Consider the following 205,164-nt stretch of genomic DNA (forward strand, 5'->3'; position numbering starts at 1 on the left):
AAGAACGCACACCTTTTTTGTGATCCGTGGACAGAACTTTCAAACGGTGGTTGTGTTTAAAACTCCGTAACTTGAAAAGTACTTGTGTGATTTGAATGTTTCTTATACTAAAAGAGGGCTAATGAATTGGGCTTTTATATCTCACATATTGAATATGCTACATGCAGAACTTCACTAAAACAATGGTCCCGACATCGTCCCTCACCATGTACTGTCCCAAAACGCCCTGCCTGTTACTCTCTATACTATCCCAAAACTGCCCCAGCCCTCTATTGTTTCATGGATTAATCCAAGAGTAATTACAGTGTAGTACAATGTAATACAAGTGCTTAAGAGTTAATGAAGTAATCGATAGAAGACTCATATTCATAGGGACATTAAGCATGATTTCATTTCGGTCAGCTCCTGTACATCGGTGTGGTTTGGTCCATAATGTAAACCCAGAAGCTGATTGGCACGATCCACGATGACGAGGGCGTCTTGTACCTCACCTCTGTAATGGAGAAAACAATAAAATCAATGTCATTTAGTCTGGACCTCTGCCTCTTTCGGCTGTTTTGAGCTCAAATTGAATTTAAATGGATTTAATTGATCCTGTTTAAGCTTAAATTGAACTAAGAAGGTTCATTTGAGCTGTTTGAACACAATTTAAACTCAAATGCTTTTACTTAAGCTGTTTTGAGCTCAAATTGATATCAAGCTTCCAGCAATATGGATTGGTTTTGCAGCCCTACCTGAGTCTTTGGGTTTCCCAAAATGTGTTTTGTTCCATCTCTAAAACAGTATTTTTTTCTTACTCAATAATATTCTTCAGGCTTAAGAGCTTCAGTACAAAAATCGCTTTTAAGGAATCCTTTGTTTTGTTACCAGATATTAATAAAAAAACTCTTGTATGGCAAGCCAAAAAATTTAATTGGCATTTAAGTTCCGTAAAAAGAATTTGACAAGATTGTGAGCAATTGTGTTACTTATAAAAAAAAACACCCCAAAACCACAAAAGAGTACATTGAAATATCTTGCCTATATCTTAGTTAACATAATAACCATGATATAAACATACCCATTAAATAGAACTTGTGCAAGTTTATGAAGCTCATTTGCCAATTCAATGCTTTCTGATCCATATTGCTTCTCTACTGTCTCGATGCTCAGTTGTAGATACTTCCCGGCTGTTTTAAAATCACCTGTGAATTTCCAAAAGAAGTACCCATCTTGAAAATATGATATTAACTACATTTGAAAAAATAAATATTGCTGTATAGAAACACCTTAAAAACATAGAGCCTTTTCTTTGCTGGCAAAAATGCAGGACACAGTAATTTTCTATTTGTTTTAATGTCTTAGATCATCATAGCAAATTGGTTAAAATCCAGAAATAGTCCGTCAAATTTACAGCTTACACAGTTCAAAGATTATGCAAGGTTAATTTTCTGACATGCTGTCATTATGAGGAAAACAGAAATTTACTGAAAAAAAATCAAACTTCTCAGCTGGAAATTTCTGCAATGATAATGCAGAGCTATTAACTAACCACAGAACAGAATATTTGATTTTTTTTACAGCAATCTGTACAAATTCCAAGTGATCTCAAAATTGGTTTTGGTTTTGTAAATTGTTTAAATAAACAACAGTGCAATACTTTAACGTCCCACTTTTTATTTATCTCTTAAACTCCGACCACTTTTTGAGATCAACATTTGACAGTGCATCCTCTGGCGTAACACATGAATACTTTACAAAATTAACAATGCTTCAAATCCAATCTAGTACACAGGCATGCAACTGGGAAGTCACAAAAAAGAGGAAATTTAAATCTTCCCATGACTTTGTACAGTGTTTTTCTATTTTCAATGACCACATGGGAAGTTAAAAAAGGGGAAATCAGCTGATCTGAGGAAAAGTTGCATGTTTGAGTACAACCACATCAATGCTTCATTCAGGGGCGTCGCCAGACCAATTTGAATAAGGGGGGGGGGGGGGTGTGACAACAAGTCTGCCGGTAGACCGTCTCATATGTGCTGGAAGGAAGGGGTGGGGTGGGGGGGGGGAGGGGGTGGTGTTCGGACATCATCTGACCATCGGGCGCTGTTCAAAGTGGATGATCTTTGATAATATTGGACAATTGCTGGCGCTATTTGTTGACGCATATTTGCCAACTACATACAATTTTGCTGACAGGACAATGATTTTGCCGCCGAAAAAGATTAACAGGGGATGGCGTGACAGCCCCCACCCCCACCCCAAAAACACCAACCCTGGGGAGGGGTGTGGTTTAATCTACCTACCCATGTGTGAATAGCATTGCGCCAGGCAGTCCTGCGTCTCAGCTAATGCTTTATGGTGCTTGTACAATATCTCTCGCTGGATGTTGTAGCATTGATGTAGGATTCCCAGACATTCTGTCAAACACAAAGAAATGGATACGGAAAGACTTTCAATAAAGATGAAATGATGAAATACTTCTCAACACATGACATTATCGTTGCAAAGCTCATTCTTGTTCTCATAAGATTGAGTTTTTTGTACATAACCTCACACTCATCTGAGTGCACATACACGTTTGTTTATGGTGTAAATCGAGGATTTTTTTTGGTTCCTCTTCCCTTTTCCTTTGTTTCAACTTTTTCACAACAGCTCTCATTGGTTTTGTACACGTTTTCCAACCGAGGAGTCCTCAATTCGGTTTCTGACCTCGAATCTTCGATGATGTTGCACGTGTGTGTTCTCGATTTACACCATAAACATTAAACATGCACGCACAGTCGTGTTTTACTATACTCTCGAGGACAAGGCATTGTATTTTTGCCTATGTCCCTAAAATATAACACTCTCCCATAGACTAAACACACACACTTTCACCGTTCTCAACAAATATGTACGTTCGAGGACAACAAAGAGTCTATTGTTCTCCCTTTGTCTTGCTGTGCACCGGCTGTATGAAATACACGTACAACTACAACAAAGTACTACATCACTTCAGTAAATAAAATATCTGCAAGTGTTCTATGTATTTTTCCATATATTACTCACCTTCAACATGTTTGCATGCCAAGAAATGTTGAGATAATTTGAACAAATTGCTAGCTCTCTCTTTCTCCTGTCCATCAACAAAAGAAACGAAAATGACCATTTCATGACAGTAACTGCTTAAACAGAAATATTTACAAATTCTCCATGAAATCTAAACAATGCTACTTTCCCCCGGAATTTGGGACACTCAAACACATGTGTATGTAATCCACTAATAAAAAAATAATTACAATTATGACGGCACTGCTCTTTTTGTTAACTTCTAGCTGCACAATACCAAATCTTAACGATTTTTGTTTGTCCATTTGATTATTTTTATGTGTGATTATCTTCCTTTTTGGGGGGAAAGGAGTATGTCCAAAAAATGTACAATTTAGGGTAATCTATGCTTCTACATACACCACTATAAACTATGGCAATGAAGATGGGAGAATATCATATTGGTACCTTTAACATGTCTCTCAGGCTCTGTGTATGTCTGCATTTTGAATTAACGCACACACCAACTTTCTTCTTGCCTTCTCTCTGCACTAACGGATGACTGCACTTGCAACACCTGTTGTAACAAAAAATGCCTCACAATATTAACGTAGCTCATGCAGCAAGAATCAAAGGGCCTGCAGTAGTTCCACACGGAGGAAGAAAATGTACTTTTCGCCCAACCTAGGGCCTATGGAGTTTAGAATTTTCCTAAGAGAATAACATCATTAAGTTGTCCATATATGACCTGATCCCACAAAATTTACAATTAAAAAACATTTTTTTTTCAGCTTCAAAATGATTTTCACAGGTACCGTGACCCTATCACTCCTGGGAGAAGGATTAAGTGACAAACGCCTGACAACCCAATTATGAGATAAAGATACATTTACTAAAATGCTTTTCTTTAAAAAAAATTCTATACATTTTTTCTTTCACAGATCAACCAAAAACACACTTCTGCTTGATGGATTATATTAATTTTTTGGGAGGTTGTAAATTTATATTTACTGATTCAGGAAACCTCAAAACCTCAAAATGGTCAGTTCCACTTCAAAATTACTTCACATGCCTTTGCATGAAAACAACATCTGCAACTTTGTCCGGGCTTTGTTGGAGTAGGCCTCATAGGAACTCAGTGCACAGTCAGTATGACCATTCAAAACAGATCCATGTGCGGGAACCACTGCATGAATGCATTGATTGATACATGTATTGTTCAACATGCGCATGACAAGCGAAACGTGAAATTTTTCATCAGATTGTGTACAAACACAAGTATCTTCACATGGGCTTCTGGAATAGAGTGACTGTCTAAATCTCTGTTTGTATCACTGCTCATGTGTACTTGTGCATGGACTCCACAGAAACAAGTACTTTAAGACAAACAAAGTCAATTGTTGGAGATCTGTACTTACGCAAATGAGTTGGACCAATCGCACATCTCTATTTCATCAGCAGGTGCCGTGGTGCATGCATGACAGGTGCAAGTGAAGAAGTATTGCTCCTGTAAAGCTCTCTGTCTCACATCTCTGCTCATGTGCTTGGCATGAGGTCCTAAAACGGAATTGATACAAGTTCTGAATAGTACACTTCTTACTCAAAACAAAAAATCGTTTGAAGTCATTCTCAATAATACTTGAATGGTAAATTACAACATTCAGACGTAACAGGCACAGGAAAAATGTCACACTTTTGACCCTAAATTTAGCCTTTTCAATGGCATTATCAGGTAATCCTATACAACAGCACTGCCCGGCACAAAGTGACAGAGAGTCAGTCAGTCTGTGAGATAGGTACAGAGAGGACTTTAGACTGGCCCTCTGATGAGACCAGCAAATATTGGTTAGTTGGTACTCATTAATTCTATGTACATGTATCTCCAAATTTATTTTCCGTTCAAAAGACTACTTTTAATATGAGGATAAGAATAAATATAATTGGATAATTCTGTTACCATAGCAATGTAGAATCTCTTGTCCTGGTTGGATGTCTCTTGTGGCTCTCATAGTCAAGACAGCACCATCAAAGCTTTCACACAAAAAAAAAATAAAATAATAACTGATATCATAAAAATCAACAAAGACGACAATTCAAAATACACCAAGCCGTTGCTTTGGTCTTGCAGTGAGTAGCCCACACACAGTTCAGTCCATAAGCTACTCAAGATAAGAAGCTATACAAATGGAATCGAAGAAAAAAAAAGGATTAAAAACATACAGACTTGATTAACAGAAATTAATGAATTAATAATTTTAAAGTTGATCAAAGAAATGAATGGAGCGGGTTTTGAACTTGCAACCTCCGGATTGCCGTTCCAGTGCTCTACCAACTGAGCAATAGAGCCCTATGTTGGCGGTTTTCCTAATTTTGTCGATATTTTGGTTCAATGGTGAATCAATTAAATAGTATTTTGTGCTCGCCTAGTCTTATTTTAACTGAAAAAGCTACAAATACCTGTAATTAATAAGTAGAAAAATTAATCTTTACCTTGCAATGACATTTGGTTGGCAGGAATGATTAAGCAGACTTGCTGTTGGATATATGGCAGTAGCCAGTCGAACCTGTTTGGTTGTATCTACCACTGCCTCACGCTGTTTATCATGTTGTTTGTCCACCGTTGTGTCGACTGGTGTGTCAGCATTCAATGTTTGGTTAGTTGCACCAAGTCTTGAGTTCGTTGGTTCAAGCTTTTTGTCCATGCTTGAGAGAGAGTTCAAATCTTCTGATGTCTGGATGGTAGTTACGGCATGGGAGTTACAAGTCAACTGTTGCAAATGTCGCAGGAGCAACGCAGCCGTCTCACTAACAATTGACGGGAAGTTCTCATCAAGTTGATTATGGCTGGGTTTGTGACAATCATATTTCTTTTCACTTTCAAAATTGTTGGTACAGTTTGACTGTTTGCTACATTCTGTCCTATCCTTGCTTCCCTCTTTGAGGCATCCCAAGTTTAATGCAGTGGCAGAGGCCTTTTGAATATGATGCATCCACCGCGTAGAGCTAAGCAGCTTTCTCTGGATACATTTTGAAAGCAAGAGGGCCGTCTGTGGATAGTTGGAGAAAGGCAGATTTAAAATATCAATGTCAATTTAACAAAATGTTTGAATGCAAACTTCCATAATCAACCTTAAACAAATTGGACCAAAAAAAACACCCACATAAATCGAATCAGGAAACTTCCAAAGTCTTGCAAAATAATAATAGAAATGTCCTTCATCGAGGACATCAAGAAGTGTTGTTCCTCTTTTGCTTAGATTTGCTTTTCTAAATCCCTTATTTGTGTAGCCCTCACCTTGAGTGGCCCTTAAAAAGGGCCTTGTGATGAGTGTCTCTAACCAAAAAATAATAAAGCTCCGAGTACAAAGGATAAAAAAATGCAAAACATGGTGTTAAATTTTTCAGGACTTGGGGGGGGGGGGGAGTTAGGATTCAATAAATTTCTTTTATCCCTCTTTAAAATTTATTTTTAAATAATTTTTTTCAAACAACCCAGAAGAGAGGTAGAGTTTATTTAAGCAGTTTAGTACATTTACTTATTAATTGAAATAAGTAAACTTATGTCATAACCTTGGGTTAACGTCTGTTTATACCCAAAATAGCGTCGCTATAGCAACCTCATTGCTCATTTGTTGGGTAAGGACTATTCAGACAATTCTATTGGCCCAAGGTACTGCTTTGGTTAAAGGAGCCTGCTACCTATTAAGTTGTCTTTGACATACCATTGTCATGTTGAAGAGCTGTTGGTCAGAATGGTTCTTTGTGTGAGGCATGAGGAGGTATACTGCTCGATAGTCGCTCCGATAGCAGCCATCTTGATCACATCCTGGGAGTGAGGTTCTGTTGTTCCTCTTAACCTCATCCTCACCGTCTCTAACAATGTCCACTGTTGAGTTCTGAGGTTCCTCACTGATGTGCTCTTGCATAGAATTGTGTGGTGAGGTATTCTCTGTACTGCAAGGTTCGGACTCTTCCCTTACACTCTCTGTTTGTGAGGTTTGGGGGTCTATTACATGGTGTTGTTTTCCATGACCATTTAGAGAGGTTCCCTCTTCCCTCTTAACCTCACTTTCTTGAGGTGTTACTTTCCCTCCTCCAATCTCCGTTGCAGATTTTTGAGGGTCTGCACTGAGGTGTTTTGACGAGGCTGATGATGAGGTTTGCTGTGAACAAGCTTCGTCTGCAACACGCTTGGCATTTTGCCAAGATTGGGCTTGAAGGAGAAGACGCAGGCTCAGCCAGGCTTGGGTACCAAACTGAAGAGGAAAGAAAAAGACCCTTGATTTGAGTGACCAATTGCATTAATCACTATACTAACAATCTAGCAATCCCACAGACAACAGTCCAGCCAGACATACGTAGACTGACCACTGGCATTACTACTATACTCACCATCATGAGACCATCCCACAGACCGCACTCCAGCCAGTGGTGGGAGTCCCAGGCTGACCGCATGCACTGGTCACTACAGTACTGGACATCAGTACACACTGGACACCTAAAAAATGAAAATACAGCCTTGTTGTATTCTATGGTATTTTTTGTGACCAAAAACCCCAGATCTATCTGGCTAAACTTCAATCAAGATTACCAAAATTGTACTTTAACAAGTCTTCAAAAGAACTTTTCTAAAAGCTGTAATGAAATTTGCTCTACAAAGAAGAGAGATGTAACAACATTTATGCTATTTGCCATCACGTCCTTTCTGGACTGTTCCCAAATAATGGAATAAATAAAACTCCAATAGCTGAATAAATAGAAGTGACTGAAGCAACATCTAACCTGTTCAAGTTTCAGCACAGTGGCTACCATACATTTTGAGAAAACAGAAAAAAACCAAAAATGTGCCGACACTTTTTAAAACCACCTTCAGTGATGGTTTTCTTTCAATCCAAACCGTTTCTGTTGGAATAACTTCCACAGGGTATTTTGGACCAGACCTGTTTTCACTTTGAGCAACGTTTTTCAAATGAATTCAGTAAGTATGTGTCTTTAACACCCCTCTACTCTGCAATTAACCATCCGTATCCTTCACTGAGGTGGCGCACTATATTGTGAATCGTTCCTATGTATTGAACAGTACTTACGGTACAGGGTTTAGCGTTGTTCTACAGCATTGGTGACAATGTGTACTATGGTATTCTGGTAAAAGAACGACTGCGTATGGCATCTCCTTGATAAGCAGTTCCCCTGCACTCACTGGCAAATCAGCCTGATCAGAAAAAAAACAAAGATTAACAAAATATTGTCATGATTGCAGATTCTTCGAGGACATGAGATAAAAAATGTCAAGGTGAATCAAGGAAAGCTTGTGATATTTCTAAGAAGCCTGCTTCATTTTAAATGTTTTCCAGTTAAAATCTGTACTGCACATTTGGAAAACACAACTTTTAAAAACTGAAATACATGTTAAAATCTTTTACATTTTATCTATACTGTTTTTAATATCTATTTCTGGTAATGAAGTTTTTTTTCTGCAATGTGTATTTATAAGTTGTTTACTTTCATGTACAGAGTATTGTTTTGTTTAATTGCTTTAATTCACATTGTTTTAAATGGACCTTTACTGATTACTTTTCATTTAATGTCTCATTTCAATACCTGTCACTGACAAGCCTAGGCTTATTAGGGTTATGAATTGACTGCATTTTCTTCATTTGTTTTATTTTCTGTTATTTTACTAAATATTATATTTCTTAAATTTCTCTCAATGTATATGTATCTTGATTTCATTTTATTGAGGTCAAATATAGAAAGACGTGTTACATTGAATTGAATTGAATTGAATCTTGAACAAAATTAAAATGAAAAAGTATTTGAATAAAACGTAATTGCAAAATCTAAAAATGAACAATATTTAAATTGTACCCATACGTTGTAAAATACTTACGTTCCTATGGAAACACCAATTGTTCATCAAGAATGCATGTATTTCTATCTGGTCTGGGTAACGTATGGTGTCAGAGTTGTATAATTATAAACTTGGACATTTTATCAGATTTTTTATCAGTTTGCGTTGGGGAGATGTAAATTTACATGGGCTTTGCCCTTTCCCAACATGTGTTTCAGACTCAGCGTATTTTTCAGAACCGGCCAGCCGACACCAGCAAGCTCGGTGGTCGAGTGGTAAGATGTCTGCATTAGTAAGCAGGAGGTCGAGGGTTCGAGTCCCACCCGAGTAATTAAGCTTGTGACTTTTTTCTCGCAATCCCTCATACAACACTGAGTGAATAGTGTCTACGCAATATGTTGGGAAAGGGCAAAACCCATGTAACTTTACAAACTTGGATTCGGAATGAGATCCTGGCTGTAAAAAAAAGAAAAATCTTACAACAAGGTGCCTGCCCCGGTCTTTGCAGATTCGTAGGCCTACAGAGGAAGATGCACTCGCTAGTTCGTCTGATGGTTCACACAGCTCTTCTGGCTTGCTGGGTTTGCTGGGGATAGTTGTAATCCCGTCCACACTGAAAATGAGTGGAGTAATACTTCGATTTCAATTACCTGACTTATGTATGAGACTTGCTAAAATCTTTCCAGGGTCCCCAACACTTTATAAAAAAAAAAAATCCCTGAGTTTTCCCTGATATTTCCCAGAGAAATGCCCGAAATTCCATGAAGAATATTTTCACTTATTTTCAGGAGTGGTTGCAGCCAAGCAACTGAGATACTGATAACACACAGGCAACTTGTCAAGCGATGGTCTCCCTTCTCGCCTTATAACCATGACTTCAGTCAGTCAATGGACACAACTTGGACATATGGCACAAGATGCACATACGTCAAACTGGTGAAAACCTTTTCCTTCTGGGTAACTGTCAAATTCCCTGAGTTTTCCATGCTTTTTGGTTGTTTTTCCAAAATTACCAGAGTTTTCCCTGACTGGAAAATTGGAAACTCGTTTTCAAGGTTTCCCTGTCCACAGCAAAAATGTTGCAGCAGGGGTAAAAACTGTTTGAAACAATAAATTTTGAGACCTGATTTTTCCCGATATAACATTTTTTTAAAGAAATATATAGAGGAGCATTGTGGTCCAATAGGTACGGTGTTCGACCCATGTGCCATGGTATACAAGTTTGAACACTGACAAGGAATATGATGATTGTGTTCTTGGGCAAGACACTTTACTACAACTGCCTCTCTGCACCCAGTAGTATAAATGGTTATGGTATGTGTGAATGTTTAGACCCGATTGCGCCGACTCCGAGCTGCTTCACAAAATTGGACTCATGGCCTGATGAACAGAGGTAATAATTAGCACTTTGAATCCTTATGCAAATGAGCTTATAAATACCAGTTATTATTAATGAACTAGTAAAGAAAATCCTGAAAATTAGGGAAATTTCAGAGAAAAAAAGGGGGAAATGCCAGAAAGGTGAACAGAGATTTGAGAATCAAAATGTAGTACTGAAGTTCATGATCCTTGAGGATCTGCATTACCTTGACTGTGAACAGTCACTGAGGAGTTTTTCTATCTCAGACTTCAAAGATTCTGAAAGAGAATAAGAAAAATTCAATATCTTGGTAGGATTAGGAAGGGCAACATGTCAAAAAGTTGAGTATCTGATGGAGGACAGATATGGGCTCCGTGCACAAGTACGCCCTCAATGGTAAAAAAAGGAGAGTTGGGAGAGACCACTGGGACACTCAGCCGCATTGCTGATGACGCCTAACCCTCAAGCAAAGATGCTATGGCTTTTTGCAAAACTCAGAATAAACTTAGTTGTAGGAGTTTTGCGCCATACACGTGCGAACCATTACTCGCACTGGAGCTCTCAAAACAAGTGAAAAAGCGCCCTCTCTTGTTTAGGGATGGAGCCAATAGACAGAAAAACAGATGGCCAACACTTAGATTGAACGACACACAAAATGAATGCAGACCTTTTTTCTCTTTTCTCATATTGGCTTCTTCATCCAACGTCAACAGGGCTTGTCTCAAAACTACAAATAAATAAATAAATAAATATATAAATACATAAAAAGGACAAAGGAAAATGAATCGTAAAACCAAGAAATTAATTCAAACCAGTAGTAAAAATCCTTCAAAAATCTACAGTCAGGGAAATCTCTCATTATAGTTATTTTATATAAAATTACAACAAAAACCTTGGATTGTTTACTATCTTGACACCAAGTTCTGTATCTTTTTGCTACAAATTTGGTCCTTCCATTTCTAGATAACTGTACATTTAATGAATGCCACCAGTTTAATCTTCTTCTAACAACCACCTCTGACCTGTAGCTGCCGTTTTGCTTTGACCCATTTTGATGAGACACTGTCCTTTCCTCTGCAGTATTTTATGAAGCAGCGCCTTAGGATAGCCGTGGTTTATGGCACGGTCGCACTCTTGAATGGCCAACTGCAAAAAATGAAAAAAATATAACACTATCCACAGGTTTGCCAAGAATGGGACAAAACACAATCATAATCATTCATTCTATCCAAAAACTGCTGAAATCTCAAATATAAGGTACAGTGTCTGCTTGATTTCGAAGTGTGAAGTGCTATGGACTGTTTCACAGATATTGCTGTCTTTTTAGGCACTTGGCAGTCTTGGCCCAAGATGTCAATGATCAATAGCGATGGTTGCATTGTTGTAGAGCGCTTTGCACAATTGTTTTTTCCTTTTTTTTTGCACTAACGTCTTGGGAAATATGCAGCAATGGGGGCGTGGCTATTTATCTATTTAAAATTAGACCGTTGGTGTAAATATCAATATCTTCAAACAAAACGGCAGCTTCCCATTTGATACCGGCAGTCGTGCGCTCGCGTGGGGTATCACTGCGTTGTATATCTAATTAGCGATGCTTGGTCACCGCACGTAGCGCATATGTTTACAACCGTCGCGCGAGTGCGCGCGACTGACTATAAACCATTTCGCAACCGCTGATCTGTTCCCTAGGAAAGCCTAAGAAGAAAATAAAGAAAAAGTTCAGCCGCTACTACAAATTTCCCAAGATGTTAGTGCGAGAGACGCACTAGTCAAATCATGCCGTTAGATATGCACCATCCACTATCAATCACTAGCGTCTGGGGCCAAGACTAGACACTTGGTAATTTTTAATGAAAATGTCCCACCATGCTCAGGATACAATGGCATGATGGGACATATTTTCAATGAAATGCTTCTAGAGATTACCATGTGACCACAAAGATAGTCGTATCCGTGAAACGGTCCACATACCCTGTATTGTCACAGTGTCATATCCGGCAAAGCGACCCCCATGGAATATAAATACATGTAGATGGTGCAGGCTGCCATGCAGTAACAGTGGATCCAAGGAACAACTCATCATGTGAATGTACTGGAGCCCACACGAACAATTTCAAAAATGGTGCACAAGCCCGAAGCTTCTTTGTGAGAAAAAATCCAACACTATTGTATCCAAATGAACAACAGTATGTCGCATTTTGTTGCTGGGTAGCATAATTATTCAAAGTGTCACAAGTACATTAACTTACCTCATATTTGTTAAGATGATAGAGGGCAGCAGAGCGATTTCCGAATGCCGTTGCTAATGCTTGGCTGTCAGATATACTTGCACCATCACGGTCGTAAGGTGCTGTCCGGACACTCTATGAAAGAAGGTATAAAATGAATGAGTGATAAAGCTTATCCAGTATTAGAACCTCACTCGTCACTTTAACCCTCCGACGCAGAAAGCACATTTACTAACACGCTTACAGTAAGGGGTCCCTCCGGGGACCCAGATATTTAGCGCCTTGGTTTGAGGCTACACAACACAGTATCTATATGTATACAATCTCGACATGTCTGTAGACTATAAATAAGGAGGTCATTAACAGGAAACAGATGTTGTATACATAGTCTGTGGTCAAGTCGTGCACTTGGCTACCCGCAAGTGACTTTGTTTTGTGCACGTGTATATGGGCAGCCCAGGTTGTCAGGCTCATATATGCCTGACCCGGGGTCACACACTAAAGGTGACTGCATATATCCGTAGTGGGTGTCTCTGGCTAGGATTAGATGGAAGATCACCAGAATTGGTTGGAAATTTTTTTTTTTATTAAGGTAATTAACCAAATTGGGTCCCAAAAAGGGCTAGTTTCTGCGTCGGAGGGTTAATCTACAAAATCCTGCTTTAATACCTTGACACAGAGAGAGTGGAGTGTCGTGGCCTAGCGGTTAAGAATACCGGACTCACGCTCTGGTGTTTCAGAGGCAACAGTGGCGTGGGTTCAAGCCCGCCGGCGGACACTTGTGCCCTTGAGCAAGGCACTTAACCATTATTGCCTCGTTCTTCGGATGGGATTTAAAGCCGTAGGTCCCGTGTGTTGTGTAATCCAATGCACGTATTAAAAAGAACCCAGTGACACTTATCGCTAAGAGAAGGGGTTTGCCCCGGTGTTTCTGGTCTCCTGTATAAACCCCACGCGGAGTATTTAGGAGATGAACCAATCAAGAACCACATAGCAGAAACTAATCACTCCGCCAAGCTTGCCCAATAAATTTAGGACAGGGTAAAGCTATTTTTAATCTTTATATCATTGCAATGTCATTGTTACACCCAACTACAGCAATGACCCCAGCTATAGTTGGGACAATACTTCAGTTGAGGCATAACATCATTATTCCGTCAAATGTTAGTTTAGAAATCTGTAATTGTAAAGAGAATGTTCTAGGTTCAAATAAGACTGGCAATTTTTTTTTTTTTTTCACATCAGCTGTCAGAAAAGAACACAGCACTTGCATATTGCTCAAAACATTACATTTTTGAAAGGTAAAATCATATATTAAAACTTATATTTTTGTTCTTTGTATCAAAATCTGAGGTTAATAAAGGTAGAGTAGATCATTTGCAGCTATCCAAAAAGTAACTGATTTTTGATGAAAGCATACTTGGTTTAAAGATGGGGATGGCAATAAACTCCCTGTGAAATTATTCTTTCTGGCATGCTGTCATTTTGAAGAAAAACAAACAATAAAAGAAGGCCATTTCCAAAGATGTGTCAAGTAACGCATTTTTGGAAATTTTCATTAGCAGTTGGTTTGTATTTCAGCGCATCCGTGAATGGGCGCGCAATTGTTGACAGAATGCACATGCCCGCGTGGTTGCTATTATTCGTCGGTTCAGTGGGTGACATCGCGAAGCTACAATTGGTTGAATGGGAATGTGTTATGGATGCTGATTTCGGGCGCAATTTAAAACCTGACTTGGCCACTTTTGAATTGAACTCGAGATCCTAGAATACTGGTTTCTCGGAATATACATGTACAGCATTCACAGAGCTAAAACTTCATCAGGTTAGTTGTTAAGCAACTGTTTATAGATTTTTAGCTCTTTTGTTAAGTGTAACGGGGAAAAAAATGCACAAATGACAAATGATCTACCCTACCTTTAATTGAAATTGCTGGGGAAAGCTCTCATTTTGTTTCTTTCATACCTTAGTATAAGATAAGAGCGCTTCATTGTATCTTCTCTTCTTGAACCATTCGTTTCCCTCTTCCCTCCAAGATCTGCTCAGCTCATATGACTTGCTGCTTGTCTTGGTACAGCTTGCTTCAACACATCTCTGGATAAACTGACGAACACTGTCATCACTAGAGTGAGAAATAAAATAAAAACAGATCTTAGGGTATAAAAGAGTATGGAGAAATAACAAATGTTGGCTCAAACCTATAAGTAAAAAAAAGGAAAAGAAAATACCAGAATTTTTAATGATCAACATTTTCTTCCTTCAGATGACTATTTTTTTAAATAAATATTCTAAAATTACAATTTGTAAACAACTCTGGAGAAATAACAAATGTTGGCTCAAAACCCAAATTTTCGGACTAGCTCAAAACTATAAATAAATTAAAAAAAAGAATATACCAGAATTTTTAATGATCAACATTTTCTTCCTTTAGATGACTATTTTTTAAAATAAACATTCTTATATTACAAATACAATTTGTAAACAACTCTAACCCCCTTCCCTGACATATAAACATGATAAACACTGTATACTCAGTGTGTTACCTCCCGAGTGAAAGCTGGAAAAAATTCACTTGGGTGGGACTCGAACCCACGACCTCCTGCTTTCTAGTTCAGATGTCTTTCTAGTGCAGTTGTGCAGATTTTACTTCATATATTCCTATCAAGTATCATCTCAATGAAGGTCAGTCATTGCAAAAATGATAAGGTAGCTTAAGTGACTCCAGATCTAATGCCTACCTATCGCATAGAGCTGGAGTTACTCAAGCCAAGCTAATGATAAGGCATGCCATGGCTTAGCCCCACTAGTGTGGCCACGGTATGCTGCGCTGAACCTCTGGCCACACACCGTGGTACCGCGCACTACTGTGGACGAAGTTTTCATAAAATTTACAGGCAGTTTCTTACATATGGTTGTATTCTATGATGTCCAATCTATCACTTCTGGGATGCTTAGGTGTAATGATGTTCAATTTTCCGAGATATTCTTGAATCTTTCTGGAGCTCATATGCACTCGTGAAACGTCTGGTGATGGCAGCCATTTTAAATGTGACAAGAGATGACCTCAAGCTTTGACGTCGCGTTTATGCAAATTGCTTGTCGAGCGAGGGCGCGAGTTGCAAATGCGACGGCTGTTTCCTGTTCCAAATAAAAATTAAAATAATACCCTGCGCATGCACTGCATGGGCATCGATGTCGACGGCTTGGACGACGCGCGCAACACAGGAAACAGCCGTCGCATTTGCAACTCGCGCCCTCGCTCGACAAGCAATTTGCATAAATGCGACGTCACAGCTTGAGGTCATCTCTTGTCACATTCAAAATGGCTGCCATCACCGGACGTTTCACGAGTGCATATGGGCTCCAGAAAGATTCAAGAATATCTCAGAAAATTGAACATCATTACACCTAAGCTTCCCAGAAGTGATAGATGGGACATCGTAGAATACAACCATATGTAAGAAACTGCCTGTTAATTTTCCGAAAACGTCCTCAGTAGTGCGCGAACCACGGTGTGTGGCCAGAGGTTCAGCGCAGCATACCGTGGCCACACTAGTGGGGCTAGCCATGGCTGGGACTGAGTTAGTCCGAGTAACTTGGACCCAACTTATCGCCTTTTTTAACATTTGGACATGGTCTGGCGATAGTAAGGTCCAAGCTAATACCGCGACCTAGACAACACAGTCCCAAAAACCAACATTTTCCAACAAAAAACATCAGATTTCACCTTCAAAACGGCCTCCAAATTACTAGATATGCCACCTGAGGTACAAGTAGACATCGATAATTAAGATGGTTGTACTGAAGTTTACTTACGATCCGGAAAAAAGTGAAATTTTCCGTTCATTTCGGAGAGCTCCCCTCGCGATCTTGAACACGTTAAATTTCCGATCGTATTTAATGTTTGAACGACGCGATTTCTTCTACATGCCCAGCGTACATTCGATGGTCCCCGTATCCCGAGTGCGATTCCGTTACCGAGCGCGCGCGATGCATCGATTATGATAATGAGTAGACTGGATCACGTTTGTAAACACATGTGCATTTCAAACGATAATAGGGAGTCGGGAACTAGCGCAGCTTTTATGGCGGGTACCAGTTCAAGCTGGTTCCCGATTCCCTTTTACAGTTCGAAATGCACATGTATGTGTTTACAAACGTGACTCATTATCATAATCGATGCATCGCGCGCGCTCGGTAACGGAATCGCACACGGGATACGGGGACCATCGAATGTCCGCTGGGCATGTAGAAGAAATCGCGTCGCTCAAACATTAAACACGATCGGAAATTTAACGTGTTCAAGATCGCGAGGGGAGCTCTCCGAAATGAACGGAAAATTTCACTTTTTTTCCGGATCGTAAGTAAACTTCAGTACAACCATCTTAATTATCGATGTCTACTTGTACCTCAGGTGGCATATCTAGTAATTTGGAGGCCGTTTTGAAGGTGAAATCTGATGTTTTTTGTTGGAAAATGTTGGTTTTTGGGACTGTGTTGTCTAGGTCTCGGTATTAGCTTGGACCTTACTATCGCCAGACCATGTCCAAATGTTAAAAAAGGCGATAAGTTGGGTCCAAGTTACTCGGACTAGGACTGAGTCTGAGAAAAAGTTCAAATTTTTGTTAGAAAATTTACTTGAATCTCCATAGACTTTGTACACAACCGCTGAAGTGCGTCAGGTTGCAACATTGTTTCCCTAACTTTAATGCACACCCCAAAAACACTTCAAAGGAACTCGTTTTTTAGTGAACATAACAAATGTTGATTTTCAATGTTTTCACGAAATAGATGCAATGCTCCTAACCATAATCACTAACCTCCAAATACAAAATTGACTGCACCAGGACACACGATCAGCATCTGATGAAGCTCCTCTGAATTCACTAAACGCCTCTCCATCACAACAATCCCTGTATGCAGATTTAAGAATCGCCTCCCAGTCAAAAGTTGCCATTCTCCCAAAAAATGCAGACAACACTTTCTTCACGTGAAGCTTGTGTTGTTTACATGGCGATTATAACCAAGAGAGGGCGCTACAACTATTTTATGGACTCGCGCTCCCAGCTGCTTAAATTGTGCAAGCAGGCACATGCACAAAAATGCATGAAAAAGAAAATATAATAGTTTTGTCATAATGACAATATTATTTTAGTATTTTTGTGTAGTATTTTTTTTAAACCAAAATGTAATGAAGGGGCGCGGGGTAAATGCAGGAATACATAATAACAAATTGAAGGGGTTGTTAGATTTGGGCGGACCATCCCCAACTTTATCTTTCATACTAAGAAAACTAATTGAAATATTTTATATTTTTTGTAAAAAAAAACCCCAAAAATTGGCAGTTTCTTTTATTTTCATTAGATTTTTTATCTCCAATTTGGCTGGTTATAAATGAAAAAGAATGCTAATAAAATAAACACTTACAAATCATAATGTGCCAAACTGCCACAAATATACCAAATTAATTTTGCCCCTAGTCAAGTTTTTACACCAGTGCAATGATTCTTGAATAACAATCTAGTCACTTAAAGCAACAAAATATTCCTTCAAAAACACAACAAATTGCCAAATAAAAAGGTAGAGTTTATTCATGTAAATTTTGTCTTTATTACATTTCGCCAAATAATGTGCTCCAAAATCAATTAATCATGCAATAATCTTAAACACAATCATTCATTTTTTTTATGAGGAATACATACAATTTACTTCGGGAAACAAATCTAAAGGTCTTTCAGTGATAACACTGAACATCAAATGATATCTCATCTTGGAGAAGCGACTTTTATTTTCTAATCAGTTATAATCCACTTTTTTTTAACACCCCCTCCAAACCAGCATTATGTAATCATCTTTGACCACTAAACATGTGGCTTCATTGTTAGTTGAGTATGAAGCTAGGTTGGTGCCCAGCATGTTTCATGTGTTACCACATAAATAAAGCCTGACCAGCAGGCATACCAGCTATTTACACATAAGTGTTCAAACTTCTTGGTCGACATGGAAACCATTAAGAATCATAACATTCCTGAATAACAAATTTCAAATTGGACGCAAAGTCAAGCCTCTGTGCTAAGCCATTACACTGCATCGGGGACCTTTCCTTTTTAAAATTCCTACGACTAAAGAGAGCACACAATGCTCGTAAATCAAGCTTTCAAGCAGACCCAAGTGAAACAGGAGAACAGTACGATCGAAATGTAAAAAAATCAGGATAAAAGTAGGACTTTTGCTGGCTTTCAGGAGTAGTTTTTGTTGATGCTCACCCATATCCACAGCATCATAAGCCTCATTTGGCATGTTCTGTACTCACAACACTTGTGCTCCATCCTCAACTAAGCTCTTGGAAGTACAGTTGCAGTACTCCTGCACCCAAGCCCTTCATTGTGTGATTTACATATGACAGTGTGTAACACTGTTATGAAAAATATTTAATGATAATTCATTTTTCGGAGTTGTGGGACTAAAAAAAGTAGGAATTTCAAGAAAAAAACTAGGAAAAGTTAAGAGTAAGGTAAAAAAATACTAGGAAAAAGTAGGAAAAGTAGGAACACTTGAAAGCCTGTTTGCTGCTCGTTTGAAATTTGTCTTAATTTTACAATGAATGTAAGAATTTAGTATTGTATACACGTATGTGTATGAAATATGCAAACTGCATAATAATACATCAGTGATGTGTTCAAAAGATATATGAATGATCTTCAAGAATGATGATGAAATGGAACAAATAACATTTGGTCCAAATGTACTAAACAGTGTCATACATGTATTTGCAATTAATAGCATTTTTTTCTTTTAAATTCACACCAATTTATGGAGGTTAAATTTTTCAAACTTCCCAAATGTATACAAAAAAAAAATCCACAAATCATATCCTTATGAAATACATGCAGTTTTAAATCATGCCTGACTAAATCTCCGTCATCTAATTGGTAGGTTCATGATGACACGTCACTGAATTATTCATTTCAACCCACGGCCCGGCCGCGCCGCAAAAGTAGAAGTTCTATTCCACGGTCACACCATTGTTTGGCTTTGACCAATCAGATAACGAGGACTTATTCAGGTGTTGCATAAAACAAATAATGAATGTTTCACAATCATGCAATGGAAAGAATAGTTTCAGTTGGTGACAGATGGAATGTTCCATTTCGCTTCGTGGAATGGAACATTCCATCTGTCACCTCATGAAATTATTCTTACCATTGCACTCATAAACATTCCTTGTCTGTATACTAACCATTGAAATATTTGGTACAAAACAAAGCTAGACTTCCTATTTGAAGTAAACATATCTATTTTAAGGATCAGAATAATCCTCAACAATCATAAATCCTTAAACTCAAAAATAACATTAATACAAAATTTAGTTCGTTTTCATAGATTTACAAATAGGCCACACATTCAAAACTATAAGCAGCCTCTAAATGTTAGCTCATGAAGATAGAAAATGCAACGAAATTGACAATAAATGTAAGAAAATTGATAAAATAAGTGCTGTTCTAGACGATTTAGAATCAAGTACATGTACATGGGTTTATCGACAAAGTCACGTTTCAAGGAAACAATGCCATCTTGTCATCAAGAAAAAATAGTTGTGTAAAAAGTTGAGATAAGAGAGAGTATTTACAATAATAAAAAAAAACCCAACCCAGATCTGCTGGTAGTTTCGAAACAATATCAGATGATATAAAAAAGAGACTGTATGTTGTATCATCAAGAAAAGATAGTTCTGTAAAATAGAATTAAAGCTGAGACAAGGAGAGAGTGCTTATAAAAAAAAACACGCACGGGTCTGCTGGTAGTTTAGAAACAATATCAGTTGATTTAAAATAGAGACTGCATGTAGTTGTTCATATTCTCTTTCCAAGCTACATGTATTTCTGATAAACAGAGAAAAAATATTGTTTGGGTAACATACTTAAGATAATTTATTATTTTCATGGCCTGCAAATACTTGTTTTATTCTATTTTAAACCTTTGCAAGTTTCACTTCTTTTGTTATAAAGCAATGAAAAATATAACGTCGTTAGAAAGGATTTCAAATACTTATTAGCAGTACACATATTGGGAACATCAGAAGTTCAGTTGGGCTTTACTAAAACAATGTCAAAGGTACACAAAAACATACACTATACTCCAGTTTACAACTACAAGTAAAATAACACGTACATTTCCTCTCATGGGAAAATAGTGAAATACGGTGTAGTCAAGTTGGATAGGCAATTACATTCACTGTGTGGCCTTCCGAACAAAAGAGGTCCACATAAACCAGGTAGAGGCGACGTTGTGTGGACGTGGGCAAGTCCACACAGTGTTTCCCCCTTTCTGGAAAACAGGTTTAGAGGCATTTTTGGGTTAGGTTTATCTGTGGCAAAATGAAGAGAACCACTAAAGGGAAGCATAGGGGAAAATGGATTGAAAGTGTTTTCACAGTGAGAGTAAAATGATTTTTTTCCGAGGTTTTTCTTAACAACACGAAACCAAGGGAATGTCCACACTAGGTACATGTATGTAATGTAAATATGGGTGTGTATGTGTGTGGGGGGGGGGGGGACCTCATTTGACAAGACACTTGGGGCCTTTTAAAGCTATAGTCCATCATTTGCAGCTATCCAAAAAGTAACTGACGTAATAATTGTGGAAAAACATGCTTGGTTGAAAGAGAGTAAAAAAACTAAACTCCCTGTGAAATTGTTCTTTCTGGCAAGCTCTCATTCTGAAGAAATCAACGAAAGAAGGCCTTTCCAACGGTAAAAGACGCACCGTTGGAAATTTCCGTTAGTAGTTCGTCTATTTTTTCGGTGAATCGCGCGCTGGCGTTGACATGACGAACACGCGCGCGCAGTTGCTAGAATTCGTCGGATCGGTGCGCGACATCACCGCGTAGCTGCAATCGGCTCAGTGAGAATGTGTCTCGGGCGCTGAATTCAGGCCCAATTCAAAACATGATTCAGCAACTTTTGATTTGACATCGAGAACCTAGAATGTTGTTTTTCTCAAAATGTACAGCTAAAGCTGAGCTGAAACTTCATCAGGTTAGTTGTTTAGCATCCTTCTTTACATTGTGAAAACTTTTGTTGCTTCAAACAAACAAAATGCACAAATTACAAATGATGGACTATACCTTTAAGATTCTCCATTTTAATATGTTGATTGCATTTGCACATTATCAGTTTGACAAGTTTTACAATACATAAACAAAATGTAACCAACATGCCTCAATAAAAGTCATTACAAATTTAACTGTGTTTTGCCTACCACAGTGAGGTTGTGATTTTTTTCGCCTCACAGACTGACATCGGTGAACGCAAAAACTCATAGACAGTTTGCACTGCCGCCATGTTTGAGGTGCGTGCTTTTGTTCAACAGGGACACGAACGAGTAGACCCTTGTGCATTCATTGTTAATTAATTAACATAACAAAACACCTCAAAGATGGCGACTGAATGCAATCGATCTATTAAAAAAATTGAGGTAGTCTAAATCAGGTCAGATTCAAAACTGAAAAGATCTGTGAGCCAAACGTGCTGATACATGAAGCATTTTGTCATTTTTTTCACAAAGAAACAACTTTTCAATCTTCACAAAACTAAATTCATCACTTTGTAAAAACAGCAACATCTTTGTCCAAAACTGGCGTTATAACCTCGGTGAGCAGCCTCAAATGTAAAACAGTGGAAATGTAGAACCAACTCTAGGCTGAGTTGTTATTGTCTTGTGGAACTATTTAAGACTTTTGAATAAATAAATTCAATATCTAACCAAAAATGTGTTCAAGTAAATAGTTAAATAAGGAAAATAAATACATAAAGAAAAAGAATACTGCTCAATTTAAAGTTCTGTACGACATTTAAATTGTGTTGTATTATTTTGCTTTGTATTAAATTGGAAAAGCTACACTAAAATATGTAGCATTTTTTCCTTAATTTTTGGAATTTCCCATACCTTGTACATGTACTCTTGTCCTTACTAAATCAAACATGAAGTTCACTGTGCATGTATCTACATCAAATATTTTGCAGGCACTACCACGATCAAGTGATACCGCAATCTTGCCAACAATGTGTGACATGATAGATATCCAATGCAATACAGCACAGTACCTGCATACCAAATTGATTTTAGCATTGTATGCCATTTCAATCCACTCAAACCACATTTCAATATCTAATAAGAAAATTTGCTACTGGCTAAATTAATAACTCCTTATCTCCAAATTCAATCTCAGCCTCAAGATTCTGTTAAAAGGATTTCACGTTTACCAAAAAATGTTGAGTGTAAAATCAAATCGAAGGCTTTTATCACTTCCACACCAAGCTTTTTTTAAAAGGAAACGTCTCAAGGAAACATGTACATCTCTGAAATTCAGCACGAATGACTCAGGGGACTAATTGCAATCAAAGGACTTAAAGCAGTCTTCAGCTACTGCTCTGTTGTACATGTAGCAATTTCCTCCACACATAATGTCCCTCAAATGTCTCTTAAATAATAAAGCTACAGTCCATCATTTGCAGCTATCCCAAAAGTAACTGACGTAATTATTGTTGAAAAACATACTTGGTTGAAAGATAGTAAGGAGACTAAACTCCCTGTTAATTAGTCTTTCTGGTAAGCTGTCATTTTGAAGAAATCAACAAGTAGTTCATTTTTTATATTCGGCGAAGCGCGCGCAACCGTTGGCACGACGCACATGCGGTTGCTATAATTCGTCGGATCGGTGCGCGACATTGCATAGCTGCAATCGGCTCAGTGAGAATGTGTCTCGGACGCTGAATTCAGGCTCAATTCAAAATATGATTCAGCAACTTTTGATTTGAAATCGAGATCCTAGAATGCTGTTTTTCTCAGAATATACAGCTGAAGCTGAGCTGAAACTTCATCAGGTTAGTTGTTCAGCACCCTTCTTTAGATTTTGAGCACGTTTGTTGCTTCAATCGAACAAAATGTACAAATTACAGATGATGGACTATACCTTTAATACAAATTCGATTCAATTTCTTCCCAGAATTGTGTTGGCAAAAAAGGGTAGAAGTGACTGAGATTTCCTCAAGCTGCATAACCTGTGTTTTTTTCCCCGAGTTTCAACCTGAAAAAAATACATTCCTTTTTCTAAATTGCCATTTTTTATAGCAATACAAAAGTTATTCTTTTTCAATGAAAAAAATCGGCCCATGTTTAGTAATTTTACTGTTCTTTACAGTTTCGAATTTTTTGGCTGCTAGACAATAATTCCCGTTATCACAGGGTAGGCTGGTTCCTGCCCCACAATCAACTTCAATAATGTACGGACCGGGAACCAGTCTGCTGGCAAAGCAGATCTGTTTGTGCCCGAAAACAAAACCTTTTTTTTTTCGGAATTTTTTTTTTGTGTGTCTGAATAAAACACACAAGTTGACAATTTATTAATGGAAAATAACAGCGAATTTTGTTGAAAACAAAAGGAATACAACCTTAAATCAACTTTAATGGTTACTTCCTTTTCCCCCCTTAATAGCCTAAATTTTGTGACATGCTAATTATAATGTGCCCAAAACAAAACTGGCCTTAAAACATGCAAAAATAGTCTTTACGTTCTGAAACTAGAAAGTACACGTCTTATTCGTCAAGTGCTACGTCATTAACCTTTAATCCAAGGGAATTTTCACTTTTTTACTTGGATGCTTTCCAAATCAGCCAACATCCAAAGTTCTGTAATAAACCATTTGTAATTTGTTCCTGAAAAGCGCCATGCAAAGGAATGGTGGCTGGGCTGAATCCATCAATACCCCACATATCCCGATGTTGGATTCTGTAGGATCTGGGAATAGGCTTTACAGGAAGTTTGTAGACACTAATATTCACAACCCGACTATCACTTCAAACAATTATCAATATGCAGTATGGAAAATACAACAAGTAAAATTACTGATACAACTTTTTGGTAAATGTATGGATATTCTTAAACTATGACAAAATATTTAATTTAAAAAAAGAAAGAATAATAATATCGCAAATCTACGTAAATAATTATTAACATGGTAGTATAATAATGGTATGTACACTTTTTAATAATCAATTTTTCTTTTTAAATTAGATTGTACACTTCATTTTAAGAACCAGAAGTTGGGGGATATAGCAAAGAAAGAAGACTTTCTGCCCTGTTTTCAGAAACAAAGTGAAATTTTGTGCACACGTGTAACGCGCCTAGAGAGTACATGTGCATGTACATGTAATGACCTCTTTGTCAGATTATATAAAATTGATTAAATTTGTATGTTGTCGATGTCCTGAACCAAGACATTGACAAAATGGGCATGATGGGGAACCGCCAACATAGGGCTGGATAGCTCAGTTGATAGAGCACCGGAACAGCAATCCGGAGGTCACAGGTTCAAACCCTGCTCCAGTCTATTTCTTGGTTCAACTTAAAAAAACTCATTATTAAAATTAAAAGCCAACTAATGAGAGATCAAGCACTCGGTGCAACTAATAATAGATTTTTATCATCTCCAAAACCCTAGGCAATTTTGCTAGGAAACTTTCTGAATACTTGAAAATCCTCCAATTTGCAAGTAAGGCCAAAAAAAAAAGTCTCCGGTTTCTGGTATGGAGCTTGCCCAAAAAGTGGTTCGGCGATGTGTTTTTTTTTCTTTTTTCTCTACCTGTTTTTTGCTTCAAATGTCGGCTGATGACTGCAAATGGTGCCCGACTAAACTTAGTGCAAATATATGGGACTCCAGAGAGGTCACATAAAGCTTATTCTCGACCATAACCCAATCTAAAACATGTTAAAATTGTGCAGCAGCAGGATTCCAGTCAAACCGGTGAGTTTGGTGGTTTTGAGACATCATCTTTCATTGAAAAAAAAACTTTTTCATTTTGCCGACGCGCATGGCTACGGCGACGCGCTCGCATACCAGAAACCGGAGACTTTTTTTTTTTTGCCCTAGGGTTACTTTTTGTTTTTAACACTTGCCGTAAATGCACACTGAGGTGGTGAAATCCCAGCTGAAAATGCCACAACAGCTTGACAAATGCTCACTTGTGGGTTTGAGACAAACCAAGCATCGTAACTCCTTGAACAACTAGTTCTGGTGTTAATTTTCATTCGCTTATCATTTCAAAACAAATCAACAATTCAAAAATATAACATCGATCTCTGCTGTAGTAAATCTACCATACTTGCATAATAACTTCTGCACACAGTGCCACACACATGATATTGCTATTTTCTGCAAACGGCTAAAGCTGTCCAATTTTTTTTTCCCTCCAAAATGATTTCTCAAAGTGATCTACGTTTTTCAGGTGCAACTGTTTAAAAATAAACGAAAATTGTTGACATTGTACCACATTGATCACAAATGACACAGGCAGTACCGATAAATTTCACCCCAAAATCACTTTTGCCCTCAGCCTAATGTCACGGCCCTGCTAACCCCAGAATTCCAAGCTTATAATCCCCACTCTGTGCTAACCCTATAAGCACAGACTCCTTTCAGGTACATATGCGTGTGCATAAGCCACAAGTTTTTTCTAACCCATGAAAAATGCTTACCGTAAGCGCAGAAATACCTGGGATACATTTAGTTAGCAGAAATGGTAAGCAACAAAAAGAAATTGTGCCCTTGTTATGACTGATTCCACAAAGACAAGAGATTTTCAATGATTAAGCGTCTCATAACCTTTTCCTTCGGTTTGTGAAGAATGGAAAAAAATTGGAATGTGAGTCCGCTTTGTTTGTCAAAAAGTCTGCAATGGCGTAAAGCCTGTCTTCGTTATTAACACCTGACATGAACCGCCTTTTCTTTGTATATCCACACAACTCCGCATGAAACTCATAACAGGAGCATCCATAGCTTTCAAAAGTCACCACCAGCGATAAGAGCCAAAATCTCAATCACTTTTAAGTCTTCTTGCAATAAATGCATGCCTAGTCCCATCCCAGTCTGCAGTAACAACAGTTCTGGTAACGGAGCACAAAAATGGCTCAGAAATGGAATGCCGTGGATTGCCCACAGAGGTTCATGCTGCAAGTTTGTATAAATTCAATTCAAGCCTGACTGATCAGTGTGTATTAAATACAGGCATCAGCTTCAGCATAGCAAAGTATATATTGCAAGATTGGCTGTACACTGCTCAGAACGCCGTGGAATATTTCTGAACACACACAATTTCTCGCCAGCATACCTCAGTGAGACTTGTGCGCGACGCCGTTAGTCTCCAAGCCTTGTCCAGACGGTTTGTTGGACATCTTAGTCAGCATCCTCCCTCCTGCTTGGAGGATCAAGAGGAACCAGTAGCACTGGAAGAGGAAGATGAGCCCCGAGATGACGTTGCACTTGAGGGCTATCCGTCCGGGAACTTGCCAGACGGAGAGGCCGACGGTACGGCCGTAGAGCCAATACATGAAGGGAAAGTTCATGATACGGAACACGAAGAATGTCGTGAGAAGCATCACGCTGACAAAGAGGTATAGGTTGGGGAACTTGTTGTCCCATTTGACCTGTAAACAAAGACAGGACTAGCATCAACAAATGAAGTTCCTTAAAGGTAATGTTTGCAGACATCAAAAACAGAACTACCAAATTATTATGAGATACCTCACTTGACTTTAAGTGAATAATAGTCTCAAGCATCCCGTGAAATCGTGGCACTTGGTGTGCTGTCATTTTCAACAAGAGTGGAATTTTTGTATCAATTTCCAACAATGGTCAGCCAACCATTGTTGGAAAAAACCTGACATGTCTCAAATACTGCCCCCCCCCCCTCCCAATTTACCAAATTCAGTTAGTCCACATTTTGTTGGCAATCTTGTTTGCAATCGGTTACACATGTCCGTGAATGGGTGCAAGTTTGCTTGTCAGGTCCCCTGACCACACCAGACGATTCCCCAACGACTACACCTGTACATTGCTGCTTTTCGTCTGAAGTAGGGAACCAGGCTACTAGAATGACATTTTTTCAACAATATGTTTATGGTTCAAAAGTTTCTAGCCTGAGTAAAGTCTGGACAACATTTAACCTGAAACCAATATTTCTCAGCAATGATCAGCCTACCTTTCTCATAATGGCCCTCATGCTAACGAACGGTGTGCTGACTTCTGTCATAAACATGCAGCCAATGAAGAAATCCCCCTTATCATTACGGTAAAACTGCAAAGAAATGGGGAGAAATATTCAGGAACCACTTCACACACACAGAAACCTATGGAAACTTGGGTACTTAATAATGTCTTCTGTGAACACATGGTTTTAAAAGTTGTAAATGAGACAATGTATAATGGGATCACATACATACTGTACATGTAATGTACATGCATGTACATACAAGTATGCTGCGCTAAACCTTGGCACTTCAAACTTTAGAAGTAAACCTCTTACTTTATCCCTAACCCCCCAACAGGTTTTCCCTAGGCACCCTGCCAAATGCAACAAAATGCACGTTAGCTGAAATAAGGGCCATGCAAAATGCAACAAATTGCAACAGTGGATTCTGTTGCATTGTGCAGTGGACCCAGTGCATACCAGCCTTGCACCAAGCAGTTACCCTGCTAAATGCAACCAAATGAAGCAGTGGATTATGTTGTATCACCATGGACCTATGAGCAGTTACCCTGCTAAATGCAACAAGATGCAACAAAGCACAGGGACTTGAGTTGCCTGCTAAATGCAACAGTATGCAACAACATTTTAGCTCTGTTGCTTTCTGTTGCATTTAGCATAGTTAGGGTTAAATAAACAAATTCTTCATTCAATGAATTCTGTGCACGAGTATCCCTTCAGTGCTTACAATGGGAGAGTTGGGGGACACCACTGGGAAGGACATTTGAAGGCATTGTCGATGGCACCTGACATTCACACAGACACTTTGGGTTTGTGTCCATCTCACAATAAAGCAAGTCATACACGCTTCGCACAATATGTACACAAACCAGTGGGCGCAGGCTCTGTGTAATTTGCACCCTAATAAGTGGTACGAAATACTACTTTTCGTGAACAGGGTCCACAATAAAACAGAGTAAGGCCAAGTCTGAAACGGTGTCCAGAGTAATGTTGTACAAGTCCGACCCCAAACCGAAACCGACCTGACCCGAAACCATCTTTGGGTCGGGTCGGGTTGGTTTGTCCATCGTCTTTACTGAAAGACAATGTTTTTTACGCAATGCCGGTAAGTTCAGGCACAGAAAGTATACACAGTTGCCCAAGCCAGATATTCGGGGTTTTCGGGTTGGTTCGATTTCGGGTTGGTTCAGATCGTTTTTTTTTTGGCTTAATTTTGTTGGGTGGGGTAGGGTCGGGTTTGGGGACTTCATATCGGTTTCGGTTTGGATTCGGTTTATATCTATAATGTCTTGGGTCGGTTTGGCCTGGTCAGCCCGCCCCGATGCACAAGATTAGTCCAGAGGTATGGCTACAGAGTAGCTTTACACAAGAGATTCGTATAAGACCCAACTTTCATTCCACTCACCAAGATAATTGGTAGGCATATGCAAGCAAGACCCAGGTGATGGAAGATCATCAGCCAATGAACCCTGATGAATTCTACGGCCACGGTGACCGGCGACGATTGTAAGAGATGCTTGCTCTCCTGACGGAAGGCTTCACACATCGCCAGGATGTCATACAGCATGTAGGGTAGACCAAAATGGGTGTATGCATTGATGATCCAATGTCTGTACCGAGAAACCAAAACCAATATGGATGCAATTGAAAAGAAAGTTCAGCATTTTATACAGTTATGGTAAGTTTGTGTCTAGTGGCATACCCAGCTTTTTATGCTGGGGGTGGGGGGAGGGGGAGGGGGAAAAATTAAGATTTTACTGTATCAATGTCTGAAACCATCTTAAAACTGTCTGAAAGTCAAAAAAAAAAATGATAATGTAAACTTAAAGAATTTACTGTATCAATGTTTCGAACTGTCTTAAATTTATTGTTAAAACAAAGCCTGGGAAGAATGGGAGGGGGTAAGTGGCAAGTCGTTTTTTTGACTCACCCTGTATAAAATCATTTACGAGTAGCAAGCCGAGGTGACGCGGCCCTTTCTATATTTGATGTCTCAGTATTCCCCCACGGACATGATGGAAATGGTACATTAGGCACGGACTTGAAAGATGATGCATTAGGGTACATTTATTATTGTGTGTCTAAATATGTACTGTGTAATGCCTCTTGACAGGCAATTGTACATGTAGGCCTACACTGCATTGCAGTAATAGCCGTGGCCTACATGTACATGTACATGTACATTGTATACATGTGTATTCATGGAAAATGAACACATATGGCAAGGAGTCATTACAGTTCTTCATGATTCATGTTCATGATGCAAGTTCACGATAAGAGATGATGTACGATGGGCCTTGGGCTTAACGATAAAAACGTCACATTTGGACGATCAAAGCCTACAATCACGCAGGCTTAGTAATAGACGAGTGGAAATATGGATATTTATACAGCAGCAAGAACAATTAGGAAAAACTCTGAAGAGTTACTCAATTTAAAGATGGACTGTCCGTTCTCTATAACAAATTCAATTCATTTTTTTCCTACTGACAAATGTTGACCTTTGAATGTTTTAGTAATAACAAAGAAACTTCTTAATAAAATGCTTCTTAATTTCACCACAATCTCAATTCCAGCGTCCTTTGTGATCCCCCCTTTCTTTTAGCATTCACTCAGCTTATCAAACTCTGTTTTAAGAACAAAATTTGGATTATTAATAATCATCAAATTAAAATATTTGTTGTATAGATATGTGATTGAGGGGAGTCAGGTTGGCGTAGCGGTACTTTCCTCGCCTTCCACCGCTGTGACCCGGGTTCGAATCCCGCCTGGGCCAATATGTGGATTGGGTTTTCAGTCCCTACCTGATTCCGTGGGTTTTCCTCATAATATTCCTCTGGGCTTTTCCTCCCACCTCTAAAACTGTAATTTCTTGTCATTGTCTTCTCTCTGCAGGTTTCTTCAGGCTTTTGTGCTACAGTGCCTAGGGCACTTTTAAGGGATCCTTGGTTTGATTTAAAAACAACATAATGCACACACACTGCACATTTTTCTTTCTTGCCCCCCCCCCCAAAAAAAAACCCCCACTCCAAACAAACCCAGACATGTTGCAGCAAATTATTCATTTCACATTATTCATTATATTTACAAGTCCTAACTCAGCCTGTGGAATTTCACCAATGCTATGACTCATGAGACTTCTGTGCACAGTCACAAGTTTCTCTAATTTTCTGTTAATGCCAGTCAAATAACCTCATAATTTCACGATAGAATGTTTTCCAATACTCGCACCTACTAGTATAAATTTATATAAACTGTGTCCAAAATCAATACCCTGCATGTCGGAACGCTTTCTGTAGTCTTCATACATGTACATGTTCCGCTCTGAAAGTGTTAACATTTATTTTTATCACCAAATTTAATCAGACACTGAGTCTGGCCCAGCAATGGGCTTCAATTGAATTGTGGAACTGCACACCTTATGGTTTTCATAACTCAATAACGCATGTGGCCCTCAGCTTAAATGAAATTATGACGCACAAAAACACACATTGCCACAAGCAGTGACCTATAGGCGATGGACAACATTCGCACATCGATGTTACAGTCATGACAGGAAGGGTTGCAACGAATATACCAAATATTCCATCAGTAACCGATATCTGATTAGCATTTCTATTTTATTCAAATATTACCCAAATGTGAACGATCTTTTAATCGATGAAGTCGCATGGATAGCACTATCTTAGACAGGTACTTGAATTTATGTATTAACCCTAACGCACCCGAATCCATCAAAATCCAGCCGCCTGTTTCAGGGAATTTCGGTGGAGATAGTTAGCCTAGCAGAACTGTTGGATTTTGATGGATTCAGGATACCTCTTTTTTGAGCTGTTGGGGGACTTTGGCAGATTCAGGATCTCAACAGATTTACTCCCGGCTAACTGGTGGATTCTGATGGACTCACTGGCCACCAACATTTTTTTTGTATGGCAAAATTGATGAATTTTGGCAGATTCAGGATACTTTCTCATAAAAGGGACCAAGGGCTTAGGGTTAACCAGTATTTTGAGTCCTGTATTCATTGAAAAATGCCCGCACCAGTGAATCTAAAGTTCACCTGAATCCTTGAACTTCTGAAAGTCCTCAACAAAAGTAAATTGATTGGGGTCAAACTTCAACAATCCCAAACAATGACTCTTGCAGAAATGGGGTAAAAAAAATATGTTACTCATCTCAAATTAACGGGGACATAAATTGGTTACAGTATCAAAAATGACACTGTTTGCAAAGCAGTGTAGTGTATGTACTTGTACTCGAGTGCAGTTTTTGGTATTCGTACTCATAAAAATGTACTCCTACTTGGAAGAAAAAATCATCTGCACTCCTTCACAAGGGTACTCATGACAAAGTACTCATACAGGTACTCTTGCAAATGTTCTCCCGCAAGAATTATTTTTTTTAAATTAAGAGCTACACAAATGTAAATGCAGAGAAAGAACTTTTTTTCTACTGTTTGAGAGGCTTCTGTTTAAGCCTACATTAGATAGTTAGCAAAAATTAGCTAGCAAAAAGCTCTTTAAACATTTGTCAAAGCACATGACACATTGAAATTTGCTCCTATTTTCAGAAAGTACTCAGACTCGTATTCGTACTCGTACGCGTACTCGAGTGCATTCCTTGGTACTCGTACTCATGGGAAAAAATTGCCATATACTTGTACTCGTGACAAAGTACACGTACATTGTACATGTACTCGTACTCATACTCAACTCAACTCAAGGAAATTTACTCAACTGCAACACTATAGCCAAGTTTTACAATTATTTGGACTTTTTTGCATGTTTGACAAGATTTGTGTCACCGACCACGCTTGCTTTTTGTTTAGTGAATTGCTAGAACTAAATAGTTGCAAGGAGACGAAAAAATCAAATCAATGAAAAAAATCTGCCACATTGTATTTTTTTATGTAAACAATAGTAATACTTGTAAGGTTAATCAAAGAAACTGCCAGGAACAGCATATGAAATTGCCGCCTCCGGATTACTGAACAAGTGTCGCGTTTCCTTTTTCTCTGTCAATTACTTTGTTCAACTATCATTATTGTGTCTGTATGCACCACAAACATGTATAGTCAGTTTCCGTCTGTTGATTCTTTATTTACTTTTTGCTGAGACTAAATGTTTGAGGATGCGAAACACATATTTTTTTTTATTAATTTCTGGCAAATACTTGGACTTACCTATCATGCACAAGGTCGGTGTTACAGTAGCAAATGGCAACAAAACCAGCGAAGGATGACATAAGGGCCTGAAGTATAGATGTCAACCTGTCAAAATAAACATACAATATTATTACAACATTGAGCATGGATGGGAAAATGCATAATTCATTATTTCCTTGTTTTTCTTCAATCTTGCCTTTGTTTGGGCCACCTGTTCAACAATTGCAGTCTTCTTTTCAATTGTCTACAATCTTTTTTCCCCTATTTTATGTTTGCTTGATCTAACATGCTACAAAACTGTACATGTATTATGCAAATTGTTGGCCAATTTTAGTTTTGTTATAGCTGACACACAGATATGAGTAAGAAACATATATAGAGCATGCACACTTTGTTGGGTATTCTTTATGTTTGTTTGTCTGTACCTACATGTATGCCTACATTGTGCAATTCAATGCTTATTGGCATAGTATTTAAAGGCATATACAGTCAGTGTGACAGTTCTGGATCATCGACAGCTCCGGATCACTTGATAAAATAAATTGTAATTCAAGTGTTACCAAAGTTTTTTACCGAGAATTTTTTCACCAATTTGAAGGTCTACCATTTTCCAATTATAGGGGAAAAGAAATTTTGAAAATCGCTTGAATGATCCAGTTCAGCGTACTATCCACGTGTTTTGTAACTGTGAAGGAAGCGTGTCAAGGAAGGCACAAATCTGGTTTCCTATGGAACGTAGTCAACATTTATCATTTTTTTCCTTCACTATATTAGGTTTTCTTGTTTAGGAAATAATCTCAAGAATACTGAGTAATAATGATTTTGGCATTTGATTAAATGAATTGCCGTATTCGCTGAAAGATTTTTATCCCTGCGTGACAGACGCACATGATGCAGTTTTGTGAGCAGTTCAGCTGAATGATGCATGAATGATGAATTTGTACCAACACTACCACATAGCGCAGCATGTGTGATCCGTAACTGTCGAAAGTGATCCACAACTGTCTAGTTCAGTCCTGTACAAAAGCCATGATTTATCTCCCTTTAATCTGAGTCTGTGTGAACATATTTGTTTTTAACTTGAAGAGGAGGAATTTACTACGGAATGATGTCACTCAGACACAGAAACCCCGAATTGAACATGGACGGACGGTCTAGCCAGATGGAATTGTGGGGTGATAGCATTGTGTTCCCATTATCTCTTTTTCTAAAGATTCTCTTCTGGGGTGATGTTTTTCTATCGTGAAAATAGTGGGGTGATGTGTCCTGAAAGGAACATCACCCCACAAGGGGGGTATGGTCAGAACGGGTGTACAGCAGTTTGTATAAAAAGTGTTTCGGAACTGTCGCACTGATATTAGGTTAATTTGCAAACACTCCAAAATGAAACTGACACAATATTACGAAATAGCCCACTTGATATCGAAAGTAACTAATAGCATGAAACATCCTGCAAAATCGCTGAGTCTGGTACATGCACTATACTGTCATTCCCAAGAAAAGAGGAAGATCAGTACTAACGATGGTTAGGACCTAACCATCACTGAGAACAAACAGTTTTCTATCAAGTATCATAGCCCAAATCTTCAGCTAATTTTTCTAAAATTTACCCCAGAGGTTAACATGAATGGTACTACATGTACAATGTACATGCAACATTTTCTCACGCAACGTGCACGACAGGCACTTGTACACGTTACAGACGTACATGTACATTGTTTGAAGTTTGTAGAATAAATACACAATCCATGTTTGTTTTACATGCGCTACATCTACATGTATGTGGACATTCCTTTGTTTTTGTGTAGTTAAGAAAACTCGGTACAAAAAATAACTTTACTTAAACTGTGAAAACTCTTTCAGCCCCCAATATTTTTTTTGGATTTCCTTGAATGTTTCTCTTCATTCTGCGACGGATAACCCTAACCCCAAAATGCCTCTAAACCTGTTTTCCAGAGAGGGCGAAACGTTATGTGGACACGGCTTAGTCCACATAACGTCAACACAACCTGCATTATGTGGACATCTTTTGTTCACATGTCCACATACATGTAGTGACTGTAAGACAAACTCACGTATACATGTACATGTAGCAGTACTGTCCATGTGTACATGTATTGTGGGATTGCTTTTTCTAAACAGAGATTTGATTGCGTAATACAACAATACAAATTTGCATATGCCACAAGGTCAGACGTACAAGTAGGCTGAGTTATGCAACAAAAGAAGCAAAACTAAAACCAAATTCACAATGCTTCATTTAAAAATAAAAATACTTTTGAGGGTAAATTCTGACTGAACATTGTATGCTAATGTTTTTGGAGTAAAGGTACGTGTACAGTATGTACATCTCAGGCATGCAACTTGGAAGAAACTACAAACAAGGAAACTCCAATCTTTAAAAGACTTTATGCAGTGTTTTTCAGTTTTGAATGGCATAAGTGTGAAGTGAAAAACGAGGAAATCAGCTGATCCGAGGAAAAGTTGCATGCCTGGTATCTAGGTAAAAAAATAATTATTTAATTGCCAACAACAAACAAAATCTCAAATCAAATCAAATAGTCATCAAAGCTGAATTTTTTGGTGTACATACACATTAGCTAAAATTGTACGTTTAGACTATTTGGGTGGCAGCCATTTTCTGCGGTGGCACCAGGCTCGTGTGATTGGCGTTCAGGTAGTACACTCCGAGCTCCTTCCAACAATAGGGTCACCAAAATGCACGCGCTTCTCGTCTTTAAGAACGCACATGGCATGCACGTGGGCATGGCACCACCGCAAAAATGGCTTCTAATTTTGTTTGGCGAATTCCAGTATACATACCAGTACATGTACATGTACATGTACATGAATTTTTGAGGGGGAGGGGGTTTAAGTTGATAATTTTTCCTTCATAACAATAATTTTTTCTTCATTTTATTCATAATGTAAATTTTTTTGGAAGTAAAAACAAAATACCCCAAATACATCTGAAATACTTGTAAAAAATACACCAAGTACATATGTACCGGTACTGTACTGTACATGTCTACTTGTCCAGTTATCCTCCAATATACCCACATGTAGAGTACATACATGTATGTTGTATGGAGAAATTAAGAAAAAATACCATACATGTACCTACTGGCACATGTACTGTACATACCAGAAACAACATTTATTTGGGGGGTCTGATCATATTTTGGGACATTGTCACAATTCTAATGAAGCACTTCAAGTCATGAGTTTTTTAATTTCAAAAACCAGTACCATACCAGACAGTCTGACCGATCATATCATACTGTTGAATGCCTGTACAGTAGCCTATGCAACTGCGTAAAGTGCATGAAGGTCTTCTTACCAATAAATCAATACATTTACACAGTGGGTTGTTGCATTATACAATGCACACAATATCAATACAAATGATGCATGTTTTATGATGCTTAAACTGAACTACATGTACATGCATGCATGTGATATATTAACATTCATGTGTGTAAATTGTTTTATTCATGATTTTAAAAGTCCTCATCTGGAAGAATACATTTTTGATACTTGCCATTTCCTTAATGTTTTGTTTTGTTTTTAATTAGGGATCTTCTTATTACATGTAATTATTCCTGTCATATCAATTAGGACGCGTAAGGCCAAAAAAAAAAAATACTCAGTCTCTGGTCAGCGCGTGCGTTGAGTTTAATCATGCGCGTAAACCTTTTTTTTCTCTTAAAATTAACACGGAAGCTACAACAGCGCCCTCTATTGCCGCGCCTTCTCAAATTTTTGTACCAAGGAGCACCAAGGAATGGGGAAATTGCACCAAGGCAAATGATAAAGGGCACCAAGGCAAATTATGGAGGACACCAATGTATAGTGAGGACACAAAAAAGCAAAATAGTACCCACCTTGTCTGTACCATACAAGCTTGAAAAAAAAAAAAAAGCCACCAAAAAAAAAAAAAAAAAATGCATCGCCGCATCAATTCCGGAACTTCTGTCTGACCAGAGACCGACTATTTTTTTTTTTTTGGCCTAATACTAATGTGGTGCTTACCGGTAGTTATATACATGTAGTGCTCTATACAGTTCTACATACACGTACATTGTATGTAAGGTTTCAAAGTGCTTTACACTTATTATCCCTATTCATCAGGAATGAGACCGTTCTTCTGCAGCAGCTTGAGATCAGTGCAATCTGGTTTCTACCTTCACAGGTACCCATTTATACTCCTGGGTAGAGAAAGGCAATTGTAGTAAAGTGTCTTGCCCAAGAACACAAGCACCATTTCCCCCGTCAGGGTTCGAACACACGTACCACGTCACATGAGACCAACACCATAACCAAAAGCACCCCAATGCAAGATGTACCGTATTTTATGTGAAATAAATTTTTAATTGTGCAACATATAATCAGACAATGCGTTGTGTTCATTAACAGCTACATGTGCATGTACATGTACATACATGTAGGTCATGAATCTATGTTGTGAAGGTGCACTTGTTTTTAGAATTGTGTGTAATACATGTGTATTTTTTTATATGGATCTACCGGTACATTGGATATTCCGTTGTCATATATATTATTAAAAAGGATCACTAGGTAAAATTATGCCACATGCAATACACATAAAAAATGCATACATGTACATGTACTATGTATGCATGTCAAAGTTAATTGAGCATAGTACATTGTACAAAGCACTACACCATGTGTTCGCATATATAAGAAGGCATGCTTACCGTATCTTTTTGCCTTTCCATTCATAAAATTGCACATCCATGTTTTACTTCTAATAGAATTTAAAACCAAAAATTCCCCAACTTTATAAAAATATAATTCCCTGATAAATTTTCCTGATAAATTTCCAAAATTCCATGAGGAATGTTTTCTCTTGTATAACAACATGATCAAGGCAAGTTGTGTCGTACATTTGTGCGTTGGGACGATCCCAACTTGCAGTTGGGAGGGTCCAACTTATAGTTGGGATGGTCCCAACTTAAGTTGGGACAGTACCAGTACTTAATTTGGGAGTAGTTGGGACAGTAGTAAGTTGGGACGGTCCCAACTAAAGTTGGGGTGGCCAAACTACATTTTGTAAGGAGTTCCAGTTGGGAAGTTACAAATGTAGGATGGTCCCAGCTGAAGTTGCGCCCAATGGTAGGTATGGGCTCCTTGGAATTTACATTTTATATTTTATAAATTCCACTTCTTCACATTCAAAGTGAATTGAGGGGACAATGTCAGATAAACCTAAAAGAAGACACAATGAACATGAAAACTACTTAATATCAAGTACCAGTCAGCTGTTTAATGACCTAGAGTTTGTGTCTGGATTTTAGAATCAGTAATGAACCTCACAGTTTATGGCAGACTAGGTTTACAGTTGACTGAGTGTTCAAACAAACAATGCAACAATTGGCCTACCCTTGCCATGCCAGCTAGATGTCAAACTTTGAACTTTGAACACTTGACGACCATGAGTACTGTACAACACATGTTCGTTGTGTGGTGCCCAGAACGTTGTCATATCAATACCAAATCGACTTGTCATGGTTCCGGACTATACAATGACGTATTATACAAATATTGAATGCTTCGAGTGGTGTAGTAAAACTAGCCTCCCGAGGTGATCCATGGACCATTCTATTTTCCCGAGGCGAAGCCGAGGGAAAATAGAATGGTCCATGGATCACCTCGGGAGGCTAGTTTACTTCACCACGAGATAAAGCATTCAATATTTGTTTTATAACACTTCACCCACAGATTCTGCTTGATTTTAATATTTTACATTATTTAAATCTGAACACAGTTGAAATAAACTTCAATTTCAATACAAAACTGGTGGAAAATGTATTTCTCTCTTAAAAACTAACCCTTCACGAAATTTTTGAACCCAAGTCTGTGGCGCGCTCTCTTTGGAATAATACGCGCTACGCACAACGCACACACCAGCATGCATTTGCACACAAATACCGCGCCATGGAAATAGTACTTTGGTTGCTAATGGTATAGGACTTTGGTTGCTATGCGCATAGTACTTTTGGCCGTGCACAGAAGGACAGCAAAATTAGAAAGTAACATGTGACTCGCTCCCCGCCAATCAAGACACAGAATCTGTGGGTGAGGTGTTATAAACAACTATGCATTAGCACTATGAATAAGCCTTATCGCAAATATCAAATACGCGAGCATCACAGGAGGGCTCAGGGACACTGACCGGGCACGTACGCTCTCAACGCGTACGCATGCCTTAACACGGCGGCGACGGCATGCGCGTTTGAACATGGCGTTAGTGTGTGGTTCTTTGCCCCCTTATCCTGCCCATAATGCTTTGCGCAGCAGTGTATTTTGCTATTGTGATATTAGTGCGACCGTGCCTGTGGATTTTGTGAGAAACTTGTCTGGAAAATACACTAGGAAAAAATAACCTTTTGAATTTTTTTTTTTTAAACATCGAGGCAGAAGTAAAAATCGAGGCGGGCGGTGATGAAAACCAAACACTTAGTCAATTTTGATTGGCCTTAATTTTTTAAAGAATGATAAAGGAAAACATAAAAAATCAGAAATCAACCAAAATCGCCATCAATGGCTGTTTAAAATCAAAATCAAGTTTAATTTAAGCACCCCCAAACAAAAAAAGCAAAAGAAAATAACAAAAATAACAAATTAATTCGTTCCTTTAGTTGCACCCGCCCGCCCCAACCGAGTCAGCCCGCATATGGGCCATGGCACGCCCCCTTCCGGCCCGGTTCCCCATGTTCCCCATGGCTATAGTCCTTTCTCCATGACCAATGATAATACAATGTCCATATTTTTCAAAGTGAGCGTGATATCTCTCATCAGTCTCAAGCACTCTTCTTGAAAACAACGACCCCCAAAATTCAGCCAAATCACAAACCTCATCGCCACCACGGACACGATTTCCGCCGAGTTGGCCAAGTGCGCCGTCCGTTGCTTGAGAAGTTGTCGGAAACTGAAGTAAACTAGCGGGAAAAACGCGGTGCCCACACCGGCTAGCAGCAGCCCCATTTTGATCGATATGTGAATGTCGTCGTTTACGTACATCGGGGGTAGGGGAAAGTGCAGTGCAGTTGGATCAGGAAGCTGCACAATTTAATAAGAAATTCTAGAATTAGAAACTGATGACCGGGTCATACTGCACATGACACGGCTCTACTTGTACAGTCATGCCATATGATTTCGTCCCCAGTGAGTTCTTTATCGGACACTCATACGATTACTGTTACGTGAAATATATTCCATGGGATCGCTCGTTGTGCCACGAGGTTGAAACATTTCTATGCGTCAAGTACCTGGACTTCTTTACGTCTAATATGAATGCAACTGCCGTATAAAATGTTTTATTTGGCAGCTGGTTACCTGTCTGCGTACATGGGGTAACCTGTGGCATGTGTGGTGTGGACCATAAACAAAGACAGAAAGCGGGACATTTGCTCTGCATTTTTATTACATTTTCAAACATCAGCCAACTGGTATTTTGATTTAGTTTGAACTTTTTATTTATTAAGCCAGCATTACCTCTGTTAACATGGCAATACTGATTTTTGACTTATGTAATAAGTTAAAAATAAGTTCAAGTTCAACTAAATAATAATTTGAGATGTTTACAAACTAGGCCCTCAATTTCAGTAGGCCAAAGCTTTCATTTGATTTAGTTACATGATTTGTGTTATTAGCATGTTTGTGTTTTGTGTGTACATTGTGTGAGTTCTAAGCTCAATCCTTCGATTGATCTAAAGCCCAGGGTGGACGTCGTCTTCATTGCATTACAAAATGTTAATCATAGTTCATACTTTATTTATTCAACATGTTCAATTCAGCTTCAGTAACTTGGAAAGAATGTTGCAACCTGATGCTGCTTTTTTCTTCATATATCATCTCAATGAAGGTCAGTCATTGCAAAAATGATGATAAGAGTAGATATGAATCTGGGACTGAGAAATATTTCTAATCTTGTTCATCATGTTCATGTTGATGTTGTTCATGTTGTTAGGAATACTTAGAAAATTTTCTTGACTCTCCATAGACTTTGTACACAACCGCTGAAGTAGCGTCAGGTTGCAACATTCTTTCCATAGAATGATTTACCCAACAGCTTGTTCATATCTAACCTGTAAAATTTTACCTTTTTTTGGGGGGGGGGGGGGAGGGTTAAAGACATAACAAAAAAAAATGAAGACAATGAATTCTTTTCACAGAGTACAGGTTATCGGTGAGTCATGAGACGTGCCAAGTCAGCCCCATCTAGTGCTGCGGCAGGGTCTACTACTAGCACCACAGCATCAAGCGCCACTGACAAGAATGCCACGTCATCAGTGACAGCAGCAACAACAGCAGCTGTGGAGAAAACGACAGGAGCCGCCCAGACTGCAGCAGCATCACCCGCTGCGCAAGTAATGACTGCAGGAAATTTACATGTCTCGCAGTCTTGCGGTCGTGAACGTCGAACTCTAGATCTGCGGAAATATTCTGCAGATTGCGGGTTCGACAGAATGTTTGAGTTCAGTCCAGTGTAATGGTCCAAGTACTCGTGGTAGATCACAAGTAAATCACAAGTCAATTCACAAGTCCAGTCACAAGTAATGGCCTATGGGATGAACGATAACAAAAGAATGTTTTGTCAGAGTTCTTTTGAATAGCTTGTGACCTGACTTGGAACTAGTAGTAGACTGCAATCAGGGAACAGAGTAAATATTAACCCTAACCGCCCCGAATCCTTTGAAATCCTCTTTGCCAAAGTGGAGGAATTTGGAGGATTGAGGTTATAATAGCAAAAGTGCATTACTGATTTCGTAGGATGCACTTTGTCATGGTCTTGGGCCAGACTTTGTGTTGCTTTTGCTTAGCCATGCATAAATATTGGCCTGGATTATGCTTGAAATCCTCCGTACTGCTGGCCTCAACATATTGACAGTCACTGCTGCAGGATTTTGCAGGATTCAGGCAGTGGTAACCCCTCCACGGACCATATTTAAGAATAATGGAGGAGTTTGCAAGATTGAGGCTATATGTTATTTTTTCCATGGGGCCAATTGGAGGGTTTTGCTGGATTGAGGCAACATCCTAGCAAAAAGGTCTAGGGAGTTGGGGTTAAATAATGATGTATATAGGGGCACCTAGAGAATTTACTTCGGTAGAGAAGTGCACTTCATAAATGCTGATTTTTATTTTTGGAACAAAAGAAAGGGATCAAGCACAGTTGTATCACAGGTGTAGTAAGCTGGTGTGGCAATGCTGTCACAAGCAAAGTCAATGTAGCCGCAGCCCTGGATGCCTGTTTCGGGCATGGCCTTATTTTGAACAGTAAGAGCGTTCAATGTGCATGTCATCTCAAAGTTGACTTTTTGTCTGAGCAAAAATAGCTAGAGCAAGTATATATTGTTCTCTGACCAGATAAAGAGGATCCAACAGAATATGCGTACTATTTTTATCTTTTTTGGGGTAACCAATTAACGCCGGAGGACATGTAAACACGATCTGGCAGTGTATATTCACAGGGGCAGGTGATGGGTAAAATCGTCAAGTCTCCAGCAGTGGACATATACCCCAGTTGATTTTGTGCACACCGTGTTTTGAACCTGAACTTGGCTGTGATACACGGACTGTCGTAGCGACTGTGGCAGGGCCTGTGCCTCAGAGTGTTTCAAAATAGGAAGTTACTGTGAGAAGTATCAAACAAATATTGTACAAATGACTCTCAAAGAGTCAGTATTTGTGTTCGAGCATGGAAGTTTGTTGGAAGTATTTGTGTTGTTTAACTTAATTTTAAACTATGGCTGATATATCTTGTCTTTATCAAAAAGGGTGTTTTTCGGCAAAAATAATCCCAGCAAGTGGTTAAGCATGGTGAGGCTTACTGTTTTCCAGATAAAAGATATCATTTTGATGTGTTCACATTTTTGTGTTTCGCTTTCGCAGGCCCATGCAGCAATCACAGATGCCGGTGCCTCCATACAAGACATGTTGAAAGAACTCCACAGTCTCGTCAAAGAAACTCAAGTGGAGAGAACAAAGAGCGAACAAACACTCCAGACGATCAACAAGACCCACGAGCGCATGCACTCCGAGGGGAAGATCTCGCCATACTTCAAGACTAAACTGAGGACGTTGTATCAGTCGGCAGTTACTGAGGCTGAGAGCGAGGCTGAGTATGGCTATGTCCATGTCCAAATCAAACATTGCCTATGGCTATGTTGAAATCAGATGACATTGGTTATGGCTATGTCCATGTCCAAATCAAACATTGCCTATGGCTATGTTGAAATCAGATGACATTGGTTATGGCTATGTCCATGTCCAAATCAAACATTGCCTATGGCTATACTGAAATCAGATGACATTGGCTATGGCTATGTTATGTCCAAATCAAACATTGCATATGGCTATGCTGAAATCAGATGACAGTGGTTATGGCTATGTCCAAATCAAACATTGCCTATGGCTATGCTGAAATCAGATGACATTGGCTATGGCTATGTAATGTCCAAATCAAACATTGCCTATGGCTATGCTGAAATCAGATGACATTGGTTATGGCTATGTCCAAATCAAACATTGCCTATGGCTATGCTGAAATCAGATGACATTGGCTATGGCTATGTAATGTCCAAATCAAACATTGCCTATGGCTATGTTGAAATCAGACATCGTTGAGAGATGACATTTTTCCATTTTTAATCGGAAGTCCTACTTTTTCAAATTTATTTCCGAAATTCTGATTTTCGATCTTTTTCCCGCAAAGTCTGATTTTAAAAAATTAAATTTCAACCAATTTGATGAAAAGGGCACCGCAACATTTTCAACCCAAACCATCACAAATCCTCCTTCATAGTTCAACAGGTTTTGGAAACTTTGGCAGGATTGAGGAAAGTGGAGCCTCTTAGCTGGAGAACACAACATTCTATTGGGTTTCTACACAGTGTTAGATTTCAGGAAAGTGGTCAAGTCCCAAATTTGGTTCAACCATCTTTATATTATTTGACAAATTTACAGAATACTCCGGAAGGCCCTGAAGAAAATAGCCGACATTAAAGCAGTGCGTAACGAGCAACGTTTACAAGCCAAGAACGCTGGATTGTACACGGATGCTGACGGCCCTAGGAAGACCATGAGGCGAGGGGTGTTGATGACGATGCTCCAACAAGCTGCTCTGACGTTACCGTTATGGATCGGCAGACCAGGAGAGAGGTTAATCTTGATTCACGACTGAATTTGGATTTTAGTCCCTTATACAGCCAATCCCTGACAAGCACAGTAAAGCTGCAGGTCTAAGGAAGTTTGGCAGCGCTACCCAGGAAATTCTGAGTAAAACCTCATGCGTGCTGTATTTCAGCTGATGCGGTCACATGCACTGTGAGAAACGTACACAACCAAAAGTTGGCAGTCAGGTTGGCGTAGCGGTACTTTCCTCGCCTTCCACCGTTGTGACCCGGGTTCGATTCCTGCCTTGGCTAATATGTGCATTTGGTTTTCAGTCCCTGCCTGATTCCGTGGGTTTACCTCGGAATATTGTTCTGGGGTTTTCCACCCACATCTGAAACTGAAATTTCTTCACACTGTCTTCTCTTTACACCTAGTTATTGGAACCAGTACCAATAAAAGCAGTAATCCAAAATGGCAGCCTCCAATGACAACCTTGTATCTGCAACTAATCCTGCTTTGAAACACAGACCAATGGAAGGTTTATGTTCAGTTACTTCATCCTCTCCAAGTCAAATCATTCATGATGAAATAACATCAGAATAGAGGTGAAAATTGATAATTCACTATGCGTTTCACACGGACGCGTAGTGTGCGACATATTCGTGCCGTGTACACGGGATCTGATACACCGTGCCCTCTGGAGACGTGCATACAATAGGGAACAAAAGGTTGTATACGTCTCCACAGGGTAATTTCTATAGATGAATACGTCTCCACAAGGTTTTCGCGAAATAGATATATGGATTTTACTCAAAAACTAGGAATTTCCAAGGTGGGTTGATCCGTCGCAAATGGAAGAGTTTTAGAAAAGGGATACTAAGTCTGAATTTCAGCCAAGGAAATTAATTCTGGTTAAAATAAAAGCATTTTAAAACTTCACTTTCAAACTTGAAAACTTTACTACACGAGGAACAAAGAAATGTCTCCACAAGGATACAAATTTCAGGATTTGGGTAGTGGATAGTGAGTTTCTCATAACGTCACAAGACCAAACAAACTGATGACTTGTCCAGTGCGCTAACCATAACCATTCACTTACAAAAGACCTCTCTATTTTCATCTTGTTACCATTCTTGCAGTCCTCCACCCCTGTGCGGTGCCATCCCGGCTGAGAACAACTACCTGGCTAAGCCTGGGGACAAGGTTGCCGCTCGGGTCAAAGGTAGCGATGGTGATGAGAACTGGATCCTAGCTGAGGTGGTGTCCTTCAATCCGGCTACCAATAAATATGAAGTAGATGACATCGATGAGGAGGGAAAAGAGTAAGAGATTGTTTGACTTTTTGGAGGCTTAACCCTTACCGCCCTGAATCCTTCAAAATCCTCTTTGTCAAAGTGGAGGAAGTTCGAGGATTAAGGTTACATGGCAAAAATGCGTTACTGATTTTGTATGATGCACTTTGTCAAGGTCTGCCCCCCCCCCCCGACCTTGTGTTGTTTTTGCTCAGCCATGCATAAATATAGGCCTGCATTATGCTTGAAATCCTCCGTACTGCTCCAGGATGTCACTGGCCAAGCCTAAACATATTGACAGTCACTGCCACAGGATTTTGCAGGATTCAGGCAGTGATCACCCCTCCATGGACCATATTCAAGAAATAATGGAGGATTTGCAGGATTGAGGCTATATGCTATTTTTCATGAGGCCAATTGGAGGATTTTGCAGGATTGAGGCTACATCCTAGCAAAAAGGCCTAGGGAGTTAGGGTTAAAGATGGTTTCCCTGTGCTTGTTTGAGTTTCACCTCGAAAAACAGATTTATTTCTTCACAAAATTTGAATTATTGGCTGCCAGACAATAATTCGGCTCTAATAGGGCAGGTTCATTGTGCGCAAAATTATTTGTCAGAGGGGTTTGCAGACCAAAATTGTAATGTCCGTGACACAGCCAATTAACCATATCTAAAGTGAATCAGAGACATGATCCAAAACTCCTAGTCTATAATCTTGTTGACCATAACTAGATGAAGGATGTACAAGATTTTAAAAAGACATTTTTAGGTTTATTCACTGCGTTCTTAAAAGCTCAGAGACAGACATTACATTACGCTGGAACTGCCCATGAAGTGACTTCAAATTGGGGACATTTTATATTTGAAATGTAATGATATCAAGTTAGAATCACTCAGTGAATTAGAAGATACAAGCAAAATTTTGATTTGGTTGTACCTTCTCAGTAAACAAGTCAATTTTGTCAGGTCAGATCATTCTTCATATTTAATCAAAAATGGTTTGGACCACTTTATCCAGCCTGGGGCAATGCTATCGACCAATCCTGGCACGCTATCAATTCTAGCACGGAGGCCCCCTTCAATGGCGATAGCATTGTGCTAGCTATTGTTCAGATAATGTCACGGGGCAGTAGCTTTGTACAATGGCTGGCACAGTGCGTTGGCCATTGAAGGGGGCCTCTTGAGTTTACAGTGATTCGTCAATAGTTAATGGCTGAGCTTTTAATATAAAATTCTTTACAATGTACATGTACCTTTTTTTTTTTCTCCAGACGTCACTCGTTATCCAAGAGAAGAATCGTTCCGTTGCCGCTGATGAAAGCCAATCCCGAGACCAACCCAGAGGCGCTCTTCAAGAAGGGCACGGTACGTTCCAATTCCAAACAAAAAGACGTAAGAAAGTTTCTTTCCTTTAATCTTAACCCTAAGGGACCGTGACCATTCAGCCCTGGTATGAAAAGGGCCCCCTGGTACCTCGTCCGGTTGCGAGCCAGTCCGGTCTTCAGCCCAGTCTAGTCCGGTACATGGTCCTGTCTGACCAGCAGTTTTGAAGTCAGTCAGGCGCATCAATTTATTGCCCTTCTGAGAACGTTCTGAGCAGAACAATAGCAGACTTACCGGATTAAAGATAAAATCCTTCCAAACTCTTTGGTAATTTACGGTCCCATTGTGCGCGAAACCACATGGCAGGGGTTTCGATCTATGCCGGCAAAAGTGTTCTGTTGTTTCGCACTGAGAGATGAAAACCACAAGCGGGTTTCTTCTGGGATATTACATGCGTCAATACTTGCAAACAATAGACCCCAGGACAGAGGAGTTCCTGATTAGCAACCGGACCAGCTCCTGGGCCAGTAGCTGGGACGGTACGAAAGGACTTCTTGGGAGGGGACAAGCTTAACGGGGGGCCCTTTTCATACCGGGGCTGAATGGTCACGGGCCCTAACCCTCCTTGAGCCTTCCAAATCCACCAGCAGGTTTTTTTGAAGGATTTTGTGGGATTGAGGAAGATACAGTCAAGGCTCTTGTAAAATTTAAGTACAAGGAATGTGCCATTGGGTTCCTACAGAGCGATGAATTTTGAAGAATTCAGGAAGGCTGCCTGCAAAAAAATTGCTCTTAGGAAATGTGGGTTAAACCTGTTAAAACCTTATTGTTGTACTTGGAAATATATATCAAAAAGCAGTGTGGAGAAATTATGGGAGGTCTAAAACATTTATTACCTTTCATTTCATGAATTACTTTGGTTAAGCTCCCTCTCTGAATGAAATGACAGCGGATGTGGCTTTATCAACAGACATCCAAAATCATATTCAATAATCACAAAATCCCCTTGTGTGCTTACATAAATTACAATACAACAATCAAACTCGGACAAGAGAGTCGCTTGTCTCTTGGAAGTAAAACGATTTGTGCCTCCTGGCTCGGAATTTTGGATTGATTTATAAACCTTCAGAGGGCCTGCATGGCTGCAGTCCTCTTTGACTTCAGTACAGAATCAAATACTTGGGTTCTTTAAAGATTGGACATGCCTCTGCCATTAGTTATTAATAAGTGTTTACCCAAAGTAAAAGCTGTCTTAGTTGAAGCAGTCCCGCGTTGGAAACTTTACAATTTACAACAAATATTTACACTTCACACAGATTTATTAGTTGAAATGACTTGATGAAAAATACACTGATCCATTATGAATAAGCAGTTATCCACTGGATGGCTTGGAAGATTTAAGCGTAGCACCGCATGACAAGAAATCTCCTCTGTAAGTTTGTGCAGTTTTAAAAGAACTAAGGGAACTCACTGCCCGTCGTCAGGAGAGATAATTGGGGGAGACTTGCTTTGAACCAAGCATGCTGTCCGAAACTTTGAGCTTCCCCCGGTTCTTTGCAGAACCATACATGGTCACGAAAGAAATTTCTTGTCAGGTGTTGCTACCGTAAACTTACTCTTATTGCTAACATCACCATGCAAACCTTCATATCTTACCTAGATTGCAAGATGCATATTTTGTTACCGTTTGAATATTGTTTTGGTCTGTGTATTTTTGTAGTTGGTAATGGCTCTCTACCCACAGACGACATGTTTCTACCGAGCATTAATTGATGCACCACCAGAAGGGGTAGGCAATTTAACATTGTTGTAACTCCTGCAAATACATGTCATACTGGCTTTACATTTGAAATAGAAGATAAAAACAACCATAGAAATAAAGAGGTGAACTACAGACTTTGTACAACAAAGTACCTCATAACTAGTAATGTTTCTTTACAAGAAAAATGGCATATCGGGAACAAGCTGTGTGTAAAAACATCAGCTCAAAAACAACAGGCAATGTCTCCCAGTCAATTGTCCCAAGAAGCATTTGGAGTTTTTAGATACTACTTAAACCACTCTTGAAATAGTCACAAAGCAAAAACATGTAGTCTTCATGTGACAAAAGTGTAATTTTACAATTTACATGTATACCAAAGGCGGATCTTTACAAATGTCTACACACTATTTAGGTTTATAAATAGTTGTGACACACTGATGAAATATATCTTTAAGATTAATTCCTTGTCCTTTTTACAGCCTATGGATGACTACAGTGTGTTGTTTGAGGATAACTCCTATGCTGATGGCTATTCACCAGCCCTGAAAGTTGCCCAGCGATACGTTGTACAGGTCAAAGAACCAAGACGGAGATAAACATTTGTGAACCGAATTTCTCCAAAGAAAAACTTTTTCTAGTGTTGAACCAGCAACAGCAATAACTTGGAGCTATTTCGAGGGAGGACTAAGGTTAACCACAGTTCGACTAAGTTCACTCGAATGCAGGATGGTTGGACTAAGTCTAGTTGCCTATTTGGAACCAGAGCCTAGGGCATGGTTGCATCACTGGTAACCATTAGCCATGCGCATCACAATGCCAGCAGGGAGCCAGGATCAATAAGTTTCGTGATGACATTTTGACCAGTGTTTGACTACAAATGTTCCCACATTGCTATAGTATTAGTGCGCAGGCAAAAGTTACATGTACGCCACTAATGAGCCACAGGTGAACTAATGGTCCTCACCGGAACTTGTTCTTGTACGAAGAGAGTGCTTATTGACCATTCAAAATCGGTGGACATGGATTCTGTGGCACTGTTTCTGGTCAGTCCATTATTGCGCCTGTCCATTATGGCACCCATCTGTTGTGGCCATTCGTCCATTGTGGCACCTATAGGTTATGGCCACCCATTCATTATGGCACCTATTTGTTATGGCCACCTGTCCATTATGGCACAAATCTCTTATGGCCACATGTTCATTATGGCACCTATTTGTTGTGGCCACCCGTCCATTATAGCACCTATCCGTTATGGCCACCAGTCCATTGTGAATACCATTATATCACCTACATCACTGCCACTTGTTTTTAATATATGACAACCTGTTTATTATTGCAAAGGTTTTACAATGGCCACCTGTCGTTAAAAACCAGCTGCACACTGCACAAACTGAAAGCTGCAGTTCTTGCCATCAAACAATTGCCACCATCAGATCACTGTACAAGCGTACAAGAGTCTCTTGATTATTTCTAGTCCGTTCTGACAAGTAACACAAGGCACTAGCAAAGATGGCAAGGGCTCAGTCGTCGTTCTCCTCATCTTGTTCTTCATCAGGTGCACACTAGGATAAGGCAAAACGTTACAAAATAAAGACAAGAAATCAGTCAGGCCGTTTCTCAATTCTTAGATTCAGCTGTGTTTTTTGCTTCATGATTATCTGTAGAAGGCTGTGGCTAGATCTGGTTCCCTTTTCACTGTACGCACATCAATGTTTGAAATTGAAGTCGCAGAAGAATCCTGTTCATTTTCTTCACAAGGTCAGCAATGAAGCCAGAGACGAAGCCAAAGTCAAAGAAAGGATTGAGAAATGTTGGATTTGTTTATCCCTTGCCTTGGCATTGAACAAGCTCCCTTTGCATTTGTATTTGTACTTGTAATAACACAAAGTTAGCTGATACTTGAAGTCTATGTGCAGTATTGTTGATCTCAATTTTGTAATGTTTAACCCTTTAGTCACCGGAGTGCCCTAAACCGCCCTGCCTATTACTCACTGTAGCGCACATCATCCGAGCACTCTATATGGTTTTTAGTGATTCTTCAATGAATAAATACAATGTAATACAATGTAGTACAGGTGCTAATGGGTTAACTCTTTCAGTCCAGAACCTGGCAGATCACAAGCTGAACTTTTCACCTTGAGACCCACACCCATGGGCGTCGCCACGATTTCTTTTAGAGGGGGGCAAAGCACTCACCAGAAGCAAAGGGAGCTTGGCTCCCCCCCCCCCCCCCTCATCACCAGGGATGTCCCAGGCAGTATTGTATGCAAGTCCATCACAAGTCATCAAGCTCTTAACTTAAGTTTAACTGTGGCAAAAGGCATTCCTTTAATACTGTTCATCATCATTCAGTTAGTTGTGACCTAACTTGTTACTGACTTGTGACGGACTCAACTACTATTCCAGTTCATTACTGACAGGGTCGATCAAGATTCTGTTGTTTAAATTGCCGAGTGAAAAAAAGGGGGAAGAATGTAGTATCCAGACGCAACGTCAGTGGTTGTGTACGAAGTCTATAGAGAGTCAACAAATTTTTTAAGTATTTCCTATCAAAATTGGAAATGTTTCTCAGTCCCAGATTCATGTCTTTTCAACATTTTTGCAATGACTTACCTTTACTAAGATGATATATGAAGTCTTTCCAGTATAAAACCCAAGTACACACAACAGTTGCAGTCAAATCAATCATAAGTTCATTACAGGTCTGTTAAAGAGGTTGTGGAATGCTCGAAGACATTTCCGTCATTTTTCGGGTATATGTAGCCTAAGGTGTGATGAAATAAAAACGACTATTGTTTCTGTCATGAAATGAGTACAAAAGGTACTTTTGAGAGCTGTTTTTTTAGGTCCTGTTTCGACCCGAACGTGCAATTTGTGTAAAAGTCGTCGTTGGGGGCAGCAAACAAAACATAGTAAATCGTGACGTAATAAACAGGACTCCCGATGCAGCGTAGTATAAACGAGTCCAGTTTATTACGTCACGATTTACTATGTTTTGTTTGCTGCCCCCAACGACGACTTTTACACAAATTGCATGTTCGGGTCGAAACAGTACATGAAAAACAGCTCTCAAAAGTACCTTTTGTACTCATTTCATGACAGACACAATAGTCATTTTTTATTTCATCACACCTTAGGCTACATATACCCGAAAAATGTCGGAAATGTCTTCGAGCATTCCACAACCTCTTTAAAAGAAAGGCAAGTCACAAGTGCTACATGTAGGTGATGGACAATACAAGGAATGCATTTGTTACAATTCATTTGAATAGCTTGTGACTTGAAGTGAAACTTGAGGACTTGTGATGGACTTTTAAGGACTTGTAATGGACTCGAATTGTACAGTATACAAATAATGAATGTTTATGAGTGCAAAGCTAAGAATGATTTCATGAGGTGAGAGATGAAATGTTCCATTTCATGAGGCGAAGCTGAGTGGAATGGAACATTTCATCTGTCACCTCATGAAATTATTCTTCCCTTTGCACGAACGAGAAACATTCATTATTTGTTTTATACAACACCTGAATAAATCATCATCTGATATAGTGTGCCCCGTTTTCTCTTCTCAGTCCCGAGTAAAATCGCGACAAGAAGTTGTTCAGTTGCGAATCAGTATCATGCTTCAACAGATGATCCTGTGTGTTTTGCAAATTTGTCTAATCGTTTGGCAGCGTATTTTATTTGTTTCTTTGTGTTAGCAGCGTCAGCATAACCTACAAGTTCTGATATTTCATCTTCTGTTTGGAGAACAAACAGTGTTTCAGTCTCACGTAGCATTCGCATTTTGTGAAATAGATTCGTGTCACAGCTACCACTGGCAGCACTGAAACCGTGTAATGGAAGTTCTATTCACCGTGCAATAGAACTTCCATTGCACTGTGCCCTGCGTGCCGTGCGTTGGGACAAATAATTCAATGACGTGATCAATGATCCACCAATCAGACGACGGGGATTTATTCAGGTGTTGTATAATACTGTCTGAGTGACTCTACTCACATAATATTCCACGAAGCATATCTGTCCGTCCTCGTTGCGTATCATGTACTGTAGAGACAGGAAACCACGATTGTCCGTCCGGATGGAGACTTTGGTGGATGACATGAGGGCTTTGACTGTTGGCTTGAGTAGCACCAGCTTGTATCTGATGATGGGAGGGCGAGAACATGTGGCCATTTGATATATGCTTGAACAACAGAGCTATACTGTAGTTACTGTGTCCTTCATTGTTCACACAATTCCAGCTCTGCTCTCTACTTGGCAACCCTGCAAGGCAACCCATGTCTCAGCTCTAGACCTCATAGAAAGAACGGCTCCGGGGACACATTTTGTACTTTTATTCAATTTTTAGACGCCTCGTGGACGAAAACGTCAATCGGGTACCGCAGTAAAAACGTTCACAAAAGACAAACGGTAAATGCGATTAACTTCATTTTTTTCACACAAGGTTACTTACGAATATGTCATTCTTACAAGGTTTTACAATTTCAAAATTTCAATTTGGTTTTGAAAAAAAGATGGCTCCTTTGCATAATTGCAGATTTTTTACTCGCCCTGTATATGCATTTTAGAATCTTGTTACAATAAATAATGAAAAGAAATCTTGATTATTTTAAAAACCCACATTACCTGTTTGATTGTGTCTTTGTGCACTGGAAGGACTCAACAAGATCCGAATCTTTGGGAAAGTCGGACTGAAATAGAATCATATGACAGTAAATGATTGATAAATCTAGGCCCGTCATAACATTTCAACAATTTTATATTAACAGGAATTGTCACTGTGATAGACTGTCCATGAAATGCCAATAACAAGTGAAGACTGGCTATGTAAAAAAAAAATGAAAAAAAAGAGAATTGATTCACAAAATGATAAATCACAAGTGCAGTTTCGATCGAGTCCACCCAGAAACCTCATGAATAAAGTAGACTCTGGAATCAGTAGGTACATTTCCTGAATAAAAATTAATTTATAAAATGACAGATGTACGCTGTGCACCTTACAAGTACCCCCAAACTAGTCAAACATTCTGAATGTGAAAGGTGCAGTTGGTATGAATCGGGTAAGAGCCTTGGTCCTGCTAGTCTTTTAAGATTAAGTCCTGTGCTAATTTGTCAAAATCCAACTCCACAGGGAACCAAAAACACAGGTCACTCTTTTATAGAAAGAATACTTCGGCTGCAAGACAAAATGTGACTGATGATACTTACGTGTGCACTGCCTGCGTTGCCGAATGTGGAGAGTCTGAAGTAAGGTTTATCAGGCGACATGAGAATCTCTAAGACTTCGCTGGTCATGTCTAATTCTTGGAAAGCGTCCTTCAAACACTCCGACTGAAAAATAAACATCACAATTATCAGTTTTTATCTTTAAATACGTCTTCGTGAACTCTCTGCATAAGTTCAATGGTGATCAAGAGATTAGTGCTGCAAGTAGACCCTCAGGTATGATTCAGGTTTCGTTCGGGTTCGGGTTAATAATCTTTATTCAAACAATAGTTTGGTTCCGGTTCGGCAGCAAATTGGGACATCAAAGTGAGTTGCTATGGACGTACATCTGTTAATTGTCTGCAAGCTTAATTAACCATTTATAGGGGTATTTTGCAAGGGTACGTCTTTTTTTGCCTGTTCAGTCTTAGCATAACTGCTTTTCAACAACCTTTGGACATCAAAAACACTCATATAATTACCGCTTTCGTATTGCTTCTTTGGTACTCATAGTTTTTTTCATACTGTTGGTGATTGAGAGCATGTAAAGCACAATTTTCTAAACAGACTTTGAATACTACATAACACCGGGGCTTCTTCATTGCTGCAATCCCTTCAGTCTCCTGACAACAGGCAGAGCATACTGTCCGAAACATTGAGTTTCCCTCAGTTCTTTTCAGAACCTCACAAACTCACAAAAGAGATTTGTTTGTCACATGGTGCTACCGTAAATCTTTATCTTATTGCTATCTTCACCATGCAAACCTTCAAAATTAATAAGATAATATTTTTTCCCCCAACGTTATTGCCTTCCAGATGGTTGTGTAGCAGTACTGATAGACTGGTTCCCGCTGAGTAGGCGGTACAGTTATAGACGGACCAAGAACCAGCCAACCCACTTGACAACGATGCTGTGAAATATTTCACACAAAAATGTTTTTCAAGGAGCTTTAAGACTTCAGCAAGTATTTCTTAAAACTGGATATTTTATTCAAGGGTATGTATTTCCATTTTCAAGTATTCATTTCAAGCATTGAATACCAAAATTCATAACGTTTCCTCGGCATGAGTTTTCCAAATGGCCGCTGGTGCGTGCATGTGGTTGCTCAGTCCAACACACGCATTATGAACTTTGGTTTGGTTGAATGTTTGGTTGCAGCACCCGAAGAGAAAGATATAGATTGCTGTTTAACATCACTTCTGCCCCTAGTGGGGTAGTGGTGGTGACAGACACGAAGATCAGGTGATGGCTAATCAAACGCTCTCGTGTAAGCTAATCGAACATACTCAGAGTATTTGTGGATGGGGGTATCTCCTACCTTCATTATTATCTTATTGATGACATTGGCGCCGCAGAAGTTGAAGTCCAGTGTCTCTTCAGGTTCCAGGGTCTTGATGCTACAATCGGTCACCACTCCGTTCTCTTCCAATCTAAGATGAATAAAAATTATTCATAAAAATACTGCAAGTGAGACTTGCACAATCCCCTTGGCATGCTGGCATTTAAAAAAAAAAATCAGTGTCCCTAACCAAAATGGAAGATATCTATTGTTTTAGCAATTTCTATTGTTTTAGCAATAGTGACCTTGACCTTAGACCTATCGGTCCCAAAAGCAACAGGCTTCTTAAGACTATCAGGAAGAACCCACAAACCAAATTTCAAGTTCCTAAGTAAAGTATTTCTCAAGTTATCGCATTGACAAGATTTCTTTTGTTTTAGCAATAGTGACCTTGACCTTTGACCTGTCAGTCCCAAAATCAATAGGCTTATTAAGACTATCAAGAACAATCCACAAACCAAATTTCAAGTTTCTAAGTAAAGTATTTCTCAAGTTATCACTTGATTTCATTGCTTTGATCTGAACTATCCAAAAGTCACCTAAACAACAACTAATTACACAGAAAAAAACTCATTTTGTGAGACCTTCCGTAGTAAGAATTTCCTGTTTTGCTGAATAAAGTTCATCAAAGAATGAAATGAAGAAAACTGTTTTTAAAACACAAACAACCTACAGAAGAAGCAATGGTGTTCCATAGCCACCATAGCACATCTTCAAGGCAGGGGTCACTCCCGATGTTCCAGTTCCAAAGATGGTCAAACATTCCTGTCACGAATAACATAAAAAGGACAAATACTGTACTTCTATTTTAACCACATTCATGTACATATTTTGAGACCATAAATCATACATCATTGGCGATGGAGTAATTGTTTCTGTTGCCTCCGAGAAGCTTCGGTTTGAATGCCTTTTGATGGAAATTACAATTTGGACCAAACATTGGGCCCAAAATTACCAAATATAGGGTGTGCATTCATGGGTAATATGGGAACCAGTGAAAAAACACGGGTACCCGGATACCCGCTAACGAAACCCAACCTTAAAGTTCAAATCTCGGAAGTTGCTGTTCAGTTGTTCATGAAGGTCTGCACGATAATACTACCACGTCTCCGCGTCAATACAGCAAGATACAAGTGTGCACAGTGAGCTTAGCGTTACGGTGTAAACTGCAACTTTTGCAAGCGACATGTGTTTTGTTTTCCCATGTAGCCTGGTTTTCATGTTTTTCAATCCCCATAAATGACATTCAAAACCTTTCTTGTTAATAGTCAGTAAAGTTACTGAGTAATTTTAAGTTGGTTACGGGTACCAATTCCGTAATCAGGAACTGGTTCCTGACATCAACGGTCGGGTACTCGGAGGAAGCTGGGGGGGGGGGGAGAACAACTGATAGGTGCAATAGGGTTTAAATCAAAGTTACTATCCCTGGGCATCCTTACCAGTAAGATAGTGAGATTGACCATGAAGGTAGCCGACTGTTCCTTGATGACGTACTCTTGGAAGATTCCTGACTGGATGAAAGCGTTCGCCTGAACACTCTTAGAATCCTCGACAGTGACTTTCAGTCCATTTTCACTGGCAAAGACTGTTGCTAGCTATTTGGAAAAAATGAACAATACTAATTCTTTAAAATGTCAAGAATGATGTCCCACATAAAAATGGTCAGGTTCATGACCTCGTGTTTGTATGGCCGGCGGTGCCGCGCAACATGAGGTTATGAACTGTACAATGCATATTCATAACCTTGCTTGCCCGAGCGCGCCTGCATAAATGCATTTTATGTCTGCCATTTTGAAATCCCATGGAGGAACATTTTTGAGACGATATTTGTGGTAGCTGAAGACTGATCGTCATTTCTTGGCCATGTGGATAAAGATTTTTAGATAAAGGAACGAGTTTTGGAACAGGTATGAGTTCCTCTACGACTAGGTACCCAAAATTAGGACTTCCCCATCTTTCCTTCTGATGAAATTTGTCTTTTATTAAAAATTAATTTGTCAACCGAAGTGGAAGTTCATGACAGGCAGCTGAGTATTAAGTAGTCTGGTTCTCCCACCAAAAGATTTCCCTTTCTTTAACGTACACACGTGAAGGGCACTGTACCTGGTTATGGCCGTATCATATCTGAAAAAAAAATCGCATTCGGGATCAGAACTGCCAGCCAATCACAGTGCACGCGTCTTGATTATTTATGCTGAATCGAGGCGTGCGGCACTGTGATTGGCTGGCTATTCTGATCCCGAAAGCGATGTTTTTTTGGATATGATATACCAGGCGTGTGTACATTAAAGAAAGGGAAATTTTTGGGTCGGAGAACCAGACTACTAATACTCGGCTAGCTGCCTGTCATGAACTTCCACTTCGGTTGACAAATTAATTTTTAATAAGAGACGAATTTCACCAGAACTTCAGAAGGACGGGGAAGTCCTAACTTTGGGCAAATATTGAGAGGTACGGGTAAGTGAACCCGCATGCTGAGTATTTAATTTTGACAATGTGCATCGGTACGGCTTTTGCCTGTCAATGATTCTGTTTTGGTCAAAAGCTACAATGTAGTGAGGGCACGATTTGCAGCATGATGCTTTCATGAACAATGGCAGGTGAATGGCACTGGCAGCCGAAAGTCGTCTGAATTCAACCCAAAATTACAAGACAACTAGACCTCTGAAGGTGCAGAAATTAATGTTTTGTTGCTACTGGTATTACTATTAAGCAGTTGTAGACGGCATTGTGTGAGTATAAAGTGATTTATAATAATTGCGATTTCAAATTGATTTTCTGCTCCCCTAGCGCCTAGCAACGGGACCGTCCATGCACAGGGCATATTGGCAGTGTGTGGCTGTCTTACGGAGGTAGTCCAGTATGACAGCCACATTTATTGGGCTGGTGCTGTGAGGCGATCGTGTAGTGTAGGGCCCGGTTCCTATAAGTTTTTTGTATAAGGGAACAAAATCCACTTTAAAATTAATGGACCTACCAAACTAGTTGGCGACATTCTCAATAAACAGGTAGGGCTTATGTCATGGATAGAGGGCAGGGTTTTGATTTTTTGAGGGAAATTTGGGGGTAAAATGATGATGACTGCGCGATGTTCCATGAGCACGCACGGCACGCTGAATGGAAAAAATTCCGTACTGGATCACCACTTTTTTCAATTAATTTTCAAGCGCCAAAAGTTGCATTCTTTATGGTTATTCCCTCCACTTTCCCTCCTCTACTCTCACCCTCTCCTTTCCTTAATTTCTATTTATTAATCAGTCTCTTACTTCATCGAGATTCGAACCTCGGACTCTTGCTTGAAACACGAAACTCTTAACCGCTAGGCCGCGCACGATCGCTGTTGCAATAATCAATCTTTGGACGTATTTGAAGTACATCCATTGAAATAAACTAAATATTCATGAGAAAATAAATATTCATAATGACGTATTGCACTATCATTGGCCGGCTCATGCGTTGTCATGGTTGTCGATGTCATGCATATAATGTACCGCTGTCTTCCAGCCACTTCAATCAGTTTTGACCGGCTGTTTCAACTTGCACGACGTGTGCATCCAAAATGTGCTCTAAAAACACATTTTGCCTATTTTTTTTTCGGATTTACACAGCTTCCTGGATTCCTCTTGGGTGAAATCATAAGGTCAAGAGGAGGTGAAAATTGATGTGTTTGGCGGCAGGTAGGCCTAAAGTGGTGATCCAGCAGTATGGATTTTTCCCCCCGCTGAATCGCAAGGCACAAACCGTGCAGGAAAATCGGGATTTCTACCCCAAGTCCAGATTCTGTTTAAAATTGCAAAACGGAAGTCATTAGAATCGAGAAAAGTCTGCTTTTGATTGTAACAAATGTAAGGGTGATTTTTGAGCAATAACAAACATGTTCGACTCTAATTTGATCAAAACAAAGGTAATCCTTATCTTTAGGACACCTCTATTTTTTACGAGTTCTGTTCAAAACTGACTTTTGCAGATGACTGTCCAGTCCCAAAGTGACTTTTGCAGGCTAAAGCAGTCTTTTTTCTTCATATAAACTCATGTTTGTTGTAATTTTGAAAGCACTTTCAAAGAAAATGTGACTTTCCTACCTTTTTTTGCAGTCAGACGTGCATGTTGTAGTTCTCAAAACACGAGTGAAAGCCCTAAATAATAAAAGCCCGATGCTGATTGGCTGCTAAAAAAAATAAATAGGGGCCTACAATTGTAAGATGTTAATTTTTTATCAGCCAATCAGCATCGAGCTTTCATTGCATTGAGCTTTCACGTTTGCCATCTTGGTTTTTGAGTCTGTTTTCTAGTTGTCATTGTCATCTTTTACCCCTAAATTTCCCTCATAAATCAAAGCCCTGCCCTCTTTCCACAAAATTAAACCTGCTGCTGATATTCAAGGTGTCATTGCCAATTGTTCAGATGAGTCAAGAAATATCAGAATGTCAATTTGGAGTGTGATTTAGTCAACTGTTCTGGTGAGTCTTTCCCTTCCTATATAGGAACGGGGTCCTAAAAGTAAGGATTAGGCCTACCAAGTACCAGTACCAAAACAAAACAGGGGCCCTACACTTCACGATCGCCTGCCGTGTAGGCCTAACTAACTGAGTCAGTGAGTGTACTGTAAAGTGTAAGCGTGAAAAGCGTGACTTATTTACCTACCTCTTTATCCTTGAAATGCACTGCTTTTAGGACATTGGACACATTTCTGGCGTTGTCAGCCTTAGCTACAAGAATAAACTGTGAATCCTCCTCACTTTGCTGCGTTGATAAAGTCATATTTATGGCGTGAAGTTTGTTCACTAAATCTCAACTTTGAAACCGCGCTCTTCTCATGGGAGCTGCCATCTTTTTTCTTTGACCAACAGAGGGCGCTATAACAGTAAAATGTGTTCGATTTGCTGATTGGTCAAAAGTTTCGGACTTTTTCCGCGCCTCTTTTTCTAGATGCATCTTGAAAATAAATTTGAACCCTTTAAAGCTGTATTTCCCGTGCTATTTTAAACTTTCCCCTCGAAAAATTGATGTTTTTTCCACTGCTTTGCCGATCGAAAAAAAATCCACCAACTTTTAATTACTGAATTATTTCTTCCCCGAATTCCAATGAGAGGGTTGCAGATGCCCAAACTAGGAATAAAGTAGTGCTGAATAATTTAAAATTCGTTAGGGTATGCAACCATGAAGTTTAAGCAATGCTTAAACTTTAACAAGGAAAATGAACACATAAAATAAAAAGCTTAGTAAATCATTTCATTCTTTGGCCTGACCGAACTTATCTTACTTTCATTCTAAAATTCTGCCTTTTTTATCCCATGTTAGTCCTCTTCGGAATGCCTAAAAAGCTACAAAGTTTAAATGAAACAATACAATGAAACAAAAACAATTCAAACCTTAAAGACAATATATATATTTTTTCAAAATAAATTGATTGTCATTCATCTCTACATACACAAAACACACCAATATTTTTCTTTGTCACTTCAAAGTTAAATTTCAGATTCATTCCAACTTTGTGCAAGGACTAAAAAGTTTCTAACTGATTGTCTTTAGGACAAAAACCTTAAATAGATAACACTTGTGAGTTAAAAAAAACTATACATTTTTAAAATTGGCCATAGTTTTATTCTGTAGCAATATGGATAAGATATTTTCATATGTACTTTTAGAGTAACTCTTCCTGCTTCTTTTGGTGACATTTTCACTGGATTAGTTTTCATGCATGACTGCACGGGAGACAATTTAAGGGGTCGGGTGAAATCTGACTTAGACAACTGGTCAGGGCTTTGTCACTTCAAAGTTAAATTTCAGATTCATTCCAACTTTGTGCAAGGATTAAAAAGTTTGTAACTGATTGTCTTTAGGATAAAAACCTTAAATAGATAATACATTGTGAGTAAAAAAAACAACTATACACTTTTAAAATTGGCCATAGTTTTATTTTGTAGCAATATGGATAAGATATTTTCATATGTACTTTTAGAGTAACTCTTCCTGCTTCTTTTGGTGACATTTTCACTGGATTAGTTTTCATGCATGACTGCACGGGAGACAATTTAAGGGGTCGGGTGAAATCTGACTTAGACAACTGGTCAGGGCTGGATAAGAATGAGACAATTTAAAAGAACACAACCAATGTCGTGGTTCTGGTCATGAGATGCATAATCAGTTCAGATTTGTGGATCTTGCTTGCAAAAGTTTCAGTAGGCAAATCTGGATGACCTCCAGGAGAGGATAACTCGTGAAATTGACATTCTCAGACACGACAGGGAGGTGATTCGCCATGCTGTTGCAGGAATGATGCGCCGAGCCTAGCTATGTGCATTGAACGAGATGGTGGCCATGTTGAGGACTAAGACACCGTGGAATTGCCTTTTTAATTTAATTTAAATGTTTTAAATAAACACGAAGTTTAAAAGCTAATGAAATCCTGTTTTGCCTCTTTGTTAGACAATGGTTGTGTTCTTTTAAATTGTTTCTTTCTTATCCAGCCCTGACCAGTTGGTGCAAGTCAGATTTCACACGACCCCTTTAATTGTCTCCGGTGCAGTCATGCATGAAAATTAATCCAGTGAAAATGACATCAAAAGAAGCAGGAAGAGTTACTCTAAAAGTACATTTGAAAATATCTTATCTATATTGCTACAGAATAAAACTATGGCCAATTTTAAAAGTGTATAGTTTTTTTTTGACTCGCACTGTAGTTTTTCTTATAACTGAGAATATAACCAAGGAATACACATCCATTACAAATACCTTACTACAATGTTTAGAAAATAACTTTCATAAAGTAATTACTTAAAACATTCTGAAACCTATCCCATTAAATACACACAAATCATTACAGATTTTACTAAAATGCCGAAGGTAGGTTTTAGAATTTTCATGCAGAAAAAAAGCTTGACTTTTACCTCTCCATCATAAATACCTGAGACAGTTTAGGCTACCAATTCCTATTGGTTGAGAGCCCGTCACATGGGTGGTTTTAAACCACTGGTAAAACACCGCATGGCGCAGTATGCACAGCACATGGCAATTTCCATAAAAGATATTTAGCACTAGGTGCCCAAAGCACATACCTTAGACATGGTCAGAGGGGTGTTTCACAAAACGAAGTAAAACTGTTGAACAAAATCGTTGGAAATTTGTGAATTTTTGAATTGATTTGACTTTTTGACCAAAAGCTTTCGGCTCTGGCCATTATCAGCGTCCAGCCGCTTTTAACGTACTTGCTTAAAATTGGCCAAGCACATATTTTTTTTTCATTTATACTGCACCATAAATACTAAAAAAATATCAGTTTTATATGTTATATTAATTATAAGCTTAAACCTACAAAAAATCAGCCCTCCTTCCCTGACGATAGCTTAATCAATGACGGTTGCAAAAACTATTATTTTTTGGCACTTGATTTCTTCCTTATCAAGAATCCTGTGAAGAGATAAGAGAAAGAGAAAGAGAAAAGTTTATTTGCAAAACGTGATATATCCATTTGAAAAAACGAAAAAAAACACCTTTGCACTTATATGAAACCTTAAAGAATTAAAACAATATAACAGCTGTTTCTAATTTTTGTTTTGTTTTAGTGTCTCCATAAATTATGTTTTATCTACAAAAAAGCCGTTGAAATTGACTTTGGACAGCCAGGAGAGAGCAGGATTCTAAAAGGGAACAAAATGGCATATATCGCTTCAAATGCACGATATAATATGGACTTTAAAAACATCTTTAACATGACTTGAACAATGACTTTTTTTAAATGGGCTGTTTAAGATGATCTTGTCATCTTCTTCTTTTTCCGGTGAGTACATCCCATAACGCCATAATATTGCCATAATGTAAAAATATATAACACACATGATTTGGCAATGCTTCAAAATCTCGGGGGTGGGGGGGGGGGGGGGTGTAAAAAAAACCTCTGTATTTGTAACCTTTGTACATGGAAATATTCTAAATTTTAGCCTTATAATATGGAATTTTACTGAAGCTGAAAATGGGTACAGCATATTGAAACATATCGTCACCGTTTTCACGAAGAGGCGAATTTAGTATTTCACTGTCTTAACAAACATTCGAGATAATCGCGTTTAAAGTTGGTCCTTCTTTCATTAGACAATTTGAAACTGAAAAATGCATAAAATATGCAAGATTTAGGTATCAGAGGAAAGAGGAGCTTCTAATCTTCCTAAATGTAGCAAACTTTAAGAAAAATAGGTGATAAGTTTTGCAGAATTAATCAATTAAGAGAAGTGGCTGTTCGTGAAAACGAAAAACAGACCAATTTGCAAATTTGCCCCTTCGTGAAAACGCTAAAGTGACTACGCGCAGGTTTCGCCCTTCTGCGGTCTGAGTCAATGCATTTTTTGTACAGTACGCGCAGATTCTGCCCCACTGCGCATGCGCCTTGAAATTCGCCCCTTCGTGAAAACGTTTTATTGCACGCGCATGGAATTCGCCCTTTCGTGATTTATGCGCTATTGTATTAAAATGTATTTACTTACTGAAAATTTATTAATCCCATAGAGTGCGGAAATTCGCCCCTTCGTGAAAACGCAAAACGGCACTTTTGGCAAATTCGCCCATTCGTTAATTAGGTTAATTAAGATTTTAATTGATTTTTTGAACATATAGCCTCACCAGGTGGTAGATATTGATATCTTATTCGTTTTCACCAAAAAACCAAATTTCGAAAAACTGACGATTTTCATGAAATTCGCCCCCTTCGTGAAAACGGTGACGATATAGTCCCTCAAGTCAATAGGGCCTCAACTCTCCTGAAGCCGAACCTGAGATGAGGCTAAGGTTTCATAAACCTCCTTGAATCAAAGGAAATAGAGGACTGTGTCCGAGTTACTTGGCTACGGCTTAAAATTACACACAAGTCTATGGGAAGTGGCTGCAGCGGCTACCATAGACTGTGTGCAATTTCAAGCCGTAGTCAAGTAATTCGGACACGGTCTAACCGATAACCCCATGCCTTGAGTTCCCAGGGGGAGTAAGCACACTTAATGGATCAATAGCAATGGAATGAGACTAACCTTTAACCCCATGCCTTGAGTTCCCAGGGGGAGTAAGCACACTTAATGGATCAACAGCAATGGAATGGGACTAGCCTTTAACCCCATGCCTTGTGTTTCCAGGGGGAGTAAGCACACTTAATGGATCAAAAGGAATACAACGAGACTAACCTTTAACCCCATGCCTTGTGTTTCCAGGGGGAGTAAACACACTGTGATGGAACCCGTGATGCAGACGAAGAAATAGATAAGAATTGCGTCGACAGGGGAACGCTTGATGAGACTCTGAAACGAGAAACAATTGCACAGATTGGTAGATGCTGTCGTTTGAAATTAATCAATAAAAAATTTGTAAATAAAGTTCGGATGTCTGAAACTAAGTTTATTTAGGTCGACTGAGTTGCTCCAAATACATTTTGGTTTTGAGCAACTCTGGAATGCCAGTTTTAAACAGGAGCAAAAATATTTACAAGAACATTTTCTTAAATCCAGAAAAATAAAATTGAAAAAAAGGAAACAAAAAGAAGGGCAGGGCCAGGTAGGTGGGTGGGGGAACAAACTGAAACATTTTTTTAAAAATGTTAGTTTTTCCTACGTGTTAAAATTTGAAAAAGTGTTCTTGTTTTGAAAATCACCTAAGGGAGTCTGCCAGTGTACAGAGTTTTAAGTCCGGTTTAAAAATTCATTTCCTAAGCAGGCCTTCTTTAATTCATAGATAATGGTTTTTAATGGCTAATTTTTACTCACTGGGCTTATATTGTATTGATCTACCGGTACAGGTTCACTTTTTAAATAATTTTTTTTATTACCCAATCATTTTAATGTGTACAGTGTCTAAGAGCATGGATTTTCGGGTGCTATATAAATGTTAATGTTTTAAAATATTATTATTATTAAATTGTTAACTAAAGTTACTTTGTTTTCATGATCCCAAAGTCATGATTATATATTACCGACCTCTGCCACGAAAGGTGTGAGGGCGCCAGCCATCTTCGCAAAGAACTGCCCCGTCGCAAGCGCAATGGCCCTTGTAGACGTCGGATAGGCTTCCATAGTGTACAGGAACAATCCACCATACGTTCCCATGGTTAGTGCACGGGATAGAAAGATGAAAACTAGTGGTGGAATCCTAAAAAAAGAGTAAAATAACCATCAGATCGCGCTGGATGACGTGTACACCTGTAAAGGTTTTGTGGTATTCAGAATGGATGATGGATAAACACGGAGCGAGCGAGGCCAGAAATATCTGTAAGCGACCTGCTCGCAGCGAGCAAGGCCAGAAATATGAATGTGCTGCCCGAGGGTGATGGCTTCAACCCGCCTGGTTTGAGGTCGAGTGAAAAGTGATCCCGCGCCTTGTTCCATTCTTGTCAAAATAATCCCAGCGTGAACTGGTTAACTTAGCATTGAGAGGTTGTTCTGGGAAAACAAGTTATAACCTTGTTTCTTTGACAGAGGAGTTGGGAAAAAACATAATTGAAAAAAAAAAAAAATTTCACCAAGTGAGAGCGTTGTAATGGCGGACTTGTACAAACAGACGTGCATCCAAGATTGACTTGAAACTGCTAAATTGTTTTAATTGATTTGCATAAATATACAGTGCCTTTAAACACTCCCGTCTTTGTTTTACTAATTAACCAATTAGCACCTGTACTACATTGTATTTCATTGTATTTCATTGTATTACATTGTATTTATTCCGTGAAGAAGCCATAAAGCCATAGAGTGCTTGGGTGGTTTGGGGCATTACAGGGATTAGTGGGTTAAAGCCAGAGTCCATCATTTGCAGCTATCCAAAAAGTAACTGGCGTAATTATTGTTGAAAAACATGCTTGGTTCAAAGATATAAGGGAACTAAACTCCCTGTGAAATTATTCTATCTGGCAAGCTGTCATGTTGAAGAAATCAACAAAAGAAGGCCTTTCCAAGGGTGCTTCTTAAGAAGCACCGTAGGAAATTCAACTTAGTAGTTCGTTTTGTTATTTGGCGAAGCGCCTGCAAGCATTGGCACAATGCACACAAGTGCGCAATTGCTATAATTTGTCGGATCAGTGCGCGACGTCGCGTAGCTGCAATCGGCTCAGTGAGAACATGTCTCGGACGCTGAATTCAGGCCCAATTCAAAACATGATTCAGCAACTTTTGATTTGAAATCGAGATCCTAGAAAGTCGTTTTTCTCGAAATATACAGCTAAAGCTACGCTGAAACTTCTTCAGGTTAGTTGTTCAGCACCCTTCTCTAGATATTGAGCGCGAACGAACAAAATGCACAAATTACAAATGATGGAGTAAACCTTTAAATACAGAAATTCACAACTTACTGGCCTAGTGTTACAATTATGCACAGCATGAATGAAGCAGCTAGTAGGAGTGATATGCTCATGCCTCCCTTACGGCCGAAGGTGTAAACGAGAACCACAATACATGGTGCAGCTGCAAAAAAGAGGAAGTTAGACGAGACTTATAAATCAATTATGTTCCAATTTCTAGTTACTACCTGAGTCCAAAAAAAGTCTCCGGTTTCCGGTTTCCGCGCGTCGCCGTAGCCATATGCGTCGGCAAAATAAAAAAGTTTTTTTTTTCAATGTCAGATGATGTCTCAAAACCGCCAAACTCACTGGTTTGACTGGAATCCTGCTGCTGCACAATTTTAACGTGTTTTTAGATGGGGTTACGATCGAGTATGAGCTTTATGTGGCCTCTCTGGACTCCAAAATATTTTTCACTAAATTTAGTCGGGCACAATTTGCAGTCATCAGCCGACATTTGAAGGAAAAAAAAGCAGAAAAAATATAAGCCGCGTCACCGCACCACTTTTGGGACAAGCCCCATACCAGAAACCGGAGACTTTTTTGGGGGGCCTAAACTTCTATACAGCAAAAATGTCACTCCAAAATGTGCCACATTTGTTTTTCCATATGCTATGCATGATACATTTCTGTTGATTTTTTGACATGATTTAAAATGGGGAATCGCCAACATATAGGGCGGGATAGCTCAGTTGGTAGAGCACTGGAACTGCAATTTGAAGGTCACAGGTTCAAGTCAATTTCTTTATTCAACTTTTAAAAATGATTTAAAGACATTAATCAATCTAAGGTGTGTTATTGTTGAAAACTAGAGTTCTAAATGAAACCAAAACAAACAAAAAACAAAAATAAGGCAGAAAAAGATGAAAATTCAAACAACTTGAAGCAAAGAAATTTAAAAAACCAATAGGGAAAATTAATCAGAAATAAATCGAAAAATGAAAAAATATATTCTTAGATTTGAAATTTTTTCCATACCCATGAAATCCCCAAAGGAGGCAACGACTGAATCAACATATTCAGAGTTTGAGACGATGACTTCACACTCGACTGGTTCCTTGTCTTCTTCTGCACAAGTTGGAGCAGTCATCCGAGGATGTGGGTGATCCGGCTATTTTTAAAAAAACGTTAATACTTACTAAAAAATTTCTTCCATATCATCATTTTCTGGCAAGTTGAATTTGAATTTATTTTTTAATGTTAATTTCAAAAGTGCAAGGCTTTTTAAATCAAACCCAGAAAATCACAAAATCGCATGTCATTACCAAAATATGTTTGCGTTTGAGAAGGATCATGTCAGGGTCGAAATCTTTTTCTAAAAGGACCTGTAACATTTTTGATTTGTATATTTTATGTCAATCTTGTCAGTATGCAGTTTGCAGCAGTTTCATTCAATTTCTCTGTTTCAAATAATCTTATTTTTTTCCTTAAAAAACAGGAACTTTTCACATCAAAGTTCATTAACATTTTATTTTGTACCAAATCAAATCTTGTTTTGAAAACAAAACCTTTGATAATAAAATTTCATTACCAATATATCTTCAGTAGCAACTCGTAAAACATTCTCAGGTTTAGCTTTAACGACACCCTCTGCTACTGGGTCAGGTGGTATAAAGAGCGTCGAGTTTGGATCGATATCCAGATTCAAGGATTCGTTGCCGGCCGTGGGTGGGAGCGGGGAGGTGATACGAATCAGTCGGCCGCTGGATAACGCGATGCCCAGGTAGCAGAAATACACACAGAACCTACAACATTGTACAAGTAACAAAAACAAATTATGAGACGTATTAAGTACGTTAGTTAATAGTCTCAATGGTAAGTTAAACAACGCTTGTAATAAGTAAATATATGTGTGCATGGGAGGTGTTAAACACTCTGTTTAAAGGGAATGTACATCATTGGCTTTTGCCGTAATTTTCAGAAATGAACAATTTGAGGGGTTAGTATATAATAGATCAAATATTGTTACACTGACATATTTGAAGTTTTGTGTTCGAAAATGCTGGAAAAACCAAGAAAAACAAAACTGTTCAAGTAGTCTGGTTCCCTGACTCCACTAAATATAAAATGGATCAATTTACAGAAGCCAGAAAATTGTAAGGTAAGGGTACCAGTCTAGCTGGCCTGCACCCGTTCATGAACATGTAACCAATAGCGAACAAAATTTGGACTGAATTAATGGTGAATTTGGAGCAGTAGTTGAAAAATAGTTAGGTTTTTCCAACGGTGGTCGGCCGACCAGCGTTGGAAATTTTTACAAAAATATCATTTTCTTGAAACTGACTTCACACCAGGTGCCATAATTTAACAGGATGCTTTAGACTGTCATTTACCAACATCCTAGTAAGGTATTTTGTAAAAAGTTGGTAGTTCTGTTTTTCGATGTTTGCAGATGTTGTATATTCACTTTAATAATTACAATGGTAAGTTAAACAGCGCTTCTAATAAGTGAATAAATGTGTACTTGGGAGGTGTTAAACACTCTGTTTAAAACTAACTGGAGTCTGGATGCTGAGGGTAATTATCAGCATTCCATACGGAGTGTTTAATACCGACCAAGCGCATATATTTATCCCCATTCATACATACCTTTTCAGTCAACAAATCAAAACTTTTCGGTCCAAAAGTAAACAAAAATAAAACAGTATAAAAACAATTATAAATTTTCAATGATTTAAATCAACAAACCACCCTCTAGCAATACAATGGTAAAGCCCTCTGGGTTGACCCTGCTCACCAGGCCCATGAAAAAAATTCTTTAAAACCATCATTTAAGGTCATTTTCTTGCTTGTTGTATATTTCGCCTATTAAGGCAACTTTTCAATGAAAAGAAAAATGGCAAAGAAAAGATGATTTTTTTTTGTAAAACAGCTCTCAAGCTCAAATTGTCAAATGGAGAAGTAAAACATTTTATCACTAGTTAACCAACACCAGCATTGCATCAACAGTGCACACTGCTGTTCATATTTAGGCCTACCAATAGACTTTGCCTCCCTCCCCCCCCTCTCCAATTACTACCCCTGATTGTCATGCCAAGATTGACTCATGGAGCTGTCTCGATTTCCTTACCATATGATCCACAGCATCAGAGTCTGTCGACTCAGTTCGGGGCTCAAAAGCTGAAAAACGGAGCTTCTCTCCTCCTGAAAAATTTTACCAAAATTGTATTAAACTATAAAAAAAGAAGTTACATGTCTTAAGGTAAAAACTGGTAAGTCTTGATAAATGAATAGATTTAAAATATAAACGAATAGATTTAAAATAAGGAACAATTGATAAATTAACAGCGATGTTACTTACCAACAAAGAGGGTATTAAAGATGGAATAAATTTTGTATTCAGCTAATTTTTTTTGCCATTTTTCTGTCAAAATTTCAGGGAAAAAAATCCAAAAATGAAGTCCTACTAGTTCAATTCCTCCCAGTTTCAGTCCTGAGATGTACTTAGACACTTAAAGGTATAGTCCATCATTTCTAATTTGTGCATTTTGTTCGTTTGAAGCAACGAACATGCTCAAAATCTAAGGAAGGGTGCTGAACAACTAACCTGATGAAGTTTCAGCTCAGCTTCAGCTGTATACATGTGTATTTTGAGAAAAAGAGCATTCTAGGATCTCAATTTCAAATCAAAAGTTGCTGAATCATGTTTTGAATTGGGCCTGAATTCAGCGTCTGAGACACGTTCTCACTGAGCCGACTGCATTTACACGATGTGGCGCATCATAGCAACAGCGTGCCTGTGCCTCGTGTCAGCGCTTGTCGTTTCAACGCTTTGCCAAAAAACAACGAAATAAACGGAAATTTCCAACGGTGGGTCGCCTTCTTTTGTTGATTTCTTCAAAATGACAGCATGCCAGAAAGAATAACTTCACAGGGAGTTTAGTCCCCTATCTTTCAACCAATTATGTTTTTCAACAATAATTACGGGTACGTCAGTTACTTTTTGGATAGCTGCAAATGATGGACTGTAGCTCTAACTGCTCCATTTCCAATTTCTCCTCCACAGCCAGTTTCCACCCCAATTGTGACCCCATTTGTCACCCTATGCATCGCTCTATCTGCCAAATGCCTAATCCTAGATTCCTAATGTTTAAATTCTCTCTGAACCCTTTATCACCCCATGTATCATCCTGTGTATCACTCTTTCTACAACTCAAGGGCGGATCCAGGGGGGGGGGGCCAAAGGGGGCCATGGCCCCCCCAAAAAACGAAACCATTTTTTTTTTTTATGTGACATCGCAATAAAGGCAGGCAATGAGTACACCACCATCTTTTCCTAAAAAAATATTGGTTAAAGTGGTCAGAAATTGCCTCAGAACGCACCACAGAGCATCTAGAATCCAATTTTTTTGACCCACTTTTTGGGGGGACCAAAAATTTTTTTTGGCCCCCCCCCAAAATTTTGTTCTGGATCCGCCCTTGCTACAACTCACCTTATCACGGATAGTAGCCTGGATTAATTTGCCCTCGGGTAATTCTTTGTTGTTTCCAGCCGCGATTTTCTTCATGGTTTCAACGGCTGATTTTAGGCTGCCCGTCAGAGCATAATACCGCGGAGATTCCGGGAAAATCTGTTACAGTAATGACACAACACTGAAATAGCTCAATCAATTGACGTGTGACTGACTTATGATTGACTTGTGACTGACTTAAGACCATAGAGCTATATTATATTACTAGAGCACTGACTCTTGTACAAAGTGATGCCTGCTGGGGGTATCCATGTTTGTGCACAAACCTATGGAAAAGTCACGATTTTGTACGGCTTTTAATTGTACGGCTATTTGCATATCTGCGTTTGTATTCTATACAGGTGCGTTACCGAAGCCGATACTCCCAAAACCGAAACGCACGATCAGCAAATGAGCGTGTCATTTTGCTCTACGCAAACAGTGCAGCGCGTGTGCGTATCCGCTGCAGATGATTAACTGTGACTTTTTTTAAAACCGTAATGACGTGCTTAAGTTGTTTGCAAACGTTCTACTTGCACGTTGAATTTAGAGTACACCTTCAAAATTCAATCCATCTATTTCATTATGTTCTACAAACACGCACATGAATTCAAAATGTCTGTGCCCAGGACGGCTTCAAAGCGTCTCTGCGGATAAGAATGAGGAGTTAGTGCTCCAGTAATTTAATATAGCTCTATGCTTAAGACCGACTTGTGACTGATATGTTATTGTATGATTGACTTAAGATTGACTTGTGACTGACATGTGACTGAGATATGACTGACTTATGATCGAATAATTATTTATCTGTAATTAACTTATTGTGATTCGACTTGTGATTTACTTATGATTGACTCGTGACTAATTTGTGATTGATTCATGATTGACTTATGACTGACTTGTGACTGACTTGTGACTGACTTGTGACTGACTTGTGATTGACTTGTGACTGACTTGTGATTGACTTGTGACTGACTTGTGACTGACTTGTGATTGACTTATGATTGACTTGTGACTGACTTATGACTGACTTGTGACTGACTTGAAATCTGACTTGTGACAGACTTGTGAATGACTTATGATTGACTTGCCACTGGCTTGTGACTGACTTGTGATTGACTTATGACTAACTTGTCACTGACATTTGATTGACTTGTGACTGACTTGTGACTGACTTGTGATTGACTTGTGACTGACTTGTGATTGACTTGTGACTGACTTGTGGCTGACTTGTGACTGACTTGTGACTGACTTGTGCCTGACTTGTGACTGACTTGTGACTGACTAGTGACTGACTTGTGACTGACTTGTGACTGACTAGTGACTGACTTGTGACTGACTTGTGACTGACTTGTGACTGACTTGTGACTGACTTGTGATTAACTTGTGATTTGTTGTGTGATTGATCTATGATTGAGTTGTGATCTGGCTGGTTATTGACTTGTGACTGACTTGTGACTGACTTGTGATTGACTTGTGACTGACTTGTGATTGACTTCTGACTGACTTGTGATTAACTTGTGATTTGTTGTGTGATTGATCTATGATTGAGTTGTGATCTGGCTGGTGATTGACTTGTGACTGACTTGTGACTGACTTGTGACTGGTAATTGACTGGATCACAACCCTACATCTCTTACCCAGGCAGCAACCATGACTGGTAGGATAGGCATAGCAGCAAACAGACACTGAAATCGCCAGCCCATGACTGGAAGGACAAGATATCCCAACGTAGCAACGTACACGCTGCCGATACCAAAGAAAAGCTGAAAGAAATCACAGGATCAAATGGTCATTAAGGAAACTATTTTTGTCTGGTTAATAAACCTAGTATCAGGCAAGCAACTGGAAAGTAAGAAAAAATAGGAAATTTCAATCCTTTATGCAGCGTTTTTCAATTATTAATAGCATCAGTGGAGGAATTTTTTTTTAAATGTTCAGTTGTAATTAAATTTGTTTTTAATTTCTTCTGGGAAATATTTCTTCAATGTGAATGGGCATCAGAATCCTTATAACTTTATTTTAAAAGCAATGTCACTAATGAAGATAAGAGGAAAAATTGGTGATATTTTGGCCTATTTTCGAGTAGTATAATGGGGGTGTAAGTGGCGCCACCAACGTCAAAATAGTCCCCCCCCCAAAAAAAAAAAAAAAAAAAACACCAATTTTTTCTGCGGCTAAAAATTTGGGCAACATTTTTTGAAAAAATTTTATCTTCTAACAAATTTGACATAAAATTTGTGAGCCCCCCCAGCCAAATCCTGGGTGCGCCACTGACTCAGTGTGAATCAAATGCAAATGCCATTTTTTTTCATCAAGGCAACTATTTGTGATGTGACACCCAAAAATGGAATACATGAGCGATTTTGCCATTAACGCTTTGTGGTGTGATGTTCGCTTCACATTTTCCATTAGCCGTAAATCGAAGGAGGATTATGAAAGGTTATCCAATTTCAGATTTTGATTAATACAATAAAAGAAATTCACTTTTTTGTCAATCTTGAATATTAAAAAACATATAAAACACTAAATGGTTGAACAGCTAAATGATTTCAGTTAATGTATTTAATACAAAAGCACTTTACTAAAAAGCACTTTTATAAATTTTAGATGTTAAGTGATATTGCCAATGGCAAAAAAAACACATTGTCTGACAATATTTCGCTTGGCAATGTGCCAATTGTTTCAAGGCTGCATTACATGCATAATGTTGGTTCACTGACCTGACTCCATCACGACAACTCTACATGCATAACCAGCAACATTACGTGCCTCAGGGCATTTCGTTTAACGATCCCAAAACAAAAAGCCTCCATGTTAACTCACGCCCCAACAGACAGACGATCAGTTTACGAGGAAAAAACTGACTCAAAATATAACAATATTATCAAGGAATATCTTGTACGACAGAATTTGCATCAGGGTATAGAAACTTAGGGTCCAAAGTGCGACTTTTTTCTTGCCCATATTGCCATGGTACTTTGTAATTCACCATTCAAATCTGAATCTCATTAATAATGACTTCAAACGGTTTTATATTTGTTTGGGTAGGTACCGGTTGTGTGCTATTCATAATTCACTCTAACTGGATGACTGCAATAAGGAGTGCATCAGAATTATAAAATCTTAGATGTCAGAATGGAACAGAGGCAAGAAAAAAAGCAGACCCCAAATTTATAAAATGACTCACCAGAGCAAACAAATTGTTTTTTGTTGTTGCTAGTTTTAAAATTTTGCACGTCATTATACTGTTGTATTTTTCATAATCACTGTTTTTTTCCTTCTTCCGTGCTGTCTGAGTCTACCTTACAACCAAATTCACGAGCTTGCACAGTTGGGACTCAAACCCACGACCTCCTGCTTATGACTGCAGGGAAGTCATACAATACACAAGTCGATGCGACAGTTCTGCAGTCACTGAGCCGTTATAACCATATTTTGAAATAAAACCTACGTTTCAGTTTTTTTTTTAGACCTACATGTCCCTTTGTTTAAAATAAAGAAAAAGACATAAAATTCAGCTGTGGAAAAGTTACCTTGGGCTGCTGTCTACCACGAGCTTTACATTTTATGTTTATGATGTCTATTCTACAATTGCTGGTACTGACTGTAACAATAATGATGATTAGAGCGTGCAATTCTCGCCAGCCCACGTTCACGTTTTAATGCCTAGTTTGGTACCGTTAACCCTCCTATGCAAACATGCATTCTGAACCATGCTGTTACTTGGGTCAATATTGGTCAAGTGACCCATTGGTGTGTTAAAAGTATACCAGGGGAAGTGGAAGGAAAGTTTGACTGTTTGTGACCTTTTAAACTGCAGGGGTTCAAATCAACACTGATGTCTAGTCACAGACTCCCGTGTTTGAATTTACCCAACTGTTAATATCTGCGTGATCTATTGAATGGAAGTTGAGGTCAACGTTTTTATTTATATAATAGTCATCAATTTGCAATAATTATTTTCAATATGTTGTAAATTGCAATGCTTTCTTTTCTTTCAAAATTCCCATTTCTTCTTGTTCATTGGATGAGCCCAGTCAGGATACACTGCAAAAAATAGGACATTGCACACGTTGTAGATTCTATACACGGTGACCAGATGTGCTGTGGTAAAGTCACGGGTATTTGAGATCAAATTGCACACTGTATTTGGAAGCAGCTCCTTCCAATATTAGTCAGATCCTTGTTTGACTATTGGCAAGTATTAAGTTACACCTTTTCAACAAAAACAAGTTTTCAGAAGGACAAATTCATTATATTTATAACAAGCTTTTCACCAAAATGTAGACAATAACCTGTCATTTTTGTATGAATATGATTCTTCATTTGATAAAAGTTGCCCTCCGGATGCTGTGCTATTTTTTGTTTTCACCCATTTTTTTTTTAAATTGGTACTTTTCCAGTATTAAATACAAATTATATTCACTTTTGAATGAGACACCAAACAAGAAAAATTCACCCATGTTTAATTATGGAGTACAGGTATTAACTATACAAATATCAAGTTATTTGCTGTTGATAATTATTCAGGTGAATCTTTTGGTCTTAGAGGCATCAATTCAAAACAAAACCAATTTTCTAGTAGAAGATGCCCCAAAATAGAAGAAATAAAGTAGATTTTTGAAAAAAATAAAACATATTGAAACGTTCCAAAGAAAAAAAAATCTTGTAACGGACAGTTTGTTTGCTTTTGTTGTTGCTTTTGTTCACCAGTCGCCACCGGAGGGCTCCGGCGGTGCGTTGTTGGCGCGTTTGGCCACAGGTGTGCTGACCTGGTTTTGGATGGGTCTGGCTAGCGCGTGCTCCGGAAATAGGTTCTACAAATAGGTTGTTTTAATGGGGTTCTTTTGTTCACCTACAGGTAGGGCTTGGCTGGATTCCAGGGTTGGGTAAAGTTGTAACATTGTAATACATTTTGTGAAGCTGTGCTTGTCTATGATGGAAATCGATCAGTTGCAGTTCTGGTAGCAGTGGGGCAAGTTGACCACAGAGTCCGTTTGGGAAAATAAATTAGATCTTCCTACAGAGTTAGAAATCCCATCTTTTCTTGCGTTTTGCTCAACTTGGCGGACAAGAGCCCAAAAGGTTCCCGCTACAGTTTGTTTAAGAGTACGGGAAAGCAACTCTAATCTGTCGAATTCATTTTTTTCAAAATCAAGAAAAAAAAATGTATTCATGCAAATTCCATTATTCTAGTGATGGATTTTCACCCAGTTCTTACCACTTGTCCAAGAACGAAGAGAGCTCTGAAACTGGATGGTGTGATCTCACCAAGGTACAGCATAAAGGAAGACTGGACTCCGACAACAAAAATGCCGGCTATCAACCGGAGAATTAAAACCCAGACGTAGTTGGGGGCGATGGACACGATTGCCGAGTAGAAGAACATTAGACAGGTGATAAGAATCAACCCCTGGAAATGTGGACAATTGAAAGAAAAATAGTATTTTTAATATGAAAAAATAGTGTTGCATCCTTTGAATTTTCCCCGATTTTCTTCATGAATTTTTGCGGAACCTCTTTGTTGACGAGCTTCATAATCATTCAGTTAAATATTGGCACCATACTTATATAACCGAGAAATGAAAACCAACAAACAATTTTAGTATGACATTTACGGTAGTCCACAACTTTGAAGAAAAGATGGTGTTTGGAAATTAGGTACAAAAATTGAGCAGCGGTTTCGTTAACTTTGCGAATCTGAACAAATCTAAGAAATTCTCAGAAATGTGGGAATTTCTGTAGAGTTCAAATACTGTGATAAACCCATAGAGCTATATTAAATTACTAGAGTGCTAACTCCTCTTTCTGCGTGCGAGACGCTTTGAAGCCACTCTGGGCGCAGACATTTTGAATTCATGTGCGTGTTTCTAGAACAATGAAATTAGATGGATTGAATTTTGAAAGTAAAATCTACATGCAACGCGCAAGTAGAACATGCGCAAACAACTTAAGTGCGTCATTGACGATTACTTCAATTCAATTCAATTCAAGAAAACATTTATTCCATACTCCTTTAGAGAATACATCCATCAATAAAAAAGAAATCTGGTAAATAACAAGATAACAAAATCAATAAATATGTCTAAAAAAAAAGAAAATTAATACCAGTAAGATACGCTATGAAGAAATGTTAAACTTATTTCGATTTATGTACAAAAGAAACTAAGGAGTATGGGGCTGTTTAAGTAAGCCGAGGCTTGTAGGAAACAGCCCTAACAGACAACACTAACAACAGAAAAACAACATGATAACAACACACGGACAAGAAAAAAAAACCTGACGGCAAAAAGCATCTGCAGCGAATACACGCACACGTTGTGCTGTTAGTCTAGAGCAAAATGACACGCTCATTTGCTGCGTTTCGGTTTTGGGCGTATTGGCTTCGATAACGCACCGGTATGGAACACAAACGCAGATACGCAAATATAGCCATACAAAAGCCATTTGTGCACAAACATGGATGCACCCAGCAGGCATTACTTTGTACATGAAGTTAGCGCTCTAATAATTTAATATAGCTCTATGGATAAACCATTATCTCCCATCACACATCCAACTACGTGTACATGTTTGTCAAGGCGCTAGGGGAGAAAATCATGGTGTGTTATGTTGGGAAACTTTAAAATTACATGCTCAAAATAATGCAGTAATTATATCAGGCCGGGAGCTGGGAACTCTCGTACAGAACAGAGGAAAAAAAGAGAGAAAAACAAACAATTCAAGAATTCAAGCAAAAACGTTTGACTGGTGAAAACAAATTGCTGGGGGGGGGGGGGCTTAATGGGTTAGGGCGATTATGAATTGTAAAAAATTTAAAATTACAACCCCTACCCACGAAGCTCATAAATGTCAAGATAATCAAATAATAACTGAAATCATACCAGAGCTCATTTATTCTGCATTGACACCATAATCTTTGGGCAATTTAATCCAAGTAATTAATTGTTAAATTTCCAATGCAAAGTGTTGCATATTCTAGCCGCGTGAGTCATATGCAAGGGTACGCATGGCGGAAATTTTCGCACACATGTCGGACATTAATTAAGGCTGTGATTGGTCAAAAATATGCCAGGGCGGAGCTTGGTGAATGGGTCTTTTGATAACTGGCTTACCGGTCTCCTTCCATAGGTATCCATGAGCTTACTGATAGGATATGTGCCCAGTAACTCACCGACAAACAACATCTGGTATGGAAAAACAGACAATTGAAAAAATAAGTTGCTTGAATCAATTGAAAATCAGAGTGTGACAAATTAAATCTCCTTTCTATACAAGATAAAGACGAAATCACAATGTAAAAAAACATTGATTTGAATGATATGTGGAATAAGGATTATGAATAATTATGCATATTTATGGCCAAGTCACAGGAGTAAATTTTCACGGGCAACCAAAATATATCTTTCAAAGAATTTATTTCTCAGAACATTTATAGGGACCTGAAATGTTTTTGTGATTTCCAGGAAAAGGGTGCCACTGGCTGCCCAATTTTGCTTTTGTTTCGAAATATTTTTTTCCTTTTTTCCTTTCAATTTTAAGGCTTTGTCACGGTATAAACTTTATTAGCAATAATAAACTTCTACATCATGAATTAGTTGGGGAATAAATACTTTGTGAAAAAAGAATACTCACTGTGGAGATTAGTGCAACTTTGTCATCGCTAAGTTTGAGAGTACATCTCAAGATTTCATTAATTGTGGTAGACAGGAGAATCTGAGCAAAGACTGCCAGCTGTGGAATCAAAAGAAGAGAAAAAACGAGTGACCGAAAATTCTTGCAAGCATTAAAGCTACAGTCCATCATTTGCAGCTATCCAAAAAAGTAACTGACGTAATTATTGTTGAAAAGCATACTTGGTTTAAAGATAATAATGGGACTAAACTCCCTGTGAAATTATTCTTTCTGGCAAGCTGTCACTTTTAAGAAAACAATGAAAGAAAGCCTTTCCAATGATGCGTCTTGCATCGTTGGAAATTTCCGTTATAAGTTTGTTTTTAATTAGGCGAAGCACAGCACGGTTGACACGATGCACACGCGCACCCGGTTGCTATAATTTGTGGGTTCAATACGCAACATCGCGTAGCTGCAATCGGCTCATGTGAGAACGTGTCTCGGACACTGAATTCAGGCCCAATTCAAAACATGACTCAGCAACTTTCGATTTGAAATCAAGATCCTAGAATTTTGTTGTCTCGGAATAAACAGCATTCACTGAGCTCAAACTCAGTCAGGGTTAGTTTTTAAGCACCCTTCTTCGAATTTTCAGCAATTTTGTTGCTTCAAACATACTAATGCACAAATTACAAATGATGGACTGTATCTTTAAACATTAATTCAAAATGTTATTTTTAATACGAAAACACTTTTTTACGCATAGTTGTCCTGAACGAGGCTAAAAGTGTTTCCATTAAATTGAGTTTTCTTTAGTACACCATTGCTGTAATTAGCCAAACATGCTCAATTTCTTCTTAAATTCCCGATCATTTTCTAAAGTGTTCCATAACTGAACACCTCTCTTTAATGAGAAATTTGAATACAATATCCTTCAATTCTCCAAATGAGTGCCTGCAAATACTCCGTGGGTATCAACATATGGCTTCATTTCAGAAGCACCATTAATCATGGTCATCACGATATGCATGACTTATCATTGATATTTTAATGAATTAACCGACTAAATTATTATTTTTGTTTTAATTTTCAAGAGCAGAAGAGAGGAAACAAGAACATGTGAAGGACTCATCTTCAAAATTTTAACTTGTTTATTTCATTTTGTTAATTTTTAATTTGTATATTTCAGAAAATTATGAAAGTATTTTAAATTTTTTTTTTTTTTTTTGATTGAAATTTTTGAGGGAATTTTCTGGAAAAAATTCTATAGTGTCATATTCTGCAAAATAGTTTACATTTTTTCCCAATCCTTTTTGAAGGGAAGGGACTTGGCAGACAGGTCCAAAAACCTTGTTCCCCCTAGGAAAAAAATGAACAAAGCAGTGTTTTAGTGGAGAAAGGATGGATCATAAGTCATCATAAGCCCATCACAAGTCCATCCAAAGTCCATCACAAGTCTATCTCAAATCATCCAGTCCTAAGTTGCGTTTTCTAAAACTCAACTGTAACAAATTCACATTGCTTTGTTTTGCATATCATCCCCTGTTACTTATGCCTGGGGCCGATTTCACGAAACTCGTCTTATCTTGCGACTCATCTTAAGTCAAGACGAGTCCCTGCTCTGAGGTTGATCTTCGCCAAAATGCGTCGTAAGACTGATGTCACTGAACCCATCTTATGCAAGATGCATAAAAACTACAAATTCGATAGCTGTTTCATGTTTGTTTTTACCGCTTGACGAAACAGTCGTTAAGAAGAAGCACGCAAAGCCAATTTCCCCCGTGTGCGCGTGCATAGAACACAAACTTTTGCCCGAAAAATTACTATACTCAATCAATTGACCTATCGCGGTAGAATCGCGGTAGAATCCCGTCAACACAGCTTGTGAAATATTGTCCAATAACAGGATACATACAAATAGACGCGGAACGCGCAAAATCTGAGACAATCAAAACTTAGTGTACAAGAACCCCATAGGGTTGTCTAAGGGGTGTGGCTAACTCGCAAAGGGCGATAGGTCAATTTCACAAGCAAGTAGTTCTACACAATAAACGATTGAGTCATTCTTGCTCCCCATTTTATCAATCTATTTTATAAAGACAACTAAGTGTTAGCAGACATTAAATTTTGTAAATAAGATATTTTTTATTAAAACTACCCACATATATCTGAAATCTTTTCAAATCGGTTTCTACAGCAGTTTTCTTCCTTGAAACTAAAACTCTAGGCCGACACTCGTCTTTAACAGAAATGATTTCCAGACAATATACAAATTAACGCACGCATTAATAAGATAAGACGACCCTCATACCGATCTTATGTTAAGACAAGTTTAGCCGCGTTGCTAAGGAAGTTAGGACGTGTTGAATGCATCTTAAGTTTGGTGAAATCGATCCTAGGACGAGTCGCGAGTTAAGACGGGTTACCGATCCTAAGACGCATCTTAGGGTTTTGTGAAATCTGCCCCTGGACTCATAAATTGACTTGTGATTTTCTTGTCATTGGACTTGTGACAAATTTGATCCATCACTACTCCCTCGACTTCAAAACTGAAACAAAGTAAGTGCATCACAGATCTATAGTTTTGAAGTGTACCTACCATGGCTAGAAAAGACATGATAAGGATGGTGATCTGTAGCCAACCAACACCGATAGCATCAATGGCGTCATTGACTGAATAGTCCCCAGACTCCTCTGCTGCGTCTGATGTGGTCTTGGGCCAGGACGAGTTGGAGCCATACTCCAGCATCTTGAGTGCCGCCTCTGCTTCATCCAGTAGGCCGGCGGAGCCTTGGACTGTGGTCGAATCTGTAGAATCGAGACGGAAAAACTTATCCTAGAAAATTAAAAATTGTACTGAACCAACAGCTGAGAGTAATTCTGATAACATATAAAGATATAGTCCACCATTTGTAATTTGTGCATTTTGTTCGTTTGAAGCAACACTATATGTTCAAAATCTAATGTATATTTTGAGAAAAACAACATTCTAGGATCTCAATTTCAAATCAAAAGTTGCTGAATCATGTTTTGAATTGTTTTGAATTGCAGCTATACGCGATGTCGCGCACTGATCCGACGAATTCAAGCAACCGGGCGCGTGTGCGCCTTGCCAATGTTTGCGCGCGCTTTGCCAAATAACAAAACGAACTACTAATTTAAATTTCCTACGGTGCGTCTTAAGACACACCGTTGGAAAGGCCTTCTTTTGTTGATTACTTCAAAATGACAGCTTGCCAGAAAGAATAATTTCACATGGAGTTTAGTCCACTTATATACTATCTTTCAACCAAGTATGTTTTTCAACAATAATTACGCCAGTTACTTTTCGGATGGCTGCAAATGATGGACTATAGCTTTAACATTGCTAATTGTGGAGCCATATGTTGACCTATAATCCAATCTCCACTATACAATTAGCCTAGAGAATTTTTTTTCACCTCGAGTTCTGACTATAGATCGTTTGCACTGCCGCCATGTTTGAGGTGTGTGCTTTTGTTTAACAGGGGTACGCGCATGATTAGACCCCATGCGCATTCATTGTTAATGAATTAACATAACAAAACACACCTCTAAGATGCCTGCCAAGTGCAATCAATCTATATTTTTCTGCTGGAAGAAATAAAATGCGAAGAGCATTAAGAAATACAGCTCTATTTTATGGAAATTTAAACAAGTGAAAACAATTGGCTACATCGCTCCCAAAGTTACACATGCTTGTTAAATCATATGCAATTTTTCATTAAAAAAAAAAAGTCAGCATTTTTCTTTTTACATACCAGTGTGTTATGAAATTGTATTTTACTTTTTTTTAATGGAAAATGACAGCTCCGGCTGCAAAACTCACTAATTATTTTAAAAATCTCATTTACCTTTTAAAGGTAGTTTTTCTCCTGTTTTCCCTCTTAACCTTGGTGCTGACGCCTCGCTGGCCATGTTCATCAAATGCATATGTATCCTCAGTTCAAGCCGTGAATAAGACTGCCTGGTGCATTAAGGTTGTAGAATTCAGCGGGTAATTGCATGAAGTGTGACTGGTGTTGGAGACTAGAACAGAACTCTTTATTTCAACTGAATAAGAGAAAAAAAAGTGAAGTACATTAACACGAAAAAATAGAAAAAGAAATGCAAGTTTAATCTTAGATCAGGATTGATAAGGATTTTGTATTTGATAGAATCAGAAATGTCTAGCTTTTCGTGTTCACAATTTGACAACTAAGTACAACTGTTCTGGCACTTAAAAGTGAACCATCATCAATCTCACGAAGTTTGACAGATGCCCCCCCCCCCCCCCGCCCTTTAAAAAAAGGAGGCTTTTGAAATACACCTCACAAACAACCTGAATTAAAGGGAATGTACAACATTTGCTTTTGCTACAATTTTCAGAAATAAATGGATTTGGAGGATTAGTATGTTATAACAAATATTGTTAAACTGACTTGTTTCACGTTTTGGGCTTGTAGATGCTGGAAAAACCAAGAAAACCAATCATGTTCTTGTAGTCTTGTTCCCTGACTCCACTTAACATGAAACAAAGCAATTTAAAGACTTTGGGGAATTGTAAGTTCAGAGAATCAGTCTAGCTGGCTTGTAGCCCTTCACAGGGGTGTAATCAACTGCAAAGAAAATGCGGAATAACTAAATATAAACAATTTTACAGGATGGTTCAGACTTTCATTCCTTAACATTCAGTTAGGTATTTCGTGATAATTTGATCATTTCATTTTTTGATGTTTGCAAATGTTGTATCTTCCCTTTAATGTAATTTCGAATACTTCCACCCAATCCATCCAACATGCTGAATACACAAAAAGGAAATGAAAAATAAGAATTTCTGGGGATTAGAATTAAATAATTGATAATTGACCTTATCCGTAGCAGCCATCTTAGAGGGCATCTTTTGTTATTTTAATTCAGTAACAATAAAAGAACAAAAGGTTCACTCATGCATATCCCAGCAAAACAAAGGCAATGCCCTCTAAGATGGCTGCTACGTAAGGTCTTTTGTCTGCTGGTAATTGTTAAACAATCGAAAAAATAACTTACCTGCGTGTTCTATTTGTGTAATTACCACTGCAATGGAGTGACAGTAGCATTGATCATAATTACATATGAACATATGCAGCATAAACAAAACCCATAGTTTTAGTAGTCCAATCCGAAAATGGCAGCACTGCAGCAGTTAGATGTTGTCCAAAAAACATATGTGGGAACCACTTGTTGCACTACAGACTCACACAGTTGATTAAACCTTTGAAATACCAAGTGATCATGCCACGCAAACCAATGTAATACAATATCACAACATATGGTACTTCATTTGCATAATACAATTTGTGACGACAACTCACACGTATTGGCACGCAATGATATTTTCATTCCAAGTACTAGTAACAGACAACCGTTTGTTTTTCAGCCGGAATAAATTAAGGATTGCGGTGAACCGTCGAGTGTATACCAACTAAAAACTGAGACACTGCACTGTGCTATGGGTTGCAATCAGTATGATAAACATTTATCATTATTAACAGATCTCTAAACAGTATTTTCCAACCAGCACATTTCTGCAATGGTAACCACGATATGATCATGTGAACATCACAAGCATGGGTACCAGGGATGTCAGTCACGTCAACTAACAATGAAATCAATATGATATTCCTGACATTGAAATTCATACCAGCAAATAATTTCTTTCGCACTTATAAAGTGCTTCGAGGCTGTTTAATCTCAAAGGTCACTGGGAAAAGAAGTGGTGTATATTTATTTTTGGCAAATTTAAAATTTAAATAAGTGTGTGCTTTTTAATTTGGCAAAGTCCAGGAATAAAGTGAGTCCAATTACAAAGACTTTGTTCAAGTATTTCTCTCATTAGGAACATATTGGGATATACGGAATATTGAAATAATTTATCATCAACCAAATATTCGAATAGCTTTTTGCTAGTTTGAATATTCAAAAAGGAAAAAAAAAACTATGCATGTGCACACATACTGGAATTTGTATCCTTGTGGAGTCATTTCTTTGTTCTCATGTACTAAACTTTTGAGTTTAAAAATCTAGTTTCAAAATGCTCCTATTTTAACCAGAATTGATTTCCTGGGCTGAAATTCGGACTCAATATCCCTTACATAAATTATTTCAATTTGCGACGGATCAACACACCTTGGAAATTCCTACTTTCTGAGAAAATCCTTATCTATTTCGTGATAACCTTGTGGAGACGTATTCACCTATAGAAATTGCCACGTGGAGACGTATACAATCTTTTGTTCCCTATTATACACATGTCTCCACAGGGTACCGTGTATCAGATCACACATACATGACTGTGATGTTATTTTACTCGTAAGGTTGCGTTTGTTATTGTCAGATGCCACTATTTTGTCCACCATCACTTATTTTGTCGACGCCTATTTATTGGTCCCATTACTTTAGCTGGGTAAGTCCCTTGACAGTTTTACAGTACTTTTTGTCTGCAAATTTTGACCAATGAGGAAGGCAGCTGCAGCTGGCGTGTGTAATTGGCTAGTTTTGAATATTTGAATATTCGGTCAAGTGCAGTCTCGAATAGTCAAATACAGGCATGCAACTCGGAATTTAAAAAAAACCGAGGAAATTCAAAATCACTTTTTTCAAATTTTAATGGCATTCGTGAGAAGTAAAAAACGAGGAAATCAGCGGATCTGAGGAAAAGTTGCATGCCTGAATACTAAAGTATTTGAACATAGACAGCCCTACAGTGTAGAATAGCATCTGATCAAATTGAGAAATTGAAATTAACATAGGTAAAAGTTTAGAAATTTGAAAACAACTTTGAAACAGACTGGAAAGTAAATTAATATTGTTGAAAGAAGGAAATTGTGTTAAGAACACAAACTTTTTGCTTTAATACATTTAATCATTTTGAATTGATGCCACAAATATATTTCTAAACTTTTTACTGATTAATTATTTGAAAAAATTTGGGCAACCTGAACGACTATTACAAATTTGTCACATAAATTCTAAGTATTTGGCTGGGCACATTAAGAGAAACGTAAAGTAGTTTATTTATCAACAAAACTGCACGTAATAGAAATATTTATACACAATCATTCTGTGTAAAAGAAATTGATAACTATTCAGACACATTTTATCTTGAAAATTAATAAATAAATAAATAAATAACATAAACCAGAATCTGCAACATATCAAAAATATATAATGCTCATAGGTCAATATGTATGTGCACAAATCAAAGCAATAATATAACTTATGTAAGATTTTTAAGTTACCATGTTGATGTTAGAAATAAGTGATGGTCTGAGTCGACATACTGTGACATTCATAAATACCTCAGACATACCCATTCCTATTGGTCGGGAGCCCGTCACATGGCCGGTCTTAAACGGATGATAAAGACATGGCTAGCTGGTCTTAAACACTTTTCCAGTGTCACATGAAATTTTGACTCCTATGAAATCTGGTCCCTCTTACCCATATATTGGTGGAACGCTCACATTCCTTACTTGGACATGCACAATACTACCAATGAGTACGTATTTCATAGTCCTAAATTCGTCACTACACCAGCACAGCTGCGTTCTGCGCCACTCGCACGCGCTAATCATATAAGGAGTTGTTTACGACTACTTGCGAGAGGCACATACCATAACATAGCTTGAGAGGAGTTAAAAAAAAAACATGAAGTAAAACTGTTGAAAAAAAATCGTTGGAAATTTATAATTTTTGACTTGTTTTGACTTTTTGACCGAAAAAGTATTTATGAATGGGAATAAACATGTGCTTGGCCGTTATTAAACGTCCGTTTATGACCAGCTCAGGGGCATGGTCACTGATAATGAACCGGCCAAGCACATATTGATTCCCTTAGTAAATGTCTTTTCTTCAGTCATGTGTCGTTCTGAGAAGGACCTTTTCAAAATATGGAATTTATTACACCCCAACTATACCATTGCCCAACTACAGTTGGTATGATCTCAACCATTGTTGGGATCTTCCCAACTATGGTTGACACTACCAGACTATACATGTAGTTGGGACTGCCCAAACTTTAGTTGGGCCATTGGTACAGTTTGGGCGTAACCAATTTATACACAGTATCATCACAAACTCCAAATTATTAAGTATTAAAATAATTTGTGCTAAACTTATCTGAGGATGAAAAGTGCTCACAAAACTAATCAGATTCTCCAAAGGTTAAATTTAAATTGGTTTGGATTTGATTTTTAAACAATGTTAAATATTTAAAAGTTGGAACTCCATTGGGACGCTGACAATTGCTTACAAAATCTGAAGACTGATCTAAAACAAATCTCAAGTCAATCACAAGTGGATCACAAGTGGATCGCAAGTGAATCACAAGTGAGTCACAAGTGAATCACAAGTCAATTAGAAACGAATCACAAGAGAATCACAAGTGAATCATAAGTGAATCACAAGTGAGTCACAAGTGAATCGCAAGTCAATCGCAAGTCAATCACAAGAGAATCACAAGTGAATCACAAGTGAATCACAACTGTAGTCAATCGCAAGTCAATCGCAAGTCAATCCCAAGCCAATCGCAAGGCAATCACAAGTCAATCACAAGCCAATCACAAGTCAAATGACAATTCAATTCATAAGTAAACAAAAGATGACCAAAATCAAAGGAATACCTTTGTCATAGATTATTTTAACACATTATCGCTTTACCCGAGACTGGATGACTCAACTTTTGATTGACTTGATAAAATGTCTTATGACTGATACTTAAATGACAAGTAAAAAACACTGACAATCCTAGCTGTTACTCATCACATTTGCCATTGCTAGTGGGGAGTTCTGACTAAGGGTACATCTCATACAACTGGGCCAACATGGGGACATGAAAGTTAGCAAATTACAATAAAAATCAATACATTAATTACATATTCATCCATTTATTTTTGGCTAGGATGTCCTAAATGTTAAATCCTAAATTGAAAGATCAACTGCGAGGACAATTACAAATTTTATCTCATTCAATTTGCAACTATTTACAAATTAAAATATCTTCTCGATATTGAACATTCATATCATAAATTTGTTTTATCCTATTTGATGAGTAATTGCACAACAAAAGGTATTGTTCAACCAAATATTTTCGATTGAGTTACCATTAAGTACATGTGAATAAGACATCAAGTATTTACTTTTAAAGTACATTTATATTGCACTGATCACAAACAAAACAAAACAAATAATACCGGTAGAACTTGAATAAAAACCTTTCGTACAATGAGCTCTATGTATTTACTTACTGGGGGTTCCGAGGGAGCAAACAAAAGCAAGTTATTGACAATTTGAGTACATATCAGTTGTCATTTGTGCATTTTGTTCGTTTGAAGCAACAATAGTGCTCAAAATCGAAAGAAGCGTGCTCAACAACTAAGCTGATGAAGTTTGAGCTTGGCGAATGCTGTATATTCCGAGTTTATGCTGTATATTCTAGAATCTCGGTTTCAATTCAAAAGTTGCCGAGTCTTGTTTTGAATTGCGCACGGAAAGTCAGCGCCCGCGAAATCAGCGTCCGGGACAAGTTCTCATTCAGCCGATTGCAGCTACGCGATGTCACGCACTGAACCGACGAATAATAGCAACCTTGCACGCGTGTGCCTCGTGTCAATGCTTGCGCGCACCCATTCACGGCCAAATTCAAAACAAACTACAAACGGAAATATCTTAAACATGTGTTTTTAGACACATATTTGGAAATGACCATCTTTCATTGTTTTCTTCAAAATGACAGCATACCAGATACAAAAGAATAATTTCACTTTACCCCCTTTTAAACTTTCACTTTAACACCTCCCCCCCCCTTTTTAACTTACCGGTGACCACAAAATAATAAGCACAGTTAATGTAATAATGCATGACAGACACACTCAGGATACCAGACCAAAATGCCTGCATTTACAAGATGTTCCATCCCAAAAGTAGTTTGGTTGCAGTACTCCCTGCTACATGTATAACAGATTCGAACCAGCCAACCGACCCCGGCAAGCTCGGTGGTCGAGTGGTAAGACATCTGCACTAGAAAGTAGGTGGTCGTGGGTTCGAGTCCCACTCGAGTGATTTTTTCCAACTTTCACTCTTTTTTTTCTCCCAATACTCAAACACTGAGTCTATAAAATACGTCGGTGAAGGGCAAAACACAATATTGAATCCAAAGATAGCTGCTGAACGTAATTGATCCATAATTATTATAAGATGGAATTTTGCGTCGGGATAAGTAAATCAAATTAGGTTTTGCCCTTATAATATTAATGCGGTACCCACTGCTATGTACATCAGATTCGAACCAGCCAACTGATCCCGTTAGCTTGGTGGTCGAGTGGTAAGACATCTGCACTAGAAAGCAGCGGGTCGTGGGTTCGAGTCCCACCCGAGTGATTTTTTTTCCAACTTTCACTCGGGAGGTAACACACCGAGTATCCAGTGTTTAAACATCGGTGAAGGGCAAAAACCTAATTTGATCCATAATTCCACAACTAAATGAACAATTACATTTAAAATTGTATGGCTACGTTACACATTGTGAGTTCAGAGAACAAGTTAACATAAACGACAAACACACACTTTTATTGCACGAAAACATCACCTTGACGTGCCCGCCTCGGATGTTGCACTCTTTGGTTTTGATTTGGTGGCAACAGTCTGAAAGAAATTGTGAAATCAGCAAAATTATGCCAAGGATTATTGCAATGGTCTTTGCTGGTGCCAGGGGGGGGGGGGGGCAGCCTAGTGTGCTCTTAGTACCTGACCGACTGACTAACTGACCGACTGACTAGCTGTCACATGAGAATTATACTGGTTACCTATATCACAGACTGACAGTCACATGTGACTTAGACTGGTCTAGGACCAACTTACTACGAAGCTTGCCTATTCCTGTATGTCCTGTCCTGTGTGTCGTCTATACCACATTTGCATTACTCCGACACCACTTGTTTCATGTACTTTCATATCTCGCCTACGTCGCTAAGAGAAAAGAGGCAGAGACATTACTACTGACAGCTAGAGACAATTACAGTCGAGTCTCGTTAAAACAAACTTGTTCGGACCTAGCCAAATTGTTTGTTATATCGGAATTTTGTAGTAAAAGGAACATTAGTCCCATTCATTGTGCATATAAATGCACAGTCAGGACCAAGGCTTTATGTTTGTTATAACCAGAATTTTGTATTAACAGAGTTTGTACTAACGAGAGTCGACTGTAAATGATTTCTTTATGTAACCTCTCTTTTAGTCAACAGAGGGCGCTATCCATCATTACTAGGGCACACTGGTAAAAAAAAATTACACAGTTAGGCCAAAAAAAAAAGTCTCCGATTTCTGGTATGCGCGCGCGTCGCCGTAGCCATGTGCGTTGGCAAAATGAAAAAGTTTTTTTTTCAATGAAAGATGATGTCTCAAAACCGCCAAACTCACTGGTTTGACTGGAATCCTGCTGCTGCATAATTTTATATATTTGCACTAAGTTTAGTCGGGCACCATTTGCAGTCATCAGCCGATATTTAAAGCAAAAAAATCAGGTAAAAAAACAACAAAAAGACGCGTCGCCGCACCACTTTTTGGGCAAGCTCCATACCAGAAACCGGAGACTTTTTTTTTTGGGCCTTATACTTCCATTGGCAAAATTACTGTCACTTTGTGGCGATTTCCTTTTACCTGTTCTTTGGAAGAAAATAATGTCAAAATCAAATTTTGGTTCCTTACCTGCATTTCTCGGCCCTTTGTTTCCACAGGTAGTGCCAAGCAAGCAATCACAGCAACTAATGCCACGCCTCCATAGATGGATATAGCCAGATGAGGAGACACGCCCAACATGACCTGTAATCAACAACAGAGGGCGCCAGTTAATGCAGCCAGAAGGGGATTCATCACTGGCAGTGTTGGAAAACACTGGCTTTTTTCAAATACTGCCCCCAATTTACCATATTTAGTTAGTCCGCATTTGTTTGCAATCGATTACACAACTATAAACGGGTACAAGCCAGCTAGACTGGCTCCCTAACCGTACCATATTCCCCTCCCCAATGTCTATAAATTGCCCTGTTTCATCTTAAATGGAGTCAGGGAACCAGACTACAGGAATATTATTGTTTTTCCTGGTTTCTATAGCATCTACAAACCCAAAACGTCAAAAAAGTCAGTTTAACAATATTTGCTATATATTACCAACCCCACAAAATCCATCCATTTCTGAAAATTACAGCAAAAGCATATGATGTATCTTCCCTAAAGGGAAAATACAACATTTGCAAACATCAAAAAATAAAACTATCAAATCATTTTGAAATACCTTGCTGGACGGTTAGTAAATGACAGTGTAAAGCATCCTGTAAAATCATGGCACCTGGTAACTGTCATTTCCCAAAAAAGTGGTGATTTTGATACAATTTCCAACGCTGATTGGCCGATCAGCGTTGGAAAAAACTGGCTTTTTTCAAATACTGGCCCCAGTTGACCATCGCACTTGTTTGCAATCGATTACACACCTATGAACGGGTACAAGCCAGCTAGACTGGTTCCCTGACCTTACCATTCCCCAATATATGTAAACTGCTCTGTCCTTCTGAAATGGAGTCAGGGAACCAGACTACAGGAAAATGATTGTTTTTCTTGGTTTTTATAGCATCTACGAACCCAAAACGTCAAAAAAGTCAGTTTAACAATATTTGCTATATATTACCAACCCCCCAAATCCATCCATTTCTGAAAATTACAGCAAAAGCAAATGATGTATCTTCCCTTTAAGATGCTACCCCTTTGGGGGCGCCCTACCACTTATTTGAAGACAGTTCAGTCGGCTACAATGTGATGACTTCTATAAGATCGTGATGATATATGAAGTAATGATTGGGACCAAAGCTTGCTTACCTGGGCCACGAATGGAGTCAAGAGAGCTCCAATCCGAGCCATGGCACTGCAGGATCCTACACCCAAGGCTCTGGTGGCTGTGGGGTAAACCTAAAAATATGAATCACATATTAAAAGTTGGTAAGTTTCCTTTTCAGATATTTTTATCAAAGGAGTGTGGGATAGGGAGATTCCCCCCCCCCCTTGATGGTTAATCATAAACGCTGCAAGCTCCTCCCTACTCCCACAACCTACATTGTGTAGCAGGTGTCAATCAATTACCTCAGGTGTGTAGACATAAGCTGCTTGGAATGCACCTGATATAAACCCTCTAGATGCAAATAGGAAGACAGTCATTAATGTCCTGTACACAGACTACCCCCCTCCCCACTGCAGCCCCTCCTCTCCTAGAACCTAGCAGGTGCCAATCAATTACCTCAGGTGTGTAGACATAAGCTGCTTGGAATGCCCCTGATATAAACCCTCTAGCTGCAAACAGAAAGACTGTCCTTAACGTCCTGTACACAGACTAACCCCCCCCTCCCCATGCAAGCCTCTCCCCTCTCCTAGAACCTAGCAGGTGCCAATCAATTACCTCAGGTGTGTAGACATAAGCTGCTTGGAATGCCCCTGATATAAACCCTCTAGCTGCAAACAGAAAGACTGTCCTTAACGTCCTGTACACAGACTAACCCCCCCTCCCCATGCAAGCCTCTCCCCTCTCCTAGAACCTAGCAGGTGCCAATCAATTACCTCAGGTGTGTAGACGTAAGCTGCCTGGAATGCCCCTGATATAAACCCTCTAGCTGCAAACAGAAAGACTGTCCTTAACGTCCTGTACACAGACTAACCCCCCCCTCCCCATGCAAGCCTCTCCCCTCTCCTAGAACCTAGCAGGTGTCAATCAATTACCTCAGGTGTGTAGACATAAGCTGCTTGGAATGCCCCTGATATAAACCCTCTAGCTGCAAACAGGAAGACAGTCATTAACGTCCTGCACACAGACTACCCCCCCCCCCTCATGCAAGCCCCTCCCCTCTCCTAGAACCTAGCAGGTGCCAATCAATTACCTCAGGTGTGTAGACGTAAGCTGCCTGGAATGCCCCTGATATAAACCCTCTAGCTGCAAACAGGAAGACAGTCATTAACGTCCTGCATAAAAAAATAAACACAGAAGTGTCAAGCATTAAAGGGAATATACAACATTTGCTTTTGCCGTAATTAATTCTCAGAAATGGCTGGAACTGGGGGGGGGGGGGGTAGTATTGTAGCAAATAATGTTTCACTGACTTTTTTAAAGTCTTGTGTTCGTAGATGCTGGAAAAACCAAGAAAAACAATCATGTACTTGAAGTCTGGTTCCCTGACCCCACTTAAGATTAAACGGAGCAATTTATAGACGTCGTCGGGAAATTGTAAGGTCAGGAAACCAGTCTAACTGGCTTGCACCCGTTCACGGACGAGTAACCAATTGCAAACAAAATGTGGACTGAATAAATTTGGTAAATTGGTGGCAGTAGTTGAACAAAAGTCAGGTGGCCGACCAGCGTTGGAAATTGAAACAAAAATTACCCTTTTCTTGAAAATGATAGCACACCAGGTGCCATGATTTCACAGGATGCTTTAGACCATCATTCACTAACAGTCCAGTAAGGTACATGTATTTCCAAATAATTTGGTAGTTTTGTTTTTTGATGTTTGCAAATGCTGTATATTTCCCTTTAACACATCATTTTTAGTGCTGCATGTAAAAGGTACAAGGCCATATAGTACCAGTGGCCCCATAATTTCAATTTTTTTCTATTACTGATAAATCAACCAATAAATATCGATACAAATGTACGGTTCTGGGTAAACATGCCATGCGGTAAGGGAAAGATATAATTATTATCTTATAAAATTTACTTACATTGACGAGCAAATGAAAAGTAGAAACACAAAAATTGCAAAAAACAGGAACTCTACTGCCATTGTCTTCTTTCTGCCCAACTTCTCGATGATGACGAATGTGAGGATGATACCTACAAAAGGAGAAATTGAAAGACAATGGGAGACTTGTGCGACGGTTGGTGGTAGAAAACATAGCAGTCCTTTTCTATTGTTTGACTCATGTTGAACATGCGCACATCAGCTTAAACATGGCGTAGACAATAAGCCATTTGCGAGTAACCTATACCCTTTGGGATTTACATTTGAAAAACATCTGGTACACTGACTTGTTCAGAATGCTTGGCACATTTTAACTTTGAATTCTCCAGACCAAAAACGCTGTTGCTAGTCACATGATTTGGGGCAAGTTCTTGCATAGTTGCGTATGAGACGCTCAGCACCAATACATTGTTCACAATGGGTGAGAATGGCACAAAGACACCAGACCAGAGGTGGGAATATGAGGATCTGCCAACATAGGGCTGGCCTAGAGCACTGGAACGGCAACCCGTTGGTCGCAGGTTCAAACCCTGCTCCAGTCAATTTCTTTGTTCAACTTCCTAATCATTACATATGCACCTAGTCAGTTTTCCTTTTTGTTTTATTTGAGTTAATATTTGTGAGGATAAATTATGGATGCAAAGCTACATGTATAGTAGACTTGTGACTGACTTCATTCCATTTCGTTTCAATCCAAATTTCAATCTTTCAATCCAAATTGTTGTTGAGACACTGCCTAACATACACATATCTGGTTTGCGCTAGTAAGCAGAAGGTCATTGATTCCAGTCCCACCCGAGCAGGCCTGTGAATTTATTTCTCGTAACCTCTCAGACAATACAGAGTATACAGCACTTATGAAATTACAGCAAAAATTTAAAAGAGGGGCAAAATCGAGTTTAACATTTAAAATACACATACCAGGAAACTCGGCTAGTGTAGTCCACAAGAGAAGTACGTAATCGTTAGTTGTCAGGGATTTGCAGGCATCGAAGCATTCAAGTTGCTTTTGAGATTGGCCTTCCGCTAAAAGATATGAAACAAGATAAATCATTATAAAGAGTAGTCAATTTCACACAACTGTCAATGATACATGTATTATCAAATGTTAGGATGCCAAGATGAGATATTGTTTGATTTGAATGCTGTCCAAGTTGACATCGAATGACTTGCTTTCAAAATGAAAGGCGCGTAGCCAAGTGGTTAAGGTCTATGACTTGTGATTTGATGGTCATGGGTTCAGATCCAGCTGCTATCAAATGTTATGTCCCTGGGCAAGCCACTTAACCATAACTTGCAGGGAAACTTTGATAGATACCAACTTGATGAGCCATATTCAATATTGGCTTGAGACAGAACTGATTTTAACTTACAGGAACAAGTATTTCCGGTTGCAAACAGCTCCGTGCTCATCAAGACAATTCCATAGTAAGCGAAAGCATTCGCAAACCTGGGCAATGAAATAAAGGAAATGTACAACAATAACTCAAACAGTATCGGATATGGCTGACCCCGACAAGCTCGGTGGTCGAGTGGAAAGACATCTATACAAGTAAACAGGACGTCATGGGTTCGAGTCCCACCCAAACTTGTAAGCTTGTGAAATTTTTATCCTAAACCCCACACAAGTACACAGTGTTTATGAAAGAAGTTCCGTGAAGGGCAAAACCCAATTTTGAATTATGTAGTTGAACTGGAGAAGTACATGTAAATGAGATGCTATTTAGGTGCTGGAGAAACCCAAGTAGGATTGGTGTTAGAGTTGAGTTAGAGCTGGGTCCTTCTCTTGAAATTACGCTCAGCCCAGCTCTTTACAGCTGGCTTAGCTGTATCTATTTGGAACTAAATTTCAAGGCACTCCATCTTTTACACAGACACCACAAGCAGTTTTTTTTTGTACCTCAGAAAAAAAAGTTGCTTTAACCCTAACCACCCTGAATCCATTAAAAATCCATACCTATGTTTTGGAGTATTCAGTGAATTCAGGATACCTCCATATTGAAAATAGAGGGATCTTGATGGATTCAGGACTGTAAGCCTAGCGATACTCCATGATTTTGATGGATTCAGGATATCTCCATACTGAGCAGTCACCAACACCTACATTTTTGTGCATGACACAATAGGTGGATTTGGTGGATTCAGGATACTTTCTAGTAAAAGTGCTCAAGGGGTTAGGGTTAATCAGTGACACACCTCTATGCATGCTCAACTATTAACACATCCATGCCATGAAATAGTGCCTAAGGTTAGCACAATTTTCTGCCATAGTTAGCAAAACTTTTCTGCTAACTGTTAAGCAGCGCCAAGAAATGTGGCCATTTCCAGATCAAATTCCATGTTCACTGATAGCATACGGGTGACAACACGCGCGTCTGCCCAATGCCTTAATGCATGCTTCGTTACGCATATCATACTTAAGTGGAACCATGTCAGGCTTTTGTCGGACATTTGGTTTTGCTACCTTGGCTGTGATTGGCCAAAACATCAATTGGTTGGGCACAATAGACTGCTCGATTCTACATTTAGGTTTAGGTTTGAGATTTTTTCTAAAGACAATGAGCGTAAGACTTCTTAAAACTCACCAAATGAACAGCAGTAGTACGGTCGTTATTCCCATCTCTTTGGTTTTGAAGAGATCCGCATAGGAACCTCTCTTAACCTGATGATGTAATTGCAAGTTGGAAAAAACAATGTCAAATCTCAAGATGACAATCTTTTTGTCCAACTAACTGCAAACGTCATTACTTTTTTCGATTTGAGATTACCCAGGTATGGCGAATCAAACAGAATGAAATTACCACTTACATGTCCAAACCACTCACACTTGGTTTTTTTTGGAAAACGATCCAGTTCACAGTTTAAACTTATTCCCATTCTAAATTTAAATGCACTGCTATGCATATGACTTTTTGCAAGCAGAAAGGACATTATAGAGCATGGAGCATGCTTTGTAAGTTAAAAAATTTGCCATAGTGACGGAAATCTCCAAGCATCTGCAAACATTCGCCTTAAAATGCATGCTTTACATTAGCACAGCTTTTTTTTTATTCGCTTTGTGTAAAAGTACTAGTCTGAGTATCACCCACTGTGCAACAGAGCCTTCTACGTAACCAACATCTGATATACATGTATGTGTGTGTGCATGCAAATTTCATGTGACCTAGCGCACCAGCCAATTGGAGTTGACTGTAGAAATTGTTACGTCAGTTCGAGCAGAAATTCAGCCTAAGCTGCAACTGGGTTGGGTGTAACAACGAAGAACTTGTACTTACCGGCACTTCTTCAATCTTGAGTTTACCGAGTGGCATAGGTTTGTTATTCGCCAAGGCAACCGCTTTCAGAATTTCATGAGCCTTCTGCTGGTTACCACATGCTACGTAGTACCGGGCACTCTCCGGTAACCACTGAAAATGATAATACATGTAATAATAATAATAATGGGTTCTTATATAGCGCGTTTAATCAAGATCAAATTGCTTTACATTATTATTACCCCTGATTATTGGGCCAATTAAACATTCCAAATACTATCTCAGCTCCCTGGGGATTATACAGCTTGATGCAGCCTGTTAGGCGCAAGGAAGCTAAATCAACCACAATAACCATCTCTGCCCACACAGGTACCCATTTACTCCTGGGTGGAGAGAAGCAATGAGTGACAAAGTGCCTTGCCCAAGGGCACACGCACCATGACCCCAGGCTGGACTCGAACCCACGACCAGCAGCTTTCCCTACAGACCACGAATCCTGTGCCCTTAACCAGGAGGCCACAGCAATGATCCAGTCAAGACCCCAATTACAAATAACAATGGATCATAAATCAAAGAAAATGACTGTAAAGAGTTTCAAAAATAACCCTCCCAAAACATAGTTCTGGTGCTGTACCAACTCAGCTATCTAGCCTTATTTTTTAGAAGTCTCCACAGTCGACGTGGTTAAAGGGAGAGTAGACCATTTGTCATTGGTGCAAATTTCATTTGTTTGAAGCAACAAAAGTGCTCAAAATCTTTAAGACGGGTGCTTAATTTTGAGAAAACTCAACATTCTGGATCTCGATTTCAATTCAAAACTTGCTTTAATCTCGACACAATCTCGAAATCAGCATTCGGGACATGATTCTCATTCAGTCAATTGTTGCTACGTGATGTCACACACTGAATAGCAACCGGGCACGTGTGCGTCGTGTCAACACGCTTGCAGCTTTCATTTTTTTCACAGCTTCGCCCAATTACAAACCAACTGCCATTGAAAATTTCCAAAAATGTGTCACTTTGACACATCTTTGGGAATGACCTTCTTTAATGCTTTCTTCAAAATAATTTCACAGGGAGTTTAGTAATAATAGACCATTATCATGGTGCAGCCATTTGACTTTTTCCCATTCAAATCTATGTAACCAAAGCGAGGCTGGCAAGACAAATAGTCTGGTTCCTTTTTGCACAAAAACATTATCATTCAGTACTTATATTGGATACAGGAAACATGACTGAAATGGTGGCAGCATGATAAAAGTCTATTAGGCCGATTTAGTGATGGCATGAGCTGGCCTGCACATTCCTATGAACTGTGTGGGATTCTTCTTTCAACACAGTCAGCATTGTTTGGACTGTTCCCATCTCACGAGCTGGAATTATTGTACCTTGACGAAATATAATTGCATTTTTCAGACTCCATGACTGCAGCGGTATGCATCAATGGAAAGCCGATGAACAATCCGTTCCAATTCAATAACATTGACATTGCTCAAGTTCACAAGCTTATTAAACATAATAGCCAATTAGTTTTGGATTACTTCTGTTAGGAATGAGAGTGCCAATTTAAAAACGGTCTGGAAATTTGATGGAAAGTATCTTGAGTGGAACGTCGCTACACCTAACACTGCTATACCGAACATTCGGCTATACCGAACATCGTCCTTGGCTCCCGATTTTTGTCCACTAAACGTACCGAACATTGTTGTTGAAAAATGTCAAGAGAAGAGCGACAAGTGGCTATTATTTCCCCAAGGAATAGAAGGGGAAAGCCACCCATTGCTGTACATGTAAGAAGTAAGCTAAAAAAACTGTGGAATTACATAATTCAAGAGTTGGCACGTGTTCAAAGTCATCTTTCAGTAACTACCAGGGCGTGAAGTTCTGAAGGGCGCTATTTATTGAAAAGTGAGTACCAGAGCACTAGGCAGCTTAAAATCGCTATAACCGAATGATTGCTACCCAGTATTGCGAACAATTTCTGTGGATCACACGATGTTCGTTATCGCGGTGGTCCACTGTACTTCTTTCTATACTGATAATTCTTTCTTTCCGATTAAAAAAAATCTGAATTCAGACAAAAGTTTGAAAAATGTCAAGCCTATTCTTTTGACAAACGCTTGATTATCTAATAAATTAATCAATTTTTAAAAGTCAGACACAATTTTGGCTGTGGAAAAGTTTTCCTTTTTGTTTTTGAGTGTAATCATGCCGCACAATCTTACCTTACAACTTAAGACGAAGATTAAAACTGGAAAAGCTGAGAAAAGCAGAAGATAATGCCATCCCAGCGTTGGCATGACAATGAGAGCTAGGAGGACCTCTACAACAGTACCAAAAGCCCAAAAGACCTGTAGATTGGGAAAAAGAACATATATTTATCTATAGGCCTACATATTTAAAATCATCTCATAAACATTTGAAAATCATCTCAAGGAAGTTCGGATGCCGTTAGGTATGGGAAAATCCACTCTTCGGCAGTGCAAATGCCTGCGCTCCCCCCCCCCCCCACGTCAGCCTTGAGGGAAAAGGTACAGCTTGCTCGGGCCCTAGTCATATCCAGGGTACTGTATGGTGCCACCACCCTGTCGATGAAGGCAGCTGACATCAAACGCCTAGACAGTTTCGGCCGAACCATTTGGCGACGCCTGCTCAACATCAAGTGGAAAGATCATGTGACGAATGAAAGCCTGATGGAGATGATCGGCGACCAGTGGTGCTTCAGCAGTAGCACCGGAACGAAAGGCATCGTGGTTGGGCCATGTGGTTGGGCAGGGCGACAGGGCGGCAGCCAGAGTTGTAATGACTCGAGTCAATGACTCGACTCGAGTCCGACTCGAGTCACAATTTTTGGTGACTTGACTCAACTCGTGTCCCTATGGGCAAATGACTCGACTCGAGTCACTGCGAGCACATGACTCGACTCGACTTGAGTCCCTCATCACAATGACTCGACTCGACTCGAGGAAGGCTAATGAGACTCGAGTCCCAAAAATAAAAGCAAAACTTTGCGAAACATATTTGCAATGACTTACGCCGGTGCCGGTTTTTGTTCACGTCACGTTTTAGAATGTTCGTGAATAATGTATACATAGTTTGATCAGTGTCCCCATTAGTTGAATGGTGATCAGCTGACGCCCCCTTTTTATTTTCATTAAGAGGCAAATGTGGTGTCACCACATGCAGTAGCCCGAATGTAAAATTTAAAAAGCAAAAAATGACTTTCTCTCTTGTGTTTATTTATTGTATAGTGCTCAAATATTTGTGACTTGAATTGACTCGAGCTAAATACTCGACTCGACTCGACTCGACTCGACTTCACACTGTGACTCGACTCGACTCAACTCGACCTTCTTGACCTAATGACTCGACTCAAGTCACTTCTTTAAAATGACTCGACTCGACTCGAGTCACAAAAATCAGTGACTCGTTACAACTCTGGCGGCAGCTGTTGTGGATAGGATGCCAGAGGGATGTCGTCGCTCTGTGGGCCGGCCAAAGATGCGCTGGGTGGACAACATCCGAGAAAGGTCAGGGTGTGACACCAACGAACTGAAAACAGCAGCACTGGAAAGACGGGCTGTGGTGGGAGCGGAGCCAGTGATCCCAACTGTGTATAATTTGAGGAGATCACGGGCAAATGCTTGTATCTATTGAACGATGATTATAATGGCTGTTTGTCTGGTTGCAGCAAGAGCCTGAAAAATGAAGGTTTTGTGTCGCTTATTGATGTAGAGTCGCTCATGGGTGTGTTACAGGGAACTGATTTTGAAGAAAAAGGGAAGGGGAAACTTTTTTTGGTACACAAGGTACATACAATGAACACTCAGTCTTCGTGAGCGTTATGCTATGCATGGATTCAACACGGTTGGGAAACTATTAAAGGGAATTTCAAACACTGCTCTTTTATGTTTGAATTACTCAATTGTATATCGTGAGCGGTTTTGGAAACTTGTGAAATAAAGGGGGGGAAAAAATAAATCACAGATGTTGTTCAAATGTCTGCCTATTGTATGCCTGCTATTGTATTTTGTCATCAGATCACTGAGCAATAACCACGTTGGTTTGAATAAGTCTAGGCTTATTGAAAATATGGTGAGCCAAAAGGTCAAATGAAACCAACAAGGTGCTTCATCAAAATGAAATAGCGCAATCACTTCTCAGCTGTCACATGGAGAATACATGCCAAATTCATTTGGATAGTTTAGAATGCGCTTGTGGTGCAACCTTTGACACATCCGTTTTGGGTAAAAAGGATTGTAAACGGTAAGAAAATGTCTGATGTCTGACTCATTTTATTATTATTATTATCAATGGCTTATTTTATTATACTTTCAAGGCCAAAAGGCTGAATCGCAGTTTAATTTTAACGCACATTAAAAATCGTTATGTTAAAATTACCAAGTTTGGACAAAAAGACAGATATAGACAAACATCTTTCCAGATTTTGGACAAACAGACAGATGTAGACAAACATCTTTCCACATTTTGGACAAACAGACACATCTAGACAAACATCTTTCTAGATTTTGAACAAACAGACAGATCCTAGACAAACAACCTTCAAGAATTTGGACAAACAGACAGATCTAGACAAACAAACTTCCAAATTTTGAGCACACAGACAGATGTAGACAAACCTCTTTCTAGATTTTGGACAAACAGACAGATCCTAGACAAACAACCTTCAAGGTTTTGAGCAAACAGACGATCTAGACAAACGTCTTCCAGATTTGTTGCTAACAGTCAGATCTAGACAAACGTCTAAGTTTTGGACAAATAGACAGATTTAGACAAACAACATTCCAGATTGTGGAAAAACCGACAGATCCTAGACAAACAACCTTCAAGATTTTGGACAAACAGACAGATTTTGACAAACAAACTTCCAAATTTTGGGCAAACGCACATATCTAGACAATCGTCTTTACAGATTTTGGACAAACAGACAGATTTAGACAAACAACTTTCTAGATTCTGGACAAACAGGCGGATCCCAGACAAACAACCTTCAAGAATTTGAGCAAACAGACAGATCTAGACAAACATCTTTCCAGATTTTTGGCAAACAGTCAGATCTAGACAAACGTCTTTCCAGGTTTTAGACAAATAGACAGATCTAGATAAACAACATTCCAGATTTTGGACAAACAGACAGATCTAGACAAACTGTTGTCAGGGTTTAAACAAACAGACAGATGTAGACAAACAGTTTTCCAGATTTTAGACAAACAGACAGATTTAGACAAACAGACAGGCATGTATGAGCCAACTTACTGCAGTAAACACCACACACATTCCTCTGGTCTTGGAAGGCAGAAACTCAGTATACAGTGTTATTCTGTGAAGAAAAGAAAAAAAAATGCAATCTGCATGTAGTCGGAACCCTACAAAATTCCAGTGTATAAAAGCATGCAACTGATCATGATAGCAAAACCACTGACAATTGAGAAATACAATCACCACATGTAGTGTCAATAGAAAGTATTTTTGTTGGAAGCAGTAACCTTTATACCAGGCTGGCGGGTACCGGTACCTCAGTAAATATCTCTGAAAAGATTTCCCAAATGTTGGCCTTGCAATGAGTTCGCAGTACGTTGCACATGTGGCAAGAAATCACTTTTGTGAGCTTTTGTGGTTCTGAAAAGAACCGGGGGAGTCTTGTTGATTTTATGCATAACATCACTATACAAGTTAACGCATATCGTCACCGTTTTCACAAAGAGCCACATATATGTCAAAAATTACCATTTTTGATTTCGAATTTTTTTCTTCACTATTTTGCTTTAAAACATTGTACTTAAACCATTTTCCATTTGGAAAAACACATTGAACAGAAAGGGCCAAAATGTAGGAAACTTGAATTTCGTTTTCACGATGAGACACATACCGGTATCTTTACTGATTAATTTTCACTAATTAACTACTGTATTAATTCTAATTACTGGGTTCATGTAAAAATTCAGCCCTCATAGAATCGGAATTGAACGGGAAATTTCACTTTTCATCCAGATCGTAATTAACTTTAGTACCTCGATCTTAATCATCAATCTCTACTTGTACCTCAGGTGGCACATCTAGTTATTTGAAGGCCGTTTTGAGGGTGAAATCTGATGTTTTTGTTGGGCAATGTTGGGTTTTTGGGTCAAGAACAGAATTGTGTGGAGCGATGGCAGCAGGTTAGCTTGGACCCTACTATCACCAGATCATGTCCGAATGTTAAGAAGGCGATAAGTTGCGTCCAAGTTACTCAGACTATACCATAGACACCTAATATGATGAGAGGCAACATCCTCTCATCTTCTGGGATTTCTTCGTGTAAAAATCTGGTATTCATTAAATAGCTTTTCAAAACACAGAGCCCGACTGCCTGAATTTTGTATTCATTTTTCTTTTAATTATTTGTTTTTCTTTTCTTTTTCTTTCTAATGGGTTCCACACAGCGTTGGCGGTCATAACTTTTTTTTCCTTTGGTTGGGAGCCCAAAATGAAGGTCGGTCGGAAATGAGAACCAAAGGAATACATATCAAATCCTTTGTGGTCAAAAGGACCCCATGTAAACTGGCCAAAGCGCACAGCCAGATGACCTTGGACACATAGAGATAAGAGCTCCCGGGCTCTGTGTATATACAGTAGTGCTGCCTAGCACGTGTACAATAAACAGACCCTACACGCTGAGCCATCATATTGAGCAACGGCAAATTTTATTGGAGTTTAGATGTACAATTCTTTAGTAAATGAATACACGCTAGCCTAAACCTTAACCAATCACAATAAGGGTTATATTGTTGGAAAGCTGACGAGACGAAGAAAAATGACTCGAGAGATCTAAGCTCCCAGGTGGCGCTATTTAACATTATGATGATGTTAATGGACCAGTTCTTGGCTGAACGCGTGGTTTACATGTACCCACAAAACAGGGAGATTTTTGACTGAAAATGCAATGTTTAACATCAATTCGCGAATGAAACTCAGTGTTTTATTCAGTTTTTCTTTCATTTTCAGAAAGAGTATATTGTTAGGGTCACACTGTAGTGAGATCTAAGGTATACCCTGTCGAATAATGAAGTGGTGGCGACAGATGTGAAAAAAGGCCCGTTTTTAATGATTTTTTCGCCGCGTTCTCTCTAGGAGGTTGCACATAAAAACCGGCCCGGTGGGTTAGTTCCCCAAAGGAATTCATATGAAAAAGGATGCCCTTATGCAAAAAGATTACTCCATGACAAATAGCTGACACAATGTTTCAAACAATTACTGGAGCCTCTGTGAGTTCACAATGATCCTGGGCCCAGATGTTTATTTTAATGAGGGGATTTTATGACATGCCTGCATACCAAATGTACGCATACAAAGATCGTTCGCTGCGAAAGCCATACTGATATCATATAAATTCCTACAAAATGTAAAGGGAACATCAATTTTACTGTTTGAATAAAAACTAATGATGTTGAAATCATTATTTTGTTTTGACTTACGATTGAGGAACACCGCCAATCCCAAAACCCACCAAACCTCTCAAGATGAGAATCCAGACGTACGTCGGAGCAAAGCTGCTGAGTAGACCGTGATAAAACAGCCAAGTGGTACAGGCGATTAAACCCTGGATAAAAAATATAAAAAGCAATCAAAATCTGATTAATTTATAAGATGGAATTTGCGTTGGGGGTGATGTAAGCTCAATACTGGGTTTTGCCCTTCACCGACATGTTTTTATAAACACTGTGTACTCGGTGTTGTCCCGAGTGAAAGTGAGAAAATTTTTTACAAATTACTCGGGTGGGACTCGAACCCACGACGTCTGCACTAGTAAGCAGGAGGTCATGGGTTCGAGTCCCACCCAAGTGCTTTGTGAATTTTGTTCTCACAATCACTCGGGACAACACTGAGTATTCAGTGTTTATAAAAATACGTCGGTGAAGGGCAAAACCCAATATTGAATTCACAATCTGATTAATAAGTTTTGCTATTTTCCAGGTTTGCAGCATTGCTAGAGTTTCTAGCAACATGACTTTGGGCGTGATCCCTGGCTACATTAGTGAGGTACCTTAGTGAAAAAATCGTGACACAGTGGACAAAAGCACAATTTTTTCACCAAAGCATCTCCATGGTATACCTTTTCGAAAAAAAGACGGACGCAAACAATTGGATGATGGGAAGGGCATGTATGACGTCATTATGACGTCATCAGCTAATTATTACATGAAAAAAATATAAATTGATAATAATCTTCAGAACTACAAGCATTACAACAACAAATGTGGTATCAAATTAAAGGAGACAGCAAGCTCTTTCATTTGAGTGGTATGTCATGGGGATGGAATATAGTTAAGGGCGTTTTTGTGGGTCAAAAAAAAAAACTGTTTTGGTCAAAAGACATGTTTTTTAGGTCCGAAAATGAAATAAGGTTCGTTAATCCGAAGATTTGATGCAATAGTCTGAAGGTTCATTACTCCGAAGGTTCATCAGTTTGAAGGTTTATTGATCCGAAGGTTCGATAGTCCGAATTTAGAATAAGGTTAATCAGTCCGAAGGTTCAATAGTCCGAAACGAAAATAAAAAGACCGCGGGAACGGGGGGTGCTGTGGGTGCTGCAGCACCCCAACTTTTTGGATTGGGGTGCTGAAATATGCTTCAGCACCCCCTACTCCCGGGCAAAAATGTGTTCCAGCCAGCAGTGTTCTACGACGTTGAAATTGCGCCGCTGCGCTATACATTATGCTTGCTCTAAAAATATCTCCTTCGTTTTGTTCGTTTCTAGTTTTGCCGCGGCTAAGCGCGGCGCTTCGAATGTCTAGAACAAAGTAACACTGTAAAATATCAGGAGGAGGTATTTTCTAAATTTTCAGGCAGTGCAGAATCGATATTTCTCTCAATGTATCTAAAATCATGACATGTCTATGATATTTCCGCCATGATGGAAGCTTTGACCCGAAAAAAATAACCTCGGCCATGACAATGGTGGCAAAGTTGATTATGCTTGCCATGATTTTTTTCATTCGATCTTTTGATAGGGGCAAAGTTCATACCTTTCCCCTGAAAGTTTTCTTTTCATTTAAAAGTTTCATTGACGTTGCTAGCATTCTGTACTCAACATTAACAAATATCAAAGTTCACACACATCCCAACCTAATAAGAGTGGGACGGGCTTCCATTGAAACTAGTTCCAGTGTAGTTTCGTTTTAATAAAAAAGCTATTCATGTGTTACCCTTTGCAAGTTTTTTCTCATAAAAACTCAGTAGACCGATAAATCCTTGCCTAGCCCCAAACTTGCCACCTACCGATCATAAACATAAAGATGCATTTAGTCTGTTAGTCTTTTATATTTGCCATTCCCTGTAACAAACAAATAACACTGCAAATATATCAAGAGCTACATCGTTTAGGCCTATGTGAATATTTTTATGAACAGAAATTCACCCGCTTCCAGTGGAACCATTTTGTTTTAACTTGAACCAAAAAACACCCTTTCAGGTTTTATAAGTTTAAGTATATACTTCAGTATATTTCATCACAGTGCATCCAGAATCCAACATTTTCAGGGGCCTTAAAGCAGGCCCCTGGCCCTGTGGCCCCACGCCGTAAGGGCTCGGAAAATAAAACAAAACATACACGACGGAATTTACTAACTGTAAGAAAGCAGCCTAGCAACAATAATATTTACATGCGATGTCATGCATAATAATACAATTCTTTGTCCAGAATTAAATGGAACAAAGAATGGAGATAAAAATACAGGGTTTTCGACTTTTCTGTACAGTAGAAACGTTATAAGAGCAACAGTATATTCTAAACAAAAAAGTGAAATAAATTGTCTTTATAATTTAAAAAAAAAAGTTTGCTAAAAAAGTCATATGAAAGTGGCCAGGAAACGCCTCATATTGCACCACAGAGCATCCATATTCCAAAACTTTTAGGGGCCCTCTAAGCCACGCAGTAAGGGCTTTGCGCTCCGCATTCGCATTAATTTTGTCCGTCCTTTAGAAATTCCAGCACCCCCTGGCAAAAGTTTGTTCCAGCGGGCTTGAAAATAAGGTTCAATAGTCCGAAGGTTCGATAGTCCGAATTGACAATAAGGTTCGATAGTCCGAAAAGACTCTATGATGGTCCGATGGTCCGAATCGACAGTAAGGTCCGATAGTCCAAATCGACAATAAGGTCCAATAGTCCGAATCAACAGTAAGGTCCGATAGTCCGAAGAGTCATACTGACGAACCGTATTGCCCATTCGGACAATCGAACCTTATTCTCAATTCGGACTATCGAACCTTTTTCTCAATTCGGACTATCGAACCCTATCGTCTATTCAGACTATCGAACCTTCGGATTAATTAACTGTATTCTATTTTTGGACTAATGGGACCTTCTGACTATCGAACCTTCGGATTATCGAACCTTCGGACTATTGAACCTTCGGACTAACGAACCTTTGGACTAATGACCCTTCGGACTAGAGAACCTTCGTACTATCGGGCTGTAACCATTACAAACACAATACTAGTGCAGCAAGTCATGTCCTGCAGTTTGTAAAGGTTTTTAGTTTGGGACGTGAACAAGACAAACAATTATCCATGATGCACAAGCACAAGTGTGTTTCTCGATTAAATGCACCATCCTTGTCGTTGATGGACCGTCTATCCTATTGAAGTATCCATCAGACATCATCTTCTGTGTGACACGAGCAGAGCATTTCTGAAGGTCCACTGTGTGAGTAGTTTATCCTTTCTTGTTTCCACAAAGCTGGATTGCGACTGAGATCGTGCAAATATATAATCTTTAAAAAAGCTTCATCTGTAATCTTGTTTATTAATTATAAGAGATTTTGGTAAAAATGAACAGAAGTCTTTGTAAAAATTGTAGATATAATTCATCTTGCGTAAAATATACCTTTGCAAGTTTACAAACTTCCACAAAACGTATTATTTTGCAACATTGGAACGTATAATTGGTTTGAACATTCTACCTTTTTATTGCTTATGTGAACTGTTACTATCGTATTTCAGGACAGTCATCATGGATTGGACTGCTTGCATTATCTGCATGCAAACTACACCAGAAAAACTACGTTGTCCACAAAAAGGTTTAAATTGTAACGCCAGAGAAGTATATGCTCAATTCCTGGCTAATGTTGAAGGGTTTAGGGCAATAAATGCATTGCCAGTTGATGTAGAATACGGAGCCGAAGGGACAGTAGAAACTTTTGTGGAAAATAATGCCTCGTGGCATCAGTCCTGAGGTAACATTTATGAGATAATCATGACGTAAGACATTGCATTTTAACGAATCATTGATCACAACAGGGGATAGGAGCGAGGGTCAAATGTACATGTACATGTATACATGTTTAATTTAATACATTAAATTAGAAAACATCCCTCATTTTATCAAACTATTTGTATTTAAAGCTTTTAAAGAACTAAGAACAAAATTGGCAACTGCACTGATTTCCTTGATCTCAGAAACATATATTAAATGTAAAAAAACGATCCATGGCTTATTCCTAACTAATATCTCAATTTTAATGTATAAGTGTGTAATAATTAGCCGATGACGTCATAATGATGTAATAAATGGCCCTTCCCATCATCCAATTTTTGTATCCTACCTTGTTTTCGAAAAGGTAAACAATGGAGATACTTTGGTGTGAAAATGGTGCTTTTGTCCACCCGTGTCACGATTTTATCACTAAGGTACCTCACTTTTCCGCTTATCTTTGGAACAAGTTCAAACATTTAAGATACTAATAATCAATTACAAAAAATCTTTTGGCATAGAATTTGAGCCTTTCTCTCTGACTTAAAAACAACATCTCACAATACCACATACTGTTTGCATGTTAAAACAAGGTGTCAAAGTGACTTCCAAAAATCCATGATTTTAGCCGAAAAAACAGGTCTTTTGACCAAAAAGTTGTTTTTGACCCACAAAATCACCCTCAACTATATTCCATCCCAATGTCATACCACTCAAATGAAAGATCTTGTTGTCCCCTTTAATTTGATACCAAATTTATTGTTGAGATACTTGCAGTTCTGAAGATTATTATTAATTTATATGTTTTCATGTAATAATTAGCTGATGACGTCATAATGACGTCATACATGCCCTTCCCATCATCCAATTTTTTGCGTCCGTCTTTTTTTCGAAAAGGTATACCATGGAGATGCTTTGGTGAAAAAATGGTGCTGTTGTCCACTGTGTAACGATCCTTAGCATTTTTGTTACTAATGTACCTCACTACATGGCATATAAGGGTGTGCTGCCAAAATGGGGAACCCCCAACATAGGGCTGGATAGCCCAGTTGGTAGAGCACTGGAACGGCAATCCGGAGGTCATGTGTTCCTTTTGTGGTGCACTGTTTATTTGATAAGAATAATGAACACCCTTTTGATTCAAAATGATCTTATATTATTATTTCCACATTACAGTTCAACCTTTAAACCATAAATTACACAAAAAGTAGAGTTTGCGGGAAGACTGGGAGGGACATTTGAATGCATTTAACTGACGACGCCTGACGCTCAAGCCAAGACGCTATGGGCAAGTACACAGTCAGAATGAAATTAGTCGTGTACGCTTCATGCCATACACGAATGAATCAGTATGCACACACGGCATGTCCTTCCCACCAGGGCTGTCCAAAGTGGTCATGTCATCTGACGTTCGGGTATGGAGTCTGCAGACTGATTTGACAAACTAATTGAGAAGCCATTAGTGGGATAGCGCCATGCTCATACACGCGCAGGTGGTACACAGGCACTGAGGGATCATTTTACTAATAGGGTTTCTCATTTGCCTTAAATCAAAAGTGCATATGACATGAATTGTGAACTGCCAGATAAGTCTAGTCATATTTATTTTAACCCCCCCCCCCAAAAAAATGTTGATTAAAGGGAATATACAACATTTGCAAACATCGAAAAATAAAACTACCAAGTTTTTACGAAATACCTCACTAGGATATTGGTAAATGACAGTCTAAAGCATCCTGTAAAATTATGGCACCTGGTGTGAAGTCATTTTCAAGAAAATGGTATTTTTGTATACATTTCCAACGGTAGTCGGCCGACCACCCTTGGAAAGACCTAACTATTTTTCAACTACTGCTCCAACTTTACACTTTTTTCAGTCCAAATTTTGTTTGCTATTGGTTACATGTTCATGAACGGGTGCAGGCCAGCTAGACTGGTTCCCTTACCTTACAATTTTCCGGCATCTATAAATTGGTCCATTTTATCTTTAGTGGAGTCAAGGAACCAGACTACTTGAACATTTTTGTTTTTCTTGGTTTTTCCAGCATTTTCGAACACAAAACTTTAAACATGTCAGTGTAACAATATTTGATCTATTATACTAACCCCTCAAATAGTTCATTTCTGAAAATTACAGCAAAAGCCAATGATGTACATGTACATTCCCTTTAAAATTGTCCACCACTATTACTGTACAGTCGATGCAATTGAATGTACACAAATATGCCTAGTGTGAAACTGCCTTAAAAGCAGAGTATAGACCATTGTCATTGGTGCACTTTCTTTTCATTTAAAACAATAAAAGTGCTCAAATCTAAAGACGGGTGTTTAACAACTAATCTGATGACAAGCTCTGTGAATGCTGTATATTTCAAGAAGAAATATTCTGGATCTCAATTTCAATTCAAAAGTTGCTGAGTCAAGACACAATCCCGAAATCAGCATTCGGAACATGCCGGTATGATTCTCATTCAGCATGTTCAGCCGACTGTTGCTACATGTACGTGATGTCACACACTAATAATAGCAACTGCGCGCACGTGTGCGTCGTGTCAACGGGCTTGAACCCAATCACAGATTTGCCCAATTACAAACCTAGCTACTGCCAACGGAAATTTCCAAAAATGCGTCACTTGACACATCTTAGGGAATGGCCTTCTTTTATTGTTTTCTTCAAAATGACAGCATGCCAGAAGGAATAATTTCGCAGGGAGTTTAGTGTCATTGCTATCTTTAAACCAAGTAAGCTTTCCAACAATAATTTGGTCAGTTACTTTTTGGATAGATGCAAATGGTCTATTCTACCTTTAAAGGGAAAATACAACATTTGCAAACAGCAAAAAATATAACTACCAAATTATCTTGAAATACCTTGCTGGACTGTTAGTGAATGACAGTCTAAAGCATCCTGTAAAATCATGGCACCTGGTATACTGTCATTTTCAAGAAAAGTGGTAATTTTGTATCAATTTCCAACAATGGTCTCCCGACCAGCGCTGGAAAAAACTGGCTTATTTCAAATGCTGGCCCCAATTGCCAATATTTTGTAGTTAGACTGCATTTTTTTGCAATCGATTACACACCTATGAACGAGTACAAGCCAGCTAGACTGGTGCCCTGACCTTACAATTCCCCAACGACAATAAATTGCTCCGTTTCATTTTAAATGGAGTCAGTGAACCAGATTACAGGAAAATGATTGTTTTTCTAGGTTTTTATATCATCTACGAACCCAAAACATCACACAAGTCAGTGTACCAATATATGCTATATACATGTACAATGTAATACCAACCCCCCAAATCCATCCATTCTGAAAATTACAGCAAAAGCAAATGATGTTTATATTCCCTTTAATGAAGGCCACACAAGAAAATTTAATTAAATCTAAATTAGAAAGCAAACACTTAACAATACCAGCTTCGTGCGCCTGTATAGATCTGCCTGTCAGGATATTTCAATGGCTTAATTTCTCCGCACTGAAAACGACCGACAGCAAATTGCACGACATTAATACTGCCCCCTTTAACATTGTATAAAATACAGTCCAATAAACTGAGATCCATTGTCCAAGCGACCATCCATGACATAATGAATGACTGATGTTACAATCCGTGCAGCGCAGCCACTAAAGATATTAACTAAACTTCCTGCATTAGAGAACGAGCTCATATTAAATTAATGACGAATTTTCAAGATGTTGTGCTTACAGTACATACATTTGTGGTTAGTTCGTGCGGAACCCAAACCTCAAAAAATATATTGCATACATTGTACATGTATTCTTAAAAAATACGTAGCACCAAAAATAATAATGACTGGAAAGCCATTTTCATAAACTACTTTTAGATGAAAAAAATAACTGCTCAATCCATTCAAAGCAAATAACCATTTGGAGTAATTGCAGAATACCCCGCCACTCGGAAATACACCCCTAAAATCACTGGCTACGAGGTTGGAATCACTGCAAAAGAAACAATTCAAGTCCATTGCCAGCTACGCGGATACTGAGTGGGCGTCCATTATTTGAGAACGAAGCAACACAAAATGAATGGGAGTTGCTGAATTTTTTTTAAGTCCAAACCAACCACCCTGTTGGCGGCTACGAGGCTACGGAGTGGGAGTCCCCTTGAATATGCTTGAGAACGAAGCAACACAAAAGGAATGGGAGTTGCTGAAAAAATTCTAAGTCCAAACCAACTACCCTGTTGGCGGCTACGCGGTCACGAAGTGGGAGTCCAATGGAGCATGACGCATAGTACATACAAGTAGCGCTGAGAATGTTTATTGAGGTCAACCAACCGTGACCTCGTAGCCGGCTACGAGGTGGATAGATCGAGTGGCGGGGTATTCTGCAATTGTGCCAACCATTTAAAAACACCATGACCCTAAAACCTCTTTCGTCCAAAACGCCATTTCAAGAATCGTCGTCGTCATAATTGTCTTCAAACATCACCAGCGATAACGCCTCAGTTTAAAAGTTACAAATATTCAATAAAGTCCTTTTGAAGGCCGTCTTTTGGAAAAACTGTGGATTTTATAAATCATATTACATGTGTATGTATTTGCCTATAAAGCAGAGTTGTTAAAGATATACATGTAGTCCATCATTTGTAATTTGTGCATTTTGTTCGTTTGAAGCAACAAAAGTGTTCAAAATCTAATGAAGGATACTGAACAACTAACCTGATGAAGTTTCAGCTAAGCTTCAGCTGTATATTCCGAGAAAAACAGCATTCTAGGATCTCAATTTCAAATCAAAAGATACTGAATAATGTTTTGAATTGTTTTGAATTGCAGCTATGCGCGACGTCGCGCACTGATCCGACGAATTATAGCAACCGCGCGCGCCTGTGCGTCGTGCCAATGCTTGCGCGCGCTGTGCCGAATAACAAAATGAACTACTAATTTAAATTTTCCTACGGTGCATCTTAAGACACACCGTTGGAAAGGCCTTCTTTCGTTGATTACTTCAAAATGACAGCTTGCCAGAAAGAATAATTTCACAGGGAGTTTAGTTCCCTTACTATCTTTCAACCAAGTTTGTTTTTCAACAATAATTACGCCAGTTGCTTTTCGGATGGCTGCAAATGATGGACTACAGCTGTAATAAAGATAATACGTGTACGGTATGTACTACAGTTCTGGACAGTTTGTGTACAACAGTTCTGGACAGTTGTTGGAACAAGTATTCTGTGTCATTTTCTTTGTTGTTCCAAACAGTCAGAACACCAATAAATTGCTTTTTTGGGAGGATGAAACAGGTTTAGGGTCATTGCGTTTAAATGGTGATATTCTTTGAATGGATTGAGCAATTTCAGTAATTTTTCATCTAGAAGTAGATTCTGAAATTGGCTTTCCAGTCATTATTATTTTTGGAGTTACATATTTTTTTTAAATATGAAATATATTTTTGGGGGTTTGGGTTCCGCTTTTTGTTTTTACTCACCCTGTATAATTGGTTGGAGAATCGAGGTTATTTTATTATCCATAAAAAATCCGACTACATGTATGTACATTTATGTACATGTAATTTGAATAATAATTGTTATAAATAATTCAGGCACGGTATGCATTGTGACCATGCTTGTTTTGCCAGTTCCAGGTCAATGCATAATTTACCTTATTATTTTCTACTCTTCCAAGCAAACAGATGAATAGCAGTTCTCCCATATGTAATTTTGTAAATTAAAAAAAAAATAATTGATAATTTTTCAGCTGTGCTTTTACATACCAGCACATTTAAACCAAGTATCCCACTTATCATTAATACTATTCTTATTAATTTCTGGTATTGAAACCGAGGATTTCACAAAATCGCCTGAGCACTGTAGCTTGCAAACCCGAAGAAACCTGGACAACGAGAAGAAATTACAGCTTTAAAGGTGGAAGAAAACCACCGAAAATATTCTGAGGAAAACCCACGGACTCAGGCAGGGACTGAAAACACATATTGGCCCACTGACAGGATTCGAACCCTGGTCACAGCAGTGAAGGTGAGGAAAGAACCACTGCACCAACCTGACTCCAAATATGAAAAACAATCCGGAGTTTTCAATTGGATATCATTTTAACTGAATAATAAAAGATGCTCAATTTACATTGAAAAATTATAAAAACAACCAACATGACCAAGACATGTAAGATAATGACTAAGAACACTTTGGATCATGCATAAGAAACAGTGGCCGTAATGTTAAAAATACTGGTATGAAAAAATTACTTACTAATCATTTAATATTTAGAAATTAAAAAAAATAATTAGAAAACATGTGTTCATGTATACTGGTACATACAACAAACACGTAATTCGTTGCATAATTTATATACAAAAATATGAAAATGTCGACACGTACAATGTACATGCATGTACATATGCAGCAAATGATGTTTATTTTGTCCCAGCCGGTGTGGGTTTTGTCAGTAAGCAAATACCGATATTGATTAACCCTAACTTCCTAGGCATTTTTGTTAGGATGCAACGTCAATCCTGTCAAATCCTCCAACTGCCTCCGTGTAAAAATTCCATACATCCTCAATCCTCCAAAAGCATCCGTTAGGCCCTATGTTTTTAATGTGGTCCTTGGAGGGGTGACCACCGCCTCAATCAACTATAAAATCCTCCATTTTGTAAAGAGGACTTTGAAGGATTTGGGAAGGTTAGGGTTAAAGAATTTGTTTCATTCATCAACAGGTCAGGGCCATAATCAAAAGAGAAAAAAAAACCAAGATTGCGTTCCGCTGAAGCAAAAATGTTTCCAGCGTTCAAAAGCTTTTATACATACCCAAATGGGAAGTTGTTGGAAACATTTGTGTTGTTAGCGTAAACTTGTGCAATGCATCCCTTTCATTAAAAACAAATTAGTAATGAAAAGAAATCATAAATTGGTTTTAAAAATTATGTTCTTTGATCCTTTTCAGTTCTGTTCTCTACTTCGTAGATCATCCATATCTTGAAATTCCCATATTCCAACAGCTTTACATGTATGTACATGTAGTTGAGTTACTATATGTACAATGCAGATATTTTGCATAAATACCCCTGATGTGATTATTTTTTTCCCTCAAACTTCCAAGCTTGTTATATGCAATCGGTGCACTAGCTGTCACAGCAGATGTTGAGTTCTTAACCCTAACAGAACTCAACCCGTCATAACCCCAACGGCATGTTTTGTTGGAATCTGTCAGGATGGGTACAGTACCCCTAAACTGGCAGTCGTTTACATTGGGTTGGCACATAACCTCCAGAATCAAAGTCAGAAACATGTGTGTGCAGTTTCCCATATGGTGTTGGAATTTGCCAGGATGGGTATGGTTCCTAGTCAATCATGCTAGGGAGTTAGGGTAAATACATACGTGTGACTCCAAAACTAAGCTTGATGCTCTTCATGTTGTAATACAAACTTGTACACATGATCTTTACCGTAGTTCTAAACATTATTTTAATATAAAGGGGGCTTCCGAAAATTGTCTTTGAATTTAAATGTGGAGGAGCCCTTTAAAATCTTTATATAAAATATACTTTTTTACCCCTCCCCCTTTAAAGTTTTGCAAGAATCACAAGTTTATATACAGTACCCTTGGCCTAAACCCCCAGGAGTTTCATTTAATTTCAGTCAAGCATCACTACACAAAATTGATCACAACAACATCTTTGGTCACTGTGACCAAGTTCCTTGTCTTAATGAATTTCAGTGCTGTGTTATGTATGCTGTGTAAAATCCTTCATGTTGTGAAAAAAGGGCTGGCGTTGGGGATTGGAATCATTTGCCTGGCTATGAGTCATCATGGCAAGACCTAAGTTTAATGCTCAAGGTCAAATGATTTCAATCCCAAACCACATCAGCTTTTTTTTTCACAATTTACAAAGTGTATGCCCTAAATTGTACCTCACAAAACCACAGCAAACCATAGCATAATCATTAACACGTACGCAGGATAAATTTGCGAAGTGTTTTTGTGTTTCAGTGAACATGACACTTAATGTATGACAAACCAGGATCCCGTGCGTTCTTCATCCTCCCGTGCAGTTACCATGGCAACGCACCCACTTCATCCTTTTCCCCCTAATGCACTCAGGAGAAGAGTCACTTACAGCTTCCGAGATTTGACTTGCGCAGACAACATGGCATCACATTTAGGGCTAGAACTATCATAAATTGTGCACAATATGTGAACTGTTACTCATCGTTTTAGTGACTGGAAAGAAATGACTTCGTTGATGCAGTTGAATTTTAAAGCTACAGTCCATCATTTGCTGCCATCCAAAAAAGTAACTGGCGTATTATTGTTGAAAAACATACTTGGTTGAAAGATAGTAAGTGGACTAAACTCCCTGTGAAATTATTCTTTCTGGCAAGCTGTCATTTTGAAGTAATCAACGAAAGAAGGCCTTTCCAACAGTGCGTCTTAAGATGCACCGTAGAAAAATTTAAATTAGTAGTTCATTTTGTTATTCGGCGCAGCGCGCGCAAGCATTGGCACGACGCACAGGCGCGCGCGGTTGCTATAATTCGTCGGATCAGTACGCGACATCACTAAAGCTGCAATTCAAAACAATTCAAAACATGATTCAGCAACTTTTGATTTGAAATTGAGATCGTAGAATGCTGTTTTTCTCGGAATATACAGCTGAAGCTGAGCTGAAACTTCATCAGGTTAGTTGTTCAGTATCCTTCATTAGATTTTGAACACTTTTGTTGCTTCATACGAACAAAATGCACAAATTACAAATGATAGACTATATCTTTAAAGGTAGAGTATGTCATTTGCAGCTCTATCTAAAAAGTAACTGACAAAATTATTGTTGAAAAGCATACTTGGTTAAAATAAACTCCCTGTGAAATTATTCTTTCTGGCATGCTGTCATTTTGAAGAACACACAAAAAATCTAATTTCCAAAGATGTGTCCAAAAACGCATTTTTGGAAATATCCATTATTAGTTCATTTTTTAATTCGGCAAAGCTATGAATGGGTGTGCGCAAGTGTCGGTTCAGTGCATGACATCGCGTAGCTGCAATCGACTGAATGAGAATGTGTCCCAGATGCTGATTTCAGGTGCATTTCAAAATAGACTCGGCAACTTTTGAATTGAAATCGAGATCCTAGAATAGTGTTTTCTCAGAATATACAGCATTCACAGAGCTAAAACTTTATCAGGTTAGTTGTTAAAGGGAACATACTGGCAAAACATTTGCTTTTGCCGCAATTTTCAGAAATGGATGGATTTGGGGCCATTGGGGGTTAGTATTTTGTACCAAAATTGTTATGCTGACTTGCCTGAAGTTTTGTGTTCATAGATGCTGGAAAAACCAAGGAAAACAATCATGTTCCAGTAGTCTGGTTCCCACTGCAGACAAAACGGAGCAATTTATAGACGTCACGGAAGGGAACTAGTCTAGCTGGCTTGTACCCATTCATAGGTGTGTGGTCGATTGCAAACAAAATGCGGACTAACTAAATATGGTAAATTAGGGGCAGTATTTGAAAAAAGGCCGAGCAGTGTTGGAAATTGATACAAAAATTCAACTTTTCTTGAAAATGTCAGCACACCAGCTGCCATGATTTTACAGTGTGATGCTAAAATACATCAGTCCTTCTGATTTGAGGCGTGCGATCACACCCCCACGCCATCACACGCCTAAATGCTTCCTGAGAAGTGCAAATAATCGCACGCCTGAATCCCTCAGTACCGCACACCTCGGCATACATTTACGGCATAATTATACTTCATAATTTGTGAAAAATAAAGTACATGTATGTCGGTGAAGAGAAAATGGCTTTATTGTTAACCAAGATGAATATTATGAAAAAAAATACCAGATTGTTCAGTCCCAACTTGGACCACAGGATCACACACCTAGAAAAATCACACAGCTGGAAAAATCACACGCCTAGAAAAATCACATGCCTAGAAAAATCACACGCCTAGAAAAATCCAGGTGTGCGTTTTTCCACACGCCTGTGATTTTCAAATCAGAAGAACTGAATACATGTAGACTGTCATTCAAACAATACAGTAAGGTACCGGTATTTCATAATAATTTGGTAGTTTTGTTTTTTTGATATTTGCAATTTATGTTGAATATTCCCTTTTAATAAGCAACCTTCTTTAGTTTTTGGGCACTTTTGCTGCTTCAAACGAAAACATATGCACAAATGACATATAAACTCTACCTTTAAGTCGACTTGGACTATAGAGTTTAATTCTATGCCTGGAATTATGAAACCTGTACAGATCCTGTTGCTGCAGACTTGGTCGCACAACTTTTTTCACAGGTTTTTCAACATGTACCGTAGCTGCAAACGGCTGTGCTGATTTTGGGAACAATTCAAAATATAACTTTTGAATTGAAATCGAGATCCTAGAATATTGTTTCCTTGGAATATACAGCATTCAAAAAGTAAAACTTCATCAGGTTAGTACCGGTAGTTGTTAAGCACCCGTCTTAAAGGTATAGTCCATCATTTGTAATTTGTGCACTTTGTTCGTTTGAAGCAACAAAAGTGCTCAAAATCTAAAGAAGAGTGCTGAACAACTAACCTGATGAAGTTTCAGCTCAGCTTCAGCTGTATATTTCGAGAAAAACATCATTCTAGGATCTCGATTTCAAATCAAAAGTTGCTGAATCATGTTTTGAATCGGGCCTGAATTCAGCGCCCGAGACAAGTTCTCACTGAGCCGAATGCAGCAATGCGATGTCGCGCACCGATCCGATGAATTGTAGCAACCACGTGCGCGTGTGCGTCGTGTCAACGCTTGCGCGCACTCCACCGAACTACTAATGGAAATTTCCAACGGTGCTTCTTAAGATGCACCGTTGGAAAGGCCTTGTTTCGTTGATTTCTTCAAAATGACAGCTTGCCAGAAAGAATAATTTCACAGGGAGTTTAGTCCCCTTACTACCGTATCTTTCAACCAAGTATGTTTCTCAACAATAATTACACCAGTTACTTTTTGGATAGCTGCAAATGAATAATGGCTTTAAATAAGCACTTTTGTTGCTTCAACAAAACAAATTAATACACAAATGGCAAATGATCTACTCTACCTTTAAACATCTGTAAAGTGTTAGCCAAGGGGAATTTATGGTGTGTTTTATTTATAGGATTTTTGTATGCTGTCTGTGTAATAGCATTTCAAGAGTATTTGAATGCAGCATTCATTGGCTTAAGCCAGGCATGACTTGATTTCAAAGTAGACATTGTTGGATCCAAAAACCCTGTGAAAGCATTCCGCCAGAAATGGTTTTGATCGGGGAAAAAAAAAGGTGCCTCGAGTACACTTTTTCTTGAAAGGCATTTAGCAACTGAATCCAGTCACAAGACCCCCAGAATTCTATGTTTTTTCCCAAAAGATATGGAAGCCACCGAACTAAACCTAAGTTGTTATAAGCGCCCTACTTCAGATTTCAAGCAGTTTTGTTGATTCAAATGAAGAAAAAACATGCACAAATAGCAAATGATCTATAATGTACCTTTAATCATGTTAATTAGGCTCCGATGGTAAATCAGTTTTACCCAAACAATCAATTTCACTGAGATATTTTCTTGATAAACAAAATAGTAACAGTCGACTCTTGTTAATACAAACTCAGGCGTCAGAAATAATCAGAAAAAGTAATACCCCTTTCCTTTGCAATGAGTATTGTTGAACCTGATCCACTGGAAAAAAGGCTTGAGTCAACAGAAGACAAACTGACAAAAATGCTGAACATTTATGTCTTAAAAAAATTAATTACTTCAATTTTAAAGTGCCAAGCAGGTTAAGTTGGCTTAGTTTCATCTTTTATGTAAAAAACAGCAAACTTATAAATCCCTTGTTTTAAATATAAAATGCAACCCTCCTGCTGTCTGAACAGTCACAGACAGTCAAAAGATCAATCCTCTTCCCCTGCCATGCCTTTTACACAGGCTAGTTAGTAGTCACCAACGATCAGATCATATTTCAAGCAAGCACTGTGACTAGTCAAATTCAGTCAACAGACAAAAGCAGGCAAGTAGTGGGCACAGCTGGCTTATCAATCACCTACTTGAACAGTCCAAGCAAAACTGTATCAATTACTCAGTCACAGCCTGTCAATGCTGCTGTACGTATGTACCGGTAGACTGGCAAGGGCGGATCCAGAACACTTTTTTGGGGGGGGGGGCCAAAAAATGTTGGTCCCCCCCCCCCCCCCAAAAGAAAAGTGTGTCAAAAATTTACGGCGTGAGGTTCAGGGCCCACCCGCTCAAGGGCCCTCGGTTTGCTTAATTCTACATTGTACATGTACGTGTAGGTGCTCTGTGGTGCGATCTGAGGCAATTTCTGACCACTTTAAGTTCAAATTGGTTGAATTAACCAATTTTTTTTAAGGAAAAGATGGTGGTGCCTGCTTGTGCCTGCCTGCTTGTGCCTGCCTTTATTGCGACGTCAATTTAATTAAAGAAAAAACAACAATTTGGGTTTGTTTTTTGAGAGGGGGGGGGGGAAGCCATGGCCCTCATTGCCCCCACCCCCCACCAGGATCTGCCCAAGGTTGTAGAATGGGAGCTATTAACTGTTAAAAACAGTCACTGGACTGATTTCGACTGAAAGGACAACTTTGCCAAGAGTGTATGTTTGCATGGGAGGGTTATAATGATAAAACTAGGTTGTATGACATCCACTTTTACAATCAATCAGTGATTGTACCCAGTAATTCTTTATTTTTTGCCTTACTTGGTTTGCTATTTTCGAAAAATAGAAGCCTACACACACAAAAACATCTGTGCATTATTTAAAGTGACACCAAGCTGTGGTTTTCACTGAATACCCCGGTAGATCAATTTGTCCTTGGCTATCTGAACCAACACATGTCAGCATCCTATTCAAAGCCGTGTCAATATGCAAATGATGCTGTTTGCAAACGACATACATCATAACAACAACATTTTAACCTTACACCGTTTCAGACTAGCGTTTCAGAGTTGCAGCAGTCCAAATATTCAGAGGAAATTTTATATTATAGTTCAACATTTGAGGATTGACTTCACATGGAAGTTGGCAAAAGATTGACTTGCACATTTTGAAACTACAGTGAAATCGAATGGCAAAATGAATGGCTTATAGGATAATTTGCATAATTTATCCCCAAAGCGCACGGATCTACCAACAATTAGGTACTCAAGGCGCTGGAGATTATGTCTGTTATTAAAGAAAGGTAAATAAAGTTTATTGCTTATTACTTGGATTATAGTACTGGTACTAAACGCCTGTGTGATTTTAATCTGTCTGGCTTGATGTCATTTACCGGTACATGGGGAAAGTATGTGATTTCCAACGATCTGTAAATTGATTGATTTTGGGGGGAATAAATTAAGAGTGCTGCTCGAAATCGTGTTTCGTGATCAATACCTGTAGTGCATGTTTTTTTTACTGTTTTCTCGGAAAGTCTAATTTCCAATGACCTGAAACATTTGCTTTTGAACATTCTTCTTTGGATTTCGAGTGGTGTTGGTTTTTGAGTGGTGTTATTATTGGAAACAAAATGCAAGAAAAGCAAATGGTCCTATGCCTTATAGGCCTAATACGTAAGGTTCGCCGGTCTGAAACCAAAATGTATATTTGGGTTGACTTGGCCGAGTTTTTTCGAGTCAATTATGAGTTAGTTTGTCAGTTAATTCAGGAGTCAGGTCAAATGAAGCAAGAGACGATTTTGCCACTTTCGTGTGAGACATTGACCGAAAAATATCGGCCCATGTTTAGTGACATGTATTGAATTATTAATGTACAAGTTCGAGTTACTGGCTGCCCGACAATATTTCCCATTCTCGCTGGGTAGGCTGGTTTCCGCCCCACAATTGGTATCAATAATGTACAGACCGGGAGCCAGTCTCTTTGCAAAGCAGATCTGTTTATGCCCAAAACAAAAAACGAAAAAGAGCCAGTTTTTGGTCGGAATAAAACTTACAAGTTAAAAAATTGTTAATAGAAAAAAGAAAGAATTTGTTGAAGAGCATGGAGGATACAAATTTAAGGGTTTATTACAAAACATTTCACCAATACTCTCAAGGATTATTTCAAATGACATTGTAAATTGTCTCAGGGATGGAACTAAAGTTTCCCTTATTTTCAATGAAGAAACAAAGAAAAGAAGACTAGAAGATTGTCCCAACTTACCGTTCTTCTTCCGTACTTGTCACACATTTTCCCCCACAGCGTGGAGCTGGTGAACATTCCAATGAAGACAACGGTGGTGATAAGGGCTTCCTGCCAACGTTCAAGATTCCACAAACATCTCAGCTCCGGAGAAATAATACTTAAGAGCATCATTTCTATTGCATCCGCCATCTGTACGAGTATTTGAAGACATTTCATGGTTAATAGATTATTTTGATAATAACCTCTGACAACTGGTTGCTTCAGAAAAAAAACGACCTCATTTGTGCATCATTCCACCATGCAAAGTTTCATATTATAATTCAAGGCTGCTACATAGCCTGCATACTTCTGTACTGGATGAGTAAAAAAAAGCGAAACCCAAATGTCGGGACCATTGTTTTAGTGAAGTTCTGCATGTAGCACTTTCAAAATCTAGGATGTGACAGCCCAATTCAAAAGCTTTCTTTTAGCACAAGAATCATTCAAATCACCTAAGTACTTTTCGAGTTACGGAATATTAAACACAACCACCATTTTAAGTTCTGTCCACGGATCACAAAAAAGGTGTGCGTTCTTTCAGTAAAACGAAAACAATTCACACACATCCCTATGTGATTTGTTTTTTATTTTGCTGAAAGAACACTTGCCTTTATGTGATCCATGGACAGAACTTTAACAGAAAACTTATGAATTTGGCTTTCATATCCTAGGTTTAGAAAAAAAATACATGCAAAACTTTACTAAAACAATAGTCCCGACATTTGGTGTTTTTTTTTACTCACCCTGTACTGCAGATTTTCAGTGTTTTTGAATGGAAGAAAAGAAACGGAAATACAATAACACCATTCTTCAGGCATCATCAAAATTGGAGTGAATCCCTTCCACGATTGGCAAAAATTCACTGAAGTTTTGGCAAGATTTAGGTGGGAAAATTTAATTTGATCTAGCAAAATAGTTCATAGGAAAGTGAGGATTATATGTAAATGTACCAAACACTCTACACAAGAGAACGGTTGTTATGAAATTTCTAACGAAGAAGAAATATCTTAATTCCTTATAAAGTTGTTCTCGGCCCTGTGCTTTTCAAGATTGTTTTAATTTTTTTTTAATTTCAGTTTACTGTAAAAAAAACCATTTAGTTCTGCAACCCTCTGTAAAAAGTTTTCATTTTGATATTTTTGGCACTTCTAATGGATAAAAAGATCCGGCAGAATTTTTGTTAGGCTTCAAATAATGCATAATTCGTATGATGTAAATTTTATATGTACCGGTACCATCTAAACATGACCCATTATTTTTTTAATCTGAGGTCTCGTTCAAATTTACTTTAACTTTTATACTTAAACTTTAAAATGAAAAGTAATTCTGTTTTTAAAGGGGCCCATGCAATGTAATATTTTGAAAGCAATCCTTGAAAATGCAGCTTTGTGTCCGATTTTCATAACCTTATTTTCAATTTTCGTTTTGCCATTTTCAAGGGTATTTGTTGGTGCCTTTTTGTTTTTTTTGCTAATTAATGCAAATTTCCATTTTCATTAGCAAATGAGTGATGTCATTTCAGGCAGAATCCTCAATGTTCGAGCTATTTCAGCACCAAAAATTGCCATAATTTTGGATATTCTGTTGTATGTAAATGCTCTTTTTTATGACTGGTTGTTGTAAGCCAGTGAGCAAACGTTTTCAATGAACTAATTTTTGGGTCCACAATTTGAACAGAAAAACCCTTAACTGAACAGTGTCTTCCTGAAATGACATCACAGCAACAGTGCCCTCAATTGTTCGGAAAAAGCATGGACAATTTTAAATGTTTCAAAATGAAGTGCACTTTTCAATAAAATTAACCAAAAAGGAATTCATGTCAAATAGTTTTCATACATTTAAGAGAGTAGAAAAGTGCACAACATATGTTCCTAAGATAAATTCATCACATGAACCCTTTAAGCTAATAAACAATAATGTACGGTACACGTACAGTACAGGAATATTAACTGAGTTAACAAAGTCAGACTCCTTTTTCCCTTGACATATTAATGCTTGTAATAGCTTCACGGAGAAAAAAATGGAAGTGCTCAGCTGGAATTAAATATGAGGGAGAAATGAAGACCTCACAACATACCCAGCAAAATCCTACGAGTGCCGATATCTTAATCTGGAACCATCCAAAGCCAATTGCTTCCACTGCCTGCTCCACAGTAAACTCATCTACGGTTGAAAATGACAAGTCAAGTTACCGGACCTTTCAGTGGCGCACCCAGGATTTGAAGGGGGGGGGGGGGGGCTCACAAATTTGTTTCCCCCAATTTTTGTAGAAGTTTGAATTTTTCAAAAAATGTTGCCCAAATGTTGGCCGCAGAAAATATGTTTTGGTTTTGTTTGGTTTTTTTTTTAGGGGGTGGGGTGGCCTCTGTTTTTGAGATATAAGTACACATACAAACCAATTGAACTTTGCATTACCTTTTGTCACATTAATACCTTTCAACATAAGTAGCAAAATGGAGTAAATAAATAAGAAATATACAAAAACTGGCACACTTCAACAGTTAAAGATGTAGGTACTGGTGAAAAATTACCACAGTAAAGAAAAAGTCCATTATATTATACTATAGTAAGAGTACATTTTCTAGAAACTGTTTTTTTTATTTACTATTTTGGGTAGAATATAAATGCAAGGCCAAATAGAAAAGGAAAAAAAAACATGTTTAGCATCCCCGCCCGCTTCCTTTTTTTTTGGGAATTAAATTTTTTTAAAATAAATTCAATGATCTTTTTCGGAAAAAAAATCTTACTTTAAGACTTTAAGGCCAAATAAAAAAAAAACATGTTTAGCTTCCCACGTGCTTCCTTTTAGGAAGCCGCCTCTTTTTTTTTTTATTGAAAATATGATAAATTTTAAACAGTGACATCATTTTGGCCTCTTTGTGTATTGCATCTAGCCCATGTCATTACCTGAGTCCAATGGCGGTCATTTAAAAAAACAAAAAAACTTGAGGCCATCTTGAAAAATAGCCAGGTCGGGCTGCCATTTTGAAGGAGGAAAAAAAAAGGCATCCTGCTTTCTTTTTTTTTCAAAAAAGCAGGACACTAAACATGTATTTTTTTTTATTTGGCCTTATCATTCAATTAAATTTAAAAAAAAACATAATCACGGACATAAAACATCATGAAATTTAAGTACTTTTCAAGAAAAGAAATCACCAACCTTCACACAATCCTAACGCGTCTGCATCCACTTCCCCAACACCACCGACTATGCTACCGAATCCACTGGCCAACTCGGCCGTGTTTCGGCGCAATCGCCCCGTTGACCCACCGTCCGTTCCCCCGGTACCTAGATCAACATCTTCGTAACTCTCCCGATCTGCACCACCGTCACTTGCATTCGATGCTCCCCGGCGAAATTTTACCACTCTGCGAAGGAAATTCATCACTGATTTTTACACGGCGACACAGACGGATCTGAGGACTTCGAAAATCAAAGCTCTTATGATGCTGTTTTCTTTTTCCCAGCTGAAATATGACATTTTTGGGGCCATTCCACTCACGCCCATACGTCGGCTGTCACAATGCTGTCAGGTGGGGCCAGTGTGCTTACTTGCTGAGCTGCATGCATAAATGCCGCGCACGTACTTACGTACGTCGTGTACGACGTCGTACACGACGTATGTACGTGCGTTGCACATGCATGCCGCGCGACGCGCACGCGGCCAACCGGCCGCGTGCGATCCGCACCATTAACCATTGCATGTTTATGCCGCCAATGAATAATCCCTTCACATTATTTGCTAAAACATCAAACAGCCGTTGTCAAAGAAAAAATTGGACTGAAAGGTCACAAGAGGGCGATATTCAACTTTTTTGTTGCCGATTTGTCAAAGCTGTATTTTTTTTATCGTCGTTTTTTTTTCATATTAAGACCTTGTGTGTTAATATCGGTGCTATATAAGCCGAGGAATCGCTCCCCTAACAGCTTGCCTACAGAAATTTAGGCAGATGAATTGAACATAAAGTAAACATTGTAAAGTTTGGATTTGCCTTCCATACGTATATGGTTGCGTTGGAAATATTAGCAAACATAGGAGAATTTAAAATTAATAAAGTATCTATAAGAACAAGTCTAAGAATTAGAACAAGACGAAAACAAGACGGAAAATTTGAAAACTCACGGTTCCCGTCCGTCGTGTCGTATCTCGGTGTGATCACAGAAAGATGATTCCATATCTGTCGAAATCAGGGGGAAATCTCAATTTACCCGAAATATAACCAGTGTAAACTCATTAGTAACTTGGCAGAGGGGGCTGGGGGGGGGGGGGTCTCATTACTTTTTGCTGGAGGGGGCATACATTCAAAGGTTTTTTTTAACAATAAAAAGCTCAACAATGGTTGCCTTCCCTCCAATTTTGAGCGGGGACGTGCACCTTGTCCCTCCCTTATAGTTACGCCACTGGTCTGCTCAATGCGTCAGTAATTTAGGCACACGCACAGTCCTAAGCCCCTGTCACACTGTCACGATGTAGCCTCTCGATCGCGATAAGACAGTGCTGAGACGCAAGACTTGACGACATTGTGAAACTCGCAACGACTTATCAACTTTACCGGAGCGACTTCTTGAGCGTCGTTTCGGCATCCTACAGGTCGTGCATGGTCGGCAGTGAAGCCACGATTAGTTTCAACAGTTAAAACAAATCTTGATGGTGGGCAAAATCCAAAACGGATCAGAATCCATCCGTTCTCTGTCTGTACTCAAACGTTTAACGGAGTCGTTACGACATCGCAATAGTATTTGCGATATCGGCAGTGGTCGTACATGGTCGGCCATTTTTTTTTGCCGACTTTGAAACGACCATTACGACGTAAAATTCCGAAAATGACGTCATTTTGTTGTTTCGGCATCGGTTCTCAGTCTTTTGTATCGGTACTCAATCGGTTGTGTCGGTACTCTGTCGCAACGAGATCGAGACTCAGTCGTCAAAAAATCCATTGAACGGATCCAATTCGTAGCGAAGTCGTAATATTCGGTTCGAGGTCGTTTCGGAGTCGTAATATTCGGGACGACATCGCAGCACTTACTGATCACTGTCTGTAGACTGGAGCTCAGTAGACGAAATTTGAATTTGGCGCCACATTTCCTACGTTTTTGGTACGATTTTCAACATTTTAAATCAAGTTTTAAAGCTCATGGTCTTGGCGGGTTCTTAGTCTTTGGTCTTGGATGATCTACAAGTACATATGTAAAGCCCAAGTCACACATTCACGGTTGGAGCTACGAATATCCACGGATTACCAAGAATCAATCGATCACTATAAATCGTCGAGATTCGTGGAAAAATCAACTTTCTAAGAATGCACTACGGTTTCAGGACGGATAGCCACGACAGTCCTACGGTTTATCTACGAATACACCACGGTTTGTCACGAACATAGACGGATTGGTGAAGAATACCGACGGTATTACTAAGGATAATGACGTTAACGCGACGGTTGTCTGCGACTGGGTCACAGATGACCACGGTTCTCCTACGAATAAAGCGTGGATATTCGTATAGTAACCTTAGCAGAACCCAGCACATCCGGTCATTCGTTGCTAATTCGTAGAGATTACCACGAATGAGCTGCAAATCTCCAAGAATAGCCACGAATAACACTACGAATAAGTACGGTTGTCATACGGATGTCCCACGGTTGCACTATTAATGTTTATGACGGTTTACCACGGCAGTTATGAACAGTAAAGTTAAAACTTCAGTAACCCCTCCACGAGTACCCAAGGAAGATGACGGATAACCACGGAGTGTATTAAGAATGGAAATGGTACTCCCACAGTCTGTTTATCACAAATTGCAAACTGTGGAGATCCGTAGCTCCAAACCGTGATCATTTTTGGTGTGACATGTCACCTCACTTGTCAGAGAGAGGCAAATTGTCTTTCTCTATATACTTTATATTGACGTATAAACCATCCGGGCTCGAGGCAGTCCATCCTCCTTAGCCAGGGTGTGGTCAGTCGTAAGACTGCAGACGCAACGCAAGACTGCCCCCTGGCTAGCTAGCGAGGATCTACGACGGAAGCCAAGTTCTGCTATAGGGGAATAAAACAGTGGCGTATCCAGCGGGGGTGGGGGGGATTTTTTGGCAAATTTTTTTTGTCAGCAACGATTTAAATAAATGTTTACAGAGTTCTTCTGACATCATTGCCACAAAAGCGAACCCGCTCAACCACCATTACAATGCGCCGTTAAAAATGTCATATAATATGTAGTATGCATAATAATGGTCAGTTTTGAAGAGCGCCCCCCATTTGGAAGATGATACCAGTCCCCCCCCCCCCCCCCGCTTTTTGATTTTACGGAGGCCAAGTTAGTGTCCGGAGAAAAAAATAAACATGTCTTCATTTCGGCGCGGACGTGCGGTTGCCCCCCCCCCCCCATATCAAAAGCTGGATACGCTGCTGGAATAACTCAACAATAAAGCAATACACGCCTGTTCCTCGGGGTCAGCGTTTAGGCATCTTTTTAGAGAATCGGAGGGAAAGAAATGATTCCCTTGGGGGGGGGGGGGGGGGGGGTCACAAGGCTTAGGGTGAGTAAGGGGATAAGGCTCTCAACGTAAATCCCTGATGATCCGCAACCATTTCAGAAGCGGTAAGGCTCATCTAAATTGCATTAGGGGGGACAACCTGCTTCAGTATCGCTAACGAATCCTTCAACACAGTTATTCCTACTGTCCATCGCATTACCAATGATAATTGAACAAAACGTTATTTTTATGTCAAATTATAATATATTGCTACTTGAGAAACAAACCCATTGGTTTTTAACCAAAATGTTAAAGGAACACCCCCCCCCAATCTCTCCTCCGTAATTTCTCGCTCATGTAGGTGGGGGCGGGCTGACGTCATCCAGATGAAAACATCTACAATGTATTCATTTGCACACCAGTTTTCATTGGTTGCTATGTGTTACCATGGGTGTTGCCAGAATTGTTTCGGGGGGGGGGGGGGAAGCAAAGCACACCATTCCCCCAAATTCTTGTACTTTCTCTAGCATATTCGCAATTTGTCTTTTTTTTCGAGGGTGGGCGGGGGACATTTGCCCATCCCGCCCGATTGACACCCCTGCGGACGCCCATGTCGTTAATGTGCATTAAATGAACAGCAATCACTTTCTCTCTTTCCTTTTGTGTGTGAATGTGCGTTTGTTTATGGTGTAAATCGAGGACTCACACGTACAACATCATTGGTGAATCGAGGACAGGAACCAAATCGAGGACAACCTCGATTAAAAAACGTGTACAAAAACCAATTAGAGCTGTTGCGAAAAAGTAAAGTACAAACAAAGGAAAACGGAAGAGGAACAAAAGAAAATCCTCGATTTACACCATAAACAAACGTGTGTGTGTGTGTCTTCTCCACTTGGGGGAGGAGGCAAGCGCCCCCTTTACCCCCTCCCCCTCCCCACACGACGCCAGCTTGTGTGTTATCATTTAGCACTCCAAACTCAAGAACCATTGAGGCTCAAGAACATTGGTCTGGGAGCTAAGCAAATGTAAAAATGTCCGCCCCCACCTATATGGACGGACCTTATATCACCCTCAATGAACCAACAATAGTGGCCTATTTTTCCCCTTTAAATGCAGCCTCATGTTCGTTCTGTGTGAATGCTCGCAGTTATTCACGTGTGTAACTGTCTGATGGCAATTTCGCACTTGACTTCAGGTAATAACATGCCACTGCCCATACAACACGACCAAGTCGGTCGCCATTTTACAAGGAATGCATAATACATGTTAATGCATCATACTAAAAGCACACCAGTACATTATCATCTCTCTCTGTTTTGTGAACGTAAAATGCTATTTTGCATTTTAGAAAAAGAGAAACGCATGTATTTTTTGGGTTTTTTTTTTGGGGGGGGGGGTGGGCTGTGACAATAACCAATCACTAGTGTCAATGAACTAGAATTTATGAGACACTTGCAATTTCATAATGATTACAAAAAAATAGAGGTCTCATTTTAATATGAAAGGGAAAGAATTTACCAAAGAAATTTATTGTATATAAAAGTGAGGATATCGGTCAGCATACAAACGATGGAACATTTACACTGCAAGCCATATTTTTTTTGTCTTTTACTTGAGGAAAATAAATTACATACAACATGAAAGGCACAATGATAGGGACTACACGCAAAACAGAAGATATCTCTTTTTCAATACACACAAGAATACACTGGAATAATTCTTGTTGCTTCTCATTACAAATTCACAATCAACCATACTATACGAGCTCTAAATAATTCCAAGACAAACCAAATGTACATTTAGTTTTCCCGGATAATAATTCCAAAAGCACACAGGGCTGTGCATCAGAGCAGGCACGCACAACCAGACGAATAAAATATGTAAATTAGCTCCATAATCAATTTTACACTCACCGTCAGTTTGCGCTTCGAGGGGTATCAATCCAAATTTAGATTAGCTCAACCGTCGTATTCTCCCGAGAGAATGTTGGTCTATTAACTCGAGCAGTCTGCTGCTAGAGAAATTAAGAGATTATTGTCTTTTATTTTTATGGCAACAACAAATTTCGATGTCGAGTGTGTTTTTTTTACATTTTCTGTATAGCCTGGCGCTCAACCAACGGCCTAAGGAAAGATGTGTTGTGTACAAATTGGACGCGACGTGCGCCTCAATAATTCGATATTCTTAAGAGGTGGTCGATTCCATTCTCCTGGGAGGGGTGAGGATTAAAGATGTTGACGCCGCGTAAGGCGATGTTTTTCTCTTTAAACTCAATGTTGAATTTGTATCGTCAAAATAGCCGACAATATCCTTACGCCATTTGTTTGTGTGACCATAGATCAAGGAACAGTGTGCAACTGTATTCGTGCGAAATCATAAGTATAATAATACTTCAATATTCACGAAATTTAGATTTTTATTGCAGTAAGCGCGAGAGCGTACAAAGTAGGCCAATATTCGTGTGAGCTACATTCATTTATAATAATTGTTCTCATGCTTTCATATTTAAGTAATCATAAAAATGGTAATCACAAAACAAAGTTCGGCTGTATGTAATCATTGTCAATGATTGGCAGCGGCGGCGGAACGGTTTTCAAACTGGAGGGGGGGGGGGGGGGGTGTCATCAAAAAGGGGCACTTGCTTCCGTAAAATCAAATACTGGGGGGGGGGGGGGGGGGGGGGGGCGCTTGTTTCGAAATAGGGGGCGCTCGTCAAAACCACGCATTTGTATTAGGGTTTTCGGGCTTGGTTTTCATAATGCTGGAACATATCAGAAATCTCTATACCATTTTGGGAAATGGTTACTGAATAAATTATTTGCAATTTTAGGGCCAGTTTTGTTTTCATCTCGAGGGGCACATTTATGCTCGAGGGGGCACCTTTATGTCCGCAAGAGGAGAGGACACTTGGATAACTTATCCAATGATCCGGGGGGCAAGTGCCCCCCCCCCCCCCGGTTCTGCCACCCCAGATGATTGGTATGGAAAGTTATTCCATCGTGAAGGAAGTCATTTCAAGAAATCCTTACTTATTTATTTAGAATAGTCTGTTATTTTAGAAAGTTGCATACTTTACAACATCGATCTAAAAATACTCCCCCGATATTCATTTCTCCTGTTTAACGAAGACATGACCATAAACGCAGTCCCACTCGATGGTAAGTGCGCCCTCAAGAAATGTTTCCATGACTGCCGGGGTGGAAGGAGGCGGTGGGGGGGGGGGGGGGGGGGAGCTTTTCTTCGTTTTCTCAAAACGAAAAATTCCCCATGTACACTGGATCTAAATGTTGGAAATAGGCCAACGATTTGGGGCAGATCCAATTATCAGGAAACGTGGGGTGGGGTGGGGTGGGAGGGGAGGGGAGGGGTGGGGGGGGGGAGGTGAGTGAAGGCGTACCGGACCTTGCCAGGGGGTTCCGTGCATGCTCCCAGAGAAATTTTGGAATTTGAGAATATATATAGGAACTTCAGCATTCCATTTATTATTTTGGCTCCATTTCTCTAATATCATAACATACGTTTTTTTGTCTAACGATGGGGGCGCTACATTTGCTGGTTCCCCGAAACCCATTTTACCACAGGTCGTCTTTCCAACCTCGGCTTCGGTCTGTCTCCGACCCTAGGAAATAGCGACGGGGGCTGAGTTGCAACCATCACCGGTACAACAGTCAGTAAAACATTAAACGAACCCAATTCTATTTTTTAAGCGATGTTACAAAAAAGGCAGCCAATGCGTACACCATCATCTTTTCCTCAAAATTGGTAAAAGTGGTCAGAAATTGTCTCAGATCGCACCGCAGAACATCCAGAATCCAAACAATAATCGGGGCGACCTGCACGCCGATTTTTTTTCTTGGGGACAATTTGTTTTGCCCCCCTTCCCCCAAAAAGTGTGTTCTGGATCCGCCCTTGAATGGGGGTAATTCGGGCAAATGTCCCCAGCCCACCCTCGAAAAAAAAGATCAATTGAGAATATGCCAGAGATAATACAAAGATTTGGGGAGGCAAAACATGCTTTGCCCACTCTAGAAAAAAATCCTAGCAAAGCCCATGCACAGTATGGCCTCATTTCATTTAGCTGCTTACCACATACAATTTTTTTGTACCGAAAATATTTTCTCAGCAAAAAATAGTAACAGTTGTGAAAAAGAGGCTACCAAGAAGAGGGCAGAGACATAACAGCAAAGTAAACATCTAAGACGTTTGCCACACAGTTCTTTTCAGGACTAACATTACTTCCTTTTGACCATTGTTGAACAAAAAATTAAAAAAAACGCGAACAAAATGTATAAATAAATATGAAAACATTTAAAAACCATACCCTCACCCCAAATCCATATACACTCCTGACAAATGGCCATTGAATTGAAACATCGGCAAATAACTCAATGAATATTTACGCATTTCAATATATTTTTGTTGTTGTTGAGAAGCTAACAGACTATATTCTCTAAATATGTATAGATATTTGCGATGACTTCTTTTAAAAAGCTGTGAAACAGAGGGCGCTTTAAGGATTCGGGATTTTGTAGTGCACCTTGCAAGTATAATTATAGACAAGACAAAAACAGCCACCACGTCAGATGTATACAATTTTTCAACGTTTTCAGTGAATGTAACACATAATGTGATCTTCGTTGACCAAGACCCGGTTATATGATTAGTCTGAAACATAAAAAGCCAAAATATGTGTACCGATATTTTTCACTTATTTAATAATCATCAATGCTCCCGAAACTTCGCAAGATGCCGAAAGTTATTCAAATATTGTACGTTTATAATCATGCATTACAAAGAAGTTCGTAAAGGCTCAAAAACCAAGCACAAGTGTAGCCATGTTTTTTTTTTAATCAAACCTGATGAATTTACTTAGAACGAGAAATACAGAGAAGTACCTGCTTTTCGCAGTGTGACAAATTTTTTTAGGAGGGGACCACTATTTATGTAGCGCGCCCTTTGTTGACCAATAAACCAACAAATTAAAGTCAACTTACATGGAAAAAAAAACACACACTCAGTTACCAGACGATAACTCAAAAGAAATATAATTGTACTTCTTTTAAAGAATCAAAATTTCCTTCATTAATTACTTGTGATGTGTAACACAATTCTGTTGAAAATTGGGACTAAAAGTCAATAACAAAAATAATATAACAAAAAAAAAGGGGTTTTAAGCACGAAAAACGCAACCCGAATTGAAGTCCACTTTCATGGAATGAAAACAACGTACTTGGTTTCTCAAGAAATACCTCTCAAGACGATAACTCAAGAAATACCAATTGTAACAAATTGAAATTTCATCCACTTATCGTCCGTCCTTTATACAACACAAGTCTGTTGAATATTGAAAGAAATTGTCCAATAATTAAAATGATAGAGCCAAAACATTGTAGTATAGGCGAAAAATACTATCAGCTTATTAAAAATATTTGTGAGAAAAGGTTCTCATTGGTGAACTACCATGTACTGACAAAACGAATCTGTAACGAAATGAAAATTTAGGACAGCGAAAAATCAAAACTTTTTGCAACTTTTGGTGCTGAAACTTGTTGGAACATAGAGTTCTGCCTGAAATGGCATCACACTTTCGCTCATGAATATGGAAATTCGCATCAGCATAAAAAAAAACCCCAAAAGGCACTAAAACACCCTTGTAAAAGGTGTATTTTCAATGATTGCATTGAAAATTACATTGCATGAGCCTTCTAGGGTATAATGCAACATATCAGAATACAATTGGCACAAAATTATCGATCACACTACAATCGTGAGATACAAACACGATGAATTGAGATTAATGGAACCGGAATGCAATCCATACATCTACTCCACTCTTGCAAAAAAAGAATTGTCCATTTTTTTTTAGTATTAATGTGTGATAAGAGATATAAATGGACAAAACCTTAACAACATAATCTACTCATTTGAATTTTTTTAACTTATATTTCCATTGAAAGAATTTCATAAATAAAGTCAAACATTCCACATTTCTACATTCTGAAAACATCACACTTAATTTCATCCAAATTATGCCAAAAGTGTCTTTATCCACATTTTGGTAGTCCAGTGAGAACCTCATCCCCTTTAACAGTTACTGCTTCACTCGTACAGTATTCAAAAGAGATCTTCACACAAATCTTAACACCAAAGGTTTTAGACAAAATATAAACAATATATATAAACAATATGTAAAATGTGTATGTTTCTTTAAAATAAAAAGACAATTTTATTTATATTATTGGATTGTTATTACCGGTACCCTATAGTTGGTTGTTGGTTTTCAACGTTTTTACACAAATACCATCATTTTTCAGGCCAACCACTCTTTAAAAATATAATTGTATTTACAAAAAATGAACATCTATCATCAGTGGTTGGATTAATCCCAAAACAACTCTAAGCGCACCCACTATTTTAACGTTATACCTAAATACAATTGTTTGGCCAACAAGTTTCATCTTGTGAAGGAAATGCACCAAACCGCCCAAACAGCCTCAGTGTTTGGTAAGAAATCAACCAGTATCATACATTCCCTAGATTTTCAAATCAGTGATGTTTTCTTGCACACGCGTACAGATTCGAAGCCTATTATAATTTTGTTTGCCAATTTAAAATGTTGCCTGATGTACAATCGGCAAAGCACATACACTCTAAAAAGTCTCGGGTCAGATTGGACCCGAATCCGGGTCAGATTTGACCTGACACTTTTCCAGGTCGAAATGACGCTCCTCTGAGTAATTTTTCCAGCCATTTAACCCATACAATTGTCGTTTTGATAAGGAAAAATGTCATTTTTTTACAGTAAAAAAATGTCATATTGACCCAGAAGAGAGTCAGGTCCAATCTGACTCGAATTCGGGGTTATATCTGTCCCAGGACTTTTATAAGAGTGACTTCAACTTTGATGACGTATATAGGGATAACAGCTAATTGTCCGACACGCAGCGTGACCCTGCTGACGATGTGAATCGAGAGTATACATCATTTGTTGTTGTAATTTTCAGAAATGGATGGATTTGGGAGGTTAGTATTTTATAGCAAATATTGTTACACTGACTTTTTGACGTTTTGGGTTCGTAGATGCTATAAAAAAAAATAAAAACAATCATTTTCCTGTAGTCTGTTTCCCTGACTCCATTTAAGATGAAACTGAGCAATATATAGACGTTGGGGAATTGTAACGTCAGGGAACCAATCTGGCTGGCTTGTACCAATTCACAGGTGTGTAATCGATTGCAAACAAATGCAGACTTAGAACTAAATATGGTCAATTGGGGCAAGTATTTGAAAAAAGCCAGTTTTTTCCAACGCTGGTCGGCCAACCAGTGTTGGAAATTGATACAAAATACCACTTTTCTTGAAAATGACAGTAGGTGCCATGATTTTACAGGATGCTTTAGACTGTCATTCACTAACAGTCCAGCAAGATATTTCCTAATAATTTGGTAGATTTATTTTTTGATGTTTGCAAATGTTGTATTTTCCCTTTAAGATGTTTGTGTTTATAACTTGCATCCTGCAATGACACATTTTTGTAATGATCTGTTTTGTTCTTTGGAATTGGCACAATCTCCGATTTCATTCACGGGTGAGATTTTGCCTAAAAAACTATGATTTTTACTGAGAAGATCTTGTCAATTTAGTAGTTGTGTTCAGCACACACTGAAAATACACACGCACGGTTTGAGACAGGCGATACCCCCAAATGTCCGTCTACACTATACACACTCTAGACTATTGTAGCATATTATCACCCCCCTCCCCCTTAGATATCTCGAATGAATTCCTGAGATCACAATGACCAACACAAAGCGAGGGCGTCCTAGTCCGTCACGTATCTTGCTTCAAATGGACTATTCTTTAACGTCTTTTTTTTTTTTTTTTTTAAATTTCCTGTGAAACCACTGGTGCGAATATTGCCCAACCACATTCGTTTTTCACTAAGTAGCTGCGGGAAAGGACCACACAGGGTGAGTCAAGAAAGTGACCGAATTTGAAAAAAATAGTTTTAAATATTTTAGGCTTGCTCCATTTCAATAAAAAAAAAAACAAACATATGGATGAAGTACATTTCATTGACTTGTAACTGTCAAAATGTCACGTAATTTGAATATTCCCAATGTCTATTTCAATAAAAAGATCACAAAACTTGGCTGTCCATAACTGATCAATCACCGTTCTACGACAAATGAAGGACCACTGAGTACAATAAAACAATGCCGTTTTCCCACCTCGTTGAATGAGCGAGAACTTGCAAAGGAAAACCAACAAAAACCTAATCAATATATTTCAGAAAAGAACTGTAACTGTGTACATGACCCTGAAGCGACGGATAGCCGGACAATAACCCATCCAAATTAGTATGTGCCAGGCTGCCGTCAAGGGTCAAGTTCGTCAGTCTGGGCATGTCACGTACAGCCACGGCAATGTGTTCCATGTCTGCATAACTCAAAAGGCAAAAGTTCAGGTTCAGCCTATTTAAGTGATTCATTTTTGGCAATTTCTTGGCCCACAAGTTAGCAGATCCGCCCAATGCCCCGTTGCCAGCAAGGATCAAGTCAGTCAGTTTTGGCATTTCGCGTACAGCCGAAGCAATGTGTTCAATATCTGTTCGCTGTAGTTCGCAGCTTTTTATTTGAAGTTTTTCTAGGCTTGCCAAGTGTTTGATATGAGGGGTCCACTCTACAGCTCTACCTCCCAGTGTATTGCAACCAACTATGTCAAGACTGGTCAAGCGTTGGCTGCATATCGAGGACGTGGTTTTCTCTAGATCGCCCTTCACTAAAGAACATTTCTCAAGCCTCAGATCCGTGAGGTTTTCCATGTAACCTAGGGCGACAGCTAAATCACTGACCGGATATCGAGACACGCGAAAAACCTGAATAGTCTCAATGCGTGCCAGTTGTTCTGTGCGGCTGTCTGACCTGCAGATGATTTCTAGAAGGTATATGAGACTGCGAAATTCATTATCGTTACCCACAGTGATATTTGATGGGATATGCGATTCGCTGATGAGACACCGTGGGGCCCTTGCTGATTGGCTTTCAAAGAAGCAGTTTCGACATATCGCCTGTACTACATCTGATTGGTACCTGGGCTCATCTTTATTGAACGTATAGTCAAGCAAGTTTACGATGTCCGTCATGCACTTCTCATTGTCACCACAACAAAAACGAAAGAGAAACTCATTTGAAACGACGCCCTCAATTGTTTGACAAAGTTGCCTTAAATTGTTTTTAAATGTTCCAAATGGTACAACTTTGCACAACGTACGCTTTACAAGTCCAAGGTTCGACATATGAATACTCTGCAAGTAATTTGCAGCACAGTATTCCTGCATAGTCTTGTGCATGAACTGTATATTGTTGTGGGGTGCAAGGTTTTTGATAACTCTCTGCTGGGTCAGGATGCCTGCCTTTAGTGCCAAGTCCAGTGCCTTCGGTTTAAACTCATCTTTTTGAAATGCGAAAGTCTGGTTGGCACTCATGAGTCCACGCAGCGCAGTTTGACCAATTGCATTCAATGTTTTTGATACGTTTGGTACGTTTGCATCTGATACTCTCTTCTTGTCCTCGTCTTTTCTTGTGAACATGTAATTAACTGCCTTAGTGAAGAGACGTGAAGTTGTTTCTGGGAGTTGTTGACTCTCCCTCCACAATAGGCACATAAGAAGTAGCAACATAGGATTTGTCGCAAAATCACGCAGCGTGTTGGACTTTCCGATGGTTTGGATTAGTGCTTTGCCACTATCAAGATCTGTTGTTTCATAGAATTTCCGAACGTATTCCTGAACATCGTCGTCGGTAAACCCCAGAACCTCCACGTGTGTGCAAGGATTTTGGACAAGTGATGTTGACATCAGTGTCTCAAGACGAGAGGGGCGCGTTGATACACAGATGCAACATTCACGGTATTTTTTTCTATTGAGTGCTTTTAGGACAGAACCGAAAGAGGCTGCTTTGAGTGTTTTGGTCTTCATTTCATCAAACCCATCCAAAAGAACCAAGACCTCATTTGAGTTAGCCTGGATGACTGTATCAAGCTCATGTTCTGTTATTCCCGAATCTTCGTCTAGAAGTTGATCTAAAATGGAATCAACAAGATCGGATTCTTGGAACAGAGCACACATCTTTAAAAGAAAGACAAGCTTGAATCTTTTCAGGAATTCGTCTTTCCCCTCTGCCCAGTCGTATGCAATCTTATCAAAAATGGTTGACTTCCCAACACCTCCCATGCCAAAGAAAATGAGGCGTTTTATGAGTTCCCCAGTTCTTGTTGTTAGTAGGAATATTTTTGCATACTCTGTTGAGTTTACAGATTCTCTTTTCTGTCCAGTAACAACTGCTACCCCTTCCAGTGTTTCTAACTGTACTTTTGTGTATATACCAGCTATGTGCATTTGGTCATTATCCACCCTAGGCAGCAACTGCACGTAACTGCCTGTTGTTTTATAAACTCCCTTCAAAATGTCCCTAATCTTGTTACCAGCTTCTTGGTAGCTAGGAGCCCCCAGCCTTGGGTCTTGGTCCGGGCTCTGACTAAGCTGAGGTCTTGATGCAGGCAATCCTATTCAGATAAAAACAAGAAACATGTCAGTCTAAGACGTAGAAAATATGTAAAAGAAATGATGACTTGGGATTGCAAGTGCGTTAGTAAGGCAGTTTATAAAATAAATAAATAAATGCAAGCTGTTAGACACAACCTTGTCAAGTTGTGCTTTATTCAATGACATGTAGAACATTCACTTTTCTTGTAACACGGACAAAATAGATTCAGACCAAAAAATGGTAACCGCAGGTGTACACAAAAGTTAATTGGACATCATTATCCAAATATTGACTCAGACAACAGCAATAATCTTCTGGTGGTAATCACTTCACTCCAAAATAATTAGTCATATACGGTTCCTAATCTTTGAATTCTGACTGATGATAAGTTGAAGTCAATATCAATTTTTAAGTTTATAAAAAAAGCTCACGTTCCATGGCCAAGTTCGCGCAAGGACTATAGTTGACCAATGGTTAACTAACGTTTGCCCGAACTCTGACTAGTCGACGATGGTTGACTACGCTAGTCGACTATTTGGAACTAGCCTACTGGGGTTGGTTGCTTCGCTGGTAACCAATAGCCGCGCGCATTCATAACGCTAGCAGAAAGCCAGGATCCAGAAGTTTTGCGATGACATTTTGACCAGCGTTTGACTAGAGACGTTCGCACGTTGCTACCAGTGCGCAGGCGTAAGGTACGTCACAAATCAACCACTAGTCGACTAATGGTCCCTGCCCGAACTTGGCCCAAGATTACTCCTGTTTTGCTATTTAATAGCTTATTATAGTCAGTCATGTATAGATGCAATATTCATGTGCAACTTAGCCCTTTACAGAGGAGGAACACATAAGGGCGCTTTCTGTTGTTGCCTTGTGGGTAAATAGAGGAACAAATTACAAGACTTAACCACTATAAACAGCGCCCTCCTATTGAATCCACCATATATCGAACTGGCTTATAGTTGTGCCAAAGAAAATGGCGACTCTCTACCTAGCGGAACTGTCAATCAGTCTTTTGTTTCCATGGTTATGTAGTATAACCTCCCCCACCGACCAAAAAAAAAATCATTTACACTTGATTGGATATAGAATTGCTTTCATCTCAACAAGCAAGATTAAATTTACCAGGTCCCTCCAACGGGAAGTTGTAATTGATATTTACTCCACTTGAACCAACAATGGTAGGGTTGTTGTTCCCGCTGACTGTGCCCATGTTTCCGATGCTTCCAGTTGGTTGTGGGGAACCTACAAGCAGAAGCAAAAAGTAAAACATCCTTTAAAAAACAAGAACCGCTAAAATGATTCATGTACTTGATTCCATCTCCAATTGTCGTCTGTACTTGGAAACACTGTCTTATAAGTTTAAAAGGATTTTTTTTTCATCTGACTGTTCATAAAAAAAGAAGTACATGAAAAATCAAGCTATGACTAAAAACAACTTGAGAGAGGGGAGGGTGGTAAATGACCTTCCACTCCCCAGTAATGTTATAAATTGACTCCAAGCAACTATTCATTCCTTCCTCCGTGCTCCAAGCAACTAGCTACTACGTACTCACCTGTTGCATCAGAGGGGGCGGGTACCTGAGCCTCCTGTTGCATCGTGGTAGGTACACTGAGTGATAGTCTGATGGCAGGCTGCTCCAGATCACTCAGCCACAAACGGAAGTCCTGCGTGTCAATTATCAATGAAAAATGCTCTTCACATTATGTTCGTTAATATTACTAATCTTGTGAATGTTAACAGATTTTTAAACCCACCCACGATCAAGGCAAGGCAAGCCTCGTCTGAAAATGTGGGACTCTTAATAAACCTGATTGAATATTCGCATTGCATCATGGGTATGGATGACAAACAACTAATGCAGTCATGGCTGTTTATTGCACGAACCTACGACTCGAGCATGTCGAGGCAGCGGAACCATTCAACTTTAGGTGTTTTCCATGTCAAACATGACGAAATTTTGTCAGTTTGTATTATTAAATACAATATGAAATGTCCACTTATCTCAGAAAAGCGTCTGTAGTAGTTATCTTTGAGAAAAGACTTGTTGAATTTGAGCAAGAGTTTGAAAGTGGGCGACAATACGAACCATCGCGGCAGTAAATGGGATTTCCCTTACGTCATAGCAAAAAATAAACGGGGAACCATAGACATAAAGAACCTAGGTTCTTTATGTCTATGGTCATATGTAGCTTGAGTATAACTCCAGCTGACATGCTCATCAATTTACATGTAACGCTGGGGGCAGAACTACGTTGTAAAAGTGAGATCGTCAGAGACCCTAAAAAACGGCATCCACAAAGGACCATTTTGCAGAGGCCGTTTAGTTACGATCTCACTTTTACAACGTAGTTCTGTCTCCAGCGTTACATGTGAATGCCTGATGAGCATGTCAGCTGGAGTTACTCAAGCTATTATGGTCATTATGTTGCGTTCCAAGTGTGTCGTGTTTATCGTGTTTATCGTGTTCACCGTGAATTACACCAAGTTCTGGTGGAGAAGTGAATCGGGCTCACACAATACTTGTGATTACGTTGAAAACTGTTATACAAATATAAATGATTCACGAAAGACAATTACTATATTTTGACGGATTTGTATTTGTTTCTAAATTTGCACATAATGTTTAGTTCCCATGATTCAGTTATTGTCAGTTCGAATTCAATAAACAGGCTCACGCAACCTCGTCCCCAGTGCTTACTTTATTTCCAACCGTGTTTCCAATAGTAAACCCTGGATAGGAAACTTTCTTCCTGTATCCTGATTGGATACCGCAATTGGCTAGTAATGGATTTTTATCGTGTACTTGGTGCTATATTATTCACAACGTGCAGTACGTGGTTTCGCGGTCATTCGTCCACGCCTTCTCGAAAATACTAATTTCCTTTCCAATTTGCTCATATTAATATGAAATATGATACTGCATGTTGACTCGATAAGATCGTAACAGTTTGATTTCAAAAATCGTGTTTTCGTAACTCACGCCAAACTCGCGCTGCTACGAATCGACTCTGTTTTTACCCCAGACACCGCATACAAAAACAAACGCTAATGTGTAACGCATAGCCAGGCACCAGACTGTTCCTCATTTGCATACGTGTGCAAAAATCTTGCACATGCAAATGATCCAATACCAGGGTGGGAGAGCAGGTAGTGGTGGGCGCGTACTGCTCGACACCCTGGGGACGAGGTTGCAGGCTCACGGCAATTGGCTCCTAATTCTTATAAATCAAGTTCGATTTCTAATCAAGTTCAGTCAATTTGCAATGTTCATGTGAAGCTAGCTGCGGATACATCTTGCCAGTTTCTTTCCACATCTATCCCATCATGTGTCCAGCACGATTGTTGATCCCTGTTGATGTGGTGAACAGCGTTGACCCGTACCCCTCGACTTCATATGGAGGTCAATGAACTTTGTATACCTTATTTGTCGCTATTTATCATATTCATTCGTCAAAACGCCATTGTTACGTGCCAAAGTCTCAATAGTGCCAAAGAAAGGTTAGGTCAGGTTAGTTGAGGAATGTGGAGTTGCTCTGTACTGATGAATTGATGTAACTAGTTACTTTCCATCTTATACCTTCCGTTTCTGCGTTGTAGTTATTATTGTTGTTTACCAGGACACTTTCAAATTCGTAAAAATTCGAATCTCATCACATCCTAAATTGTACATTTGTAGCACGGCCTATTGCCATTCCGCCAAGGAGGTTGTGTTTCCATCGGATTTGGTTTTTTTTGTAAGTTGGTTGATTGGTTTGTCTGTTAACAAGATTACTCATAAGTTTGAACGGATTTGCATGAAAAAAGTTTAGGGGTAGTGATTGCTTCAAGTTATCGATTAGAGTTTGGAAGTGATCCGGATCTGGTTCTGGATGGAGGATTTTTTTAAAGGATTCTTCATCCGTCGTAACGAAAACGTTCACCTGATCGCTCTGTGTGAGCAGATTCATGAGTGTGGCACTTACCCGGTGACCCTGCCTCATCACCCACCTAATCTAACCACACAGGTCAATGGACTAGACCATTTTAAACAATGATGGAGTGGAAAGGTAGACCAACACAGGCAATGTGCACTAAAATATACAAGTCCAGTGGATATGCAGGTATTTCTTTTGGTGGACTAACATGGGCGTCAATCCTGGGGGGGGGGGGGGGGGGACAGGGGGACATGTCCCCCCCACTTTTGAAGGGTGGGGGACACAATATCAAATGTTCCCCTCCCCCCATATTTTTGAACTCGTGCCTCATTTACAGGGCCCTATTATGTAGTACATTGTATCTTTTGCTAAGAAAATATTGGTTAAAGTGGTCAGAAATTGCCTCAGATCGCACCACAGAGCATTTAGAATCCAACATTTTTCGGGGCCCTCAGACCCCGATCCCCACGCCTTTAGCTTAGAATATAATAGCTTATTCAATGACTTCAAACTCAAAAATTATTTTGAAATTTTTATCTTTTGCTTGGAAAATATTGGTTAAATTGGTCAGAAATTGCCTCAGATCGCACCACAGAGCATCTAGAATCAATATTTTTTTCGGGGCCCTTAAGCGGGCCCCGAACCCTACGCCTTTAGCTGAGAATATAATAGCTTATTTAATGACTTCAACCTCGAAAATGATCTTTAAATCATTATCTTTTGCTCAGAAAATATTGGTTAAAGTAGTCAGAAATTGCCTCAGATCACACCACATGAGCATCTAGAACAATAATCCGAATTTTTTCGGGGCCCTTAAGCAGGCCCCGAACCCCACGCTGTAAGGGCTTCGCACTTCGCGCTTGCATTATTTCTAATCAAGGTATGTCCCCCAACCCCAATTTTGAGAAGCGACTGACGCCCCTAGTCGACAATATGGAGGGACATTGTTAAGCCTTGGCGGATGGGTGTACTCTAGTGTGTGCTTTAACTCGGGAGGTAACACACTGAGCATATCGGTGAGGGGCAAAAACCTCAATTTGGAATAACATGATGACGATGACGCAAATAATTCCATCTTAAGAAATCTTCCCATCCCAAACCCCTACCGAAAAAAAAATGATTTTTAAATATTGCTTTTAATTAAAAGTAATTAATAAATAGCCATATAGGGGTCATCTTTTCTAATGCTTTTTTACGACCTTTTTGATCAATCTTCGCTTATTGCTGTTTTCCATATTTGGTATGAATGTTCCCATTATTCCGCACGACGTTTCTAACATATCCTGTACATAAACAAACAAATGGCTCTTATAGTTCACCGTGTTTGGTGCTTGCCTCGTTTCCATGGAAACAAAACATGACCTCGTTTATCAATAACTTTGATTTTGCAAATGATTAACTCAGAAATTCAAAGTGCAGCCCAGCCTCACCCCTATCAAACTCAAACGGATTGTGTATTAACTTATTTCATAAAGGTCGATTTGTAAAAGGCCAACCACATGACTTGACGTACGATATCAGCAATGCTAGGTGAACTTGGGCTTATGGACTTTTATTGGTCCCTTGTTCTGAGGTTGCGAACTATCTTGGACGTAGGCATTATAAGAACAGCACAAACGTCACCCATGACGTATGCGTTGTCCTTATATGGCTACGTCCAAGATAGTTCGCAATCTCAACTTCCACGATGGCGGTCAACTGTTTTAACGCATTGGCATTATTCGCCAATCCCGTTAAAAGCGAGCGGTGATGTGTTTTCGTAGCCGGGGTGGTTTTTGCACTGAAACATGGAAAAGTCGCAGCGGCTTCAATTCAAATTAAACATTAATTTGAAATCCGAAGTTATACTGGGCCGTTGAACGATTTTTTTTGAAAAATGTTGACGCATTTTTGTAAGCCCTTTGGCATTTACCAAGGCGTGAGCTCCCTTTTTTAAAGGGACCAGAGGTACACATTCTGCCAGATTTTGCTCAATTTTCATGTTTCAGATTTTGTAAAAAGGTCTGTGTCACATGCAGGAGATCCACATGGGGTTCGCCACCAAAATGGACTTCATATGACGATCAGGTCCGATGTTATGATACAAATTAGGTCCGAAATGGCGGCCATTTTGAAATATCCAAGATGGCTGCCATCCGTTTGGAATACCCCATCCACATTGATTTACTTGGGTTCCTTGGTATCAAAAACATAGGGTTTGCCACCAAAATGAACTTAATGTGACAATCAGGTCCGAAGTTATGATACGAATTAGGTCCGAAATGGCGGCCATTTTGAAATCCAAGATGGCCGCCACATGGTAGATGAAAAAAATGTTAAACTCTATCCAAATATGACAAAAAAATGTAAAGTACAAACAAAGGAAAACGGAATTGGAACGAAAGAAAATCCTCGATTTTACACCATAAACAAACGTGTGTGTGTCTTTTCCAAGGGGAAGAGGCAAGCGCCCCCTTGACCCCCCCCCTTCCCTCGCGACGCCCATGTGTGTTATCATTTAGCACTCCAGACTCAAGAACCATTGAGGCTCAAGAACATAGGTCTGGCAGCTAAATAAGCGAATGTAAAAATGTTCGCGCCCACATTATGGACAGACCTTATATCACCCTCAATGAACCATCAAATAGTGGCCTATTTTCCCCCTTTAATGCAGCCTCGATGTTCATTCTGTGTGAATGCTCGCAGTTATCCACGTGTGTAACTGTGTGATGGCAATTTCGCACTTGACTTCAGGTAATTACATGCCACTGCGCATACAACACGACCACGTCGGCCGCCATTTTACAAGGAATGCATAATACATGTTAATGCATCATACTAAAAGCACACCAGTACATTATCATCTCTCTCTGTTTTGTGAACGTAAAATGCTATTTTGCATTTTAGAAAAAGAGAAACGCATGTATTTTTGGTTTTTTTTGGGGGGGGGGGCTGCGACAATAACCAATCACTAGTGTCAATGAACTAGAATTTCTGAGACACTTGCATTTTCATAATGATTACAAAAAAATAGAGGTCTCATTTTAATATGAAAGGGAAAGAATTTACCAAGGAAATTTATTGTATATAAAAGTGAGGATATCGGTCAGCATACAAACGATGGAACATTTACACTGCAAGCCATATTTTTTTGTCTTTTACTTGAGGAAAATAAATTACATACAACATGAAAGGCACAATGATATGGACTACACGCAAAACAGAAGATATCTCTTTTTCAATACACACAAGAATACACTGGAATACTTCTTGTTGCTTCACATTACAAATTCACAATCAACACTACTATACGAGCTCTAAATAATTCCAAGACAAACCAAATGTACATTTAGTTTGCCCGGATAATAATTCCAAAAGCACACAGGGCTGTGCATCAGAGCAGGCACGCACAACCAGACGAATAAAATATGTAAATTAGCTACATAATCAATTTTACACTCACCGTCAGTTTGCGCTTCGAGGGGTATCAATCCAAATTTAGATGAGCGCAACCGTTGTATTCTCCCGAGAGAATGTTGGTCTATTAACTCGAGCAGTCTGCTGCTAGAGAAATTAAGAGAATATTGTCTTTTATTTTTATGGCAACAACAAATTTCAGTGTCGAGTGGTTTTGTACATTTTATGTATAGCCTGGCGCTCAACCAACGGCCTAAGGAAAGATGTGTTGTGTACAAATTGGACGCGACGTGCGCCTCAATAATTCGATATTCTTAAGAGGTGGTCGATTCCATTCTCCTGGGAGGGGTGAGGCTTAAAGATGTTAACGCCGCGTGAGGCGATGTTTTTCTCTTTAAACTCAATGTTGAATTTGTATCGTCAAAATAGCCAACAATATCCTTACGCCATTTGTTTGTGTGACCATAGATCAAGGAACAGTGTGCAACTGTATTAGTAGGAAATATAACAATTATAATCATACTTTAATAGTCACGAAATTTAGATTTTTATTGCAATAAGCGCGAGAGAGTACCAAGTAGGCCAATATTCGTGTGAGCTACATTCATTTATAATAATTGTTCTCATTCTTTCATATTTAAGTAATCATAAAAATGGTAATCACAAAACAAAGTTCGTCTGTATGTAATCATTGTCAATGATTGCCAGCGGCAGCAGAACGGTTTTCAAACTGGGGGCATCACCAAAAAGGGGCACTTGCCTCCAAAATACAGGGGGGGGGGGACCCTGGTTCCGAAATAGGGGGCGCTCGTCAAAACCACGCATTTATGTTAGGGTTTTCGGGCTTGGTTTTCATATTCCTGGAACATATCAGAAATCTCTATACCATTTTGGGAAATGGTTACTGAATAAATTATTTGCAATTTTAGGGCCAGTTTTATTTTCATCTCGAGGGGGCACATTTATGCTCGAGGGGACACCTTTACGTCCGAAAGGGAAGAGGACACTTGGATAACTTATCCAATGATCCGGGGGGCAAGTGCCCCGGTTCCGCCACCCCAGATGATTGGTACGGAAAGTTATTCCATCGTGAAGAAAATCATTTCAAGAAATCCTTACTTATTTATTTAGAATAGTCTGTTATTTTAGAAAGTTGCATACTTTACAACATCGATCTAAAAATACTCCCCCAATATTCATTTCTCCTGTTTAACGAAGACATGACCATAAACGCAGTCCCACTCGATGGTAAGTGCGCCCTCAAGAAATGTTCCCATGACTGTCGAGGTGGAAGGAGGCGGTGGGGTAGCGACTTTTCTCCATTTATTTCAAACGAAAAATTCCCCATGCATGCTACACTGGATCTAAATGTTGATAGACCAATGATTTTGGGCGGATCCAATTAGGAAACGGGGGTGGAATGGGGTGGGGAGGGGGTGGGGGGAGGTGAGTGAAGGCGTACCGGACCTTGCCAGGGGGTTCCGTGCATGCCCCCAGAAAATTTTGGAATTTGAGAATATATATAAGAACTTCAGCATTCCATTTATTATTTTGGCTCCATTTCTCTAATATCATAACATAAGTTAGCGGCACGTTTTTTTGTCTAACGATGGGGGCGCTACATTTGCTGGTTCCCCGAAACCCATTTTACCACAGGTCGTCTTTCCAAACCTCGGCTTCGGTCCGTCTACGACCCTAGTTCACTTATTACCATGAAAAAGCCACCAGCAGGACACTGAAGGAAATAGCGACGGGGGCTGAGTTGCAACCATCCCCGGTACAACACTCGGTAAAACATTAAACGAACCCAATTCTATTTTTTAAGTGACGTTACAAAAAAGGCAGCCAATCCGTACACCATCATCTTTTCCTCAAAATTGGTTAAAGTGGTCAGAAATTGTCTCAGATCGCACCGCAGAACATCCAGAATCCAAACAATAATCGGGGCGAACCGCACGCCGATTTTTTTTCTTGGGGACAATTTGTTTTGCCCCCCCCCCAAAAAAGTGCGTTCTGGATCCGCCCTTGAATGGGGTATACTTCGGGAAAATGTCCCCAGCCCACCCTCGAAAATAATTAAGAATATGCCAGAGATAACACAAGGATTTGGGGGGCAAAATATGCTTTGCCCCGTCTAGAAAAAATCCTAGCAACGCCCATGCACAGTACAGCTACCACGTCAGATGTATACAATTTTCCAACGTTTTCTCAGTCAATGTAACACATAATGTGATCTTCGTTGACCAAGACCCGGTTATGATAAGTCTGAAACATAAAAAGCCAAAATATGTCTACCGATATTTTTAACTTATTTAATAATCATCAATGCTCCCGAAACTTCGCAAGATGCCGAAAGTTATTCAAATATTGTACGTTTATAATCATGCATTACAAAGAATTTAGTAAAGGCTCAACAACCAAGCACAAGTAGCCATTTTTTTTAAAATCAAACCTGATGAATTTACTTAGAACGAGAAATACTGAGAAGTACCTGCTTTTCGCAGTGATGACAAAAATTCGTAAGAAGGGGACCACTATTTGTGTAGCGCGCCCTTTGTTGATCAATAAACCAACAAATTAAAGTCAACTTATATGGAAAAAAAACAACACACACTCAGTTACCAGACGATAACTCAAGAGAAATATAATTGTACTTCCTTTAAATAATCAAAATTATCTTTATTAATTACTTGTGATGTGTAACACAATTCTGTTGAAAATTGGGACAAAAAGTCAATAACAAAAATAATATAACCAAAAATAATTGTGTTTTAAGCGCGAAAAACGCAACCCGAATTGAAGTCAACTTTTATGGAATGAGAACAAGGTACTTGGTTCCTCAAGAAATAACTCTCAAGACGATAACTCAAGAAATACCTGTTGTAACAAATTGAAATTTCATCCACTTATCGTCCTTCCTATATACAACACAAGTCTGTTGAATATTGAAAGAAATTGTCAAATAATTAAAATGATATTATAAATAGCCAAAACATTGTAGTATATGCGAAAAATACTATCAGCTTATTAAAACATTTGTGAGAAGAGGTTCTTATTGGTGAACTACCATGTACTGACAAAATTTAGGACAGCGAAAAATCAAAACTTCTTGCAACTTTTGGTGCTGAAACTTGTTGGAACATAGAGTTCTGCCTGAAATGGCATCACACTTTCGCTCATGAATATGGAAATTCGCATCAGCATAAAAACCCCAAAGGCACTAAAACACCCTTGTAAATGGTGTATTTTCAATGATTGCATTGAACAATTACATTGCATGAGCCTTCTAAGGTATAATGCAACATAACAGAATACAATTGGCACATGATCGATCACACTACAATCGTGAGATACAAACATGATGAATAGAGATTAATGGAACCTGAATGCAATCCATACATCTACTCCACTCTTGCAAAAAGAGAATTGTCCATTTTTTAAAAGTATTAATGTGTGATAAGACATATAAATGGAAAAAGCTTAACAACATAATCTACTCATTTGAAATTGTTATACTTTTGAGTAACTTATCTTTCCATTGAAAGAATTTCATAAATAAAGTCAAACATTCGACATTTATGCATTCTGCAAACATCACACTTAATTTCATCCAAATTGTGCCAAAAGTGTCTTTATCCACATTTTGGTAGTTCAGTGAGAACTTCATTCCCCCTTCAACAGTTACTGCTTCACTCGTACAGTATTTAAAAGTGATCTTCACACAAGTCTTAGCACCAAAGTTAGTATACAAAATATAAACAATATATAAAATATGTATGTTTCTTTAAAATAAAAAAACAATATTATTTATATTATTGGATTGTTATTACCGGTGCTCTATAGTTGGTTGTTGGTTTTCAACGTTTTTACACGAACGCCATCATTTGTCAGGCCAACCACTCTTTAAAAATATTATTGTATTTACAAAAATGTACATGTATCATCAGTGGTTGGATTAATCCCAAAACAACTCTAAGCGCACTCACTATGTTCACGTTATACCTAAATACAATTGTTTGGCCAACAAGTTTAATCTTGTGAAGGAAATGCACCAAACCGCCCATACAGCCTCAGTGTTTGATAAGAAATCAACCAGTATCATACATTCCCTAGATTTTCAAATAAGTGATGTTTTCTTGCACACGCGTACAGATTCGAAGCCTTTTTAAATTTTGTTTGCCAATTTAAAATGTTGCCTGATGTACAATCGGCAAAGCGCATACACTCTAAAAAGTCTCGGGTCAGATTGGACCCGAATCCGGGTCAGATTTGGCCTGACACTTTTTCAGGTCAAAATGACGCTTCTCTGAGTCATTTTTCCAGCCATTTAACCCATTGTCGTTTTTGATAAGGACAAGTGTCATTTTTTTACAGGAAAAAAAGTCATATTGACCCAGAAGAGAGTCAGGTCCAATCTGACTCGAATTCGGGGTTATATCTGTCCCGGGACTTTTATAAGAGTGACTTCAACTTTGATGACGTATATAGGGTGAACAGCTAATTGTCCGACACGCAGCGTGACCCTGCTGACGATCTGAATCGAGAATGTGTTAATATGTTTGTGTTTATAACTTGCATCCTGGAATGACACATTTTTGTAATGATCTGTTTTGTTCTTTGGAATTGGCACAATCTCCGATTTCATTCACGGGTGAGATTTTGCCGAAAAAACTATTTTTTTTTTTACTGAGAACATCATGTCAATTTAGTAGTTGTGTTCGGCACACACTGAAAATACACACGCACGGTTTGAGACAGGGGACATGTCCCTATACACACTCTAGACTATTGTAGCATATTATCACTCCCCCCTTAGATATCTCGAATGAATTCCTGAGATCACAATGACCAACACAAAAGCGAGGGGGTCCTAGTCCGTCACGTATCTTGCTTCAAATGGACTATTCTTTAACGTCTTTGTTTCTTTTTTTGAAATTTCCTGTGAAACCACTGGTGCGAATATTGCCCAACCACATTTATTTTTTACTAAGTAGCTGCGGGAAAGGACCACACAGGGTGAGTCAAGAAAGTGACCGAATTTGAAAAAAAAAAGTTTTAAAAATATTAGGCTTGCTCCATTTCAATTAAAAACAACAACGGATGAAGTACATCTCATTGACTTGTAACTGCCAAAATTTCGCGTAATTTGCATACTCTATTCCCAAGGTCTATTTCAATAAAAAGATCACAAAACTCGGTTGTCCATCGCTGATCAATCACCGTTCTACGAACAGATGAATGCCCACTGAGTACAATAAAACATAGCCGCTTTCCCACCTCGTTGATTAGGCGAGAACTTGCAAAGGAAAAACAAAAAACCTAATCAATATTTCAGAAAAGAACTGTAACTGTGTACGCGACCCTGAAGCGACGGATAGCGGGACAATAACCCATCCAAATCAGTATATACCCGGCTGCCGTCAAGGGTCAAGTCCGTCAGACTGGGCATGTCACGTACAGCCGCGGCAATGTGTTCCATGTCTGCATCGTTCAAATGGCAATGGTTCAGGTTCAGCCTATTTAAGTGCTTCATTTTTGGCAATTTCTTGGCCCACAAGTTAGCCGATTCGCGAAATGTCTGGTTTCCAGCAAGGATCATGTCAGTCAGTCTGGGCATGTTACCTGTACCTACAGCTGAGGCAATGTATTCAGCGTCTTTCCATGTCAAATTGCAACTGCTCAGGTCCAGCTTATTTAAGTGCGTCATCTTCGGCAATTTCTTGGCAGAGCCAGCAGATCCGCCCAATGCCCCGTTGCCAGCAAGGATCAAGTCAGTCAGGTTGGGCATGTCACCTACAAACGAGGCAATGTATTCAAAGTCTTGCCATGTCAAATTGCAATTGCTGAGGTCCAGCCTAAGTAAGTGCGTCGTTTTCCGAGTCGGCATTTCTTTGTCCCACAAGTCAGCCGATCCGCTCAATGTCTGGTTTTCATCAAGGATCAAGTCAGTCAGTTTTGGCATTTCGCGTACAGCCGAAGCAATGTGTTCAATATCTGTCCGCTGTAGTTCGCAGCTTTTTATTTGAAGTTTTTCTAGGCTTGCCAAGTGTTTGATATGAGGGGCCCACTCTACAGCTCTACCTCCCAGTGTATTGCAACCAACTATGTCAAGATCGGTCAAGCGTTGGCTGCATATCGAGGACGTGGTTTTCTCAAGATCGCCCTTCACTAAAGAACATTCCTCAAGCCTCAGATCCATGAGGTTTTCCATGTAACCCAGGGCGACAGCTAAATCACTGACCGGATATCGAGACACGCGAAAAACCTGAATAGTCTCAATGCGTGCCAGTTGTTCTGTGCGGCTGTCTGACCTGCAGATGATTTCTAGAAGGTATATGAGACTGCGAAATTCATTATTGTTACCCACAGTGATATTTGATGGGATATGCGAGTCGCTGGTGAGACACCGTGGGGCCCTTGCTGATTGGCTTTCAAAGAAGCAGTTTCGACATATCGCCTGTACTACATCTGATTGGTACCTGGGCTCATCTTTATTGAACGTATAGTCAAGCAAGTTTACGATGTCCGTCATGCATTTCTCATTGTCACCACAACAAAAACGAAAGAGAAACTCATTTGAAACGACGCCCTCAATTGTATGACAAAGTTGCCTTAAATTGTTTTTAAATTTTCCAAATGGTACAACTTTGCACAACGTGCGCTTTACAAGTCCAAGGTTCGACATATGAATACTCTGCAAGTAATTTGCAGCACAGTATTCCTGCATAGTCTTGTGCATGAACTGTATATTGTTGTGGGGTGCAAGGTTTTTGATAACTCTCTGCTGGGTCAGGATGCCTGCTTTTAGTGCTAAGTCCAGTGCCTTCGGTTTAAACTCATCTCTTTGAAATGAGAAAGTTTGGTTGGCACTCATGAGTCCACGCAGCGCAGTTTGACCAATTGCATTCAATGTTTTTGATACGTTTGGTACGCTTGCATCTGATACTCTCTTCTTGTCCTCGTCTTTTCTTGTGAACATGTAATTAACTGCCTTAGTGAAGAGGCGTGAAGTTGTTTCTGGGAGTTGTTGAGTCTCCCTCCACAATAGGCACATAAGAAGTAGCAACATCGGATTTGTCGCAAAATCACGCAGCGTGTTGGACTTTCCGATGGTTTGGATTAGTGCTTTGCCACTATCAAGATCCGTTTTTTCATAGAATTTCCGAACGTATTCCTTAACATCGTCGTCGGTAAACCCCAGAACCTCCACGTGTGTGCAAGGATTTTGGACAAGTGATGTTGACATCAGTGTCTCAAAACGAGAGGGGCGCGTTGATACACAGATGCAACATTCACGGTATTTTTTTCTATTGAGTGCTTTTAGGACAGAACCGAAAGAGGCTGCTTTGAGTGTTTGGGTCTTCATTTCATCAAACCCATCCAAAAGAACCAAGACCTCATTTGAGTTAGCCTGGATGACTGTATCAAGCTCATGTTTTGTTATTCCCGAATCTTCGTCTAGAAGTTGATCTAAAATGGAATCAACAAGATCGGATTCTTGGAACAGAGCACACATCTTTAAAAGAAAGACAAGCTTGAATCTTTTCAGGAATTCGTCTTCCCCCTCAGCCCAGTCGTATGCAATCTTATCAAAAATGGTTGACTTCCCAACACCTCCCATGCCAAAGAAAATGAGGCGTTTTATGAGTTCCCCAGTTCTTGTTGTTAGTAGGAATATTTTTGCATACTCTGTTGAGTCTACAGATTCTCCTTTCTTGCCAGTGACAACTGCTACCCCTTCCAGCGTTTCTAACTGTACTTTAGTGTATATACCAGCTATGTGCATTTGGTCATTATCAACCGCAGGCAGCAACTGCACGTAACTGCCTGTTGTTTTATAAACTCCCTTCAAAATGTCCCTAGTCTTGTTACCAGCTTCTTGGTAGCTAGGAGCCCCCAGCCCTGGGTCTTGGTCCGGGCTCTGACTAAGCTGAGGTCTTGATGCAGGCAATCCTATTCAGATGAAAACAAGAAACATATCAGTCTAAGACGTAGAAAATATGTACAAGAAATTATGACTTGGGATTGCAAGTGCGTTAGTAAGGCAGTTTATAAAATAAATAAATAAATGAAAGTTAATAAATATATGTTTTGGCTTTTGCTGTTAGACACAACCTTGTCAAGTTGGGCCTTATTCAATGACATGCAGTACATTCACTTTCTTTTATAACACGGACAAAATAGATTCAGACCAAAAAATTGGTAACCGCAGGTGTACACACAAGTTAATTGGACATCGTTATCCAAATATTGACTCGGACAACAGCAATACTCTTCTTGTGGTAATCACTACACTCCAAAATAATTAGTCATATATGGTTCCTAATCCTTGAATTCTGACTGATGATAAGTTGAAGTCAATATCCATTTTTAAGTTTATAAAAAAAGCTCACGTTACCAACCATGATTACTCCTGTTTTGCTATTTAATAGCTTATTATAGTCAGTCATGTATAGATGCAATATTCATTTGCAACTTAGCCATTTTCAGAAGAGGAACACATAAGGGCGCTTTCTGTTGTGGCCTTGTGGGTAAATAGAGGAACAAATTACAAGACTTAACCACTATAAACAGCGCCCTCCTATTGAATCCATCATATATCGAACTGGCTTATATAGTTGTGCCAAAGAAAATGGCGACTCTCTACCTAGCGGAACTGTCAATCAGTCTTTTGTTTTCATGGTTATGTAGTATAACCTCCCCCACCGACCAAAAAAAAAATCCTTTACACTGATTGCTTTTATCTCAACAAACAAGATTATATTTACCATGTCCCTCCATTGGGAAGTTGTAATAACTGAAAGTTACTCCACTTGAACCAACAATGGTAGGGCTTGCGTTACCGCTGACTGTGCCCATGTTTCCGATGTTTCCAGTTGGTTCTGGGGAACCTACAAGCAGAAGCAAAAAGTAAAACATCCTTTAAAAAATAACAGCCGATAAAATGATACATGTTCTTGATTCCATCTCCAATTGTCGTCTGTACTTGGAAACACTGTCTTATAAATTTTAAAGGATACTTTTTTTCATCTGACTGTTCATAGAAAAAGAAGTACATGAAAAACCATGCTATGACTAAAAACAACTTGAAAGAGGAGAGGGTGGTAAGTGCCCTTCCACTCCCCAGCAAGGTTATAAATTGACTCCAAGCAACTATTCATTCATTCCTCCATGCTCCAAGCAACGAGCTACTACGCACTCACCTGTTGTATCAGAGCAGGCGGGTTCCCGAACCTCCTGTTGCATCGTGGTAGGTACACTGATTGATAGTCTGATGGCAGGATGCTTTAGATCACTCAGCCACAAACGGAGGTCCTGCGTGTCAATTATCAATGAGAAATGCTCTTCACATTCTGTTTGTTAATAGAATTAATCTTGTGAATATTTTAACAGATTTTTAAACACACCCACGACCAAGGCAAGGCAAGCCTCGTCTGAAAATGTATGTGGGACTCTTAAATGAAACCTGATTGAATATTCGCATTGCATCATGGGTATGGATGACAAACAACCAATGCAGTCATGGCAGTTTATTACACGAACACATCAACGGCGCTTTCTTTGGACAGCTGAGAGTCCACCACTCATGCAGCAAATGTTGTCCATCATTTTGAAATCAATGATGCTCTGCCATCCGTGACCGAAGAGATTTCAATAAGATATCACTAAAAAGCAAATGAACTACCCCTAAAGATGGGCCACTTTGACATTTTTGAAGATCCTAACCTTTACATATTAGCCCATCGCTTTTCGATTACCATTTTCTTGATGCATCCTGTTCATATGTATTGCAACCGTTAACTGACTTAAATTGTGTTCCAGAAATTTTTTTTTTGTTCCGTTCTTCTTTTAACTCCAACATATTCTGAATCCACACCGCCCCCCATTAATGGATCTTTTTCTCACTCTTCAACAGTGAATAACTTTATTTACCGTGTGGAACGTCATCCCACATCATGAATGGACTCCACCGTGACTACGCTTCTTGAGAGGTTGATATTAGCAGTGTTTTCAGCATGCAGACTCTAAGGCCTGGATCTTGATTGGATTGAACACCTGAACACTTGAACACTTGACCCGAGTTGACGACCCCAAGGCCTTGACCCAATGGTGCGGACCCACGGAATTGGCCTGAGTCTCGGCCCACGGCCATGCCATGAGTAAGTGGCGACCCACGGAATTGCCCGAGTCGGCGACCCACGGCAATGCCCCGAGGTGCCGGCCCTCGGAATTGGCCCGAGTCATCCATCGGCTCACGGCCTTGCGCCGGGGTGTCGTCCCACGGACTTGCTCGAGTCGTCGGCCCACGGCTTTGCGCCTTGGTGTCGTCCTAAGGGCTGGCCCGAGTCATCGACCATGCCTTGACCCGAGGTGCCGAGCTACGGACTTGACCAGAGCCGTTAACCCGCGGCCTTGTGACCACTACCGTGAATGCTCTTTGGAATTCTTGTGGTGATGGAGCAACTTTGGAGCATTGCATCAGATGGGTTTGGATGACAAACAACCAATGTAGTCATGGCAGATTATTGCACGAACCTACGACTCGAGGCAGCGGAACCATTCAATTTTAGGTGTTAACCATGTCAAACATGACGAAACTTTGTCAGTTTGTAGATTGAATACAATATGAAATGTCCACTTACCTCAGAAAAGCGTCTGTAGTATTTATCTGTGAGAATAGACCTGTTGAATTTGAGCAAGAGTTTGAAAGTGGGCGATAATACGAACCGTCGCGGCAGTAAATGGGATTTCCCTTACGTCATAGCAGAAAATAAACGGGGAACCCCCAAAGCCAATTAGCAAGGGCGCCCTCAGTCTGGGGAAGCCCTCTACGCGATGCGCCCGCTGGAGTTCCGAAGGGGAGAGGAGTATTTGCATAATCAATTTATTTTATAGGATGCCGCATTCGGGTTTCGTTGCGCTTAAACTAGTGTTGGGTTTCGTTTTTCCTTTTCCTGTTACACATTTTCTTTTTTGTTTGGCAAAAAAGTTTTTTCAAAGTTTTTAGTTGTTCGTTTTTATGGCGTTTCTGTTACAGTAAAGCAAATAATTAAATATTGTCGAAATGCGAGTGTGCTGTTTTTATTTACATATTTCAACTGTGTAAACGGAAAACGGTTTATTATTCGTTTTCTACGATATACACATTTAAAAATGGAATACTGTTACTCGATAGTCGATACGTTTTCCTTTTTTCTTAATACAGATTCCGAAACGGCAAAACGGTAAAGGGTTCGATTTTCCTTTTTCTTTTGACAGATTAAAAAACGGTAAACGGTAAAGGGTTCGCTTTTCCTTTTTCTTTATTCGATTTTAAAACGGTATTAATTGATTGGTATGTACACGGATCGTTTATTCCGTCATGCTTTGTCAATTTGAACTTAATTATGGTGGCGCTGTTGGGGAAGTGAATAGTGCACTTACCGTGAAAAGGCTGTTACTATTGTGACGTGTATGTTGATTATTCTGCTCGCGGGAAACTGACAATTAAGTGAGGGATCTCATTGCATTACTAAACCAGGACGGTTAGGGCTTAAACATGAATTATTCAGTAGTTTCGATCGGGCCAGTATGTTTATTCATGAGAACAGAACAATGATATCAAGAGAATCGTTGTTATTTAGTTAACCAGTTACATTAAAGCATTTTAAAGTACGGTTGTCGTCGAGCTTTGCGCTACCACAGTGGGCTAGTGAGATGGATACAAAAATCCCTGGTTCGAATCCGCGTCGTCGCTGCGCATTTTCATCAACTATTTTCTTATCTCAATTTATCGTGGAGATAATTTTAAAGATACATCTCGAAATCGTGACGCCACGCCAAAAATAGAGCTGAGAAAGCAGGCGTAATTTTTGCTTTTCATGCTTGGCAAATTCCCCCCCCCCTCCCCAAAGTCTTTGTATTTTCTAGCATTTTTTCAGTTGACATTTCTTTCGCGAGCAGGCGGGGGTAATTTACCCACCCCACCCGATTGACACCCCTGCAGACACCTACATTGTTAAATGTGTATCAAATTATCAAAATAATAGCAAATAATAAACATTTTTGTGGCTTTTCCGGGGGGGGGGGGGGGAGGGGGCGCAATCGCCCCCTTGGCCCATCCTAGCGACGCATCCATGGATATACCAAGGATTTGGTTAGCATATGTTCAGGGGCAGATCCAGCTATATCAGGAAACGGGGTGGTTGGGGGGGGGGTTGGGTTGAAGGGGTGATATGAAGGGGGGGGGGTTGATTAAAGACGTCCCAGGCCTTGCGGAAAATTTGGAAATTTAAGAATAATTTTGGAACTTTATCACTCTATTTATTATTGTTGGCTCCATAACATAAGTCAGCGGCTGTGTTATAACCCCGCCCTCCTCAAGATCCGCCACTTCCTTTTTTTTCTGAATTATCTTAACGAATTTGATCTGGTTGGTGGATGATCCGAATCCCTTGATGAAATCAAAGAAAAAGTTCGATTGTTTTTTTAGGAAACAATTCGGGCACTGTCTAACGATGGGGGCGCTATAATTCTGCTGGTTCCCGGAAGGGTGCAGGCCAGTAAATAGGCTCGGAGTTGCCAAATCGCGATTTCATGCCCTCGAATTCTCTGGTATTAGAACATTTTGAGGGATATGAACTTAAGGTTTTGTAAAAAAAAAAAGGATGGAAGCCGGCCAGAGTACCGTACAAGCTCGTATTTCTGTGAAGTTAGGCCCTAAAATTGCTTTATTTTGCTATGGAGAGTAGGCATCCTTTTTTTTCAAAATGGCGATGGGCTTCAAGACTGCTTTTAAGAGTGATCATCTTTGGATGGAATATTCTTCCAAAAGTCGTTGGTCAACCCCGAAAAAATCGAACAGAAAATGAACGATGATGAAATGCAATTTAATTTTATGTGTGTCTCAAACACCTGGAGAGTTGTGAATATATTTTTTTTTATAGAAAATTGGAAGTACGCGTAGTTATCATTGAGGTCTATGGAAGTCTATTTTGGTCTGCAATCCGAACCCCATTTCACAGGTCAGTTTCCAAACTCCGGCTTCGATCCGTCTTTGGCTTCAGTTCAATAATTGCCAAAAAGCATGCATATAACCAGAGACAAAACGAAGCCGGGGATTGGAAAACGGCCTTTGTCATCAGTAAAAATTATAGCCTTTCCCCATCCTCCAACAAACTCGCACAGGGCAGTGGGTACGAATTAAAAGGAAAACAAACAAGCAAAACAAAAACAACTGCAAAAAAGGTCAACTTGAAACGAAACTTGAAAATGTCACATTTTACGATCGTCATAAACATATTATTTATTTTCATTGGTAAAGTAAAAGAGGAAATGAGAGGGTGGATTTCAGACGAAGTTCACAATTTTACAACCGCACAGCACTCAGAACTACATTGAATGAGAACAAAGGCTGTTTCCAAACGAACATATTGCGACAGCACCCGTCGAAGACATGTAATTTTATGACTCTCGTTTATTGGCTCAGTTTTTCAACAATCTTTATCAATGTTTACCTCTTCTCAAAAGTTTGCAAAGGGTGGCAGGTGGCAATTGAACTTTGATACAAGTCTTAATAATTATTTTCGTACACACAATGAATAAGTATCAAAATATATATGTATTATCTAAGAGATATGTAAAAACTTCCGTCGTTTTGAATTTTAAAACCTGAATTTTATTGTATTTAATTTTGTATTTTGTATTTTATTATTTATAAGACAATTTTGCAGGCAGAATACATAGCAAATGTTTCAAAGTAGGATCTATGAAGTATATATAAACGTTAGGGAGATGTATTCCCTGTACTATTTCGAGTAATTCCCGAAATCTAACAGTTATTACACTTTTGAATGAGGCATCGATCGAAAAAAAAATGCGGCCCGATAATAATTCGGGTATGTTCCCCACTACCGATGTTTCCCACTTCCGATGTTCCCCGAAATCCTTACCATATAACCCTAACCCTAACCCTAGCCCTAACCCTAACCCCAGCCCTAGCCCTAACCCTAATCCTAAGGATATCGGAGAACATCGGTACTGGGGAACAAAGGTATTGGGGAACATCGGCTAGACCCCAATAATTCGGCTCTCACAGGGAGGGTTCATTATTTTGTACGCAAAAAGAAAGCCCTTCAAGAGTGTTGCAGACGCCCAAAATGGAGGCTTTTTTTCCGCTAAAACAAACCATACAAATATTGAAAAGTTGTTAGGAGAAGAACAAACAATCCATTTTTCTTTAATAAGAGCACGGGTCACGCGTCTTAATTGACTGAGATCGTATTGGTCCGGGCTGCGTTGAGAAATAGTTGGAAATCACCTATACATGGATTTCTTGATTTCTTTTAAATGACCGCAAGCCACACGGAATAATTTCACAAGGTGGTTAGTATCCAAGTAAGCTTTTTGAAAAACATAATTCGGTTGGTTACTGTGGGGATAAATGCAAATGATCCTATATGCCTTTAAATTGACAGATTTGCGACTTTGGGAGAAAAATATACGATCGTGTAGAAGGAAGTGTTGCAGAATTTTATGGATTATTTTCTGAAAGCCCAGGTAGCCAGTGCCATGAACGCGGTCAGCAGGACACTGAAGGAGATAGCGACCGGGGCTGAGTTGCAACCGTCCCCGGTACAACAGTACTCGGTAGAACACACGTTATTTACACAATTATGATAGTAGCTGGTTGTCGAGTCGTCCCTACACTTGTCTTCGTTGCGGCAAGATCGTGTCACTGAATTGTCGTTATCAAAGGTTTTCTGTAAATTAAAAAAAAAGTGCAGTAAATATATTTCACAACAGAAAGAAGCGAAAGAAGGAAGAGAAAATAGTTTTCTTTTAGCACAAGCAACACATATTATGTTCTTTATGCTAGCAACATTTTAAAACGATATAAAACAAGTATAACAATCGCATTTTATTGAGGATGTACATTAAGCTGTTTTCACGTACCAGTAACTAGTCTGTGATAGGCAATTGTTTTCAGGTTCTGCTTTGTTAGGTCTAGTAGGGAAAATTCACCATAAGCCTTGGATTTTACGATGATGCCTCCGGGCAAGCTGTTTCTAATATTGTGTGGAAGTCAATGTTTTTGAGTGAAACACATCTATACTTCAGCGTTCCCGACAAACCTTGGGTGTCTTGTTGTCTCACTGTATAGCGATTTGGGTGCACTTACCAAGCAGGTTTGGCCGCTGGTGCACGGCTTCAGCCAGTCCTTGTGGTTGGATGCGTCGAACGGATCGTCACCACAGCCGCTGTTTGATGGCGTGCACTGGTAACAATCGACGGCTTCACTCAGTGCCAACTGGGCCAAGAAACCTGTCACGAAATGAGAAAGAAATATGTGTGATATCAATTTGGTATAGGGTGAAAGAAAATCGAAAGGTTATTTTCTTTGGTGGTGTTGGAACATCACCTTCAGTAGGAGGCCAAGGGCGGATCCAGAACCAATTTTTCGGGGGGGGGGGGGGGTCGTCATCTTTCACAAAAAGGTAAGGGGATTATGTAGTATCGTGCGCTTTTTCCACATTGAAATAATAACACTAAAAGGGATGTGTAGCTGATGGCTTGCAAGGGAGATACGAAACGTTTTAATTTATTTCAGAAAATTTCAGACAAAAAGGTGTCTTCACTCCTTTGATAAAAACGAAAACATCTTTTTTGGGGGGAGGGGGCGGGGGCATGGCCCTGTCCCCGCGGATCCGCCAATGTAGGAAGCCGATAATGGATTGCCCACCGAAAGTGTATTACGAAAAATGTTTCGGGGAATTTTATTATTTAAGTCTTCCAGCCACTCAAGAAAAAAGCTGCAAAAGAAGAAAGTAGACAGGAAAGACAAATCGGAAGATTGTGGATGGATAGCAGAGTGCGCCTCTGAGATTCCTCTTGTCTCACAGTATATGGTCTTATCCCATGTAGCTGCTTTTCACAGGCATTTTTAAACACTCAGACAATATTTTCTCTTCAAAAACTGGTAGCCATGCAGTAAAAGTGCCATGTGATCTGCGGCGTTTTCAGGTTTTAGGTTCGGAAGGGAGTGGTACTTTTTCAAAATAAAAATAGTCGAAAAGGTCAGAGTTTGGTTCCTGTGATCCATAATTATTTCTGCATGTGAGAATTTGAGACTTTTGGTCGTCCACTTTTGAGTCGCTAGAGAAAGAGAGTCCTTAAAGTAAAATCTAAAATTTCTGCTAGCAGAAAATTGAGATTTTTCAATACGGGTAGCACGGCTTCAAAAACTCTGAAATTCTGCTATATTATAGCAGAAAATGGGAAAACTGGGTTGTTCTTGAAACGTATATTGACAAGGCCAAAAACCACTGCCACGTTGGGTGTAAGCCTACAAGGTTTTTAACGGTTTTTTTACTGTAAATGTAAGCCATTATGTGGATCTCATGCATGTAACACGGACCTTTTTTACAAATTCTGAAACATGAAAAGTGAGCAAAATCTGGCAGAATGTGTACCTCTGGTCCCTTAAAAAAATAATTAATCACCAGTGCTCAAACCTGGCACCTAACAACTAGCAAAAGAGATTTGACACAACGTGCATCAGAAAGATCTTGGGCATCAGGTGGAATGACATCATCGCCAACGAAGAAGTCCGAGAGCGGTCAAAACAACCTCCAGTGCCGGTATGCCCAGAGTGCAAGTGATAATTTATGTAAATGAACTGATTGGGTCACGTTGCACGGCCTCCCGGCCCAAAGGCTCGCCAACCAAGTGTTGTGGTGGACCCCAGTGGGATGGGAAGAAGGATGAAAGGCCGGCCCGGATGAGCTGGCACCAGAAATGAGCTACAGGAGCTGGAATGACGTGAAGATGCTGACAGCTGACAGGTCCTACTGGAGAGCGTTTTTTTTCTGATGCGTCGAACGACGTGGGAGCTACTAAACTAAACTAAATGCTCAAAACTTCGCAAGATGCCAAAAGTTTATAGCCTATCGTGCGTTACCATGCTGTCACGCGCAATGTGGGAATCTGGGTAAATTCCGAATTTGCCCAGGGCAAAGTTGGAATACCAACACTGAGCGGCAAAGTACATAAAATTAACAGAATTCCCATTTTGCCCAGGTTCAGTAGTAGCGCAATGTAGGATTCGCAATTTCAACTCCCCTTAACTACAGAAATTACATCAAAATTGACGGAAATTCACACTTTTTCAAGGCTCAGTAGCGGCGCAATGGAGGAATATTAATTAACTGTGGGTAATTTTAACACCACTTTTGTAAGGCAACTTAAATAAAAATTTCACGAAATTCACAATTTGCCCATGCAGGTTCGATAGTAGCGTAATGTGGGAATATTACCCATTGGTCATTTCAAAACCCCTTACCTATTGAAAAGTAGGCCTACAGCAAATTTACAAATTCCAACTTTGCCTAGGTTATAGTGGCTGAATTCCAACTTTGCGCGGATTTCCACTTTCTCCGCGACAATATTGCAAACAATAAAACATGACATAATTAATTGACAAACTTACCGCCCAGGAAAGCAGTCAGAAACAGAACAGACTTCATCGCGATGCGTGATACTCTTTCTCTGAAAACTCCGGCGCAACTACAAAATAAAAGGCCAAGTCGTCGGACTCGTACGAGAAGTTGACTCAAGAAAACTTATCAGGACTTAAAATAATTATGACTCCTGGTTTAATTTTAAAAAATCCCTTGGTTTAAATTAAGTTACAACTAGAAATAAGTGGTTTTTGGCATTTTGTAAGAATGGAAAGAGAAAGACTATTGGTATTTGAAATTTTGAACACCATTTTCAACTACAACATGAACTTAGAATGAACGACAAAACCCTAAAGGCATTGTATTTGATGTGCAAATGCATAAACAAATCTTAACTTCCACAAAATAGTTGATTGACGAATGATGGAAATACACGAAGTCTTCGTACCAGTAAATGAACAGATTCAGCTTTTCTCTTGTGGTCTTCAAAAAACGGCGAGGATTCGTCGAAGAGTTCTCCTGGCGCGTCTACTTCAGTTTGCACTGGGGACCAACGCCGTACTACACGGGTTATATACTCGCTCATCCCCGGTCCCCATCCCCGGCCCACACGTGACTATTGACGCAAATCAGACGCACGACAAAGTGAGAAATTGATTGGCTGAAATCCATGCAAAGTAGTCACGCCTCTCGAAATCAGGCGCTTCGGCAGACCTCATGCATATTCACGAATAGTTGTGTGCTCTCATTGGTCAAATCGTCAAGAGTCTCACTTACCTTGGGAACAGTGTTTTATCATTATTAACATCAACGATAAACGTAGGACAGAGTTTGCACGGTCTATCAAGTGCAATGCTATAAATTTAGGAAGTTTTATTGTCCGTCTCGATATCTCTTTGAATGACGTTAATAAAACTTACAATGAGCTCATGTCTGGGTAAATATCAGGGGGTTAAGACGTTGCGTCAAAACTAAAACAATTAGGCCAAAAATAGGCAGTCGGGGAGTCAGCCTATTCTTGCTTTGTGTTGTGCAATATTTTATGTAAGGGGGGAAGGAACTTTTTGTCCTAAACCTGAAATGTGAAATTTTAACAAACGCGTAGAGAGCACTCTTATTTTGATACTTGAATAAAAGGAAGAGAAAAATGAAACGCCAACGTATTGGAGTCATGAAGGAAGGCCGATTCTTATGATCATAAACCTTAATAACCACCTGCTATGATCATTCGCTTTTCATGCATTTTGTTCGTTTCCAATAATAATACCACACAAAATCCAAAAAAATGTTCAAAACCAAACCTTTTGAAGTTTCAGCTTAGTGGATATTACACTTCACTAAAACATGCCTTCGTTCATAGCACTTTTTATGTAAAAATGAAATTGACTGATGGTTGGAAATCACTATTTCTTGATTCCTTCTAAATGACAGCAAGCCAGACGGAATAATTTCACGGGGTGTTCAGTACCAGTACCATCTTTAATCCAGTAAGTTTTTTGATGATAATTCGGTAGGTTACTTTTGGGATAAATGCAAAATGATCCTATATGCCTTTAAGCTGTCCCCTGCATAGCTCACCCATGCTGATCCTCCAACACAACAAGCGCGTCCCTGAACTTCACTCTATATAATTATCCTCTAGTCTGGTTCCCAGACCTGACAATTATTCCCGACGCTCACGTCTTAAATTGTAGGTCAGGTAGCCTCCGTGGCTCAAATAAACATGACGACATTAATGGCCCTTTTTCAAAGCGCGGCTTCGTTTCCGATTTCGCTTTATCACTTGTAGCTTTTAATGTTCTGATCAAATCTTTAAATAAATCACTTGCTTCGTAATATCATACAGTTATGATAATACAGTTTGATGTTTTTTGTAATAACATTTAGTAATGTTGATCTGGAATCTTCAAAATTACGGAACCAAATAGCACTGTTAGCAGGCGGAGCCGAATGAAGACCGAGTTTTGGAAAATCTCGGTAACGGTCGTCAAATTCAAAATTGTACATGACGCAGCAAAAAGTTCCCCCGCACGATTCGAGTATATTTGATGCACAAAATCGTCGTTGAATTTCAAGTTTTCTAAATGAAAACAATGAATATTTATTTATCAACTCATTTAAAATAAAATTAATAAGCAATTAGCAGTTAATTAAACCTATATTATATACTTGGAAATACTCGGGCGCTATCCGATTGTCGACGAAACGACTTCGGCAAACTTCGGAAACTTTCGGAAAAAGGAGGAATTCCTCCCGTTTTAGTCACGTGACGTAAATTGTAATACATTGTATTACCGGAGGCTACCTGACCTAAGATTCATCAGGAATAGTCGGAATCTTTTGGTCTGGGAATCAGACTATATATCCTCCACATGTTATAAAGAAATGCATGCCAGTAAAAAACAGAATGTTTCTAGAATTAAAAAAAAAAGACGGAAAGGGGACTGAAAATGAATTAATAAATGAACTGAGGAGCATAGGAAATCACGGAATTTTAGAAAGAAATACAACAATTTTGTTACAAACAACTTGTCACCTGCATGGGCTTAAAATGTGTAATCCTTCTTCAAACGGAGAAAGCCTCGTGCTGTTTTCCAATTTCACTATAGCCTTGGTCCAAGAAGTCAGTGATCGAGAGCGATAGATGCATTGCTCTGTAGCTCTGTATATATTTTTTTACGTTTCATTTCGCTAACGTCTTGGTCATTTCGTAGCAATGGGGGCGTGGCCATTTTATGTAATTTGGACCGTCTGTATACATTGAACAAAACGGCTGTTCCCATTTGCCGCAGTAGTCGCGCCTTCGCACCCCGTATCACTGAGTCGCGAATGTTTTGAATGGAAAAAGGCAGTGTTTACAAAATATTTGGGGGTAAAATACAACCGTCGGGCGAGTCATCGAACCATTTCTCGATCGCTGATTGGTTCCCTAGGAAAGCTATATGATGCTAGGTCACCGTCGCCGTACGTACATGTATAAAGTCTGTATGTTTACAACAGTTGGCAGAGCCTTTGAACTATTTCTCGATCGCTGATTGGTTCCCTAGAAAAGCGGTATGATGCTGGGTCACCGTCGCCGTACGTACTTGCCGTAAAAAATGCTTGTATTTCTCGACACATTCTCGATTTATCAGTTTTAGAGGGGGGCAGGGACATTTTGCCCCCCCAACTCATTAAATTTACACCACTTTGTCTTCGCGCCTCTTTTTCTTTTCTTTTTCTTCCTTTTTTTGGGTGCTTTTCCGGGGGGGGGGGGGCAAGTTATTTATAAGGAAAATGAGACGAGGTGAAAAACGCTCACTGAGATTCGATCTCGGATCACCTGATTAGAAGTTAGGACTACTTCCAACCAGTCCACAATGAACTGCCAATCGTCAGTGATTTAAACACCATCATTCCTTGTTATATAACTTGTCACGGCTAGACTAGAAAAAGTCAAAAAATTAAGTTTGGGCTTACTGACCTACCCAAATAAGGAAGCAAAATAATTTCTCACAGACACAAGATTTAAATATGAAGGAAATCAAGAAAATAATTTAATATATACAAGACAATAATCAATCAATGAACACGGATTAGACTCCCAAATTATAATTTGGAAAGTGCGCAGGGTGCACTGGTGATGTCAATAAACACAAAATGTCACACTATCACCATCATTCAGGTATACATGAATATAAACAGAGTAACTACATGTAAGTTATGCCCAATCAACACTACTAAAATTTAGGTTGCAACCTCCCTTCTGGAAAACAATGGAGTACTTGCCTGAATTTGGTTTTCAGAAAAGACAAGTACAATTATGAATTCCAAATATATCTCAGGAATTATCCAAACAATTCAGTGATGAACAATAAAACCCACTAGCAGTAGCAAATGTTCATTCGCTTATCTACAGTGCGCAAATCAATATGATTATGAGAAATGAAATGCACAATTATCAGTAGCCTACAAGTTACTTACAATTATCAGGGAATATTAAGGAATTCCTTCTCACACAGTACAATTTGCAAGTTACAATCTTACTAAAAAAATATACACTGAATTAAATTGAAGCTGAATAAATACTTAACGCAACCAGTTCAGTGACACGAGCAGTCATGGAGGTGCGTCAGTATGTCTCTTCCTTGAAGATTACAATGGGTTCTTCCGGATCAGAAGAATCCAAATGACACGGAGAATTTCCTCTCTAGGACCGGTGATGGTAGGAAAGCACGCTGAGGCGATGCCACTTCTACGCGCTGGGGCTCTGCAGTGTCTGGAGACCCCCAGTACCGGCTACAATGTGGGGGGACGTCTAGGTAGCGGACTGCGTTGCAATGGCGCCTTCAGTTGGCAGCAACCAGACAAAAGTAGGTATACGCAATATGGTCTGTACTCGGCCACTCCCCAAAAGTGAAAAGCCGTCTATAAATGAAAATAATTAATTTACACATAGACTAATATTACCCTAAGCTCTAATAAAAAATGCACAATACAATGGTTTGGAATTTCAACTATCCAGAACGAGTCACTACATTTCCAATACATACATACGGATGCAAAATTCACAGATTTTTGTAGACAAAAAATACACATCAGGAATATTTAAGAAAATAAAAACCAAAGTGAAACATATTCAACTTACGGTTCTTCACCCTCTCGGTGGGAATTTAGAAGCACAACACAACCGGAAAAATAACTCGGCAAAATTGCATGTGGGCAAGATTTTGCAGCTATCGTTTCTGCGTCACGTCGGTTCGAGTCTCTACAAGCTTCTGTCCTGTACCAGATTCCCGCGCTTCGCGCTCCAGTACGCATGAAAGAAAACCCCGACATGTTACATAACTACGGCTAAAAGAAATGCAAATCTATGAATTTAAAGGACAGCTGTAAATAGACAAAAGACCGGGCAACAGACGATTACACTAAACTCAAACCAAGTCCTATATCATGTATACTACAAAAGAAAAAGGGAAAAAGAATAACAATTATTAAAATCTGGCAGCAACGCTGACATAACTTACTATCTAAAGCCCCGGACATCATGAATATGCATACTGCGTGAGAGCGCCCTCTTTTGATATTCTCCGATCTCGTTTGTGAAAAAAAAATCCTGGCAAGCTGGTCTAATTGTTGTGCCATTTAGAGGGCGCACTATGCACCATCCACTATCGATCACTAGCGGTTTGGGCTTTCACTAAAGTTATTCACTTTATGAGACATCGAAAAAAAAAATGTTTTATAGCATGGCGTCATTCAATTGAAAAGAACAACGATCTCACGCCTTGGTAAATGCCAAAGGGCTTACAAAAATGCGTCAGCATTTTTCACCCTAAAAATCGTTCAACGGCCTAGTATAACTTCGGATTTCAAATTAATGTTCAATTTGAATTGAAGCCGCTGTGACCTTTCCATGTTTTAGTGCAAAAACCACCCCGGCTATGAAAACACATCACCGCTCGCTTTTAACGAGACTGGCGAATAATGCAAATGCGTTGAAACAGTCGGCCGCCATCGTGGTTTTGAGGCTGTGAATTATCTTGGACGTAGCCATATAAAGACAGCGCATACGTCATGGGTGACGTTTGTGCTGTCCTTATAATGCCTACGTCCAAGATAGTTCGCAACCGCAGAAGCAGGGACCAATAAAAGTCCATGAGGCCAAGTTCACCCAGCATTGTTGATATCATTTGCCGAGTCTGGTTGGACTTTTACAAATCGACCTTTACGAGATAAAGTTAATACAAAATCCGTTTGAGTTTTATATACGAGCAAGGCTGGGCTGAACTTTGAATTTCTGAGCTAATCATTTGCAAAATCAAAGTTATTCTTAAACGAGGTCATGTCTTGTTTCCATGGAAACGAGGCAAGCACCTAACACGGTGAACTATAAGAGCCATGTGTTTGTTTATGTACAGGATATGTTAAAAACGTCGTGGGGAATAATGGGAAAAGTCAAACCAAATATGGAAAACTGCAATAAGCGAAGATTGATAAAAAAAAGGTCGTAAAAAGCATTAGAAAAGATGACCCTATATGGCTATTTATTAATTACTTTTAATTAAAAGCAATATTTAAAAATCAATTTTTTTCGGTAGGGGTTGAGGATGGGAAAATGGAATTATTTGCGTCATCGTCATCATGTTATTCAAAATTTCGGTTTTTGCCCTTCACCGATATGCTCAGTGTGTTACCTCCCGAGGGAAAGTTGGAAAAAAACACTCGGGTGGGACTCGAACCTACGACCTCGGATCCTGCTTTAGTCTCGGTAGGTAACCCACTGAGTATACAGTGTTTATACGTCGGTGAAGGCTAAAAACCTAATTTTTGATGGGGGGGGGGGGATATGTAATACTCATTTGTTGCGTTTATGAATGGAAATACGAAATGTAAGAATGGTTTAATTACAGTTTCGAATTTGATTGTTTGCAAATGATGCACATTACCTTTAATTAAGGGTAGATTGCTCTAAATATTTGCCTGCAACTAAAAGATGTACATCCGGCCAGATATCGCTAAATTTATTTACGTAAACCGTGGTCTTCCGCAAATATTTCGAGCAGCGGAATTTTGAGCCAGACTGCCTCCTGGAATGAGCCCAATTGGGCTACAAAACGCGCTTCGAACGAAATGTGATTACTCGGAAAGAATATTTAAAAGTAAGATATAAACATCCACACAACTCGGTTCCTTTAAAACGGGGCGTTTTGTTTTATTCTTGTGTCATGTGTGCAAGAACGGCTTTTCGGGGTCCACTTTTGCGACCCAAAGTCGGGCTGTTCATACTAGTTGTGATTCCAGCCTATTAGTTGTTGCCTTTTGTGGACGTGTAAGAAACCACATTTGTCCATTGATGTTGATTGTAATTTTTGTGACACACAACGTGTAAAAGTACATTGACTGAAACGACAGGAGAACCGTATGCGTACTCCATTGTGTCCGATGCAAACAACCGTTTTCTTTCGTCCATTCTCGGGAACGATAAAAGACATCACCATGGTTACCTTTCAACCAGATGTTTGAAACAGGATAAATATATGATCCAAAACATGAAAATATCGTGGATTTCAGGACGCAGTGCCCCTTTAAAGATTGGCGCCGCATAAGATGCATATACATTTCAACTTACGGTTACGAAAGTTGCAAACTTCGATGTTATTCATGGGCCACATTACTTATTGTTAATAATTGTTTGACCTTTCCAAGGAGTGCGTTACATTGCATAGTGCACTCCCGTGAAAAGATAACATTATGACGAGCATAAATACCGCAACTCGTCAGGAGACGGATATCGAATTCCTGTGACTGCACGATTCGACATCAATCCAGGTGAGCGGACTATAGAGATTTCATTCCTAAAACTAGAGAGCACACACAGGGTACAAACATCCGCCAAGGCTAAACAATTTCCCTCCATATTGTCAGTCCACCAAAAGAAATACTTGCATATCCACTGGACTTGTATATTTTAGTGCACATTGCCTGTTTTGGTCTGTGTTGTGATAAATAGCGACAAATAAGGTATACAAAGTTCATTGACCTCCATATGAAGTCGAGGGGTACGGGTCAACGCTAATTGCGACTCATCTGCCATCCAACCAACCGACCAATTGTTCACCAAATCAAAAAGGGATCAACAATCGTGCTGGACACATGATGGGATAGATGTGGAAAGAAGCTGCCAAGATGTATCCGCAGCTAGCTTCACATGAACATTGCAAATTGACTGAACTTGATTAGAAATTGAACTTGATTTATAAAATTATAAGAATTAGGAGCCAATTGCCGTGAGCCTGTTTATTGAATTCGAACTGGCAATAACTGAATCATGGGAACTAATCATTATGTGCAAATGAAGTTAGAAACAAACATAAATCCGTCAAAATATAGTAATTGTCTTTCGTGAATCATCTATATTTGTATAACAGTTTTCAACGTGATCACAAGTATTGTGTGAGCCCGAGTCACTTCTCCACTGGAATCTGTCTAGGGGAGGGAGTGTAGCGGGACTGTTTACCAGTCTAACATGATGTTATGTTGGGGGTTGGCAAAATGGCTCTCAAGAGTTGTTTGATATATAGGTGACTAAATCAGTTGTTTATCGTCTGTAATTTCTGTGTCAATCCACCATTTTTTTCACTCTTGTCTGCCCATCTAAACAAATCTTTGGCGGGAACCATAACGTGCGTGTTGGTGGTGAGTATTTGAAACCCACTCGTGAACTTGGCGTAATTCACGGTGAACACGATAAACACGACACAATTGGAACGCAACATAATGACCATAATAGCTTGAGTATCTCCAGCTGACATGCACATCAGGCATTCTCACGTAATGCTGGAGACAGAAACACGTTGTAAAAGTGAGATCGTAACTAAACGGCCTCTACAAAATGGTCCTTTGTGGATGCCGTTTTTTTAGGGTCTCTGAAGATCTCACTTTATAACATAGTTCTGCCTCCAGCGTTACATGTGAATTCCTGATGAGCATGTCAGCTGGAGTTATACTCAAGCTACATATGACCCATGCAGTGTAGTTCAACAGCGCCCCCTGATGTTGTGTGTTGAAGTTCTAGCATAATATTTGATGCAGATGTGTTACTGATAAGTTCAATTCGTGTCCATAATTCCAACTTAATCATCACATTACATCAACTTATATAGTTAAACTTAGTGATCATGTTAATTGATACAGGAGTCATAATTATTTTGAGTACTAAAATGTTCCTAAAGACAACTTATTGTTTCGAGTGAACGATTTGTAGGCTTTATTGTTTTTTTATAACTTGATTTTCTAAGATTTTTTTTGGCATGTAGTTGAGCCTGAGTTTCCAGGGATCACGCCTATAACTATGAAGTCTTTTCTCTATTTGACTGCTTTCCTGGGCGGTAAGTTGTGAAAGAATTTTTCCATATTTTATTGTTTGCTATCATGTTTGTCAGCTTGCGGCTAGCTTGCTATAGCTCGCTAGCTTGCTATATAGCTTGATATAGCTTGCTATAGCTCGATATAGCTTTCTGTAGCTTGCTAACTTGCTGTAGCTTGCTATAGGTTGCTAGCTTGCTAGCTTGCTATAGGTTGCTAGCTTGCTATAGCTTGTTAGCTTGCTATAGCTTGCTAACTTATTATAGCTTGCTAGCTTGCTAGGTTATATCTTGCTAGCTTGATATAGCTTGCTAGGTTGCCTAGCTTGCTAGCTTGCTATAGCTTGCTAGAATGCCTAGCTTGCTAGCTTGTTATTGCTGACTAGCTTGCTCTAGCATGCTAGCTTAAACTAGCTTGCTATAGTTAGCTAGCTTGTTATAGCTTACCAGCTTGCTATAGCTTGCTGTAGCTTGTTTTAGCTTGCTAACTTGCTATAGCTATTGCTAGCCTGCTAGCCTGCTGGCTCGCTAGCTTGCTATGGGCTTGGTTGTTGAGTTGACAATCTTTTTGTAGTGATGCATGATAATGCACAATAGTTTTGGAATCTTGTGACGTTTTGAACATTGGTGATTATTGCACAATATCAATAATTGAAGACATTCTGCCAGATTGTATTCATATTTCGTGTTTTAGATTTCATGGCTTCGGGTCTAAATTTTCTTCGCTGATCACAACATCAAAACAAAGTTTTATCATGCAAAACTGTTCCTGATTATTTAAAAGTGGACATGTATCTATTTAATTTTTTGAAAGGAGGGGATACATATAGCTGGCGTTCGAATTCAATTTGCCAATGACGAAATCAAGAATTTGAAAATGTGTTTAAAGTAAGGTTTTGGGATAGTTGTGCGTTCCAGAAAAACAAGGTGGGAGTCTGTCATGCTGTTTGTACACGACAAGCGGCCGCTCTACCGCAGTGTATTCGCAAAGTGATGTGAACGTAACAAAATTACACTGCAAGTCGCTGCAAATATTTTTTTCGCCGAAGTTTGCTTTTATTTCCTGGGGGACTCGGGTCTTATTGGCTTTTGTTCGAGTCGAGTCCAGTCTTCTGGTGAGGGACTCGAGTCGAGTCGAGTAATTGACTCTAAAGGGGGTCGAGTCGAGTCGAGACACCAACAATTGTGATTCGAGTCGGACTCGAGTCAAGTACTTGACTCGAGTCATTACAATTCTGGGCCATGTACATGTACTGTGAGACAAGAGGAATCTTACAAAGGCACTTCATTAACATCTTCCGTTTCGACTTTCCTGTCTACTTTCTTCTTGTGTAGATTTTTCTTGAGTGGCTTTAAGACTTATAATACATTTAAGTAGAATTCCATGAAACGCTTTTCGTAATACTTTCGGTGGGTCAGTACTTAGACTCCTACTGAAGGTGTTTTCGAACACCACAAAAATAATTTCGATAAAATCAATCCACCCTTCAATTTTTATGTCAAACCTTGATACCAAAACTGGCGTGGCGCACCTTTTTTTCTCGTTTCATGACAGTTTTCTTGACCCATTTGGCACCGAGTGAAGCCGTCAACTGTTACCAGTGCACGCCAGCAAACAGTGGCTGTGGTGACGATCCGTTCGACGCATCCAACCACCAGGACTGGCTGAAGCCGTGCCCAGGCGTCAAAACCTGCTTGGTAAGTGCACCCAAATCTCTAGTCGTTGACGGAAAAACACCCAAGGTTTGTTGGACATGCTAAAGTAGATTTTTTTTTGTACCCCCTTGCGACAATATTTATATCAAATGAAAGATATTTCCAAGCTTAATCGATTACCCGAAAAAAACGAATTTGACCTATCGACCCATTTTTCGCCCTTACGACCTACTTCCAAGCACCCGATTATTCTCTCTTGTGCTTATTGAAAAAAAAAATTATTTTCTCTTCCTCCTTTCGCTTCTGTCTGTTGTAAAATGCTTTTACAGAAAGCTGCACTAAAACAAACTGACAACAGTGGACCATACCTCTTCTTTAATTTTACAGAAAACCTACAATGACGACAATTTGGTGTCATCACGAGCTTGCAACACCCGAGACGAGTGTTTGGGTGAGGAATATCTCCTATGTAACGCTACAAACTACTGCGTCTTCCAGCAGTGCTGTTACGGGGATGGCTGCAACTCAGCCCCGGTCGCCATCCCCTTCAGTGTCCTGCTGACCGCGTTCATGGTACCAGCCATCTGGGTTTTCATCAAATAATCATCAACACTCTGAAAATTAAATGATCTTATAACCTCGGGCAAGTCCACACAACGTCTCTGCTACCTGCTTTATGTGGACCTCTTTGTTCCGAAGTCCACACAGTGAATGTAATGCCGGTACACCCTTAACTTAAGGGTGCATTGTTTTTTTTTAATGAAGCCATCCACACTAAAAATTATATGTTGTTTGTGCTCCAATGTAAACTGATTCATAGTCGATTTGAATAAGTCTTTTATTTGGCACATGAAACCCATAATAGTATTTGGCCAAGTCTGTTTTAAAATTTTATTTCCTAAATGCAGTCCCGAGCAACGGTAAGCTCGGGCAAACGGGTATAGTGGGAGCGTACTGCTCGAACCAAAGGAACGAGGATGGGTCACGCTATACCACGTTGGTATAGGTTGCTATATATTAACAAGATGAATAAAAAATTATTAACACACACCTCTTGCCAGTGAACGGCTGCAATAGGAGACTTACATAAAAAACAGCCTAGAAAGAAATCTACATGCATCATGAAATATCAAGCAATCCATTCTTAAAAAAACGCGTTATGAAAAAGGAGTAGCTTTTAAATCATGGTAAAACAAATTTGGCTCCATTTGGGGACACCCTGCTCGAAAGTTTCTCAACGATACAGGTCCCATGGGATTTATTATTTAAGATAACACTGCCAGTCATGATCTTTTGTATCAAACCCAATCAACGTTTATTTTAACTGATTTTTGTTTCACTGCAAGAACCATGTTTAATGTATTTGGAATAATATATGCAAACTCGGATGTTATTATGAAAACTCAGATTTATATTCTTGTAGTGTGAACAAAAATGTTAAGACTGACTTTCAAGGTTCAATGTCTGCGCGCCAGCCAATTGGAGTTGACTTTGGAAATTGTGACGTCATTTCGACCAGAAATGTGGATTAAGCTGTTGATTGGTCAATTTGGCTGACATGTTTGTGTAATACAGCAACGGGCTTCCGACAACCCGCTAGAAGGCGCCCACTAAATAGTCAGAATCTCGAGGTCAAGACGCAGTCTTGTATATTATGGCTATTAATAAGTATATTAATCACGTTTAATTGGAATCAATAATTTAAATTCACCAAGATCAAACATTTGATTTTTTGCGGGGTTGTAATACTCCTTTGTGGCGTTTGAACATGGAGATAAAGATATAATTATTTTAAGGTATGGGATTTCACAATGGTTTAATCACAGTTTCGTATTTGAATGTTTGCAAATGGTGTATACATTACCTTTAATTCGCGGTAGATTGCTGTAAATATTTCCCTTCAATTTACATTTTGCAAATTCGGTCTGATATCGCTAGATTACTCACCTGAGCCATGGTCTTACGTACGTATTTCAAGCAGAAGTTCTGAGCCAAACTCTCTACAAAGACTAGCGCAGAAAAACACATTAATTCCAACTTTTTCACGTCCGAATGTTGTCAACTTCGATGCTCATGGGCCACCTTTCTATCTTGTTAATAATTATATAATCATTAACAGGAGTTTGGCCTTTTCATGAAAGTGCATCACATTATGACAAGCAGAGGAATACATGAATTCGGTATACCGGTAAGAACCCTAACTCCCTAGGGGGTGTGCAAATTTGTATTGAAATTGGAGGATTCTGGACTGTTAGGGATAGCTGTAACACAAATCGACATCAATCGAGGTAGGAGTAGAGAGATTTCATTCTTAACAAATCATGTCGGGTTTCATTTATATCAAAAGTCAAATTGTCCAGTAATTTAGGTCAAACAGAACTAGCCAAACCACCATTTTACAATAATTATGTTGTTTTAAGAGGATTCATTTTACAGAGAATATTTCTGCTGGACACAGACGGCCAACCTGATGTCATCTTTGTACCTATCTGAGTGACTTCTGCCGAACTGACTGACTGACTCCCCGACTGACTCCCCAACTGACTGATTCCCCGACTCATTCACCGCCCGACCGACTGGTCGGTTGGTCGGCTGCGATTTTTCTTTTCCCAAACTAGCCCACATACATGGTTGTTTAGCGCCCTCTACGATACTTGTATGATACGTACGCAGGTATATATATTTATTCCTCCCGGGCCCCCAGGCCCCCAGGCTTTGTCGAGCAGTGCGATAGCTCAGTTGATAGCTGCGTAATTTTGCACTGCGAGGCTGTGGGCTCGAGTCACAGTTTTGTACCCGAAATTTTTTTTTTTCGTTTCTAATCTGAGGTTTCGGAGGACTGGCCGGCCGGCCGACTGACTGACTGATGTGTATAATGGACAAAATGCATGAAGGACACATCCAGTGAATAGTCATCCTACATGAATTTGATAAATTGTTTTGCACTTTGAGACCAGCTTTATTAGGCTTGCTTATCTTGCTTTGCATGAGACGATGGAAAACAAAATGTGTGCAACTAATAATTGGGGGCAGAACTTGAAATTTTTTTTCTCCAATGATGGTCGGATGGACATCGTTGGAAATCGATACCAAGTTTCCACTTTTCTTGAAAATGACAGCACACGCGAGGTTGAGAATGTACGTGCGCTGATCGTGTTTAGTTCCCTACCCACAATGCTTTGAGATGTCTGCGTTTCCTTCAACAGATTCCATTTAAGCATTTTTGACGACTATAGCTCCTGCAGGTATATAGGGTTGCAGACCAGTAAATCGGTCCGAAATTGCCTACGCCGGCCAAATCACGATATGATGCCCTTAAAATCTTCAGTATTTGAGCATACTGTGGGCCAACTGGAGGGTTTGTAAAAAATATGAGTGGAAGCCGTGCACAGGACTGGGAGCTTGTAGTTCCGTTCAATTTGGATGAAATTAGGGCCCTAAAAGCGCTCTATTTTGCCATGGAGTGTAGGCATCGTTTTCAAAATGGCGATGGGTTTCAGGACTATTTTAAGGGGTGATCATCTTCAGATGGAAATTTCTCCTAAAAGTCATCAGTTGAAATAATGAAATAAGCTTTAATTTGATGTGTGTTTCGAACACCTTGGAGAGTTGTGAGTATTTTTTCCGGAATTTCTGAAGTGGGAGCATTTATCATTGGGGTCGGGGCAGTGGAAGTTTATTTACTGGTCTGGGACCATAGGCGTGGGTGCGAGCGAATTATACAACATGTGTTGGTGTCATAACCCGCTTATTTGTATATTCATTCTTGTGGTATTATATCAACAGCGCTCTCTCTTGATTAATGTTTCGTAACATGGCGCTTCCAGTTCCTACATGTCATTCGTCTCGATTGTTGAATAAATCTCCTGTTGAAGTTAAAAGACGGAATCTCTTGTGAGAGCATCCTTGAAGTTACTAAAGTTGGGGTCTAGTCCAGATGTAGCGGGTAGTCGGGTAGGGCAGTTCACCATGGACGTGCGTGTGGTTTTAATAAAATTGCAATACAAAAAACCTCAGTTGTTGATTTTTGAAACGATTTGGCTCATTCAGAGGGAAACTGGAATGGTTTTTGTCTCACGACGAGGGCGCTACATTTGGCTGGTTTCCCGACCCCATTTCACATACTAAAAAGTCACCCTTGGCATATTGCGATAACAAACAAAAACAAAATAAACAAAATCTCCAAAAATAAAATCAACTGCGAAACAAAAAGCCAAGAAAATGAAACCTACAAAATGTCACACTTTACAATCGTCACCAAAAGAAATCGTCTCGTTTTATTCAGTTGTATTGGTAAAGTTACAGAGAAATGAGAAAGGGTGGATTGCAGTTGCATTAACAAACTTGACAACTAGACGGCAGTCATATGATATTCAATTTTACTGAATGAGATAACAAAGTCTGTAGCCAAACGAAAAATATTCCAGTATCACTTTTTTTCAACAATATTGATCAAACTTCTCGCCAAAAGTTTGGCATCAAGAACGGATGGAAGGTAGTCTATGGAAGTTTATGATATGCAAGGAGATTCGGCGATTAAATATGCAAAACAAGACAACGTCTTGACTTCGTGATTCTGACCATTCAGCTGGCGCCTTCAATCGGATCTTTGGTAGCCCGTTGTTGTACATGTATTTAAAAAATGCAGCCAAATTGACCAATCATTAGCTTAGTAAATACTTCTGATAGGAAATGACGTCACAAGTCGACTCTGATTGGCTGGCGCGCGGGCTCCGTGGCAACAGCGGGTGAAACTCAGACTATGTGGAAAGGCAGCTATTGAACTTTGTGGTCAAGTCTTAATATTTTCAAAAATATAAACCTAATTTGTCACCTAATAAAAACAAAATCTCCAAAAAGTTCTAAATACATTAACAAATAAAAACCGATTATACGAAAAAAAATGCAAAAAAGAGAAACCAAATCAATCAAAATAAACATTGATTGGTTTCGATACAAAATATCATGTCTAACAGTATGATCTTTAACAATAAATCCCATGGTACCTTTATTTTTAGAAACGTTCGAGCAGGGTGTCCCTACAATGGAGCCGAATTTGGTTGATCATGATTTAAAAGCTACTCCGTTTTCAAAATTCGTTAATGGATTTTTTAAAATTGCGTTCACTGACAAGATGTGTGTATTAAGAATACTTGATTCATCCTGTAGCAATGTATTAACAACGGCTAAAATAGGGGCGCTGTGGTTTAGTGGTTACGGTGTTCGACTCGTGTGCCGTGGTACATGGGTTCGAATCCTGACCGTGGGAACATGGTGCTTGTGCTCTTGAGCAAGGCACTTTACCATCATTGCTTCGTCCTTCGGCTGGGACATAAAGCCGTAGTTCCCGTGTATTGTGGTATGCCCGTTAAAGAACCCAGTAACACTTGTCACTAAGAGGAGAGGGTTACCTCGGTGTTTCTGGCAGTTGGCTGCAATGTGCGCCGCAGCACCTAGCAAAAATGGTGCAACATAATGGGTCTCATTATGTTCATATACTTCATTTACCTGTCTTTGGTTGCATTCTCCCGTGCGCTTTTAATCCTTAGGAAAATACTCATTGAAGCCCAAGCAACATAGTGTGGAAGCCTTCAATAAAAACACAATGCTAAATTTAAGTTTCGCCCGTGGACGCCTTGCAAATCCTGACCAATAAGTCAATTCGACAAATTTCGCTAGCGCATTAGCAACTCTCATGAGCAATGCAATTTTGAGATAAACAAAACACGTCACGTTGTCCTTGACCAATAGATAGCAAGCTTACAGCATCACGTGGGTTTGTTGATCCAAAATTGCATTGTTCATTCATTACTCATATAAGATGTCGAATTGGTTTATTGCAAGTACGGCATAGTTTTCAAATCAATCATACAACAACAAAACGTTTTCATTTTTAGACACCCCGCGAATATAGTAAACTACTGTGTTTAAATTTAAAGGTACCGTCCATCATTTGCAGCTATCTAAAAAGTAACTGACGTGATTATTGTTGAAAGCATACTTGGTTTAAAGATAGTGATAGGACTGTAACTCTCTGTGAAGTGAAATTATTCTTTCTGGCAAGCTGTCACTTTGAAGAAATCAATGAAAGAAGGCCTTTCCAACCATTGGAAATTTCCGTTATTAGTTCGCTTTTTTTTCATTCGGCAAGACGCGCGCAAGCGTTGACACGATACACACGCGCGCGCGGTTGCTATAATTCGTCGGTTTAGTGCGCGGGGCGGTATCGTAAGTCCGACGCCTCATCAGTCCGAAATTTCGGAATTATGAGGCGTCGGATTTATGAGGCATTGGACTTTGGGATTCGGCCTCATAGCTCCGACGCCTCCTAAGTCCGACGCCTCAAAATTCAGACACGGGCAAACGATGTTTGGGACTTACGAGGCGTCGGACCTATGAGGCGTCGGACTAATGCACGGACCCCTGTAGTGCGCGACTTCGCGTAGTTGCAATCGGCTCAGTGAGAATACGTCTCGGAGGCTGAATTCAGGCCCAATTCAAAACATGACTCAGCGACGTTTGATTTGTAATTGAGGTCCTCCAATGTTGTTTTTCTCGGAATATACAGCATTCACTTGTACTGAGCTGAACTTCATCAGGTTAGTTGTTCAGCACCCTTCTTTAGATTTTGAGCATGTTTGTTGCTTCAACGAACATAATATACAAATTACAAATGACGGACGCTACCTTTTAACTGAATTGCTATTTGGAAAACAAATACGATTAGAATCAAGCAGTTGCAGAATTTTGCGTATTATTTTCTGAAAGCCCAGGTAGCCAGAACCATGAAAGCGGTCAGCAGGACACTGAAGGAGACAGCGACCGGGGCCGAGTTGCAGCCATCCCCGGTACAGCAATACTCCTCTGTACATATGTTATTGAAACAGTTTTGATCGTAGCTAGTTGTCGTGCCGTCCATACACGTGTCTTGGTTGTTGCAAGTTCGAGTCGTCGTCTTGTCGGAATTGATGGTTTGCTGTAAAATACAAAAAGAGGTCCGGCCTTCTGTTGTCAATTTGTTCTAGGGCAACCTTCTGTAAATACATTTCACAACGAGAGTGGAAAGCAGGAAGAGAAATAATATTTTTTTTTCTCTTTTAGCACAAACAACATATTTATGTCTTTTTCTTGGCAACATTTCAAAGGACTTCAAAACGGTTTAATAATCTCAAATATTTATTTTTGAAGTAGTTGTGAAGTTGATTGTGAAGTAGTGTTCAGCTTCCCGTTACTATTCTGTGATATGTTATCGTCTGCTTCTGTGTTTATTTGATGTATTGGTATTTCGCATTTGTTTGATGTTTTTGTTTGTCGAGTTGGAAACATCCACGTCAACTTTGGATCTTAAGATGATGTAACCGGACAGTATGACTGTGTTTATACTAATATTGTGTGAAAAAAAAGTTTTTTAGTGAAAACACTTTAACATGTCCGACAAACATTGGTTGTTGTTTTTCTCCTCACCGAATAGCGATTTGGGTGCACTTACCAAGCAGGTTTTGCCGCTGGTGCACGCCTTCAGCCAGTCCTGGTGCTCGGACGTGACGAACGGAGATCCACAACCGCTGTCTGTTGGCGCGCAGAAGTAACAACTAATGGCTTCACTCAGTGTCAATTGGGCCAGGAAAACTGTCACGAAAAGAGTGAGAAAAAATTAAGGTTGGTGATGTAAAGGGTTGCAGAATCGAATGATCGATGGATTTCAACGAAATTATCTTTTGCGGTGTTGGAACATAGCCTTGAGTGTAAAATCTCAGTACTGATGACGTCACACTTTGTTTACGCGTGTGCTTTCTTATGGGAGCCTGGTGGGGACGACGGTTTTGTAGCCCCATAGAAAAGCGCACAAGTAAACAAAGCGTGACGTCATCAGTACAGAGTCTTGATCATGCTCAACCTGAACACCGTTTTGAAATCGTTTGTTTTCGTTCTCCATTTTCTTTTCTTGACAATAATTCTCCGTCACTATTGTTCTAAACGGTATACGTGGGAAACTTTTAAACTTGGCATATTTATCAACCCTGATGTCAGGGTGAACATATTACTATGACGTCATAATGAAGCCATTAGATATTAAATGATAGGCGATTATAGTTGAACATATGACTACTTATATTCATTAATAACTCATGAACAAAATGAAGAGCCATCTTTATAATTTGTCCTCTAATAGAACATTTTTTGTGTACGTGTGTTGTGTACGTGAAGTTGGATGACCTTTCCTTCCGGATGGTAGTTAGGTGAATTCCAAATGCAAACGGAATACTCAAATCACAAACAAATTACAATTTCGTGGTTCACGGGATTGCGATAAAACCTTGTGCGAACTTGAATCCTAGTACAAAGATGTGAACAATTTTGTGACTTCTTCATGACGTCGTAAGGTATCAAATTACAAGCGATTTAAGGTAAAAATGAAAACGAAAGAAATTCAAACAACATGAAGTTGTAAACACAGTCTTATTTTGGATTCCCGGGGACAAAACCATTCAACCTTTACTTCCGATGTGAGTGTTATGAGAACTGAACAAAACTTGAAAACAAAAGCATTTTACTACAGAAAAACAAATCGAGGAAGTGTTTAGTGCATGAGGAATGTCAAACACAAAACCGCTTGATGGCGTCATCACCCGAAAGGGTGCCAACTAACGGCAGATCAAAGACAATTTAACGTCTGTTTTAATTTAGAAAACATTCTTCAGCATTTTATTCTCTCTTTTCTTGTCATTCATGGGTGCAGACCCAGTAAATCGGTCCGAAATTGCCTACGCCGGCCAAATCACGATTTGCATGCCCTCAAAATCTTCAGTATTTGAGCATGCTGTGGGCCATGAACTTGAGGGTTTGTAAAAAATATGGGTGGAAGCCGTGCACAGGGCTGTGAGCTTGCAGTTTTGTGTAATTTTGATGTAATTTGGACCCTAAAAGCGCTCTATTTTGCAATGGAGTGTAGGCATCGTTTTTCAAAATGGCGATGGGCTTCAGGACTTTTTTCAGGGGTTATCATCTTCAGATGGAAATTTCTCCTAAAAGTCATCAGTTGACCCCCAAAAATTGAAAAGAAAATGAAAGATGATGAAATAAGCTTTAATTTGATGTGTGTCTCAAACACCTTGGAGATTTGTGAGTATTTTTTCCGAATTTTTGAAGTGGGAGCATTTACCATTGGGGTCTATGGAAGTTTTTTTACTGGTCTGCTACCTCATGGTTCTGGAGGATTTTTTAAAGGGAAGTTAAGTCCGTGAACCATTCCGAAAGAGGGCAGCATATTCCTCCATTGCACACAAAATAAGGAGACCAGGTTGACCTTTTACCACGGATGGTTTGTGAATTTATAAGCGAGACGAGAATTTATATTTTGCAACGGGCAAGCAAAAACCTGGTTACGCGACTGGCGAGTTGAGGATATTTTAGCAGTCTACTTTACAAGGAAAAAAACCCCAGATTCTATGAGAAAAGGGTAAAGCATGAATAGTTTTTTTTTGTAAAAAATACCGGAGTTGGCGTTAAGCATGACTTGTTTCATTCAATGAAAGCCGGTTCCATTCCCAAATAGTTTTGGGATTTGTGTATAATCGCAGGATGAACTTTGCTAGTTGTTAAGGCTTGGCACAGAATTCTTACAAAGGACATCCGTTCCACGTCAATACAGCTTTAAAATGAAAAAGTACTTGAACTTTCAGGGGTAAGGCATAACAATTGCCCTTATTCATGTTATTGCAAAATCGAAAGAAAAAGTGCCCACAACGTCTAGCAAGAATAAACAATTTTGTCATGGACGAGGTTCTCGTTCGACAGTAAAAATTATAGCACCCTGCAAGGCACTGGAATATTAAAATCTTCCCTTTGAGGGACCATCAACATATTAGCCTGGCGCTTCCCCATTCAAAATGTTTAGCCTTTGCAGCAGCCGCCAACTTGGCTTTGCCATCAACTAGTACGTCTGTCGTGTGGCTAGCTCAAACATTGGTCAGGATTGACATGCCCCAGGCTGCATGTGTGGAGAGGTTTGGATACCAAGAGGTAGAGCAAGTAGTTGGTAGATTGGAAAAAAAGTACCGCCTTTTGAAATCACAAATGGAGGTTGGAATTCGTGATTTTTAAATTAAAGTCCAATAGTCAAAATTTACAAAATTACCTCTAGATATTCTTTGGACAACCGCAAATGGCTTTGGAAGGTTTCCAAATCATGACGTCATCAGTCCGAAAGTTATTGTGGGGAAAATTTGATAATGATCAGAAATTTCTTTTTGTTTTCTTTTAAATTCAAATCCATCATTTACTCCGGGTACGAGGACTATGTTCGTAGCACAAATAATGATATCCTGTGCAATGTTGACCTTGGGCTTCAAATGCTGTAACGTCACCAAACCACAATTCATACATAAAAAAATCATTACAATTGACATATTTTCAGAAATTATTTTCATTTCATGATGGACACATGAACTAGCTAAACCAATCAGTTTCCGTATTTTAACCGATGACGTCATCAAACCCGAAATAATGTGTATATGTGTAAATTATCGTGAAATTCATCAAACCAAAAAGGTGCATGTTTTCATATTGTACAAAATGGCTGTACTGGAAAGGCCGAATATTCAAATATGTGAATATTCACAACTCAACTGGGAAATGTCCACTGAAATATAGGGGCCAGCCCAATCACCCTGCGTTTGTAACTCGATAAACGCAAATCTCGAGTTTTACTTATTTAAGTCTTCAAGCCACTCAAGAAACAAAATCTGGAGATCAAGAAAATAGGAAAACTGGGTTTTACACTATTATATAGCCAAGGCCAAAAAACCACTGCCACGTCCGATGTAAACATTCAAAGTTTTTAACCCAGACTTTTCAAATTATAAGAACACAACCTGAAACATGCGCAATGAGCAAATATCTGGCAGAATGTGTACCTTTCTTCCTTTTTTAATGATCACCAATCCCTAATCTTAGCAAGATGCCAATCAATTATTCAAATAGCATGCGTTATATATGTTTTTCAACTCAATAACCAACACCCATGTAAGCTAGCAAGCAAACTGCCATGCATGATATAGCAAACAATAAAACATGAGAAAAATCACAAACTTACCGCCCAGGAAAGCAGTCAAAAGGAAAACAGACTTCATCGTGATGCTTGATACTATTTGCCTGGGAACTCTGGTTCAACTACATGCAAAAAAACAACACCACCGTGCAAATAATCAAGGTAAAAAACCTGAGGCCTTCAAGTCGTTTACTCAAGTTGAAGTTGACTTATGGAAGCATTATCAAGACTAAGAATAATAATGATTCATGTTTCAATTAAAACGATCCCTAAGTTTAACTAGTTGCAACTATCAACTTGGCTTTCAGCACGGAAAGATTGTTGGTGTCTGACATTTTAAATGTCTGTATCCATAACAATGATGAACTTAGAGTGAACAACAAAACTCTAGAACCAATGTAGTTGACGTTCTTGCAAATGGGTAATCAAATCTTGACATACAAAAATATTTTACTGATGAAAGATAGAAAAACACAGTCTTTGTAAAAATATGAGCAAAGTCCGCTTTACCGTGGTCTTCAAAAACGGTGCGGATTCGTCGAAGAGTTCTCCTAGCGCGTCTTCTTCGGTTTGCACTGGGGATCAACGCCGTACTACACGGGTTATATACTCGCCCCATTCCCGGTCCCCATCCCCGGCCCCGGGACAACATTGTGACTGACTACTGACGCAGAAACACGACAAAGCGCGAAATTGGTTGGCTGAATTTCATGCGAAACAGCCACTCTTTGCGAAACTAGAACTTAAATAGACCAAACCAATGCATATTCATGAGTATAGTCTGTTTTGCGCTCTCATTGGTCAAATCGTCAAAATTGTAAAAAATACAGAATCCCTTTCCCTTTGGGACAGTACTACCATTGCCCTTTAGTGCCTGAGAGTACTTGCTGGCTACTAAAATTGATACTACTGGCTGTGTGTCTCACTGTAGGCTCACTAATTGGAAAAATATTCACATTTGCCAATTTGCATATTTAATTTTCAACTTACGAAACGTCCACATATGTGGACGTCAGGCATTTACAGTTGCGTTATACACTATATTCCTCATGAATTAGGACTGATATAAACTGAGCTGTGGACACGTGTCTGGTGTAAAATTCAACTTCAGTTGCAACATTTATTCATCAAAGAGGTTGTGGAATGCTCGAAGACATTTCCGTCATTTTTCGGGTATATGTAGCCTAAGGTGTGATGAAATAAAAACGACTATTGTTTCTGTCATAAAATGAGTACAAAAAGGTACTTTTGAGAGCTGTTTTTCAAGTTCTGTCATGCATGTGTGACCCGAACATGCAATTTGTGTAAACTTCGTTGCGGGCAGCAAACAAAACACAGTAAATCGTGACGTAATAAACAGGACTCCCGATGCAGAGTAGCATAAACGAGTCCTGTTTATTACGTCACAATTTAGTGTGTTTTGTTTGCTGCCCGCAACGACGACTTTTACACAAATTGCACGTTCGGGTCGAAACAGGACCTGAAAAATAGCTCTCAAAAGTAACCTTTGTACTCAATTCATGACAGAAACAATAGTCGTTTTTATTTCATCACAACTTAGGCTACATATACCCAAAAAATGACGGAAATGTCTTCGAGCATTCCACAACCTCTTTAAGATGGTTAGTGATAAGCATTCTGGCAATAATTGCAGACTTGCAAAGAATGAAATGTGGAAATAATGTAAAATTCCGAGCAGGCATACATGTCAATATTCCACTGACAATATGATTCTTCAACATTTATTGAACATTTTGGTTCACTAGTACACAAACATCACATACATGTACATACTGGCAAGAATGACATACAACAATTAGTGATGAACACTAAGGAAAGTACAAAACAAAACAAGAATACAAGTATTTTCGAGATTGTCACTGTTGTTGATATAACATTTATAGAAGTACATGTAGGTGCATCTATACTACAATCACGAAAATAGTTGGAGGGCGCTGGCATTTTCCCGACCGGTCTCCCGTCCCGCCCGCACCCGTTGGCCGCGGGGGATGCGGAACGGGGCCCGGCTATTTCCGCCCTATTTCCCATAATTCCCTTCCCCATTGGGCCGCGCCGGCCATCTTGGGTATGGGCCGGTGTCACATGAAAATACGACTCCTATGAAAATCGGACCCCTATTTCCCTATTATTGGTTGATCCCTCGCACGTCACAGGTCACTCTCCCGAAATGATCCTTAAAATAGCACAGTATCGTACTCACGCGTGCGCAGTACTACCAATGAGTCCAAATTTCATGGAGTCGGATATTCACGCTACACCTGTCGTGCCACGTACGTATACGTATACGTTCGTATAGAGGAGCATGCGCTGCATGCGCATTCAACGGTATTCCATGCAACATGCAAAGCTAAAGGCATGCTTGCCCCACATTTCCTCAGCACTACTAGCTTCGTTTGATGGTCGTTTGATGCATTGATTATGCTGCAATGTTCTCTTTCAATGGTAAGTCCGATTTGTGCTATGACACATTATAGATTATAGTTAGTAGTAATTCTTTCGAACACCTCTGGCAAAGGATTATAAGTATTCTTTCGAACACCACTGCTGGCAATGCCCAATGGCAATGACAATTGTTGTTTGTGAAAAGTGTGACCCAATCGCGTGGGCCTCGGATATGGCGATCGTGTAGTATTTAGTATGTAGTAGTAGGGCCCGGTTCCTGTAAGGGAACAAAATCCACTTTAAAAAAGCCCAACCAAAATAGTTGGAGACACTCAATAAACAGGTATGTCATACTCATCATAGATAGAGGGCAGGGTTTTTATTTTTTTAGGGAAATTACGGGTGGAAATTACGATGACAGCACAGCGAAAACAAGCGACCCGAAAATAAAAATGGCGATTACTGCGCGATGTACTGTGAGCACGCACGGCGCGCAGAATCGTAAGGCACAAACCGCACAGGAACAATTTATTTGTAGCTATTGTTAGCCGATGTATTTTTTTTTTACAAGTTTTCTTCGTTACTCCTTTACACAGGACTCCCGATGACACCCACATCACATGACCAGCTCCAACTATGCTCCAAGCATGCTCCAGTGCATGCTTCAACCAGTTCCCAAAGCAAGAATCTCAACTCAAGACGAAGACGCGACACACCTATTCTTTCCAGTTCAACTGCAAGATTCCTGCTTTTTCTCTTTACCCATTCAAAACATATTTTTCTTCTTGCCATAATTTTATTATTTAGAACTTAGTCATGAAAATGAAATAGTGCAAAAATAATCACTCTTTTCTGCTGTTTTATGTCCGTCCTTTTTTAAAGTTATATCCTTGGCTTAGTTGTACCCAAGAATAATTATGGAATGATTACCTGTCTTGCTTGAAAGTCTTTACAAGCATCAGTCAACTTTCTATTGCATTCCTATACCGGGACCATAAAGCATCAGAACCATGCAAAAATATGCAAATACAACGTTTAAAAAAACACAATATATGAACATGTCATTTATATAGTAATCAAAATACTGATAATAAACCCTGGGTAATCATGAACATTTACACAAACCCAAAATACATTTAAGCCATCAAACCTCAGATCATCTTGACCAAAAGTTGTTTAAAAGATCTGGAATAAAAATAACATTTAGTTTATTATTATTAAATTGAAAACCTAGCTAGACTGAAGACGAAAACATTCTCTCCAGCCAAACCACACTAATTTCCCTTCTTATGGTCCAGGAGTGCCCCATGTACTTTTTAGGAAATGGAAGCTTGTATTTTTTAAAAGGGGGTAATTTTCTTCAGCTCTCTGGGAGGGGCACTACACAAATGTTCCTACATTATTACGATACCAAATTTCCACTTTTCTTGAAAATGACAGCACACACGAGGTTGGGAATGTACGTGCGCCGATCATGTTCAGTTCCCTACCCACAATGCTTCAAGATGTCTGCGTTTCCTATAGCTCCTGCAGGTATATAGGCGTGGATGCGAGCGAATTATACAACATGTGTCGGTGTCATAACCCGCTTATTTGTAAATTCATTCTTGCGGTATTCATATATCAACAGCGCCCTCTCTTGATTCATGTTTCGTAACATGGCGCTTTCCAGTTCCTACATGTCATTCATCTCGGTTGTTGAATAAATCTCCTGTTGAAGTTAGAAGACAGAATCTCTTGTAAGAGCATCCTTGAAGTTACTAAAGTTGGGGTCTAGTCCAGATGTAGCGGGTAGTCGGGTGGGGTAGTTCACCATGGACGTGCGTGTGGTTTTAATAAAATTGTAAAACAAAAAAGCTCAGTTATTGATATTTGAAACGATTTGGCTCATTTAGAGGGAAAATGAAATGGTTTTTGTCTCCCGACGAGGGCGCTACATTTGGCTGGTTTGCCGCCCCCATTTCACATACTAAAAAGTCACCCTTGGCATATTGCGATAACAAACAAAAACAAAATAAAAGAATCTGCAAAACTAAAATCAACTGCGAAACAAAAGGCCAAGAAAATGAAACCTACAACATGTCACATTTTACAATCGTCACCAAAACAATCGTCTCGTTTTATTCAGTTGTATTGGTGAAGTTACAGAGAAATGAGAAAGGGTGAACATCAGTTGCATTAACAAACTTGACAACTAGACGGCAGTCATATGATATTCAGTTGTACTGAATGAGATAACAAAGTCTGTATCCAAGCGAAAAATATTCCAATATCAATTGTCGAGGACAAGTAATTTGATGATTTTTTTTCGACAATATTTGTCAAACTTCTCGCCAAAATTTTGGCATCAAGAACGGATGGAAGGTAGTTTATGGAAGTTATAATATGCGAGCAGATCCGGCGATTAATTATGCAAAACAAGACAGCGTCTTGACCTCGAGATTCCGACCATTCAGCTAGCGCCTTCTATCGGGTCTTCGGTAGCCCGTTGTTGTACAGGTATTAAAAAAAAATGCAGCCAAATCGACCAATCATCAGCTTAGTCAACACTTCTGATAGGAAATGACGTCACAAGTCGACTCTGATTGGCTGGCGCGCGGTCTCTGTGGCAACAGCGGGTGAAACTCCGACTATGTGGGAAGGCAGCTATTGAACTTTGTGGTCAAGTCTTAATATTTTCAAAAATATAAACCTAATTTGTCACCTAATAAAAACAAAATCTCCAAAAAGTTCTAAATACATTAACAAATACCGATTATACGAAAAAAATGCAAAAAAGAGAAACCAAATCAATCAAAATAAACATTGATTGGTTTCGATACAAAATATCATGTCTAACAGTATGATCTTTAACAATAAATCCCATGGTACCTTTATTTTAAGAAACGTTCGAGCAGGGTGTCCCTACAATGGAGCCGAATTTGGTTGATCATGATTTAAAAGCTACTCCGTTTTCAAAATTCGTTAATGGATTTTTAAAAATTGCGTTCACTGACAAGATGTGTGTATTAAGAATACTTGATTCACCCTGTAGCAACCTATTAACAACGGCTAAAATAGGGGCGCTGTGGTCCAGTGGTTACGGTGTTCGACTCGTGTGCCGTGGTACATGGGTTCGAATCCTGACCGTGGGAACATGGTGCTTGTGCTCTTGAGCAAGGCACTTTACCATCATTGCTTCGTCCTTCGGCTGGGACATAAAGCCGTAGTTCCCGTGTATTGTGGTATGCCCGTTAAAGAACCCAGTAACACTTGTCACTAAGAGGAGAGGGTTACCTCGGTGTTTCTGGCAGTTGGCTGCAATGTGCGCCGCAGCACCTAGCGAAAATGGTGCAACATAATGGGTCTCATTATGTTCATATACTTCATTTACCTGTCTTTGGTTGCATTCTCCCCATCGCTTTTAATCCTTAGGAAAATACTCATTGAAGCCCAAGCAACATAGTGTGGAAGCCTTCAATAAAAACACAATGCTAAATTTAAGTGTCGCCCATGGACGCCTTGCAAATCCTGACCAATAAGTCAATTCGACAAATTTCGCTAGCGCATTAGCAAACTCTCATGAGCAATGCAATTTTGAGATAAACAAAACACGTCACGTTGTCCTTGACCAATAGATAGCAAGCTTACAGCATCACGTGGGTTTGTTGATCCAAAATTGCATTGTTCATTCATTACTCATATAAGATGTCGAATTGGTTTATTGCAAGTACGGCATAGTTTTCAAATCAATCATACAACAACAAAACGTTTTCATTTTTAGACACCCCGCGAATATAGTAAACTACTGTTTAAATTTAAAGGTACCGTCCATCATTTGCAGCTATCTAAAAAGTAACTGACGTGATTATTGTTGAAAGCATACTTGGTTTAAAGATAGTGATAGGACTGTAACTCTCTGTGAAGTGAAATGATTCTGTCTGGCAAGCTGTCATTTTGAAGAAATCAATGAAAGAAGGCCTTTCCAACCATTGGAAATTTCCGTTATTAGTTCGTTTTTTTTTCATTCGGCAAGACGCGCGCAAGCGTCGACACGATACACACGCGCGCGCGGTTGCTATAATTCGTCGGTTTAGTGCGCGGGGCCGTATCGTAAGTCCGACGCCTCATAAGTCCGAAATTTCGGAATTATGAGGCGTCGGATTTATGAGGCATTGGACTTTGGGATTCGGCCTCATAGCTCCGACGCCTCCTAAGTCCGACGCCTCAAAATTCCGACAACGGACAAACGATGTTTGGGACTTACGAGGCGTCGGACCTATGAGGCGTCGGACTTATGCACGGACCCCTGTAGTGCGCGACTTCGCGTAGTTGCAATCGGCTCAGTGAGAATGTGTCTCGGAGGCTGAATTCAGGCCCAATTCAAAACATGACTCAGCGACGTTTGATTTGTAATTGAGGTCCTCCAATGTTGTTTTTCTCGGAATATACAGCATTCACTTGTACTGAGCTGAACTTCATCAGGTTAGTTGTTCAGCACCCTTCTTTAGATTTTGAGCATGTTTGTTGCTTCAACGAACATAATGTACAAATTACAAATGACGGACGCTACCTTTTAACTGAATTGCTATTTGGAAAACAAATACGATTAGAATCAAGCAGTTGCAGAATTTTGCGTATTATTTTCTGAAAGCCCAGGTAGCCAGAACCATGAAAGCGGTCAGCAGGACACTGAAGGAGACAGCGACCGGGGCCGAGTTGCAGCCATCCCCGGTACAGCAATACTCCTCTGTACATATGTTATTGAAACAGTTTTGATAGTAGCTAGTTGTCGTGCCGTCCATACACGTGTCTTGGTTGTTGCAAGTTCGAGTCGTCGTCTTGTCGGAATTGATGGTTTGCTGTAAAATACAAAAAGAGGTCCGGCCTTCTGTTGTCAATTTGTTCTAGGGCAACCTTCTGTAAATACATTTCACAACGAGAGTGGAAAGCAAGAAGAGAAATAATATTTTTTTTCTCTTTTAGCACAAACAACATATTTATGTCTTTTTCTTGGCAACATTTCAAAGGACTTCAAAACGGTTTAATAATCTCAATTATTTATTTTTGAAGTAGTTGTGAAGTTGATTGTGAAGTAGTGTTCAGCTTCCCGTTACTATTCTGTGATATGTTATCGTCTGCTTCTGTGTTTATTTGATGTATTGGTATTTCGCATTTGTTTGATGTTTTTGTTTGTCGAGTTGGAAACATCCACGTCAACTTTGGATCTTAAGATGATGTAACCGGACAGTCTGACTGTGTTTATACTAATATTGTGTGAAAAAAAGGTTTTTAGTGAAAACACTTTAACACGTCCGACAAACATTGGTTGTTGTTTTTCTCCTCACCGAATAGCGATTTGGCTCCACTTACCAAGCAGGTTTTGCCGCTGGTGCACGCCTTCAGCCAGTCCTGGTGCTCGGACGTGACGAACGGAGATCTACAACCGCTGTCTGTTGGCGCGCAGGAGTAACAACTAATGGCTTCACTCAGTGTCAATTGGGCCAGGAAAACTGTCACGAAAAGAGTGAGAAAAAATTAATGTTGGTGATGTAAAGGGTTGCAGAATCGAATGATCGATGGATTGCAACGAAATTATCTGTTGCGGTGTTGGAACATAGCCTTGAGTGTAAAATCTCAGTACTGATGACGTCACACTTTGTTTACACGTGTATTTTCTTATGGGAGCCTGGTGGGGACGACGGTTTTGTAGCCACATAGAAAAGCGCACAAGTAAACAAAGCGTGACGTCATCAGTACAGAGTCTTGATCATGCTCAACCTGAACACCGTTTTGAAATCGTTTGTTTTCGTTCTCCATTTTCTTTTCTTGACAATAATTCTCCGTCACTATTGTTCTAAACGGTATACGTGGGAAAACTTTTAAACTTGGAATATCTATCAACCCTGATGTCAGGGTGCACATATTACTATGACGTCATAATGAAGCCATTAGATATTAAATGATAGGCGATTATAGTTGAACATATGACTACTTATATTCATTAATAACTCATGAACAAAATGAAGAGCCATCTTTATAATTTGTCCTCTAATAGAACATTTTTTGTGTACGTGTGTTGTGTACGTGAAGTTGGATGACCTTTCCTTCCGGATGGTAGTTAGGTGAATTCCAAATGCAAACGGAATACTCAAATCACAAACAAATTACAATTTCGTGGTTCACGGGATTGCGATAAAACCTTGTGCGAACTTGAATCCTAGTACAAAGATGTGAACAATTTTGTGACTTCTTCATGACGTCGTAAGGTATCAAATTACAAGCGATTTAAGGTAAAAATGAAAACGAAAGAAATTCAAACAACATGAAGTTGTAAACACAGTCTTATTTTGGATTCCCGGGGACAAAACCATTCAACCTTTACTTCCGATGTGAGTGTTATGAGAACTGAACAAAACTTGAAAACAAAAGATTTTACTACAGAAAAACAAATCGAGGAAGTGTTTAGTGCATGAGGAATGTCAAACACAAAACCGCTTGATGGCGTCATCACCCGAAAGGGTGCCAACTAACGGCAGATCAAAGACAATTTAACGTCTGTTTTAATTTAGAAAACATTCTTCAGCATTTTATTCTCTCTTTTCTTGTCATTCATGGGTGCAGACCCAGTAAATCGGTCCGAAATTGCCTACGCCGGCCAAATCACGATTTGCATGCCCTCAAAATCTTCAGTATTTGAGCATGCTGTGGGCCATGAACTTGAGGGTTTGTAAAAAATATGGGTGGAAGCCGTGCACAGGGCTGTGAGCTTGCAGTTTTGTGTAATTTTGATGTAATTTGGACCATAAAAGCGCTCTATTTTGCAATGGAGTGTAGGCATCGTTTTTCAAAATGGCGATGGGCTTCAGGACTTTTTTCAGGGGTTATCATCTTCAGATGGAAATTTCTCCTAAAAGTCATCAGTTGACCCCCAAAAATTGAAAAGAAAATGAAAGATGATGAAATAAGCTTTAATTTGATGTGTGTCTCAAACACCTTGGAGATTTGTGAGTATTTTTTCCGAATTTTTGAAGTGGGAGCATTTACCATTGGGGTCTATGGAAGTTTTTTTACTGGTCTGCTACCTCATGGTTCTGGAGGATTTTTAAAGGGAAGTTAAGTCCGTGAACCATTCCGAAAGAGGGCAGCATATTCCTCCATTGCACACAAAATAAGGAGACCAGGTTGACCTTTTACCACGGATGGTTTGTGAATTTATAAGCGAGACGAGAATTTATATTTTGCAACGGGCAAGCAAAAACCTGGTTACGCGACTGGCGAGTTGAGGATATTTTAGCAGTCTACTTTACAAGGAAAAAAACCCCAGATTCTATGAGAAAAGGGTAAAGCATGAATAGTTTTTTTTTGTAAAAAATACCGGAGTTGGCGTTAAGCATGACTTGTTTCATTCAATGAAAGCCGGTTCCATTCCCAAATAGTTTTGGGATTTGTGAATAATCGCAGGATGAACTTTGCTAGTTGTTAAGGCTTGGCACAGAATTCTTGCAAAGGACATCCGTTCCACGTCAATACAGCTTTAAAATGAAAAAGTACTTGAACTTTCAGGGGTAAGGCATAACAATTGCCCTTATTCATGTTATTGCAAAATCGAAAGAAAAAGTGCCCACAACGTCTAGCAAGAATAAACAATTTTGTCATGGACGAGGTTCTCGTTCGACAGTAAAAATTATAGCACCCTGCAAGGCACTGGAATATTAAAATCTTCCCTTTGAGGGACCATCAACATATTAGCCTGGCGCTTCCCCATTCAAAATGTTTAGCCTTTGCAGCAGCCGCCAACTTGGCTTTGCCATCAACTAGTACGTCTGTCGTGTGGCTAGCTCAAACATTGGTCAGGATTGACATGCCCCAGGCTGCATGTGTGGAGAGGTTTGGATACCAAGAGGTAGAGCAAGTAGTTGGTAGATTGGAAAAAAAGTACCGCCTTTTGAAATCACAAATGGAGGTTGGAATTCGTGATTTTTAAATTAAAGTCCAATAGTCAAAATTTACAAAATTACCTCTAGATATTCTTTGGACAACCGCAAATGGCTTTGGAAGGTTTCCAAATCATGACGTCATCAGTCCGAAAGTTATTGTGGGGAAAATTTGATAATGATCAGAAATTTCTTTTTGTTTTCTTTTAAATTCAAATCCATCATTTACTCCGGGTACGAGGACTATGTTCGTAGCACAAATAATGATATCCTGTGCAATGTTGACCTTGGGCTTCAAATGCTGTAACGTCACCAAACCACAATTCATACATAAAAAAATCATTACAATTGACATATTTTCAGAAATTATTTTCATTTCATGATGGACACATGAACTAGCTAAACCAATCAGTTTCCGTATTTTAACCGATGACGTCATCAAACCCGAAATAACGTGTATATGTGTAAATTATCGTGAAATTCATCAAACCAAAAAGGTGCATGTTTTCATATTGTACAAAATGGCTGTACTGGAAAGGCCGAATATTCAAATATGTGAATATTCAAATATTCACAACTCAACTGGGAAATGTCCACTGAAATATAGGGGCCAGCCCAATCACCCTGCGTTTGTAACTCGATAAACGCAAATCTCGAGTTTTACTTATTTAAGTCTTCAAGCCACTCAAGAAACAAAATCTGGAGATCAAGAAAATAGGAAAACTGGGTTGTACACTATTATATAGCCAAGGCCAAAAAACCACTGGCACGTCCGATGTAAACATTCAAAGTTTTTAACCCAGACTTTTCAAATTATAAGAACACAACCTGAAACATGCGCAATGAGCAAATATCTGGCAGAATGTGTACCTTTCTTCCTTTTTTAATGATCACCAATCCCTAATCTTAGCAAGATGCCAATCAATTATTCAAATAGCATGCGTTATATATGTTTTTCAACTCAATAACCAACACCCATGTAAGCTAGCAAGCAAACTGCCATGCATGATATAGCAAACAATAAAACATGAGAAAAATCACAAACTTACCGCCCAGGAAAGCAGTCAAAAGGAAAACAGACTTCATCGTGATGCTTGATACTATTTGCCTGGGAACTCTGGTTCAACTACATGCAAAAAAAACAACACCACCGTGCAAATAATCAAGGTAAAAAACCTGAGGCCTTCAAGTCGTTTACTCAAGTTGAAGTTGACTTATGGAAGCATTATCAAGACTAACAATAATAATGATTCATGTTTCAATTAAAACGATCCCTAAGTTTAACTAGTTGCAACTATCAACTTGGCTTTCAGCACGGAAAGATTGTTGGTGTCTGACATTTTAAATGTCTGTATCCATAACAATGATGAACTTAGAGTGAACAACAAAACTCTAGAACCAATGTAGTTGACGTTCTTGCAAATGGGTAATCAAATCTTGACATACAAAAATATTTTACTGATGAAAGATAGAAAAACACAGTCTTTGTAAAAATATGAGCAAAGTCCGCTTTACCGTGGTCTTCAAAAACGGTGCGGATTCGTCGAAGAGTTCTCCTAGCGCGGCTTACTTCGGTTTGCACTGGGGATCAACGCCGTACTACACGGGTTATATACTCGCCCCATTCCCGGTCCCCATCCCCGGCCCCGGGACAACATTGTGACTGACTACTGACGCAGAAACACGACAAAGCGCAAAATTGGTTGGCTGAATTTCATGCGAAACAGCCACTCTTTGCGAAACTAGAACTTAAATAGACCAAACCAATGCATATTCATGAGTATAGTCTGTTTTGCGCTCTCATTGGTCAAATCGTCAAAATTTTAAAAATTACAGAATCCCTTTCCCTTTGGGACAGTACTACCATTGCCCTTTAGTGCCTGAGAGTACTTGCTGGCTACTAAAATAGATACTACTGGCTGTGTGTCTCACTGTAGGCTCACTAATTGGAGAAATATTCACATTTGCCAATTTGCATATTTAATTTTCAATTTACGAAACGTCCACATATGTGGACGTCAGGCATTTACAGTTGCGTTATACACTATATTCCTCATGAATTAGGACTGATATAAACTGAGCTGTGGACACGTGTCTGGTGTAAATTCAACTTCAGTTGCAACATTTATTCATTAAGATGGTTAGTGATAAGCATTCTGGCAATAATTGCAGAAAATTGCAAAGAATGAAATGTGGAAATAATGTAAAACTCCGAGCAGGCATACATGTCAATATTCCACTGACAATATCGAAATTCTTCAAAATTTATTAAACATTTTGGTTCACTAGTACACAAACATCACATACATGTACATACTGGCAAGAATGACATACAACAATTAGTGATGAACACTAAGGAAAGTACAAACAAAACAAGAATACAAGTATTTTCGAGATTGTCACTGTTGTTGATATAACATTTATAGAAGTACATGTAGGTGCATACAATACAGAGCCACAATGCCTGACGTCCACATCTATATATATAAGAGAGAGTTTAACTCGGCCTCCGAGACGATGTTTGCTCATGAAAGGATCCGAGACCGCGGGCTCCCGCGGCGCCAAAATCGCTCCACGTCCGTGGAAAAATACGGAGGGTGTCTTCCGCCGGGTCGGACGCTTCGGGTCGTCCTGATTTTCCCGTACGGACCGGCGATCCTTTTCGTCTATTTTTCGTGACAGCATTTTGCACAGGAATTTTCCGTCGTGTGCGCTTTCACGTTGACTGCCTGGCCGCCCCCTGTGCTGGCTTTTCTGCGAGTCTAGACTGTGCGAGGTCAGCGAGGTCAACGTAGGGGTTTCGTTTACGTGTTCTACTCAGCCGTACTGCCAAAGCGTTCACCAAATTGTGATATGGGGTGACCTTGGTAAAATATTTTTTCTCCATGGTGCGTGGCCACCGAGTGCCCCTATTCTTTCATAATTCTTCGCTTGCCGCCCCTGCGCCGAGTGCAACGAATACTCAGAAGGACTACACATTAAGTATGCCTTGCGCGGTCTGACCAATCGAAAGTCTACACTGCGTAGTATATCCGGGCTATGCAAAACTGTCGATGGCAACGCGTACTGCAGCCTGCTCCACACCCTGGAAACGAGGTTGGGTCTACGGTGCTCGCTATTTGCATGATTTGAAGCACAAGCATGTGAGTGACGTGTATAGTGCTCTGTTGCTTCCATCGTGTGTTCATACAGCTCCATGCTTCGCTTCCACCAAGGCTGAGCGTTGTGAGTTCGCTGCCCGCCACAGTGTTGCGTTATAATTTCGGGGGCCTGTCTGGGATCAACGAAGGATCGATGCATTGCTTCAAACATCGCGATCTTAAACGCAGTCACACAAAAAATCAACGAAAATGTGTCCGATCCGGCGGAAGACACCCTCCACATTTTTCCACGGACGTGGAGCGATTTTGGCGTCGCGAAAGACCGCCGTCTCAGATCGTTTCAGGAGCAAACATTTCTCGGAGGCCGAGTAAAATTTGCTCTTATATAGATGGTTGACCCAAGTTGAATAACAGTTGACTCGACAAGTTCCTCGCAGACAGTCTCGCAAATTGTAAGACGTTCAAGTTTACGTTTGTTGAAGAGTCCAATATACTGAAACTTAATTATGACCTTCTTAATCAGCCTTCGCCTGTGTACTACGGCAAGCCTTTCAAGTACGTTTTCTCACAAATGCCACTGCCTCACAAAATGCCAATTTAACAGACCAAAGGGAACATTTACAGACTGTTGCCATGGTACATAATTATCATGGGCGTCAATCGGTGGGGGACGGGGAACCCCTCCACCCCCCCCCCCCATTTTAAAGCGGTGGAGACTTTTTTGGTCCCCCCCCCACTTTTCTTCCCCGAATAAAAATTGTAGCTACTACATGTATAATGATTCCATTACTCAGAATAGCTGATTCAATGACACCAAACTCGAAAATGATGTTTAAAAGTTTTCCAAATGCGACTGCCTCACAAAAAGCCAATTTAACAGACCAACGGCAACATTTACAGATAGTTGCCATGGTACATAATTATCATGTGCGTAAATCGACGGGGGACAGGGACCCCCCCCCCCACACACACACCCCCACATTTTGAGGGGGGACATTGTTTGGTCTCCCCCCCCCACACTTTTTCTTCCCCGAATAAAAATATTGTAGCCTACAATAATGATTCTATTGCTCAGAATACATGTAGATGATTCAATTACTCAAAACTCAAAACTTTCACAGATGATCTTTTGTTCAAATTGGTTTTAGTGATCAGAAATTGCCTCAGATCACACCACAGAAATTGATATTCTTTAACTGCATGTCTCACCAACTATATCCCCCATTTACATTTAACTCCCCACATTTTCATCCCCAACACTACGCCCTACCCGATCTATGATCGGGTAAACCAGCTTGTCTATATATATAAGAGAGAAGTTTACTCGCCCCCGAGACGATGTTTGCTCATGAAAGGATCCGAGACCGCGGGCTCACGCGGCGCCAAAATCGCTCCACGTCCGTGGAAAAATGCGGAGGGTGTCTTCCGCCGGGTCGGACACTTCGGGTCGTCCTAATTTTCCCGTACGGACCGGCGATCCGTTTCGTCGATTTTTCGTGACTGCGTTTTGCGCAGGAATTTGCTGTCGTGTGCGCTTTCACGTTGACTGCCTGGCCGCCCCCTGTGTTGGCTTTTCTGCGAGTCTAGACTGTGCGAGGTCAGCAAGGTCAACGTAGGGGTTTCGTTTACGTGTTCTACTCAGCCGTTCTGCAAAAGTGTTCACCAAATGGTAGTATGAGGTGACCTTGGCAAAATATTTTTTCTCCATGGTGCGTGGCCACCAAGTGTCCCTATTGTTTCCTGTGCTTTGCTTGCCGCCCCTGCGCCGAGTGCAACGAATACTCAGAAGGACTACACATTAGTATGCCTTGCGCGGTCTGACCAATCGAAAGTCTACATTGCATAGTATTTCCGGGCTATGCAAAACTGTCGATGGCAACGCGTACTGCAACCTGCTCCACACCCTGGAAACGAGGTTGGGTCTACGGTGCTCGCTATTTGAAGCGCAAGCATGTGACGTCGCGTGATAGAGTGCTGTTGCTTCCATAATGTGTTTACAGGTCCATGCTTCCACCTCCAAGGCTGAGCGTTGTGAGTTCGCTGCCCGTCACGTATAATTCAGTGTCGCGTTATAATTTCGGGGGCCTGTTAGTTTGGGGTCAACGAAGGGTCGATGCATTGCTTCAAATATTGCGATCTTAAACGAAGTCACAAAAAAATCGACGAAAAAGTGTCCGACCCGGCGGAAGACGCCCACATTTTTCCACGGACGTGAAGCCACGGTCTCGGATCCTTTCAGAAGCAAACATTTCTCGGAGGCCAAGTAAAACTTGCTCTTATATATAGCAGTGATGTAGTCGAGACCGGATAGTCCGAGACCGAGACCAAGACCGAGACCTGAAGATTCGAGACCGAGACCGAGACCAAGACCAGCCCCTTCGAGGCGGACCGAGACCGAGACCAATATGGTCCGAGACCGAGACCGAGACCGAGACCGCTGATAATAAATAACAATAGTCGAAATAAAAAACAAGACACGTTATTATAGTTGAAACTTGTAACCTTTCTGTTCACAAAGATTACAGACAAAAATTTTGACCAGTGGCAGTGTTGACAAATTGATACGTGACATGTTACCCAGTCTTGACAAAGGTAAAAGTTAAAGGTAGATGTTTCATCTGTTATAGGAACTCGGATCCTAAACTCAACAGTCACCCCTTGGTTTCAGCTATGACTTCTAACGGATATTTAAAGATGCAATTTTAATTTTACATTGTGCCTCTTTTTTCCTAAAATAAATATAGGACCTAACTTTTAACAAGACTTGTGTAGGCCAACTTGATTTTAAAAAATGGGAGCTAAAAAATGTTGAATCAATTTTTAAATTTCTGTCATAGAATGTGGACTTGTACATGTAGACCCACAAGTTGCGAGGTGGTAGCCAGAATGTGCCAGATATGGATTTTTATTTTTTTTCTGAACAGGATTTTAATTTTTGAGGAATAATGGGGTACTTCAAACTGAGCAGCCAGAAAATGGGGTCTCATCATACACTCTCGTGGCAACAGTGAATGGTAACTGGTAAGAGTGTGTGAGCTCAATGCTGGAAAATCAGGTAGAAAAATTTACTTTTTCTTCAAAATACTGTCCCAAATTAAAGAGATCTTTGTGTGGGGTCGAAAATATAACTAATTTGAAGCACCTCATTTATTATTAGAATACAAAATGCAAGTGATTACGCCCACAGGGGTGGGCTAAACTACACAATCCCCAAAAATGGTTGACCCTTATTGCATAAATTGTTACAAGTTTATTCTTTGCTTTATGTGCCCGACTCAACAGATAAATGCCGAACTTGTTCCAAATCGTTCAGTGACTGGTACTGCTGCAGCTTTACATGTACTTTGGAGACTTTCCAACGTGCAGTCGAGTCCAAACCGACCGAGATATATAACAAGCTTGATCTACGGGCTAGCAAATGTTTTAACTATCAATTGTACTGAACGAAGTGAACAAAAAGTAATCGATCGAGCTATAAAAGCTACATATTGCTGGTCTCGACCCGAGACCAGCCAAAATATCGAGACCAAAGGGGACCGAGACCGAGACCAAGACCGAGACCACAGCTTCCGAGACCGAGACCGAGACCAGCAAAAAGTGGTCTCGAGACCGGTCTCGAGACCGAGACCGGTCTCGAGACCTACAACACTGATATATAGATGGTTGAACCAACTTGAATAAAAGTTGAATCGCAGACGGTCTCGCAAATTGTAAGAAGTTCAAGTTTATACGTTTGTTGAAGAGTCCAATACTGAAAGTTATTTGTGACCTTCCTCCATGATTCGGACCGTTTGTAATTTTTTGGTAACACTCAACATTTTCATTTTAAATGACACCTTCACGTTTTATTGCATTATGATTTATTGTCAAACTGTACAACCAGCCTTCGCCTGTGTACTACAGTAACCTTTTCACTACGTTTTCCAAAGGCGACTGCCTCACAAAAAGCCAATTTAACAGACCAACGGCAACATTTACAGACAGTTGCCATGGTACATTTTAATTATCATGTGCGTAAATCGACGGGGGACAGGGGACTCCCCCCCCCCACACACACACCTTGGCAGGCCAGCTTTTGGCAATTTAACGGTGAGTAGGCGAGCGCCCTCTGTTGGCCAAATTTGTGAATGATCAACAACACATCACGATCATAAATCATTTCTCCACATAATACTCGCCCCATACCCGGTTCCCCATCCCCTGCCCCGGGACAACACTGATTATTGACGCAGAAACACGACAAAGTGAGAAATTGGTTGGCTGAATTTCATGCAAAACAGCCACTCTTTGCAAAACTAGAACTTAAATAGACCAAACCAATGCATATTCATGAGTATAGTCTGTTTTGCGCTCTCATTGGTCAAATCGTCAAAATTTTAAAAATTACAGAATCCCTTTCCCCTTGGAACAGTACTACTATTGTTACCATAGACGACAAACAGGTCAAGGTTTGCACAGTCTATCAAGTGCAATGCTCAAGGCAGAAAGTTGTATTGTCCGTTTCGATTTCTTTTATAATCGTCAAATGAATTCGGCCAGTTATTCGGGTGTTTGCAGATTGCTTTGTGTTATTTTCAACACTAGGGGACGTTTTCTAACACTAGGGGCGCTCTTCATCATTATGTTGCACATAGACAGCCGCATTATAGCCCTCTATCAGGCAATTCTACTGGGAATAATACGTGAAATTTTGCGTGAAACATTTGGCCCCTTCTTCCACTTTTCCTCTTAAAAAAAAATAATCCGAAATACAAATCAATCGGTTTCACCCTATGAAAAGTCTCAGTGGCGTAGAATTATAGTTTGTTTCAGTGCATTGAAAAATTGACCTAATCTTTGTGATTTGCCGACCACTGAAGACTTCTGTTTCGACTCATGGCGGACCAAAATTGTAAAATTGAGACGGAATCGTGTCTTTTTGACGAGTTTTAAAAATAAACACTTCTCACTCCCGCTTTCATTCTCGGTTGCATTTCAAGCCCGTGATGAAATTGTCTAGTTTGAATACCTAATTGACACTATAGTGAAACTCGGTGTGGAGTCGAGGTTCAGGGGTGATGATTCAATCACATCAAATTTATTAGTCGTCTATGCTCCCATTCATCACAAAAAACCTAGTAATCAAATACATTAAAAATATTACATTTTACATTTTATAACTTCACATACATGTGCACGTATACCATTATCACAATACATGTGTGTACAATTAATAAATCAATCCTAGAAAATTACATAGTCCAACCCATTTCATTTCATTTCATAAAAGGTTTATTAAAAAACTGAATTGCAACAATTATTACAATATTAAAAAAACATGAAGAAATAACATTGAATATATATTTAAAACATTTAAGAAAAGTAAAAGACTAAAATGCTCCAAAGCGCAGACGAACCAGCGCAGTCTCGACACCCGCGCAAACTCACTGCATCCATCCCGACCCAATCATCCCATGAATGGAATCAATTCCATGGACAATTAAGCCGGGACGGAGCACAACAGTCCGCACAAGTGTCAAGATCACTCAATACACCGGAATAGTTAAAACTGATAAACTGCATCCCAAAGGAACACTTTCAAAATAAACTAGCCAAAACAACATCAATCAGACGAGAGAGACACCACTTTAGTAAAAAAGTTAGTCAAAAAGACGTCTCCCACGACCAACCAACGCTGCCTCTATACCAGCCCACTCCGAGAGTGAAAATAAAAATTACTATTGCACATTATTTGAAATGATATTGATACTGGTACATGTAGTTGAAAGCATGAAAATAAGCGAGTATCAATTAATCAAGGATGCAAAAGTTTCTGGCTGTAGCAAGTCAGGATACAAAATCAAAAAACTATGAGCCATCCTTGTTCCACAGATTGGCCATGTATAGGAGAGGGTTTTTCTGACAGCGGGTCGTTCTACACCTTGGGATGGCCAATTTTTGTGAGTTCCTTAATACTTTACTATGATGGTGCTCTTCTTTGGTGGGACCCAACTACTGAAACGCTATGAAATGAGCTGAAGAAGTTCAAACAAAGCTGTTCCCGTCTATCAAACAAAGTAGGCAACTTAAGTGCCTCATCGTAAGACTTGAACTGATTGCCCAAGATGATTTTACACGCCCTCCTCTGGACTCGCTCCAATGCAGTGCTCTCAATGACAGTGAGTCCAGGATGCCATGCAAGGGCTGCATACTCTGCTAAAGGACGTACGAAACCAGAGAAGACAGTGATAAGATCATCCATAGGCAAGTTGAAACGCTTGAGAAGTTTCAGGAGATACAATCTACCGTTGGCTTTTTTAAGCATTTCTGTGATCTGGGTACCCCATTTTAAGTCAGCCCTGATGTGAACACCTAGAATTTTGGCATCTGCCACAGACTGAAGAGTTTCATTACCAATCTTTAGTGGTTGCTCGTCTAGGTTCTTTTTCATGAAAGACACTTTCATGGAGGCACATTTCTTAGGATTAAGTTTCATATGGTTTTGCATAGCCCACTCCTCAAATTCGTCAAGATGACCTTGCATAACTGATGGTGCATTATGTGCTCTTGTCTCTATCAGAGTTAAATCGTCTACATATTTCAAGGTGGTAAGCGAGGTGTCTGAAGCTGCGTCGTTAACCACAGCGACAAAACCAAGTGGACCAATGCGTGTACCTTGAGGCACACCACCCTTCAACCTGATCTGCCCTTGGCAATCTTCTGAGGAACTACAAAATGTAGTTGATTTATGATATCAGTCAACCCATCTTTGAAGATATTCCAGTTTTCCTCCACAGGTATCGTTAATGGAGATGAGTTCATAAAATCAGCTTGCAACTTGGATACTGATTCAATGAAGCAG

The 205,164-nt window shown here is 39.4% G+C and overlaps 11 protein-coding genes and 1 non-coding gene across 13 annotated transcripts; 3 read left to right on the top strand and 9 right to left on the bottom strand.

Annotated features, from left to right (window-relative positions):
* Positions 1–230: 230 nt before the first annotated feature.
* On the bottom strand, positions 231–17,460 carry LOC119730007 (SET and MYND domain-containing protein 4-like). The gene is made up of 18 exons (XM_038202797.1): positions 17,269–17,460; positions 14,414–14,570; positions 12,470–12,583; positions 11,243–11,366; positions 10,888–10,947; positions 10,447–10,498; positions 9,341–9,473; positions 8,097–8,221; positions 7,402–7,507; positions 6,732–7,265; positions 5,500–6,056; positions 4,967–5,040; positions 4,428–4,566; positions 3,478–3,586; positions 3,031–3,097; positions 2,286–2,399; positions 1,061–1,184; positions 231–493 (listed from the first exon to the last, which is right to left on the bottom strand). The coding sequence occupies exons 1-18, from the start codon at positions 17,403–17,405 to the stop codon at positions 367–369; spliced, it is 2,853 nt and encodes a 950-aa protein (XP_038058725.1). The 5' UTR covers positions 17,406–17,460; the 3' UTR covers positions 231–366.
* A 7,307-nt stretch (positions 17,461–24,767) lies between these two features.
* On the top strand, positions 24,768–24,840 carry Trnaa-agc. The gene has a single exon. It is a non-coding gene; the product is annotated as a tRNA-Ala (tRNA).
* A 540-nt stretch (positions 24,841–25,380) lies between these two features.
* Positions 25,381–39,841, bottom strand: LOC119730285 (TLC domain-containing protein 3A-like). Its single transcript, XM_038203098.1, has 5 exons — positions 39,535–39,841; positions 32,676–32,762; positions 28,899–29,103; positions 27,488–27,583; positions 25,381–26,933 (listed from the first exon to the last, which is right to left on the bottom strand). The coding sequence occupies exons 1-5, from the start codon at positions 39,699–39,701 to the stop codon at positions 26,619–26,621; spliced, it is 870 nt and encodes a 289-aa protein (XP_038059026.1). The 5' UTR covers positions 39,702–39,841; the 3' UTR covers positions 25,381–26,618.
* Positions 39,842–40,025: 184 nt separating this feature from the next.
* Positions 40,026–50,083, top strand: LOC119730287 (SAGA-associated factor 29-like). Its single transcript, XM_038203100.1, has 8 exons — positions 40,026–40,129; positions 40,856–41,050; positions 42,576–42,805; positions 43,650–43,844; positions 44,939–45,121; positions 46,361–46,454; positions 48,133–48,201; positions 48,654–50,083. Exons 2-8 carry the CDS (start codon positions 40,877–40,879, stop codon positions 48,768–48,770), a joined length of 1,062 nt encoding a protein of 353 aa, XP_038059028.1. The 5' UTR covers positions 40,026–40,129; positions 40,856–40,876; the 3' UTR covers positions 48,771–50,083.
* On the bottom strand, positions 49,489–59,558 carry LOC119730286 (cell cycle checkpoint protein RAD1-like). Its single transcript, XM_038203099.1, has 8 exons — positions 59,367–59,558; positions 56,162–56,317; positions 55,396–55,487; positions 54,702–54,813; positions 53,386–53,508; positions 52,804–52,868; positions 52,174–52,318; positions 49,489–49,736 (listed from the first exon to the last, which is right to left on the bottom strand). Exons 1-8 carry the CDS (start codon positions 59,481–59,483, stop codon positions 49,695–49,697), a joined length of 852 nt encoding a protein of 283 aa, XP_038059027.1. The 5' UTR covers positions 59,484–59,558; the 3' UTR covers positions 49,489–49,694.
* Positions 59,559–61,408: 1,850 nt separating this feature from the next.
* LOC119730757 (putative transporter svop-1) lies at positions 61,409–83,739 on the bottom strand. The gene is made up of 15 exons (XM_038203783.1): positions 83,142–83,739; positions 81,968–82,166; positions 80,695–80,903; positions 78,117–78,215; positions 77,597–77,668; positions 75,703–75,894; positions 72,119–72,244; positions 70,461–70,598; positions 69,098–69,171; positions 67,559–67,772; positions 67,006–67,138; positions 66,040–66,151; positions 64,676–64,847; positions 63,890–64,003; positions 61,409–62,132 (listed from the first exon to the last, which is right to left on the bottom strand). The coding sequence occupies exons 2-15, from the start codon at positions 82,044–82,046 to the stop codon at positions 62,124–62,126; spliced, it is 1,743 nt and encodes a 580-aa protein (XP_038059711.1). The 5' UTR covers positions 82,047–82,166; positions 83,142–83,739; the 3' UTR covers positions 61,409–62,123.
* Positions 83,740–88,576: 4,837 nt separating this feature from the next.
* Positions 88,577–130,174, bottom strand: LOC119730770 (synaptic vesicle 2-related protein-like). Of its 2 annotated transcripts, none has more exons than XM_038203797.1 (17): positions 129,966–130,174; positions 125,700–125,754; positions 124,736–124,944; positions 123,653–123,738; positions 121,555–121,725; positions 103,638–103,762; positions 101,440–101,503; positions 98,388–98,513; positions 96,184–96,315; positions 95,494–95,570; positions 94,282–94,358; positions 93,830–93,934; positions 92,889–93,000; positions 91,893–91,974; positions 91,002–91,091; positions 89,838–89,951; positions 88,577–88,775 (listed from the first exon to the last, which is right to left on the bottom strand). In XM_038203797.1, exons 2-17 carry the CDS (start codon positions 125,750–125,752, stop codon positions 88,716–88,718), a joined length of 1,683 nt encoding a protein of 560 aa, XP_038059725.1. In that variant the 5' UTR covers positions 125,753–125,754; positions 129,966–130,174; the 3' UTR covers positions 88,577–88,715. The 2 variants fall into 2 exon arrangements, with proteins under 2 accessions (XP_038059725.1, XP_038059726.1); XM_038203798.1 differs by lacking the exon at positions 91,893–91,974 and adding an exon at positions 92,051–92,132.
* A 5,818-nt stretch (positions 130,175–135,992) lies between these two features.
* On the bottom strand, positions 135,993–156,656 carry LOC119730008 (NLR family CARD domain-containing protein 4-like). Its single transcript, XM_038202798.1, has 6 exons — positions 156,557–156,656; positions 140,156–140,267; positions 139,725–139,844; positions 137,359–138,618; positions 136,747–136,989; positions 135,993–136,000 (listed from the first exon to the last, which is right to left on the bottom strand). The coding sequence occupies exons 2-6, from the start codon at positions 140,196–140,198 to the stop codon at positions 135,993–135,995; spliced, it is 1,674 nt and encodes a 557-aa protein (XP_038058726.1). The 5' UTR covers positions 140,199–140,267; positions 156,557–156,656.
* A 3,672-nt stretch (positions 156,657–160,328) lies between these two features.
* LOC119730009 lies at positions 160,329–162,280 on the bottom strand. The gene is made up of 3 exons (XM_038202799.1): positions 162,265–162,280; positions 161,074–161,216; positions 160,329–160,654 (listed from the first exon to the last, which is right to left on the bottom strand). The coding sequence occupies exons 1-3, from the start codon at positions 162,278–162,280 to the stop codon at positions 160,433–160,435; spliced, it is 381 nt and encodes a 126-aa protein (XP_038058727.1). The 3' UTR covers positions 160,329–160,432.
* Positions 162,281–173,745: 11,465 nt separating this feature from the next.
* Positions 173,746–174,717, top strand: LOC119730010. Its single transcript, XM_038202800.1, has 2 exons — positions 173,746–173,895; positions 174,241–174,717. The coding sequence occupies exons 1-2, from the start codon at positions 173,746–173,748 to the stop codon at positions 174,454–174,456; spliced, it is 366 nt and encodes a 121-aa protein (XP_038058728.1). The 3' UTR covers positions 174,457–174,717.
* Positions 174,718–180,520: 5,803 nt separating this feature from the next.
* LOC119730900 lies at positions 180,521–185,707 on the bottom strand. The gene is made up of 4 exons (XM_038203964.1): positions 185,414–185,707; positions 184,949–185,025; positions 181,343–181,482; positions 180,521–180,829 (listed from the first exon to the last, which is right to left on the bottom strand). The coding sequence occupies exons 2-4, from the start codon at positions 184,983–184,985 to the stop codon at positions 180,608–180,610; spliced, it is 399 nt and encodes a 132-aa protein (XP_038059892.1). The 5' UTR covers positions 184,986–185,025; positions 185,414–185,707; the 3' UTR covers positions 180,521–180,607.
* A 6,066-nt stretch (positions 185,708–191,773) lies between these two features.
* LOC119730901 lies at positions 191,774–197,683 on the bottom strand. The gene is made up of 4 exons (XM_038203965.1): positions 196,738–197,683; positions 196,272–196,348; positions 192,659–192,798; positions 191,774–192,147 (listed from the first exon to the last, which is right to left on the bottom strand). The coding sequence occupies exons 2-4, from the start codon at positions 196,306–196,308 to the stop codon at positions 191,926–191,928; spliced, it is 399 nt and encodes a 132-aa protein (XP_038059893.1). The 5' UTR covers positions 196,309–196,348; positions 196,738–197,683; the 3' UTR covers positions 191,774–191,925.
* Between the last annotated feature and the right edge of the window lie 7,481 nt (positions 197,684–205,164).

This window comes from Patiria miniata, unplaced genomic scaffold, assembly GCF_015706575.1.
Source record: "Patiria miniata isolate m_02_andy unplaced genomic scaffold, ASM1570657v1 HiC_scaffold_22, whole genome shotgun sequence".
NCBI lineage: Eukaryota > Metazoa > Echinodermata > Asteroidea > Valvatida > Asterinidae > Patiria > Patiria miniata.

Bases quoted from the DNA above. Each gene is read 5' to 3' on its own strand.
- LOC119730285 (XM_038203098.1), bottom strand. From the start codon at position 39,701: ATGTACGTAAACGACGACATTCACATATCGATCAAAATGGGGCTGCTG. The intron at 29,104-32,675 runs GTAAGTCCAAGT...TTCTCGGTACAG, and splicing joins ACCGACCTTGTGCATGATAG to ACATTGGATCATCAATGCAT. The intron at 27,584-28,898 runs GTGAGTGGAATG...ATTTCTTTGCAG, and splicing joins TATGCCTACCAATTATCTTG to TTTTACCGTAATGATAAGGG.
- LOC119730286 (XM_038203099.1), bottom strand. From the start codon at position 59,483: ATGACTTTATCAACGCAGCAAAGTGAGGAGGATTCACAGTTTATTCTT. The intron at 55,488-56,161 runs GTAAGGATGCCC...TATTCGTGACAG, and splicing joins TCAATCTCACTATCTTACTG to GAATGTTTGACCATCTTTGG. The intron at 52,319-52,803 runs GTAATGTGGGTT...TCCCATCATCAG, and splicing joins ACAAAGACACAATCAAACAG to ATACAAGCTGGTGCTACTCA.
- LOC119730757 (XM_038203783.1), bottom strand. From the start codon at position 82,046: ATGCATTTGATGAACATGGCCAGCGAGGCGTCAGCACCAAGGTTAAGA. The intron at 75,895-77,596 runs GTAAGCCAGTTA...CCACATTTCCAG, and splicing joins ATACCTATGGAAGGAGACCG to GGGTTGATTCTTATCACCTG. The intron at 67,139-67,558 runs GTAATGAAATTT...TTTTAAAAATAG, and splicing joins TTGCTACTGAAGATATATTG to CCGGATCACCCACATCCTCG.
- LOC119730010 (XM_038202800.1), top strand. From the start codon at position 173,746: ATGACAGTTTTCTTGACCCATTTGGCACCGAGTGAAGCCGTCAACTGT. The intron at 173,896-174,240 runs GTAAGTGCACCC...TTAATTTTACAG, and splicing joins CAGGCGTCAAAACCTGCTTG to AAAACCTACAATGACGACAA.
- LOC119730900 (XM_038203964.1), bottom strand. From the start codon at position 184,985: ATGAAGTCTGTTTTCCTTTTGACTGCTTTCCTGGGCG. The intron at 181,483-184,948 runs GTAAGTTTGTGA...TTTTCGTGACAG, and splicing joins TTTGACTGCTTTCCTGGGCG to TTTTCCTGGCCCAATTGACA. The intron at 180,830-181,342 runs GTAAGTGCACCC...TGTATTTTACAG, and splicing joins CCAGCGGCAAAACCTGCTTG to CAAACCATCAATTCCGACAA.
- LOC119730287 (XM_038203100.1), top strand. From the start codon at position 40,877: ATGAGACGTGCCAAGTCAGCCCCATCTAGTGCTGCGGCAGGGTCTACT. The intron at 41,051-42,575 runs GTAATGACTGCA...TCGCTTTCGCAG, and splicing joins CAGCATCACCCGCTGCGCAA to GCCCATGCAGCAATCACAGA. The intron at 42,806-43,649 runs GTATGGCTATGT...ACAAATTTACAG, and splicing joins GAGGCTGAGAGCGAGGCTGA to AATACTCCGGAAGGCCCTGA.
- LOC119730007 (XM_038202797.1), bottom strand. From the start codon at position 17,405: ATGGCAACTTTTGACTGGGAGGCGATTCTTAAATCTGCATACAGGGAT. The intron at 10,948-11,242 runs GTCAGAGGTGGT...ATTTATTTGTAG, and splicing joins AAGCAAAACGGCAGCTACAG to TTTTGAGACAAGCCCTGTTG. The intron at 2,400-3,030 runs GTGAGTAATATA...TGTGTTTGACAG, and splicing joins GGCATGCAAACATGTTGAAG to AATGTCTGGGAATCCTACAT.
- LOC119730901 (XM_038203965.1), bottom strand. From the start codon at position 196,308: ATGAAGTCTGTTTTCCTTTTGACTGCTTTCCTGGGCG. The intron at 192,799-196,271 runs GTAAGTTTGTGA...TTTTCGTGACAG, and splicing joins TTTGACTGCTTTCCTGGGCG to TTTTCCTGGCCCAATTGACA. The intron at 192,148-192,658 runs GTAAGTGGAGCC...TGTATTTTACAG, and splicing joins CCAGCGGCAAAACCTGCTTG to CAAACCATCAATTCCGACAA.
- LOC119730770 (XM_038203797.1), bottom strand. From the start codon at position 125,752: ATGGAATCATCTTTCTGTGATCACACCGAGATACGACACGACGGACGG. The intron at 121,726-123,652 runs GTATGTTGTGAG...ATACTCGTACAG, and splicing joins CACTCGTAGGATTTTGCTGG to ATGGCGGATGCAATAGAAAT. The intron at 103,763-121,554 runs GTAAGTTGGGAC...TTTTTTATCCAG, and splicing joins ACAAGTACGGAAGAAGAACG to GGTTTAATCGCCTGTACCAC.
- LOC119730009 (XM_038202799.1), bottom strand. The intron at 160,655-161,073 runs GTAAGTGCACCC...TTTAATTTACAG, and splicing joins CCAGCGGCCAAACCTGCTTG to AAAACCTTTGATAACGACAA.
- LOC119730008 (XM_038202798.1), bottom strand. From the start codon at position 140,198: ATGCAACAGGAGGCTCAGGTACCCGCCCCCTCTGATGCAACAG. The intron at 138,619-139,724 runs GTAAATTTAATC...TTATCTGAATAG, and splicing joins CTTCCCGTTGGAGGGACCTG to GATTGCCTGCATCAAGACCT. The intron at 136,990-137,358 runs GTATTCATATGT...TATACCTTCTAG, and splicing joins TGCTGCAAATTACTTGCAGA to AAATCATCTGCAGGTCAGAC.